This window comes from Synchiropus splendidus, chromosome 2 (genome assembly GCF_027744825.2).
Source record: "Synchiropus splendidus isolate RoL2022-P1 chromosome 2, RoL_Sspl_1.0, whole genome shotgun sequence".
In the NCBI taxonomy this organism is placed as follows: Eukaryota; Metazoa; Chordata; class Actinopteri; order Syngnathiformes; family Callionymidae; genus Synchiropus; species Synchiropus splendidus.
The window spans coordinates 9,287,469-9,575,826 of record NC_071335.1 but is presented as its reverse complement, the minus strand read 5'-3'; the positions used below and the strand labels follow the sequence as shown (position 1 = coordinate 9,575,826).

Genomic DNA, 288,358 nt, shown 5'->3' with positions numbered 1-288,358 from the left:
CAACATTGTTCAGACAAAGTGCACACACACACAGGTCACCCACCTGTAGACCCCTCCTTTTCAAATTGCATCATTTGACAGGGGAAAAGTTCACACCTCTGAGCTACCTAGCAAACGCTGAGCTCTTCCAACATTGTTTCATCCAAAATCAACAAAGGTATCACCTAGGCCCTGCCCACACAAATGGAGTATTTAGGTGACCCAGATCAGACCACATTTTACATCGTTCAGGGGTAACCTTTGCTGTTGACCAGACCTTCCAGAACTTCCTCCAACTCCTTTTCAAACGGACTCCAGTCTCGTTATGGATGCCTCTTCCTCTGCACGCCATGGGTAAATATATATATCACCTTCACCTCACCTTCACCTTCTTCTGCCGCTTATCCGGGGTCGGGTCGCGGAGGCAGCATTCGGAGCAAGGAAGCCCAAACTTCCCGGTCCGCACAAACCTCCTCCAGCTCCTCCCGGGGGATCCCGAGGCGTTCCCAGGCCAGACCGGAGACATAATCTCTCCAGCGAGTCCTGGGTCTTCCCCGGGGTCTCCTCCCGGTAGGACATGCCCGGAACACCTCCCCAGGGAGGCGTCCAGGGGGCATCCGGATCAGATGCCCGAGCCACCTCAGCTGGTTCCTCTCGATGTGGAGGAGCAGCGGCTCCACCCCGAGCTCCTCCCGGATGACCGAGCTCCTCACCCTATCTCTAAGGGTGCGCCCAGCCACCCTGCGGAGGAAACTCATCTCAGCCGCTTGTATCCGCGATCTCATCCTTTCGGTCACTACCCAAAGCTCGTGACCATAGGTGAGGGTGGGAACGTAGATCGATCGGTAAATCGAGAGCTTCGTCTTGTGACTCAGCTCTCTCTTCACCACGACGGTCCGATACAGCGACCGCATCACTGCCGCCGCTGCACCAACCCGTCTATCAATCTCACGCTCCCTTTTTCCCTCACTCGAGAACAAGACCCCGAGATACTTAAACTCCGCCACTTGAGGCAAGACCTCTCCACCAACCTGGAGAGAGCAAACCACCGTGTTCCGGTCGAGAACCATGGCCTCAGACTTGGAGGTGCTGATCCTCATCCCGGCCGCTTCACACTCGGCTGCAAACCGACCCAGCGCATGCTGAAGGTCCCGGTCCGATGAGGCCAGCAGAACAACATCGTCCGCAAATAGCAGAGATGAAATTCTGTGGTTCCCGAACCGGATCCCCTCCGCCCCCTGGCTACGCCTAGAAATTCTGTCCATAAAAGTGATGAACAGAACCGGTGACAAAGGGCAGCCCTGGCGGAGACCAACATGCACCGGGAACAGGTCTGATTTCCTGCCGGCAATGCGAACCATGCTCCTGCTCCGGTCATACAAGGAGCGGACAGCCCCTAGCAGAGGGTCCCGCACCCCATATTCCCGGAGCACCCCCCACAGGACATCGCGAGGGACACGGTCGAACGCCTTCTCCAAATCCACAAAGCACATGTGGACTGGTTGGGCGAACTCCCATGAACCCTCGAGCACCCGGTGGAGGGTATAGAGCTGGTCCAGTGTTCCACGACCGGGACGAAAACCACACTGTTCCTCCTGGATCAGAGGTTCGACTATTGGCCGAAGTCTCCTCTCTAGTACCCTGGAATAGACTTTTCCAGGGAGGCTGAGGAGTGTGATCCCCCTATAGTTGGAACACACCCTCCGGTCCCCTTTCTTAAACAGGGGGACCACCACCCCGGTCTGCCAATCCAGAGGCACTGTCCTCGACTGCCACGTGATGTTGCAGAGACGTGTCAGCCACGACAGCCCTACAACATCCAGGGATTTCAGATACTCCGGACGGATCTCATCCACTCCCGGGGCCCTACCACCGAGGAGCTTACGAACAACCTCGGTGACTTCGGCCCAGGTGATGAGAGAGCCATCCGAGTCCTCAGTCCCCGCTTCCTGAGTGGAAGACGTGACGACGGGATTGAGGAGACCCTCGAAGTATTCTTTCCACCGCCCGACAACATCACCAGTCGAGGTCAGCAGTCTCCCACCCTCGCTGTAAACAGCGCTGGTGGGGCACTGCTTCCCCCTTCTGAGTCGACGGACGGTTTGCCAGAACTTCTTCGAGGCCGACCAATAGTCCTCCTCCATGGCCTCTCCGAACTCCTCCCAGACCCGGGTTTTTGCCTCCAAGACTGCACGGGAAGCGGCACGCCTGGCCTGCCGGTACACGTCAGCTGCCTCAGGAGTCCCACAGGCCATCAAGACCCGATAGGACTCCTTCTTCAGCCTGACGGCATCCCTTACTTTCGGTGTCCACCACCGGGTTCGGAATATATATATATATATATATATATATATATATATATAAGGTATTATAAAAAACGTTATGTCATGTTCATCACACATCATATCTCTTTTCATTCACAGATGTCGTCACCCATCTGTGTGACGTTCATTTAACGCGGAGTGATACAGGTAAAAAAGATTAAATTATTTTATAATTCGTTGCTAATATCTATTATGTACTACAACAGCCTCCCTTCTATTTTCAGACATTGAGTCGGTGCAAAACTTCCAGGAGACGTTCATTGGTGCTGAGGAGCTCGAGCAGTTAATGCTGGGAACTTTCGAAGACGATGGCGTCCACGCAGATCCGTCGGCGGTGAATTCAAGAGAGCAGCGCTGAGGTGATTTACCCTCCAGCAGCTCCGAACACGCCGTCTATTATAATAATCGACAGCGAGGACGAGTTTACGGCGCCTCGTCTGTGACCGAGTACCGGAAATCAACCAACGAGGAGACATCAGCGCTCTGAGCCGTAAGGGACGGTATAATTTGTCACAGAAGCCAGGACCGTCGCGAGTCATTGGTGAGAAGGACACAGCGATTCTAATCATAATTACGGTAACTAGGTAAAGAATAATGATATTTATTAAATGTATATACATGCGTGTGTGCATGAAAAGATCGCCAGGAACCCGGAAATCAGGCACGACCGAGAAATCGTCCGGACCCCACGAGAGAGATGAAGGAGGCCACTATATGTCAAACCTGTAATGATTTATCGGTTTAAGGTCCCGGAAGTAATAAAACCCTCCCCTTCCGGAAGTAATAAACCCCTCCCCATTTTTATATCAACAGGAAATTAAAATAATAACCCTCCCCCTTGTTTTTGACAGGAAGGAAAATAATGAATGTCGAGGGGGAAGCTTCACCCTTGTGTGATGCAGGGGTGGGGGTCAGCTACATCCTCACAGACGCAAGGGTCAGGCAGGGTCAGCGGGAGAGTGGGTGTGATGAGACACCGGGGGATGACCTTAGGGTTGTGGGAAAAAAAAAAGGGATAAAACAAAAAGAAAGAAATACTTTTAGTTTTCAGCATTAGACAATGTTTCAACTGTTTCTGCATTGTAGGCTAAATAATCAAAACGCGTTAGTAGCTACAATATTATTTCGGGTTTAAACATTTTAGAAGTTATTTAACATCTTATGAAGAAGTTTTTCATTCTTGAAATATTTCTTAAAGATAAAACAGTAGAAAGAAAACACTTTTTTAGTCTTCACTAATAGTTCAAACGACACAGCTCCCCAACTCATGCACCATTTTTCAAAATGTGTTTAAACAGATAATTTCTACTTGTTTGAGAAATACTTTTAGTTTTCAGAATAAAACAAAAGAAAGAAATACTTTTAGTTTTCAGAAAATAATGTTGAGTGAACAAGGATAAAACAAAAAGAAAGAAATACCTTAGTTTTCAGCATTAGTTCAAATGACACCGCTATTCAACTCATGAGTTTCTGTTGAATCAGTCTATTTAATTTTACACCCTGTGTGAGTTTGAAACAATGCATTTTTACTTACTCAGGAAATACTTTAAAAAAAAAAAAAAAAAAAAAGGGGTAAACAGCGGTGTGACAACAGGCATTATGCCTGACTCTTTCTCAGACACTGAAGCAGAGTCTGTGATAACCGGTTAATTTGCTGCGGAGACGTGAGTTCTTTCCCGACGGTTGAATCTTCAAAAGAGACAATCTGAAGGCGGACCTCATTGTCTTCAGACAACATTGTTTAGGCTGTAGGAAATACACTTCTGTACCTTCCGCGTGTTCGTTTACTCTTGAGAATGACTACCAAAAACACCTCAACTTAAAATCCAAAAGAATTTACACCCTGACAGAGGCGTCTAATTACCCTAACAGAGCTCTGGGCCCGCAACTACACCTGACTTAGCCTTAGCTCCGATGGTGTAGAGTGACAAAGACTATCTCAGGCCCTGACTCCTTTTATTACACATTTCAGTTCATCTTGGGGTGTAGTCTCCACTGATTGATCCTGGTCTTCTTATGGTCCTGGTCGTCATGGGTCAAATTCCAGATCTTGAGCCATCTCCACCACATCTGGAAACCCTTTAGAATATTTATACATCTGTCTTTTATTGTATTGTTGACCAGACCTTCCAGAACAGGACTCCAGACTCCCCATGGATGCCTCTTCCTCTGCACGTCGTAGATGAATTTTTATCTGTCTATCTATCCATCTATCTATATCTATACAGTATACATATAAGTATATACATATATGTATATCTATGTATCTACATTTACATATATAAGTATAATAAAAACGTTACGTCATGTTTATCACGTACCATGTCTCTTTTCATTGACAGACGTCGTCACACATCTGTGTGACGTTCATTTAACGCAGAGTGATACAGGTAAAAATATTTAATTATTTTATAATTCGTTGTTAATATCTCTATTATGTGCTACAACTGCCGCTCTTCTATTTTTCAGATATTATCGCCTCCGCGAATAACTTCCCGGAGACGCTGATCGGCGCTGAGGAGCTTGAGCGGTTAATGCGTGTAACTTTTGAAGACGGAGGCGCCCACGCGGATCTGTCGGCTGTGAATCCGAGAGCGAGTCTTCATGACAGCGGCGCTGAGGCTCCGAACACGCCGTGTATTATAATAATCGACAGCGAGGACGAGTTTACTGCACCTCGTCCGGGACCGAGTACAGGAAATCGAGCGAAGGGGAGTAACCAACGCTCTCTGAGCTGTAAGCGACGGTATAATTCGGCACGGAAGACAGGACCGACGCGAGTCATTGGTGAGAAGGAGACAGATTCTAATCATAATTACGTTAACTAGGTAAAGAATAGTGGTATTTATTAAGTGTATATACATGCGTATGTGTGTGCGCGCGTGTGTGTGTGTGTGTGTGTGTGTGTGTGTGTGTGTGTGTGTGTGTGTGTTATCTGTAATGCGGTTTGTCTATGTTCTGGCTATGTGCTTTAGACGGTGTAATTTTACTATTGAAGGTGTTTGAGTAACTGTTGCTGCTAAGCGTCATTGTGATTTTACTACTATGCTTTAACGACGACGGACACTAGAGGTCGCGATTACTATTTCACATGCTATAACGACGGCGGCCACTAGAGGTCGTGATTTTACTAATGGTAATGTGCTTTAACGACGGCGGCCACTAGAGGTCGTGATTTTACTAACTGTAATGTGGTTTAACGACGGCGGCCACTAGAGGTCGTGATTTTACTAACTGTAATGTGGTTTAACGACGGCGTCCACTAGAGGACGTGATTTTACTAACTGTAATGTGGTTTAACGACGGCGGCCGCTAGAGGTCGTGATTTTACTAATTGTATTGTGGTTTAACGACGGTGGCCGCTAGAGGTCGTGATTTTACTAACTGTAATGTGGTTTAACGACGGCGGCCGATAGAGGTCATGATTTTACTAATTGTCATGTGGTTTAATGACAGTATACACTAGTGATTTACTATTTGTTTTTACGCTTTAAATGTTGATCCTTAGTAGATCCCTACATTTATTTATTTATTATTTTATTGTATTATTATTTATTTATTTACTATTTTTAATTTTTTTTTTTTTTAATTTTTTTTTTTCTGCTCTTCACTATTTGCTTCTGTTGTGATGATGGTTCTGTCCATGAGTATTGATATAGATGCTACACGTGTTGTTGTATGTGTGCGTATGTGTGTGTGTGTGCGTGTGTGTGTGTGCATGAAAAGATCACCCGGAACCCGGAAATCAGACACGACCGGGAAGTCATCCGGACCCTGTGGATGCTGATCATTCATTGAACGGGTCGCTCCAACTGTTCAACGGTGAGAGCAAAACATTCAGTTCAATCAAAAAAAAAGTATTTTAACCACAGTCTGTCGATGTATTCTATATTTAACTACCTATGTTTTTTGTTTTATTCAACGCCTGTGCGTATGAAAACAGACGGTCAGTCAGAGGTCGAAGGAGTAGGGCGCCCGCTCGTGGATTCTTTCACTCACCAGACGCCTCAGCTGATAGGAGGTGGGAAAAAACATTTGGAGTGATAGTTTACGTTTCACTGCTGTATTTATTTATTTATTTATTCACATGAAAACAGATACAAAGACAACGAGCACGCCACACCTTCTACCTGTCGCTTCAACGCCACCACCAACGTTTGGGAAGATGCGAATCTCAATTTTTTTCAACACATCTCTGCCGTTCAGTATCAGTTGAATGGTTGTATGTTCGCTATTATGTGTGTGTGTGTGCGTGCGTGTGTGTTTTATCTGTAATGCGGTTTGTCTATGTTCTGGCTATTGTAGGAAATAGTTCGATGTCTTTGCCGTTAACTCTTCCTACCAATTGTGTCCGTTGTTCCAGGTGGTTGTCAATAAAGAAACTTCAACATACCAATAATCAGTCTATTCCCTTTACTATGTGCTTTAGACGGTGTCATTTTACTATTGAAGGTGTTTGAGTAACTGTTGCTGCTAAGCGTCATTGTGATTTTACTACTATGCTTTAAAGACGACGGACACTAGAGGTCGCGATTACTATTTCACATGCTATAACGACGGCGTCCACTAGAGGTCGTGATTTTACTAATTGTATTGTGGTTTAACGACGGTGGCCGCTAGAGGTCGTGATTTTACTAATTGTAATGTGGTTTAACGACGGCGGCCGCTAGAGGTCGTGATTTTACTATTTGTATTGTGGTTTAACGACGGCGTCCACTAGAGGTCGTGATTTTACTAATTGTAATGTGGTTTAATGACGGCGGCCACTAGAGGTCGTGATTTTACTAATTGTAATGTGGTTTAACGACGGCGTCCACTAGAGGTCGTGAATACTATTTTACACTATGCTTTAACGACGGCGGCCACTAGAGGTCGTGATTTTACTAATTGTAATGTGGTTTAACGACGGCGGCCGCTAGAGGTCGTGAATACTATTTTACACTATGCTTTAACGACGGCGGCCACTAGAGGTCGTGATTTTACTAATTGTAATGTGGTTTAACGACGGCGGCCACTAGAGGTCGTGATTTTACTAACTGTAATGTGGTTTAACGACGGCGGCCGCTAGAGGTCGTGATTTTACTAATTGTAATGTGGTTTAACGACGGCGGCCGCTAGAGGTTGTGATTTTACTAACTGTAATGTGGTTTAATGACGGCGGCCGCTAGAGGTCGTGATTTTACTAATTGTTATGTGGTTTAATGACAGTATACACTAGTGATTTACTATTTGTTTTTACGCTTTAAATGTTGATCCTTAGTAGATCCCTACATTTATTTATTTTTTATTTTATTGTATTATTATTATTTATTTATTTACTATTTTTTCTTTTTTTTATTATTATTATTTTTTTCTGCTCTTCACTATTTGCTTCTGTTGTGATGATGGTTCTGTCCATGAGTATTGATATGGATGCTACACGTGTTGTTGCATGTGTGCGTATGTGTGTGTGTGTGCGTGTGTGTGTGTGCATGAAAAGATCACCCGGAACCCGGAAATCAGACACGACCGGGAAGTCATCCGGACCCTGTGGATGCTGATCATTCATTGAACGGGTCGCTCCAACTGTTCAACGGTGAGAGCAAAACATTCAGTTCAATTAAAAAAAAAGTATTTTAACCACAGTCTGTCGATGTATTTTATATTTAACTACCTATGTTTTTTGTTTTATTCAACGCCTGTGCGTATGAAAACAGACGGTCAGTCAGAGGTCGAAGGAGTAGGGCGCTCACCAGACGCCTCAGCTGATAGGAGGTGGGAAAAAACATTTGGAGTGATAGTTTACGTTTCACTGTGTGCGTGCGTGCGTGCGTGCGTGCGTTTTATCTGTAATGCGGTCTGTCTATGTTCTGGCTATGTGCTTTAGACGGTGTAATTTTACTATTGAAGGTGTTTGAGTAACTGTTGCTGCTAAGCGTCATTGTGATTTTACCACTATGCTTTAACGACGGCGGCCACTAGAGGTCGCGATTACTATTTCACATGCTATAACGACGGCGGCCACTAGAGGTCGTGATTTTACTAACTGTAATGTGGTTTAACGACGGCGGCCACTAGAGGTCGTGATTTTACTAATTGTAATGTGGTTTAACGACGGTGGCCGCTAGAGGTCGTGATTTTACTAATTGTAATGTGCTTTAACGACGGCGGCCGATAGGGGTCGTGATTTTACTAATTGTAATGTGGTTTAATGACGGCGGCCGCTAGAGGTCGTGATTTTACTAATTGTATTGTGGTTTAACGACGGCGTCCACTAGAGGTCGTGATTTTACTAATTGTAATGTGGTTTAACGACGGCGGCCACTAGAGGTCGTGATTTTACTAATTGTAATGTGGTTTAACGACGGCGTCCACTAGAGGTCGTGATTTTACTAATTGTAATGTGGTTTAACGACGGCGGCCGCTAGAGGTCGTGATTTTACTAATTGTAATGTGGTTTAACGACGGCGGCCACTAGAGGTCGTGATTTTACTAATTGTAATGTGGTTTAACGACGGCGGCCACTAGAGGTCGTGATTTTACTAATTGTAATGTGGTTTAACGACGGCGGCCGCTAGAGGTCGTGATTTTACTAATTGTAATGTGGTTTAACGACGGCGTCCACTAGAGGTCGTGATTTTACTAACTGTAATGTGGTTTAACGACGGCGGCCGATAGAGGTCGTGATTTTACTAATTGTAATGTGGTTTAACGACGGCGGCCGCTAGAGGACGTGATTTTACTAATTGTATTGTGGTTTAACGACGGCGGCCGCTAGAGGTCGTGATTTTACTAACTGTAATGTGGTTTAACGACGGCGGCCGATAGAGGTCGTGATTTTACTAATTGTAATGTGGTTTAACGACGGCGGCCGCTAGAGGTCGTGATTTTACTAATTGTATTGTGGTTTAACGACGGCGTCCACTAGAGGTCGTGATTTTACTAATTGTAATGTGGTTTAACGACGGCGTCCACTAGAGGTCGTGATTTTACTAACTGTAATGTGGTTTAACGACGGCGTCCACTAGAGGTCGTGATTTTACTAACTGTAATGTGGTTTAACGACGGCGGCCGATAGAGGTCGTGATTTTACTAATTGTAATGTGGTTTAACGACGGCGGCCGCTAGAGGTCGTGATTTTACTAATTGTATTGTGGTTTAACGACGGCGTCCACTAGAGGTCGTGATTTTACTAATTGTAATGTGGTTTAATGACGGCGGCCGCTAGAGGTCGTGATTTTACTAATTGTAATGTGGTTTAACGACGGCGTCCACTAGAGGTCGTGATTTTACTAATTGTAATGTGGTTTAACGACGGCGGCCGCTAGAGGTCGTGATTTTACTAATTGTATTGTGGTTTAACGACGGCGTCCACTAGAGGTCGTGATTTTACTAATTGTAATGTGGTTTAACGACGGCGTCCACTAGAGGTCGTGATTTTACTAACTGTAATGTGGTTTAACGACGGCGGCCGCTAGAGGTCGTGATTTTACTAATTGTAATGTGGTTTAACGACGGCGGCCGCTAGAGGTCGTGATTTTACTAACTGTAATGTGGTTTAACGACGGCGGCCGCTAGAGGTCGTGATTTTACTAATTGTCATGTGGTTTAATGACAGCATACACTAGTGATTTACTATTTGGTTTTACGCTTTAAATGTTGATCCTTAGTAGATCCCTACATTTATTTATTTATTATTTTATTGTATTATTTATTTATTTACTATTTTAATTTTTTTTATTTATTTATTTATTTTTCTGCTCTTCACTATTTGCTTCTGTTGTGATGATGGTTCTGTCCATGAGTATTGATATGGATGGTACACGTGTTGTTGCATGTGTGCGTATGTGTGTGTGTGTGTGCGTGTGTGTGTGTGCATGAAAAGATCACCCGGAACCCGGAAATCAGACACGACCGGGAAGTCATCCGGACCCTGTGGATGCTGATCATTCATTGAACGGGTCGCTCCAACTGTTCAACGGTGAGAGCAAAACATTCAGTTCAATAAAAAAAAAAAGTATTTTAACCACAGTCTGTCGATGTATTTTATATTTAACTACCTATGTTTTTTGTTTTATTCAACGCCTGTGCGTATGAAAACAGACGGTCAGTCAGAGGTCGAAGGAGTAGGGCGCCCGCTCGTGGATTCTTTCACTCACCAGACGCCTCAGCTGATAGGAGGTGGGAAAAAACATTTGGAGTGATAGTTTACGTTTCACTGTGTGCGTGCGTGCGTGTGCGTGTGTGTGTGTTATCTGTAATGCGGTTTGTCTATGTTCTGGCTATGTGCTTTAGACGGTGTAATTTTACTATTGAAGGTGTTTGAGTAACTGTTGCTGCTAAGCGTCATTGTGATTTTACTACTATGCTTTAACGACGGCGGCCACTAGAGGTCGCGATTACTATTTCACATGCTATAACGACGGCGGCCACTAGAGGTCGTGATTTTACTAATTGTAATGTGGTTTAACGACGGCGGCCGCTAGAGGTCGTGATTTTACTAATTGTATTGTGGTTTAACGACGGCGGCCGCTAGAGGTCGTGATTTTACTAATTGTAATGTGGTTTAACGACGGCGGCCGCTAGAGGTCGTGATTTTACTAATTGTAATGTGGTTTAACGACGGCGTCCACTAGAGGTCGTGATTTTACTAATTGTAATGTGGTTTAACGACGGCGTCCACTAGAGGTCGTGATTTTACTAATTGTAATGTGGTTTAATGACGGCGTCCACTAGAGGTCGTGATTTTACTAATTGTAATGTGGTTTAACGACGGCGTCCACTAGAGGTCGTGATTTTACTAATTGTAATGTGGTTTAACGACGGCGGCCGCTAGAGGTCGTGATTTTACTAACTGTAATGTGGTTTAACGACGGCGGCCGCTAGAGGTCGTGATTTTACTAATTGTAATGTGGTTTAACGACGGCGGCCGCTAGAGGTCGTGATTTTACTAACTGTAATGTGGTTTAACGACGGCGGCCGCTAGAGGTCGTGATTTTACTAATTGTCATGTGGTTTAATGACAGCATACACTAGTGATTTACTATTTGGTTTTACGCTTTAAATGTTGATCCTTAGTAGATCCCTACATTTATTTATTATTTTATTGTATTATTTATTTATTTACTATTTTTTATTTTTTTTTATTTATTTATTTATTTTTCTGCTCTTCACTATTTGCTTCTGTTGTGATGATGGTTCTGTCCATGAGTATTGATATGGATGCTACACATGTTGTCTTATTATAGCCATCGCTAGAAAACACGGCTCTACACCGGTTATATGATTACGTAATTTTGTTTTTCCGCAGGTCGTATTTTTTCATATTGTACTAGGATTATTTTCATACTACTGTTTATATTAATATCATTAACTGCTATCCGAGGTCTTGCTTCTAGATTGTATTTACATTTTTATTGTTGTCGATATTCTGTTTCAGCTCTCCCTCCTGGGTCTTGGCCTTTGTGGGAGACATCGACGCCGGTTTCCTCAGTACCTCTGGATCTACTATCCGGACCGTTCCCTGCTGAAGACTCGACGTCGGCATCTGGGCCATCCACACCTCCACAGCCACCGCCGCCGCCACCATCAGCACCGCCAGCAACCACAGACAACCCGCGGACATCGTCCCGGATACCAACGTCAACTTGCGCCGCATCACCCCCTGACCAAACCCCGCCTCTACCCCCAGCCCCCGAGCGCTCTGTCGGAGCTACCCAAGACAGACCCCGCTCTCCAGCGTCGCCGACCCTATTAGCGTTCTGTGATGCAACGGCTGTAAAACAGCTTGAATGCAGAGTACGTACGCTTGAACGACGTCTTCAGAGTGAAATACAGAGTCGTCGTCTAGCGCGTCAAGCACGTAGATACCGTCGTTTGGTGAGAAATCTACGTGAAGGTAAGATTAACAACTATTTCGACGAGTAATCAGCAGGGATGCATATGTCATATTTTTATAATCGTTACAGAACTCATCATTAAGGACGTCACGAATAAGGCGTTGGTGTCTGAAGTTCTGAGACTCCTAAAACAACAAGGACCTGGCGGTAACAGACGTCGTGGACTGATCTGACTGAAGTTCGACCCAGTAAGGTCCATTTGGATCCTCATTATTTAAAAGCAGGGCTGGGTGATTACGGTTTGAGGTCGCTGTTGCATCGCGGGTGATTGTGTTTTGAGACTGTTGTTTTGTTGATTAAATTTTTTAAATTATGATTTTATTGTTAGTGTTATTACGCTATGGCCAACCATGATGGTTTTCCTTCCGGTTCTGACCCTGAATCCACCCACAACCAGGACACTACACCACACCTCATTGACCAGAGTGCTTCACCAACACCTATGTTTCTGTCTGACTTGTTTGACGACGTGTCTGAGGGGGATGTAGTGCAGGTCTATGATCCGAGTATAAACGAAAACATGGAGTCAATTTTTTTCGGCGAGAGAGAGGGTAACCGAATTTTAAATATGGTTCCTGCATCATCCCGCGAGGGTAGGGCCGATACCTCTTTAGACAACGAGGATTGGTTAGAAAGGTTTGTCGATAATCTGCAGACGACTGATTCAGGGACACCTGCTCTTGACCCTCAGGTAGATGTGTCTGACTCTAACTGTAGCAATGTTGATGATGACGGTGATTCGGTTCAGGAAGGATGCTGTGTTAGAGGTACCGGTATTGAATCCGAAGTCAGAGCCTTTTAACACCGATAGGATAAGAAGGGTGCTAACACGACCTGTTGTACCGGACACTCCTGATTTAGCTACTTTCTACAGAGGTTTGATGCAACAGGTCAGGGAGTTGGCTGATGAAGCACAGAGACTGGCAGATCGAGAGGATGTGGTTCAGCTTGAAGTGGTTGGTGAAGATGTTCAAGAACACGTTAATGTTGTGGTTGAAGGCGACGGCGGAAATATCTACCCTGCTTTTGAGGACCTCCTTAGCAACACAGTGCAATCTGACAGAGTCATCGCTATGGGTAAGAGAATTGAATTAACGGTCCAAATTGTGTATAACCCTCGAGGAGGCGCTAAACGCAAACTGGAGAAGACACTGGACGCCGAAATTATTGGTAAAAAAAGACGACATCTATGTAGTTGGTGGTGACGGAACCGAGCAGCTTTGCTTCGCAGTCAGCCTCTTGTCTCCTTAATCCTCTCAGTACGTATCAAGATTGTGTTGAGTTGGGGAGGGAATTACAAAACAAAGCTGGTTTAGATTCTCAAACACCTATCACGTTCAGATATAGCCCTGTTTGAACAGATAGTGAGGCGTAAAATTGTCGTGTTTCATAAAACTACAGCAAACCAACCATTAGCGCATTATGCCACCGGTTTTGCTGATGGTTCGGATCCCTTATACTTGTTTCTACTTCAGGGACACTATTACGGGGTGAAGAACCCAAAGGGTTTTTTAGGAACACGTTACTTTTGCGTCAGCTGTCATAAGGGGTATGAAGACAAATCAAAACATATGCAAAGGTCACTGTAGCGTTTGTCACGATCCTGTTTGCCCTACAGAGGTCCCAAACCCTGTAACTTGTGACGACTGTCACAGGGTTTGTAGAACGCCTTCCTGCATTGCGAGACAAAGAGATTGGCGCTAACAGCTCAAGTCTCTGCCAGAGATACAAAAAATGTGAAAAATGCGGAAGGTGTCAGTATATCCCATTAAAACCGGGTAAACCCAACCACTGTTGCGTTGTGCTTAAATGTAACATCTGCAGTGTAAAATTATCGTCGACAAACGAGGTCCACTAGTGCTACATTCAAACCGTTGCCAGGAAGACTGAGCATCCTGATCCGTTTATGATTTTGAAACGTTTACAGACGCCCAAGGTAGACATGTCCCTTTTTTAGTGTGTGCAAAGACGCAGAGAGGTGAAGAACAGGTGTTTTACGGTCTCGACTGTGTTAGAGCGTTTTTTATATTTCAGAAAGAACCGGTTTAGAGGCTGTGTTTTTGTTGCGCATAACGCCAGGGGTGTTGACAGCGTCATTGTCTTGAGAGGTACAGTATGTTTGATGAAGGGTTAATACCTGAGAGGATAATCATGACTGGTAGTAAGATACTTTGTCTTGAGGATCCTCACTACAAGCTAAAATTCATCGACTCATTCATAACCATGCGACTCAGCTCCATGTCTAAAGCTCTAGGTTTCACCGACCAGTGCAAGGGTTTTTTTCCACACAAGTTTAGCTCAAAAGATAATCTGCATTACATAGGGACCTATCCTCCTCCATCAGACTATGGCGTTGAGGGTATGTCAGACCCTGAACAGAGAGATTTTTATAGCTGGTATGAATCTGTGTGTAGGAATTCTTTCAATTTCAGGGGTGAAGCTATTCACTATTGTAAACAACGTTGACATTCTGACCAGAGGATGCGTGATATTTAGGAGTTTTTTAAAGAAACAGGTGTTGATGCACTCTCGTCCGTAACAATCGCCTCTGCGTGTATGGCTGTTTTCAGGACCAACTTTTTAAAACCAGACACATTAGCCATACCATGTCCCAACAATTATGTAACAAGAGGTTCTCAGATGCTTCCATCCAGTGGTTGCAATGGGAATCACACAGACAGGGCATTTTCATACAACATGCCTTGAACCGTGGGGAGATGGTGTTTGGCCAGTATTTTGATGATTATGCTGAAGTTGACGTTTGTTAAGCAGGTCTTGGAGTTTTACAGATGTTTCTTCCACGGTTGTCCCTCATGCAGTCTGTCCGTTAAGAGGTAGACCATATGATGTATTCTACTCTGCTACGATGGAGAGAGAGCAGGCGTTAGTCTGATCATGGGGTGCGTCTTACCATCTGGGAACACGAATGGCGTTCGCTTCGACAATCGTGTGAGGATCTCAGAGATTTTCTTAGATTTTGACCCCCCCTGAGCCTCTCAACCCTCGTAATGCCCTCTACGGAGGTAGAACCAGCACTTTAAAGCTGCGTTACACGGCCAAGCCCGGTGAAAAAGTTTATTTCGCTGATGTCACCTCTCTGTATCCTTACATCAACAGCATGTGTTCGTACCCCCTAGGTCACCCCCGCATAATTCACGAGGACTTTGGTGATCCCAGACAGTACTTTGGTCTTATCAAGGCGGTTGTCTATCCTCCTAGGCGTTTATATGTACCTGTTTTACCCTATAGAGGACCAGGGGGTCTATTACACGTCACATTATGCAGTATCTGTTCAAGTCGTAATGTTCAAGACAGTGACTGTACGCATAATGATGAGCGTGCTTGGACGGAGGTCTGGGTCACGGTTGAGTTCAACAAGGCTCTGGACAAGGGATACAAGGTGGCCAAGATTATTGAAGTAAGGCATTTTGATAGATCTAGCGATTGTATTTTCACAGGTTACATCCGTACATTCCTGAAGGGCAAGCAGGAGGCTTCTGGTTACCCTGCTGAGGCCATTGATCAGGAAAGCCGCGACAAATACATTAAGGATTATCAAGCCCATCAGGGGATTTTGCTTTGTGCTGATAAGGTTTGTCACAACCCAGCAAAGAGACAGGGGGCAAGTTCTGTCAGAAAGAGAACATGTCTCAGGTTTCTGCAGTGTCAGACCAACAAGATAGCATCGAGGACTTTGTTTCGGCGGGTCCTAAGACGTATGCTTAAAGGACCAAAGGACAGAAGAAGGTGATGAAAGTTAAAGGTATCACGCAAACAAAAGAATCTTGTCAGCGGATAAACTTTGACTCCGTCAGAGATCTTGTAGAGGGCTATTTACAGAATTCACCTGATGGGGTGCTTGAGACCCATCAACACAACATTATGAGGGATAAAAAGAATACAGTAAAAAAACAGATCGGTCACTGAAACACTCCGGGTTGTGTACGAGAAGAGGCGTTTGTTTTCGGACGGCACAACCAAACCTTTTGGTTTCTGAGTTTTGAGTGGATGAGGGTCATTATGGAAGAAATTAGTATATTTGAAAATTGTGAACATGTTGTGAATGATATCAATGTAAATATTGTATGGATTTCTACTTTTCAACCCATGTACAGAGAACTGCAAAAGATGAAAAAGATGCATTTCCTTCTGATAGAAAACATTTGATTATTGTTGACCATGTTATTTTTGAAGCTTCTGAAAACCCTGAGGTTGTTCGCATTTTCACTCAGTACAGACGTTTTATAATGCTGACGCAAAACTTATTTAATCGTGGTAAATAGTCGTGCTATTAGTCTGAATAGCAATTACTTTGTATTGTTGAAGAATCCTCGTGCTAAAATGCAGATAAAAGTTCTTGCTCAACAGATTTACCCGTCTCAAAGAGCTCTTTTTCTGGAAAGCTTTGAAGATGCTACAGCTGGTGCTCAGGTACTTAATTGTTGATCTAACACCCTCATGTCCAGAACGCTGGACCGGGATACTTCATCAACGTCACTGTACATACCAAAAACCTCTGCTTTAGACATCTCAGCGCTTATAAAAAGGAACGCAAGTTTACTTAAAAAAAAAAAAAAAAAAAACCTCTTGGCTCATGAAGCCGTGCGTGAAGCGTAAACGTAGGATTCTTAAAAAGCAAATCAGGAGAATTCCTGTTGCCACCGGCTGCCGTTCCAATCATTGGATATCTGATGGGACTTGTAAAGAAGTAACACTATGAAGACTGTCCACAAAATGTATCTCGTTTCTGTTGAGGCAGTCAAGGTTTCGTCATCCTCCAGCTGATAAAGGTACAATAGATTCCTGTCCCACATGCTTGGCACTCCCAGGAGATGTTCGCTACATAGTTGGGGCCCCCCCCCCAGTGACTCCTCCTCCTCCTCAGCTCCAGCGAAGCCGGTTTGGGCTGTGCGCATTGGTAAAGACAACTGTCATTTTTACAACGAGGTCCACCTCAACGTCTTTCCGGATGACGAGGCTCAATCGCGCATGGAGGAGAGCGAGTGCACACCAGTGGGGCCCATCCAGCAAATGTGCCCTATGGAAGAAATGCCCAGCCTCTTCCAAGCGGCAGCGGAGGTACTTGGAGTACCACTCCTTCCAGTGAGCAGGGCCCTGAGGAAGTCCACCAGATGGTGCGGCTGTGGGCTCACTCTGGCAAGCACCTCATGGCTCCCCTGTCCATCAAGGCACCCCCTAGAGGCTTCACTGTGTACTCCACAATGGAAGGTGTGGACCCCACCAAGGGACCTCCTCCTCTGGGTGAAATACAGGGGTTCTTCCTGCCCGCCCTTAACCATGCTCCGTACCAGAGCCAAGCAGCGGCTCCCTGATAAGGACCGCACCACCGTGTTCTTCTTAGAGCTTACACCTGCGCCATACAGACTGTCTTACAATATGGCTTTGCTGGCAGCAGCGTTGCACTGGTCCCTCTTTGAGAAGGACAGGCTGGAAGGGGAGGAACTCCGACATGCTCAAATAACAGCAGTAGAGTTCCAGAAGATGGCGCTGGCCACGTCAGTGGACGGGGCGCACATCCGGACACTCGACATTTTGTTTGGCCCTAAAACTACCTGGTGCGCTCCTGTGTCCTCTTCATCTCGGTCTAGGGAGCGGTTCAGATGCAAAGAAGTCCAGGTGGCTCCGCGACCCAGCTCAGCTCCCCACCATTCCTGCCGACCCAAACTAATAAATCTTTCAAAAGATGTCTTTGGGTAATGTTGATGTGCGTGTCTCAATATACAGTTTCCACTTTTATGGGCCATATGCGACCTAGTCCTGAGGGACGATCTCGTTCGACTGGTTCAAGCCCGTGGGGGAAAAAAAACAAAACCAAGATAATGCCGGCTCTGTTGATCGGTGGCCATATTGCATCATCCTCGTTGGGGAGGTCCAGTTCAGCTGATCCAAGCGCTCAGGTGAGTGCAGTGTCACGTGGAGGACTCCATCTCCCAACAACCCTTGGTGCTGACGTCACCGCTGTTGCTCGCTTGGAGGTGGTGAGAACGAGGATGGACGTCCCTTTTACATGGAGCCCCCCGCATGCACTAGACCTGACGGGTGGGCCGTCTCCTCCCGTGGCCCCACCCCTTACGATATTTCATTCAGCATAGGTGGGTCTGTGCGATCCCCTCTCTGCATGGTTAAACAGAACACCGATCATCGGTTACGCGTTAGTTTTGTCGCCAACCACCCGCTTTTACGGGGATTTTTGACGTCTCCATACACTCAGGCAATTACGAGTGCATTAGACCAGGGGACTGGATGACCTCTGTGTATCTGACAGACCTTACTTTCACATCCCCATTTTGCCACGTCACAGGTGTTACCTGAGGTTCGCAAGATATTGCGAACATCGCCCCCCCCCCCAACATCCTTCTAATGCCACAGTACTAGGAAGGATGGACTCTAGTTGAAGTCAAAACCGGAGAGGAAAAAAAGAAAAGCAGTAAAAAGGATGTCTTGACTATGACTCACTAATTCTTTACTCTCATTATTTGTACTAGTGAATTTTAGCAATAGAATATCAAGCTTGGAGTAGTAAAACCTTCCTCTGGTGTCATCTGACAAAGCGGCTTTTGTGAGGGGAATGATCATTGTATCCAAGGATGTCTTCCTGGTGCTTCCTGATGTTGTATACATGCGGCTGGAGGAGCCAGCAGATTTCACCAGTAAAGTTGAACTTTGTATGTTTAATGACATGACAAAAATGAGGCTTGAGGGCATGGCTGCACTGGGTGGGGGGGAACTTTAAACAGAAGCAAGAGATAAGACCTGAAACAGATAGTGAATAAAAGGGTTGGGTTTGTTTTTTTAAAGTGAAGGTGCACACAGGCTTCAACACAAGCTTGTAGAAAAACACAGGTTGTCCCATGCAACATGCCCTCAACATATACAAGCAGAAACAAGGAGGGAAAAAAACAATAGAAATTGACGTGGTGTACAGCACATTCAGACAAAGAAAAAAAAAATAAACAGACAATAGATGGCATTCACAATTGAGGCACTTAAAAAAAAAAAAAAAAAAAAAGTAAAACCTCAAGCACCAAGAAACAGCTCAGTAAAGGACAGACTGAAGGGGAATGAAAGCGAGGAGGATCTTAAGTAGAGCAGAGCAGGTGTGCTGATGATGACTGCTGAGTGGTCCCAGCTGTGTGCCATTACCTTGTCAAGTTCACAGAGACAATGGGCGGTTAAACCTGAACGTTTGATGGCAGTTGTTAACCCAAAACTTCTACAAGGGAAAAAGCCCAGAGCCAGAATGAATGATTTGGGGACACGTTTCATTTCATCATGATTTAAAAAAAATCTCCATCAACCTCAACTTTCTTCACTGTCTCACTCACTGCATGTTTATAAATTAGGCACTAAAATGCTCTGCATGACTATTGTCATTGACATTGTCGCCCACACAAGCAAACCATCAACACTTGCATCCGAGTCCACGTGTTGAAGAAATGTTTGAGATCCAACTTGACAAAGTATCAGATTTCTGACTGCCACGACATCAAATAAGAGTGGGCACACACACTGTTGGTTGGAGGGATATTTGTTGACCTCTGAAATTAAAAATCCTTGGATGTATTCTGTTCAACCAATGTTTGTCAGTTTGGGTAGCTCAGGTACAGTAAAGAGTCGCAGCTTAATTGTACCATTTTTATTACACCACTAGAATTCAACAGCTAATATTAACAGCTAATATTAGCTAGAAAATTTCCAGTACTCTGGTTTATTGTTTTTGAGTGTCTTTACCAAAACATTCCAGGTGCTAGGGCAAAGCATTAAATGGGTGAAATGTCTGAAGAGGGAACATAGCAAGTAGCATAGCGCACAAGACAGACAAGGCGCACACAGGAAGTCAAGACAATAGCCAAGTAAAACATGAAATAGATAAAGACGATGACAGTTGAAACATTATCTTAACCAAACATGGTGAAAGATAATGGAATAAAACCCGTGTCAAACCCAACTGGGAAATGACCAACACAAACTGAAGACTGTGTGGACAATCTGGTTGATCATTGTGTATTTCTTCAATAACTGAACTATTACCAGTGAGCAACCAACGCACTAAATGTTGTTAGAATAGTTAGTAGTGGACTGTGTAGACTTAGTAATCAAGTATGAATGTTTTTTGGACAAACACCGAGTGAAACGTAAGGGTTTTAAGGCAGGACACACCAAGGATCACTGAGATGAACACCGTTTTGTTTTTTCCATTTATTAAAACCACTGTGACTGTGTGCCAGAGGTTGCTGCTTCATGGTGGGCCGCTGTTCTTGTTCATTGTGACTTTTGTGTCTTTGTTTTAATGTGGAATATTTGGACTTTTTGTGAACAAAGGTGGGAATGCTGGACCTTTTTCATCTGCACAGTTAAGGTAAAATTTTGGTTGCACTTTTTTCCTCTGCAATGGAACAGTATCTGTTCATTATCCAAATTGGCTAAAGACACTTGAACGTCAGCTTCTGTTGCCTGATTTACATATATTTGTGGGTGATTTATGAGCGATCCTGATTGAGTCAACCCAATCGTGGCTCTGGAACTCCGTCCCCTTAAAACTAAAGTCCCAGAGAGAAGTCATTTGACCTTTCTGCCTTTAAAACTCAGCGAGCTGATCTTCATTTATACTTTCTGTTCTGTACTGTCTTGTTCTTGTCTACTTCCTGTTTTATTTTGGTGGGGTTTTGTCTCATCTTCCTGTATGCATCTTCTCTCTGTCTACCTGAAATCCTGTAATTGATTGCATCTGGTGTCTTGCTTTGTTCTCCTTAACTGCCTTTGGTTTCTGTGCTCATTATCTGTGTGTTCTGTCTTGTCATCAGGTCTGCATCACATCGAGTCAGTTTTCAAAGTCAGGTGTTTCCGTCTGAGTGAAGTGGCTTTTGTTGGATTATTGTGGATTCATGTTGGACTAAGTTTGTACATAAACCCCTTTTTTGTGGAGCTATTTTTGTTATTGTTTTAGCCTGGAATAAACCTTGGTTGAACTCTCGCTACGTCTCCTGCATTTGGGTCCTCGTAAAGACAGGACACATGGACCATCTATGGACCCAGCAGAGACCGAGAACGTCAGTCCTGTGCGACCAGAAGTTGCAGATACGCGAACAGGAGGGACACCTCGCCTCTCTAAAGGCACGTTCACACTGAACGTGACTTCCGTGAGCGACACGATGATTTGCATACAAAGTCAATGGAGTTGGGCGATTGACGGCAATCAGCGGCGACCAACATGGCCGCAACACGACTGAGGTGTGCGACGCTACGCGATTTGAGCTACATACAGCGATTCCGGCTCCTCAAGACGACACAACTGGGCTACTGGGACAGTCGCAGAAGTTCAATTTTGCGACGACTACTGCGACCAGTCGTGGTGCGTTGACCAATCAGAGACCAGATCCCGAGTGACGTAATGCATGAGGGGGAAATTGGAAAAGAAAAGGACAAGATGGAAGACACGCTAATTTCTGCGGTGGCTGCATGCCCGGTCCTTTACGACCCGCAATGCCCCTTTTACCAGGACAGAAACAAAATGGAGCTTGCCAGGAGGGAAGTCAGCAAAACCACTGACGTCCCTGGTGAGTTGTGACTTTTATCATTTTGCTTAATATACGTAGCGCACGCGCTATAGTGGCTGTATCATATTAAACATAAATATTTACTTTTCCTTCAGTGGAGATCTCTGCTGGTCCCCGAAGTGTGTATAACAATATTTTTTATGCATACAATATTAAATGCATAATATTAAATGCATACAATATTAAACATACTGTTTAATAACATACTGTTATTAATATGTTTAAACTCCATAACATAAAATGTCATACCAATCATATCATATCATTTATCTGTGATTTTTGATATACAGGTAATTATTAGTAATCATTGACTTATACAATTGAAATCAATATATTCCTTATTTACAGAACAAAAAGGAAGCGGTCATCCACATCATCTGTGGAAGAGGAGGACAGAGAGTTGCAACAGGTTCTCATCGCCTCTCTGTCCAAACCCACTGCTCCACCTCCCTCAGCAGAGGAGTCATTTTTGATGAGCCTGGTTCCTATGATCCAGAGATTGTCGTTAGAAAAAAAAGAAGCTCTTCTTTTGGACATACACAATTTAGTTTATGAACGTACCGGAGAAACAAGCAGCTAATTAGGTTATTAAATTATGTTCTTGTTTAATTTTTCATTTCCAGTTTCTGGATCATCGGAACCAGGCTCCCTGTCCTTCCTCTTCTCTCTCAAGTCCCTCATTCCTCCAGACAAGCTCCTTTCAGGAAGAAAGTCTATTTCAGTTGTGTATGTACAGAATTGTGTCATTTTGTTAATAAATGTTTTGAATGGGGACCTTGGTTTTGTTGTAGAAATGCTTAGTTTCAAGTTAAGAAACTGAAAAACACAGTGCAAAACTCAGCAGCTCAAGTTAAACAAATTGGACACAGTTTTATTTTATTGCAGACATGATAAATAATATGCAAGGAATTTTTGCTCTTTTGAAATAGGTGTGTGGCTCTCAAAAGAGACGTTGTGGTGCACTGAATGTGCTCTCAGTGTGTGGCTGCCATGGAGGTTTCCCTCACCCGGAGAGCTTCCCTGATCTGGTTGTTTGCTGCAACACGACTTAGACCTGGAAGTGGCTCCCCTGCATGAAATGGCACGCTCTGTCTTGCTGATGCATCCCCTGTTGACATCCGTAGGTAATTGTGAAGAACACACGTAGCCTTCACGCACTTCTCCACAACATCAGGATGGACATCAATGACGCACCTAAACAACCTCCACTGTGATGAAAGAATGCAGCCAAAAGCATTCTCAACAACCAGCCAGGCCCTGGTCTGACGGTAGTTGTACACACTTCGCTCAGGAGGGAGGGTGCGCCCAGGGAAGGGTCTCATGAGGTTCTTCCGCAGGGGAAAAGCCTCATCTGCCACAAACACATATGGCTGTGGTCCTCTGTGGCCATCTCCGGGAAGTGGACGGTCAGCAGGCAGGGACAGAGAACCGGATCTCAGAGCCTGAACAAAGGCAGGATCCCACCATCGCTACTTCTCCCGTACCCACCAACATCAGTCACTCGGAAGCAGTATTTGGAGTCTACAACTGCAAGGAGAACTAGAGAAAAAAGTAGTAGTTGTAAAAAAGAGATCCTGAGTTTGATGGGGATTTCATGATGATGTGTTTCCCGTCCAGGGCCCCACAACAAAGCCGAAAGTTCCATCGCTCTTCATATTGTTGAGCAATGGACTGCCACTCGGCTGTGGAGGGCACAGCCATGAACCCCCCCACAAGACAATCCCAAATCGCTGCTGCAACTTCTGGGACAATTTCTTGGACAGTTGACACACCAACACGGAAGCTGTTGGTGATGGTCCTGAAGGAATCTCCAGTTGCAAGATACCTGCAAAATGGAATAAATACTCGTGAATACATCAACACAAATACTGTTTATATATTCATATACATGAATATGTAAGCATGAGAACAGAAAATAAATATTAATCTGAGGACAGTAACTTCACACAAAACATATTGACTTTATAACTGTTGAATTAAGTTTTCGCCACTGAGTGGCGCCCACTGACAATAATCACAGTTTTTATTTTAAACATCCACTTGTCATAATATATTAGAGGATTACAGTCTGTATCTTCCAAATGGCGTCATGCATACAGTAATTGCTACTGTAACCACGTTCATATATATATATATATATATATATATATATATATATATATATATATATATATATATAGACTTCTGCACATAATAACATTACACATTGACTACCTTGCCAAAAGCAAATGGACAGCCGTTCAGCCACGGGGATTGAGCGCCAGTAGTTGGTGTCCTCATGGGAAATCCGAGCACCGATCCGGGCCAACAGGTCGTCGAACTGACTGCATTTCAGCTGAAAGTACCGCTGGAACCACTCGTCATCCAGCCGAAGCTCCTGGAGGAGGTGGTGAAACTCGCCGAATTGCGAGCGATTTCGGAGGACATCATGTACCCACAGACGTCGTTTTTTCCTTTTTTTCCCAAAAGAGAAAGCGCCGCTAGAGCTTGGATGTGACCAAGCTCCGCCATCTTTAAATCCACAATTCACAACTTGAGACCACGCCCCCTGGCGACTGACCTACTTTGGTGACGTGTTCGATCCGGGCACTACCTGAGCAAGCTACCTGCTACTGACCACTGGTGCTACCGCGAAAAAGTCGCGTTCGGTGTGAACGTACCTTAAGCCGTGCCATGCAGCAAGTGGCCGAGCAGCACAAAGACCATCAGGACGCCATAATCTCCCAGGTTCATCAGCTCGATCAAACTGTTGTGAGTCCTAAAGCACCGGGAGTCCTGGGCTCCCTCGTCTTCAGTGACCGTAGAGTTTGACCCGAATGATGCTGCCCACCGGGACGCCTTTCAGAAGCGTCTGAGGAGCTCTATTAAAGATATTCTTGCAGTTCTTGCAGTTCGACTCGGACGCCATCACGATCAGCATCACCGATGCTGCTTTCTAAATCTCAGGAAAGCGCAGGGTGCGAGAGCCAGGTGTGTCGCTGAGATTTGTTTATTCCATTGACTCACCAAGACAGAGATTGTTTTCCACTTCTATGAGCGACTATGATGACGACAAGTTTCGCCGACCACTCGGACTTTGGAGCCTTTAAACAGCGTACTTGACTCTAGCCTGTCGTGGACGTTGAGCAGATCCGTGCGCAATTCATCATGGGAGGTTGGTGTGTCCAGACCTCACACAGTGTGTACACTGAGTAGAAGTGCTCAACATTGAGAAATGTGCAGAAATTATAGACATGTAGATGTGTAGATGGTGTTGTGAATCACATTTGGTAATAAAATAGTCAACATGCATTAAAGAGAATGGAATACAGAGTTTACAAAGTAAAGATGGTGAACAGCCATAGAGCTGGACACATCTTAATAATAATGTGTTCTCACACAGACAATTATTTGGCGTCTGGAGTTTTGGCACAAATCAGAGCTGCAGGTCACCATTGAGGTAAAGTGCCTTAAATTGTGGGCAACCTGAGTCACCTGAAGAGCTCAGCTCATAAAGGTCCCATTGACCTCACTCAGGTCCCCTCCACTTCCACCTCATCAAAACCGAATTCCACAATTGGTTAGAAGCTGGAGTTAGAGCAACAGAAGGGTAGAGTTACTGTCAGAATCAGAGTTATAGGGAATGACACACTAATTCTAAAAAACAATGTTACAGAGTTCACACATGAAGCCACCCTTCTGCTGCTTGACCTCACACGTAGTCACCTTGGTCTCTTCCTCAGAAACAGGGTGGTTTCTGTAAAGAAGTGGATAAAGGTCTCGCAACAGAAGTCTTCACCATCACAAATGAAAAAATCCAGAAAAAGCAGGGAAACCTGATGATCACCAACAAACAGGCAAAGGACAGGTCCCAAAGGACGAGGAGAGGGAACAATCGCGTGATAGTATTTTGCTGTGAGTATTATCCACATTGGACATTGAACAGGGTATTAGTTAATGTCTGCTTTATACTGTTTTGATTTTTTTGTGTGCTCTTTTTGTGTTATTTCCTGTGTTCCTGTGTGTTGTTTCCTTTTCCTTCCTTCGTTTTTAGCTTGACAACAAGCACAGCTGGATCCCATTCTGCTGATCAGACTGCACTGATTTCTACACCTCGTTTCACGTCTGTGTTCCGACAGTAAAACTCTCTCTCGACCCTCCGATCTCTTGTTGTTCCTGTTCATTGCTCTGTGTTCCGCGTGCACACTTGTATTCTTTCTGCCACCTGTATAGTAGTGATGGGACGATGATACCTCAAGGAGTGTATTGACACACTACACAAACTGTGTCGGCACTGTATTGATACTGTGTTGGTCCCCCAATAGTGACCCCTGCAGTAATTATAAAATCATTGCAGGCAAAGAAATTCCTTGTTTGTTTTAAATGACAATAAAAGACTATTTTAAATGCTAAACTGAGTTGGTATGTAAAACATTGCAAATCTGAGTTACAATTCAGAGTTAAAATATTTAACTTATGTACACATTTTTCTTAAATGTTAAATCATATGAAATAAAATACCAAAAACTCATTGGTTTATGAATTTTTATTGAGGAACAAAAGTTTTTGGAGTGTCTTTGCTCCAAGGCGATTTCTCCTCTTGGACACCAGCTCCCCAGCCTTAGAAAATACCCTTTCACAGGGTACGGAAGACGAGAGTTTTCAGGGCTAGTTGATGCAGATGTGGATATTTTTTATGGTTCCATTTCCAATACTCGGGTCTTGGCTTCTGTGTGGGTGTTTGCTTCTGCCAGGTAGCGTTGCACTTCAATTATAGAGTCAGCTGTTGCATTTGAGGTTTTCTGTGACTCTGCAACCTCCATGTCGAGCGTTTTCCAGAGATTGTGACCTAAAAAAAATTGTTAATCGTTAGTTTATTTTTACATGACAAGGTGCCACAGAAATGTACAAATAAACACAATTAAATCTTTTCATACCTGAACTGGGTTCTGACCCATGTGATGAAGTAGGCTCTTGTGTTGGGTCAGGCTCTTGGCTCCTCATTTCTTCTGCACACTCCGACTGCAGCCTCTTCACAGCTTCACTTGCCTTTTGCTGACTAACAAATCCATTTTTTTAAAAATCTGGGATCTAACAGCGTTGCCAGCGTCATTACACTGAGTGATTCCATGTTGGAAATAGCCTTAGTTAGCCGCCTCCTCAGGTTGTCAGCCAGTTGTTGAGCAGCTGTTTTGGTCACTGTTGTGGCCTGATGTTGTAGCTCAATGAGGATCATTCTCATCAAAGGAATGACCTTTGACCTAGAGACCCTTTTTTCCTCTGACAGTTCGTTAGTGGCTTGGTCAAAAGGAGCAAGAACCCTGTGCATCTCTTCAATTATGTCACATTCGTCTGGAGTCAGTGGGGCAATGTCAGTTTTTAATGAGGCCAGTGACACCCAGACTGCCTCCTTCTGCTCAATCACTCTTTCAAACATTTGGTAGGTGCTGTTCCATCGTGTTGGCACCTCGTTTATTAATTTATGCACCGGTGTTCCCAGCTGTTGCTGTATTTCAGTGAGCTTCTCTTTCGCAGTCACACTCGATCGAAAGTACGTCACTATTTGTTGTGTTTTGTTGCGTATTTCTGTTATTGTTGGGATTTCACATGACTTCCTCACAATTAAATTCATAGAGTGGGCTATACAAATTGTGTGCCGTATTTGCAGCATTCGAGCACATAATGTCATATTTGCTGCTGCATCAGTGACAAGACACCTGACCTTTCCTGCTATGCCCCACTCCTCCATGAGGCTCCTTTTGACCGTGGCAATGTTTTCTGCAGTATGCTTCTGCGGGAAATGCTGCACTCCCAAGACTGATGTGTGGAGTTTGTGGCTTTCTTTGTCCACATAGTGGCCTGTAACAGCTAGATATGCCTCCATATTTAGAGACGTCCACATATCAGCTGTTAAAGTAACAGCAACAGCGCTCTCTAGGTCCTTTTTTATTTTCTCCTTTCCCTCCTCATATCTCGCGCTCACCAAGTCCTTGATGGTCTGAAAATAACCATACAAATATTGTTACACCAAAAATATATAGTTAGGTATGTTAGAGTCATTCTGTGTGTGTGTGCACGGTGGATGAGTGGTGTGACTTCTCGTATGCGACGTGACGTGACGTGACGTGTGTGCGTGTTGACGTTGGAAAGTGCTAAGGAAGCGTGAGGAGCATACTAGTTTTTGACCGTGCTACTGTTATTTTGTTTGGAATACCGCAGTTGTTTTTGTTGTCACCAAATGAGAGATTTAATAAATCGTATCAAGAGAAGTGACTGTGGATATTTTTGCATCTCGGAAGACACGCGTCAGCTACACGCTCATCCAAAGAAAGAACCAGACGGAATCACGCTTACATCAAGTCAAAAACTAAGCTCGTAGAGAGAACGACGCATACGGATGGATACTCATCACAAGAGAGGAGGATTACAAGGAAATACGGAGTAATTGGAACCTTCGCCATACTTCGCCGAACGAGAGCGTGCGTCCTGGTGAGCCTAACGTCGTCATGTTCGTTTGTTATGGTGCACAGCAAGTTTAAGCTCTTGGAATTTCCGTGGAAACACATTTAGAAGAGTAAGAAGCTGTCGTCGAAAGGCAAGAGGACAGTTTGTGTGCATAAAAAATAACGAGTGCTACCGCTAATCATGGAAACTGCGACGGACGGACAGAAGAGGGCGCCAAAGCCCACAGCAAAGGCTGTAGAAGGCAAGGTAACCAAAGTTAAACATGAAAGAAAGGGCAAATTATCCCAGATTACTCGCAAAGTAAAGGAAATTGAAATCCTAAAGAAAGACAGAGCTAATGTGGAAGTTATTAAAGAAGAAGCACTGTTTATTCTTGGCAATTTCATTGAACAATTTAAAGACATTAATGCTGAGCTAGTTTCACTTCTTGAGGATGAAGAATCAAAAGTGGACCAAGAAAAATGGTTCAGGCTCAAATGTGTGGACATTGAGAACTTTGTTCAAGACACAGAGGAATGGTTTGAGCGCATAATGAAACAGCCAGAAGAAGAGAACAAGGATGACGATGACTGCAACGACGACATACAGCCAAGTGACAGCATCTCAGAGGTGATCAGTCGCTCATCCAAAGGGAGAACCTGTGGCTCAGTTGCAAGTCACTCATCAAGGTCATCCACCGCAAGTTCTGCTCGTCTAAAGCTGGAGGCAGAACGTGAAGAACTGCGAGCAAAGGCAGCATTCTTAGACAAAAAACAGGACATTGAAATGGAGGAGATGCGCTTAAAGGCACGCAAGGAGCAGCTGGACTTACAGGCTAAAATTGCTGCGTCGGATGCAAAAATAAAGGTTTATACAGAGTATGAACATAGTCAAGTTGGACTGAATGACTACCTTGGAGTTGAGCACAGGCGCAAAGCAGACCGAAAGGACACATGTCACATCAAAGAAGAATATGAAGCAGCCAATTCAGCAGCACCTGCAAGCCAAGTGGTCTTGTCCGACGGCGTCTACAACATAATGCAGCGTCAAAATGAGATAACAGAGATGCTCGTCAAGCAACAGCGCATGTCACAACTCCCTAGAAGAGATGTTCCAACATTCTACGGAGACCCACTCAGCTATCGCTCTTTCATAAGAGCATTTGAGCAAACGATTGAGAGTAAAACTGCTAGTCAGCAAGACAGGTTGCTTTACCTGCAGCGGTTTACAAGTGGAGAACCTCGTGATCTGATTCTCAGCTGCGAACACATGAGACCAGAGGATGGTTACAAGGAAGCAAGGAGGTTACTCCAACAGCACTACGGGGATGAGCTGAAGATATCTACTGCCTTTATGAAGAAAGCTCTTCAATGGCCACAGATAAAAACAGAAGATAGAGAAGCTCTTCATGCATATGCCTTATTCCTAACGGGCTGCAAAAACACAATGTGTGACCTGGAGTTCATGACAGAGTTAGATAATCCTAGTAATATGAAGACTGTCATCTCAAAGCTGCCCTTTAAATTGGAAGAACGGTGGAGGAATCAAGCATATGAGATCCATACAAAATCAGGAAGAAGAGCCAGATTTTCTGATGTAGTGGAATTCATCAACTGGCAAGCAGAAGTTATCAATGACCCTCTATTCGGAGACATCCTGGACCTCAGTATTGAAGAAAAGGGGAAGACTAAGGTAAACATTAAGAGAAGTAATCCCAAAAGTAGCTTTGTAACAGCTGTCGATCCGTCTGGAAGACACAGTGATGCTCAGCAGCCACAACAGAAGAGCAAAGGTCCAACCAGATCAGCTGATGCTTTTCAAAGTCCCTGCATCTACTGCAAAAGGAGTCATACATTAGAGGTCTGCGAGAAAATAAAAGAACAGAATCCCAAAGACAGAATCAGATTTCTGGCCACAAAGGGACTCTGCTTTGGCTGCCTTATACCAGGTCATCTGAGTAAGACACATAGGAGGCTCCAATGCTGCAGGAGACGGATGAAAGTAGGATTACTGAAGCTACTGGAGAGGTGACAAGTGCTTTTGTAGAGGCGGAGTTTGAAAAGTAAAGAGAGTACCAGTAAAGATAAAGTGCAAAAGCAGTAACAAAGTAATGCAGGTCTATGCATTTTTAGACCAAGGAAGCACAGCAACCTTCTACACCAACACTCTTATGCACCAGCTAAACCTCCGAGGAAGGAAATCAGAAATAATGCTTACAACTATGGGATCTGAGAAAAAGGTGAACACTCACATTTTGTCAGATCTGGAAGTATGTGGCTTGGAAGAAATGAATTACATAGAGCTTCCACAGGTATTCACTCAACCAAGTATACCAGTGAAGAAAGAAAACATACCTCTGCAGGCAGACCTGGATCAGTGGCCCTACTTGCGTGAAATTCGCCTCTCTCACATTGAAGCAGAAGTTGGCCTGCTTATTGGCACCGACGTCTACAGAGCCATGGAACCAAGGCAGATAATAAACAGCAGATGTGACGGGCCCTACGCAGTCAGGACGACCCTCGGGTGGGTTATCAACGGCCCACTCAGAGGCACGGCCGTGGCTAGTTCAGACATTGCGAGCCACTCAGTCAACCACATTTCCGTGTCCACCGTGGAAACTCTACTGACTCAGCTGTACAACGCAGACTTTCCAGAGAAAGAATACAATGACAAGTCAGAGAAGTCACGAGAGGACCATCAGTTCCTCGACTCAATCAAAAAATCCACTCAGTTCATCAATGGTCATTATTGTATTGGATTACCACTTAAAAACAAAGAAATAAAAATGCCTGACAACAGATCACTTGCAGAGCAGCGTCTCATAAGCCTCAAGAGGAAGTTTCACAGGAATCCTGACTTCCACAAGGAATACAGCACGTTCATGAGAGAGTGGGTAAACAAGCAATATGCCACCAAGGTCCCAAAAGAAGAACTGCACCGTAAGGATGGAAGACTGTGGTTTATTCCTCATCATGGAGTTTACCATCCCAAAAAGAGAAAACTAAGAGTTGTTTTCGACTGTACTGCATCATATCAAGGTGTATCACTGAACAACGAACTTCTCCAAGGCCCTGACCTCACAAACACCCTTGTGGGAGTTCTCACAAGATTCAGGAAGGATACGGTGGGCATGATGGCAGACATTGACTCTATGTTTTACCAGGTGACAGTACCAAAGGAGGACTCAGATCTGCTGCGTTTCTTATGGTGGCCGGACGGCGACCCGAGCTCAGAGCCAGCAGACTACAGAATGTGTGTACACCTGTTTGGAGCAGCATCCTCTCCCAGCTGTGCCTCGTATGCACTGCGGAGGACAGCAGAAGATGGAAAGGAGTGGGCAGCGCCCGAAGCAGTAGAAGCAATCTTAAATAATTTTTATGTGGATGATTGTTTGAGCACAGTGTCTTCGGATGAACATGCTGTCACACTCGCTAAGGACTTGAGAAACCTATGTCTCAGTGGAGGATTTCACTTTCACAAATGGACAAGCAACTCTAGAGCACTGCTCACATCAATCCCAGAAGAAGACAGGGCTTCAGGAATTAAGGATCTCGATTTGAATAAGGATCAGCTTCCTACTGAGAGGGCGTTAGGAGTCCAATGGTGCACAAACTCTGACGCGTTCAAGCTCAAGATTGAAGTACAGCAAAAACCATGTACGAGGAGAGGAATCTTGTCAGTTGTAAGCTCAGCCTATGACCCCCTGGGATTCCTAGCACCTTTCGTCCTCCCCGCCAAACTGCTCCTGAGGGAACTCTGCAAAGATAAAAAAGCATGGGATGATGAGGTGTCAGAAGAACAAGCGAAAAGATGGAATAAGTGGCTGTCAGGGTTACAAAAGATGTCATCCTTTTGTGTCAGCAGGTGCATCAAGCCAGCAGGATTCGGTGTCGTCAAAAGGGCACAATTGCACCACTTTTCTGATGCAAGCAACGACGGCTATGGTACAGTGTCGTACCTCCTGCTGACCAATGAAAATGACCAGAAGTTCATCTCTTTCATGATCGGGAAGTCACGAGTGGCACCGCTCAAGTTGATCACCGTTCCCAGGTTAGAGTTGACAGCGGCTGTAATAGCTGTGAAAGTGGACAAGATGCTGCAGTGTGAGCTACAGCTAAAACTGGAAGAGTCAAGATTTTGGACAGACAGCATGACAGTACTGAAGTATATTGAAAATGATGCTGCACGCTATAAAACATTTGTTGCCAACAGAGTTTCATTCATCAGAGAAGTTACAAAGACATCACAGTGGAAGTATGTGAGCACAGCAGACAACCCCGCGGATCAGGCTTCAAGAGGGCTAAGTGCTGAGGGTCTGCTGCACAGCAAGAATTGGATACAGGGACCAAAATTCCTGTTGTTACCCGAGAGTGAATGGCCACAACGCCCAGACCAGCCCATGAACCAAGAAGAAGATGCAGAGGTGAAAAAATCAGCACAAGTGTCTCTGATACAAGTAGATGAACCAATGGATCCAATGACTCAGTTTGTTCATCACTTCTCCTGCTGGTACAAACTCAAGAAAGCGACTGCTTGGCTGATGCGTCTAAAAGAGATCCTGCAGAACTTGAGACAAAAAAGAAAAGAACTTCAAGACACAATACAAAATTGTGGCGATGACTCATCAAAGGCAGAGGCTTTGCTCAAGCAAGAAATGCTCAAGTACAAGAAAGGTTTCAAAAAACAAACAATCAGCAATGAAGATCTCATCAAGGCGGAGGTGGAGTTAATTCGCCTCTGTCAAAAGAGAAAATATGCTGAGGAGCTTAAAGTGCTGCAGGATGGTAAGGACCATGTTAAGAAAGATAGTTACATCTTTAAGCTGGATCCATGTCTGAAAGATGGAGTACTGAGAGTTGGAGGGAGGCTCTGCCGAGCTGCGATGCCGTTGGATGCCAGACACCCAGCTATCCTGCACAAGGATGACTGGATTGCAAAACTCGTTCTCCGTCACATACATGAAGCTACAGGACACTCGGGGCGAAATTACATTCTGGCAAAACTGAGGCAGAAGTTCTGGATCCCAAAGGCCTGCTCAGCGATACAAAGAATAATCTCGGAGTGTAGGACATGCAGAAGACTACATGCAAGAGCAGGCGACCAAAAGATGGCATACCTGCCAGAAGACCGGCTGTTGCCAGATAAGCCACCCTTCACCAACACCGGCGTGGATTATTTCGGCCCATTCGAGGTCAGTCAAGGTCGCAGCAAAGTGAAGAGATATGGTGTGCTTTTCACATGTTTAACTTGTAGAGCAGTTCACATAGAGGTAGCACACTCTCTCGACACCAGCTCATGTATTAATGCTCTACGCCACTTTTTAAGCAGAAGAGGACAAGTGTCTGTACTTTGGTCCGACAATGGCACTAATTTTGTTGGTGCTGAAAGGGAGTTGATGGAGTCCATAAAAGATGTGGACCAGGCCAAGATCAGAGAAGCAATGCTGAAAAAAGGAGTTGAATGGATATTTAACACACCCGCTGCGTCCCATCACGGAGGTGTCTGGGAACGCCAAATAAGAACAGTCAGGAAGGTTCTAAGTTCCCTGTTGAAACAACAAGTAATGGACGAAGAGTCTTTTGTGTGAAGTTGAGAGTATCATCAACGACAGACCCATAACAACGACCTCCAACGACCCCAATGATCTGGAGGCCTTGACCCCAAATCATTTGCTGTTGATGAGAACACAGCCAAACATTCCTCCAGGTGTCTTCTCCAAGGACGACCTCTATGTACGGCGCCGTTGGAGGCAAGTTCAATATATGGCAGATTTATTCTGGCGCCGGTGTACCCAAGAGTATTTGCCTCTCTTGCAAGAAAGACAAAAATGGAACACGACTAAGAGGAATTTCAACCTGGGAGATGTTGTCCTCGTAGTGGACTCCTCTGCGCCACAGAACTCCTGGTTGTTAGGAAAAATCACCGAGATTATGCCAGACTCAAAGGGAGCAGTTCGCAGTGTCTGTGTTCAGACAAAGACAAGCACGTTGGAGAGACCCATTACCAAGATATGTCTCTTGGAAGAGGCATCATAAAGAGTCTGAATGAGATGAATAGATTTATCTATTTATATCTCTTTGTTTAAATGATGACTCTGTGTGTTTGTGTTTGGTAATTGTTATGTTGTTAACCTAACAATTAGGGGTAGGTTAGGTTAGAGTCATTCTGTGTGTGTGTGCACGGTGGATGAGTGGTGTGACTTCTCGTATGCGACGTGACGTGACGTGTGTGCGTGTTGACGTTGGAAAGTGCTAAGGAAGCGTGAGGAGCATACTAGTTTTTGACCGTGCTACTGTTATTTTGTTTGGAATACCGCAGTTGTTTTTGTTGTCACCAAATGAGGGATTTAATAAATCGTATCAAGAGAAGTGACTGTGGATATTTTTGCATCTCGGAAGACACGCGTCAGCTACACGCTCATCCAAAGAAAGAACCAGACGGAATCACGCTTACAAGGTAGTTAGTACAAAAATATAATAGTATTTCTTAAACCTACCTTCCTGCTTGGTAGAGTATACAAGGGCATAATAAGCTTCAGGAGCTCCCTGAATCCCTCATTTTCAACAAAGCTGAGTGGCTGACAGTCTCTGATGATCATATTGACCACTGCCTCATCCACTGCTTGCTTGTTAGGAACTGCAAGCCAAAAGGAAATATTTAGTCAAAAGCTTCATAAAAACGACTCATTTTTACAAACAATATCAAATAGACATAAGATGACACAGTGCTGCGGTGGTTAGCACTGCTGCCTCACAGCAAGGGCTGGAGGTTCAATACCAGGTCTGTGGCCTGTCTGTTTGCATGCATGTTTTTTTTTTTCATTTTCTTGAATTTCAACATACCTGGGGGATTCTCACGAGTATCTGCCAATTCTTCAATGCCATGCCGAGCTCTATAATGCCTCAGTATTGATGAAGTGCTCTTATTGATCAATTGAGCTCAGTGGAGCAGAGCCGACACTTCACCTACAATAACATAAAAATTCATCATAATTACGAGATCAGGAACTCGTAATTACGCGATAAAATGACTAAAGCAACCGTAAGGTTCTTTATATGTAACTGACTATCATATGTATCACGGGTCATTCACTTAATAAACTGATAAAGTGAGTGCAATGCGCCTCCGTAAAAAAAAAGTACAGTAAACAGCTTTACCTTGTTTGGCGTCACAAGATCAAAATTATTCCACACTGGGGAAAACGTCCTAGAACGATCCATAATCACGCAAATCTCCATCCAACGAACGCACGGCATGTTGATACAGTTTGTTTCCTTATAAACACACTTTGGCGCGCCACCTCCGAACGATACCGACCGTTCCGGTGTCGGTCACGTGACTCTTTCTTAAAGCAATACACGCACCAATACGGGGTTTCATTCTTGAGCTCTCGGCACAGTGTTGACGCACCAGTGTCGCTCGTCCCATCACTACTGTTTAGTTGTTCTCCTCGCATGTTGTCTTTCGTCTTCTTGACCGCGTGTGAGTGTCCTTGTTAAACTTGCCTTTTCTGTTTGAGATATGCAGGAGACTGTGCAGCTCATTGGTTCACAGTATTGTGTCTTCCTTTCACTCATGTGTTTGAAAGAGCTTGTATTCCAAAGTAATCAGTGGTTGGCTGGTTCGCTTTCTGAATACCACATTGCTTCTTATAAAGGTTGACCTTGATGTAGGAGACAGTTTATTGCCTTCGCCAAGGCAGGACTGAATGTCTAGTCTTAATGGTAAAGGTGTTGTTGAATTTAATTTCATAATTCTTTTATTCATCATTTCTAGGGTAATGACATGGACCCATGTAGTGACTCCTTCTCTAAAGATTCAAGCGTGGATGCCTGGTGAACTTTTTGTGAATGTGTAACCTCAACTCAGTGACATTCTCCTCAGGTTCCTGCCATGCCATGATCAGTTGAGTTGTGAATCCACCATAAATTGGTTGAGTGGTCAAAGGGGGGAGACACCAGAGGACATTCCAAGATGGGTGTCAAAGGGGAAAAACCCTGACCAACTCTTGAACCCAGTGATGGGGGGGTCATCCACAGCTCCCCCTTTTCCAGGTCACAGATGGACAAAGACAGACTTGAATGTTGATGTTTCTTAAAGTGTCTTCCTGAAACAGGACTTTGTTTCCCATCTAACCCGTGGTTCTCACCAGATGCTCCAGCAGACCAGATGCCCTGAACATGTGATGTTAACATTGACATGAATGGTCGATTGTTATATTGATCAGTATAGAAGATCATGTGCTAGAATGGTCAGGTTTGAATACTTAAATCAAGATGGGAAAGTTCTGACAGATTATGAGCAACTTTACAACTCAGGTAATTTTTTATTGTCAAATAAAACCCTGGTACTGGGAGGATTTAAATCTCCCATCTGCAGACTGGAATTTACGACCTCGTCAGGGGAGGTAGAGGAGGACGGCTTGGAAACTCTCGTCCAATCAGCAATAGGTGATGGGACTCCTTCAACCAATCAAAACTGGGCAATGAGACCCATCATCAGAGTTTAAAAGACCTGGTCTACAGAGCTTCGGCCCTGCTTCTGCCACTTCTTCTGGCTCCTTCGCCTCCTACAACCAACTCCCTCGATGGTTCCTGCTCAAGTTTCCTGCAAAGACTCCTGCTTCTCCTCCACTCTTGAAGCCGTGCCAGCGCTCCACTCGCTGCACATCCAAGTGTGAGAGTGATTGAGGAACTTTTTCAAAGTTGCACATCGGCCTCGTCCTCCAGCGGTCTGCCAAGCCAGAGCTTCCTTCAGGAACGGCCCAGTCACACCACGTGATCACAGCCGGCAGCCATGACGAGCGCGCGAGTCCAACTTCCAACAACCTTCCGCTACCTGGAGTGTGTCATTAAGGCGACCACTCTAGAAGGTTGTTCAGACCGGTGAATCATCTGGCACGAGATAAAGATACGCCTTCGGTTCTACGTTGCTCTCTGCCAGCTACGATCACCCCGTCTGCGACGAAAGATCCTCGACGGTCCGGAAGAGTGTGCCATCTACACCTGAAGTTGCAGGTCCTCATCGCCTCCAACTCACCCCGCCGAGGACCAGGACGCCTCCCTCCAAAGGCGCTCGCCTTCTCCCTCATCTACTGACCGACCTACTTCAGCTACTCATCACCCTTTTAATCAACCCATCCCATCCATCCCTCCACTCATCGCCAACGTAAGCCGCTGCTTGTCATCTCTGCACAGATTGGTGTGTTGGGGTTTAGTAATATCATTACTTGCCTGAGGTTGACAGTTAGACTAGAACGTCTTAACTTTCCCATCAGTTACACACGTGTCTGATACAGCACTGACATTGCCTCATGACTGGTTTGCGTTTCCATGGCGATATTGTCGGGATCATCTCATTCTACTTTAGCATCTTTGCTGTTTCTTTCTGTTCTTTTATTCTTAAATAAATTTACAAAATTACGTTGGTCTTGATCACGTTACTTTGGAGTGTATTATAATCTAAGAGCCTCTGATCAGTAAAGGACATTACATCAGGACTAGAGTAGTGACTTCAGATAAATAGATTGATTATGCTCATAATTAAGTTACCACGGTTAATTTGATAATTAAGTGTTAGTCAAGAGAGCTTAATAGTCTCCTGAAAACTATATTTCAGGTGGTGCCCAAACTTTCGAGGTGATATTATTTTTCATAATATCCACATCACAGACGCAGGCGTCCGTGACCAAACAGCCCTTCACTTTCACTCCACTGGACATAAACAAATCAGTCCAAATATATTAAAAAAGGAGAAGAAGAAGACAGATGCCAAAGATATGCAGAGAATCCATCACTTCTTCAGATGTGGGTACCCCTCCTTGTGCATTCACACCAGCATCAATGGGTGGCTACATAGAACAAAAAATACAATTTAATAAAAGTTCAAGAAAGATTGCCATAAACATTAAGCAATATTTGACAATCTGTGAAAATTGGGACGTGGGAGAAGCCAAAAAGCAGAGAAAGTTCGTACTTACAGAGTGTGAATGTGGTGGACTCCAACACAAGTTTCATCATCTGAACTTGGGGAAGGGGGGAAGGAATTGAGAAAGGTAGTGCTGCCTTTTTACTTTGACTAGCCTGAAGACAAACATCAGAATCAGAATCAGAATTTAATTTATTGCCATGGTCAGTGGGGAGCCCACCAACTCGGAAAGTGTTTTGGAATGAAGTGCTGACAGAAAATATAAAATAAAATTAAATAAACAACAAAGGCTGTTCACAAATTCAACAGTCTGACGGCCGAGAGGAAGAAGCTGTTCCTGTGACGGGAGGTTCTGGTCTGGATGGACCGTAGCCTCCTGCCAGAGGGATGAGGAACAAACAGTCCATGTCCAGGGTGAGAAGGGTAGTAATAAGTTGGCGTTTTTGGGTTATTATAACCAATCCAACCTATAGTTATAATAAGTTTCATGCGTTGATGTTTGCTATAGTAGTCACTACATCCTGCAATTGTAGATGTTAATTTTGTCCCCCGAGTGTTGCCAACACAATTATTGCCAAACCATAATGTTCACTATGAGTGTAAAAGATTCTTGTGCAACCTTAGACCTTTGATTATCCTCATGGTATGCACTCACAGATCAAACCATGAATCATGTTATATTCAGGGATTACATTACACTAATTACATTTGAATAATAACCATTCTGAAAGCGACAGGAAGTATTTGTGTGAGGGGAGAATTGAATTGTTTCTTAAAATGCGCGTTCAAATCTAAGTAAATGAATATGATCAATGTCTAATCTTCTCTATCCTAAATACTTCTAGGTCCAAAAAGAGACCATTTATTTGACAGATGACACAAATGTGGCCATATTTCCTCATGATGACGGTGACTTCATGTGCTATGACCTCACTCGGAAAGGTCATTATGAAGTCCATGGCAACAGCACCTCTCTAGAGAAGCTGCCCAGGGAACTTTCATCTTGCCAGCAGCCAGTCAGATTTTCTTTTCACCGTCCACCCAGTGCAGCTGCTGGCTCTGCGTCTTCACATTCAAGGAGCACCCTGGTCAAAACCTTTGTCAGGTGATTTGTAAGAGAAACCCTATTCACAACAACTTTCTTCTAAATATTTTTTGTCGGTCTTGACTGTTTGCTAGTAATTACTTACTACCCACCCCACAATTGAGCCGTGTTAATGCTTGTTTTGTCAAAAACCTGATGACCCCAGTCATATATTGAGTGGCTAATGTTGTCACTGTATATTCACTGACTCACTGAGAAGTCAATCCGAATATTATCAAAATCACTCCTTGTGAAAACTGTTTGAGATTGCACCTTGCATCATCTAACATACTGGCCACTTGTAAGATACTTTCCATGTGTTCAAGAAATTCTAAGTTATTGTCATTGTTCAGGAATGTCTTCATTGCTGATGTCGTCAATGGAAAGCTGGAGAGCAGCAAGATGGTGACAGTCCGCTTCACAGAGTTTGAGGCCTGTGTTGCAACAATCACTGACAAGGTGAAAGAAGCCCTCGGAGAACAGAAGCCTGTCATTTTGACTGATAGTCAGGGGAATAAAATAATTGATTCGGAAGGAACAAGAGGTAAGTATAATAAAGTTATTATTTTTGTTCTAATTATCGCGGTTTAAATGTAATATTTTCTGCACAAACAGTTCACATTCTTAATAACTGAAAAAAGTGCATACACCCAAGTGATATTCGCACGAAAGGACATATTTTGATAATAGCTCTGTACTTTGGATTTGTTTAGAAAAAAAAAGAACCTACCTTTAAGATATAATTAATCCACAGGGCAGAATATACATGGTTGAAACATAATAAAACATTTTTTATGACAAAGACTAATCTTATTTATTCTTGTCAGGATCAGTATACTGGAAGCAAAATTCCAGGAAAGTATTTGCAGTACCTGAAGCTCATCTGCTCCAGGTTAATAAGAGTCGATCGATGTTTGTGTTAACTTTCATATGATGTCCACAAAGGGTTCTGATTCTGGTTTAAAAAAAAAACACAAAACACCTTCTTGTGATGAAATATGGCTTAGTTGGGACCGTTTTGCTGCTCCTAACGAGGTTGAAGTCAAATTTGAGGGTTGAAACTTAAAAGGTCATTTTAATTGGATATTAGTTTGGATAAGGTTAGCCATTTATTTTGGATGGTTATGTTTAAGGGTGAGAGGCTGGGGAAACCAAGGAAGTCAATGAAAAACCTCACGATGTCCTAACAAGGATAGAAATATAAGTTTGTGCGTGTGGTTTGTTTTTTTGGTTTTTTTTTTCCCCTTTATGAATTTCCTGACTGCAGCTTTTCTGAGGAATCTGAAGTGATTGTCTGTCTATGTTAAACATTGAATTAAAATGTTCTTCAGTCGCAGAGAAGATACTGGCCTTCAAGAGGTTGTAGCAGACATTGAAGATGTTTTGGACGCAGCCCAAGGATTAAAGGAAGTGTCACAGATTATCAAAGATCTCAGTGGATTTGGTCATTCCACGATGACGACAACCTTGTCTCTGTCAGAAGCCGAAGCAGCCTCTTTAAGAGAAATCTGTAGCTGTCTCGTCTGTAAAGGTTGGTACCCTTAAATTTATTAATCAACATGGACTAGGACGCACTCAATACTACACTGCTCTCACTGTCCTGGTTCTTATACAGGCAAAATGATATGAATTGTATGGCTGATAAAGCTGATTAAATAATGTTTTTATCTCCTTACCAAATGAAATTTTTAAAACTTTTTTTTTTTCATTTTTCTATGAACTCACAGGTCTTTTAAAACGACCAATGTTCTCCACCTGCTGTAGAAGCCTGATTGGGTGTAAGGTGTGTATAACAGAGTGGTGCAAAACCAGCACTTCCTGCCCCAAATGTCGTGAAGACGATTTAGAGGACAACATCCATGAAGTGGCTGGACTTGGTGAGGCCCTGGCACCACTGGAAAAGTTGCTCCTGTAGTAGATATAGTTTATATATAGTAGATATACTAGATATAGCACTGTGTTTTGGAAAACCAGATAGTTCATGTTAAGCACTTTACTGTGGCAGTCAGACCTTTGTTTACATGGTTTTATACTTATAATTTTGTCAAAAAAAGAAATATGCAGTGTTCTAAACTTGACTTTTATTTATAATTGAGCTCATTTATTGTTTGGCAAGTACATACAGTATTAACAATAACTCTGCATGCCTTCCAGTCACATGAATCAGGTACAACAGTGCTTCTTGAAACATACTGTGGTCATTGTTCACAACAGAGTCAAAAAGAAGAGAAATGTCAGGAATCCGCTCTCCAAACAGCTGCTCAGCATAAAGTCGGCCTTCCTCTGATGAAAATGGATCAGAGCCAAAGGATGAGTTCCAAGTCAGGGACAACCCCAACTCCTACTCATAGATTTGTGCTGCTTCACCAGCACTGGGCAGCATCTCTGGGGGAATTCTTGCTGCACAACCCCCAGCAGCAAGATCGTTCGGTATCCCCCTTCCTAAAATACATTAATCGTTTTAGTTGCGACAAAATTGTTTTGAGATTCTACAGCAGCCAGTGTAGTTATTATAACTTACCAGGGATTCTGTGTGCATTCCACGACTGGACAACCCTGCCAAGTCCAATTTGACTCACTTGACATGACAGATTGGAGATACAAAAAATTTATTGATATTATCCTCCATATCAATCAACTCTTGATCCAGCAGGTGAACAAGAGCTTGTTTTAGGGGGTAGTTCACTCGATTATTGACCTCTGGCCAAATTCTTTCAACTCGTAGGTTCTGTTGAAAACACAAGAAGATATTTCAGATTGTAAAACATTTGTTAGAAACCCATATCAGAAGACATTGGCCATGCAAGTATAAGATGCCAGCTATGTCCTGGGGGTTTGGTCTGCTTGCAAAATGACATCATCAATGAGCACAATCATCACCTTTTCACCTAATTAGTAGTACTAAGTTGTCCCACTGCCTCCTTTTGAATTTTGATATGACAAAAATATGACATAATTGGAGAGGGGAGACTGGCCCACATGCACCAGAGGACTGGGGATTAGATTGCAATGCTCCGCATGGCAAAACACTCATTGTAAAACTAGGCCCAAGGTACAGGTTCTGCCTATATAAACCACCAAAGAGTAGCTTGCACCAACCGTTTTTGGAAGGAATTGTTGATGACAGTAGCAGCAATGAAAGATGAATTAAAGGGCATTTACCAATGATGTCAGATTTTAAATGCATTTGATTCCTTGCAAACCCTCAGATTTTGGGATAGAACATGTATTTTTGATTGTGAATAATTTTTTTGTTAGCCGCGAGAGTCACTTTTGATCTTTGGATGTATGGTCACTAGCAGATCAAAACTCACCCGAGAAGAAGTTGTCTGAATGTAAGGTAGCCTGTTGGTGTTGTGTCTGTGTTGAGACAACCTCTCTTGAACGTAAAGGGTTAAGAAAAACTCTCTGCCATGATCAACTCTGAGCTGGTCCCACGTGCCATTGTTAGTAACTGCCGCCCTGCAACACGGAAAATATGTACATTACAGAATTTTGATGAGATAAATTCGCTTCATTTCACATTCACATGCACACAACACATATAGCACATTAGTTGAGAAAATATGATTGATATATATAACGACATGAAGTGCTTATCATATGCTTTGGTTTAAAAATAAACATGACTAACCTGTAAACTTCCTCATAAATAATGAGATTGTTCTTCAGTGGCATTGTGAAATTAGCAACGATTTTGCTGCTGAAGCCATCGATTGCCAGTACATGAGTCACTCCAAACATTCCCAGCTTCTCATTTTGGTCAATGTGGAGTTTGTGGCCCATTGACTCAGCATGGTACGGAACAGGGTTCAGGTTACGTGCTCCCTAAACAAAGTGTCATTTATCCAAGGAAAAGAAATAATAATACATAGCCTACAAGTATAACAATATGGAATAATATAAAATTGTAAATGTACAATGACATAAGTTGATCAATCACGCATTTGTTTTCACTGTCAGTGACTTACCTGCCGACGCATTTCATTATAGGGCTGGTGCACCTCTCTGAGAACCCTTCCCACTCGACATTCTCCTGCTCTTAAACCCAGTGATGACAAAAATACGGTCATACATTTTCGGCCATATGGATGGACCTGTCTGTGAAGACAAAAATGTTTCTTATGTAATTGAAACTGAAAATCAAGCTAATAGCTTTGAAATGTGTTTATATGGCAGATGCATCGCGTGTGCAACAAAATGGCAACTGCTTGTATCAAAATGGAAAACTGGTTATTTGGTGCCTGTATCGAACCTTGTAAATGTAAAACGGTTTATTAAATAGGGATAGATATAGTGTGATAAAGTGTGAATGCACTTTAATCTGCATTGTAACAGTGGGTTGAAAAACACCTTCAAGGGCCACAAAACACTGTACCCTGGGCAATAAGGCAAGTAATACATTATTTGTATAGCTATATACTTTTACAATTTGTCACTAAGGGCTTTACTTGGTAACGTTTCAAAACACTTAACAACACATAACATTAAATAGTGGTTGTTGGTGCAGAGGGATTGAGCTCTGGAAAATGTTTGGGAACTCAAAGTGCGAGACACTCAGGCTTCTAATTCAGTGGGAGGAGAGGGCCCAATCATCACCACCCCAGGATCACCCTGTGATATCGATTTACAGTAATGTACAGTAAATATACCCAGTACACACATCTAGGAATGGACTATGTCGAGTAAGTGAGTAAGTAAGTAAGTGTTGTTGTACTTGCCTTGTATGCACTTGTGGTGGCACTATTGTGGTATTTTGGTTTTAGAATGATTAATAGATGAATGATTCGAATTTGAGATACATACGTCACGTTTTCTTTGGACAATAAGACTTGCGCACCGGAACTTGTCTTCTACAGATTGATATGAGGGACCTGCTAAAAATGGAAATAACATTAACACTTACTTTATCAATTGAGGAAATGACTGCTACTTCCAATTCTGCATCGGAAACATGTCCTTTTCGTCTGAGCTGGTGCCGATTGCAGAATCTTCTGACTGACATTTCGGAGCATCGTAGTACACCCATCTGTCGGAGTGCGCTGGCAATTTCGGCATGCGTTCTTCCCTCCTCAAAAAGTTGAAAAATTATGTCGGCGTTATCGTCCAGTCCAGCCATGTCGCTCTTAATGTTGATCTTGGACCACGTTGCGCTTAACAGTGAGTCGGTAGATCTCGCGCGTAACAAACTTCAGTTTCCCGCACCTAAACTTCCGAACCACATGAGGCAGACTGCTGAGCACTCGCGTTTCTGTAAGGTTCACTTCTGGGTGATGCGGTCAACATCAAATCGAACTATGAAAAAGTAACAATCACCCCGTTATCCGTTCTTTCCATTTTCCAATTGTGCAGACAATCGGAAAACGGAAAAACGATTCGTTTTCCGTTTTTTCATTTTGGTCCTCGAAACAAACTATGAAAAAACAAGTTGTTTTTTCGTTTCTGTAATTTTGGTTTTATTATGAAAAACAAATGAACAAATGATACACAGATTTTTCTGGTACCCTCTCGCGCACACTGCCATAGTTGCTTCCTCGTCTTTCTTGCCAGAGAATCCACTGTGAGAAAACCAAGTTTTTATGGTACACTGGAGGCTTAATGAAATGACAGCGCTAACTCTGCCTGTTTTCTGTCCAAACAACAGGACCATAAACACACTTTTGAATGATAATCATACATTCGTAGGCTGGCTTATGGAGATAGACCCAGAACAAATGTAATGTCTTGGAGGTTAAACAATATAAAAATGTATATGTTTCATTTACAATCAGTGATGCCAAACCATCAAACCATCAGTAGTGTCATACATACATACTTTTACTATGTTCACAGTCTTTCAGATCACAAGTAGAGCATATTCTGCATTTGCAACTTGATTTATTTATTTCTGCTGAACAAATTATCTGATTTTATAATGCAAACTATTTCAATTGTATAGTCTGTGACTGAAGTGTAGAAGCAGAGAAGTATAGTAAAAAATGCACAGATTTAAAAGTGACTAGCAAGGACAAAAATAAGGAGTGACTGGAAAGATGCGGAGGAGGAGGAGGAGGAAGGAAGACATGTCACATTAATTGCTCACAGGAGATGACCAGAGTGTATGGAAAAATAATCATATGGTGACTTCTGTTTTGACTGAACTCAGAAATTACACTTGAAAGAGAAGGTTTATTTGCCATCATGCTCTCACAATCCTTCACTTTCTTGTGCATGTTCAAGGCCCTGGTTTCCTCTTCGGCCCATATATTCTCTCCCAGGATGAACAGACTTTTTTTCTCAGCAGGATCTTTCTACGAGTCTGACACAACAAGTGGAGAGAAATGTATAAATGTCACACAATTAACGTTTGTGTGTAAAAAACACATGAGAATGATGATGGATTAAATCACCATTTTTTGAAACATCAGAAGTCCCAAACATGAATATGCAATCATATTTTCATGCCGACAAGTACCGCTCACAATCTGTATGAAACACCTCATAATAAACAATAATCAAGCAATAAAAAGCCAAACTTTGGCTAGCACTGTCTTTGTTGGTACTTTTCTGGTCAGGGATCCAGCCTTTGTCTTCGTCGTCAAGGTCCGGCTGCTGAGTGACCTGACCATACTCTATTTGCTGTACTTCTGACAGGACGTTTTTTTTGTTGAAAAGGTAAAAAAATCTAGCTCATGTGCCGCTGCAATGCTCGCCTACCGAGTAACGTCCACGAGCAGAATTTGGATGCAGTTGGCGTATGACTTCACTGTTTTCAATTTCGACCGGGAGTCAAAGTTATCATGGCATCAAAACGAGAATTTAAGAGACATTTGATCCCTAATGAGGACGCCAAGAACAACAAAATACAGAAAGTCAATGCACTCACCTAAGTTATAATTACCCTAATATGATTATGCTACTGCATGCATTTTCGCAACGTTTGTTCTAGGATATAAAAACGCTATTTTTGTCAGTAAACAAAGTAAATGGACATTGATATAATATAAATGAGTGCAAAAATATATAACATATATAATATCAAGTTTTTAATCGACTGAAGCAGAAAAACCTACAACCTACAAGAGATTCCTCAGTACAGCATCTATTCCAGGGACGTCCAGCTATTGGAGAGGGTATTTTTGAAAAGGCACGTACGGAAAGGGAAAACAATCAAAAATGTTATGTGATTTGGGAAAACAGCTTGAGGTAAGGGTGAGGTAAGGTATCTTTTATTGTCAATTTTGCCATATGCATTGCACACAGAGGATTGAAATGTCAGTATTCTGCGGTCCGCTTGGTGACATAAGACATTGAACCATGTATAAATATACAAGATAAACAGAAACAACAAAAACAACAACAAAAACTAGTTGTTCAGTTCATAATGAGTGCGCAAACAAAGTGCAACTAGGAGTCTTGGGAGGGAGACTCCTAGTTCCTCTTATTATTATTATGCGGAGGAGAGCCTTTATGTGAATTAAAATTTTGCGTATAGTTGCCTTTTTCCCAGATTCATTCAACAAGTGCTATTGATGAGAAGACCATGATGGAAGTGAACCTGAGGACAAAGAAGACGATGATGGAAGTGAGTGTGAGGACACAGATGATGATGGAAGTGAGTGTGAGGACACAGATGATGATGGAAGTGAGTGTGAGGACACAGATGATGATGGAAGTGAGTGTGAGGACAGACAAGATGATGATGGAAGTGAGTCTGAGGACAGACAAGATGATGATGGAAGTGAACCTGTGGACACCGAAGATGATGATGGAAGTGAACCTGTGGACACCGAAGATGATGATGGAAGTGAACCTGTGGACACCGAAGATGATGATGAAAGTCAACCTGTGGACAGAGAAGATGATGATGAAAGTCAACCTGTGGACAGAGAAGATGATGATGAAAGTCAACCTGTGGACAGAGAAGATGAAGATGGAAGTGAGTCTGAGGACACCGAAGATGATGATGGAAGTGAGTCTGAGGACAGAGAAGACGACAATGATGATGGAAGTGAGTCTGAGGACATTTATGTAAAAAGGAATCCATTCCAGGCATCCTCTCAAACTGTTGGAATTCAATGGCAGGATTCTGATAATGTAGTTCATATAAGCAAAGTTCATTCAAACCCAAGAGCCTCCATTACGGAGTGAAAAGGATCATTTTCAGCGTGCTATGCTCGCCTCAGCAGGCAATCTTGGAATGGGAGTGAAAGACCCATCCCCTTTTGATAGAACGTAGGAGCTTTGACATGATCACAGGATTTGTTCCTGACTCCCAGCACAGCGTCTATCTAGGTGTCACCAAAAAGATTACATCACTGTGGCTTGACAGCAAGCGCCACAATAATACTGGTACCTCGGCTCCAAGGTCAGTGCTATAGACCAAGAAATACAGGCTATTCAACCACCTGTAGAGGTCGCAAGAGCACCAATATCTGTTAAGGACAGAACATTCTGGAAAGCCTCTGAATGGAGGTCATTTTTGTTGTTTTATGCACTGTGTTGAGTGGTATTTTGAAAAAGAAGTACTGGAACCATCTGTTTTTATTAGTTTTTGCAATGCACACTACCTCATGACACCATCAAAGTAAATCAGGTGGATACAGCAGAGCAAGCTCTGCGTACGTTTGTACGAAACTTTCAGGAGCTCTATGGTGTTGCCAATGTTTCTTTCAATGTGCATTTGTCAATGCACCTGGCAGCAAGTGTGCGCAGCTGGGGACCATTGTGGGCTACATCCACATTTCCTTTTGAATCTTTTAATGGAAATTTGATAAGATTTTCTTAATGGTACGACACGTGTCAACTGAAATATTGAAGAGATTCCTCAGGTGCAGGGGGCTTCCAATGAGACCAGCAACTGTAATGGGAAATGCAGATGAAAGCACTAAAAAGTTATTTGACAGACTACAAAATAGCTCCAGCTTAAGAAACAAGTCAAAGAAGTTTCATCACATTGTCGGGTTTTGGCTGCTCTAGACGTGGTCCTACATCTGTGTTGCAGAGGATAGCTATCGCACAATTTAGAAGGAATGACAGTATATTCTGGATTGTTTTGTTTTATTGTTTCATTTGCAGAAGTAATACTTTTTATTCTTATAACAATACTACTCTTAAAAAGAGAAATAATTCTGTGGCAGAATTAAATGATGGCACATTTTGCGAAATTATGACCTTGTTTGCTTTTACATCTGACATTGGGGCCACATTCCCATCCACCACCAACAGCTTTTGCATTCTCGCAAGAGAGCTTTCTAAGAATGAAGTGTCTGTCGACATATTCAACTGAAAATATCTTCCACTTTTATCACTAAAGTGTCTCAGAACAATGCATTTGGTGTACATCTAGAATCTATCAGACATAAATGTGTTATGGTTCAGTCAAAAGACAATCTGTATGTAATCCTTCTTCCAAATACGGTTGAAAGGGACTAATCATATTTATGGCAATTTGCTCATTAAAGGCATGAATTTACACTGTTATTTTTAATGCATTTTATAACTGTGAAGTGGTATTGGCTAAAAATATTTTAAAATACTGTGGAACTGAAAAATTGAACAGTTAATTTCTATTTATTTGTTTATATTATGGGATATTGTGTTCACAATGGGTTTGATATGTGATAAAAAAAACATGATCACTGATAAAATACAAATCTTGAGGTAGACTATTTAAATAATCTATTTCAAATATTTTAAAATGTGTTTTGAAATATGTGTATGTATATACTTTATTTATTTTCTACCATCTTGAAATTGGTATTGCAAAGTTGTTGCAAGTACACTTAATTTATATTACAAAATAGTATGTTTATTTTGTGGTATATTTGTATGCTTAAAATGTACTAGGGGAAAAATAAGTGAAGTGCAATAAAGTATACTTTTTTTTCACCTGGGATTTCACATAATCTCTCCTGTCAACAACCATTGTTTAGGATGAGAGCTTTATGTTTGCAAAGATGCAGATGGTTTTGTACAACAGTACTTTCTCGCAATGACTGTTGTCCTCAGTGCGTGAAGGAGAAAATTGTCCAAAAAACTAACTCCACTTTTAACTTCCTTGAGCAAATGTTCTGAACACCACATCAATTTCTATTTTTTCATTTCTGCTTAGGTAGCTTGTGTGTGTGTGTACCTTGCCTTTTTTTTTTTTTTTTTTCATAATTCCCTCTCCTTTTTCAGGTCTTATCTCTTGGTTCTGTTTGTGTGTTTCTTTCCCAGTTCGGTCATGCCCTTGGGTTTCCTTTTTTCCATGTCATATTGTGTGTATATATTTCTGGGTTCATAGTTTTGTTAATAGAACTCTGCTGTCCACGTCTGACTGCTACACGCACTTGATTCCACTCTGATCGGTTCCTGACACAATTGAAATAAAGGTCAAATGAGGGTCAAACGCAGTCAGAGTACATGCAGAGTACACATTGTTCATCTTTAATGGTGAAATCTAGTGGCTCTTCTCCACCAGCATATATACAAAATCCTGCTTTAGATGCTACAATGATCCTTCACCTCACAAAAACAGCTGAAACTGAGTTGTGGGCATGAATAATACACATAATGAAACATGATCTATGGTGTTGCTGTGTTTTATTGCATTTAAACTCAATTCAGTCCCAATAAAATATTTCTCTAATATGCCTCTCCTAAAATTTACTCGGACATATACATGAGACTAATTCATTATTGTGTCATAGTCAATACACACACCAAAGCACACACCACATTGAAGGACTTAAAATAATAATAATAATAAAAAAAAAAAAACTTCTGTCCTTGTGGCTGAACAAATCTTTATTTCAATTCCAAACATACAGACAGCCCTCATGGCATTTGTTATATATATAATATTTTTATTTTTTTTTGTTTTGATTTTCAACTGATTCATTCCCAGCAGCCGCTGACCGGAAGTTGACAGTACTGGCGAATGGTCTCCAACATCTGGGAAGCCTCTGGAGCTGCCCTTGAGCACTCAAACTTACCAGAGAGCAATGAAGAAATCCTCTGCTAACCGGCAGGCGGGAGAGTTTTGATTCTATTTTGTGGTGGCTCAGGCAGCGCACACCGATACAGAACTGGCAAGACGTTACACACAGACAAGAGCACAGAAACTGAGGGAAAGTTAAGGGCAACAAAGCAATACACCAGATGCAATCAATTACAAAATTTGGGTAGACAGAGACAAGATGCACACGGGAAGACAAAACCTCACCAAAATAAAAGGGGAATTGGACGAGAACAAGACAACAGCAAAAAGAAAAGGTGAACTAACCCTGCCTCAACATAAAAATTCACATAACCAACAACGTGTAACAAATTCCCTCGTCTACAAAACAAAAGCAGCTGTTCGCAGTTGAAGGCAGGTCAGTTGACCAATCTCTGGGTTTTAAAGGTAGAAAGGTCAAATGACCCCTCACTGGGACGCAGTTCCAGATGGGTTTGACTCAATAATCAGGATCTCTCGTAAATCACCCAAATATATGTAAATCAGGCAACAGAAACGGACCTTCAAGTGTCTTTTGCAAATTTAGATGGTAAAATGAACAATGTCACGTTGCAGAGGGGAAAAGTTCAACAAAAGTTGAACCTGAACTGTGCAGATGCAAAATGTCAAGCATTCCCACCTTTGTTCACCAACTAGCCCAAGAAAATCCGTAATCCACATTAATCCAAAGAAGCGAAAGCTACAACGAACAACAAAAAATGGCACAATGAAGCTGTAACATTTTTACTGTATCTGAGCTACCAAAACTGATCAATGGCGGAACAGAATACATCAAAGGATTTTTAATTTCCTGCAACCAACAGTGTGTGTGCCCACTCTTATTTGACGTAGTGGCAGTCAGAAATCTGATACTTTGTCAAGTTGCATCTCAAACATTTCTTCAACACATGTGGACTCGGATGCAAGTGTTGATGGTTTGCTTGTGTGGGCGACAATGACAATAGTCATTTTTGCCTAATTTACAAATATACTGTGAGTGAGACAGTGAAGCAACTTGGGCGGTTGATGGAGGTTTCAGTTATTTACATATATATTATCAGAAGAGTTGAAATGATGAAATGAAACGTGTCCCCAAATCATTCATTCTGGTTCTGGGCCTAATCATTTTCTTTTTTACCTCGTTGAAGTCATAATAATTTGGCTTAACAACTGCCATCAAACGTTCAGGTTTAACCGCCCATTGTCTCTGTGGACTTGACAAGGTAATGGCACACAGCTGGGACCACTCAGCAGTCATCATCAGCACACCTGCTCTGCTCTACTTAAGATCCTCCTCACTTTCGTTCCCCTTCAGTCTGTCCTCTCGTGAGCTGTTTCTTGGTGCTTGAGATTTTTTTTTTTTTTTTTTTTTTAAATAACTTAAAATGCGACCTATTGTTGAATGCCATCTCTTTTGTGCTTTTTAATTCTTTGAGCGCATGTGCTGAACACCACATCAATTTCTATTTTTCTCATTTCTGCTTGTATATGTTGAGGACACATCGAATGGGACAATCTGTATTTTCCCACAAGGTTGTTGAATCCTGTGTGTACTAAGTGTGTTTCTCCCCTCCTCCTCCAGTGCGGTAATGGCCTCAGGTCTGCTTTTTGTCATGTCCTCTTGTATATATTTCTAATTTGCAAATAGAACACTTGGTTCCGCTCTAATTGGTTGCTGACGCACAGTAAATAAATGCTACATTGAGGGTCAAACGCAGTAAGAGTACATGATGGGGTTGAATTAAACCCACAGTTCAACTTCTAATGCTGAAATTTGGTCGCTCCTACAAGAGCAGGGAGAAATCCTGGTGCCTTCGATGCTACAATGACACTTCATCTCACAAAAACCTCCAATGGAGTTCTGGGCATGAATAATACACATGAGACATGTGAGGTGTCTGGACTATTTTTCTCCGAAAATTCACTGACAAATGCATGAGACTAAAAAATTAGTGAGTCATAGTCAAGACACGCACCACACAGATGGACTCAAAACAAAACTTCTGTGTTTGTGGCAGGACAAATCTTTATTTTAATTCCAAACATACCCACAGCTTAAACAATGAGCACTGAACCTTTACTGCAATGCATCAATGTTTTTTTTTTTTTGTTTTGTTTTTTTTTTTTTTTTTTTCCCAGTTTTGACTTCAATTGGTGTCCATCCTTGAAGTACTATGGTGCATAAGTGGACTAAAGAAAAAAAAAAAAGGTAATAACCGTAATCATGAACAACCCCATCACATTTTAAACTGACAACTTTAACAAATGGAAAAAAATGACTTGAGTAAGAATAAGAACAGTTTTCATTCATATTGGTGTGTTTCAACGCTTAAAAGCTATGCTAAATCTGCAAAAATTGCTTGCAGGTGTCATTTAGGACCCCCCCCACTCTTAGAAAATGTTTCTGATTGCATCACCTGTTAAAGGGGTATTGCTATAGCGGAACCCCATCTCAAATCAGCGGTGGGTAACGTGGCCTCGGATATGTTCACCCATACCGTGAGAGGAATGAGCGATCAACAGAGACGGGAATGGTCAGGAGGTATCGGCGTCTTATCACGAAGGACAAAGACACAAAGCTCAAATAAACCTCCAAAAAAAGTCAGTTGACAGAAGCAGACGAGCCAAGAGGAAGTCCAGAGGGACCTCAGATATTTTGAAAAACATTATATACAGTAACATGGCTCTACTACACAAGAAATCTGCAGAATGCACATTGGCAGAACTGGATTTATTCACGCCGCCGATGACGCAGCTTTCCATCGAGGACAAAATTTACACTGAAATTGCCCCAGTAGCCGCTATCGGTGAGGAAGGACCAGGAGATGGCAAGTATCTGGACCTAAATGACACCCTTCTACACGTACGTGTGAGAATTGACACTGTCTAAACACTGTTTGATCAGTGCGATGTGGTTCTGGGTGATCGAATGATTTCGCAGTCCAGTTGTACTCGCCCGTACAGAGCTATGATTGAAACAACTTTTCAGGTGACAATCTTAAAACAGTTCAGCGCTGGTCTTTTTCACCAAGACACACCTGAGTCTATTGACTCGATCATCACTGTAAACAGTCCCAACAGAGGCCATAAACGGGCCGAGTTCACGAGCCAGACAAGTACATCTCGTTCCTCTCCACAGCGACGGTTTTCTGAGTTTCTCGAGTTTTTTTTTTTTTTTTTTTTTTTTTTTTTATTAATCCCTCACGATGTTGATGGGTCTCAAGCACCCCGTCAGGAGAATTCTGCAAATGGCCCTCTACAAGAGAACATTTTAAAAATTTCATAAAACGGCAACCTCAAAACACATCACCCTCGGTGCTTTTAAATAATCAGGCTCCAAATGGACTCTGGTTGAACTTCAGTCAGATCAGTCCACGACGTCTGTTGCCACCAGGTCCTTGTTTTAGGAGCCTCACGATTTCAGACACCAGCGCTTTATTTGTGATGTCCTTCCTGACGATTTCTGTAACTATAATATATGACATATGCATCCCAGGGATTACTCATTGTAATAGTTGTTAATCTTACCTTCACGCAGATTTCTCGTCTCCCGTCGGCATCTACGTGCTTGACGCATTAGATGACTGTATTTCGTGTTGATGTAGACGACGTTCAAGCGTACGTACTCTGCATTCAAGCTGTTTTACAGTCGTTGCAGCATAGAATAGGGTTGGTGATGGTAGAGTCCGGGTTGGTTGGGGGGGTGATGCGACGTAAGTCTGTGGCGGTATCCGAGGCGCTGTACGGGGGCTGTCTGAGGTCGGTGTTAGCGGAGGTGTGGCTTGCACAGATGGTGACGTCGAGTCCTCAGCAGGGAACGATCCAGATAGTAGATCCAGCGGTACCGTAGAAACCGGTGTCAATGTCTCCCACAAAGGCCAAGACCCAGGAGGGAGAGCTGAAACAGAATATCAGCAACGATACAAAATGTAAATACAATCTAGAAGCAAGACCCCAGATAGCAGTTAATATCAAATGAATATAAGTAGAGTAGTATGAAAATAAGCTGAGTAAAATATGACCTGCAGAAAAACAATTACGTCATCATATAACCGGTGTAGAGCCATGTTTTCAAGCGATGACAATTATAAAACGTGTAGCATCCGCATCAATACTCATGGGGAAAACCATCATCACCACAGAAGCAAATGGTAAATAGCATTAAAAAATACTCAATGGAGGGATCTACTAAGGATCGACATTTAAAGCATAAAAACAAATGGTAAATCACTAATGTATACTGCCATGAAAGCACATTACAATTAGTAAAATCACGACCTCTAGTGGCCACCACCGTTAAAGCATATTAGGGATAGTAAAATCACAATGACGCTTAGCAGCAACAGTTACTCAAACACCTTCAATAGTAAAATTCCACCGTCTAAAGCACATGGCCAGAACACAGAAAAACCACATTACAGATAACAGACATTGACGCTCGAACACGCCAAATAGACACATCATTAAACCACACACATAATGGCGAACATCCAGCCATTCAGCTGATACTGAACGGTAGAGATGTGTGTTGAAAAAATTCAGATTCACATCTTACCAAACGTTGGAGGCGGTGAAGCGTCAGGTAGAAGGCACGATGTGCTCGTTGCCTCTATCTGTTTTCATGTGAAAATAAATTGATAAATACAGTAGTGAAACGTAAACTAGATCGTGATCTTTTCATGCGCACGCACGATGTAGCCTGTGAAAATACAATCGCTAGATCTATCAAAATGCCATACCATCTTGGCCACCTTATATCCCTAGTCCACAGCCTTGTTGAACTCAACCGTGACCCAGACCCCTGTCAAAGCACGCTCATCATTATGCGTACAGTCACTGTCTTGAACATTATGACTTGAACAGATGCTGCATAACGTGAAGTGTAATTGACCCCCTGGTCCTCTGTAGGGTAAAACAGGTACATATAAACCGCCTTGATAAGACCGAAGTACTGTCTGGGATCCCCAAAGTCCTCGTGAATTATTCGGGGGTGACCTAGGGGGTAGGAACACGTGCTGTTGACGCAAGGATACAGAGAGGTGACATCACCGTAATAAACTTTTTCACCAGGCTTGGCCGTGTAACGCAGCTTTAAAGCGCTGGTTCTACCTCCGTAGAGGGCATTACGAGGGTTGAGAGGCTCAGGGGGGTCAAAATCTAAGAGAAAATCTCTGAGATCACACGACTGTCGAAGCGAACGCCATTCGTGTTCCCAGATGGTAATAAGACGCACCCCATGATCAGACTTTAACGCCTGCTCTCTCTCCATCGTAGCAGAGTAGAATACATCATATGGTCTACCTCTTAATGGGCAGACTGCATGAGGGTCAACACATTAAGGACAACCGTGGAAGAAACATCCGTAAAACTCCCAGACCTGCTTAACACCGTCAACTTCAGCATAACCGTCAACAAAATACTGGCCAAACACCATCTCCCCACGGTTCAAGGCATGTTGTATGAAAATGCCCTGTGAGTGACTCCCATTGCAACCACTGGATGGAAGCATCTGAGAACCTCTTGTTACATAATTGTAGGGACATGGTATGGCTAATGTGTCTGGTTTTAAAAAGTTGGTCCTGAAAACAGCCATACACGCAGAGGTTATGGACGAGAGTGCATCAACACCTGTTTCTTTAAAAAACTCCTCTAAATATCATGCATCCTCTGGCCAGAATGTCGACATCGTTTTTGCAATAGTGAATAGCTTCACCCCTGAAATTGAAAGAATTCTCACGCGCAGATTCATACCAGCTGTAAAAATCTCTCTGTTCAGGGTCTGACATGCCCTCAACGCCATGGTCTGATGGAGGAGGATAGACCCCTATGTCATGCAGATGATCTTTTGAGCTAAACTTGTGTGGGGAAAAAAACCCTTGCACTGGTCGGTGAAACCTAGAGCTTTAGACATGGAGCTGAGTCGCATGGTTAGGAATGAGAGAGAGTCTATGAATTTTAGCTTGTAGTGAGGATCCTCAAGACAAAGTATCTTACTACCAGTCATGATTATCCTCTTAGGTATTAACCCTTCATCAAACATACTGTACCTCTCAAGACAATGACGCTGTCAACACCCCTGGCATTATGCACAACAAAAACACAGCCTCTAAACCGGTTCTTTCTGAAATATAAAAAACGCTCTAACACAGTCGAGACCGTAAAACACCTTCTTCACCTCTCTGCGTCTTTGCACACACTAAAAAAGGGACATCTCTACCCTGGTCGTCTTTAAATGTTTCAAAATCATAAAAAACCAGATCAGGATTCTCAGTCTTCCTGGCAACGGGCTGAATGTAGCACTGATGGACCTCGTTTGTCGATGATAATTTTACATTGCAGATGTTACATTTAAGCACAACGCAACAGTGGTTGTGTTTACCCGGTTTTAATGGGATATATCGGCACCTTCCACATTTTTCACACTTTTTGTATCTCTGACAGAGACTTGACCCATTAGCACTAATCTCTTTGTGTCTCGCAATGCAGGAAGGAGTTCTACAAACCCGGCGACAGACACCGCAGGTCACAGGGTTTGGGACCTCTGTAGGTCAAACAGGATTGTGACAAACGCTACGGTGACCTTTGCAGATGTGTTGTGATTTATCGTCATACCCCTTATGACGGCTGACGCAAAAGTAACGTGTACCTAAAAAATCCTTTGGGTTCTTCACCCCGTAATAGTGTCCCTGAAGTAGAAACAAGTATAAGGGATCCAAACCATCAGCAAAACCTGTGGCATAATGCGCTAATGGTTGGTTTGCTGTTGTTTTATGAAACACGACAATTTTACGCCTCACTATCCGTTCAAACAGGGGTATATCTGAATGTGATAGGTGTTTGAGAATCTAAACCAGATTTGTTTTGTAATTCCCTCCCCAACTCAACACAATCTTGATACGTACTGAGAGGATTAAGGAGACAAGAGGCTGATTGTGAAGCAAAGCTGATCAGTTCCATCACCACCAACTACATAGAGATGTCGTCTTTTTTTTTACCAATAATTTCGGCATCCAGTGTCTTCTCGAGTTTGCGTTTAGCGCCTCCTCGAGGGTTATACACAATTTGGACCGTTAATTCAATTCTCTTACCCATAGCGATGACTGTCAGATTGCACTGTGTTGCTAAGGAGGTCCTCAAAAGCAGGGTAGATATTTCCACCGTCGCCTTCAACCACAACATTAACGTGTTCTTGAACACCTCCACCAACCACTTCAAGCTGAACCACATCCTCTCGATCTGCTAGTCTCTGTGCTTAATCAGCCAAATCTCTGACCTGTTGCATCAAACCTCTGTAGAACGTAGCTAGATCAGGAGTGTCTGGTACAGCAGGACGTGTTAGCACCCTTCTTATCCTGTTGGTGTTCAAAGGCTCTGACTTCAGATTCAATACTGGTACCTCTAACACAGCATCCTTCCTGAACCGAGTCATCAACACTGTCATCGCTACAGCTAGAGCCAGACAGATCTATCAGAGGGTCAAGAGCAGGTGTCCCTGAATCAGCTGTTTGTAGATTATCAACAAACCTTTCTTACCAATCGCCATTGTCTAAAGAGGTATCAGCCCAACCCCTGTGAGATAATGCAGGAACCATTTTTTAAAATACGATTATCCTTTCTCTCAGCGAAAAAAATGGACTCCATGTTTTCATTTACACTCTGATCACAGACCTGCTCTACATCCTCCTCAGACATGTGGTCAAACAAGTCAGACAGAAACATACGTGTTGGTGAAGCACTCTGTTCAATGAGGTGTGGTGTAGTGTCCTGGTTGTGGGTGGATTCAGGGTCGGAACCAGAAGGAAAACCATCATGGTCGGCCATAACGTAATAACAAATAATTTAATAAACACAACAGCAACATCAAAACACAATCACCCGCGCTGCTTTTAAATAATGAGGCTCCAAATGGACCTTACTGTGGTTGAACTTCAGTCAGGTCAGTCCACGACGTCTGTTGCCACCAGGTCCTTGTAGTTTTTGGAGCCTCAGGTTTTCCAGACACCAGCGCTTTATTTGTGATGTCCTTCCTGACGATTTCTGTAACGACGATAATATATAAGACATATGCATCCCAGCTGATTACTCGTTGAAATAGTTAATCTTACCTTCTCGCAGATTTCTCGTCACCCGTCGGTATCTACGTGCTTGACGCGCTAGATGACGACTTTGTATCTCGTGTTGATGCAGACGTCGTTCAAGCGTACGTACTCGGCATTCAAGCTGTTCTGTAGCTGTTGCAGTATAGAACGGCAAGAGGGTTGATGATGGTTGAGTCTGGGGTCGGTCTTGGGCTGATGCGACAGAGCGCTCGGGGGCAGGGGGTAGAGTCTGGGGTTGATTGGGGGGTGATGCGGCGGTATCCGAGGCGCTGTCCGGGGGCGGTCTGAGGTTGATGGTGGTGGAGGAGATGTTGACGTCGAGTCCTCAGCAGGGAACGATTCAGATAGTAGATCCAGCGGTGTCAATGTCTCCCACAAAGGCCAAGACCCAGGAGGGAGAGCTGAAACAGAATATCAGCAACAATTCAAAATGTAAATACAATCTAGAAGCAAGACCCCAGATAGCAGTTAACATCATATGAATATAAGCAGAGTAGTATGAAAATAAGTTGAGAAAAATATGAAATACGACCTGCAGAAAAACACAATTACGTAATCATATAACCGGCCAAGTTGTTTTCTAGCAATTCAATTCAAGCATCTGTGTCAATACTCGGGGAGAAACCATCATCACAACAGAAGCAAATGGTAAAGAGCGGAAAAAAAAAAACGCAATGTAGGGATCCACTAAGGATCGACATTTAAAGCATAAAAACAAATAGTAAATCACCAATCACTAGTGTATACTGTCATTAAAGCGCATTACAATTAGTAAAATCACGACCTCTAGTGGCTACCATCGTTAGTTTAAATAGTAATCGCGACCTCAAGCCATAACCGTTAAAGCATATTACGGATAGTAAAATCACAATGACGCTTAGCAGCAACAGTTACTCAAACACCTTCTATAGTTACACCGTCTAAAGCACATAGCCAGAACACAGATAAACCACATTACAGATAACAGACACATTGACGCTCTAACACACCAAAGTGCAGACACATCATTAAACCACACACATAATAGCGAACATTCAGCTGATACTGAACGGTAGAGATGTGTTGAAAAAATTGAGATTCACATCTTACCAAACGTTGGAGGCGGTGAAGCGGCAGGTAGAAGGCACGATGTGCTCGTCGCCTTTATCTGTTTTCATGTGATAAATAAATATATAAATACAGTAGTGAAACAAACTATCACTCTAAATGTGTTTTTCTCACCTATCAGCTGCGGTGTCTGGTGAGTGAAAGGATCCGTGAGTGAACGCACTACTCCTCCGACCTCTGACTGACCATCTGTTTTCATACGCACAGGCGTTGAATAAAACAAAAAACATTGGAAGTTAAATTCAAAACACATCGACAGAATGTGGTCAAAATACTTTTTTATTTTTTGACTGAACTGAATGTTTTGCTCTCGCCGTCAAACAGTAGAAGCGACCCCTCCAATGAATGACCCGACTCCGCGGGGTCCGGACGACTTCCCGGTCGTGTCTGATTTCCAGGTTCCAGGCGATCTTTTCATGCACACGCACATACACATGTATATACACTTGATAAATATCGTTATTCTTTACCTAGTTACTGTAATTATGATTAGAATTACTGTCTCCTTCTCACCAATGACTCGCGACGGTCCTGGCTTCTGTGACGAATTATACCGTCGCTTACGGCTCAGAGCGCTGATGTCTCCTCGTTGGTTGATTTCCGGTACTGGGTCCCAGACGAGGCGCCGTAAACTCGTCCTCGCTGTCGATTATTATAATAGACGGCGTGTTCGGAGCTGCTGGAAGGTAAATCACCTCAGCGCTGCTCTCTTGAATCCGCGCTCTCGGATTCACCGCCGACGGATCCGCGTGGACGTCATCGTCTTCGAAAGTTGCCCGCATCAACTACTCAAGCTCCTCAGCACCAAACGTCTTCGGGAAGTTTTCCACCGAGCCAATAATTAGAAATTAGAAGGGAGGCTGTTGTAGTACATAATGGAGATATTAACAATGGATTACCTCCACTTTCTTCTCAAAGGCCAATGTTGTCGCAAAAAGGTGAACTACATGGACTTATTTGTTGCGCCTGATGGCATTGAGCCACAATCCAGCCGGGTCCAGGGTGTCTTAAACATCAAGGCACCGTCCAATATCTCCCACCTGCGCAGTTATCTGAGTGTTTGTAATTACTCTTGCCAATTCATTAAAGACTATGCCGACATTGCGCAACCTCTGACGGAGCTCTTGAAAAAGTACACAATATTCTCATGGGGTGACGAGCAAGAGCAGACACTCAAACAACGCCTGTGTACTGCTCCCAGTCTAACATACTGACAAAAAATTATTTTTATAGTCACTGTTCTCTGCTCACTGCATCTCTGTGGGACTGTATCAAAAATACGACAAAGACAAACTGTGAAAAAGCCCTGCCAGCTCGCATTCGAGATGGCGTCATTACCAATGCTCGAATCGCAGCTTGGCTCATGATGTTGCAAAGCTACAATGTCCAGGTGCACTATGCACAGAACCAAAAACCAGGCCTGGCAGTCCGTCAGAACTGCACCACCGATGTGGCAGCTTCACCACCAGACGTCACCACACCACTACTGGATGAACCACAGTCACTTTGATGAGAAGACATGTCGATGGCTGCTCTTATCGCCGTTCTGATGAGATAAACGGGGGCGTGGGTGTAGTGTGGGTTTGTGACACCCATCTGACCCTCAAAGTTTCCTACTGGGTCCCCAAACATCCCAATATGCAGAGATCGCAGGGATCTTGATCACTCTACACATGGCTATCCAAAAACAGGTGAAAAAAATGGTTATCTGCCCAGATTCCAATTATGCTCGTTTAGCCTTTCTCTACCAGCTTCCAGGCTGGAAACGTAACGGTAAAACACAAAGACCTATTCACTGTCTGAATACATGGTCAACACCCATGACGTGTGTGTATTGGAAAAAGGTACGGGGTCATTCATGCATTCTCGACCTCACAGACACATTGGCCAAAGAAGGTGCTCCATGGGAAACTGTGGAGCTTTCAACCTGCTTGGATCCCCACGGAATCCACGCCAGCAGTGTTGGTCACAACTCACCAACGGTCCAAAAGTACCCCCACGCAGTACAACATCTTTACACTTGGCATTTGACCCGGTTTTTCAAAACTCAGACCTGATACATCAGCAAAACCATGATCCAACCCTATCATCTCTCATTCGCAGCCTCACAGCTGACCATGAATATGACTTCCCCAGTCCCATTAACACCCTGCTGGACAAGGAACTGTCCCGCTGGCTCATGGTCAAAAACAATCTGCGCATGGTTGACAATTTGCCGGTTTACATCTCAGATGAACACGCCACGTCACGACTTGCAGTTCCACTGAGCCTAAGGGGGGTGATGCTAACATGTGCACACGATGCACAATGAGCAGGTCACAGAGGGGTCAAAGCAACCATTGATGCACTACAGCAAGTAGCCTACGGGCTATGCATGCATCAAGATGTAGCTGTCTACATAAAAGGGGGCTTAACATGCTGTCAATTCCAACCGACTAACCCTAATCACAGAGCTCCCTTAAGAAACAGGGGATTCGCATTCCCATGGTCAGACCTGCAAATCGATTGGGTAGGACCCCTGGTCAACTCTACCAATAGGCAATAAATACTTCCTCACAGTCACGTGTGCGTTCACAAAATGGGTCGAGGGCATTCCTGCTCCAAATGACACAGCCCAAACTATAGCCTACCTACTCTTGAACCACGTGTTTACCAGGTTCGGCCTCCCGTCACGGGTGAACTCCGACAGGGGAAACCGCTTCACCGCAGAGGTGATCCAGGAACTCTGGAGACTGTTGGGAATCAATTCCCAATTACACATCAGTCACCACCCCATCGCATCTGGGCAAGCAGAACGCACAAACAAGACGGTTGTGAACATGCTTAAGAAGTTTGTGAGCAGCAATCATAAAGACTAGGATGTAAAACTTCCTCTGGTGCTCATGGCAATCCGTGCTACACCCCAGGCATCCACAGGTATCTCCCCATTTGAAATGACAGGCAGACGAATGACGCTTCCATTACACCTGCTGTACATGCCAGGAGAGGCAAGCGTGGCTACTGCCTACACAACCCACCAATACATGGCAGACCTACACGCTCATCTCCTTCCAGTTCGCTCAAAAGCACCTGAAACAAAGCGCAGAGGCCAACAAAGCCCACTATGATCAAAAGCCGTCCCAGAGTTAGTTTGAAGTGGGAGACAAAGTTTGGTACTTCTTGTTCAACCAACCTGGTAGAACGAGACGAGAAGCAAACCAGGGCATCTCCCGCAAACTACTTCCAAAATGGTCAGGGCCATATAAGATCACCAGCAAGCTGTCGCCTGTCACCTACCAAATCAGAGTCCACAACAGATGAGGAGAATCCTCTCAAGTGGGTCCACCGAAACCAAATTTCACACCATACCCCCAACATCTCCAAAACCCAAACATCAGATAATAACTAGGATAGGCAGATACGAAAACCCTCGTTGAGTCTCTCTACCGGATGTATATAAATTGTAAGTTGTTACACTCACATCTGTGCCATATCTGTTTTCGCGTTCGGTTATGATAGGAACAATTGAGTGAATGTGTTGCAACAGGTGAGAGCAATCGCAAAAAGGAAGGTCAGTGTTAAACCACGCTCAGAAATAACGCTGTCACTAGGCTCAGTCACGTGAGCCACGGACTGCTCATCACCAACTGCTGGACCCACACCCAATGGGTGTTTATCGCACCCATGCCAAAACGCCCCCAGCCCAAACCAGTTCGGCAGGCCAGACATGGACCCGCGAAGCCATTGATCACACAAATGCAGATGTTACGCACATGCTTCAACAGCTACAAAAGTTTACCGTGAGCCAGTCTGTGCTTGGACGCGTACCTGGGCATTCGAAAAGGTTTATGGGTGGCCTTCTTATGGCTGCCGCCGCCGTGGGCTCATTGTTTGGTGTGGGAATGTCCACTATGAATGCGGTCAGTCCTAAAAACGTCAAAGAACAGGTCGCAGAACTACGTGAAATCCCCAAGATCAGAGACAAATTAAGTGACCAAATCCGCAACCTCAAAACCATAGGCCAGACCATGAAAGGTACTATCTTGTTGCTGAACACACACAATGTGATCTTGAACCATACCACAGAAACCGTGAACAGACTCTTATCTGTTGTCCAAAATGTCTATGCTCATACTCAAATTGCTATGATGATAATGAAGGATATGTTCAGGGAAATTAGCTGGTCTATCGACACCTTAGCCATGAGCAAAATCCCAGCCTATCTGATCCCTCTAAACCTCATTGAACAGCTAATGCGGAAAACCCTAACAGGTCCAGTCAAACCCCTACAAATCCACTTAGCTTTTGCGCTAGGCAGTGCTACGGTCTAATATGTCAATCCGTACATCGAGCAATATCCTTCCTGGTCACCATGCCAATCATAGATTCACAAAATATTTACAGACTCAGACGTTGATGTAGGAGCCTGGCGAGAGGTCGCAGGCGTGAAGGTCAATACTCCGGAGGTGGTGGCTTTCCACGACAGTAATCCCACCTTGTATTTAGCGCCAAATTCAAAAATGTGCACGCTCACCACAGAGATCCACTATTTATGCCCCAGAAAACCATTCATTCGGGATGTGTCTGCTGGCATCTGTGGACTCAAACCCACAGGGGACACAATTTTCAACACAGTCCAGAACTAACAGATTAAGTTCGAGGGGACACAAACGGTCAACCTGGCCCCAATCAACTCCGTGCTTCCAGACATTGACAATGCCCAGAGAAACCCGAATCCACCTTTAGCTCGTGTTTGGTCAGGAGCCGATACCATGCTCATCACACTAAGTTTAGGTTATATCCTAACCTTTCTGGTAGCCTACCTTTCCTTCCGTAAAATGAAATATCTTAAAGAGGCATGTAAGAGCTCACGTGCAAAGGTGTTCAAACCAAAGACACCAGAACTCCAACGAAGAAGAAGAGAGACCCCAGATTGTAGAAGGAGTCCTCTTCGATCTAGAGGAGGATTCTGCCCAAATTCCCACGGTTACAATCTAAAATTCCCGGTAGATGCCAGGTTGGGCTCCACCTGAACAGTAGAACAAAGAGTTGACTGTGATGGCTCTCCCTGAAGGACACTTCATCTTTATTTTGTTCTACCTTTTTATATATGCGGGTGTTTCGTTTTCATTCCGTTTGTTGGTTTTTGGTATTCTGATTTATTAGTATTATTTTTTCTTCTTCTCTCTCTCTCTATACATATATACTGTCACGTTCTGCACTCTGTGCTCTTATTTGTCTGTTCTATGTGCTTTTATTTTGTTAACCCCCTGTAGTTTCCTTTTCCTGTCTGGCATGCAGCTTAATGGCATCAACCATTAAGCTGCAGGCAGACATCAACTCCTGATATCTGGCATGTGTAACAATGTGTAACCTCAACTCAGACATCGGCTCAGGTTCCCTCCATGCCATTATCAGCCCCGAGTTGTGAACCCTCAGATAAGGACCATAAATTGTTTGAGTGGTCAAAGGGGGAAGAGACCAGAGAACATTCCAAGATGGGTGTCGTAAGAGGAAAAAAAAAAAAAACCCTGACCAACTCGTGAACCCAGTTTGGTGGGGCACCCACAGCTCCCCCTTTTCCAGGTCACAGATGAACAGAGACAGACTTGTATGTTAATGTATCCTCCTGAAATTGGACTTTGTTTCCCATCTAACCCATGATTCCCACAGGATGTTCAAGCAAACCAGATGCCCTGAACATGTGATGTTAAACTGGTTGTTATATTAATCATTATAGATGTTCATGTGCTAGAATGATCGTGTTTGGTCTCGTTTGAATGCTTAAATAGAGATGGGGAAGTTTTGACAGATTGTGAGCAACTTTACAACTCGGGTAATGTTTTATTGTCAAATAAAGGATTTACGACCTCATCAGGGGAGGAGGAGGAGGACCGACTTCGAAATCCTTGTCCAATCAGCAATAGGTGATGGAACTCCTTCAACCAATCAAAACTGGGCAATGAGACTCTTCAAAGACCCAGTTTACAGAGGTTCACCTCTTTTCTTCTTCTTGCTCCTTCGCCTCCTATCAACTTGCCTACAACCAACTTCCTTGATGGCTCCTGTTTCTCCTGACTCCTGCTTCTCCTCCACCCTTGAAGCCGTGCCAGCGCTCTACTCGCTACAGATCCAAGTGTAAGAGTGATTGAGGAACTTCTTCAAAGTTGCACGTCGCCCTCGTCCTCTGCCAAGCCAGAGCTCCCTCCAGGAACGGCCCTGCCACACCACGTGATCGCAGCCGGCAGCTGTGACGAGTCCAACTTCAACCAACCTTCAGCTACTTAGAGTTTGTCATTAAGGCGACAGCTCCAGAAGGTTGTTCAGACCGGTGAATCACCTGGCACGAGATAAAGATACGCCTTGGGCTGGATGCCGCTACGATCACCCCGTCTGCGACGAAAGATCCTCGACGGTCCGGAAGACGATCCGAGAGTGCCATCCACCCCTGCTGCCGCGGGTCCTCATCACCCCGCTGAGAACCAGGACGCTTCCCTCCAAAGCCGCCTGCCTCTTCCCTCATCTCCCGACCGACCTTCTTCGTCGACTCATCACCCTCTCATCCATCCCGTTTATCCCTCCACACATCACCAAAGTGAGGCGCTGCTTGTCATCTCTGCACAGATTGGTGTGTTGGGGTTTAGTAATATCATTACTTGCCTGAGGTTGACAGTGAGACTAGAACGTCTTAACTTTCCCATCAGTTACACACGTGTCTAATACAGCATTGACATTGCCTCATAACTGGTTTACATTTCCATGGCGATATTGTCGGGATCATCTCATTCTACTTTTGCATCTTTGCTGTTTCTTTCTGTTCTTTTATTCTTAAATAAATCTACAAAATTACGTTGGTCTTGATCACGTTACTTTGGAGTGTATTATAATCAATCTAAGAGCCTCTGATCAGTAAAGGACATTACATCACGAGTAGTGACTTCAGATAAATAGATTGATTACGCTAATTATTAAGTTACCACGGTTAATTTAATAATTGCAATTCTCTCCCCAACTCAACACAATCTTGATACGTACGGTTAGGATTGAGGAGACAAGAGGCTGATTGTGAAGCAAAGCTGATCAGTTGTATCCCCACTAACTAGATAGAGATGTCCTCTTTTTTTGGCAATAATTTCGATATCCAGAGTCTTCTCGAGTTTGCGTTTAGCGCTACCTCAAGGGTTTTGCACTATCTGGACCGATAATTCAATTCCTTCAACTCCTATACACTTCCCACACGATCTCGTGTTTCTGTCCGCTCTGACTGTGCTGAAGTCTGGTAGCTCCACGTTTTTTATAATACTTATACGTATATATATTCACCTACGCCATGCAGAGGAAGAAGCATCCATGGCAAGACTGGAGTTTGGTTGAAAGGAGTTGGAGGAAGTTCTGGAAGGTCTGGTCAACAGCAAAGGTTACCGCTGAACTGATGTAAAATGTGGTCTGATTCAGGGTCACCTAAATACTCTGGATGTGTGGGCAGGGCTTAGGAACAGCTATTATACCTTTATTGGTCACAATACTTCAAAAATCTCAGAAGAGACAGCGTCTGCTAGGTAACTCAGAGGTGTGAACTTTTCCCTGCCAAATGGTGGATTGGAAAAAGGGAGGTCTGTAGGGGCTGACCTGAGGTGTGATGCAGAGACAGAGACCCTGGAACCGTTAACAATGACTTCTAAATGTTTAAATCAGATATTGTAGATATTGTGGATTTAAGCTTTCCAACGCCAGCTACGTGTGCCGGATTGTAGCTTCTCGTTCGTCCAGGTAAATCGCTTACTCAAGACTTCCATGTTCTTGCTCCTCACCCTGTTGAAATTCTTAATTCTTTGCGCGCTCGGAATTCCTATTTCAACCGTAACTCTCTCTCTCTGCTCTGCTTAGTTTTGCTAGCTCCTCTCTCTCTCCTAGTAAAATTCAGTCCGCGTGTGAGCAATTTATCCCGCTCACTCTTTAGTTGATTCATGAAGTTTAACCCTTGTGTGTGTGTGTGTGTGTGTGTGTGTGTGTGTGTGTGTGTGTGTGTGTGTGTGTGTGTGTGTGTGTGTGTGTGTGTGTGTGTGTGTGTGTGTGTGTGTGTGTGTGTGTGTGTGTGTGTGTGTGTGTGTGTGTGTGTGTGTGTGTGTGTGTGTGTGTGTGTGTGTGTGTGTGTGTGTGTGTGTGTGTGTGATCACCAGCACAGAGTGCTTTAAGCTTGTCGCCACCGCGTAGAGCTTATCTCCTGGTGTGCTGTTTGTCTGTATTTATTTATCCATCTGTGATTAAATTTCTTAATTTAATCTCGAGTCTCTGTGCCATCTGTAAACCACACCAGCTGCACTTGGGTCCTACTTAGCCATAGCCATGACAGTAGCTCCCCTAATCCCCGCATTATTTTCATTTCCTTCCTGATATAAAAGAAGGGGGGTTATTATCTTATGAGTGCTATTATTAGCGGCAGCTAAGGAAACAATGTCTGCCGGTGAAGCTGCTGTTCGAGTTCTACACAGTTATCGAGTCATCTCCTCACCCTGTGATACAGCACCTGTATGTCTCCAGGACCCAGAGATGTGCAGGTCGGATCAGAGCCAACTCTTTTTACCCTGGTCATGGACTGTTTGTGAGCATGTCATGGACGAGGCTGGAGTGCAGAGGAATCTCAGCTGACAGTGGGAGAGTGTCAGGCACCTGCCAGAACTCAGATGAAAGTTCCTGTTCCATGTACAAGACAGATGTCTCTGGCGGACTAATTCAGTGCAACGGGCAGGCGTTATCCCGCAACAGCAAAAAAATGTGGAACTTAAAGACTTGCTAAGCACTGATGCTGTTGGGGTTGTTCAAATGAATAAATGTATCATTAATATACCATTAAGCAACGGATAAATAATAAGGAATAGTATATCACTTTCACCATTTCAAAAGATCACTTACATTATACAGTAAAACAGGCATGGTGGAAAAATAAACCCTGTGATGGACTGGCAACCTGCCCATGGTGTATTCCTGCCTCTTGCTCAATGACGCGAGTATTTCACTTTTACTTTACCAATAACTCACTGATTTCTTATTGCCTGAGGACAGAGCAGTGTTTACATTGTGTTCATCATTGGAATCCGCTTCAAGTCAATCACTTGACTCATCACTTTCTGATTTTGTGCTTAATTTTGGTTGGGCCATGTGTGTACTCCATCTGCAACAGACAAAATGTTTCAAGTTCTTTGTCTAAGAATCCACCTCACACCCTCCTGAATCTCATCACACCAAAGCAGCTTAATTAAAGTTAGTCATGAGTTTTTCAATTTGCAGAGACATTTAAAAATCATGAAATAGCTATCATCGGATGCAGAAAAAGCTTGTGATCTGACTGAATAGGATTGTTCATTTTACACATTGTAAATCTGGTCTTAGCCCTAGCTTAATACATTGGCTAAAATTTCCCTGCAAAGGCTTTGTCAGTTCTAATGAGCTGGGTTGGAGTTCAGGCTTATATTGGGCCTGTTGAATGGGCAAAGGTGTTAACGGACAGGGGTAGAACCAATCCAGTGTGATGCGTGACAAGGGGTCAGCATTATGCTAAGAGGGTTGTATTTATAGGTCCCTGCCCGTTTGGGATGGGTATAGATGGGCCATTAATGCAAATGCTGAATGTAGCCCACTCTTGGCTGCACTGGAGTGCATAAACCACATTACTCCTTTTTGTGGTGAGGTGTTTTGTCCTTGGTATGGACGAGTTTCTGTCTTCATGTGTTGCATGGTTTGAACTGAACCCACACTTTGTTTGCTTAAGATTCTTCGGACTTTCTCAGAGACACCGGCCTCGTGGGGAATAACTGTCATTACGACGCTGGACATTTTACAACGCTGGACACTTTTGATGTTTTGGTAAAGGCCCACTTGCAGTGCCACATCTTTGAAGAGCATTCCTGATGTGAATCTGCTCCTTCTGTCTGGTGTGTTTTGAGCTCGATGTCTCAATGTTCTGATCACTCCAAGTTATTTCAACTGCACAGAACCAAGTTTCTACCAAGTTTCCACTACTTTTTTGATTAGATTTTTTGATTTAGATTACCCAGGTGTCATCAACACGTCTGAACCAACAGCTGGGTGGCGTGCCCTTGCATGAAGCCAAAGCATCGTTCTCAACTTCTTCCATGTACAGGTTGCAACTATGGGTGACACTGGGGTGCCCATTGCACAACCGTGTTTTTGTTTGTAAAATGATCTATTGTATGGAAAGTAGGTGGTGGTGAGGCAATTCACATATGTTCTCTGGTGAGAGACTGGTTCTGTCAGGTAGACTGAGATCATGGTTGAGATATCTTTTTACCACGCCGACTGCTTCGTTGGTGGGGATACACGTGAAAAGAGACGCGACATCATATGAGACCGTAGTCTCATCCACATCTAGTTTAGTTCCCTGTTTCTTTTGTGCAAAGACTGTTGAATTGATGATGTGGTGGGTGTTGTGCCCTGCCAACGGGTGCCAAGAGTGTGGATAGATGCTTGGCAATGCTGTATGTCACAGAATTAATGCTGCTGACAATAGGTCTTAAAGGTGCTCTTCCCCTGGGTATAAGTCGTAGGATAGGAAACGGTCCAATAATTTGGACTTCTCAAGTCTTTGCAGACAGTCAATCGCCATCTTCTTGTACGAGTTGGTGGGATCCCTTTTTAAGGCTTCATGTGTCTTTGTCGTTTAACAGGTTTTCCATCTTACTGTGATAGTCAGATGTGTTTGTTCTGCCTTTGTCTTCTGGTAGGATAGTGACATTGCTGTCCTTCTGGAGTGCTGTCCTAGCCTGTTTTTCTTCCCTTGAGAGGGATTTTTGCGTTGCTCATTGCCTCTGGTATTTTAACCCGTATTTCTTTAGCTCATTAGAACTGACGAAGCCTTCTGGATGGAGGCAAAATGCTTTCTTCGACTATTACTAGTCCGGTTGACCTGATTCAAACCTTTGCATCCTGACCTTGATTTCTCATTTCCTAGTTCCTGTTCCTCCTCGTGCGCGATCTAACTTGGACTCTCCAGACCTCGATCGTCATTTATTCTCCGTTGGAGACTCCTTTTGTATTCGTTGAGGATTTTGGGCTGCGTCCCGTTTGTGTTGGCTCTGCCGTTTCTGTTTATTAAACATTGTAGTCATTAGTTGACCGCCTCACCTCTCTTACTTCCTGTGGTTGAGTCATTTCTGAGCCTCGTGACAGTACGATCTGACCCAAAATGGACTCAGCAGGAAGCCAAGATTGGCACGTAGCCGCAGGCGTCTAAGGCAACAGGATCTCCAAGTTGGAGATTTTTGGAGGCCCTCTCCTCCCTGTCTGCCTCAGTAAAACAGCTTTCCTCCTCAGAGCAATCACCCATTTCCAGTTCACCTGATACTCATTCTCAGACCAGTCCGACAGCTGCTCTCGTCGCGACTCTCAAACCTGTCATCCCCATGCCAGATTTCTACTCCGGAGAGATCGGTTCCTGTAATCACTTCTTATTACAGAGCAACTTGGTTTTTGATCTGCAGCCGAGTTGTTACTCCACTATAGCGTTCCTGTTTAATTTAATGAATAATAATAATGCCACTGAATGAGCTGTGGGAGTCTCAGTCACCGGTCCTCGAGTCAGTCGGGTCTTTGACAGCTGGGATGCGTCGGGTAATTGATTTATCTTTTCAAAACACTTACTCGGCATCCCATCAGCTTCTTTCACTTCGCCAGTCCAGCTCCTCGGTGGGAGACTACACGGTCGAGTTCCGCATAGCTGCCTCAGAGAGTGGCTGGAATGAGCCCGTCAGCATTTTTTCAAGGACTGACTGAAGATCCATGATCAGTTGGCTTTTCGAGACGAGCCCCAGTCGATTGAGGATCTGATTTGTTTAGCAGTCTAGATTGATAACCAGTTATGCAAGCTGCGTAGAGAGCATAAGTTCTCCAGCTTGCAGTCCTTCACTCGTCCTGATCCTCGAGTTCCTGCTGTCAACTCGCCTGCTTCGGCGACTCAATTAACCAGTCTGGAACCCATGCAAGTGGGTCACACCCGCCAGACCCCCAAGGAGCACCATCGTTGCTTCTCCCTCGGTCTCTGCCTCTACTGTAGGCAGACATAGCCACTCCGCTGGGGAGCATGGAGACGTTACACGAATCCCTGCAAACGCGGAAGGGTGCCAGCAAAACTGAAGCACGTAACCCCTGATTCGCGTCCTGTTTACCCTCGCAGAGAGGGGGCCGCACAGATCCAGCCACGCTGAATGAAATTCCATAAGGGGTGGAACCAGGGGAGGAGACAGCCCACCCGTCACATCCGGCGCATGCAGTGGGCTCCCTTCGAAAGGGACATGAAACGCCGTCCATCCTCATTCTCACCACCTCCAAGCAAGTATTTGCGGCAACAGCGGTGACGTCATCAGCAGGGGTTGCGGAGAGATGGAGTCCTCCACGTGACACCGTACTCACCTGAGTGATTGGAGCAGCTGCACTGGTCCTCCCCAACGTGGGCGGTGCAATATGGCTGCCAAACAACGGAGCCAGCATTAGCTTAGCTTTTTTAGCTTGCGGTCTTGGACCAGTCAAACGAGACCGGCCCTTAGGACTGGAGGTCCTGCACCTCGGTGCCGGAGGGAGGCCAGTGGTAGAGGTGAGAGCCTGAGCCATGAGAGAGGCTGAGCCATATTGTATTCATTTTTTGTTGCGTCTTGTCCATGTTTGTTGACCAGGGATTGTGTAAACTGAATGATGGTCAAGTCGTTACGCACAACTGAGGCTATATCATCCTGGTTCATGGCATGTAACAGCTTCCACACTCCAGTGGAGATCGGTTGCTGGGATACACTCCAGCGGGACTCCAGCGAGGCAGCAGTACCGATTACTCGTCTTCTCCCAGGCTGTTGTTCTTCACCCTCTGGCTTGCGGGCACATCGCTTTACATGTCTCCACAGATGTTTCCGAACAAACATGCCTTGGCAATAGGTGTAGTGGATCAGTTTTCTCTCACTGGGTTACCATCTGGCTTTCTTTTGATTTTCAGCCCCCCCTTCCCAGTTTGTAGAACCTGTGCTGTGTTGGAAGATGCCCCTGTTCCTCAACATGTCCAATACTTTTTTATGTTCTTTTGAGTGTGGGGGAAAAAAAAGCAAAAAAGCTTGAGTGGGTTTGCAGATGACGGGCCATCTTTCTCACAGACTTTCCACAAATGAAGCAGGAGTTTTTGGAACCTAGGGTCGCCGCAGTCGTTTCTTCTACTCACTTCTTCTTCACTTCTTCACTTAGGTTTGGTCTCGGTGGTGGACTGTCAGGGTCCTCAGGAGGCAACAGATTATTAGAGGACCCGGGTCTATCTGAGGTGCTCTCATCTGTTCTGATGAGGTCATTAACCAGTTCTGCAAATGCTTTTTTAAATTTCTTCGATGGTGAAATGACTGGAATGCTAGCGTCCGAGTCATCTTCAGATTCTTCCGCAGAGTCTGGGACAAAGTCTGCATCAGACTGACTTGTGTCATCCTCATATGTTTTGTGCTGATCCGTTGCCAGGCAACTCCATCTACAGAGCCATCATCAAACTGTACCTAAAAAGTGAAAATATGAGGCTAGTGAAAGCTACACACGTATATAATGCGCAGTGGGACACCCACCTCTGACACATGGACGAAGTCTGTCTTTGTTCGTCTGAGGCATGTTTTATGCCAGACGTTTAAACAAGCTGAAAATGCAGTTTGAAATCAGTTTTGGTTTTGTGGATCCATCTTAAAGGTTTTTGTGTAGACAAAACTAAACTTGTCTACTTAAGCAGACAAACATGCCTTCATTACCACACACTTGGTGCCAACTACTCACTTTTGCATTTGTATCCCTGCCACTTGTAGACTGCAACAGGCCCCACACACGCAGCACACTTCTCCAGACTGGATACAGTGGCACAGACCACCTGATGCACGTCACACTGCTGGGAAAATAAAGAGAGAAAACAAGAATTCAGGGTTTCATCATTGTAATAAGCAAAACAAACAGTTAAACAGCCCACACTTGAATTATAATTTCATAACAATAGACGTCAGGCTCAAACAGTGAGAGACTGGTTCAGGGAGCATGAGACATGTTCACACATGGATCTGCCACCACAGAGTCCAGACCTGAAGCCCATTGAGAAGGCTTTGGTCAGACTCCACCATCATCATTGCAACATCAACACTGGATGGAAGTAAATCTGGTGACACTGCAAACTTCATCCAAACAATGCCACAATGAATGTGTGCCACCACAGAGCAAAGCTAAAGGCAGTCCAGCCAAATATTAGAATGCAGAGCTTTTTTTTTTTGGTCAGGCAGTGTATTTAAACAGAATCTTAGTGAGCTGAGGGAAAACCTTCAATGAGGAATGTTGTATATCTCGCCACTGAATCCTTATGGGAACACACGTTCTAATATTCCGGAGAGAAACGACACCACGGCTGTTGTTTTTGTCACACTTTTTCGGTCTTCTTCTATTATACAGAGAACACAAACAACACTCAAACAATACAGACGCCACCTAATGTTCAGTCTCAGCATAGCGTCCCTTAATCCCATACACAACATTCCTCCCCACTAAGATATGTTGTCAACAAATAATTTATCTATCTATATCTATGCATATGTAGGTATAACATATTGACCATTCAACTAGTAACTATACTGAAACAATACCCTGATGACTCAACATTACATCTCTATATGAACTATGCCATGTGAATTTACTCATCACGAGCTGGTGGTTTAGTGATGTAGAGTGAGTTTTCTCAGTGTTAGGTTGTGGATCACTAGCACTCTGAGGCAGTAACACTGGGCCTATGGATGGGTGCACTGTTGTGTCCTGAGACTTAAATTCAGACTCTAGCGATTCCTTTCTCGTGGCGTGGGGGGTGTTGCGGTAGGTCAGCAGAAATGAATCCAGACGTTGCTGCACTGGTGCTGTACCTTTGGAGGATTTCAATGCATGCTTGAACGTTTGCACAAAACGCTCAGCCAAACCATTGGTGGCAGGATGATATGGTGCAGATCGAATGTGTTTGACTCCATTTAACCTCAGAAACGTACTGAAGTCTTCTGAACAAAACTGAGGTCCATTGTCACTGACAATGTGGGGGGTGCCATAGCGACTAAAAAGTTCCCTCAGCACTTGAATAGTCCTGTTAGCTGTGGTACTGTCCATAATATGCACTTCAGGCCACTTGGAATGTGCGTCCACAGCAACCAGGTACATATGTCCTTCAAATGGACCAGCAAAGTCCACGTGTATCCTTTCCCAGGGACTGGAGGGCCACATCCATGGGTGGAGAGGTGCGAGCCCAGGCTCTTTTTGTACACACTGACATGAGGGGCAGGATTTAGGCTGGAGCTCAATCTGTGAATCAATGCTGGGCCACCATACATAACTGCGTGCCAAGGACTTCATCCTCACCACACCTGGATGTGCTGCGTGTAACTCCTTCAGAACGTGGGGGCGCAGTTTAGGTGGAACTATCACTCTCACACCCCACATGAGACAGTCCTGTTGTATTGTGAGATCATGACGACGCAGTATATAGGGTGACAACTTCTCATCTGCGTCTTTTGCAGCTGGAAAACGACCAGTCGAGACCATTTCTAGGATGTGAGACAAAATGGGATCAGACTTGGTGTGACGTCTGATTTCAGAGTTACTAACTGGTAGCATGTCCAGCTGGGCAGTGTAGAACACCTCTACTGCGCTTGGTGTCTCGTGATGGACATGAGGAAGTGGCAACCTTGACAGAGCATTTGCATGTAAAGAACCCTTCCTGTATTCGATGGTGTAATCATGCGCTGACAGGAGAAGTGCCCATCGCTGCATCCTAGCCGCAGCCATTGATGGTGTACTTTTCAGTGGGCTCAAGATGGAGGTCAGTGGACGATGGTCAGTGAGCAGCGTGAACTTGTTACCATAGAGATACTGGTGGAACTTGCGTACTCCATGCATATGCAATGGGTCTTTCACCACCATCAGGCATGATGTGTGAAAGCACTGCCCCGATCCCGTAGGGCGAAGCATCACATGCCAAACGAAGAGGAAGCCCTGAGTTGTAGTGGGTCAGCACTTCTTGTGACACTAGTAGTGTTTTTGCTTTCTGGAATGCTGACTCACAGGCAGGTGTCCACTGCCACTTCTTCTCTTTGTTAAGCAGTTCATTTAATGGTTGCAAGACAGTAGCTAGGTCAGGAATGAAACGACCATAATAGTTTAACATTCCCAGGAATGAACGTAGCTGAGTGACATCACCTGGTGCTGGTGCTTCCACAATAGCACGTACCTTATCTGGAGATTTGTGGAGACCAGCAGCATCAATGATATGGCCCAGGTATTCCACGGACTCCTGGAAAAACATGCACTTCTCACGCTTGAGGTGCAGGTCATACTCCTCTAGCCTGCCCAGGACTGCATCCAGTGTTTTCAGATGTGTCTGCTTATCAGGACCACTGATGAGAATGTCGTCCAGATAACAGTGAGTATATGGCAGTCCAAGTAGCACTTGGTCCATGGCTTTCTGGAACAAGGCAGGCGATGACGCTACACCGAATGGCAAACGGTTAAATCTGAATAGTCCTTTCTGTGTAGAGATTGTCACCAGCTTTTTAGATTCCTCTTCCACCTCCATCTGTAGATATGCATTTGACAGATCCAATTTGCTGAAATGTTGACCTCCTGATAGTGATGCAAAAAGGTCCTCAATGCGTGGAATGGGGTATTTATCAACACAGAGGGCCGGGTTGATGGTGACTTTGAAATCCCCACAAAGTCTCACTGTACCATTATTTTGCTGATTGGCACCACTGGTGTTCCCCAGTCACTATGCTCCACTGGCGAAATCACTCCCAGGCCCGTTAAACGTTTCAGCTCTGCTTCTACTCGAGGTCGAAGAGCATAAGGCACGTTTCGTGGAGGACAGAATTTTGGTATACTGTCAGGTCTCAAGGTCAGTCGGGCTTGAATTCCCTTCATGGTGCCTAGCTGTTGAGAGAAAACAGCTGAGTGTCTCTTTAACACTGTCTCCAAGTTTTCTTTTTCTACTTGCTCTGTAGTATACACAGTTCTTAAGTCTTTCCAGTTCAACTTAATTACTCTCAGCCACTCTCTGCCAAACAATGGAGGTGCATCCACTTTCACTACATACAAAGGCAGTTTAGCCTGTTGTTTATTTAACTTTACTTGCACTTTGATGACCCCTTCTGGTTCTCCCGTGTATGTCTTTAATATGACATCTGTAGGTTGTAGAGGCAGCTTACTCAGAGTACTTTTGTATAATTTCAAAGGAATCAATGACACTGCAGCTCCTGTATCCAACTCCATCTCCATTTTCTTTCCATGAATTTCAGGCAACACAGATATGCGTGAATATCTGCCTTTCTGAGGCAAAGAATATAGCCCCAACTCACAGTCTGTGTCAGATTTTGTGTCTTCACTTTCACTATTGCCTTCTCTGGTCTCTACATGATATATTCTTTTATCTTTTGCACCGTGTTTCTTTGTATTACCTCTCTGTTCCAGTCTTTGTGGTTTCCTTTCTTTGGCTTGGTTACTTTTGTCTTTATTCCTGCACATGCGTTTGGTGTGGCCTTTCCTCCCACACTGATGGCAATCGCGATCCTTATACCAGCAGTCCTCTTCTGAGTGATTCATTTTCCCACAGCGGCGGCATCTTTCACCTCTCTGTGCCAACACGGCGTTCACTTTGAGCGAGCTGCTTAATTGCTGGATGTCGCGCACAGCCGTCTCAGCCGACACTGCGTAATCCACTGCTTTCTGAAAGGTGAGGTCTTTCTCCATTAAAAGACGCTTCTGCACGGCGTCACACTTTATCCGCACACGAATCTGTCTCGTAGTACCTCTTCCAGATAAGCACCAGACTCAGTGTTCTGACAATCCCTTTAGTACAGCCACATACTGTGCCACAGTTTCGTCTTCACCCTGGTTCCGCTTGTGGAATCGGAATCTTTCCGCTATAAGCGGTCTCGGAGCGAAATGAGTTCACAAAACATCCACAACATTGTCATAGTCTCATTCCCCCGGCTTGTCAGGAGCAACCAAACTGCGGAGAAGTCCATAAGTCTTTGCCCCCATCACACTAAACAGCACCGGCAATCTCTTCGAGTACCGGATCTCATTAGCCAGGACGTAATGTTCAAAGCGTTCAATATACGTTGTCCACGGTTCTCTGGTTTCATCGAAAGGTTCCATATTTCCAATCATTCCCGCCATTGTGCGGCTTTCGGTGGGCTCCACGGACTCCTCGGATGAAGACTGGCTCATTAACTCGGAAAAAGTTCACTCCTTAGCTCCACTCAGTAGCTTGCCTTCATGCAGCACGTGGTCGATCTTTTTACGTCCGTCCACACTTACCGGCAGTTCAGATGATGAGAAAAGTTCAGGACTACACGACTCGTCGCCAATTTATGTTGTATATCTCGCCACTGAATCCTTATGGGAACACACGTTCTAATATTCCGGAGAGAAACGACACCACGGCTGTTGTTTTTGTCACACTTCTTCGGTCTTCTTTTATTATACAGATATAATAACTCACACACAAAGGGTCTCCCAGACTGAAGCGTAGACTTGAAGCAACGTGGCGCCGGCGTTTTAGTTATAGCGACTATCAACGACAAAAAACTCCAGTGTTGAAGAAACGTCAAAGATCGTATATCTCTAAAATGAACGCTCACTGGGACGCGACACACAATGGAAAAATAAACAACTAACAGAACTGTTACTCTGTGTGAAATTCAATCAAACTCAAACATTGAGGACTGCATACTCCCTGCTTGATACATAACATTATATCACAACAAACAATGTTAATAAATATAGCATTAAAGAGTGAAGCACCTCGAAAATAGCATCAACATTAGTCAACTTTTTTTTTTTTTTTCAATTATGTTCTGAAAGGAGGACTACAGTCTCGGACACTGGCCTTAAGAACAACTTGACAGTCCGAACATGCGCACTCTCTCGTCACAGCTTGGCAGGGCTTTGACAACCAGTCCCATTGGCCATTCATTACGGTGAACTTGACAGTAGCATTACAGTAGCATTGATGGGGTGAGAATGGCAGGACTATCTAGGTCAGTGGACATGAGGTCTCGCATTCATGATGGCTGTCACCTCAGCCATGAACGTGCTCAGCACTTCATGTGTACGTCGCGTAGGGCCCTTTTCCAGTAGCATAGCGTCCAGAATGCGCCTAGCAACTCTCCCAGGAGCCCCCCATGTGGAAAGCGTGAGGGGGATTAAATACCCAGGAGCATCCTTCTTCTTGGAGGTACTTTCTGGTTGCAGTGTCCTCTATGTGTATACCCAATTCGTTACACGCTCCAACAAAGTTAGTTCCCCTGTCTGAACGCAGAAGTTTTGCAGGGCCTCGAATTGAGAAAAACCTCCTCAGAGCATTGATAAAGCTGTCAGTGACATTGCTTCAATGACTTCAATATGCACTGCTGTGGTTGACATGCATGTAAATAACAGCCCAACGTTTACTCTGTGCACTTCCACCCCTTGTGCGACGTGTCGTGACTGTCCAGGGTCCAAAAACATCCAGACCTACACTGGTAAACGGTGGTTCAGGAGTAATCTTGTCAATCGGGAGATCTGCCATCTTCTTCTGCATCACCTGTTTTTTCTTGGAATGATCTCACGACGTGAATGAGTCAAGCAATGGTTCGACGGAGTATGCTCCAACTAGAACATTTCTCAAGGTTTTCTTTTTGTCACACTTCTTCGGTCTTCTTTTATTATACAGATAGAACACAAACAACACTCAAACAATACAGACGCCACCTAATGTTCAGTCTCAGCATAGCGTACCTTAATCCCATACACAACAAGGAAGAAGTCCTAAAATGCTGCACACGGTAGATCACACGAGTGTATGTGAAATAAGATATGAAGAGATTACATAATACAAAAACAACAAAGGCTTCATTAAGTTCCACTCTAATGGGACACAGTGGGCCCGTATAGTAACACCTCCCAACACATTGGGACATGCACTTGAGATATCAAATGTTGAACTAATTGCGGTAAATGTGCTTAACAATTGTGTGGGAATGAAAGTTCAGAAAATAAGCCGAACATAACCTAACATAGTATGAGCAGTCATTCGCTCCATGACTTGTTTTTTCCCATTATTTTGAAAATCTATGTTCATTAGCTGCTCAGAAACCTTCCCACGAAGTCAGACAAAATCAACCATAATTATTCATGATGTATCATCACTTCTCACAGGAGATAGAACATTTAAATAATCAAATTGAGTTACAGTTGAGATGATTATGCTGTCCTCACAACACGTCACCCACTGTGCAGCTAGACAACTAGCAAACAACTTGACCCGAAGGACAAAGGGCTTACTTTCCTTGTACTTTTATATATCTTTGTGCACCAAATACGGATTGTAAAACTGAAAGTTACAGCAAAATACAACAAAATTAGCCGACGTAGCATGTAACAAACAAATCAGTAAACATTCATCGTTTAAATATAACTCACACACAAAGGGTCTCCCAGACTGAAGCGTAGACTTGAAGCAACGTGGCGCCGGCGTTTTAGTTATAGCGACTATCAACGACAAAAAACTCCAGTGTTGAAGAAACGTCAAAGATCGTATATCTCTAAAATGAACGCTCACTGGGACGCGACACACAATGGAAAAATAAACAACTAACAGAACTGTTACTCTGTGTGAAATTCAATCAAACTCAAACATTGAGGACTGCATACTCCCTGCTTGATACATAACATTATATCACAACAAACAATGTTAATAAATATAGCATTAAAGAGTGAAGCACCTCGAAAATAGCATCAACATTAGTCAACTTTTTTTTTTTTTTTTTCAATTATGTTCTGAAAGGAGGACTACAGTCTCGGACACTGGCCTTAAGAACAACTTGACAGTCCGAACATGCGCACTCTCTCGTCACAGCTTGGCAGGGCTTTGACAACCAGTCCCATTGGCCATTCATTACGGTGAACTTGGCTGTCTTTCAATAAAACGACATCTCCTTCCTTCACATTTGGCTTGTCGTTTGTCCACTTCCAACCCCCCACCCCATCTCTTCCAAAATGTATTGGCAAGACACTGCACATGCTTCCACTGCTTTGTGTACAACTGTCCTGATACAAAGTTTTCTGAAGGTGCACTCCTCTTCTGTGTCAGTAGCATTGATGGGGTGAGAATGGCAGGACTATCTAGGTCAGTGGACATGACGTCTCGCATTCATGATGGCTGTCACCTCAGCCATGAACGTGCTCAGCACTTCATGTGTACGTCGCGTAGGGCCCTTTTCCAGTAGCATAGCGTCCAGAATGCGCCTAGCAACTCCGATCAGCCTCTCCCAGGAGCCCCCCATGTGGAAAGCGTGAGGGGGATTAAATATCCAGGAGCATCCTTCTTCTTGGAGGTACTTTCTGGTTGCAGTGTCCTCTATGTGTATACCCAATTCGTTACACGCTCCAACAAAGTTAGTTCCCCTGTCTGAACGCAGAAGTTTTGCAGGGCCTCGAATTGAGAAAAACCTCCTCAGAGCATTGATAAAGCTGTCAGTGACATTGCTTCAATGACTTCAATATGCACTGCTGTGGTTGACATGCATGCAAATAACAGCCCAACGTTTACTCTGTGCACTTCCACCCCTTGTGCGACGTGTCGTGACTGTCCAGGGTCCAAAAACATCCAGACCTACACTGGTAAACGGTGGTTCAGGAGTAATCTTGTCTATCGGGAGATCTGCCATCTTCTTCTGCATCACCTGTTTTTTCTTGGAATGATCTCATGACGTGAATGAGTCAAGCAATGGTTCGACAGAGTATGCTCCAACTAGAACATTTCTCAAGGTGTCGCCAGACAAGCAGGGGTTCTGACACTTTGGTTTTCAAAGCAATTACCTCGGGTTGAACATCTCCATCAGCTTCAGGCTCAATGAGAGAAAAGGACCTTGGTTCTAGTATTTCTGCTGTTTTTTTGGAACACAGGAAGGTTGAACCAGAGGACCAGTTGGTGTGTTGGAGCTGAGCTGGTGAGGTGAACCTTGTGGCCTGATCAGCAGGGTTCAGATGTGTAGGCACATAATACCACTGGTTGATCAGATCGGGACATCCCTATCATCAACCCTTTTGTTGCCTTCATCCTCCCAGGGTGAGCTTGTTGACCGACTCCTGATTAATGGACGACGATGAGAGTGGGCAGAAGATGGGGCCCAATGGTATTGTTTTACCATTCTGTCTGTGCCTGTGACCCTTCAAACAACCTCAGGGTTTTCAGAAGCTTCAAATATAACTGCCAAGAATAATCAAACGTTTTCTATCAGAAGGAAACTTCTTCATTTTCAAAACATTCCAGTAAACCCTCAGTGAATTTGATATTTATTAATCTTTTGCGAGTCATTGTACATTGGTGGAAAGGAAGTATAAATCCATACTATATTTACATCATCCATAATATTCAAGATTTTCAAGCATACATTTTACAAAATGAATCTTTCCTGTACCTGGAGGTCCCACAAGACAAGAGAATGGTGTTTTGAAACGAAGATCGAAATTACCTTCCTCCATGACGCCTCATCCACTCAAAGGTTTGGTTGTACTGTCTAAAATCAATCGCCTCTTATCATTCACAAGTTTTTTTTTTTTTTTTTTTTTTTGTGTGTGATTGACCTGTTTTTTAATGTGATGTTCTTTTTATCTCTGATGGGGTTATGGTCTCAAGCACCCCATCGAGAGAATTCTGTAAATACCCCTCCACAAGTTTGTTTTTTTTTTGTTTTTTTCCCTCATCCAACACGTTAAAAGTAGCCGACCTCTTATTTCCCTGAAAACAGGAAACTTGTTGGGGTCTGATGTTACGGGTATCGGGTGTGGTGACCACGTGAACAAAAATGATGCAACTGAGAAATAGGAAATGAATGTCAGCAGAGAAAAGATGATGCACACACTTCAAGTTCCAGTTATATTATAGTTAGTATAGTAGTTATATTATCCACTTATATTTTGAAAAAAATGATATTTACAGCAAGTGCTCATACGTTATATAAAAATAAATGATCTGCAAAACACACACACAAAACTTGAAATGAGACATGGCACCAAATGCCAACAAATCACTCTGCTCCAAAACCATAAACACTAAATAATGTCCGTTAATTGAGCCCAAAATAAAAACAAACCCGCTGAGAGCGAACGACCGCGATAACAGTCAAACCTCATTCACTTTTTCCAATGCGCAGCACATGCCTCGTCATGACGCTCCTCCTCGTGGATCATCACGGCTATTAATAAACTCTTTCCTAGCGTGTAAACATCGCGCAAGCAAAATGACATAGAACTTTCGATTCCGACCATCCACTCAGAACACTGACCTGAGAAATAGGAAATGAATGTCAGCAGAGAAAAGATGATGCAGACACTTCAAGTTCCAGTTGACGTATGACGGGAAACCCGGATGTTCCTCCCGATTCCGACCGGAAGCCCAGACACCGTCTCCTCCGCTGCACTCATTTTTCTTTGAATAATTTTAGAATCATGTTTAACACATGAAAAATATATCTTTACACGAAATAGCTGATAAAATTATATGTATATATATATATATATATATATATATATATATATATATATATATATATATATATATATATATATATATATATATATATTTCAATTTTGTGTTTCACTACTTGAATTTCCACTAATGTGGGTTCACCACACTGACACTACAGAGACCAGAGACATGGTCTCTTTGAGGGAACAAGCCCCACAGTCTGTTAAGGTACGCTTTAACCACCTGTCTCACTGCAGGGTTGTGACGAATCTTATCAACGGTAAGCAAAATCCCCCAATGGGCTTGATAATCCTGGATGTATTTGTCCTGGCTTTTCTGATCGACAGCATTGGAGGGGTAACAAGAAGCCTTGTGGTTAATCCCAAAAGTTTATTCGACGATTGATGCGGACGAAGACTGACAGCTGCGCAGTATCAGATGCGTCAGTGCTCTCATTCACAGCAAGGGAAACAAAATCTTTTCCCTTCTCCATCAACTGGACATGTAGATTGGTGGCAAGCTCGCATGTGCACTCAGCTATTGTGTTTCTGCTCAGGCTTAGGTTTGCAAAGGCTTGCTTCTTCTCTGGGCACACTTGGTCACAAACGTTCATCATGCATTGTTTTACAAACTCTCGGGCTGATTTGGCGATTTCTTCTGCTACCATATAACTTGCCTTTACAGCAGCCTCACTTTGTGTTGTGGCTTTTGTGAAACATTTCCTGCCGTGAAAACAAAGCTCTTTTCATTTCCTTTACCTTCTGGCTCCTTTCAGTCGTGTCCATGTCCTTATATTTGTCCTGGTGTTTGGTTTAATAGTGTCGTATATTATTGTACTCCTTGGTTACTGACACATTGGCTCCACAAACAAGACAAAAAGGTCTGTCTTTTCCATATGTAAACAGATATTCCGTCTCCCACCTGTCCAAAAAACTTCTATTTTCTGCCTTTCTTTTCGCCATTTCTTAGTAGGGTAACACAGTGACAGCTGTTGTTTGAGGTCGCAGTGTGGTCCGGGGGAGTGTAACGGGAAACGGAGTCCACCGGGGGTTTTAGCCGAAGGAGTGTGCACGAAGACAGATCACTACCTTCTTAATACATCCATGACTGCTACTACTGACACAAAGGAGGGGGCGTGTCTGCCTGTCACGTTGTGTGCAGAGCATCATGGGATTGGTAGTATAAGCGGTGAATGTGGCATTACAGCGCTGCCGCCGTGTAATATCGGCGGGCCAGTTCTAATATTAATTTGAAATTGCCTTGCGGGCCAAATATAATTACACTGCAGGCCGGAGTTTGACACCTATGCTCTAGGCCAAGTGTGGCCAGGATCTTGCTGTAGTACTTGTGGGTATATGAGACCTATTCGCAGGTATATATTCTCTTGCGTAATTGTTGGGAGCTTGATTTTAATGTTAGACTTAATTCCTCTAACTTGCAGTCCGCGTACCCTCTGGCTACTCACCACTTTAGTTCTGGAGGTTATTGTCGATACCTTGAATTTGATTGGATCACTTTCTGCATGCAGTGCTTCAGCTACATCCTCCAAGATGAAATTGTATCGCTCTGTCGTTCGGTTCCTGTGTGGTAGAGACAAACTGGAACAATAGAGGATCTCTTTACACAATCTTGGTGCAAGCAAGTTAGACGTTTTCCGCACAAGTTGCACTCACTTTTGGATGGACATGCCTTGGAGTTGTGATCAACCTTGAGGCAGCCAAAACAGTTTTGCCTCTTGCAAACAAAATTCTTGCTTCAATGGGGGTTGTCATCTTGCGGCAGTAATGTATGGAATGACAGCATTCGCAAAAGACACACATGAGACTTGTTTTCTCACGTGTACTAGTAGTGAATGTTTTAACACTGAAACTGGCGTGTCAGTGAGACCTGGGTGTCTCTCCGTCTGACACTCTTGACTTTATAGCCTGAAATGAAGTAATAGGAATGCATGCAATTCGAGCCTCCATGTTTAGAATTGTCAAGCGTTTGTAGTTCTTGAAGACTCCGTCTGGCAGTAAAGTCTGAGTTACTCTCCTTTGGTCTCACTGGTCCGCTTTAGTAAAAGTTAAATATCTCTGCAATAGAGCATCGTACTTTAATCTTCTCATACGAGTTTAACTGAATCATTTTAGAATGGACCTCATTCTCAATTCATCGTGGAGGTTGGATGTAATAACTGGTTAGTTTGCTGAGGAGAGATGAGATACATTTTCTGGACAGTCTTCATAGCGTTTTACTTTACAAGTGACTGGCACGGCTGCCGCTGGCAACAGGAATCCACCCGATTGCTTTTTAAGAATCCTTAGTTTACATTACACGCAGGCCTTTTTATGAGCCAAGAGTGTTTTTCATTTTTTTTATTTTTTTTATTTTTTTAACTGAGCCTGTGACAATGGTACATTCCCCTTCAAAACATTCAGGGCGATCTCACTGAGCTTGAGTAAAGTCCCGAGAACTATACATCAAGATGCCTTTACGTTTCTTTGGTGGAGCATGGTATAGTTCAAGTAAAACTTTTTGTACGTGCTGACATATCTCGAGCAGACATTTTTTGGTATGTACACAGTGTGACGATGAGGAAGTATCCCGTCAGTCTATAACCTTCTGGACACGAGGGCGATTAAGTACCTGCGAGTGCCGGCTGTAGCATCTTCAGCATTATACCTCATATTTTTATGATGTCTGTACTGAGTAAAACTTCGAACAACCTCAGGGTTTTCAGAAGCTTCAAAAATAAAATGTTTTCATCAGAAGGAAACCTTCATTTTTAAAAGAATCAGGCAAACATTCAATTATACTTTTATTCATCTTTTGTAATTCACTGTACATAGGTTGAAAAATATAAATCCACGCAATATTTACATCATCCATAACATTCACAATTTCAGTATATATTTCACAAAATGAGTCTTTCATGACCCTGATGCTCAAATGAGGATCGAAATTAATTTCTTCCATCATGACTCCTCATCCACTCAAAACCAAAAGGTTTGGCTGTGCCGTCCAAAAACAATAACCTCTTAACATACACGACCCTGAGATTTTTTTTTGTGACTGACCTGTTTTTTTTAATCATATACATTAAAGTAGCTGACCTCGTATTTCCCTGAAAACAGGAAACTGAAAAAGTCATTGGGGTCTGACGCTACGGAAATCTGACTCTTGACAGAGTGTGCCCCCCAAGCTGTTGAGACAAATCTTAGCCACCTGTGTCTTTGTGCTGAGAGTTGTCGCAACCCAGCAAAGAAAAATCCCCTGATGGGTCTGATAATGCTGGATGGATTTGTCACGGCTTTCCTGATCAACGGCCTCAGCAGGGTAACCAGAAGCCTCCTGCTTGCCCTTGAGGATGTAACCTGTGAAAATACAATTGCTAGATCTATCAAAACGCCGAACTTCAATCTTGGCAACCCTTTATCCCTTGTCGAACTCTACCGTGGCCCAGACTCCAGTCAAAGCACGGTCGTCATTATGCATTCAGTCACTGTCCTGAACATTAAGGCTAGCACAGATACTGCACAACATTAAGTGTAATTTACCCCCTGTAGGGTAAAACGGGTACATGCAAACCCCTAGGAGGATAGACAACCGCCTTGATAAGACAAAACTGAACCATCTGGGATCTCCGATGTCCTTGTGGATTATTCTGGGATGACCTAAGGGGTAGGAACGCGTGCTGTTGACGCAAGGATACAGAGGTTACGTCAGTGAAAAATACTTTTTCACCAGGCTTAGCCGTGTAACGCAGCTTTAAAACATTGGTTCAACCACCGTAGAGGGCATTACGAGGTTTGAGAGGCTCAGAAAATCTGAGATCACGCGATTGCCAGAACACCATTCGTGTTCCCAGATGGTGATGAGTAGAATTCACCATATGGTCTACCTCTTAATAGACGGACTGCATGACTGTCAACACATGAAGGACAACCGTGGAAGAAACATCCGTAAAACTCTCAGACCTACTGAACACCAACTTCAGCATAACCATCAACAAAATACTGGCCAAACACCATCTCCCCCCGATTCAGGGAATGCTATATGAAAATGCCCTGTCTGTGATTCCCATTACAACCACTGGATGGAAGCACCTGATTATCTTACATCTTTGTACGTAATTGTTATGGCTATTGCGTCTGCTTTAAGAAGTTGGTCCTAAATAAAAACAGCCATGCAAGCCAAGGCAATTGTTAGACGAAAGTGCATCAACACCCGTTTCTTTAAAGAATTCCTCTCCAAATATCATGCATCCTCTGGCCAGAATGTCAACATCGTTTTTGCAATAGTGAATAGCTTCACTCCTGAAACTGAAAGAATTCTCACACACAGATTCATACCAGCTGTAAAAATCTCTGTTCAGGGTCTGACATGCCCTCAACGCCATAGTCTGATGGAGGAGGATAGACACCTATGTAATGGAAATGATCTTTTGAGCTAAACTTGTGTGGAAATAAAATCCTTGCACTGGTCGGTGAAAACTAGAGCTTTAGACATGGAGCTGAGTCGCATGGTTAGGAATGAGAGAGTCGTTGAATTTTAGCTTGTAGTGAGTTTGCTTTTTTTTTCACAACTCTGGCAGAGACTTGACCGATTAGCACCAATCTGTAGGGCAAACAGGATTGTGACAAATGCAACAGTGACCTTTGCAGCTGTGTTTCGATTTACCTTTATACCCCTTATGACAGCTGATGCAAAAGTAACGTGTTCCTAAAAAACCCTTTGGGTTCTTCACCCCGTAATAGTGTCCCTGAAGTAGAAACAAGTATAAGGGATCCGAACCATCAGCAAAACTTGTAGCATAATGTGGCAGCAAATGGTTGGTTTGCTGTCGTTTTATGAAACTATTTTACGCCTCACTAGTCGTTCAAACAGGGGTATATCTGTGAATGTGATAGGTGTTTGAGAATCTAAACCAGCTTTGTTTTGTAATTCCCTCCCCAACTCAACACAATCTTTATGTACGGTTCGGATTAAGGAGACAAGGCTGATTGCGAAGCAAAGCTGATCAGTTCCATCACTACTGACTACATAGAGATGTTGTCTTTTTTAGCAATAATTTAGGCATCCAGCGTCTTTGTGTTTAGCGCCACCTCAAGGATTATGCACAATTTGGACCGTTAATTCAATTCTCTTACCCATAGTGATGACTCTGTCAGATTGTACGGAGTTGCTAAGGAGGTCCTCAAAAGCAGGGTAGATATTTCCACCGTCACCTTCAACCCCAACATTTACGTGTTCTTGAACATCTTCAACCACTTCAAGCTGAACCACATCCTCTCGATCTGCCAGTCTCTGCGCTTCATCAGCCAACTCTCTGACCTGTTGCATCAAACCTCTGTAGAACGTAGCTAGATCAGGCGCGTTAGCACCCGTCTTCTATCTGTGTTAAAAGGCTCTATGACTTCTGCTCCAATACAGGTACCTCTAACACAGCATCCTTCCTGAACTGAATCGTCATCACTAGAGCAAGACAGATCTATCAGAGGGTCAAGAGCATGTGTTCCAGAATCAGCAGTCTTTAGACAATGGCAATTGGTGAGAAAGGGTTGCTGATAATCTACAGAGGTATCAGCCCTACCCTCATGAGATGATGCAGGAAGCATATTTAAAATACGATTATCCTCTCTCTCAGCGAAAAAAAAATGACTCCATGTTTTCATTTATACTCTGATCACAGACCTGCTCTGCATCTGATACACACAGGTGTTGTATAAAACAAAAACAGGAAGTCAAGTATAAAACAGACAGAATGTGGTTAAAATACTTTTGACTGAACTGAATGTTTTGCTCTCACCAACGAACAATTGAAGCGTTCCCTCCAATGAATGATCTGACTCCGTGGGTTTCGATGCTGTCATTTACGACTCAGAGCGCTGATGTCTCCTCGGTTGATTCCCAGTACTCTGTCCCGGACGAGGAGTCGTAACCTTGTCCTCGCTGTCGATTATTATAATAGATGGCATGTTTGGAGCTGCGGTCTGGACGACACCGTCTTCGAAAGTTGCTCGCATTAACTGCTCGAGCTCCTCAGCACCAATCAACATCTGTCCAATAATGTCTGAAAATAGAAGGGAGGCTGTTGTAGTACAATAGAGATATTAACAACGAATTATAAAAGTCTTTTTACCTGCATCACTCTGCGTTAAATGAACATCACACAGATTGGTGACGACACCTATGAAAGGTGATGTGATAAACAGTTTTTTATAATATATATTCACCTACACCGTGCGTGAGGCTGCAGCTGACCCTCCCTTGCATCACACAGGGTGTAGCTTCCCCCTCTGCCTTCATCATTTTCCTTCCCATCATAAAATGGGCAGGTTATTATTTTAATTTCCTGTTGATATAAAAAAGGGGGGAGGGGTTTTATTGCTTCGGGGGGGGGTCATAAATTCAGGTTTGACATCTCGGTGTCTCCATCATCCCTCATATGCATCCCAGCTGATTACTTGTTGAAATAATCATTAATCTTACCTTTGCGCAAATTTCTCACGCCGTCGGAGCCTACGTACAAGATGCAGCCTCTTGGACCACAGGGCGGTCTGCAGGCGGTGGTGGTAGAGTCTGGGGCTGAGGCGCTGTGTGGGTGTGGTTTGGCGGCGATGATGGTGGAGGCAAGGTCTGCGGCGATAGACACCGGGTCCTCAGCAGGAAACCATCCCACTAGTAGCTCCAACCTTACCGCTGAAACAGGTGTCGATGTCTCCCACAAAGGCCAAGACCCAGGAGGGACAGCTGAAACAGAATATCAGCAACAATTCATAATATAAATAGAATCTAGAAGCAGATTAGCAGTTAATATCCTATGAATATAAACAGTGTTATCATTAATCGACACATTAATCACTACAGCACATAAGCCGAGTGGAGACTGTTAAAATACAGAGAAAAAAAACAAAGAAATCAAATGTTTAATCCTACAACCAATGTAGAGACATGTTGCCTTCTAGCGATGACAATAAAACGCATGTTGCATCCGTATCAATACTCAGGAAAACCATCATTATAACACAGCAAATGGCATTTAAAACCGCAATGTAGATAGCAAATCACGACCGTCTAGTGGGAACCGCCATTAAAGCACATTACAAATAGTAAAACTGCAATGACGCTTACCAGCTACAGTTACTCAAGCACAGTCAATAGTGAAACAACCCTATATAAACACAGCGACACTCAGGTGGAACCCGTCAAACCTAGCATTACAAATAAACAATCAACCCCTGTAACATAGCAAAACATGGCATTTGAGAGAAAAAAAAAAAAAATAATTAAACGTTTTAATGTGGAAAGTACATCATCAACCTCTAGTGGCTACCTTTGCTAAAGCATATTACGAATAGTAAAATCACAGTGACGCTTAGCAGCAACAGTTACTCACACCTTCAATAGTAAAATGCCGTCTAAAACGCACAGCCAGAACACAGCTAAACCACATTGCAGATAACAGACACTCAGGGGAAAAACACTGACACCAAATAGCAGACAGCATTAAAAACACACGCACAAAATAGTGCGTCAATAGTGAACATGCAACCATCCAGCTGATACTGAACGAATGAGACACGTGTTGGAAAAATTGAGATTCACATCTTGCCAAACGCTTGATGGTGAACCGTCCAGTAGAAGACCTTGCCGATGTATCCGTTTTTAATGTGAGAAAAAAAAACAAAAAAAAACGGTGATGGTTTACATTTCACTTCTTTTTTTTTTCCTCACCTCCTATCAGCTGCTGGGTCTGTCGGATGAGGATCCGAGTGAACGCTCCACTCCGCTGACCTCTGATCGTCCGTTTCACGCAGAAGCATTGAATATAACAAAACAATTTACAATATAAAACAAATTGACAGAATGCGGTTAAAAAAAATTTCGACTGAATGGAATGTTTTGTAGACACCGATGACTCGCGATGGTGGCAGCTTCTGTGATGGACGATGTCAGCGCTTCCAGCTCAGAGAGCGCTGATGTCTCCTCGCTGTCTGATTTCTGGCACTCAGACGGAGTGCCGGCCGGTGTCTATTATAATAGACTGTTTGGAGCTGCAGGAGGGTAAATCGCCTCAACAGCACTCTGGAATCCTCCACTGACAGAACAATGTGAGAGAGATGAAGGAGGCCACTATATGTCAAACCTGTATGATTGATGGCCCCCGGAAGTAATAAACCCCTCCCCCATTTATATCAAAAAGAAATTAAAATAATTACCCTCCCCCTTTTTATATCAACAGGAAATTAAAATAACCCTGCCCCCTTGTTTATGACAGGAAGGAAAATAACGCTACCAGGGGTGGAGGGCCGGACGGCTGTATAAACATCACCCCTGTGTGTGTGTGTGTGTGTGTGTGTCTGTGTGTGTGTGTGTGTGTATATATATGTACCCTTCAGACTGTTGCCAGGAACAAGGACCCGTCGAGCACAACCAACCGGCAATGTCTGTCCCTACATCGATGAGCGGATCACCGGTGATCAGCGAGACGGCTGTGACTGTTATTGAGGACCCGTGGATGGGTGCAGGGGCTCCCCGTAAATCCGTAATGTACCTACGGCGTACGCAGGCACCACCCGGGGAATCTTTGCAGGACGAGCGGTCTCTAGAGCCTTACGGACGTCGTGGAAGATGGGGGTACGTGTTTAAGTACGAAACAGCTGAATTGTGCATTTACCAGCTGGAGGATGGCGAAACCTTGAGCGCCTGTACGGAGACGGCTGTGTTATCGTCTAACGACTGGGGCCTGCTGAGAGAGGTGAAGCCGGAAAATCTTCCCAGGGCTGAAGAAGAAGAACAACGTCAGAAGGCTGGACCCGTGTCCAACAAACCTGATTGAACGGAGAGGAAGCCGTCCTTCATGGCTATATGGCTGGCTAAAATCTCAGGATCAGGACGTTGGTCCTTCAGGGCCATCCATAAAGTATCAACAGGAGTCACGGGTGAAGAAGAAGAAGATTTCGTCCTGGAATATTTTAATTCTGATTGCGGTGTATTTCGTACTCTGTTAACCATACCGATGGATGCTTGGAGTGAAAAAATCCGCGAGATTTCTCCAAAAATCGACGGCCTCTTCTACCATAGCCGCTTATGGGATGATGCCCTTGTGTTGACAAAAGCAATGACCTTTTAGACCCACCCCACTTTGGACCGCCTACTTGTTAACGGCTGCTATAAAGAGGGCTTTTTCCAGAGCAACACCCTGCAGATGTGCCCGTCGGAACAAGAGAGAGACAACGATGATGCCAGAAGGTGTTCCCAGACGTATTGGCACTATCTTCCTCGGAGCTGCTACAGGCGATATCGGGTACGGAATGAACAACTCATCGTCGCTCCCTCTACTACCTGTGGTAGAACACGGGGTGGGTGACGGTCATAAGTACGACGGTTCTAACAACGACACGCCAGACAGAGAATGTCCTTCATTGGCCATCAAAGACGACGCAAATGACTCTGATACAGCTGAAATGGAAGATGTGGATGGTGACGAGGAACCTGTAGGGAGAGCAACAACCTCCTACCCCAAGAACGAAACTGCGTGCATCCGCCTGCTTCATCCTCAGCTTCTCAAGACCAAGAACCAGCAGCTAATGATGAAACGGACGGATGGATAAGCGGTTTCTTCCTGAAAGCTGTAAAGACAGTTGTATTTCATCTACTAGGTAAAACCATGCGCATGTACTGGAGGGAGATCTGCTACGGTTGCCAAGTAGACCATCCTAGCCAACTACAACACAGCTGTCTTGAAGAGATGGAGGATGATTTCTACAACCTTAACTTCCATCCGTTGATGAAGAGACTCTGTAACAAGAACTTTCTGCCTGCTGTACAACACTACTTGACCCTGAATGACGTACAACCGGAGAAAATGAGAATCAAGGCTACGGCTGAGGCAGTCTTGCTTGAAATGAGGTCTCCAAAATCAACTGTCTGGAATGAATACATCAAACATGAGCCTGAGGATCTTTTAATTGAACGTCTGGAATCAGCAAGTAGAATCTGAAATAGAACGCCGGTCCTGGGTGATGTCACAAACACGAGATTCCCTCGTATGTGATTTACTTTTTTTCTTTACTCTTTGTATAACATTACACTCGAATCCTGACATAACCTGTTTAATAAAAAAACATTAAGAAGCATATTCTGATCTCAGCTCATTCATTTCTCGTTTAGCAGAGAGTTTATTACAATCCTCTTCACCCTGGGAGCTATGGAGGTGTGGATCGCCTCCGTCGAGGGGTGCAGGCTGAGACTGGAAAACCAGTCAGTTCTAAATCTATTAAAGATTTTTTATCAAAACAAGATGCTTACACCCTGCATAAACCAGCCAGAGTAAACTTTCCGAGAAACAGAGTATTTGTTCACAGGCCTCTTCAACAGTTCCAGGCCGACCTATGCGACATGCAGGCATTGGCTAGATATAACGACGATCAAAATTACTTGTTGACCGTTATAGATGTATTTTCAAAGAAGGCCTATGTACGCGTTTTAAAAAGATACTGCGATTGAGACAATGAAGGCGTTTGAATCAGTGCTGGAGGAGAGCGGGACGCCTGCAAAGCTACAGACGGATGACGGGAAAGAATTTTTTAACAAGAGTTTCAGGGCTTTGATGGAAAGGAAGGGTATTAATCATTTTTCAACAGCGAGTGACGTTACGGCCTCTGTGGTTGAGAGATTTAACCGCACACTTAAAAATCGGATGTGGAGATAATTTACAGCTAAAAACACTCTGCGTTACATCGAGGTTTTACAGGATCTAGTAAAGAGTTATAATCACAGCAGTATAAAAATGACACCGATGGAAGTAACTAAAGAAAATACTCTGCAAGTGTTTGACAATCTTTACATTAGACCGTCGAAAGGTCTCCAGAAGCCAAAATTTAAGGAGGGCAATCATGTTAGGATATCAAAACTGCGAGGTGTATTTGACAAAAAGTATGAGCAGAGTTTTACAGACGAGATATTTACGATAAGTGAATGTATTCACCGCAACCCGCCTGTGTATAAATTGAAAGAGTTCGACGGCGAGCCCATCCAGGGGTCATTTTATAATCAAGAATTACAAAAAGTACAACTCGTAATGGACAAAGTATTTCATGTGGAAAAGATTCCCAAGGAACGAGTCGTTAAAGGAGAGAGTCAAGTCATTGCCCAGTGGAAGAACTGGCCTGAAAAATTCAACAGCTGGGTAAAAGCTTCAGATATAAAAAATATATAAGACGATCCTCCTTTACACAGGGAATCATATCATCATGTGCAGCTCAAACAACGCAGGCTTCTATGTGACTTTACCATCAAACGCCAGCGCAAAACTTTTTAAAGACAACTCGATTGGTACTTTCCGCGTTGATTTAGCACAACATATCGATTTAAATGGAAAATGGGAGGTTGCTTTCACTGAGATTACATACCCTCACACGTGGCATAATATTCCGGAGGATGCGGCGTCATTTTACTGGAAACCGAACCCTAGAGGACCTGATTCCAACACAAACACGGCTCCCCCAAGAGGATCAGATACAGATGCTAACACGCCGCGGCGGCATAAAGATGAATTTCATAGAGCCATGGCGAGACTTAGGGCTCCGGATCCTGACGCTGGCGCCTCAAATCAGAGGAAAAAGACGAACCGCGAGGGGTTGATCGACATTTCAAAACCGCGGGGACAGATATTTCCAAACTGAAGTTCAAGGGTGGATACTACAGCTCTATTAATCAGATTTCCACTGAGTTGGTGCAAACCTTTAAAAAAACCAATAACGATATACGCTTCCTGTTTGACAGTGCACGGCAAAAAATTGATCTTCAAGGAGACGGTCAGAGCCTAGTGCTTTTTAACTCGCTTTTGGCTTACATGCTAGGTGTAGAGCCTGGTCATTGGATCAATTTTTGCGACTACAGAGCGCCCCATCCAGTTGATTTAAAAGTGGGGTTTTACCATCTCTACTGTTACAGTGACGTTGTAAGACCTCAGCTTGTAGGGGATGCATATGCACCGCTTTTAAGAACGGTGGAAATCAAGGGTAGTTACTCAGATATAATCACACAGCATTTTAACCCTGCTTACTATTTACCGGTGGCCAAGAACCATATTGAAAATATTCAGATCCAAATTAAATCAGATCTTAACAAACCAGTCAATTTTACCTTTGGAAAGGTGGCGGTGACTCTACACTTTAGACCTGTTACTTGAGAGGATATTATATAACCCTTGCATCATCGTCTGGAAATTCATTCATCACCACAACACCAGAGAGATAACCAGCCTTTGCAGACAGAGGCATAAACAAGCACAATGGTTCACGCGGGCTTAAGAGACGACCCGCACAGATTTGTACAATATTATGAAAAACAGGTGGGTGGAGATCTACCTGGTTTCTACGGAGCCCCGGTTATGTACGGACGAGGCATCGGTTCCCTCTTCTCAAAAATGTTTCGGTTTGTATCACCTCTGTTGAAAAGAGGTATTGCCATAGCGAAGCCTCATCTCAAATCAGCGGTGGGTAACATAGCCACGGATATGTTCACCCGCACCGTGAGAGGTATGAGCGATCAACAGAGACAGGAATGGTCAGGAGGTATAGCCGTCTTATCACGAAGGACAAAGAGACGCCCACCAGGTCGCCGTGTAACACAGAGCTCTAATAAACGTACAAACAAAAAAAGAAAGAAGTCAGTTGACAGAAGCAAACGGACCAAGAGGAAGTCCAGAGGGAGCTCTGATATATTTTAAAAAACCTTATATACGGTAACATGGCGCTCCTACACCAGAAATCTACTGAATGTACATTGGCAGAACTGGATTTATTCACGCCCCCAATGACGCAGCTTTCCATCGAGGACAAAATTTACACTGAAATTGCGCCAGTAGCCGCTATCAGCGAAGGAGGACCGATTGAGTTTTTTATACCGGGAGACGGTGAAAAGTATCTAGACCTAAACGACACCCTTCTACACGTGCGTGCAAGAATTACGAATACCGATGGCACCCCGCTGGCTAACAACGCAGCAGTCGGCCTCATCAATTACCCTCTAAACACAATCTTTGACCAGTGTGATGTGGTTCTCGGGGATCGGATGATTTCGCAGTCCAGTTCCACACATCCGTACAGAGCTATGATCGAAACACTTCTCAACTTTTCAGGCGACACTCTTAAAACACAGTTTAGCGCCGGTCTTTTTTACCAAGACACACCTGGGTCAGTTGACTCGATCGTCACTGTAAACGGTCCCAACGCAGGCCTTAACAAAAGGGCAGAGTTCACGAGCAGATCCAGAGAAGTACATCTTCTCAGTCCTCTCCACAGCGACATATTTTTCTGCGAGAGACTGTTATTAAACTCGGTCGATTTAAGAATTAAACTCAGCAGGGCGAATGACGCCTTCTGCCTGACCAGACCCCGCGACTCCACCTTTTGTCTAAAAATCCTCGGCGCCTCTCTGTTTGTGAAGAAAGTCAGTTTCGCCAGCTGTGAGAATAGGTCATGCAGCGGGTTTGTTAAAAGGAAATGCTCTCTACCCGCTCTCACGAGTCAATGTAAAAACATACTCCATTCCAGAAAACTCAAGAATATGTACCCAGGAGAATTTATTTCTGGGTTCAATACCTAAATACGTGGTTTTAGGGATGGTGCATCATGAGGCATTTACCGGTAGGAGAGATCTCTCCCCGTTCAATTTTCATCATTACAACACCAAATATCTCGCCCTCTGTCAGGACGGTCGACAGATCCCCGCTAAAGCTTTTCAACCTCAGTTTAATAACGGTATGGCGGTCAGAGAGTTTTATAACATGATTGTAGCTACAGGAAGACATTTGAAGGATCTGCCTCTAAGCATTGACCGCGAAGGTTTTAACAACGGTTATTCGTTGGGAATTTAAGAGTGGAGATGAGATTCAGAGTACCCTTACCAAACACCGTAACACTGATTGTGTACGCTTGTTACGATTCCATTCTGGAGATTGATGCGAAAAGACAAGTGCTGGTGGACTATTATTAAAAAGTTATGGATAGTCTCCAGTTACAGAGGCTGCTGAGAGGTCTCTTGAGCGACACATTTTACGGTGTATGGCCATCGGATAAGTTGCCTCAATTGACTCACCCCCTCAGACCGCCTGCATATTTCATCGTCAACACACATCCGGCACATAAACCAGGAGAGCACTGGTTGGCTTTAACTCTCGAAGAAGACGGCAGAACAACTTTCTTTGACTCATTCGGAATGGGGCCCTACTTTGCACATTACCCTGAAAATATTTTAAAGTTTCTCAAGAAACATTCAGGCAACATAGAGTACAACAATGGCCAACTACAGAACCCTCTATCGTTTGTATGTGGTCATCATTGCGTCTTCCACCTCTGTCATCGTGCTAGAGGGCTGTCTATGGAAGTAGTATTAAGTCTATACAGCGACGATACCTTAAAAAACGACCTCATGGTATACAACTTTGTGAAAGGACATCAGCAATGTCTAAAAAGATGCGCACACTGTCCGTGGAAACAACAAAACTGTTCTCTTCTGTATTTTAAAGACTATTGTAACGCGTGACTAATCTTATTTTGTTTGTGCGCGTGTTTAAAAAAATCTGTAATCTCATAGTAATTCAATAAAACATTTTATTGATGAAAAGACAATAACTGTGTACAAGACAATTATTCAGGAAACCCATCGAGGCGTTAGAGACAATTTCTTCCCCTTGGTCACTACACGTGTCAAGCGTCGTCAAGGCGTCACTTTTGGGTCCTTTCGGTCGGGAGACCAGCTCTCAGCTATACTTTTCTTTCGCGAGATAGAATTCGATTTAAGTCTCTGATATTGAGCCCGCGCTTCAGGATTGGACAGCAGTGTGAGAGGGATGTTGAGCTTTAATAATGTGACGAGAAACTCGGACCAGCCCTCAGGTAATGAAGAACTTGTTTTCTTATACGGTAGGGAAAGGTACTTGAATATATCAATTACATGAGAGCCTTTTACAGCATTTCCTTCATACATAAATTCACCATTCATATTCCAACCGTCGCCATTTTTGGATATCCTCAGGATAATGTATTCAGCATTTCTTCGAGCTTTTGACGGAAGGCTATTTAGAATATCCTTACCCAAGTCATCTGTTACAGAGGGTGTTTTTAGAACACTTTCGACACGTCTGTCAGTCGAGGGGATGATCGCTGACTCCGTCTCGTTGTAAAGTCAGTTACTCTTTTGGTCTCTCTAATCCCGTTTAGTAAAGGTTAAATATCTCTGCAATAGAGCATCGTACTTTTTAATCTTCTTATACGAGTTTAACTGAATCATTTAGACTGGTCCTCATCTTCTCATTCAATTCATCTTCGGCAGTTTCACGGATGTCAGGTTGGACGTGATAACTGGTTAATTTGCCGAGGAGAGACGAGATACATTTTCTGGACAGTCTTCATAGCATTTTACTTCTTTACAAGGCCTCCTATTAGATTTCCAATGATCGGAACGGCAGCCGCTAGCAACGGCAACAGGAATCCACCCGATTGCTTTTTAAGAATCCTTCGTTTACGCTTCAAGCACGCTTTTTTATTAGCCAAGAGTCTGTTTTTTTTTCAGTTTTTTTAAATGAGCTTGCAACAATGGTACATTCCCCTTCAAAACATTCAGGGCGATCTCAAGTCCCGGGAACTACGTGTCAAAATGTCTTTACGTTTCTTTGACGGAGCTTGGTATAGTTCCTTAAGTAAACCAACGTTTTTTTTATACGTCCCGACATAACTTAAGCAGACGTTTTTGGTATGTACACCGTGTGATGTTGAGGAAGTATCCCAGTCCTTGATCTGACACCCTCATGTCCAGAACGCTACAGACTAACAATTAAGTACACGTGTGCGCCAGCTGTAGCATCTTCAAAGCTTTCTAGAAAGAAAGCTCTTTGAGACGGGTAAATCTGTTGAGCAAGAACTTTTATCTGCATTTTATCGCGAGGACTCTTAAACAATAAAGTAATTGCTATTCAGACTAATAGTACGACTATATTTACCGCGATGAAATAAGTTTTGCGTCAGCATTATAACACTCATATTTTTATGATGCCTGTACTGCGTAAAAATGTGAACCTGGGTTTTCAGAAGCTTCAAAAATAACGTCAAGAATAATCAAATGTTTTCTATCAGAAGGAAATACATCTTCATTTTCAAAAGATTCAGGTAAACCTTCAATGAATGATATTTTTATTCATCTTTTGCAATTCACTGTACATGGGTTGAAAAGAAGTATAAATCCATACAATATTTACATTGACATCATCCATAACATGTTCACAATTTTCAAGTATACATTTTACAAAATGGGTCTTTCCCGACCCTGATGGTCCCACCACTAGACATGAAAATGGTGTTTTCAAACGAGGATCAAAATGAATTTCTTCCATAATGACCCCCTCATCCACCCAAAACTCAGAACCCGAAAGGTTTGGTTGTGCCGTCCGAAAACAATCGCCTCTTATCGTACACGACCCGGAGTTTTTTAATAACTGATCTGTATTTTACTGCGATGTTCTTCTCATCCCTCACGATGTTGTGTTGGCGGGTCTCAAGCACCCCATCAGGTGAATTCTGCAAATACCCCTCTACAAGATCTGACGGAGTCAAAGTTTATCCGCTGACAAGATTCTTTTGTTTGCGTGATACCTTTAACTTTCATCACAACCTTCTTCTGTCCTTTGGTCCTATAAGCATACGTCTTAGGACCCGCCGAAAGTCCTCGATGCTATCCCCATCGAGTTCAGTCAGATCACCGAGATAGTGACCTAATTTTAAAGGTGTCTCGCCGTCTTTCACCACATATATCAAGCCGTCTGTGTCAACGTAGAGAACATTCTCCTGCAACTTCTCCATGTAACTGTACAACTTCAGACGAGCATAAGCAGTGGTGAAAGCTCCGATAAAAACATTGCTGCTTTTACCGGGAGGGTAGACACCCTTGTAACGCCACTGGATCACAACTTTTTTCTCATCCAGCACGTTAAAGTAGCTGACCTCGTGTTTCCCTGAAAACAAGAAACTGAAAAACTCAGGGTCTGACACTACAGAAACCTGGGACATGTTCTCTCTCCGACAAAACTTTAAATACAAACTAAAAATACAATCGCTAGATCTATCAAAATGCCATACTTCGATAATCTTGGCCACCTTGTATCCCTTGTCCAGAGCCTTGTTGAACTCAACCGAGACCCAGACCCCCGTCAAAGCACGCTCGTCATCGTTATGCGTACAGTCACTGTCTAGAACATTACGACTTGAAGTGTAATTTACCCCCTGGTCCTCTATAGGGTAAAACGGGTACATATAAACCTCTAGGAGGATAGACAACCGCCTTGATAAGACCAAAGTACTGTTTGGGATCGCCAAAGTCCTTGTGGATTATGCGGGGGTGACCTAGGGGGTACGAACACGTGCTATTGACGTAAGGATACAGAGAGGTGACATCGGCGTAATAAACTTTTTCACCAGGCTTTGTCGTGTAACGCAACTTTAAACCACTAGTTCTACCTCCGTAGAGTGCATTACGAGGGTTGAGCGGCTCAGGGGTGTCAAAATCTAAGAGAAAATCTGAGATCACGCGATTGTCGAAGAGAACGCCATTCGTGTTCCCAGATGGTAATAAGACGCACCCCATGATCAGACTTTAACGCCTGCTCTCTCTCCATCGTAGCAGAGTAGAATTCACCGTATGGTCTACCTCTTAACGGACAGACTGCATGAGGGTCAACACATTAAGGACAACCGTGGAAGAAACAGCCGTAAAACTCCCAGACCTGCTTAACACCGTCAACTTCAGCATAACCGTCAACAAAACACTGGCCAAACGCCGCCCCCCCCCACGGTTCAAGGCATGTTGTATGAAAATGCCCTGTGTGATTCCCATTGCAACCACTGGATGGAAGCATCTGAGAACCTCTTGTTACATAATTGTTGGGACACGGTATGGCTAATGTGTCTGGTTTTAAAAAGTTGGTCCTGAAAACAGCCATACACGCAGAAGCGATTGTTACGGATGAGAGCGCGCCAACACCTGTTTCTTTAAAAAACTCCTCTCTAAATATCATGCATCCTCTGGCCAGAATGTCAACATCGTTTTTGCAATAGTGAATAGCTTCACTCTTGAAATTGAAAGAATTCCTACACACAGATTCATACCAGCTGTAAAAATCTCTGTTCAGGGTCTGACATGTCCTCAACGCCGTAGTCTGATGGCGGAGGATAGGTCGCTATGTAATGCAGATGATCTTTTGAGCTAAACTTGTGTGGAAAAAAACCCTTGCCCTGGTCGGTGAAACCTAGAGCTTTAGACATGGAGCTGAGTCGCATGGTTAGGAATGAGAGAGTCGATGAATTTTAGCTTGTAGTGAGGATCCTCAAGACAAAGTATCTTACTACCAGTCATGATTATCCTCTTAGGTATTAACCCTTCAAACATACTGTACCTCTCAAGACAATGATGCTGTCAACACCCCTGGCGTTATGCGCAACAAAAACACAGCCTCTAAACCGGTTCTTCCTGAAATATAAAAGAAACGCTCTAACACAGTCGAGACCGTAAAACACCCGTTCACCTCTCTGCGTCTTTACAGACACTAAAAAAGGGACATGTCGACCTTGGTCGTCTGTAAACGTTTCAAAATCATAAACCAGATCAGGATGCTCAGTCTTCCTGGCGACGGTTTGAATGTAGCACTAATGGACCTCGTTAGTCGACGATAATTTTACACTGCAGATGTTACATTTAAGCACAACGCAGCAATGGTTGGGTTTACCCGGTTTTAACGGGATATACTGACACCTTCCGCATTTTTCACATCTCTGGCAGAGACTCGAGCCGTTAGCGCCGATCTCTTTGTATCTCGCAATGCAGGAAGGTGTTCTACAAACCCTGCGACAGTCGTCACAAGTTACAGGGTTTGGGACCTCTGTAGGGCAAACAGGATCGTGACAACGCTACAGTGGCCTTTGCATATGTGTTTTGATTTATCTTCATACCCCTTATGACAGCTGACGCAAAAGTAACGTGTTCCTAAAAAACCCTTTGGGTTCTTCACCCCGTAATAGTGTCCCTGAAGTAGAAACGAGTATAAGGGATCCGAACCATCAGCAAAACCGGTGGCATAATGCGCTAATGGCTGGTTTGCTGTCGTTTTATGAAACAAGTTTACGCCTCACTATCCGTTCAAACAGGGGTATATCTGTGAATGTGATTGTGTTTGAGAATCTAAACCAGCTTTGTTTTGTGATTCCCAACTCAACACAATCTTGATACGTACTGAGAGGATTAAGGAGACAAGAAAGGCTAATTGCGAAGCAAAGCTGATCAGTTCCATCACCATCAACTACATAGAGATGCCGTCTTTTTTTACCAATAATTTCGGCATCCAGCGCCTCCTCGAGGGTTATGTACAATTTGAACCGTTAATTCAATTCTCTTGCGCATAGTGATGACTGTCAGATTGCACTGTGTTGCTAAGGAGGTCCTCAAAAACAGGGTAGATATTTCCACCGTCACCTTCAACCACAACATTAACGTGTTCTTGAACATCTTCGCCAACCACTTCAAGCTGAACCACATCTTCCCGATCTGCTAGTCTCTGCACTTCATCAGCCAACTCTTTGACCTGTTTCATCAAACCTCTGTAGAAAGTAGCTAAATCAGGAGTGTCTGGTACAGCAGGACGTGTTAGCACCCTTCTTATCCTAGTGTTAAAAGGCTCTGACTTCGGATTCAATACCGGTACCTCTAACACCACATCCTTCCTGAACCGAATCACCGTCATCAACATTGTCATCGCTACAGTTAGAGTCAGACAGATCTATCAGAGGGTCAAGAGCAGGTGTCCCTGAATCAGCCGTCTGTAGATTATCAACAAACCTTTAACCAATCGCCATTGTCTAAAGAGGTACGAGATGATGCAGGAACCATATTTAAAATTCGGTTATCCTCCCTCTCATGTTTTCATTTATACTCGGATCACAGACCTGCTCTACATCCTCCTCAGACATGTGGTCAAACAAGCCAGACAGAAACATACGTGTCGGTGAAGCACTCTGGTCAATGAGGTGTGGTGTAGTGTCCTGGTTGTGGGTGGATTCAGGGTCAGAACCGGAAGGAAAACCATCATGGTCGGCCATAACGTAAAAATAATAAAATAATTTTAAAAACAAAACAAGTCTCAAAACAACCCCCACGGCGCAACAGCAACTTCAAAACAATCACCCAGCACTGCTTTTAAATAATGAGGCTCCAAAGGACCTTACTGTGGTTGAACTTCAGTTAGGCCAGTCCACGACGTCTGTTACCACCAGGTCCTTGTCGTTTTAGGAGCCTCAGAACTTTAGACACCAGCGCTTTATTCGTGATGTCCTTTCGATGAGTTCTGTAACAATGATAATATATCAGACATATGCATCCCTGCTGATTACTCATTGAAATAGTTGTTAATCTTACCTTCACGTAGATTTCGCGCCAACCGTCGGTATCTACGTGCTTGACGGGCTAGACGTCGACTCTGTATTTCACTCTGATGTAGACGTCGTTCAAGCGTACGCACTCTGCGCTCGGGGGCAGAGGCAGGGGTTGGTCGGGGGGTGATGTGACGTAAGACGGCGTCGGTATCCGGGGTGCTGTCCGTGGGCTGTCTGAGGTTGATGGCGGCGGCAGAGGTGTGGGTTGCCCAGACGTCGATGTTGAGTCCTCCACAGGGAACGATCCAGAGGTACTGCGGAAACCAGCGTCGATGTCTCCCACAAAGGTCAAGACCCGGGAGAGAGAGCTGAAACAGAATATCAGCAACAATATAAAATGTAAATACAATCTAGAAGTAAGACCTCAGATAGCAGTTATCATATGAATATAAGTAGAGTAGTATGAAAATAAGCTGAGTAAAATATGAAAAAATACGACCTGTAGAAAAACACAATTGCGTAATCATATAACCGGTGTAGAGTCTTGTTTTCTAGCGATGACAATAAAACATGTGTAGCATCCATATCAATACTCATGGGGAAAACCCATCATCACAACAGAACCAAATCCTTAAGAGCATTAAAATAAATAAAAAACTCGATCTACTAAGGACCGACATTTAAAGCATAAAAACAAATAGCAAATCACCAATCACTAGTGTATACTGTCATTAAAGCACATTACAATTAGTAAAATCACGACCTCTAGTGGCCATCATCGTTGAAGCATAGTGTAAATAGTATTCGTGACCTCTAGTGGTCATAACCATTAAAAGCATAGTAGTAAAATCACAATGACGCTGTATCAGTCAGTTACTCAAACACCTTCAATAATAAAATTACACTGTCTAAAAGCACATAGCCAGCTGAGGCAGCTGGTGAGTGAAAGAATCCACGAGCGGGCGCCCTACTCCTTCGACCTCTGACTGACCGTCTGTTTTCATACGCACAGGCGTTGAATAAAACAAAAATATAGGTAGTTAAATATAAAATACATCGACAGAATGCGGTTAAAATACTTTGTTTGTGATTGAACTGAATGTTTTGCTCTCACCGACGAACAGTTGGAGCGACCCGTCCAATGAATGATCAGCCTCCGCAGGGTCCGGATGACTTCCCGGTGATCTTTTCATGCACACATATGCATGCATATACACTTAATAAATACCGTTATTCTTTACCTAGTTATCGTAATTATGATTAGAATTGCTGTCTCCTTCTCACCAATGACTCGCGTCGGTCCTGTCTTCCGTGCTTACAGCTCAGAGAGCGCTGGTTACTCCCCTTCGCTCGATTTCCTGTACTCGGTCCCGGACGAGGTGCAGTAAACTCGTCCTCGCTGTCGATTATTATAACACACGGTGTGTTCGGAGCCTCAGCGCTGCTCACTCGAAGACTCGCTCTCGGATTCAGCCTCGACGTATCCGTGTGGACGCCTCCGTCTTCAAAAGTTGCACGCATTAACCACTCAAGCTCCTCAGCGTCTCCGGAAGTTATTCGCAGAGGCGATAATGTCTGAAAAATAGAAGGGCGGCTGTTGTAGCACATAATGGAGATATTAACAACGAATTATAAAATAATTAAATATTTTTACCTGTATCACTGCGTTAAATGAACATCACACAGATGAGTGACGACATCTGTGAATGAAAAGAGACGTGGTACGTGATAAACATGACGTAACGTTTTTATTATACTTATATATGTAAATGTAGATACATAGATATACATATGTATACTGTATATAGATAGATATTCACCTACGATGTGCAGAGGAAGAGGCATCCATGGGGAGACTGGAGTCCTTTTGGAAAGGAGGATGAAGTTCTGGAAGGTCTGGTCAACAGCAAAGGTTACCCCGGAACTGATGTAAAATGTGGTCTGAATCAGGGTCACCTAAATACTCCATCCGTGTGAGTAGGTCCTAGGTGACGACTTTGTTGATTTGGATCGGGTCATCCACTCTGCCATTGTCGCCAATAAAAGACAGATGTATAAATATTCTAAAGGGTTTCCAGATGTGGTGGAGACGGCTCAAGATCTGGAATTTGACCCATGACGACCAGGACCATAAGAAGACCAGGATCAATCAGTGGAGACTACACCCCAAGATGAACTGAAATGTGTAATAAAAGGAGTCAGGGCCTGAGTTAGTCTTTGTCACTCTACACCATCGGAGCTAAGGCTAAGTCAGGTGTAGTTGCGGGCCCAGAGCTCTGTTAGGGTAATTAGACGCCTCTGTCAGGGTGTAAATTCTTTTGGATTTTAAGTTGAGGTGTTTTTGGTAGTCATTCTCAAGAGTAAACGAACACGCGGACGGTACAGAAGTGTATTTCCTACAGCCTAAACAATGTTGTCTGAAGACAATGAGGTCCGCCTTCAGATTGTCTCTTTTGAAGATTCAACCGTCGGGAAAGAACTCACGTCTCCGCAGCAAATTAACCGGTTATCACAGACTTTCAGTGTCTGAGAAAGAGTCAGGCATAATGCCTGTTGTCACACTGCTGTTTACCCCTTTTTCTTTTGAAAGTATTTCCTGAGTAAGTAAAAATGCATTGTTTCAAACTCACACAGGGTGTAAAATTAAATAGACTGATTCAACAGAAACTCATGAGTTGAATAGCTGTGTCATTTGAACTAATGCTGAAAACTAAAGTATTTTTCTTTTATCCTTGTTCACTCAACCTTATTTTCTGAAAACAAAGTATTTCTCTTTTGTTTTATTCTGAAAACTAAAAGTATTTCTCAAACAAGTAGAAATTGTCTGTTTAAACACATTTTGAAAAATGGTGCATGAGTTGGGGAGCTGTGTCGTTTGAACTATTAGTGAAGACTAAAAAGTGTTTTCTTTCTACTGTTTTATCTTTAAGAAATATTTCAAGAACGAAAAACTTCTTCATAAGATGTTAAATAACTTCTAAAATGTTTAAACCCGAAATATTGTAGCTACTAACTCGTTTTGATTATTTAGCCTACAATGCAGAAACAGTTCAAACATTGACTAATGCTGAAAACTAAAAGTATTTTTTGTTTTATCCCTTTTTTTTCCCTACAACCCTAAGGTAATCCCCCTGGTGTCTACTCACACACCCACCCTCCCGCTGACCCTGCCTGACCCTTGCGTCTGTGAGGATGTAGTTGACCCCCACCCCTGCATCACACAAGGGTGAAGTTACCCCCTTGGACCTTCATTATTTTCCTTCCTGTCATAAACAAGGGGGGAGGGTTATTATTTTATTTCCTGTTGATATAAAAATAGGGAGGGTAATTATTTTAATTTCTTTTTTATATAAATGGGGGAGGGGTTTATTACTTCCGGGGGCCATCAATCATACAGGTTTGACATATAGTGGCCTCCTTCATCTCTAATGTGAATCGCCGTTTTCAAAAGTTTCCCGCATGTACTGCTCAAGCTCCTGAGCAGCAATCTCTGGAAAGTTATTGGCTGACTCAATATCTGAAATTGAAGGGTTATGTAAGCAGTTACTTAACCACCATCAGTAAAACTGTCTAAAACACATAGCCAGAACACAAACCACAATGCAGATAATTTAAAAGGCAGCGGGAAACCCTCATCACACAAATAGCAAACATGGCTTAAAAATACACATTGCAAATAGTGAACATTCACCATCCAGATACTGAAGGGTAGAAATGAGAGCTGGGAAAAAATGAAATTTACAAGAACTTACCAAACAGAGGAGATGGTGAACTGTCTGGTAGAAGAGGCGGAGTGTTAGTTGTCAACATAACGAAAAAAAAAAATATATATATATACACACACACACACATTTATTTAATTCAGTAGTGAAACGTAAACTCATTTTTCCCCTCACCTCCAATCAATGGATGTGCTGATCGGAAAAGAGAACCCCAGAGTGAACAAACTACTCCCCTGACCTCCGACTGATCGCCTGTTTTACATGCACAAGCGTTGACTAAAACAAAAACATGAAGTTAAAACACATCCATGAAATGCGGTTAAAATCTTTTTCTACATACATACGTAATACATCTGATGTGCTCTTACAGTCAAACAGTTCAAGCAAACCGTCGACTGGATGATCAGACCTGGCAATTGACTCTGCAGGTTGTGGTTGATTTCCTGGTTCCAGCTGATGTCCTGGTTCCAAGCGATCTCCTGTAGCAAACACCAAAATGCAGAAATCAAAACGAGGAATGAACTAAGAAGGGAGCAGACAATAAACATGCACGCACAAGCAAGATCTATCAATGACATGGGAAACCAATGGCACAAGTGGAAGCTCTTTCCCTGTGGATGTGAAGTGACCTTCTGCCAACACAGTCTGGAACCAAGGTGTTGAAATCAGCAAGGCTTGATTGCAAAATTGGTCCCAGCTGTGTAGCTGTGAAGCTGGAGGAGGGGTGAACAGCAGGACAGGAAACAGAAAGACACACATTATATATCTACTGCCTCTTATTGAAACAAATTAGTTGATTCAGTTGATATCTGCAGAATAAAGCAGTGAAGTCTGAGCCAGCAATAAAAGGGATTAATCTGAAGCATTTGTTCTCCCTTGTTTTAGGTGCATCGGAAGTATGCACCTAAGGTGCACGAGTATCATGAACTTGGTTATCTGCCAGGAGAAATGATGTCACGTGACATTATCATGACCAACTGATGCCATTTATACAGCGAATAGTCAACACTCATATTGACAAAGATCTAACGTTTTCACTTTTTTGTAATTCATAACTCCAGAGAAAGAACAGTTTTCACCAAACATTCCTAAATTATGGAAACATCATGTATCACGTCTGTCATCATTTGACTAGAACACTTAATTGGTGTGATCAATAACCGTCTCCCTTTTTTGCTTCCAGATTTGCTTGCTGCAGAGAACATCCACTAGACATTGAAGAGAAGACTGTTGAAAATTGGTCCTTTTTCATCACTGCATAATCTTTAACGGTACGTCTGATCTTTAAAGACTCACAAGTGTTGAGGGAGACCTTTGATGTTGATATTGAACCTCTTTATTGTAGTGACCTGGGACCATGCCACGTAAAGGAAAGAGATCTGCCGAGAAATTTCCCAAGGCCAAGCCCCCAACATCCCGTAGTCAGTCAGATACAGTACCCTGAAATCCCCTGGTACCTCAGCAGGTAACTTTTTCTGTTGATAAATGCAGGAAATCATGTTTTGTAAGACCACATGTTTTGGGGGATAGAAGGGATCACCCTTGTTATGGCACACTGCATGTGGTGTCTCTTCATTTGTGTCAAGTTTCGAGTTTTTTTTTTTTGGAAAGGCATCTGTTAAGGCCTCAACATTCCTCGGTCCTTTACATAAATAAAAGTTTGCAACTAGTCACATCCTCACAAATGCATGCAGAAAAAAAACCCTTCATTTCGACTGCACGTTTCAGAATGAAGAAAAGCGGAAAGTTTTGACATTTTACTGAATTGGAGGAAACAAATCACTATCTTTTAGTTATGAGAAATGAATCTGTACGATCACGGGTCCGTCTCCTTCACATGTCCGGCTGGAATGCACTACTTGAGTTCCGCGAGCAATGGACCCCAGTCATTGTGATGTTTCTTACGGGATTCTTCTGTGAAAAACATGTCGTCATGTTCATCTCCACCTACATGTTTGTGATATGTGCTATGCTCAGCTGCAGCAGCTACAGATAGAACATGAGATACAACATGTTACACTTGTCCAAACCAGATGGACCATAAACACTGCAAATGACAGTGAATTGGCTAAATTTCTATTTCTAAATTTCAACACTACACCTACATATATATCTACACTATACTGTGATAAACACAATAAAATGAGTAATGGACACAGATTTGTTATCATCTCAAAAATAGGTTCCCCACATTTGATGACACAGCAAAGACCAGCAGTAAAAACAAAGAATGCCTTACAAGTCTGGTACTATTTTTTGAGGTAATGTATTGATTAACACGACTGGCACAATCATTAGCATTGGTAACACAACAGAGGCAGCAGTGAACACAAAATTGACTTACAAGTCGAGGATCAGTAGAGAAGCCTTTTGTAGCTCTCCCTTATTGCCAGGCTATAAATGCATCTCCTATATCGACTCTTGTCCGGGATCTTGCTCTGTCATTCCATTCTGCTGCCATGACGTAAACAAAGGAGCTCAGCTCACTGCCGAGGCCGCTCTGTGTTTCTGCTGTAAAGTGTTGTGGTGTAGTGATGGGCAAAACAGTTCATTTTAGTGACTCAGTTCATTAACTCAGGTTCAGTTAAAAGAACAAATCTTTTTTCGAGTCTTACAGTTCTTTGTTTCGCCGTCTAGTGGCGACATGCAATACTGCGATTGAATTGTAATTGCAGTTGGATTTAAACATCAATTTAATTGACTTTTCCATCATGTTACAAATAAAACAAAGTGTCAAACATGGCATGCTGTTGAACAATTTTGACCAAATTATGCATTTTTTCTGTTTGCAGACATAATGTAAGCAATTTACTGCTCGGATGAAGAAGTGGTTGGACATCATTGCATGGTATAAATGTCCAACCTCAGAGCCTCTGATGCCTGAATTAGTTAGATTTATGCATAACAACAATATGAATCATGAGGCATAGTCTAAACCATCTTGAAGAGTTGGCCTGGTGTTTGACACCATATACAAGTAAAATGTCAGCAAAATATCACCACTGAGGGAAGAATACAGGCACTCTCATCAGGGTAATGTTAGAAGATAAATAAAATAACAGGAGGAAGATTTTAAAAACTGTTTATTTTTTTTCAAAACATAACAAGAATAAATGACTCTCTCCAGCACATGGAACAGGTTCTGGAGCATCCTCCTTGACACCCCACAGGAACAGGGTCTGAGAGACAAGAATGTTAGTTTCAGGAGAAAGTAATAGAACTAATAGAGTGGGAGCCCTTCTCCATGTGGCATTTACATTTTCTCTCTTCTTTATGAAGAAATTTGAGGTTTGACTCAGGCAGCCAGAGAAGGTATTAGTCACATTTAACATTCCAACTTCTGTCGTTGCTAGATCTATCAAAATCCCAATCACCTTAGCCACTCTGTATCCCTCATCCAGAGCCTTGAAGAACTCTACCGTGACCCAGACCCCTGTCAAAGCTCTGGCTTCATCATGTGTGCAGTCACTGTCCTGAACAGGTACGGGAAGTGTAATTTACCCCCTGGATCCCTGTAGGGTAAAACGGGTACATTCAATCCCTCTTTGAGCGAGTCTTCAAAATGAACTGAGAACTACGAGTCATCTCACGGAGTGATTAGTTAACGCGCATGCACAGATACGGTTTCCTCACGTCACCGGCATTTTTTTGTTAATTTTGAAATCCGCTAGCAGAAGTCTTGTCACTTCCCATGACTAAGAACACTTAATCGTCCGCTGTAGCTCCAACAGAAGTGCTGGATTCCTCCGCTTTGTTGTTGGATTAATAGTTCCTGAGTACATGGATCATGATCAAGAAAATACTCCTGGTAACATGTGTTGCATTGTTTGCTTCTCTCTTTCCCTACCCTTTCCAGTGTAGAGTGTCATTCAGTGTCAGTTTGAAGAACGAATCGTTCCCTGTTTTGTTCAATTCTGTTTCCCGTTCAAAGAACAAATTGTTCCCTATTTCGTTCAATTCTGTTTCCCACTCAAAGAACGAATCGTTCACCGTTTCGTTGAACTACATGCGTCGCACTTAATTCAGTCCCCGTACGATGAGCTCGTCTGCACTCCATCCTCTGTCTTTATTGTAAACATCATTAAAGCAGCTGCGTTCAGCTTACTTGCTCAGTGGCTGAGTTTTAGCTCCTTTAGTGAACGATGTCACTGAAGTAGTCTGCCTGTAGCTGGGCCGGTGCTTCTCCAGTTCATAGCGTGCTCAGTCGGTGTGAGCCACCCGGGGACGATGCTCTTTCTGCAGGGAGGCGTCTGATGGGCCACGATGCACAACCTGGCCTTCATCGTACACATCTCATAGTACAAGGTCTCATACTTTTCATCCTCTCCTTGAACTCACAAGTGCTACAGCTGCTAGGACAGTCTTCACCGTCTGCCTTCTGTGCTTGGCGAAACCAGGATGTTGTAAATGGATTCCACCCTGCCAAATGCTGAGGTCACTTCTCTCATCTGGGAGTCCAACAAACTCTTTACAGGTGCAGTTTAAGTTTGAGGGCTTTGTTTTTTGCACAGATATCCTCTCATCAAAACGACCATAGTAATGTGGTTCAATAGCTGACGTCCATTCAAAACTTTAAACTACTTGCCTTTCAGCACCGGGGTTGAAGAATGGTGACAATGTCCAAAGCCATTTTCCATTCATCTGTGGTCCCCTCTCTTCCCTGTTGCCCCATCTCTCTCTCTCTTCCCCCTTTCAACACTCCCACCAGACCTCACACAAAAATACATGAGGGCAACACCATGTGATCCAATTGCAGGTACTTTTTCTATGCTAAAATCATGTTGCTAATGCAGTGTGTGACCACTGACATTCCTGTCTCTCAGACCCTGTTCCTGTGGGGTGTCAAGGAGGATGCTGCGGAACCTGTTCCATGTGCTGGAGAGAGTCATTTGTTTTACGTAATTTATTATGTTTTGAAAAAAATAAGTTTTTAAAATCTCCCTCTGTTATATATCTTCTAACATTACCCTGATGAGAGTGCCTGTATTCTTCCCTCAGTGGTGATATTTTGCTGACCTGTTACTTCTTCATATGGTGTCAAACACCAGGCCAACTCTTCAAGATGGTTTAGACTATGGTTTAGACATTAGACTGATGTAGAGCCTGCATCAGAGGCTCTGAGCTGTGCTGGTTTATATACATTTATACCATGCAATGATGTCCAACCACTTCTTCATTCAAGCAGTAAATTGCAGACCGTATGTCTGCAAACAGAAAAATTGCAAAGTGTCAAACAGCATCCCATGTTTGACACTTTGTTTTATTTGTTAAATGTTGGTAAAGTCAATTAAAAAGACCTTACATTCAATACAATCGCAGTATTGCGTGTCGCCACTAAGAACTGTAAGACTCAAAAAAAGATTTGTTTTTACTGAAGGAGAGTTTATAAACTGAGTCAAAATGAACCGTTTTGCCCATCACTAGTAAGGAGGTTACATCAGCGTAGTAGACTTGTTCACCAGGCTTAGCGGTGTAACACAGCTTTAAAGCACTGGTTCTACTGCTGTAGAGGGCATTACGAAGGTTGGGAGGCTCCGGGGGATCCGGGATCGTTTCTTGACTGTTGAATGTCATTCATGTTCCCAGATGATGATGTACCCTATGATCAGAGTTTAACGCCTGCTCTCTCCGGTTAGCGAATTCTATGGTCTACCTCTTAAGGCACGTTCACACCGGAGTAGCGCCAGTGGTCAGTAGCTCGTAGCTTGCTCACGTAGCGATTAGTTGTCACCTGCCCGATTCGAACATGTCGCCAAAGTAGGTCAGTGGCTGGGGGGCGTGGTCTCAAGTTGTGAATTTAAAGACGGCGGAGCTTTATGTTTTAGAAAAAAAAAAAGGAATAAACATCTGTAGGTACATAATGTCCTCCGAAATCGCTCACAATTCTGTGAGTTTCACCACTTCCTCCAGGAGCCGCTTTACGGGAAACATCATGAAATCCCCACCAAAGTTAGGATCTCTTTTTTTTTTTTTTACAAGGGAACTTTCTCTAGTTCTCCTTGCAGTTGTAGACTCCAAATACTGCTTCTGACTAATTGAGGTTGGTGGGTATGAGAGAAGTAGCGATTGTGGGATCCTGGGAAATTCAGCCTTTGTTCAGACTCTGAGATCCGGTTCTCTGTCCCTGCCTGCTGACCGGCCACTTCTCGGAGATGGCCACAGCCATATGTGTTTGTGGATGAGGCTTTTCCTCTGCAGAAGAACCTCATGAGACCCTTTCCTGGGCGCACCCTCCCTCCTGAGCGAAGTGTGTACAACTACCATCTGGCCAGAACCCGGCTGGTTGTTGAGAATGCTTTTGGCTCCATTCTTTCGTCACAGAGGAGGTTGTTTTGGTGCGTCAATGTCGATCCTGATGTTGTGGAGAGGTGTGTGAAGGCGCACGTGTGTTCAGCAATACAGAGAGTGTCATCTCATGCAGAGGAGCCACTTGCAGGTCTGGGTCGTGGGAAATTCTCTGGTGAGGGAGACCTTCGTGGAGTACTTCTCTGCAGAGGAGGCAGTTCCATGGCAGCCACACACCTAGAGCACATTCAGTGCACCACAACGGCCCTTTTGAGAGCCACACACCTACAGGGGTTGGGCCTTAAGGTGTTTCCATTATTTTTGTTCAAGCCCTGTATTACAAAAGAGCTATATATATAGTTCCTTTATATATTATCATCTCTGCAATAAACTATAACCGTGTCCATTTAACTTGAGTTGGAGTTTTGCACTGTTTTTCAATTTCTTTACTTGAAAGTTCCCAGTCAAAATATTTGACAAAAACAGACATTACTATACATAAACTTAAATAGACTCTTCCTGAAAGGAGCTTGTCTGGAGGAATGAGGGACTTGAGAGAGAAGAGGAAGGACAGGGAGCCTGGTTCCTAGGATCTAGAAACGAAAAATACATAAATAAAATTGAACGAGAATACACTTTGCTGCTGTCTTGTACGCTCATAAACTTAATTGTGTATGTCCAAAAGAAGAGATTTTTTTTTCTAACGACAATCTCTGGATCATAGGAACCAGGCTCATCAAAAATGACTCCTCTGCTGAGGGAGGTGGAGCAGTGGGTTTGGACAGAGAGGCGATGAGAACCCGTCGCAACTGTCGGTCCTCCCCTACCACGGATGACGTAGACCTCTTCCTTTTGTTCTGTAAATAAGGCATATAGATTTCAATAATATAAGTAAATTATTACTAACAATAACCTGTATATCATAAATCACAGATTAATAAGTAAAATGACGTTGCTATGGCATTTTATGTGATCCAGTTTAACCATTTTAATAACAGTACAGTCATTTAATATTGTATGAATAAAAAATATTTTCATACATACGTTGGGGACCAGCAGAGGATGTGGATGGGCCAGCGACAGGTGAAGGAGCTGACGCAGCACCAGATAAGGAAGAAGGCGGTTCTACCTCTGTACTTTCCTCTAGGGTCAATTCCTCCTCATGATGGCATCTTTCTGAAAAATGAGAACAGTGTGATTTGTATTATATTTCCTATTCAGAAAGCTCATTACACTTATGTTCAGCGAGTATTCACCCTCTTTTTCTCCGTGGCATTCCTCTTCTCTCTCTCATGTCCCTCAGTCCTTTCCCTTTTTTTGCAGATCTCCACTGAAGGAAATGTAGCGCATGCGCTACGTAAATTAAGCAAAATGATAAATGTCACAACTCACCAGGGACGTCAATGGTTTTGCTGACTTCCCTCCAGGCGAGTTCCTGTTTCTGTCCCAGTGAAAGGGGCATTGCAGGTCGTAAAGGGCCGGGCATGCAGCCACCGCAGAAATTAGAATGTCTTCCATTTTGTCCATTTCTTTTCCGACTTCCCCCTGTGGTGAGGAGTAGCCAGAATCGCTGTACGTAGCTCAAATTACATAGGAGCGTTGCGGCCATGTTGGTCGCCGCTGATCGCTGTCAATCACACCAACTCCATTGACTTTGTATGCAAGTCAGTCGTGCCGCTCGCGGAAGTAGCGGCCGGCATGAACGTGCCTTTAATGGACTGCAATGGAGTGCGTGAGGGTCAACACAAGGACACTTGTGGAAGAGACGTCCATAAAAATCCCAGATCTGCTTAACACCAACTTCAACATAACCGGATGAAAATGTGCTGCCTGCGTGATTCCCTTGGCAACCACTGGATGGGAGTGTCTGAGAACCTCTTACATCTTTGCCTGTAAATGTTAGTGAATAAATAATTAGCGTAATAAATCTCTGTAGTCACTACTTTTGTCGTGATTTAATGTTCTTTACTGGTCAGAGGCTCTTAGATTGATAATACATTCCAGGCTAACTTGATTAAGACCAAGGTAATTATAAATTTAAGAACAGAAAAATGCAATAATGGCATGAGATGATCGACATATCATATCACATATCGCCATGGAGACGTAAACCAGTTGTGAGGTAACATCAAAGCTGTATCAGACGCATGTGTAAACTGATGGGAAAGTTGAGACGTTCTAGTCTAAACTGTCAACCTCTGGTCAGTATTAATGACAATTAACCAACACCAATCTGTACAGAAATAAAAAGCGGCTTACGTTGGTGATGAGTGGAGGGATGGATGGATGAGAGGGTGGTGAGTAGCTGAAGTAGGTTGGTCAGGAGATGACAGAGGAGGCGAGCGGCTTTGGAGGTAGGCTGTTTGAAGTTGGACTCACACGCTTGTCACGGTTGCCGGCTCTGAATCTTGTGGTGTGGCAGGACCGTTCCCAGGGGAACGCTGGCTCGGGCTCAGTTTGGTATGGTGGCATGTGTTGCTGTTTAATGATTATCAGCATAGCACTATTTGCACTATTGTTTGTTCTTGCTGCTGTTTGTTCTGTAAAAGATTAGAATTTTTTTTCACTGCTAAAAGTATAGTTTGTTATGTAAATGATTACAATAAATATGACCATCAAAAGTTTCTCATTCAGCTGCTCTCACTGTCATGGCCCCTCACACCATGCTTTTATTTTGTCAGCTACTTCCTGCTCCTGTGTGTGTCTTTAACTCTCTTGACAGTGTCGGGCGTGATCAGCAGCTGCAATCAATTTATCACTGATGAACCTCTTAAGCAGAAGCTGGAGGTTGATGCAGCGCCACATCGTGAATGTTTCTACACCGTGATTTGCTTTTGGACTCCTGTTCTGAACATTTTGGCCTTTTACTTCCTTGTATTTTTTTTCCCCTTCCTGCTTTGCCTTTTTTTTGCCTTTGTGCCTGAGAATTTTTGTAAGTTTAGTCTACTTGATGTTTTCTTGTTTCTTAGTTCCTCATCACTCGTGCCTGACCTGTTGTCAAATGTGTCTCTGGACTGTTTTGATGCTCTCTGGATTTCGGTTGAGCTTGCTCCATTGGAGTTCCTCTTAGTTATTTGTTTGGACTCGGGCCATGCCCCATTTGTGTTGGCTCTTGTCTTTGACTCTTTGTGGGCATATTGGTATCAGCCTTTCTATACTTCCTGGACTTGGCTTCTCCACATTGTCTGAGCCGTGACACTCGCACTGCCATTGCACCTTCAGGTCACTAAGTGGTGACTTTGTAATAGAACTGAACTTGAAGTTGGGTAGGGCTTATAGATTGACTATCTCTAAGATCTCAACAATGACAATAAAGCAAATCCTGATCCTGAAATAAATAATCCATCAAATGTAACAGGAAAATAAAACGGGGACAGGTAAATGCATGCTGAAAAAAATTGGACACGTTTGTGATTAATGGCAGATCTAACAGCAATTTGTGATGAGTCATGAAATGCCTGAGCTGCCGTCGAGTGCGGTTCACCCCTCCCTCAAAGTCTTCTTTTGTCATTTTGTGATGGAAACCACAGATTTTTTTTTTCTTTTTCAAAGAAGTGGGCCGAATGTGAAATAGCTCACTCTAAATACGTTTAGTAAATCAGTAAAATGATTAATTGTGCAGCTATAACCGATATGTAATGTCACTTTGAGCACAGAATTTTAGGTACACTCACTAGTGAACAAACACACAAGGTGTAGTGATGGGTGAATGAGGCATCATAAAGTGTGACGACTCAATGACCTCTGTGTTGATACTGTGTCACTGAATGCTGACACCTGCTGGACATAAGAAATCCCTGCAGGCAACCGACCTGACAGATTGAATTGACAATGATTTGGTGACCTACTGTATATAATGGCATCATTTTTCCAATGTTTTTAAATTTTTTCAATTACATTATACCTTGAAATTAATTTGAAAAAGAATGGAAGGCGACAAGGCTTGGGAAAGATTGAAATAAATGCCCCACACGGCAGACAACTTGCGTTTCCCCTGGAGCCGCTCCATAATCCACAAAGACATTCTCAAGGAACCGTGTGATGAGACTCATAACTAGACTTCATTTTTACAAATAAATACACCTTATGTCATGTTCGGTTTTCGAACGTCCCCGACTTCGAACAAATTGAACACATTTTTTCTTCATATTGAGGTGTAAAACCTGGTCTGGACCGTGGCTTGGAAGACATGATTTCTTTTTCCATTAATTGTAATGGGAAAAATCAATTCATATTTGGAACAAATGGCTTCTCGAACGGCCTTCTGGAACGGATTGTGGTCGAGAACCGAACCACTGTATATTTTAAAAAAATATATGACTTAAAAATATCACAGGGGTTAGTGAAATCTTTCACTGGCTTCTTGTTCAGGATGCTCTTGGCTTTGGAATTATGATGTAAATTGACATTGTATTGTAATAACATGTCCATAAAAAACACTGTTTTGATCACTGATCCTTAGCATTTTTCATAACATGGCTAAGACACTTGTGCAAAATGGGGATGTCAAATTTGTCCTTTTGAAGTTGGCCAGCATCCACTTCTAAGTACTTTTGTAAAAGTTCTTGTGATGCCATTCCACAGGAGATGAATGAGATGGATACAGTGAAACAAGAGAGCCATCTCAAATGAACATGTCAGGCCTCCTGACTGCTTGAGTTCCATACAGCCTTAGGAAAACTCTTTGGAATGCCTGCAGGAGGCATGTCTCTGATGCTGTGTGTATGATGCAACAGGCAGGGGAGATGCGCCTTCAGAGGGATTTCTCACCACAACTTCATAGATTTAATATGGTTGACCTCTGGCACATTCCTTCTGTATTATGCTTTCTGTTGCATCCAAATACACAGCATCATCCTTGCATTTCTTGTAATACACTGCAAGTGTCTTTTTAGACCATGGCATTACAAGTTTTGGATGCATTATCACTTTCTTCAGAACCTCTGGGTCTGTTTGTTGGCGCAGTAGAGCATCCAGACGCAACTCATTTGGGTGGGCCCTATTTTCTTGCCTATGAGTCCACACAATGTTTCTGCTCTTATCTCTTCATATTCACAGTGCAAATCTGCTCGTACGGGTCGTGGTTTCAGTTCAGAGGTGCTGTGGCACACCTCACCACATCAGCTTTCAGGGTGTGTTCATCTTTTATGTCGATGGTGAAGGTGACAGGGCAATCCTCAGAAATCCTCAAATCGGCAATAACCAGAGCATTTAAAAAGTCAACTGGTTTTAGGGGAGTGTAATGTTTAAATGCAAAGCTGCAGTGTGGATGGAGTGTTTTAATTCCTTTTGAAACCACATTAGTCCATTGCAGCCCAGTAAAGCCTCGTACTTTCTGAGTTTTCCTTAAGTCAAGCCATTCCTTTGTGTCGAACGTGTGAAAAACTGTTCTTTATCACTGGGATCTGATGATGTGGTCAGAGGGTCCATGTCATTACCCTATACATATAATTATGAGAAATTTAATTCCCACCAATGCCATATGAATTTGGGGAAACATACATCTACACAAACATAAAATCTTGGTTATAAACAAATCTAGAAATACTTACCATTAAGGCTAGACATTCAGGCTCCTCCATGGCGAAGACAATACATACATATATATATATAAATGGTGGGACTTACAACATCATTACAATTAATTAATTACAACATTTTCTTTTAATTGGACAGTTTGCTCTCCAGACAACACAGACTTTGTAAGTCCTGGAGTTCCTGGTCCACTGATCACATTGATGCACAAGACACGTCACACCTAGGATGATAACAACAACAACAACAAACATGAAGGAATCCCTGAACAAAAGCAAACAAAAGCCTGTTTGCTTTTGTTCAGGGATGTTTTTCGCTACACAATGGGCAGGGTTTCCACTACTACACTACAAATATTTTCTAGCCATTAAAAGAGCTTTAGTTGAAGTAAGGTGATAAGGTGAAAAACTTCACTTGATTATCACCACCATCGTGACTTTGTTCATTTCCATATTTGGTCGCGTGAAGCGCCGCCCACTTTGCTCATTACCATATTTGGTCGGGTGACGCGCCGCCCACTTTATTCATTACCATATTTGGTTGCGTGACACGCCACCCACTTTGTTCATTTCCATATTTGGTTATGTGACGCGCGGCCCACTTTGTTCATTACAATATTTGGTCGCGTGACGCCCGGCCCACTTTATTCATTACCATATTTGGTTGCGTGACACGCCACCCACTTTGTTCATTTCCATATTTGGTTATGTGACGCGCGGCCCACTTTGTTCATTACAATATTTGGTCGCGTGACGCCCGGTCCACTTTGTTCATTACCATATTTGGTCGGGTGACGCGCCGCCCACTTTGCTCATTACCATATTTGGTCATGTGACGCGCCGCCCACTTTGCTCATTACCATATTTGGTCTGGTGACGCGCGGCCCACATTGTTCATTACCATATTTGGTCGCGTGACGCGCGGCCCACTTTGTTCATTACCATATTTGGTTGCGTGACGCGCCGCCCACTTTGTTCATTGCCATATTTGGTTGCGTGACGCGCGGCCAACTTTGTTCATTACCATATTTGGTCGGATGATGCGCCCCCCACTTTGTTCATTACCATATTTGGTCACGTGACGCGCGGCCCACTTTGTTCATTACCATATTTGGTCGGGTGACGCGCCGCACACTTTGTTCAATTCCATATTTGGTTATGTGACGCACGGCCCACTTTGTTCATTACCATATTTGGTCACGTGACGCGCGGCCCACTTTGCTCATTACCATATTTGGTCGCGTGACGCGCCGCCCACTTTGTTCATTACCATATTTGGTCGCGTGACGCGCTGCCCACTTTGTTCATTAACATATTTGGTCATGTGACGCGCCGCCCACTTTGTTCATTTCCATATTTGGTTGCGTGACGCGCCGCCCACTTTGTTCATTACCATATTTGGTGGCGTGACGCGCCGCCCACTTTGTTCATTACCATATTTGGTGGCGTGGCGCGCGGCCCACTTTGTTCATTTCCATATTTGGTCGCGTGACGCGCTGCCCACTTTGTTCATTAACATATTTGGTCATGTGACGCGCCGCCCACTTTGTTCATTTCCATATTTGGTTGCGTGACGCGCCGCCCACTTTGTTCATTACCATATTTGGTGGCGTGACGCGCCGCCCACTTTGTTCATTACCATATTTGGTGGCGTGGCGCGCGGCCCACTTTGTTCATTTCCATATCTGGTTGCGTGACGCGCCGCCCACTTTGTTCATTACCATATTTGGTAATATTCATTTCCTTATTTGGTCCCGTAACACGCCGCCGAAAATGCTTATTACCATATTTGGTCGCCTGATGAGCCGCCCACTTTTCTCCTTACCATATTTGGACATGTGATACGGTGCCCACTTTGCCGCCCACTTTGCTCATCACCATATTTGGTCGGGTGACCCGCCGCCCACTTTGTTCATTACCATATTTGTTCTGGTGACGCGCCGCCCACTTTGTTCATTACCATATTTGGTCTGGTGACGCTCCGCCCACTTTGTTCATTTCCATATTTGGTTGTGTGACGCGCCGCCCACTTTGTTCATTACCATATGAACAAAGTGGGCGGCGCGTCACGCGCCGCCCACATTGTTCATATCCATCATTAGTTGCGTGACGCGCCGCCCACTTCGCTCATTACCATATTTGGTTGTGTAACACGCCGCTAACTTTGCCGCCCACTTTGCCACCCACTTTATTCATTTCCATATTTGGTCCCGTAACACGCCACCCACTATGCTTATTACCATATTTGGTCGCGTGACGCGCCGCCCACTTTCCTTATTACCATATTTGGTTGTGTAACACGCCGCTAACTTTGCCGCCCACTTTGCTAATTACCATATTTGGTCGCGTGACGCGCCGCCCACTTTGCTCATTTCCATATCTGGTTGCGTGACGCGCTGCCCACTTTGTTCATTACCATATTTGGTCGGGTGACGCGCCGCCCACTTTGTTCATTACCATATTTGGATATGTGACGCGCCGCCCACTTTGTTCATTTCCATATCTGGTCGCGTGACGCGCCGCCCACTTTGCTCATTTCCATATCTGGTTGCGTGACGCGCTGCCCACTTTGTTCATTACCATATTTGGTCGGGTGACCCGCCGCCCACTTTGTTCATTACCATATTTGTTCTGGTGACGCGCCGCCCACTTTGTTCATTACCATATTTGGTCGCATGACGCGCTGCCCACATTGTTCATTTCCATAATTAGTTGCGTGACGCACCGCCCACTTCGCTCATTACCATATTTGGTTGTGTAACACGCTGCTAACTTTGCCGCCCACTTTGCCACTATTCATTTCCATATTTGGTCCCGTAACACGCCGCCGACAATGCTTATTACCATATTTGGTCGCCTGATGAGCCGCCCACTTTTCTCCTCACCATATTTGGACATGTGATACGGCGCCCACTTTGCCGCCCACTTTCCTCATCACCATATTTGGTCGGGTGACCCGCCGCCCACTTTGTTCATTACCATATTTGGTCGGGTGATGCGCCGCCCACTTTGTTCATTACCATATTTGGTCGGGTGATGCGCCGCCCACTTTGTTCGTTACCATATTTGGTCTGGTGACGCTCCGCCCACTTTGTTCATTTCCATATTTGGTTATGTGACGCGCCGCCCACTTTCCTCATTGCCATATTTGCTCGTGTAAGACGCCGCTAACTTTGCCGCCCACTTTGCTAATTACCATATTTGGTCTGGTGACGCGCCGCCCACTTTGTTCATTACCATATTTGGTCTGGTGACTCTCCGCCCACTTTGTTCATTTCCATATTTGGTTATGTGACGCGCCGCCCACTTTCCTCATTGCCATATTTGGTCATGTAAGACGCCGCTAACTTTGCTGCCCACTTTGCTAATTACCATATTTGGTCGCGTGACGCGCCGCCCACTTTGCTCATTTCCATATTTGGTCTGGTGACTCTCCGCCCACTTTGTTCATTTCCATATTTGGTTATGTGACGCGCCGCCCACTTTCCTCAATGCCATATTTGGTCGTGTAACACGCCGCTAACTTTGCCGCCCACTTTGCTAATTACCATTTTTGGTCACGTGACGCGCCGCCCACTTTGCTCATTTCCATATCTGGTTGCGTGACGCGCTGCCCACTTTGTTCATTACCATATTTGGTCGGGTGGCCCGCCGCCCACTTTGTTCATTACCATATTTGGTCTGGTGACGCGCCGCCCACTTAGTTCATTTCCATATTTGGTTGTGTGACGCGCCGCCCACTTTGTTCATTACCATATTTGTTCTGGTGACGCGCCGCCCACTTTGTTCATTACCATATTTGTTCTGGTGACGCGCCGCCCACTTTGTTCATTACCATATTTGGTCTGGTGACGCTCCGCCCACTTAGTTCATTTCCATATTTGGTTGCGTGACGCGCGGCCCACTTTGTTCATTACCATATTTGGTGGCATGGCGCGCCGCCCACTTTGTTCATTTCCATATTTGGTCTGGTGACGCGCCGCCCACTTTGCTCATTACCATATTTGGTCGCGTGACGCGACGCCCACTTTGCTCATTTCTATATTTGGTCGCGCGACGCGCCGGGCACTTTGCTCATTACCATATTTGGTGGCGTGACGCGCCGCCCACATTGTTCATTTCCATATTTTGTCGCGTGACGCGCCGCCCACTTTGTTCATTACCATATTTGGTGGCGTGACGCGCGGCCCACTTTGCTCATTACCATATTTGGTGGCGTGACGCGCGGCCCACATTGTTCATTACCATATTTGGTCTGGCGACGCGCCGCCCACTTTGCTCATTACCATATTTGGTCGCGTGACGCGACGCCCACTTTGCTCATTTCCATATTTGGTCTGGCGACGCGCCGCCCACTTTGCTCATTACCATATTTGGTCGCGCGACGTGCCGGCCACTTTGCTCATTACCATATTTGGTGGCGTGACGCGCCGCCCACATTGTTCATTTCCATATTTTGTCGCGTGACGCGCCGCCCACTTTGCTCATTACCATATTTGGTGGCGTGACGCGCCGCCCACATTGTTCATTTCCATATTTGGTCGCGTGTCGCGCCGCCCACTTTGCTCATTACCATATTTGGTGGCGTGACGCGCGGCCCACGTTGTTCATTTCAATATTTGGTCTCGTGACAGGCCGGCATCTTTGTTCATTACCATATCTGGTTGCTTGACGTGCCGCCCACTTTGCCCATTACCATATTTGGTTGTGTGATGCGTCGCCCCTCAGGAAGTTTGCAATATCAAAGTTTCCACTGGAGCACTGGAAACTTTGCCGTCTCCACAGTGAATGTGTTCTCGGCAGCCATCTGTGTGGGACACCAGGCCCTGGGTCGTTTCTCTGTGAGAATCGAGAGTCCGATCATCAAGAGGTTTCTGCTTGGTGCCAGACAGGTCTGGCCTCCTGTAAGGAGCCTAACTCAGAGATGGTATTTGCAGGTGGTCCTAGAAGGCCTGCGTCTTCAGACGGTACTGCTCCTAGCTTTGGAGACAGCTAGGAGAAGGGACAGAAGGGAGATTGGTTTCTTCTCAGCGGCTGGCACACTCGGTGTGCTCAGCCATGAGGAAGGCGTATGAGGCCACAGGAGCTGGAGTCCCGGAGGGCCTCAGGACACACTCCCCAAGTGCCATCTCCCCTTCGGCGGCACTGTTTGGTGGCGCTTCCATGGAGGACATCTGCCAGGCGGTGCCCTGGTCATCTGCGTTGACCTTCGCTCGGACCTACTTGGAGGACATGGTGGACACCTCAGTTGCCCATACTGTCCTTTCCAGAGGTGCATCTTCGTCCTCGGCAGAGCTGGTAGGACGTCAACCACTTGGCTCCTGAGGAATGGTCTAGTTTATTTCTTAGGCCATGCTGGGCGGGAACTGAAAGCACATATGACATAGAAATCCTGGTTCCCTAATATAGCTGCAGTTCTATGAATATGTGTGGAGCCCTCTCACTGGCTGCCCAGCAGGCCTGTCTTCGGCGGCTGAGTTCCAAAAGGAGCCGAGCAGCGGAAGACGAGGGGGTGTTTTCCGTGGGGGGTGGTGCCTTCCTGGCGGGGAGCCAATCAGTTGAAGTCTCAGGCCGAGGCCAGTGCCTCGATGTGGAGATAACAAGAATGCAGCAACAAACCTTGAGCATCTGTGAGATGCTCAGTCTGCACTCTGTTAACAATAATTTTTCCATCACAAATTGAGGGGTGACAGTTCATTCAGCCAGAAGTATAGCTACACCCGAGGAAGACCATAGTCACAAAACTTCAAGACAAGATCAAACCACCAGGTGGGAGTCCGTCTCTGGCTTGAAGCACCTAGTGTCTCCAGATACATTATATATTGGGCTTTAAATGGACAGACGTTTCACTCAAGGTGTGTGTACAACTCAAGTGTAGGGCCAAATGAGGCCCTACACAATTTTGTAGATACACAGTTAAATCATGTTTTATTTGATTAATATTTTTCCACTGAAGCTGGCACATCTAAATGCCACAAACACACGCACACACACAGACTTTATAATAATATACATGTGAACCAGGTGCTAGCAAGCTCAGGGGTCCACATCGCACTTGGTGCAGGGCTGTACGTAATACATGTCTGAGAGAATGAGCCTTTGTTTTACAAAACATGCTTAGAAATGTCCGAAACATGCCAAGACAGACTAACCACTGTCAACCCCAATGCAATGTCACATTGTGTATGAGTCATTCACTGAGGATTCTGACAGGAGAGAACTTTACAAAGTACAAACGTCATGATGTGGGGCTTACTGCGTCATGAAAAGGTATTCATGAGTCAGGAAAGCAGGGTGCGTTCCCTTTAAATGTTTTTTTAAATATTTTATTTTATGGGGGGGAAACACTTCTGTTACAAAATATGTTTGATATAAAGAATAAAGTAGTCAAACTATTTTAGAGTAATTGGTTTCTTCATTACATTTGTGGACGCACTGTGCATTTCTGCCATTGTGAGGAGAGGAGAAATGATATATTCATCAGGAGTGGCCTAAAGCAATGATATAAAGAAAACTGTCCATCCTGTTTGTTCGTGTGTCTCTGATGTGCACATCCCAGGATCGCCACCGAGTGTCGCCAATGGACCGCTGGATACCAAGTTGGTGAGTGAACATTCTCATGTACGGTGCCTGAAGAAGTGTTTGCCCTCTAACTAATGTTTTGTTTTGTTTTGTTTCTTCTTTTCATATCACTCACAGAGAAGGTTTCAAACAGTCAAACCAATTTTAATATCACTCAGAGAGAACCCAAGGAAATACTCATTTAAAATGCACAAAAAATCCAAAACCATCTGACCTCATGTGAGAAAGTAATTTCTAAAAACGGGTCGGGCCACCCCTGGTAGCAATAACAAAAATCACAGCGTTTCATGTTCCACCGGGCACCTTCCGAAAAGTTCCGTTTTTGGCTCGTCAGTCCACAGAATGAATTCACCAAACGTCTTGAGAATCATCAAGATGGTTTTTAGCTAAAGTGAGACGAGCCTTGTGTTCTTTGCTGACAGCAAGGGTTTTTGCCTGAGAATTCTCCCATGGACGCCACTTTTGGCCAGTGTCTTTCTCATGGTAGAGTCATGAACACTGCCCTTAACCGATGCCAGTCAGGCCTGCAGTTCTTTTGTCAGCTCCTGGATGAGTCGTCGTCGCACTCGCACTCTCGCACTCGCACTTTACGTTATTTCAGTCGGTCAACCACCACAAGGTTTGCCACGCTGCCCCGTTTTCTCCATTTGTGGATCATAGCTCTGACTGTGGTTTGCTGAGCCCCAAACACTTGGAAATGTCTTTGTAACCTTTTCCAGATGGATGGAATTCAATCGCCTTTTTTCCTCATTTCTTCTTGAATTTCTTTGGATTGTGGCATGGTGCGTTGGTTCTTGAGATCTTGCAGCCTACTTTCTCGGACATGATATATTTAAGTGATTTCATGACTGAACAAGTATGTTGGCAAGTTATTTTGTGATTTACTTAGTTACTTTTTTCCACAAAGAGCCAGATGGGATTGTAATTTTTCCCTACTTGCTAAATAAAATCATAATTTAGAAAATGCATTTTGTATTTCCCTGGGTTGACTCTGACTGATATCAAAATTGGGTCAATCATTTCCTTCTTTTGTGCGATTAATATGCAAAGAAACAGGTTTCAAATACCTTTTCACTGCACCGTGTCTAAGGGCGCATCAACGGAGAGGCACCCACAAGATGGCGCCAAAGGGCGCCGCCATAGCTCTCTCCGCATCCTCGAGATGTGTGTGACCTAAAACCACACGGCACCAGGTTATAAAACTATTTTGCATGCTGACAGCATCCAGACCAAAAATATATAGGGTTAAAAGACAGAGAGACATAATGGTGTCAAAATATTCTTTTAGCTGCATGATGATTTATGATGTTTGCAAATTAGGCTAACTTTAGCATTTTTTGCTTTTATTCTTTTCTTATTCGTTTTTCTGATTATTAACCATTGTAATTGTTGCATATAAAGTACATGAGAAATGAACGTGGAGATGTGCGGTACCACGTGTCCACCATCTTCGCTGGCATATTCAAGAATTGAACATTGGGTCTGAGAGAGAGTAACCTCCAACTTGACAGCAGATGCCATTACGAAGGTCTACAGTTTCAGGGCTATCTGGATGACACCAAGAGCTTAGGATCCATCGTGGTACTGGTGTACACAAAAAGTCGACCACACCTGTACAAGTTGGCTCTCCAATTACTTTGCAGACCTGCGTCATTGGTCCCTTCTGACTTTTTTTTGTTAATTATTTTTAAATTTGTTAATTGTTTTTTTTCCCTCTGTTTTTTGTCGCAGAATCTGCGTGGACCCGATTTGGTTTACAAACTTGTATAACTGAAGGAAAATCAATTATCTCTTCACGAGTGTCTTGACTATTTGAATTCAGCAGATGGCGCCATTACGAAAATCACAAGATAAGTCGCGGTCGATTTATTGAGGGACGAAACTCCCCAGGTGTTGAACGCATGAAGACTATCTTCACACTGCCACAGAGGAATTACGAGGAAGAATCAGGAGCACTCACCTTGTGTTAGTAGCCTGGCACCGAGGGTGCGCCAAGACGCAGGGCTCTGGTAGGGGCCACAGGACATTGATGTAGAGCTGCAGACATGACTCAGAATCAGAATCAAATTTATTGCCATGGTCAGTGGAGATCCCACCAGCTAGGAAAGTGTTTTGGAATAAAGTGCTGAGAGAAAATAAAATAAAATAAAATAACAACAAGGCTGTTCACGAATTCAACAGTCTGACGGCCGAGGGGAAGAAGCTGTTCCTGTGACGGGAGGTTCTGGTCTGGATCGACCGTAGCCTCCTGCCAGAGGGAAGAGGAACAAACAGTCCGTGAGCAGGGTGAGAAGAGTCGGCTCTGATCCCACCTGTATGTCTCTGGGTCCTGGAGATATACAGGTCCTGAAGAGGTGGCTGCTGGCTGCAACCAATCACCTTCTCTGCAGAACGCACGATGCAGAGGAAAACAAAGGTTTAAAAAAAAAAAATTCCGCTAATCCACTCAGCACATTTTCACAATTCGACAATCAACAGACAAGGGGCAAAAAAAGCAAACCCTGTTCTCAGTTTTGAACCAAATTGATCACACTGCAGTTTTCTGTCATTTAAAGAGGTACTACACAGCCATTTTTCATATCCAAAGTCTCAAAGAATTGCTTTCTTGTCATCTTCTATTTAATCTCAGATGCCAGGGCTCTGATATCTTAAGTTTAATTCAAGACTTTATTGCCATTTCAAGTTGATTTAAAGACCAACTTGACAATAAAACAAAATATCAACCACGTCACCGTTTAGGTTATTAAAATTATTTTTAATACATGAATGTTGGCAAATATTTTGAAATTCAACACAAGCCTAAAAACGTCTATGTTCACATTTTTAATACTTTTGAATTTGATTTAAGACATTTTAATGCCTACTAAGGCCTTGTTTTTGGATTCATGAATTGAATTGTTCTTTTAAGATTTTTAAGGATCCACACGGATCCTGTATACATTTATTAATGCAACAAACAATTTTAGATGCAAACAAGAGCAAAAACAAATGTGGTGTTATATTTGGTTTATTTTGTTAACGCTCCACCAGGTGTCTTTTCTAACGTGACGTCACAGACAGTACCCTCTCCTACTTTGCTGAACTACATCTCGAGTCTAAAAATCTTAAAACTAGACAGTCAGAGACGACAGCGCGATGCAAGGCCTAGGTTGTTGCCAGGCCGACTGTCAAGCGATCCACTTCAGTGATGCAGACGTGTGTGTGTGTCTGTGTGTGTGTGCGTTGCAGAATTTAAAACCATAAAATTGCCAGAAATAACAAAACAGAAAAGAACAAGTTCAAACATATAAGAAACTGTGTGGAAGAGGCACATCTCTGAGACTGACTGTTGAATTACAATGGGATGACAGACAGATACCTGAGCACGTGGCAAAGAAACAGCGCATGCAGAAAGAAGGTCTGGCAATAAAACCTACTTAAAACTCAGGGCAGAAAGTAACTAAAAGTTCACTTGGCAGGAGGTGTGGCAGCATCGCCAAGCACTGAAGCACTGGACTGCGCATGACGTCATGAGTCGGTGTTGAGCTGTGGCCAGTTGAGAGGGACCAAATGTCCAGTCAGGATGTGTGACAGTTATTGCTTCTCTAACCAGGTGAGCAGGACCTGACGGGAGCGAGGCACAGCACTAAAGTGATTCCTTTCTCTTGTTAGCGAAAACATGTGCAGAGGTGACCCCTTCTCAGCAGCCGTAAGGGGTTGTGGGATAGCAACATGGCACATATATGGCAAAGCAAAGTGGACTCAGTCACAGTCTCTGGGTCCACACAAGGTCCTGTGGTCATCAGCGTAGAGGACAAAAGGTCACTGCCCTGAGGGCGTCTGTACATCTCCCAGCACTGCAGGCAGAACGCCAGAGTGAGTCTCAGGGAACAACTCTGCAGTGGATGGAGGAGGTGGGTGTCCATTGAAGTGCAGGTGACACGTCTTCAAAAAAAAAACCCTTTCATCATCAGCATTTTTACAGCGTCCTCAGTGCTGCCCAGATACAATCATCCGCCTCAGAGAAACAAGGAGAATACCAATAATAGAACACACATCTATATATGTATATCTTGTCGTTTGTAGCGGTTTCGTCAGCAGCCATCACAAGAACATTCAGGGTTGTAATTGCATATGTACAATATAATTTACAAGCCGGCACAGAGCGTTCCGGGGTAGAAGTCAAGTGTGGTGATAGGGAGTCGGGGTGATGCTGGTGTGTTATCTGAGCCGCTTCTCTGCCGAGTAGATGGACATGTAGTAGTCATTGCTGCCCACTGCCAAGTGAGGCTGAAGGAGGAGAGAAGACAGTGATGAGAGAAACATGCCGGAATCCAATATGGCTACTTTAGAATCAGTGATGCCCTGATGATCGATGCCTCCAGGCATGAACAGCGTTCAGGAAGTCAGCAAGTTGTTGAACACGATACATTTTAAAGGTCAAAGCTTTCACTCCGTGAATGCATTCACATTATGCTCTGTTTCTTATGTTTCTTATTCTGCATGAATGAATGTATTGACAAAAATATAGCACTCAAAAATACTGCATGAACTCTTTGAATTTCAGACGTGAGCACTGCAGCGCCCCGGGGTGCCTTCCTTGGCACGGACATCTACTGTATTATTCAGTTTCAGTGTGAGGCTTCATGTCCACCTGAGGCCACCGTAGTTGGTAGAAGCTACTGGAGGTGTGCTGAGGAGTTCAGGGAACATTTGCAGCTCCCTCCAGGACATCAAAAGCTTATTGTTTGCAGTCTTTCTTTACTTTCTGTTATGAGGAGGGGGCCTCCTGTGTAAACCAGGTGACCAGATAAAAGAAACATTTCATCGCCATGCTAGCTTTATCCATCTGGAACTACAGTACATAATGTTTGTGTCAAACGTAGACGTTCAACATCTTAACCGTTTTAAAATGGAGGGAGAGACAAGTTACCCAGTAAGGATGGAAGGCTAAACAGCTGATGGCCCCAATCCTTTGGCCCATGAATCCATCGTAATACTTTATGTTGCTGATGATGTCACCATTGGTGTTGTAAACTGCTATGAACTGGTTCATGGATCCACTGGAGGGAGAGACAGATAGGGAACACATAGTCACTCCAGAACAGTATGGATGGTCTTTAAAAAAAACTAGTACTGCGTCACTGACCAAGCTAAGAGGTTCGCCTGCGGGTGGATGTCCAGGGCTGTCAGTCCCTTCACCGTCTGTAACACATTGGTGGAGTCGGGCGACCGCGGCTCGAAGAATCGCACGTCTCCATTAACACTGATGGACGACAGTGAGGTCAGTGCAAAATGAAGATGCATTCTGAAGATTTCAGCAGGAATGGAGGAACTGTACCGACCTGACACTGATTATGTTGCCGTCCGTCTCCTTCCGAAGGTGAGCTTTGACCACCCAGGCGCCGTGCTCCCGGTATGTCATCACGCGACTTTGGACAGATGACATCACATTTATTAGATGATGCCAAGAAATGGACGCAGAAAGTGTGATAAAGTGAAGTGGCCCATGTAAGCGTGCGCATGATGGAGGGGCAGCATCCTGTGAAACACTGAAAAAGACCACCTCTCTGGACAGCAGCCTGATGGCACTGCTCTGCATAGTGATGCGGGTTATTATTGAAAACCATGGGGTGGTTACAAAAACTCAGCTTAAGCATTGCACAGCCATGACACAAGAAGGGATGCTGAACGCTGAGAAAGGCGGTACATGATAGCATCTTCGCTGAACAAAGTAGCACCTGGGACACTGAACAACTGATTGTCGCGTCTCCCCTATCTAATAAAAGAAGCCGGCAGGGGGTAGAAGCCAACAATATAATAAAACAATAATGTAACTGTACATATACCTCCTCCAGCAACATCAATCTGTGATAAGTCAACGAAGGAGCAGGATTACTGCACACCTAAAGAGCTCAAAGCTCAACCACCTGCGGACCAAGCTGTCAATGAAAACCAGGAGCGTCGATCACGCTCCATTCCACGCTGACTGCACTGAATTCCACTATGTCAAATACAGGTTCAACATTCCAGACAAAGGGATCTGGAGACTCAATTCAATTCAAAGAGGTTCAAAGAGATTCAAGTAGGAAGTTGTAGTTTCCCTCAGCAGTCTAGTTAACTGAATCTTTGAGGCACCTCTTTATCAGATTTGCACATTTGAGTTCTAAATGTATTCTTCTCATTCATTCTGCGCATAATTATGTTTTATATGGACAGAAAAAGTATTTTTTCGCTGGGATGAGTCAGAGTTGTAATTCCAATAAGTCAACACTAGGGAGCAGCATTTGAACAGGAATGACTCGAAGCTTTTCTTAGCGGTCATTGAGAACTGAAATAATATACTGATAATTCTTCAAACGCTACTCTTTCGTTCCCACATTACGTAGTTCTATAGTTGTAAGCACATAGGCTGAAGAAAAGGATAAATATGCCCAGGCCACACGTCCAGGAATAATATCATCCTCTAGCCCGAGAGGAAAACACCTAATGAACTTGACTAAAATATTTATAGGATCACTTCCTGCTGTAACGGCTTCATTTCCTCCTTAAGAGAATGTCATTAAAATAATATTTAACTAGGGGTGGGGTTATATCATGAGGCTCCATTAGAGGTGACGGCCACGAGGAACGCCTGGATGTATAGGTGATACATGTCGATCGGAGGGGTGAATAGTGAGAGCTATCTGTTAATGCAACATTAGAAGAGGTCACCAACCTCAAACTCAACATCCAAAACTCACTGATAATGACAAGATCATGGGGTTCATGGTGAGACAACACAGATGGATGGAGGTGTTACCTTTCGTTGGGGGCCATCCTTCTGTCAAAAACACGAACTGATCCATCACCCAGACCAGCAACGATGAGCGAGCGCTGTGAGTCGCACGAGAGGCTGGTCACGCAACTGTCCGCTCCCGTCGGAATATCCTGGACGGGGAATGGTCATTATTTAGAGCAAATCCTAAATGAGCGTTGAACTTCAGTGTCAGAGTCAATTAGCTTGAATTCTAAAACAAGCTATCACACACTAAATACCCCGGATTGTTTTGGGCTTTCGGCTGAATACTGCTGTACTATTTAATGCAGCAGTGTTGGAAACTATCTGATGCCTTCCTTAAAGCAATTCTCAGTTCAGTCTCGTCTCTCCTCAGACAAGAACAGAACTCTTGAAGCGGGGATTTTTGGCTCAGTTATCGTGTCTTGACTCCTGATGAATATGGCACACCGCTTAACAGTGCCGGACTAAACTGGTCATTGGTATAGAAAAGCACAAGATGAGGTCATTGACGTTCAACATCGCTGAATAATCTCTCAGTGTGAACAGGGCTACACACCTATATTGGTCAAACTCAGACTGACATTATAGTAAGGACCAGATGCAGTTTCTTACCTGGACCTTCATCTCCCTGTCCGTGTCCCAGATTCGAATGACACGGACGTCACCTGATGTCATTAGGAGACCAGTGTCCTGTTCCCAGTCCACCACCATTCCTGCACCTGAGGAAGGCCAAACAAAAGTAAAATACACAGGTACAGTACAGTTACTTCCATTTCATTTGACAAAAACAAGCGAGCAAAACAGAAATCCATGAGCTCTGTGTGACATATGGCCTTGAAAGATGAAGTTCCTGAGCCAAGCCTGTACACAGTAAGTGAAATCACATTTTCTAAACTGCATAATTTATTACTGTACACACAGCTGCCAAAATACACCGAGCATGTGTTCGACCCCTTCAAACACAACGCAGACAATCTGTTAGCAGTCTCAGTGAAATCTATCCGCCACTCGCAGCAGCTCAAGTGATGGATAGATGCAAGAACTTTTTCACATTGATATGGATCAAGAATCCCCGACTCTCCAGCTCCATCAATTAAATACTTTTACATAAAGTGGTGGTTCAGTCTTTCTTTTGACATATGCGTGAACAACAGCACAATATTGCATCGTGAGTGGGACGTCAAGTTACGGTGTGACCATAGGGGTGGCGCCGTCAGCACATTCTGCACGGCATCAGTCAAATAGCATTTGGATGAGAGAGTGGAGGCACCGAGAATTTTTCGTATGTCGACAGTCGTGACAAGAATCAAGCTCTAGCTGGCTCAGTGACACAAAAAGGAAGAGAAGAAGTGCCGTGTTTCATACAATTCAGGGGAGGCTTCAAAAATGGATTCATTTTGTTGGAACCATGGTACCGAACATAGATGTAGTACGAGCAACTTATTTTAAATCATCAATATGTAATTTAATGGGTTTTTGAAACAAAGTACCTGAGGCTCGCAACATGCTGTGCAGGAACCCCCAAGCTCTGTGCATATAGGACACTTAAGTTCCTGCAACATCTTGATCCAGAGGATACTACATACTCTGCCACACTCACATTTTACATTCTGTTAGATTATGTCCTTTGAGATAACATGCTCAATGATGTATGTGAATGGCCAGCCATGATGCTCACCAGTGAAACATCTATCTCGATGGGTTGAGGAGCCAATTGAGGTTCCTGTGCTGACTCACTACCCGAAAGAATTAGGAAAGTGATGGAACCACATTCAATGCTCATTGTTGCATAAGTAAATGAGGCAGCATGGGTAGGACTTCAAAATAACTGGGTCAATATAACAGGGTGTAAATTTGGTTCAGAGAACTGGTTAAGCTTAGACATGAGTTTTGGATGGTTACATTTATGGTGAGAAGCTGGGGAAAGCATTATGGCAATGAGTGGTCCCCATAAAGATGGTGTGACAAACCTGTGTGTATCGCAACAAGTGTGGCAAATATTGGCTCAGTGGCACAAATGACGCATGAGAATGATGCATAATAATTTAGTAATAACTACTTTAAATGGTGACCCTGAATCCAGCCACAACAGATCTTCTTGCACCAGCAGCATCATGGACCAACACAGAGCCATTACACAAGTAAACAAGCATTGCCTCTTAGACTTGTGCTTCTATTCTCCCTCCGCAGAACCATCTGTTTCAAAGACTTTGGCTCTGCTGTGAGGAAAACCCAAGTCCCACGTGGCGATGTTAAATCCTCCTCTATGACGTCATTGCTCCCCGCCTTGGCACCACGCAGCAGATGAAATAGACGCGTGCAGGGAAGAAGCCCGCTGATGCGAGCACTCGCATGTGGGTACGTTTGATGCCTGTTCAATTCTGAGGCGATGAGAGGATAGAAGAGGCATTCCCTTTGAAGCAGTAGGCTCAGCGGCGAGGGAATGGGGGATCCAGAGGGTGTTGTGTGAGTGCTACAGCAGCTTCCGGAGCATTGAAGGGTTATTTACTACCTCAGTAGTAATTTCTGTAAAACATTGAGTTGAAGTGATTGTCCATTTCAGACCATAGTTCTCAGTATAATATAAACGCTCTACTACAACATGGCCATTATTCAGTGTATCATGACATGTGGTTTAAGGGAAAAAGCCAAAATTAATGTGGGTTTTGCCAACAGATTTTGAGCACACTTGCACCTGTCATTTAGATGTGTGTTGTCTGTAAAGAGTGAACAGACTCAACATTGAACGTCGAGCATTTGACGGATGATGAAAAAGGCGATTAAGGCCAGAGTCCCCAGTGTAAGAAGGCCCCTCAGAAACTACAGTAAGTATCGACATCATCAAATTGGTGAAGCAGAATCACCAGCAACGTTTGCATCTAAATGGAGGTGATCACTTGCTATCATTTGACTTGCTTGTGTGTACTTGTGTAGTTTGGAATCTTTTTTTTGTATATAATGGCACAGTGAATGGAGAATTGGGAGGTGCCCAGGCACTGGCACGGCCAGGGATGAGGATGAGCGGTTTAGTTTCAAAGTGTCCACATGCAAGTGGCAGCGTTTTCAAAAATAGCGTGTGGAAATACGACTGGACATCCTAACACTTTTCAAGATATAGATGTTTCGGTCTGGACAGGGGTTTCATCCGCCACTTGGAAAGTGAGGCAGAGCAGTCAACCATGCTGATGTGCAGCATGTTCTCCACTCCTCTCCCATCATCTTTGGCAGAATGACTTCATTCAAACCAGATTGAAAGCATAATAGAACAAAACCAGTCTGATTCATCTTATCTGTTAGCTTGAATGATGGCCACTGCTATGTAAGGAAGAAACATAGTTGGCCTTGTATATGCCACTGAAAATACAACTGCTAATGGTGTTATAAAGCATGATGAGGGAGAAAAATAAAAGGACGATGACTAAAGCTAAATGCTAATCGACTGCCAGGATTAGTGGTGGAAAAAAAGCTATTAAAAGTGCGAAGCCTGAACAACTTAGCAGAGTGACAGTGAGAAACACGTGTGCCAGTAGAAGAGAGACTCGAGAGACATCAAGAGCTCAAAAGCTGAGGATGCACAACATTTTTTTTTTGAGCCAAACAAAGATTATGCACCTCATGCTTCAAATGTCAATTTCGAATGTCATCCTTTTTTTCAACTGAAAAAGACAATATGACAAGTATGACAAGTAGAAACATGGATTGATCTTGCTCTGGTCTTGAGATTTTGATCAGCATCTATTTCTGTTTATGTAATGTATTGCATACGTCTCGGGGGGTGGACTGACCCAACCAAGTTAAGCAGAACAGTGAAATAGGTGAAGTGGTCAAGCCAATCTTACCTTGCCAGACAAATGCACATTAAAAAAAAAAAAAAGATGACTTTCTTCCTTTCTGTCATGGTGTTATGTGATGATGTAGTTGGAAAGTGTTCCAACTTGTCACGAGTCATTTTCAAGTATAATTTGTACAGCGTAGTGGAAAGACGAAGAAAGAGTTACTGCTTTTCTCCAACAGTTACCAGAGTGTAACACCATTTTAACCAGGGTACAGTGAAGCACCCGACTCACAAAATAATGCCCATAAATACCATGAGGTCAAATAAATGCAGAACCAACTCCTGATGAAAGATGTTCAACATAGCTTCTCCAGGAACGTTTGACACGTCCTTTGATTCGACGAACGCTGTCAAGGTCTCAAACACAAAAAATCCCCTCCTCTTCTAAAACTCTTTAGAGGGATTACATGTCTGCTCCAACAAACTTGACCTTTGTTTTGCAGCCAGTGATCAGTCAGGTATGCTAGCACGTAAACAGTGAGTCCTAGTTGTCCCCATATACATCCAATACTGGAACACGGAACACAGGATTGTGGGCATGTTCTTCCTTCCCCAGTAGAGTTCTCGATATAGATAGAACAAACCTAGGTTTTTTTCCTTGCTGCTCTGATTCCTCTCTAATAATGATATCAAAGCAGTAATGACATGGTTGGTATAATGACTTCTCCCATGACAGCCTCCAGTATGAAGAAAAAAACGCAGCACTTCCCCAGAAGTCAATGCAGATCATGGTCTAGCTCCAGTGCGCAGACCTCACTCTAATTTCGTCTATATTTATCTTTTTTCATTAATATTATTGTTGCACGCCTCCCCTCTGGAGAACAAGCCTTCTCTGAATTCTTATTCTGCACCATTATCTGCAGTGATTGACTCACTCTCCCACCAAGTAAAGCTCATTAAACCCATGTAGCAGCTTTCCTGCTTCTTCTATCCCTCCCTCTCCCTCTTCCTGTTTGCTCCTTCAGGACTCCACTTAGAGAACTTCATTACCAGGGATTACCATGGAATATCAACGGCTCATAAATAGAATGAGTCTTTGTTTATGAAAGAACGCTGACCAATGCACATTTCACGAATACCATGTTGACGTAATAGAATCGGAACCTTAATTTTTAACAAACCCCAAATTGGTCATTTTTACAGGAGACCTGTGACAAAAAACATTTCCTAGTCATATTTGGGTGATGTTTCTGGGCCATTGCAAACTCAGGACTCGCCACGGACAACCAGCAACTGCCCCAACATGATTCTGGCGGGGAATCTATGGGCTGTTGTGAGACACAAGATTAGAGACACCAGACCCAACAACTCAAAGAAACCTGGGCTCAAACCACATCAACCAGAAATGCTTATCAGAAGTCAGGAAGAGATCACCAGGCTGTGGAAGGGCACATATGGATGAACAACAACTGACACTAACCACATGGCACCTTATGGGATTGAGGAAAAGACCATTTGGAAAACACTCCACATGTTACTAACATACTACTATTACATAGCTTTGGGAAGTGATTAAGTAGTTGAAGACTCTTTCATATGTGCATGTGCCAGTTAGTCCAAAAATGTGTTAAAATATTTCATTTCATTTAATTTAAACATTAATTTAAGTTTGCCCGCCAGACAACACAGAACCTTTGTAATTGCAGGAGTTCCTGGTCCACTGATCACACTGATGCACAAGACACGTCACACCTAGGATGATAACAACAACAACAAACATGGAGGAATCCCTGAACAAAGCAAACAAAAGCATCTGCTTTTGTTCAGGGATGTTTTCCGCTACACAATGGCCGGAGTTTCCACTACTCTGAATGTACTTGAAATTCTTATAAAACTGAAATTCTTATACAAATATTTTCAAGACATTAAAAGAGCTTTAGTTTAAATGAGGAGATATAAAAACTTGAATATCGCCACCATCGTGATTTATTGTGCTATTGTCAAACTAGCACTTAGCACTTATTGTGCTATTGCAAACTAAACAATATTTTGTTGTTTAAATGTATGTCTGGTTCCATCATTTGATTCAGTAATACACCAAATTCCTTCAAATTGAAAAATTTGGCTTCTAGTGGCAAATATTCTGATACCATTAAACTCTAAACTATCAGCTGCATGAGTGGACACCGCAGCACCAGGGGGCCTGCTGGTGGGCATCAATGTCGCATGCATAAAACATCTCAGCGAGTGGAAAGCTCATTTGAGACTTACAGGTTAATTTAATGATTGATTCTGTAAACGCACATGTCCAGTGCTCTCACACAACTTCTGCCACATGAAAGGAAGAAGCAGCATCCATGCAGCAAAACAGAGAAGCAAATTCCTGTTTACTGCCTATAAAATAAACAGCATACTCACCACAGTAATGTATTGACTGCAACCCTTGCGCTTACACACTGTATGTCAAGGAAGTTATCAGGAGGACAGCTTGAAAAGTAAACATTTATCTTCACTGAGTTTGATCTTGCCTTTGCTAAACAAAAGCAGCAAATAATAATTTTCATAATAAAAAAAATTAATAATAATGGTGTAATTAATGATGCTTTGCATTCGAATGTCACGCTCAGACCGGCAAGTGTCTGCAAGTGACCGCTGGTTCCTGCAGTTTCACTTTCATGAGAATTCATATTTCAGAACACTCTCTGTGGTCCATCACTGAAGAAAACCTCCACAGTAGACATGTTGTTGCTAAGCGAGCGGCGAGTCGGCAGAAGGGAAGGAAGGAGCGGACGCATCACAGATCAGCTGTCACATGTGATCAGATTTTGTGATCGGCAATGACAGGCAGTGATCGCCACTCACCAATCATGCCGAGATCAGCCTTTCATAATTGGTGGCGATCGATTGGAGCATCCCTAGTAAATATGTATATATTAGCCGCAGGGCTCAGACCACAAGAAAAAAAGTAGCAGCTTACAATCCGGAAAATACGGTAAGCATTTTTGTATCATTTGGATCCATCCACAGAGTATGAAAAACTAAAGGAATACGCTTCAAACTAAACAGAAACGATCATGCAGCAGCGCAGCCCGAGAACAGGTGAGCAGCACAGGCAGCAGGGAGGCATGATGTGAATGATTACACCAGTTTTTCTGTCAACTCTGTCTTATAAAAAGAACTAAAAATCAACACCGACATTCGCTGAAGATGAAATAAAAAAGCAGGAATGAATTAATAAATGCTGACGTTACAACATGCAATCTGTGATTTTGTGATGGATTCTAGTTAGACCTGGACATAGCGGTTCCTTTTCAGCAGCCTGCGACTGGGACTCCGTGAAACCTCTCAACCCAACGTCAAAAACATTCTGCAGTGAGGCTGGTTCAAGATCACATTTGAAAGTTGTCTTGTCTTGACATTCATGGAGAATTTTATTAGAAGTTACCACCGTGCTCCACTGGGACTCAATACCATTTTACAAGCCCCTAAAACGAGCAGGATAAGAGCCCGTTACGGTTTTACTGTTATTGAATGAAGCTTGTTAACAACCACCATTTGAACATATCAGTTCTTCTGTACGTCTTCAACCTAGCTTGTACTTACTATCAGCATTCACATTGTTGTCGGCAAACTTGCGGAAAAGCAGAAAGCGCTTATTCCAGCGCTTTAACTGACACCACCGGTATTCATTTATATGGGTCTCCTTTGCTGTTCAAGGATGTAGGAGTAGAGACAGATCCAAGTACGTGGACAGTTAGGAATTACATATATTCAAGTCAGCAATTAAATACATTGGATTAAGCGGAATTAATTGAATGACAATATTTAGTTTGCTATAATCAGACTGACATCCTGTCCTCCTCTTGTCGCACTCTGTCATGTCATGCAGTGTTGATCACTGCGAGCCCAAAGCTTGCGTAGGGAAACTAAAGAAATAAATTCGAGTTAAAATCTCACGTTCAACGTGAACCCACAAAAAAAGCTTTGTTACAGGCTGGCATGTATTTATATTTCTATATTTTGTATTTCAATAAAAGTTGACCCAAAACATAAATGACATGGAGAAAATGTAGTGAAACAGAGAGCAGATGAAATGTCATTACAAAGACACTTTATCCTCAGATAAGTACTTTACTCAATCTCGCAAACTGATAATGGGTATCAGAATGTGTATCTGTTCTTTCTGTGTGTGTGTGTGTGTGTGTGTGTGTGTGTGTGTGTTCTGTACTCACCTGAAATGAACCAATTTATGATCTTTTTCCCACTTTTGATTTATCTCTTTATCATCTACCTTTTTTCTCCCTCCCTGTTCTTCCAGCTGATTTACAGCCACAGTCGTCATCAATCTCTCGGCCCGTCCAAACTATTTGTCTAACTCCTTTAACCCTCTTCGTGACCTTACCGCATAGGAACTCTAACATTTTACCTCGAAATCCATTTCCCTCATGTTTTTCTTTGGCCCAGAGCACTTTCTCTCTTGCTCCCATCACAGCACTGGCATACTAATGCGGCAGCTGCAGGAGCGTGTGCCAGCCTCAGCTTCCTAATTTCCTTGGTTTCTCCAGAGTCCAACAGACTGATCCCTGTGGCAGCACGAACTTCTGGTTTGGTGCATTTCAAGTCACATGGCATTGACACATTCCCAATTAAACACAGACACCTTGGGGAGAGGATTGTGTGGATTAAAGAGAGAAATCCCAGTAAAGGCAGTGAATCCACTAAAAGTGAAGATGAGTAACTGCTGTGGCCTTTAGAGAAGAAACATTCATGAATTCTTCTTAAAATGAGAGACTAACGCTGAGGGACGCAGGCGACACACCTGGATCAGCTTTCTGATAAGAAGTCCCTCTCACAAATTCTGCCCAATTAATGACGTAACTTGCTGAAGCAAACAGTTAAGTTTCAGAAAAGCAACTCAGGATCTCAGGAAGGACATTTTGGAGACATTTTCCTGTCGACAATACATTTCTAGCTTCAACATAGCAAGGTTGTTCAAGTTAGAGTAATTGAAATTTGTGACTGAAAGCTTTCTAGAACCTTACAAATTATCAACACCAAGTCAAGGACAAGTAGAAGATCTGGAAACAACAGACGCCATAGATGGCAGTGTCATCACATTTTATATGCTCTCTCATCCAGTAAGGACAGAATTACATTACATTACATATGGCTGACTTTCTGGTTTTCAGATGTGTACCATGTTTGACTTTTAAAAGTACTATGGGTCAACAAGTCCATGTACGTACTCTATACCTGTATAATGCAGAAGCTCCAGCTATAATTATGCAACAAATCATTCAAACGTGTGAATATTGTGAATATTCTGCCACTTTGAAGGTTGCCATGTATTTTTGTGGCATTGGGTTACACTGTGGGAACTTCCGTTATGACCTCCGTTTGGTTTATGAAGTAATGTTATGGCTTAATGTTGTCATGTTGTAGCATTTCAATTTGTTGTGGCTTTTGCAGATGTGTTGTGAGCTAATGATGTTGTATTTCATTTGTTGCAACGTTTTATGTGAGCTTTCTCGGCCACCACTAGAATCATCCCAACCTAAAAAAAACAAAAAAAAAAAACATGGCAGACCCATGGCAGACCGACGCAACGATGGACAATGATGTTTGCTGATGATACAGTAATCTGTAGAGAGAGTAAAGTGGACAAGCTGGATAGGAGTGAAGCTCAGAAGAAGTGAAACAGAATGCATGTGTGTAATTGAGAGAAAGAAAGACAAGGAAGTGGAAACAAGATCAAGTATTTAGGTTCAGTCACACAGAGTTATGGACAGAGAATAATGGAGGTACAGAGGAGAGTGCAGCCAGGATGGAGACGACTGTCAATGCCTGACAGGAAATGCCAGAAGAAAAAATTGAAGACAATCTTTAATATGAGCTCCAGTTCAGGTGACAAGACAGAACTACAAAACATCTAGGTGATCAGTGACTGGTAAATGTCACACCACAAGATTAAGGTCAATGATTACAATGTCCACATAAACCACACTGGAACTGAAGATGATTTCAGTCGATTTAGCAACAGTAAGCACTGCCATGGTGCATTCAGAGTGGAGGCCTCAATGTGCCTTCTAACCAACAAGTGTCAGGCCACCCTTTTGCAATGCTTCTGCAGTTGCCGTGCTGTGCGTCATCATGAGAATTGATCTTCTAAACAACCTGGTTGGAATCTTTTTTAAGAAGTAAAAAAACGGCCAGTTTGCATACCATTCATAAGTGCTTGGGATTTGCATAACCACAAATTAGGTAGTAGCTGAGCTGCTGATTGCTACGTGTAAGTGTATAGAACAAAATAAAACTGGGGAGAGGAGAACAGAAAGCCACACTCACCTCCTTGCTTACTTCGGTCCAGATAAATGGAGACCCTTCTGGCTAGACCTGCAAGCATGGGGTGGAGGGGTTGGTGGGAGGGGATGCAAGCAAAGCAACACATTAGCAGGGTCTCTTGCAGCATGCAAACGTAATAATAATAATAATAATAATAATAATAATAATAATGGCGTTGACAAATGAGAAATGCATGAGCAAAAGCAGCACACATCTTTGTGACACTGAGGGGTGGGAAGATGGAAAAGGAGTGTTTGTGCCTCCTGCAACATGTTCTCCACAGTTCAGCAGGCTTTTTGGCAGGACATAGACAGACTGCAAGATTTCATCAGCTGCTAGATTATTAATGCAGCTGAGGCAACTTCGAAAAACCTCAAGTGTTCAAAAATAAATCATATAATTATCTTGCTTTAGCGGACAGACAGACAAGTCGGTGGTCAGGAATGCAAAATGATGGGGAATTCCATAAAATATGAACAACGCACAAGCCTTTGAAGTAAAAGATTTGTTACAAAAATAGTGGACCTGGATGCTTCTCAAACCCTTTTTCAGGAAAGATCTCTGAGAAATGATGGACTTGATGGATATTGATGGCTCTGCAGTGGATTATCCGCACAGCAAGTGTCACCAAGCATACGTAGTGGATAACAAGCACACCATCTAACCACGCTAAAGTCTGGCTGAAAGCAAGAGAGTACACGCAGTGGGATAAGCAAGAACACCGTCTCAGGGGTCTAGTTCAGTGGAGAGAGACAGTGGGAGACAGACAGAGAGGAGCATCACCTCTCTGCAGCATCCACAGGACTTTGGAATGACGGAGGCAAAAATGTGCAAGCTGAGTGTGCGTCATCCGGGGACAAACGAAAGAAAATAGAAAAAAAGAGCCAAAACAGGTACAAAACCCTCAGGCCAACAGTGCCAATCTCCTTGACAACAATTGACAAAATATAAATCATCAGAAATACAAGCTAAAACCGCAAGAGAGCTGTTCGTCCTCTCAAGAATCTGTCATCACAGTCTAGCAGCTCCACAGGTCTCTCACAATGCAAATGACTAGTGTAGTCAATATACTTCTTTCATCATAGCTTCAGATAGAGCGGCAGACAGTTAAGACAGACATAGAGCACATCGATACCGACTGAGACGTTCTCTTCACAATCATGTTGAAAAAATCATCAGTTTAATGTTTATCAGTCGGGTAATCTGTTTGATCACGCAGATTAACAGTGAATATTGGATTCGCATACCTCATCAATCTGGTGTTGTTAACACAGACAGCACAGAAGACAAAGAGCTGTTGAGCGTGAACATGCAAGCAACATGATTTTAAAGTCCTAAGTATTTAATGGCAATAGCAAAATAAGTTGAACTTTGCTCAACAAACTAGAATAGTTTTCTCATAGTATGACAAACAACCAGTCAATCTGCTGTCAAAGTTCCCTAAAAATCCACATGCCCAAGAAACGCCCCAGGCAGGCAGGATATGGAAATATGGAGCAGAGTTAAGTGTGTTCGTGTGTGTGCATGTGTGTGACATCTCTGACGAGTGTGTCTGTCACATATGCTTCAACTTCTGTCTATGACTTTCCACCTCTGACATCACTGTGGAAGTTTACTACACACTGTGTTGATGACTTCAACTGACGCTGCATTCCCACAATGGACACAATGACATCAACATTCCACTGTGGACAGACCGAGTGAACTTTTCACTTTTCAGATTTTTAATAGAATCAAATTGCAGCCCCATCCACTTAGATTCCACAGAGATTAGAAGCCGATGTAACTATATTATTACGATATTACGATCTACCACGCTCTCATGTAGCATTAAACAGGTGTGCTTGTCCAAACAAAAATAATGTAGGTCAAGTTAAACAAAGATAAGCTGTTAGACAGGTGGGCAAAATTATATGAATAAAAATATGTATTCTTACTGTTATTATTGTATGTGAAGTCTTTTCCAACAGAGGTTACGACATCACCACTGCCCTGTGTGAAAACGTATTGCTCGCTTAACCTGATGAAACCTGGGAAATCCAGTCCTCAAAAGTGGCAGCTTTGTGCAGCACCTGTCTGACATTGTGAAGTAGACTAAAAGACCCTCAAACGTTAGACATCAAGGTGAGCTGCAGAAATTCCAAAAAAATGAGCGAGACCGTAATTTAGACCTATCAGCTTGGAAAAGATTCTTAAGCCATTTCTAAAGCTGAGAGCCACAAATCACAAATGATCACATGGAACAACACAGTCTGTCTTCCAAATTTGTCTCAAGAGTGCAGCAACGACTCATCCATGAGGTCACAAAAGACCCCACCGCAATAGCCATAGAACCACAAAGGTCAGCGTTCTTTACCACAAGAAAGAGGCAATTTTCTAACCAAAATGACCTTTTTGGATGGAAAATCACCACTTTAATTTTGGTGACGAAACAAAAACCACAGTCTTAGGTGCCTCACTTCAGGGAAAGATTTTGGAAAACTGTCCAAGTGGAGACTTGATGGATGGCAATGAAGCATAGTGAGAGTGACAGATGAGAATGATGGAAGAAAAAGCATCTTGATCTTTACTGTGTGCGCTGGAGGAAGGCTGACCTCTGGTCGTCGGCAACATATCAGAAAGACCCTGCCACGCCGTTACCATCTCTGGATTCTTCTGATCAGCGAAGTTCTTCCAGATACGCAGTGCACCATCATCTGGAAAAGAAAATTGTCAACTTAAGGGGACGACTTAGAAGGTTAAAGAGTTATCTACTGTGTCAGCAAGACTAACTGTCACCTTAGCTCATGGTGTGAGTGTGGAAAAACTATGATCATCCATTTAATAGTATATAGTAGTTCAGTTATAAAAATAAGCCGGCACAATAAACCACGATGCAATCCTCTCCAGTTTAGTGACATCAAGTGTCTGCATACGGTGCCACTTACTGACTTCACCGAGTAACTTTTTAAGCCTTGCAAACCATTGACTTGAAAGGTGAAGTGTGCTTTTATCTGTGAGGGTAAGGAACATGGATTTGGATAGATTTTAAGGCAATGAAAAGACAATACTGCTGCAGGATGTCAGCACCGAAGGAGTCTCTCCATACAGCAACCACATTTCTGGTATATTGTTGCAGACATTTCATGGCGGACCGTTAGACAGACATGACTGGATTAAGTCATGCCTTACAGATTTTGAAAACCACTCAGGGACAAATATAACCAGAGCAATATACAAAGATTTGTCCTGGATCTGAGCGATCCACGTTTTGACAGTTTTGGGGGATTTTTTTGTGATTTTATTGTAAATGCGCAAAAAGAAATGTCTGTTTCCATTTGTGATTATTTTGCGATTCAGCAGCGACATTAAGACGTGTAACAGTGGAGGAAATAAGTCACTTCAATCTTGAAAACTATTTCACGGTATCATTCAACACTAGTCACAGAGTATTTTCGAAACATAACACTCGTGTTGTATTTATGTGAGATGTCATCATCGAGGACTTAAGCGTCTAACTTCCTGTGTATTACAATCAAGCTGGCATGAAACATCAGGTGTTAGGAAACAAGCCCACAGCACGACAATTAAAAACTCTCAGTTAAGATGAGAAAGTTTCACCATTCCTCGCTGTGTGTGGGTGGGATTTGTACTTGAATTTATGCATTTTCTATTATTTTAAATTATTTATTTTACTACTTAAGTGTCTGTGATGTCCCTCACATCTGGTCACATCTTGACAGAGGAAGTGCAACGCGATGTTTTTGTCGATGGCAATAATGAGATCCATTCATCCCTGAGCTGCCATTAAGCTCCCTCAGAAAGAAAGCCCGGATCAGATCCGTCATCCTTGATCCAACCTCAGTCTACAACATTAATCCAAGTGTGCCCATGTCTGTGTTGTTTGCTGCACTTTCATGTTAATAAGATAAAACCACAAGTGTAATTGGTGCCGTCCGTCGATAAAAGATGATAAACACAGCCACCGGAGGCTTGGGGGAATGTGTGTGTGTGTCTGTTACTAATAAGAGTCAAGTGTTTTAAGCTTCCTTCTGTACTTACAAATGAGTTTCAATGCAATTAGCTCTGGTGGGCATGAAGGAACTCTACAGAATTAATTTGGACCACACCATGTGTTGTTTAGTCACCAACCTGTGGCGGTGAGCAGCAGAGAGCAGTCGTGTCCGTTCAGGTACTCCATGGCGGTGATGCGAGTGTACCGAGGGTTTCCATTGTAGAAGTAGTCCAGGCGCTCGCCTTTTTCCCAGTCCCAAAAACTACAGAACAATGAATGTGCATTCATTTTTGTGTATATGTCCTTAATATGTAAGACACATTTAACTGAAAGCAGTAGTTCGTCTACACCTTTACCATGGCTGTAATGTAATAACGTTATAATAAGACGGCTGCAGGCGAAACTCTAACTACCTACAGAAGTGAACGAGTATTTAACACTTTCAGATATCAAGAACTGGAACTGAGTGGCTTAAGACAGGGAGATGGAGCGACAAGAGAAGACAGGCCAGTGAGCAGTGACTAGAGCAGGAACAGCAGCATGGAGGAGTCATGGTCATTCATGAGAAATAAAGCACCTTTCTTAATTCATTAAATGTGGATTGATGAGGCTTTTCTGTTTTTTCTTCAGCCTTTAACCAATGCTAGCAACCATACATATGAAAAAAGAAGCACAGAAAAAAAGTTAAATGAAAGGCGCAAGAAAAAGGTAATGGACACCTGGTTTACCCTCTGGTTGAGTTACACATCTGGCCACTCTGGCTGAGTGAGTTTCGAGAAATGTGGCAGGTTTAAAAACAAAAAAACAAACAAACAAAAAAAACAAGCATTTCACCACATTGAAAAGTCAAAAATGCCATGTGAAGAAAATGAAACAGGAAGTTGATGTCATTGAGTGAGGCCGATTTTTCTTGCAAAGAACAAAAACGTTTTGAATTCAAAGGCAGCACTTAGTAAAAAGAGAAATATAAAAACCAAAGTGCAAATGTTCTTATTCCACTACTTCATTAGGAGCAATTTTAAGGACTTTCTTCCACTTGTAATCACATTACATTAACTACAGCTGACAGATTGATAAAATCCTCCACCTTCTGATGACCTCGCATGGGACATCAGCGTCGCTGCACACCCAAGGCTAAATAATAGCTGCTGAGCTCCTGTGCGACACTGTGTTTGGGACCTACCAGATACTGTCCTTGTCAGCCACAGCAATACAGGTATTGAAGGGGTGGAACTTGACAACAGAAGGAACTCCTGGGTTGCGGTTAATGAATATTTGATCATCCAAACGGGATATGCCTGGAAGAGCCAAAAACAATGTTGGTGCAATCATGACAGGGAAGGCAACACTACGCGTTCAAAATCAGGGGTCTCAGACAAACAGCCCATGGGCTGTCAACAATGCACAGTAAGATAGAATAAGATGGCATCTGCAGAGAACTCATCATTTGATACAGAGCAACATCTAATTCCAATGCAACATATAACGTTTTGAATTCAAAGGCAGCACTTAGTACGAAGAAAAATGTTCTTCTTCCGCTACTTCATCAGGACCAATTTTAAGAATATTTGAAGCTAAGTCTGCAGTTATGCTGTTTTAAGGAGCCTTTTGTACCTGACTTCAAGTGTCATATTAAAGTTAAGGCTGAACTAAATTTCTAATGCGACTAGACAGCTTGTACCATTTTAATGACATATGCGTTTTATTATATGAAAAAAAAACCTCAATTAGACAAAAAAGTCAAATATCTTGAATTTTTGTGAATTTTCCCACAGTTAACAGTGAAACAAAGAATTACACACACAACAAAACAAGAATAAAACATTTGCTCACACCCTAGTGGCCCCTGGTTTGTTTCTGTGAGCCCTGTTCAACACAGTTGAGATGTGGATCAATATTTTTTTTTTAGTAGGGAAAGGCAATTGGATTTTTAACCACTAACAGACAAAAAGTATTGGGATATTTAAAATCTAGCATTTAGCATCATCACAATAGTGGTGAAGTGGTAATGAATACAATCAAAATCTGAAAAGAAAAGTTGCAATAAACATGTGTTTTTCAACAAGGCAACATTTGGAGCAGTTTTGAGGTGTTCTGGGAGTGTATTCCAGTAAATATGCTCCAGCCGAGGTAGTCATCGATTACTGTATAACTGTGCGTAAGTGGTAGTAAGTGCACTGAAAAACGCAGTCTTCTCGTTTGGTCGGAGTTTCTGCCTGCGGTACTGAGAAATGCTGAGTGGAAGCACCAACTGAAACATTTTCACCAATGTGAGTGAAAAGAACTCAGTAGATATCCCAGTGCTTACTGATGATGTTTGCTGGACTCAACACTCACTGACACATGGAGTGACTGCAGCAACACGCCTCACAGAATACAGCAGAATTTAATGAAAACATTTCAGAGAGTGAAAATGAAGCAACTGTGTGTCCCATCTGGAGTCACTGAATAATAAAAATGGTAGGGAAATGGAAATAATATGCCTTTGTGATTGAAAATGCATGAAAATGAAATAGGTAAAAATTTGATTTACACAGGTAATGGATGTTCTGCTGAGTCGTGGGGACAAAGTGCTGCTAGTTTCAACTGAAACACAAACTGCAATTCCAGTTTAATTCAGTCAACTTTGCCTTTACATTGTTCCACTGTACACATGCACTTTGCTTGATGCTACAGTAATTCAATACTAAGAACAAAGATGATATTATTATAAGTACTGTTATAGGCCCTAAACAACCAATACATAAGTAGAAAGAAAAAAATACTGGGTTTTCATTCTGTGTGTACATATCAATAGAAATTTGTTTCCAAATGGTAATATAAAATCAATACCATAAATACTATTAATCACATATTATGATTCTGACACATAAGCGCGTCCAATGCCGCCGCCATCTTCTGATGTCACCAAATGCAGATGCGCCGTGTCTATATCAGCGAATAGCCAGCGATTGGTCAAGGATTTTTGAGCCAGAAGCAGGTACATGAAAATGAAGGATTAGGATTAGTTTACCATGTCCTGTCATGTCATGTCAGAAGCGACAACTCTGACTTTTGTAAGAGGAGTGTCTATGGGATGGCGCTCCATTCATTCAATGTTTAATAAGGTGTCATATAGCTGTTTAAAAGCCATCAAATGGCCGTGCGTCTTAGTCATGGTGGATAGGAGGAGAGCCACGTAAGGGGTTAGAAATAGCAACTGATATCCAGTGTCATTCAGTGAGGAGCTTCAGCACATCTCCCAGCGATGCTCCCCACGAGCCCCCGCCTCGCGCATTCCCACATGGGAGTGAGGATGCGTTGGTTTAATAGGTTGGTATCATCGCTTAACACTATAAATATGCTTCGATGGGTGGGCCTTACTGTATGCACATTTTGTAATATCAAATCAGAATTTTGTGCAAACAGATACATGCTGATGTGTTCAATAGAGGTCCAATGTCATTTTAAAAGAGACAGAAACTGCCATATTAGCAAGTCAGAAAATGCTTTTTTACTGTGCAGATTAAAACTGACATATTTATTGAGCACTCAAATGATCAAAAGTTTTCAGACATGGGTCGTAGTACATCTTAATATCATTTCTGCAAAACATTTAAGAAATTTCAAATTGCAATTTGACTGTCAGTGAAATTGTGTCAAATCAATGCTGACATTGCTGACAGAGACTAGGGTTTTCTCTTTAATTGTCTTAAGAGCAATTAATGTGCAAAGGTTGAATCCATCAATCACGACAACTTCACTGAGAAAAGAGCTGTGCACCTTGAACTCTTAAAGCATCCTGAATCAGTGTCATATAACATCACTTTTGAGAGTTTCTTGAAAACAAGATATTGACTCTATGTTTCATCAGGATCAGAATCTAAAAACTTTTAGGATTAAGATAATCTACACGCACCATAAAACTCTGAATCAATAACTCTGAAATGATTTGTTTCACACCAAGCAGCAGTGACAAAGAAAAATGATTGGTGGAATTAAAATGACAGACCACATCGGTACAACGGCACCAATGCTCCCCTGGTACCATTGATGAAGATTTCACAGCAAAGACTGAGGTTTATTGTTTTGATCAAAATAAACACCCACAAGATGATGCTTGAATTAAAGTGATACTTTCATTTCTGCCTTGTTAACATAAGGATGTGCAACACATTTTAGTGGTATTATGGTGGTTAACAGGTGGTTGAACCTCATTGCAGCAGGTCTGAGATGGAGCTCAGTCACACCAGCATGCTCGGATGCAATGAATCTGAAGCTCAGAGATGTTTCAGGAAAGTGACACAAATGACCCAACAACAATTGGAAAATCAGATATTACACAGTGAACAGTTCACTTTGTTTGCGCATTTTACTGGTGGTATGATGATGGTGCCAGAAAGTTGACCGATTCAGCCTCCGTTGTCATGGCAACGCGAACATCTGGACAGATTTATCCTTGACTGGCTGAAAGAGCCATGAGACCAGTGTAATGATCATAAAACGGCAGACTAAGTCACGACTCTGGACTGAAACACTCTCATTTCAAGCAGGAGAGATCTTCAACATTGTGCGTTAGCTGAGGTCTCACATCATTTAACCATGAGCACAGAATTTTCAAAGCAACACACAGTCAGAGAGCACTTCACACAGTCACTGTCTCACACGCACCTTCCTCCTCCCCAATCCTCACCCCTCACCAGAGGCACCAGACTGAATGAGGGCAGCCGCACCACAGCCGGCACACATGATCAGCGAGGATGGAAGAGAATTCATTGATGAAGGGAGCAGAAAGAGAAGTGGGGAGACGTGGCGCAAGCTATGACGCCAATCACCTCGTGACTCAACGTGAATGGGAGGGAGGGGGTTTGCCGCTGACGTCGGAGGTGCTGGCAATTCTGTCTGAGAGATTTCTGGTTGACTTGAGTGTGCCTGCACCACGGGCACTCTGACACGTGAGAATGAGTGTGTCAGACCAGCCAAACTCAGAGCCATTTTAATCAATCAAATTTGGTACAAATGCATTTTTGCCGAGTGACTACGCTTTAGCCGCATGAATGAAACATTACTCAGCTCGGGACTTGAACTCAGATCGACATATTCATCTTTTGCTGACAATCTTGTTAGGTCTCTCAGACAGAAGACTCTCCAGCAGGATTGTGATGGTTGTGAATTACAGCAGCTGGATCATGGTATACAGGCATTGTAAGTTGTATTGAAAATGGGTTTTTATGGAAACAGTTTGTTTTCTGCAACCAGCCCAAAACTGTTTTGTTAACACCCTTAACACAGGTCAAAAGGTAACATTTCCACCTCAAAGCAGCGCAGCTCCATGGAGACACAGTGCTGAGATTGCTCTCCTTTGGACCCATTCCAAGTAATGGAAACACGCTGACTAGCCACCAGGGTTGGGCATCCAGGATTGATTGGAAGTGGGACAATCTATCCAATTACCCTGATATTCAGAGCTCTTTTGCATTTTGGTTCCTAATTTCAATTGCCAGACTCATACATGCCCATTCAAGGATCTTCTACACCCGCTAAATGTGACTTCTCCACTGCAGGAGAACCTAGTGATCAAAGGTTAGTGTTCGCTCCATCACTGGAATCTGTCCAATGAAGAATCATTTTAGTGTTTAAATACTGGTCGAATAAATGTGGAGCTCACTCAAATTCAGTGTGTCAGCTCACAAGTTGATTCTCATGTATTTTGAGCTACAACAGTGTTATGAAACAAAACTTTCTTAGTATTAAATCAGAAATTATGAACTCAATGATGTCATTGATGTCACATGATGAAATTTCACCAGCAGTGCAGGGAGTGTGTGCGTGTTCTTATTTATAACTAATAACTTATATAACTTATAAACTTATTTATAGCATGAGTCGACCGTAGACCTGACCAAGTCAAGAGTGTGAGGACAGAAAGAGTGTGAGGACAGAAACCTGCTGCATCAGACAGCCATGTACAGACATGTGTAAATGTGTTTTCAAGAGTTTTAAAAAGTAAAGTTATCTTTAAAAAAAGAAAATGTAGTTCATATACTTGACCTTTATGTGCCAGTTGACCTCAGCCCTGGGAGAAATTTATTGTAAAGGTGTGAAGACACTTTCAGCATGTCTCTTTAAAGAATCCAGCCACGATATATCTGAAGGCCATGGTGCGCCTAAATGTGTGCACGGCAGATGCCAGTCAACGTGACCCTGATGGCAGATTTGAAATATGCGACTTTTTTCTTTAATGGTCATTTTCTTTTCTGAAGTCGTTCTCAGACATTTTGATGTAACATTTGGGCATGTCCACCAACAAATAGCTGAGACAGTGATAGACAGTAATCATTGCTAGGTATACGTTTCTAGCTGAGTTTCCTGAACAGCTCTATGCAAAATAACTTTAATATTTCAACAAACCACAGTTGAACCTGTTTCCAGTGCAACACGATTTGTCCGTGCTACTGTATATTCTGTCTGGATTATTTTGAGGAGAAATTGTATGTGTGTGAGGCAGTGTGCATGGTGCGTTGTGTGAAAAATGTGCTCACAAACAAACTTAATAAGCAAATAAGCAAAATGATCATCTCTATGACAACATGTTGCGATCATGAAAAACAATTATGTTGTCATGAGCGAAAGATGTTATACCAAGATAACAAAATAAGTGGGAAATCGAGCCATATCAGTGCATTTCTAAAATAACATTTTTAATACGGCCATTGCATGAGTGTATGTATGTGCAACAAACCTCTTTGTGTGATAGTCCTGCTCTGCCTCCTTACTCGAGCGTTTCTCAGGAACCTCCACTGCCGCTCCATTCTCACCTGGCTCTCCAAGTCATGTTCTTCTGGCATCTGAAAGATGCAAATCATTAGTTAAAAATATGGACAAAACAGTTGATGCAAAGCTAAACAACCACCATTTTTAGTATTTCCACATTTAAAATGATGATTTCTACCTCTGGATGAGCATAATTTAGCCAAAATCCATGTCTGAATTTCCTTTTGCTCTAGCCGTTTTCTTCAACTGTCTCTCCTCCACTAGTATAGCCACTATCTCATGCTACAAGACCGTGTCTCCTTCACTCTCTCAGTCTCTCTCCCTCCCTTACTACTTACAACATGAACACAACATAAGCTAAAATGACATGACCAATAAAATGTATAAAAATGAGTCATAATTCTGTTTCTGCACAGCACAGAGAACGTAAATAAAAAGTCAAGCAGGAAAAATAAGATAGGGGCAACAATAGAAGGTGGTCATAATCTTATACCTTCTGAGTAGTAATTGATATCTTAACCCTGAAATATTCCCTTTCAAATCAGCTGCCCATGTCAGGAGCTGCGACATCAAACATAGATTCATGGCTGCATTTTACCCATCTTGGCAATTACTAACCATAAACTGAGAATTGTGAACAAACACAAAGCACAAATGGCACAAAAGACATGAAAAAAACCTTGAACTTTCCTCCCTCCATGAATATTTAATGGAGATCACAGTGAGGGAAGACAGCAACTGTATAAATCTAGAGGCGTGAGTGTTGGTGTCATCTAGTTGTCAGTATTTGCTTACTAAGCACTTTTCAAAAGTGAGTCCTGCAATGTCTGCTGAATACAAAACAACAAACACACAAGGCACATCGACACAGTGCTTCACTGTTTGTGTGGCATTTGAATTCCTGCTTAAAGAGCGATAGATCAAGCCGTCAGACCACGGCTAAATTATTCCGTCAAGTGGGAATAAGTGTGTCCGCATGCTTCAGTATTATTGGCAAAGGTAAGAACCAGCTGATACAGCTGGTCCTGATGACTGGATCTCTGCACTGGGTTCATATGATGACACATATATCATGTATTATTCGTGACACACAATGATGAAGTGGACCTTTTTCACCATTACGCCATCCAAGGGATTATTTTATATTTTATTTTATAGATTGTTTATTAAGGTCTGGTCAGGACTTCACTCCAAACAACACCGTAATTACCAAGTAATAACCTTAAATAAACAAGTAATTATTCAATTAATAGTTAATATGTGTTCCCCCAATCTAAAGTGTCACCATTACCACTATATATTACTGCCAATAACACAATAATTAAGTCATATAGTATATATGACTATATAATATATATATATATAGTAATGAGCTCATTAATAGTTATACCTTTTTCTTTTTCCAGTAAAACAATGACGATGCCACTGGGACATGCCTCAATGTCGGTGCAACACATTGGTCTATGTGTTGTGGGTACCAATATGAAAACAACATTCATTGCTGCACTTTTGTCTTTGTTTCACCAACCTAATGTTTTGGGAGAGGATTCTAGGAAACCAGTTTTAAATTTGGGTTTAAGAGCAGCTGTTATTTGTTGTGTTTGGTCCATATTGCGTACACAGATTGCAGACAGCGATTCATGTTTTTTTTTTTTTTAATGAAACCTGCCACAGCCAAACACACATGTTCCAAGCCACTGCTGACACGGCAATATGATAACCCATTCACAGACGTTAAAACTCACACAGATGCCGTGAGTTGTAATGAAGCTAGTTTTATAGCAGCACTCAAAATTTTGCCAATGTGGCAGAATATATAGTTTCTTTCACCCAATCAACACTTTACTCTGATGCTCAAAATTATAACTGTTCTGCACTGTGCTCCTTCTCCAGTCTCTGTATCATGTCAGTAGAACTATTGTCTGAGTTGTACGCAATGCATCAACTAAGAATCCACGTGAAATAATGGTGACGCAAATGTCATATAACATGGTTGAAATGTGTCAGAAGATTCAAACAATCACTCTTCTGCCTCTTCTTGTTCTTTGTTGCTGTCACATTTCTCTTTATTCCAGATCTTGCTATCTTTGCCACTCCTCCAACACAACAACACCTTACAATGGACCATTGTGTTAGACACTACTTTTATAAATTCAACTGTGATTCTTGACAAACAGAAATGTAGTACGATGCTTGAATATTAACAAAAACAACAAGAACAAGAAGGAACTAACAGCAGAAGTCTCAAACAAACCTTGACATCACATTCTGTCAGACTATGAGACTCGATCTCATCATCAATCAAATCTGTCACATGGGCACCTTTACAATACAGTGCTGCGGATCATTTGTGTCACAAAAACAATAGATTTCTGTGTGTTAATAATAGGGGGATGATGAAAAAGTCACTGGATTAAATAATAATAATCATGAAAAAAGGAATCATTTGATTTTACTTTTTGAGAACGTTTTGAATTCAAGAAAGATAAGACGGTCCAAACCTGGTTCTGTTAGGATCACGTACCTACCTCTTCAAAATGGATAAAATTCAGACATAATCGACTTTCAGTACATTAGCCGAGAAAAGGCTTGATTTAATCTGATAAAACTCAAATGCACAGTCAAAGCACCAGATCATTCCACTGGAGAGGATGTAGACTTATAGAACTTGTGAAACTCAATTATTCAGCAGAGCCATCTTGTTAAAGCAGCAGGAAGTCTCTTGCACTGTCAACTGTCCCGGCTCCCTGCTGCGTGCGAGAGGACTTCCTGCTTTGCCTTTTAATCTTTTCTAAACTACTGCTCGTGTCCTTACATGACTACTTCATCCTTGACCCCATGTAAAGAACATTAAATCTCTCGGAAGCATATTCACGTGCTAACAGAAGTTACAAGTCGTCCGAAAGAAGAACAGCGCGATTAAACATGAAACAGGAGTCCAGGAGGACTCCAGAACAACCTTTTGTGCTTGATCATGTGAGTGTGGACAAACTAGGTCACAAATGACGGGAGACGATCACCAATGCACACGTTAATGAAGACTTAGAGGATCATCTTGACGTGCCCGTATGTTCAAGTGATAATTCGCCACAGTGGTTTGGGAGAAACACTAAATTAACATGTATTTTGGCTGTAAAAGTATTCACAAATTCATATTAGATTCACTGCCCGCGTAAGCTGCAAACACACACTGCTTTGCTGGATCTGAATAGGATCTCGATCGCAATTGTGCAGATGCACGTTCGAGCTCGTGACACACTTTACTGTACTGTTGTACTGATGAGTACAACTCAACTTCCCTCCCTCACTGCCATGCAATAAGTGGCGTGTGGGCGTTTCACGGGTATCGGCACCCTTTGGGATCCCAAGCCAAGATGAACCAAACAAGATGGAAGGCCCACTTTTGGTAGTAGAATCTCAAATTAAGGGTTACTATCCATGGCAAACTGAAGTGGACCGCTCGGGGTATATGCAGCATTGTATAACTACTTCACAGCGAGTGCTGTGTATTGAGCGGCTACTACCTTCATGACGGGCTGAGCGAAGTACTTTGCGCTCCAGTCACAGAGTCCGGTTTGCAGTGCAGCGCTTATATAGTTCCGATGACCCCCTGGTTCATCGCCATCGTCTGCTGCCTGCGCATAGACACAAAGACACACCAATTATCAGAGGAAAACAGTGAATACCAATATGGAGGAAAGGTCATACCTGTTCAGGTCCCTTGTCAAACATCTTGCGTGTCCTGGGGAACTGATGTGAGTGGGGAGCCTGCCCTCCCAATGTGGGAGTGTAGGGGGGACGTGTGGCGGTCTGCTCTCTGGTAGAGGGTTTGGGTACATCGTTGGTAAGACTGGAGCTGCTAGCACTTGGCATGGGAGGAGAGCCACTGAAGAAAAAGAGAGGTGATCAAAAGAGAGGTGATCAAATTATATGTCAAATGTCACAAAATATTTACATATGTTTATACACAAAATGTATACATACACAAAAGAAATTACAATCATAGCCACTCACTGAAAGTGCAGTGTGCTTCTTTTCCAAGACAAATGGTTGTATAAAAACTGTTCTCTTGGCATGAGTAAAATGAAGAGTCATGAAAAAGAAGATGACTAGTTCGCCTCAATCGTTGCTACTGTGCAATGCTCATGCACAGCATAGCTAGAGGTTTCTCTCCCACAGCTTTTGAAATTCATGTTTAAGCATATTATACTCCAGGTCTTATATTTTTGCAGTCATTGCCAAGCTCCATTCGTAGTTCCTTGCATATTTTGTCTGAGACATATTTTGACTCCACCTCCCCATCTGTTTCCCTTCAGGTTGCTTCCTGCAGCATCCCGTCCATTGTTGAGGGGAGAATTTTGAGCAGATTTTGGGCTTCTCATCACGTGCAGTCTCAACACGCCATCTCTTGTTCCCAGCTAATTGGCTTGAAGTGTTGAATTTAATTTAGTGTTGAATGCTTTTATCACCTGATGAATTTCACATGCACATAAGAAAACTCATGATGAGGAGCATCTCCAGGTTCAAAGTGAGGCAACTGAGTGGACCAAAGTTATATTGGTCACACTGAAAACATACAAAAAGCCACATACACAACTTAGCCCCTTTTTCCTCTCAAACTTACAGCTGTTTAAAAATACAAGATAAAAGTAACATAATTTTAAACATCACTTTGCAATGAATCAGGTTTTAAATTGAATGTGTTACAGTTCCAGAAGTATTGACAGGCAAGTCCATGTGCTCCTACCCAGCCTGATGGATGTGTGCGCCCTTGCTGGTGGGACTGGCAGGGGCTGACTGTGTGAGAGACCCAGAGTCCGTGATCCTCTGAGGCCGAGCGTTCATTGTAGCCTGGAACAGAAAAGTTTCCATCACTTTACAGACAATAATGCATTTAAATGTGATACGCTAAAAAGATTTGAGCCTCAATAAGATGGCATAATCCATTATTTGTCTCAAACGCAAGACATCCATTCATTAAAGCACCATAGTCGAGAGGAAAGATGAAAAAGCATTTATAAGGAAGATCATGAACAAGCTAAACAGTGAATATTGGACTCAAACTTGACTGTGACAGTCATCGATTACTAGTACAGTGTTTTAACCCATTATAACTGAGCAAAAGCTGTTTTTACACACAAAGATGTAACGTGAAAGCTCATAAAGTTTGCCACTACTGGAACAACTTCATCTCATTAACCGGTGATACAAGCGCTCTTCATTGTGTGTAGTCTAATAGCTACAAGCGGGAGAGGGAGAAACTTAATAAAGACAGCAGAGCATGGCTGATGAATAGCAGAGACGACAGATAGCAAACCAATGGAGGGAGAAAAAAGGTGCAAACAAAATCTAGTTATCTAGAAGTCGAGAAGACTAACATTTTAATTGCTGGAAGTGTCTTTTATTTGATTTCTATGCTAATGAGAAAACTGCTGCTACAAAGTGTATGAAAGAAGATGATGAGGTCTCTCAGTCTGTGCACGTCGTCTTGTGCAACACAACATGCTAACACAGACCCACAGAATATGAATTAATGAATGAGAGTCACAACTTTTCCTGTTTAGCTACCGTAGTTTGCATGATCTGAAACAGAAAAGTCGCAAAGCAGCACCATTTTTAGTTGCAAAAGGAGGTGATAGGAGTGGAAACAGTAGGCAGTGGTGAGTGGGAGTCAGCAGCTGGGCACTGCAGCTCCAGAGCTAATTCAAGAGGTTGTGGCAAAGCCCATTTGATCAAGAAATATCAAGGGCCAAGCGTAGCGGCAGGACAAGCAGCAGCAGAGCTGTACTTCCATGGTGATAACCTTTGACCAGACCATGTCTTCCACATCCCTTCCCGAATAATGTTACAAACAGCTGGACTGTATTCATGTTTAATAGTTGTGATCTTCATCATCGCTATTGCTCTTTCAATGTATCAATGAACAAAAACAAGCTGTCAGTATAATTCACATTAGGTGTGTTTCTGGTTTGAAAATCACTATCACTAGGCTTGAAGGCTCCTGGATGAAATCACCTTAAACCAAAAAGCGCCAGCATGCCAGACCATCATCAGACCATCGACGACACAACATTCATGCATAATTCATACTCGGAGCACTAACTAAACATCATACTCAAGCCGCTGCTGGCTGTACACACCAGCTAGCGGAGAAAAAAAACTCCCACATTAGCTGGAAACGAAGGGTAATTGGTGCACTCAGTTGCTTCACTTTGCACCTGTAGATGCTCCTAATCAGTCATTTACCAGAATGTGAGTCGACTGCACAAACAAATGAGAGCATCAGTGGATGCTCACGCAGCTGGTGATGCATAATGCCTCAGTGAAGTACATAATTTATTTTTTATTATTTTACGAGGGAAATAAACTTCAGGTGACAACATCAACGCACTCAAAGGTAAAGGGGCAGGCAAAAAGGCAAATTACAACTTCTACAATTTACGTTGTTTCCTGCTTAAATTGACCTAAAGCACAAACCTTCCAGTGGTGGTCTCAAGAGAGACTTAATCGGCTATTTGGATTGAACATTTAGGCTTAAAAGTGTTGATGAAATAACGCTGAAAAACAGTAGTTTGTTTCTCCCAACGATTTCTTCATTGATCCTATCACCTGAGGGTTGCTTTCAAATATCAATTTATGAGAACCATTTAGCTCTATAATTAAAAATAAAGTAATTAGCCACTAACCTTACAGGATCTATTACAGATCAATAACATTTGACATTTAAAACACTAATTAAAAAGATTGGTGGAACGCAGCCGACGTGTTTCCGAGCACACACCGGAAATACTGTATGAAAGGTCCCTGTTCCAAGTACAAGCTTCATTGGTGTCTTTTTGTTCAACAAGGTGTGGCATTGTCACATCTAATGTCCAAGTCCAACTTTCCTGATCCAGTCTCATGTTTCAAATGTTGAAGTCCTCCTCTCCATGATCCACTGAGTGCCTCATCATCATGACTCTACATTTTTAAGAGGTTGCAAGAGAGTCAAGTCCATTAATTTTGGGCAGAGATTCCAGTAATGCAGGGAATAAAGGCACTGCTGTCTCCTCCCTCGTTCTTGGGGATAAGGGTGAGGGTCAATTTGGGAAAATGAGTTGCAGTTTTAAACCATATAGTATTTTAAACCATAGAGCGTTTTATGCTAACATACATACTAATGTGTTCAGTCGGGGTCCAATATCATTTTAAATTAAACTTTTGACAAGTTGACAAGAAAGGGCCAATAAGATTCGTAGTTTCTGACACTTCAAGGGAGTCTTACAAAGTGTTTATTTGGTTTGATCAAGCCACTTGGCCTTGTGTACTTGGAGAGGAGGCTTCCAAATCAGATCAAGAATCTTGAGTACTGCGTTAAAATTTATTTACTATAGTGGTTTGATTCACTTGATGCCCTTGCTCGTGGTGATTGAATTCTGCCCTGTAAATGAGCGTGACTGAATGAAAGGGCCTGAATGTTGCCCGAACTGTTACAACAATTTAGCCTTGGTTGATGTGGTGAATAAAGTTTGACTGTGCAACAGAGAAAATGATTTCAAACACCTCCAAGACCATCACACTGACCACAGGACTCCCAGAGAGTGTGCTCAGCCTTTTGTTCTTCGCCCTGCTGACCAACAGTAGGAGCCACCTCATGAAATTAGTTCATTGTAGTGGGTCTGAACAGCAGAAAACCAGGAGGCAACTATAGGATAGGGGTGACCTGGCTTGTCACCAGAACTTATTTTCTGAGGAACATATCAGTGGAGACCTCTACCAAATCGATCTTACATTTCCACTCCATGGTTTTGAGCAGGTTTCAGTCAGCCAGCCTCATCTTTCAAGTTCAAAGGCTTTATTTCACACAATTGTGTCCCTCTGTCTCACATTGTACATGTATTGTCTGACTCTAGTGGACTCCTGGATTAAAGGAGAACATTTTTCAAACTCTGTACCGCTTGTGCATCATTTTACAAAAATCTGGCAGCACTGTAAGATAGTGTTACTGTATATAGAAACGAGTTCCAGTTACTGGCCAAACTCAACAAGGATCTTGATATTGTCTTGCTCCATTATTTTATATGAATGCAGGCAAAAAATAAAAAGTTTTAGTAAACAGCAATAATTCTGTATATCACATTAATTATTTTCTTTTTAAATGCATTTTTTAAATGCAATGCATTTAAGATAGGGTATAGCTGAGTGTGCTGTGGCTCAGGGTGGTAACTGGTGCCTGAGGGTGAAAATATGGGCTCCCCACAGCTGTTAATATGGCTCCTGAACCAACAGCACACACCAATCTTTAACTGTATTCATGCACCAGCATTTGGCGAATAGATGTGCACATACCAGTTGCTGGTGCTGCATATTATCTAATGAGGAGTGTTCTGAAGAGTGCAAGGTGGATGATGTGACTTTTGAAATAGCAATTCAGTAGCTAAAGCAGTTTAGTAGTTAAAATAGTTGCATGCAAATAAAATTAGGGTGGATTAATTTAAGGACACATGCTGTTTGCAAATCAAAAACATTCAATGTGCTGTTCCCTCACATGCTGCGACGACATGCGACGTTTAACCGTCTCGCGCTCCTGTTACAGTGTGTTTTGTCAGCGAGCACCACAGCTCCACTTTATTTACGTCTACTTTGGGTTAAAGTGAGTCATAAATACTGCACATAGCAGGAGTGAAGTAATGGAGTTTTGCCCCAGGTGCATTCTGCTTCACGCTGTTTAAACTGTTCCAACATCACTTAATTTGTTAAGAGCTAGAGGTGGGCCATATAAGGACATGGAATCATGAACAATTCCAATTTGTTGACAATCTACCAATATGAGGAGACGCCATGGATTTGGTCACATTCTTCCAATAGACTATAGATCTTTGTTGACGTACCCATGATGATGATTTGTCCATCACTCAAAACTGATCTGAGCAAGTTGCTCTTCCCACACACACTCACAGCGAAGAAGCCAGTCAAATGTGCAACTTCGAGTTGTTTTTAAACCTGATGTGCCTCTAACTTCACCACACACCTTCACAGCAGAATTATGAAGTGTTCCTTGTTGGTCCTTCGAAGACAAAGACTGTCTGCACCACATAGGTAATAGAGCTAATGGCTCACATGACATCTCACTTCAAAACGTCAGAGACCCACAGACCATCAAAGTTTGCGTCATGGTTTAAAAGTTGGTTGCATTTTGAGTTTCTGAATATAAATCTTAAGAAGCTCAGATATTGTGCTACATGACTGCATGTACGACATATACATGGGCAGCACGTACCTTGTAAGCGATGCAGTTGAGAACCTTCATTGCCAGATCTGACACTTCAGGAAATGGATCAGCAGCGAGATGCAGCAGAACTCTCCAGATCTGAGTGTACACACTGTTGAAGGAAACGCCTAGAAAACACACGTGAAATAGTAAGCAAAGTTGCTGCAGAGACAGTCAAGGAGATATGGGACAGTGAGCATTGACGCACACTTCATTACGTGATACCAAGGCAGGGACCATTATCAAGTGTTTAATACAGTAAAGCTGAGTTGGAACAGTGTCAAAGGAGGGAAATTCTGTGGGGTGAACAGGGGAAGAAAAACAATTCCTGAGGGAAAGAAACATGAGAACAGAAAAAGGCACAAATATATGAAAAAAATGTGCACAGCAACAACAGACATCTATGGTGGAAAAGGCATGGCGAAATACATTTCAACACATATTTTCATTGCTCCTAGTGCATTTTTCCAGCTGGTATCAAGCAGTGCAACCAAAACTTGCCGGTTGTAAACAGAATAAATGCTAGGCTAAACGCTAAGCCACACTTGGCTGGGCTAGAATCGGCTCATCTAAACTAATACAATGTGGTCAAACCTACATGTATTTAGTCATTAACAAGATGATAACAAGACAATACAATTAACTTTAATTAATTTAGCAAAAACTCTTGGACTTGGACTCTCGTATGCCTTATTTTAGTGCAAGGGAGTTCTTATGATCTTATAGGTCATTTCTAGTGCTCGAGCTAACTTATTTTATGACAACCTGAGAAGAAAAAGTTGAATGTAATTAGATTGTATTAGAGGAGTTTAAAATAAAAATTAACATAAAACGAAACAATTTGCACGAAAAAAATAAACATTTAACAAAAATGGACAACACAATATACGTTATGAATTCATGTTAATCATACATAATTAAAAACAGAAAGATGAACATTAACATTAAGCCCTATGGGGGACATCATGGTACAGCCGGGACACGCTGGCTCCTGAATACATTGGACATCTCCTCAGTTCTCAAAACACGTCATTAAAGAGGTAAAAAAAACCAATGTGTATTCATATGAGTAAGCTCAAATCAATACTTGTGTTAACCATATGTTTCATTCACCTTCATTCACATACTCGTTTTTTGGAAGTGGTGAGCAGCAAATTTCACCTGATCAGATCCACAGTGATGAATGGGTTATATGAAGTGGATTTCGGTGCAATTATTTCTTATTGTATTTGTCAGCTTTTTTTTATCGAAAGAAGCTATTTTTTGCCTCTTGGTGACTAACTTCGTAGGGTCCAGATGTTTCTCAAAATTGTTTTAAACACAATGGCAGAGCCTAGAATTGCAGCCCAATCCCCCCCAAACAGACTGACATTGAAATGCACACTAAAGCAATCATCAAACAGCTGGAACCGTGCCCATCTGAAATTTTGTGTCATTACACATGAAAATCAAGATAATCCAAATTAGTACCTGCAGACAAACATCATTACAAACACCTGGACTGGGAGTCCAACAGAGCTGCTGGATAATCATTTCACACAATCTGGATTTGAACACCTGTCAGCTTTGGAGCAGGAAAGTCTCATCATCCTATTTCTGAGTCAACTTGCAGTCCCTCCCTCAACATCTGCAAACATACAGATGAGCTGGAAGAAATGCCTAGGAAATGACTGAGAAATTCAGAGAGACACAACCAAATATGAATATCAGGCTCAAACTGTTTATCAAAAGGATATGATTCACCCGCCACATCACATGCTCACCTTTCATATAAAGAGGATTTGGATGACGCAGGTGTAGGTGTGCGTGTGCCCAACATACAGAAGGCCCTGCTTCACGGACACAGTATACTCTGACTTAATCTTGTAGCTCACGGGAATCGTCATTGTAAAAGCCATTTTGAGGATTGGAAGTAAATGAGGTGGATGAACAAACAATTCATCGTCAATCAATTAACACATACCACACAAAAATGCTAAGTGAAAAAAAATCGAATGGAAAAATTACGAGCATTTTTTCTCATGTTCTCTAGCTTTACATCAAATCTTTTGTATATCTGTGGACTCAAGCCAATGATGCAGGTACATTAATCAGAAATGGATCCCGAGGTTTATACTGTTTCATACTTGTTAGTGGAGTACCATTCATCCGTCATAACTAATACAAACTCTGCTGTGGTGAACATGCAGTTTGGTTTCGCCGCCAAGTCCAGTACTACTTGTGAAAAAAAGACACTGTGTTTATAAATTTCAAGGTCAGGCTTTCCCATTTTTGTAACTTAAATTTGCAATGAGGATTTTTTTAAATTAATTTAGCTTAGAACAGGAATTTCTTTTTTGCGGTCGATAAGAATCTAACTGATTTTTGTTGGTTTCGTGTGGCGGCAAAAAGGATCTGGTTTATAACATTCAAAGACAGAAGGTATTTGAGTGAAATTCTTCGACGATGAGAATATTACAAACAGTGTGATGCCAAAAACATGACAGTAAGTACAGTAAGTGGATGCTGCCATGCAGTTGCTAAATGATGTGCATGGAAAGTAGAATCAGAAGAAATGCATATGTAAACTTGGACAATTTTATCAAACACACATCAAGGAATGCACTGCGTCTGAGGAACAGGGTGAGAGATTGGTGAGGGAAGCAGAACAGAGCGGAATTCTAGCCAGCGAGCTAAAGAGGTGATTAGGTTGTTGCCTCTGGGACCAAATGTAATTAGCAATGGTTAGCTCTCGGGCTAGCAGCCGCCGCAAAAAAGCCAGTGATTAATGTGGAAAACACTTTCTGTCTCATTGAAACGCCACACAACATTACAGCAGCACACAAATTACCACTGCAGCGCCACCACTTACTCCACACAAGGGACAGTAGTGGTGGGCATTAGTCACGGGCTGCGCCACTGTCTTGTCCTCGGGTGACTCGCTGTGTCGTTTGACGGGGTAAAATGGATGTACAGTAGTAAAGACATTAACTGTTGGGTGAATGAAGCTATTCCTCACTACTTTATGGGCCGCTCACGTCTGCCACATCGCATAAAGCATTTTTAACACCACACAGAGATTTGGCTGCTCAAAAAAGACCCAGGCATTTAATATATACTCAATATTTGAAGGCCGAAAGACAATTCCTTTTGGGGACAATTTTTAAACACTTCTCACATGGCATTAGAAAGCAGCTCCACGTTACGACCCATCTGATCTTCAAAACGGTCGCACTACAACACAGGTAATGTGAGAGACATAATACTACCTGTCGAATGTTGCTCTACTGACAGTGAAATAACACCCTGAGATGAGTTTAGAAAACGCACTATTTGAACTTCATATTTTTAAATAATAAAATGAAACAATTTCTATTCACGATTTAAAAAAATAAAAATAAAACGACTTTCGTCTTTCAGCATTTCCTGTCAGGGGTTTCCACAATAGGCCAATGACATACCCATGTTGTGCATCCTCCTTCATCACACATACAGGATATTCTTTTCATATCCTCTTTTATCACATAAATAATTCTCTTGGTTAAATTTCAAGTACCTGGAGTGCAACAAGGCAACTGATCAGATCTGCTTCCAAAGGGAACGTTATTCAGTTGAGAGCATAGCTACTGATACGGAACAGAAAAATTTGATACTTATTTTTTTAATTTATATGAAATAAATATTTATCTTACCCAAGGGCCTTAAGGGAGAGCCACTAACAATTGGTTTATTAAGTACTGCAGATAATATATATAATAATAATAATAATAATAATAATAATAATAATAATAATAATAATAATAATAATAATAACAATACTAATAATTATTATTATTATTATTATTATTATTATTATTATTATTATTATGGTGCTGTTTAGCATGACCTTTTACTGACCAATTCTGGGCAATATATAGTCAGTCTTCAACTCCTGTAAAAGACAGTTTGCCATGAAAACAGACACATATGGTCAGAAAATAAATATCCAACTCTGACATTTACACATGACAGAAACTTCCACCTGCTATGCAGCTGCATTCTACATCAGCTTGTCTACATCCCCACAGGGGTGATTAAAGAAATGACCGTGTGGATCCAGGATCTTGTTCTTTCGGTCATGACCCACAGCTCATGTCCATAGTTGAGGTTCGGGATGAAGATTTATTGGTAAATAGAGCGCCTTGCCTTTGGCTCAGCTCTCTCTCAGTGCAGTAGAGTGACTGCAATTACCGCCCCTGCTCAGCGATTCACCATACGTCTCTCACGCCCTCACTCGAGAACAAGACCCCACGATACTTAAACTTCTCCACTTGAGGTAAGAACACATTAATGAAGTCTACATTCAAATGCATCAGTGGAGCACCCGGCACGAAGAAAGTGGTTCTAAGACCACCTTCTCATGTGGTCCTCACCTGGCTTATATGCGGTCAACGATCAAAAAATGCCAAATCAGCCTTTTTTTCCACATACACCGTTTGACGTTGTTCAATGATGAAAACTATCTTGGGAAAAGACTAGGACAATAGCTCACACGCATCCTACCTGCATTGCTGTGGGACTACAAGTACAAGGTTTTCCTTTCAAACCCTGCTAAACTTAGGTGTAATTGAGTTGAGATGGAACAAACAGATATTTAAAGGCAGGAAGTGAAAACAAACAAGGTCTGAAAGACAATAAAGAGTGTTTGAACTCATGGAAATGACAAGTGAAACCTGCTAGCCTTTGAGCTCCATTTACTTTTTCCATTTCCCTTCTTGTCTCATTTAAATTTTGTTCAGTGAAACAAAAAGGCTGAGACCTGACCCGGCCTCTGGGAGACCACAAGACTTTCTGCAGCAAAACAAACAGGGAATCCCCAGTTTTACTTTTTCATGTGGCGGAAGGAAAGGTGGGGGAGTTAATGGCTTTCCTAGTATAGCACAGCAAAGGGGCTGTCAGGGACCATGGAGCAAGCTGCCAGTCAGGAGTGGGCCTGAAAGAGATGGGTGTGTGGGTTTGAGCACAGTTAGTACTAGGAAAAGCACTTTAATCACCTCGAGCGGCTTGCAGGTTTGGCCTCAGCGCCCCCACCTGACCTGCTGTCCTTCACACATCAGAAAACAGCTTTTACACGTCTGCTGTCCCTGGACAGAGACCATCCACAAATCTACTGTACCACGCTCTCCTTTCACTGATAGTTGAGAGTCAATGATAATTTAACAGAGCCTACTTTATGACATTTCTGTCTGAGCACAGCTATCCATGAATCAAATATTCACACCTAATTTATATAAATTACACTGTTGTTACAGTCCTATTGGAGCTTGGTGTCACCTTGAGTTCAGAACTTGCTACAATGTATTTATAGGTTGACTTGGTGGATGTTTATATTGTCTCTTTATTACAAGCAATTTTAATTTATTAAGTGTATTGAAGAGCAGAAACAAGTTCAAAGTCTTGTATGCTGTTGGCATACAGTGAGAGTGAAAAAAATCCAAGTAAAACAATTTGCCGTAATGCAATATTCGACTCATGACAATTCTGCATTACACTGGGTGAAGACACAAAACACAAGTCGATGTGAAAAAATTTCATGCAACATGTTGCGTGTCCAGATACTGCAGTCCCTGTTGGATACAGTGTAAACAATGTGAAGAAAGAAAAAAAAAAAAGATTAGTCAGATCAGGCCACTTATCTCCTTTGCTCCTTTTGAGGCGCACATGTTGTAGTTTGCCACTTTTTACAGTGTTTGTCATGAAACATGCATGTCAGAATCAAGTCATTAACTCCTAACCACAACAAGAAGAAGTGAAACACTAAACAAACTGCACCATCACATCAGTATCTGCAGACAGTCCACCCAGATGCCTTACTCATCAACCATGCCAACCCGAAAACTGTGTTTCCACACATCAACTTTCCAACACAAGGAAGCAACATTTAAGACAATGACTAAACCTGTGAATTTCTCTTCGGAGATCAATAAAGTATCTATCTATCTATCTATCTATCTATCTACCTTCCAGAGAGGAGCCTACAAGGCCCTTCCCCTCTCCCAACAGGGTGCCTCAGACCATTGTTATGCTAATGTAGCTGTGTGGCCAGAGGGGGCAGGAGAAGCACTCCAAGACTGTTTTGCCACCACAGACCTGAGCATGTTCAATCAAGCTGCCATCTACGACTCCACCACGGACATCCAGGAGTATACAGAGTCTGTCACCGGTGAACCCGGTGCTGGTGCTGACCCTGGACACACAGAAGGCCACGGGCCCAGACAACATACCTGGTCGCGTCCAATAATACTGACCCCCATCCCGATGAAGTGCTCGAGCGACAAGTCATCGCCACCGCAGGTCCTCTATACCCCTCTCTTTGGATCCCTTCCAGTTTGCATATCAGCCCAACCGCTCAACGGACAATGCCATCTCCACCGCCCCCCACTCTGCACTCACCCACCATGACCAAGGACTCATATGTCAGAATGCTGTTTGTAGACTACAGTTCGGCATTCAACACCATCATCCCCTTACAGCTCATAAATAAACATCTCAACATGCAAGTGGCTGGTGGACTTCCTGACAGGGAGACCACAGGCAGTTTGATCCAGCAGCAACACATCCAGCACCATCATCATGAACACATGGGCCCCACGAGGATGTGTTCTGAGCCCACTCCCCTTCACCGTACAGACCCACGTCTGCATCCCAGCGCACAGTTCCAACCTCCTCATCAAGTTTGCGGATGACACGACTGTGGTGAGTCTCATCAGCATCGCCTATGAGACCAAATACAGAAACAAGGTGAGCCGCCTTGCCTGCTGGTGCGCTGACAACAAGCTCTCCCTGAATGTGGACAAGAACAATTGTTGTGGCATGAGCATCAATGGCTCAGCAGTGAGGGGGGTGGGCAGTACTAAGTTCCTGGGAGTGCATTTTGCCGACGATCTCTCCTGGACCAGCAACACCTCATCACTGTGTAGTATGGAGCCTGCACCTCATCCTGTCGCAAGACTCTCCACCACACAGTAAGAACAGTCCTTGCAGGACATCTACAGCACCCGGAAAGCCGTCAGGATAATGAAAGACGCCACACACTCATCATACAACCTATCTGCTACCAACAGGAAGGAGGCTGCGACGTGGGCCCGAACCAGCAGACTGAGGGACAGCTTCATCCACCAGACCGCCAGGAAGCTGAACTCTCAACCACCGCTTACATTCCTAGTTGGACTTTAATTGTTTGCACTCTTGTTGTTAACTTGCACCATCATTAACTCGACACTTAGGTTTTTGTTGTTGTTTATGTTGTTTTATTGTTTATGTTGTATTGGTGGCTTAATGTTATACATGGTTTAATGTTGCATATGTCACCGCACGGTCCACTGTATGTAATGCATATGGCAGAATTGAGAATAAAAGCTACCTTACCTTATCTTACCTTACCAGGTGAGCAGTACTCTAAGGATTTTTGCCTGCCTGATATATTATAAATATCGTAACATAACACCCAGCATGCTTCAGCAGCTTTCAAGGATGAATGGTTTCAACAAGGATGGGAAAAGTGAAGGAGAACATTTTAATCTTATAAGAGAAATTTCTCGGGCGGGAGAAATCAGAAGGTAAAGACAAGATCACATGCCTGTGATCAATACATAGTATTTACAGGAATGGGACTACGCACACCATGAGCCTCTTGGGCATGTCCCTGAGATCAAAACTGGAGTGTGAGCACAAGCAGGAAGGAAAGATTTGCTGTGATCGATCAAAATGAGTTGTCTCCCTTCACGTAGAGCATTTTTATGGTCCCACTTCCCTTTAGCTGTGGCCCAAGAAATAAAACAACTTAGATGAAGGTTCCGTCACTTTCACCTGTTCCAAAAGTGAACTGTCAAAACGCACTGTAAGTAACTTTCAATTTTGTGGCTAGTAAGCACTTTGGGGACTCAGCAAAGCAGGGAGGCAAGACTGTATCACCATATGAACAATATTTACCAATGAGGGAGTTGAGCGAGGAGTAGGAGGAGACTCGTCTCATCTTGTCGATGGTTTCAAAAGACAGGATGTACTCATCATTGTCAGGGCTTCCTAAAGTGCTGCTGGCACTGCTGCTGGTGCTCAGGTTTCCTGGTGAGAAGGCTGCCGGTCCACCTGGAGAGTCAGGAAAGGCACTGATGAGGACAACAGGAACACTCCAATGATTTTTTTTGTTTTGTTTTTTTTGTCATTATAATCGCTCTCAGCTTAATTTAAAAAAGAAAAAACCAAAAGTTGTGTGAACAGTACATAAATAACATCACAGGTCATGTCAGACACACAGCGACTCCTGTGATCTCACAATTCTGTGTCGCATTGACTTCAGTGCACGAATCTGCCGGCTGAGATAAAGGAAAAGATATTGAAAGAAAATGGAAATGCTGTCAGCACCCGGTTTACAGACAGGTAAACACATTGGTTCCTCGCAGTGAGCACTACGCATATGAATGAGAGACAGCGTCAATGGCCCAGCTCATGATTTACTATGGGTGACAGGTGATAGCAGAGTGCAGGATTTTTTTTAACCTTTAGATCCACTTAGTAGACAAAGCCATCAGGGGTCTGGAAGTCCGAGTTCTGTCAGCTAGATAAACAAAACCCTTAAACCAACACTTGGAAGGTTTAACCCCCTTACAGTAATAACATCATGAGATCACAAATAAATTGTAATTTTTTGTTTTACATTTTAGCTCATTCAAACCTTCACAGAATTTCAATATTGTATTTCAAATTGAAGATTTATTTAACTTTTTTTGTTATTGAGTGAAACATCATAACGACAATGGTCATCTGTTCCGAAAGCACCGGAAGATCATAATATTATTATATTGTCATTATCATATTGTCACACACACATATATATATATATATATATATATATATATATATATATATATATATATATATATATATATATATATACACACACACACACACACACACACATTCCCAACTATTATCTGTCTGTTCATGCAAAATGAAATGTCACTAAAATAGATTATCTAAAAACCAATGCGAGATATTTAATCATGAATAATTAAAATAGAATACATCAACAAAAATTGTGGGACAGCAAGTGCCAGGTGAACCGGTTTCTTAGAATTCATTGTTCATAACTGTGTTGACATCATTTCCCGTTGCATTCCCAGGTCCACTCAGGCCACCATTCTGAGTTGTCTCAAATAAGTTTTTTATAAAAATGTCAGTGATGAGCGCCCAAGCCCGAGCTGAACACGGATGAGGAGTTTGATTTATCATCAAGAGTTAGGTGAACACTGCTCCATAAATCCAGGAGATGGACAAGAGTGAGTCCCTTCTGACATTTTCCAATAATCCAGGAATAAGCACAAGATGATGGGATGAAATACAAACTTTGTGATTGTCTCCAGCAGGTCAAGTTTCCTATGCTTAAAAGATGTTTCAGTTTCAGAGATGGTCATGAACAGCAGAACTTCTTCACTACTTCCAGCAATGTCCTAATGAAATCATTTCCCCCTTTGGTACAAGGAACAGTGCAGTCCGTTTTGTTAAATAAGATTGGAGCTCGTTGATTTTCTCAAAGAATGATCATGTTAAAGGTCATTTCTGATGAGTCATTTCCATTACATTTTTGCCAAATGCAAGCAGCAGCCGAAAGAAAGAGGTTTATGAACTACTGCAGAAAACAGCGATACACGATTTAACACGCAAGATGAGTAGCTGGTCGTTCGAATGACAAGCTCAGCCTTTGTAATATTATCAGAAATACAAATGACCATTACACAAATGATTCTGGAACTTCTCACCCGTAGCGCTTTACAACCAATTACTCCTCTGGCCAGGGGATGTGTGAAGAGCGGGTGATATAATTTCACCTCCGCTGGAAAAACCATCAGCAGCCTCAAGAGGTTCTTAATATTTCTTGGATTTACTCCAAGGACTCATTCACATCAACTGCACTACTGATAAAGCTACTTAGCCTGACGTGTTCGCACCAGATTGATTTTCTCCCTTCTTCTACATCATCTTCTACGCTGTTGCTCAAGCCTAACCTCCACCTCACTGTCTGAATCACTCTCTTTACCTTCTTCGCTGAGGTTGAGGTTCTGCAGGCTCTTGTTCAGGTTGCGGGCTGTTGTCACAGCTCGGATGTTGGTATAGGAGTTGACGGATCTCAAGCGGGGAATGGCGGGACTGTCCCTCACTGGGGTCAGGTTACCAGGCTCTGGTTATTGACAAAGAGGGATGAGGTTTATGATTAGCTTTCATTCAGACAATCATTCTCATCCTGTAATGAACAAGAGTTGGCATTGCCAGTTCACCAGTTCAGTGTAGATTTGCTGACAAGTTACCATTTAATCTGAGAAATGGTTCCTAGAAGTAAAAAGGTTCTTACACGGCGAAAGTCTCTCAAGTCATACAATGTGGTAATCGTATCACTGTCCAGGTGACCAAGACTTTACAGGTTCGCTTCATGTACCTGAAGTGTTTGCTGGGGAGGGTACCGAGTAGTTCTTCTCCTCCTCGATGAACTGAAGGGCAACGGTGCAGAAGTTGCTCTCATACTGGACCACCAGGTGGCTCAGAGCCACTACCAGCTCCTGTTAGACAGAGTCAGTTAAACACTGAGCCAATATACTGAGAACACACTGCTTCAATGAGCCACAAATTTGAATAGTCATCACTGGTTAACTGATTCAATGTAATGAAGCTGTTTATGTTTATTTATGTTTTAACTCAGTTTTGGCCTGTAAATGTATTGTCTTGCAAATATCAGTTATGAGTGTTTGGAAGACAATGTATGGTAAAGTGCATACAGTAAGGAGGAATTGAGTGCATCAGAGATAGTGCTATGGCAACATGGGACACGTGTATGTGTGCAGACTTGTACAGCTATACCTGTGGGGACCAATTGTTGGAAACATACCTTCTTATGGGGACCTGATGCAATACTTTTCCAGGTCTCCACAAGGATAACCCTCAGTTTGAGGATGAAAAGTTCAAAATAATTGAGTCATTATAATTGATATAAGTCATTATGATTGAGTCCTGGTTAATGTTAGCCATTTGTTTTGGATGGTTAAGTTTGGGGTGAGAGGCTGAAGTAAGCATGAAAGTCAGTGAAATGTCTCCCCAAACCTAAAAACATGACTGTGCATGTATACGGGTGTGTATGTTTGCACTTGTGAAGGTACAGGGGTATTTGCATGTACTGTCTGCTTGCACAGTTTACAATTGCATCAAAGCACATTACTATATGTGTTTATGACGTGGGATACATGTGGGTGTATTTATCCATGTTTTCTGGCAGAGTATTCTGACCTTGCGAACAACAGGACTGCCATCGTTGATGAGCTGAGCCAACATCATGGCCACATTGTGGTCAATAGTGGTGGAGTGGTCCGTCCTCTCAGCAGAGTTGCCCACAAAGGTCCCGAGGGCAAAGACAGCAGCACACCTGACCTGCATCAGCACGGACACACATCACTACAACTCCTAAATTCTGTTGTTCCATTGTAAAAGAAAACTCATTACTGGCTCCTCTCGCTTGGTTTCACCCAAACGTGCATTTGCGGGGTTGACACCAGAGATGACTGGATGAGCAAGACAGTACAGTGTGTGTGTGTGTGTGTGTGTGTGTGTGTGTGTGTGTGTGTGTGTGTGTGAGTGTGAGTGTGAGTGTGAGTGTGTGTGTGAGTGTGTGTGTGTGTGTGTGTGTGTGTGTGTGTGTGTGTGTGTGTGTGTGTGTACACTTCTATCTTTGTGAGAACCTGTATGTAAATGAGACGTACTTTGGTAAAAAAAGTCACATGGTTTATATGTCACTGAACAGCCACAAGAAGTTACATTATCGATGCTCATCTTGCACAAAACTGTGACATTTTATCGCAACACCGATGACATTTAAAAGATTATTTCCAGTAAATGAATGTCTGTTCACTGATCCGTATGTGTAACTGACCACACTGGTACAGCAGAAGCATTAATAAACACACCTGGAACACACATTTTTAGAACCATATGAAAGAACCATAAGCAAGAAAGACTTCACTTCACAAATCCCTTCCTCGGATTTCATGTGATAATGATGCCCCTCATCATATTCTACCAGCATTTATTCCCAGAGAATCTCACTAAAATGCATTAGCTGTAATTACAAAGACGCGGTCTATAAGGACCTGGGAAGGAAGCAGCCCGATCAATCACCATTCATCATCCCACAGCAGTATGGGAAAACAAACAATAAAGGCTAACTGATGTGCTGGCAGAAAAATGAGTAGACAAACAATACATTCACTTGCATCATTCATGCTGTAAGAACATGTATTTATTTGGGCCTAGAAGTGAGTGGTTACTTTTGAATTAATTGTTGAGTATGTGAGCAAAGTCAACTTTAGTTCAGGACAACGTTTCTGGACTTGCACGTGAGGATGAGTCACTATTTATACAGGCATTAATGAAGCATCAATATCCTAGTTGATTTTTGGTTGCCACAAAAAAAATGTGTGCAAGCATCATGTGCCTTTTGTGCTGCAGTACACGGTAGCAACCCCCTACCATTTCAGTGGATTGTCCTAACCTGATGAAAAATAGCCCCAGGATGACAAACAGCAGCAGTCAGTCCTGCGATTGATTGACGGCAGGTCTTTTTTTCTTTTTCTTCAGCTACACCGCTCAGACCATCTTACACATTACACATTTCAGTTAAAGCAATATGGCAGGAAGGTCAGCATTAAGGTTCATGTTTGAAGAAAAAAATAATTATCACAGTAATAAGCCAAATTTTGACATGCAAGATCTATATTTTATGTTTTTGGCAGAAAATACTTTCATTTGAGGCAAAGTTCAGTAATTAAACCTCTTACGTCTTTCCTATACCAGATGGCATGGAAAAAAGGCTCAGTTTGATCATTGATCACAGTGGAAATCACCAAATGTAGCGAACTTGGATTGCAACTTAAATGCTGGAGGACATACATTGAATTGGAGCACGCAAACTCAAACACGCTGGTTGAGCAGACTGCAATCATGAGATGGAAGGATGTATTCCACGCGCAGTATTTGTCAACATTAATTCAATGCAACGTAACAGGAACGTGGTATCTTAAAGGCCAGGCAAGTTAAATTGTGCCTTTTACAGTACTCCCTGAGTAAATGAAATCATAACCACCTTTGATTACATTTGCTCTGTCCGTCTGTTGAATGGACCCAACAGGCGACATGTAAAAGTAAACATGAGGAGAGTCTGAAACATCATCACCAGAACAGATGTCAGATCATAGAAAGCAGCAGGTTAGAGCATGAAACAGATGCGCGGTCGTGGTGTGCTTATGTGCAAGAAGGTACGTGTGAAAGCACAGGCAAAAGAAGGGCAAAATGTGTCGGGGTGAATTTGCAGGTGAACTCTGCCTGGAGGTCCCTTTGGCGTTCACCTTGTCAGGATGTTACCAGAACCAGAACTCAATTTAAATCTCTAGATCCACTGACAGATGTATTATTCTCTCCATTTTAGCATTGCCTTCCAATAATGCAAAGCTTATGAAGTTAAAAGTGAAGATTTCTTTTATGTTTTCTGTATTTCTAAATTGCACTTATTTAAATGCACGTGTCTTGCTAAGTACAAAGTGCATTTTTACCTCAGGGACGGGATCAGACAGTAACGTGTAGAGCTTCTCATGGGCGCTGTCCCGGACGCCACACCAGCGTGCTGGGTCAAAGTTCTGCCAGATTCGACCCAGGCAGATGGCCACCCACTGTCGGAGCAGAGGGTGAGGGTCCGACAGCTGCTCCAGACAGTTGGCAATGAGGTTGCCCTGCAGACAGGCCTCCTGGTGGGACCAGAGCGAGGATGAGCTGAACTGAGGCGTGAACTTACTTTAACATGACTGAAACTTTTTCAGAGATGAGCATGAATCGTATGGATGTGCTAATATTTTTAAACACAACATGAGAATTAGCTTCAAAACGAAACACTGTGTGTCTGGAGACCTCTAAAAAACTAGCTATAAATCAGCACTCAGATGTTGCCATAGAGGGAAGCCACAACTGAACTTTCAGGTCTATACACAAAATTTTATGGTTGACTTGACTGTGCATATTAGCTAAAAAACAAAAAAAATCTGGAAAAAACATAACAAAAAAGTGTCACCTTGGCCACAGACAACAGACTCATATTCAAAGAAATGAGACGTTTTTGATCGCTCTTAAGAAGAGGAAATCGAAACTTTCCATCATTGAAGTGACGCTTGACTAGTCATCACATCAGATATTGATGAAGACATAACAGGAAATTGGAAAAGAGATTCTTCTTCAAATTTAACAGTCAACAAGAGTCCAATTGAAAATCCTCCCTTAAGGAAGTGCTGTCAATACAGAGCAAAAAGCTAAATTGTTTGACTATTTGAAAATAAATGAATCTTGTACAAAATCTCTGTATTGGAAGTCATACAGTATAACACTAGTTTTTGTTCAGTAGCTGTCCTGTCCCTCTGTGTGATGGCAGCACTCGCGGCTAAAGTTACTGTGTTTCATTTGAATTGCTGTTAACCGACAATAATTACAATAGTTTGCATGCAGCTAGTCAGTTCATCATATATCTCACTTGGAAAATAAATAAATAAATAAATAAAATAATAATGTAGTTGAGTGTTCCACTACCACAGAATTGACTGTCTTAGCATGCAGCCTAACATGTAATTAAGTTAAACACAGAAAGACACTGGTGGTCTCCAAAAATACTGGATTCACAGGTCCCATTTAAGTATCAGAGTGGACTGATAATAGATTATCAGAGATCACACGGGTGACTGCAAGCGACAAAAGTGTCACGTATGTCCAGAAGAAGAACTGGTGACAGAGGAGTGATCCTCCTACGCAATAGCTCCTGACGGAAACTAATGAATTACTTGGTTGACTTCTTGATCCTGCAGGTCAGACAGAACAGAGACGAACCAAACACACTTAAACATACCTGTCCAGTAGTGTAGTTATTGACAATAACAGCCAAGATGAAGACGGCCATGGTTCGGTGTTCAGCCTGAAAGAAAGACTCAGTCAAGCTTCAGAAGTAAGATAAGGTAGATATACAGTATCTGACAGTTCCATGACAGAATTTCTTCACGACCAAATGTAGAAATGTCTTATTGAATAAATTAAATCTGTAAAATGAATGATGTGATTCATTTTCCAAAAGCCAACAGCACAGGATAACTGTCTTCAATATTCTTGTTTATGAAGTGAACTAATATGTGAAAATGTTCCTCACTGAACATCGAAACATTCTGATGATTCTCATACAACACCCTCAGCAAGGTTTAAGCTGATTTCTCATAAACACACACGCTTTACACGACCATTACCTTCAACATATCAAGACTGAGTACTTCAAAATCAAATTGCAGTAATGTAGTAGCATCTTTTCAATGGATATAAAAATGACATACAATTCCTGGAGGATTTCACTTTCATTTGTGGCCACATTGTTATCACTCACTGGCATGTAATTATCAGCTAACACGGACAGGAAGTATTTGTGTCCATTATCCTTCACCAGGTCAGCCTGACAGGACTGTGGAGAGAAGGAGAGGGGAAGAAAAGCTCAGTATGCATGCATAATTCCCATTGATATTATTATTTATTTTTTATCAATTCAGTCGCAACATAACAGAATAAACAAAAACATTCACTCACAAGTGATTGAGCTGAGGAAACAGGATCGCAGACAATAGTTTTTGGCGTGACTTATAATTGAAAAGGGTAACACAATATTATGACCAGCTGCTGAGTCAATATTTGATTCATAGTTGCATCAAGTGTTGGAAAAATCAGGAGGCCGTACAAGATATCATTGGTATTGTTGTTAAAATAAGATGTAATTTGATCAATTAGATGACAAAGACAATTGCAGGCGTTTGCCGACGACTGCACAGTGTTACCACCTGATAAGTGCCACAGTTTGGAGGCAGGCTATGGCATGACAACAAAGTGGTCGAAGTCAATAATCCTGTTTTGACCAACAGTGATAACTACTTTCTCGTGACTACTGTCTCTGCATGCGCATCCTCTTTCAGCATTATGCATTGAGTGAAGCATTTAAGCCGTGTGCCGTTTTATACTCAGATCTATGACACGATGGGAGGGAAAACACACATTTCAGTGCAGATATGAAGAAAAGCGCAAGCGACAGATTGATAGAGGTGGTGTGCTCAGAAAAAAAAAATCTATACGTCTGGTCTGAAGATCTCAGGTCATGATTTTTGACTTACACTGTCCACGGCTAAGATTTTGGCCCAGATGAAGACCAACAGCGGTCGCAGCTCTCGAGCTGAACTTTGAAGCAGCTTCAAGACATAAGGGAAGATCCCCACTGACAAAGCCTGCAAACAGACCGGCACAAAAACGCATACATACAGTTTAGTGTTTCTGTGTTTTCTCCTTTCACATTTTCTTTGACCTACTTTCTGTGACAATTAACTGCCCTTAAGCACCTTTGAAATAACGATCATAGACTTTCTTGCCAAGGAGGTTATACTATCGACAAAATTGATTTGTCTGTAAGTCTGTATTTAAAAGAAACTTGAAAAGTAACGGACAGATTAAGTTGTTTCTGGAAATATGTGAAATGAGTGAAATGACTCCATATTGACTTGACATTGGAATATCCGGTGTTGCAGAATCAAAGAAGAAGCAAATCATTGAGGATGGGAATGGTAAACTTTGATCTGGCGAAGGAGTACATTCTAAATTCTGTTCACGGCCTGCAAATGTAAGCGATGCTCGGAAAAGCATTCTGAAAGCAATTCTATCTGGTTGGTATGATAACCGCTCATTACAAACAGTACCTTGATGAGTTTAACATACCAGACTCACAGCCCATGGTCCAAGGTCTAGGAAGTTTCCAAGCAGGTCCAGAGCTCGTAGCCGATGCACTTGGCTGAGCAGAACCTGAGGGAGCACAAGATTCAGTGGTAAGGAATCCAGCGGACAGGTGGCACACACCCTCTGTGTGTGTGCGTGTGTTTAAGCTCATTTATCGTAGTGAGGCGTAATTATGGGGAAAACACCTTCTTGTGGGGACCTTATGCCTTTGTGGGGCCCTTTTGCAAGAAACCACAATGTCAAGCCTGAACTTGAGGATGAAGTCTTGAATAAAACAAGGTCATAATTAGGCTTAAGTTTGGTTCAGAGTCCTGGTTAGCCATTTGTTTTGTATGGTTAGGAGAAACTGAGGAAAGCATTATGGCGATGAGCGATCCCCACAAAGACAGTGCAACAAACCTGAATGTGTACCTGCCTGTGTCCATGAAATCCTTTTTGCTGCCCTTCCCCGTTGTTATTTGCTGATATTAGAGGCATGTATGCCTTAAAAACGAAGAGGCTGCGTGCATGTGCGTGTGTGTACAGCATGTGTGCTACTTGAACAATAAGAACCCGTGATGTGGGCTGAACACCGGATCCACCTTCAGGAGACTGCCTCAGAGTGTGTGTGGGAACAAGCATATGGACACACTCACTACTGTGTATAATTAGCACACAACAGGACTTAACCCCGGCGAGCGTGACTATAAATGAACAGTAGGAGGCAGAGGGAAGACCTGATCTGTGCCGAGTGAGTGAGTGAGTGAGTGAGTGAGTGAGTGAGTGAGTGAGTGAGTGAGTGAGTGAGTGAGTGAGTGAGTGAGTCATTGTGTGAGTGAGTGAGTGAGTGAGTGAGTGAGTGAGTGAGTCACTGTGTGAGCGAGTGAGTCATTGTGTGAGCGAGTGAGTGAGTGAGTGAGTCATTGTGTGAGCGAGTGAGCGTGAAAGCGAGTGAGCGAGTGAGACAGACTGAAAGCGCAAATGAAGAATGGCAGCCGGGTGAGTGACATTGTTAGTTAATAGTCAGTGAGAGATTGGTGAGAGTGAGTTTTGACAAGAGAGAGAGTTCAAATGACAAGTGTGAGACCTGATTTGTCTAGCTAAAACACTGTCAATCCTCACTGGCTGTTGTTATGGAAACTCAGCCTCCTGTTTGTCCTCCTCCTACTACCTCCACCACTGACTTCACATACTCCCATTTCTTTTGCATCTATCAATGAGGGCAGATTATAAATTGACACTGAGCCGTAAATCCTTTCAGAATACGCCGGCTTTTAAACTTGACTTTTATGCCAACGCATGTTCAGAAGAGTATGAAACCTGTTCATGTGATGCTCGACCACATCCATGAGCAGACTGGTCTTGGGATATTTTATTTAATCCACAATGTAACATGTAATTTTAAAAGCTGCTAAAGTGCCTCACCATCCTCCAGGAACCACAGCACATGTTGTCCATGCTGTGTTTCCTATCACTTTGCCTCTTCCTCCCTGTTAACATGACCTGACACCAGTGCTGTACAGATGTGCTAGGGCTCACACATTGCTGAGTGAGCAGGAAATTACCATTCAATACAGTGTACTACCACTCTGTGATACATAAAATGAATATAAAGGCGCAAGTGTGCGACAGTGCAGGCAGTTAGTCGAGATGAGGAGAACATGATTGACTGATGACCTTTGCATGATCGAGCAACGTTGATGCTTTGAGAGGATAGAATTAAAAATAATAATAACAATTATGGCAATTTAGTTTATTTCGTTTTATTTTTTTTCCAGAAGAGTTTAGTTTCATTTAATTAAATAATGTGTTCTATAATCCATATGAGTTGCTATCAACAAAGCAAGACAGAAGATCAGATAGTTATTCACTGCTGCTAACTTGTGCATGTAAAGATTTATTTTTGTTGTCAAAATACTTGGTAGCAATAATAGAAATAGAAAATTGTGGGGAGACAAAATCAGAGTAATTTATTATGTAAATCCACAAAAGAAAAATTCACATTCACCACAAAGGTCAATGTCCAGAGGAAACCAAAATGTTTCACTTTATTTCAAAGCAGAAAATATTATATCCAGTAATATTCTACCTTATTGGCAAATATTTATTTATTTAATTTATTTTTGTAATTCCAGGAATTACAAGGCATATTTCAGATTCTGAAATTCTCAAATCATGTTCTGCCGGGTAAAAAACATCAATGTATGCATGTTTAGATTCATAAAAAGTCAGAGCATGAACCGGTAAAAGCCATCAGATGAGAGAAAAGAGCCATTTGGAAATTGCAGCGCAGGCATGTCTTCTCAAAGATAGGAGCTGACCGCCAGCCGATCATTGTGTCGTCTCAAGAGATGGCTGCTTTCGATTTTATGTGTTCCAATGAATTATTAATATAATTTTTTAACAAGCTGAATGACAGTGACATCTCACTAACCATGACATGGGATTTACATTTCCCAATTAAGGTTAATAACTTTAAAATACCTTTGTTTCTCTAGAGAACAAAGAAATCCAAAAAAGTCAAAAGTCAAATGAAACCCAGCAGAATATAAGCCTAGCCACCACTCTTTACATTTGGTCTGCAGTGTCAATCTGACAGACTTCAGTTGAGTGTCATATTTTTAAATGTATTCCAATATAATAAACTCTAGCCAATGGAATTAACAGCTAGCGAGACCCTCATTCAGTCTTTGTTTTAATGATCCAAGTCACACATGCCCATATTCTTATTAAGGTTGTATATGTGTGTGTATCTGTGCGAGTCAGATTGTGGGTGCCTATTTAAATCTGTTACCTGCAGCACAATTGGGAGCTGCTCTGGAGGGTTTCGGTTCTCCACACCCATTGTCAGCCACACCTGAAACGCCGTCAACTGCTCTGCAAAGAATGGACTGTGCTGTGGGCACAAAAAAGTACATAAATATATACAAAGAAAAACAAAAATCACAGAACAAAATCTACTGTGAATAACATCTGCATCACAATGTCTGTAACTATTCTTTTTTTGCCACAGGTTCTGGCTATGGTTCAAGGTGCTGTAGCTCAAGTGTAGTAAAGTGGATCACCGGTTGGAAACTGAATGGACCTCCTTCTGTGTGAGTAAATGGTGAGCTTGAAAACGGGTCATGGGCGAAAAAGGGTGCATGCATGTAAGGCTTGGGCCATCATTATTGAAACATATCCGATTGATTCACAGTAGCCATTGGAGTAGGGTGCAATGTAAACCAAGCACAGGTTCTGAAAAAAATGGAATGATTTTGTGTTCCTCCATCATGTAGCTAGAGTGACACCCCTTGCTCTCCAGTTTTAGCTACAGACGGTTTCAGCTGCACTTCAAACCCAGCATCCAGCTCTTTAAGCAAGAGCTGCATCCCACCTTAACACTCACTGAGCAAAAATAATGTTTGTATTTCGCCAAAAGGTGAGAGGTTTTCATGCCTGGTGCATGGCGTTACAAAATGTCTAATCTGTGTGTTGGTGTAGAAACACTTGTTGATAACAGTAGCGACTGATTAGTCAACCCATCCTCACTCCCATGGTGTAATATATTGATATTGATTGGGAAAGAGGACTTTTCTGTCGTACACTAACAAAAAAGGCAGCCTTCACCATAAAATGTTATGAAAAGGGGTTTCAATGGACTGAAAGAACGGTTTCCTTCAGTCACGTTACAGGCGTGGTGGCGTGGATCATGTGTTGCAGTGAGCGTACGTTGAGCACGCGCGGGCACATTGTGCGAGGGGAGACACATTTTATTCCACAGAAATCCAAGCGTGGGTATAGATCCCCCTGTCATGGAGAGCGAAGAGCACCACACGTAGGAATGCATTATTGCACAAGACAAGCAGCACACGCCAAGGTGCAGGAATGCTCAAGAGTGGTGTGCATCGCGGGAAGACACTGAAAAGACTGTCAGATGTCAGTTACCGTTTATAACCCCTTACTTGGCTCTACTCCGTGTCACCATGATTAAAATGCACGGCCGTTTGATGGCCTTTAAATAATAATCTGACACCTTAGAAATGTAGAATGAGTCTAATACCATGTCCAGTCTGTTTTTTTTTTGTTTTGTTTTGTTTTGTTTACAGTGAAATAATCAAAGAACCCATCCGTAACAGATAATGTCAACTCACCATTGACATCTGAGGTATAATATAATAACAGTTTGCTAAAGCGCATTGCTTTTCCGCAGTCACTACAAAGACATGTGCATGTAACTAAATCTACAACACAGATAATGTTCATTGTACCATAGCATATGAAGCAGTTCACCAGCTGTATGAATAAAAATGTATCAGTCATTGACCGAAACGCCGCTAACAAAAGCGCTAACAACGTTAGCCCCACATTGAGAGAATTGGAGTAGCCGAGAAAATAATTCACCAACACCGGTGGAGGTACAGAGTGTGTCCTAGCTGTCACGTGACATTTCGTAAAAACCTTTTAATGAGAGAATGAAACCTCAAATGAAGGATGGAACTGTTTGCTACACGTAAAACATTAGCAAAAGACAACATTTGTCAAGCAGGTCCTTTGCCAAGCACATGTCCATTCAACTTCCTGGTCATGATGATTGGCTAACATGTACAGCTTATTACTTTTATTTCCTAATGCACAAAATTCAAAATGTACATCTCAGAAGAGAACTGCACACCATAGAGGATGCATTTATTAATCTATAGCGAAAAATTGTGCATCAATGAATGCGCTTCTCACTATACAGAACGTGGCCGGGCTACTTCCTGGTCTGAAGACAATGTGGTGCATATCAGCCAATCACAGTCGTTGGATATATGCTTGGCAAATGATCTTTTCGTCTTTTGCAATAAATGTTTTGCATCAATGTGTTTAATGTTCACATACATTTAATGACTGTTTTATCATGAATGTTGAATGTTATGATTAGTTACTTTGACAAAATAACTAGAATTCTTCTTCTTTTTTTCTCATAACAGAGAACTCCTATTTGAATGTGAGCATTTCAGCATGTTCTATTTAATGTTCATATATAGCAGGAGAATTTACAGTTCCAAACACTCACAATAACATAAAGTCAGAGTACTATGAAACCGTGAACTATGAAAGTACTTTTTAGTGATTTGTGTTAAATTATATGTATTGAGAAGTTTTGATGGTGAAACTGGATCCGGGCTCCCCTGTTTTTCCACCAGCGCCACTGATTGATAACTTTACTAAGTGTGGAAATTATGTCTGTTTTGTATGTGTGAATAACAACGTGTGTCAATGTGTGAAAAAGAGTGAGGAGGTATGTGTTGAGTTGACTGCATATGGTACAGCTTTATCTGTGTGGGAATATAGTGAAGAGCAAAGAAGATGAACTGTTCAGTGCATAAATGGAAATTTCCAGACCAACATAGTCAGACAGGAGAAACACCGGAATGAGTCCCGGGCGATTCAATTACAGTGGTGGTAAGTGATTCTGCACCAAGGTGGGAGGACCTGCTCATTGAGGAAGAGTAACGCCTGTGCCAGTCCACTAAGTGTTCTTACTGCAACACAAACATCCTGTCGGCCTCGTCAACACGATTTTTTTCTTCTTCCATTGACTGCTGTGAAAATACCGGGTATAGCTAAATAATAATAATAATAATAATAATAATAATAATAATAATAATAATAATAATAATGTATTATATTATAATTATATTACATTGTATAATATTATAATAATAATAGCTCAACCTGCTAAATTGGTGTCGTAAGATGTGGTCGCACTCCGAGGCGTGACATCTTATTCCACATTCACCACTTACTGTCCTTCATGTCTTCATTGTTGGACAAGCCTGTGGTCTTCTGGTTTTGTCACACAACATATTAAGACATTGTTTGATTCCAGTGAGTCACGCGTATTGACATAGCCCCTTCAGAACCAGCGGAGCTATGGCATGATGTGCTCAGACAATGTATATGACTTGATAAAACATGCTAGCTAGCAAATGGGATATTTTCATGGCAATAACAATGACGTATTTGAGACAAATGACACCCCAAAATGTGATTGACATCATCATAATAAGTCATAATAAATTAGATGGTAGTTGGGGAGAAATAGTAGCAACACATTCCCATTAAGCAGGAGCAGGTCCTCTTTAGCAGTGCATTCATGTTGGCACCACAGAAAAAGAGACAGAAAGCACAGTCTCAGTGTAGCAAGAACGAGCAAGTATGGAACTATCAAGCACTCTTGGTTTCCATTCAGAATTAAGTAGTAAATTTGCCAATGTCTAACCATTTTCCATCAGAATTAAATTAGATTTAGTTTGCTAAAATATAAATAAAAAAGAAAAAAAGACTCGGTTGGTCTTCAGGCATCATCAATTCTACTGCCCACATGAAATGCTGTGCCTGTGCACTCAGCACCTTCATAACAGTTCCAGCCATGTCAGTAAACAAAGTGATACACACAGCAAAGAGCAGCCACTGGTTTGTCACTGACTCTTAATTTGACACTCAAACCAAAAGGTTATTACAGCAGACATTTTACAGCTTTGGTCACGGGGAACACAAGCTTGTCGGGTGCGAGTGACCAGTAACAGAGTGAGATTAAATGAGATATACTGTAGCTCGTGTTGGTGTGAGTGTGTGTCAGCATATACAAGATAAACGACATCCATCACCTTCAAAAAACAGCAAAATCTAAAAACAGACTGACAGGACAGACATGACAGCATAATCCATTTTGTAAACAGTCTCCACTTTGAGCCTCTCATGGACAAAAAAGAGGAATTAATCGTTACCAACAGCGCTCACCAAAAAGAGCTCACTAGCACTAATCATGTGTGTAAAGATAGTAGATCTGACATTCAAGTTATTGTTCAAGTTATTGTTCAAGGTACTGCTTGTTTGATTTTTGCACTGTTGGTCTGTGGACTGTTAGCTCTCTATAAGGCCTCCCTCACACACTTACTCTGAAGGCAGTACCCTCCTCAATGATGGTCGGCAGCTGAGAGAGGCATATGTCCACAGCAAGGTCCCATGCTTGCCTGAAGATAAAAACATTGCAATTATGCTTCTGAAAAAAGACCCAGAACATGTTGATGAAAACAACATTATGGCAAGTACAGCATTGGATCAATACTTCATCCTTGGTGGCAGCTTTTAAACCACCCTCACTACCCTTTTTCTCGCTATTCATTCTCCCGTATGCACCTCGTCTTACTCCCAGCCGGCGGTCCTGCAGAGGGCGGCGAGGAGTCTTTAATCTGCTTCTAAGCACCAGTGCTCTCACATGGACATCATATCTAATTCATGGAGTTATGTAACTCACTTCAAACCTTCCCGCAGCTTTGGTGCTCGACTCTCCCTTTCTACGGGTGAAAGAAATGTAGCTAGAGGCTCATTTGTGCAGTTTGCCCCTCACACGGCAAGAGCAGTCAAAACATTTAAGTAGTGTGTCACTGAGCAATAACATAGTTCAGTTTTCCACGTTGAAGTGGACCAGAAATCTTGAAGTTCTTTGTTTTTTTTTCTAAAGCAAACAGCCTTCTGCAGTTTTCATTTATTTCAGTTTAGGACATTCGACTCACATTAAAAACAGTTTGAAGTCACAGTTCACAAACAAAAAGTAGCCACAGAATGTGCCATTGATGTTTTTTTTATATATTGCTGTCAACCTTTTATGAGTTGTTCTTTCAGATGACTTTTGCCCTTGCAAACAACACTTTTAATTGAAAATAACTAAATCAAAAGTAATTAAAAATCTACTTTTTTTATAAATGCTCCTTTGGTACTTCTGCAAACAAATATTTCATTTGACAGTTCAGGAGAACAACATAATGAGTCAGTGACTTCCAGTTGTGCTGGAGGAAAGCCATCCCTCCCAATGCACCTCAAGTGAAAACTTGGATCTTTTTCTTCTTTTTTTCTTTTTATTTGTTTTTTGACGATAACATGTCACTTTATTGCGCTAAATGTATATGTTTTGTAAATGAATAGCACTGATTCCATAGCTTTTGGGCATTTGGACTCAACTGTAGGCAACCTGAGAACCTTTCTCAGAGTCGAGGTTTTGAGGTAAGACTAAGATATACCTCATTCACAATGAGTAGTCAGTGAACTCGAAGCAGAAAAAAACGTCTCATCTCCCTGCTAAGACAATGCCTGACTGCTCCCCACTCTTACTCCTTCCTCAGTACGAGGACAGATGAGACAGCATCATTCCAAAACATTTGTGCACTTCAATCATGTCGTCAATGTGGGCAAATTCAGTCACCAGTGACAGGAGATGATCTCCTAGTACACGCATGCCAATGAAAGTGACAAGAGTGACAAGTGCTTATGTTGGTAATTCCGCAAAAAGAAGCTACACATGCTATTTGTTTTGTTTCTACTGCATCAGTGTGAAATCATACTGTGTTTTCAGAAGCTAAACCCTCCACTAGGTGGGCTGCACACATGCTGAAGAGCTGGCTCGTCACTCTTTGGGCCACAGCACTCGCTGAAAACACTTACATGTTTTAAGAATAACAGGTGACTTAGAAACAAATAAGTTCAAAAGAGTAGAGCAAAGCTACATTTGGAAGACCAAATGTTGTAATGGATAGAATTCATGCCAAAAGTGACATGAAAACATGAGGCAACCTTTCAAAAGTCAAGCTTTTGGAAGGGATGCATCAAGCAGGTAATTCATGAGGCCTTCAGAACTTCAAGTGCTGGGATTTGAAACTGCTTACTGCCAGCACATCCCTGCCAGTGTTTATGTAACCAGGAGGCGAGAAAACCGGCAGACAGAAAGAGCAGTCGAATTAACGAAGAAACGTTCACGAGAGGCTGCAGCACCGATGGAGATGACAGCACTCACTCGAGAACAAACGCTTGCCAATATGGATGAGTGACTCATCATCAGAACCTTCCTGTGAGATGGAGACTGTGTGTGTGTTTGTATGGGTGTGTGTGTGTGTGTGTGTGTGTGTGCATGCGTGCCAGGGAGAGAGATCGGGGGAAACTGAGGAGTGTCAAGACCAGTTGGAGGCTGACTAAGCTCTTTTCCCAGTCGCCTGCGGAGAGCAGCACGACACTTGGTTACACACCCACACTGAATCTGGCCCAAGGGATAAATCAGCCTCTGTTCTGTCCAGTCAAGTAATCCTCACTTTTTTTTTTTTTGAGTTGCAGCCACATGCTGGTCAACATGGCCTATCGATTCTCTTCATTTTGATGCATCATCTTGAGAGACTCTTGAATGAATATCAGTCAATCACAATGATCAACTCACAAAACTGTGTATTTTCAATATTGAACCAGTATAATCAAGCTCAACAATTAGCATTGACAAAATACCAAAAAAGCAATCACCATAATTAAGTGGCCTCTTAGATTCAATAAAATTATAGATATGATCCCATCAATAAAAGGGCCCAACAGCTTTCATTCAACCTACTATAAGCATCAGCAATTATTCATTCAATTATTGTCGTGTCAACAGCTGTTTAGACATGGTAGGCTGCATTTTCATGTGTGATGTGTATCCGAATGTGAACTTTAAACACACACAAAAATCCATTTAGGAAGATTAAGGAGATAACCCCCCTTTCCCAAATGCCAATCTCTCCTGGAGCCTTAAAGAAAATAACGTCTCAGCCCTTTCTGCAACCCAGCAATCATATGGCATCCAGTGGATGGTGTCGACTGTACTCTTCTGAATAGGGATGTTGCATGTGTCATCATGTTTAACATTTCTGTGTTGCCTATGACTAACCCAATAGCTTATGTCTCATGATCATGAAGCTGGCCATCACATGGGCACAAACCTCATTCAAAAATACAAGCTTTTAGGACTAGTAGTATGACACAAATGAGCGGGAATGATGGCAAGGACTACACACTGTAGTGAAGCGATTCACACACAAATAGCAAGAATCAGAAGTGAAACATGATGTTGAATCCCTTTTTGGCAGGTTTACTGCAGCAAAATTTGGCTTGTCATGATGTCATGATGATTTTTATTTTATTTATTTATCATTTATTTTTTGCTGTTGTTCTGCACATTTGTGGGCAGCTATTTGAATCAATAAGGCATAAACACAACAAAAAAGTGTCCAACTTTAGTTAAGTTTTCAGTTGATAAAATCTTCAACACTTCGTGAAATCTTCAATGAAGTCACATTGGGAACCGATACAAAGAGTGCAAATTGCGAGATTAATCGTGATTAAAGAATTCAATGGCCAGCATTATATTGCGCAACTGCCTTCTGTTTCACCCTTTAATTATTCCCAAGGGTCATTTAAATCCAATAATATTTCACGATCCAAACTTTGGAATGAAATCCAAAAAGGAAAAAGAGCAGACTTTGACAGAGACTCATATAACTCACACTGTTTTTACGCTTGTCTTCCTTTTCCTTCTTCACCTGTGCATCCTTCAGCCCTCTCCTGACGCCAGCGTTCACATTTCTGCTGGTAGACAGTAAAATAGACCTACGACGGTAAGTAAGACGACGATATCAGCCGGACAAGCAGGATTGTTTTCTCCAGGAGGGGAAGATGTTCTTTATAATAAATGATGCCAGTGTGTTACACAACAGAGCTCCTGTAGGCAGTGAAGAATGAGAACGCTGTTTAGTTTATTTATTTATTTTATTTTTTAATTAACACAAGCTAGATAATAAGTGGGAGAGTGGAGAGAGGCATTTTTAGAAGACTAGCAACGATAAATAGTGGGTGAAGTGTTTGTGTAACTAAAGTGAGACGGATGACAGGACGGTATTTGTTACACAGCGGAGGAGAATGTAAAGCCAATATGCAAAGAACAGATTCTGTTTGAACAATGCAGGAAATGATAGGATGGAACTCTCATCTCAGCAATGCACCACTCAAACGTCACCTATCTGTCACAATTAGGCCAGAAAACATAACAGGAAGATTTCAATTGTGATTCATACGAAAACATGTTGACTGAACACCATTTGATTCAGGTCAACAATGAACTTTCTATTTCAATTTGCAAAGTGACTCGAGGCAACAACGGCCCACAATCGTATATAAAAACCTGAAACAGTGGATAATACACACAACAACACAGGACGTCGTGGCAGACCACGCCAAGGACAACAAGAATCAAATCAGGTTACCAGTCCAATGTAGCCAATCTTAACACAGGGCTTCCACACTATGTGAACAATTATGGTGCACGGCTTATACAGCACAAACCATTGTTTTAACCTGTTACCTTCCAATCAGATAGCTTTGTGAAATATTAAAACATTTCAGGACATCAATTAAAATGATATAGTTGTTGTAAAGGTACCACGACCAGGCTTAACGGCGCTATACAAGTGAAATCTGGATATTACATGACTCCTCATTCAAACTCAGTAATGTGGACCACGATGGTAAGACATCATCACCTAGAGGCTTGACATCACCAATGCATTCAACAACTTGACAACACCAATTTGGGAAACAGCAGGTTCCCACATGGTCATCATTATATAAGTGGCAAAAACAGCGAGGTAATAATAGTGATCATATAATGAAAATTGCTGCAATTACTGCAGTTTAATATCGGTCGTATATGTGAGTTATCTTAACTGTAACGTCAACAATCATTGAAGAAACATATATTATGTACATATGAATGCAGATATTTAGAGTTTTGAGGTGTATCTATTTAATATTCTGAATTGTTGCCAAAAACATAACAGAAACAAAGCCAGGAAATAAAAAAAACTCCAAACATGTGCTTACATGCCTTGCTGATGCCTCCGTTCTTCAGCTGGCTGTTATTACTCTCATGTTATTTACTTTAATAACTTGCGTAGTATAGTATATGCGGTACTTAAAAAATGTTATGAGTGATGCTATGGGTATAAATATGCATGTGCATACCAGAACATGTACAAGTGAAACAGGTGATCAATCATCAAAGGCATTCAAAAGTGTTCTAACACCTCGGTCAGCATATTCACTCATGATTCTATTACAAGCAATTTTTAAAATCATCATAATTACTATATTATTAAATCAAAAGATAGTCCTCAAACAACATTATTAAGGATTATCTCACTACATTGTAACTCCTCAGCATCTGTGGTGGTAGTATGTCTCCACTTCTCATGAATTCCAATCTTCCAGCCATAAAACACCAGATATGAACAAGTTTTTTTTAATTTTAATTAAATTATTTAAATCAAAATGTGAAGAAGACTTGAAAAAAATGTTTTTTTCTTGAGCTATTTCTTTCCTTACTCAAAGCCAACAGTAGCTGTAAAGTTATCTCCAAATTGTACAAAGAGATTCAACAATCAAAACAAGAAAGCACAGAATATATTCAAAAGAGATGGGAAAAAGATGGAGGCATGATGCTGGCAAAGGAAAGTTGGGAGAGAATCTGTCGGTTACAGTGGTTGTTAAGAGGGTCAAATATGTGGCGAGAATTTCGTTGGAAGAATATTGTGAGATTTTTTTGTCTCACCCATTCAAAAAAGACATCTTGGGACTGGCGATTCATGTCGGAGGCAATGTGGGGCTAAAGATGCAAGTCATTGGCATATTTTTGGGACTGCCAAAGAATCAGATCTTTTTGGTCAGAGATCCACAATCATATAAACAATATTTTTTGCGTAAATATTGCTCTCAAATGTGAAAACCTGTACTTGGGTGATGTGTGTGATATAAGTTTGGAATGCCACAGAAAACAGAAAATTACTCTGTATATTGATGGCAGCCACAAAAAAATATACAATGAGGAAATGGTTGAAAATAGAACCCCCCACCACAGAAGAATGGCTAGATGTTGTATATAATATCTACATCACGGAGAAGTCGACGTATACTCTCAGAACAGAAAAAGATATGGTCAAAATGGACTGAATATGTCAAACCTGTAAGAAGCGTTTTCACCTGAGGAAAGATGTAAAACAAACCTGTTATACATTTTATTTTTCTTTGAAAATATATGCTCCCTTACTCTGTAGTTATGGTGTTTTATTGTTATATAAGAAAAAATCAAAAACAAAACGGCAATGTTGATAGAGATACCCAAACTTCTGATCTATGGATGCACACCCATTGAGTGCAAGCTATATGGAAAATCCAAGAGACTGGGAATCATAATAGAAACATATATTGCAATGTATGTATGTGATATTCTATGCCTTTCTTTTATAAAAAGATTAAAAAAACACCAGATATGTGGTGTGAGGTGGCATGTTGAGTGTTAAATGAAACTACCACTATTACTACTTTTTTTTCCTGATCTCAATCATTGATCTCACTTTCATTTGTGCAGACCGAAAGAAATGAGGCAAGAGAGATCATTCGAATTAGTTACCATCACATCAATAAGAAAAATAAAGATGAAAGCTGTAAAACCGGTAAAAAAAAAATGCAAGAACTTTGCAAGTGCAATCAATCAACTACAGACTTAAAAAGCAGCATTTCATTACAAGTTCGAGCAGTGGTCTGCTCAGTTCAAGTTGGATTTTTGTTGTTTGGGTTTCCTTTACAACAAATTCAATCTGGTGCTCTGGGGCCAGAGCTTGCTTGAGAGCGAGGTGGAACACTGGCCCGTCTCAGCCGAATTTCCACCGCTTTAAAGCCCTGCTTGGCTGTGACGTGCAAATTCTTGGGCCAAATTTTTCCACTTTGGAGGTCTGCTTCAAAATTGCCAGTTCAAGTCAGCTCTGATGCCAGCACTATATGAACCAGCGCAGCATTCCACAGGACAAAATACGTCTTTCCCATAAATAGATACCTAAACATGAATTGACTAAGATGACCCTTGGAATGTTTTATTAGCGAGTTGACAAGAGGAGATTCAGAATCATAAGGAGATCCCATATCAAAATTTGGATTCAACTATTATCCTGACACAATTCATATTCAAAGGGAAGGAATACATCGGCAATACAGATGACAAAGCATAAACAGCAACAGGAAATCAGCATATGTATGAGATGTGACTGAATGAGTCTTACCACATGGCGTGCATGTACGTTGGTGGGAGACGTGGGCTGCTCACCGGCGTACAGTTGTATGACCTCATTATCCTCTCAGCTAAGAGGAAGTTGCGAAACAAGCTGGCCACGAGGAGATCCTGGCGGAACAACTTCTGGAACAGATCTGCAGACATAAAGACCAACATAGGAAGATCCATCATGTCAGAGACAGATAAGGGCCAACGCAAGGATGGATACCACAAAAAAGGGGACACTCGGATATAAATGGGACAGTGAATGTCCTGAAAAAAGTTCAAGCAAAACTTTAATTGGAACAAGTCGCTGAAATCACAGTGCCAAAATATAGTGATGACCTCCCTATTGATGTAACAGATTCATGTTAATGAGGGGACGGTCAGCTTGACAATCACCTGATGATGTTGCTTTGGATGAGTTAATGAGGGACAGTGTTGAACAGCTCATATTCAAAGCATTACGAGAAATTCAAATGCTCTTGTGTTTGCCAGTAAGTTGAGTGTTGTGTGTACCATTTGGATTAGGCGTGTCGTGCCTTCATTACAGAGACTCTCACCGCAATGTGGGCTGCTTTATTAACAGCCCGGCCTCCAGGGTTTAAGGGCTTTGGCAGCCATCAGTGTTGTCACATTGTTATTCTAGCAGGGAGCCACTCTCACGAGGGTGTCGCAGAGAACACACAGCCAGAGGAGCCATTCTGAAGTGTGTTCGCTTTAACTGCTGGGCTGCCAAATAACCACTAAAATAATATCCCCAATTAAACTGCTCCAAACTCTAAACACAATTAATCTCCATTTAAGCGGCCAACCTGGACCTGCTGCACTACTGACTTTTACAGAAGCTAACTTCTTCCATCCAACAGGGATGGGAATTCCAGGACTGCTGATGCTTCACTGCGCCACTTTCACTTGGCGCCCTCATTTGGCCTCATGGTGCGGCTCACAGTTGTCATTTCATTTGTCATCGTTACAATTTTCAAGAAGCAGAATTTCATTAGTTCATTGGATGATATAAAGAAACCAGAATGTCTATGCCTTCTATTTTCAACATGTGCACTTGAGATGCAGCCTACAAAAACTGGCCAATCATCATGGTGTATTGCAAAAGTTAGTCATCAATAATTAATTTAGGTTTCTTCATTTATTGTATTCTACTCATTCCCTTAATGCATTCAAACAGGGGAACATGAATGCAGAGCAGTAACAAGCCTAGGCTGATAGATTCATCCATATGAAGCCCCAGTAAACTGAATGAAACAACAACTCTACAAAGAAATATTAAGTCCTCAAATAACTTATTTTCCTCTGTGCTTGACAGTAGCACACATGGGTTCAGTCCCATGAAATTACACCTGCAAGAGGCCAAAAAGTGGAAACCTTTATTTGGATCTCTGTTCGGACAACACCTGACAGTGAGCTGAGGAGCCCAAAAAGTCAGTCGAAGTCTTCAGGCACCTTGAGATACATTTCATGATGCAATTAAGGTCTAATGGCAGGGTTTCATGTTGTGAAAGAAGATCCACAGTAAGATGACACTTTGCCAACCAAACGCCAAATGTGTGCAGATGAACAGAGAAAACAAGACTTCTGGGACCTGCCTCACCTCTGGGCAGCACATTCCAAGCGATGGTGTCAGTGATGGCTGTGAAAATCCAGTTGAGCTCTCCAAGGGGAGTTCGACGGTCATTGAGTCTGCCTGGGATTCTGCAACACACAAAACAGGTGCTACATAAATACAGCTGAGATCAGTTACAAATATTTAGCACACAGTTTCTGAGAACACTTGGAATTAAAATCAGTGCAGACAACTGGACCACATTCATGGATCATTTAATGGTCCACATACGGAGTTGGTCCGACGGTCCAAAAGGCCAACAATGTCCATTCCAGTACTTTAACTGCTGTTTTTTTGTTTCCTTATTTTTATTACTTATGGCTGTGGCATTAGAGTCATTTGCTATAGGATTTTTTTTCTCATTTCCTCATCAACATTCTTATTTCATCCCTTTTTGATGAACAAAAATGAAAACGTTTCCACAAATGCATTAAAAAGACAGCCGATATAAGAAGGACGGTGGTGAATGAATTATTAGGGAAAGATAGGATTCCTTTATTCATCCAGCAGGGAGAAATTCCAAATTCACAGCACGCAATAAAATCTTGTATATTTAACCACAGAAAAATAACGACTTGTGTTTATGTTTTTAAGCAGGATAAGTTAAGCGTAGATTATTAATTTGACTCTGGTAAACAAGGAGAGATAAAAACAGCCATGACAGTCAATGAAACTAATGAATGGATCATACAGAAGATTTCAGAACATGGTAATGGTTTTATTTGTGCCACAACATCAATAAATAACTACTTTTTCAAGCATCCTGTCATAACAACTATTATGTTGCAATAAGAGGAGAACATGGTAGGAAATTGTGCACGTGCAAGGCACCGTCATTGCATCGTCACCTCTGTGTCAGCGGGTATGTGGGGTGCCTACATGTTTGCTTCGCATACAATGAATAGGTTCATTTCTGTCAAAATGAATTGAATGTATTTCTGAACTAAACATAATCCCAGGAGCTAAAAAAATGTTTAATTTGCAAACCAATGAGGAAAATTCTCTCAAAACATTCAAATACCTGGTCGATAAACCACAGCATGTCAAACCATTGTAATGATCTACTTGCTCCTTTACAGTAAAATGTGAACTGTGTCTACATATGGTGTTTTATGATGACACTTTTCCAGATTCACGCCACTTTGCACCGCTGAGTTCCTGTCTGGAACTGTCCTCAGTGCTGCATGGAGCTCCGTGAAAAATAGAAGTAAAGCTGATTTTAAGTGGAGTGGAGGTCCGTCGCCGCGCAGCTCATCAGGAAGTATAGTTAATCCATGAGAGTGGCACGAGGTCCTACAACAACCCTCATTTGCGTGAGAGCTGACAGCCCGGTAAAAATCTGTGAATAGACGGAAGGTGAATATTGCAAGAGAACACTGTAGTAGGTATCAGGTGCTGTCATAAAAGTATCAATGACTGGTCGGCGAGTAGCACAGTATTTTGAAGTGGTCACTGAAAAACAAGCACATTGCACATGCGCCAGGAGCAGTGCAAGAGATGTTAGCAGTTGGTGTATGCACAGAACCTGTGCTGGACTGTGGTTATTACTGTACCAACATGTGAATCTGAATTTTCTGACTGACAATTCATTATTTTAAATTATCCCATGAGCAGGTCAAGACCACAAGACTTTTCCACATCTGACAAAAAAAATGAATGTAGATTTTTCAGAGATTGGAAAATCATCATAAGTCTTACTTCCTATGCCATGAAAATGCCATAAAAAAGCCATGAGCAAGACGTGATGCTTACAGGGCGTCACTCAGTTATACTGTAGGTGCACATCGACTATTCAGAGGTGATACTGAAGGTTGCTAATGCAGTCTTACACAAATACATGAGAGCACAACAGCCACTTTCCTGCAAAAGGTTACCTGTTTTTTTTTTTTAATCCTGACAAATATTGCTGTTGGTCTGCAGTCTTAGTGTTACAGGGGTGCTAAAGTGATACATTAGCAAATTATATATTATACATTTGAACTTTTTTTTTAATCAAAACCATGACTGAGGCTGGCTGCTATGGTGGTGGTTATCAGATCATGGAAAACGGGTATGAGATGGAAATGAGAGGAGGGATTTTGTTCTCCAGAGGGAGTCAAAAACATTGGAACAATCACCTCTGAAGCAAAACTGATCAAATTACCTACACTGAACAGCAGTCTGCTCTTTCAACTATTTCAGTGAGACAACATGCTGAGACCACACACGAGGGTAGAGTGAGGACAGAGAAATTGCTTTGAATGAATGGAATATTTCAAGATGAATGATACGCTACACAAGAAGGTATTTCTGACCGATCGAGACATCGCAAAGATAAGTCACACACACAGTGCTTGCAGGTGCATGAGTTTGCTCAATTTCCTGAACAATAGCAATATCTGTCCAGCCTTAATGTGTCGCTAAAAAACAGGAAGCGAACTGTGTTGCTGTCAGAGATGTCTTTAACTCGACACCCATTAAGAAAAGAAAGACCACATTAATGCTAAGAAGGGGAAATTTGGTGGGTGTAGACATTGTACAATATTGTAAACACTTTGTGTGTGTTTGTTTCTTTTAAAGGCTGAGGGGCCAGCACCTTTGTTTGCCAAAATAGGGTTGATGGTTTGAATGCCGGATCCTGCTCCAACTAAGTCGTTCCAACGCTCTTGGCGACACCTAGTTCACCTACCCTCATGTGAATGTCATCCTCTGGGTGAAGGAGCAGCAAGCCGATGTACGGACCAAGATGCAAGGTTTACCCTGTTCACAGATGTACATTGGTCCTTATCCATTAGTGGCCTGGTAGGCAAGCACCAAAGTCTAGAAATGGATTGTGGCTTCAATGAGGAGCCAGTGAAGAGATGGCAGGAATGGTAATGTGTGAGTGAGTTTCATTTTCATTCAAGATTGGAGATGAAGTCTATGTTATCGTTGGATGGAACAGCAACTCAGCTTGGTCAAGGTTGCGGTTGAATAACACACAAAAAAGTACTGTGTGATTTTTTTTCTACTTTTTTTTAACAGTATAGCAACAGTATAGCAACCATATATTGCTAGAATTTAACTTACCGCATGGTTTCTGCTAAAACTCATACAAAGTATCCTAAGTTCTGAAAGCAAGAACCAGAACTCAGATATTAGTAAGTTGTAGGACTCAACAAGAAATGCGGTGACCTTAAGGTCAGATTAAACAACCACTGACATAATGTGAAAGGACTTAAATGTCTCAAAGCAACATGTGAAATCTTTGGCTAACAATTCTAATATAGCTCATAAATTCCCCATAAATATAGATGGTAGATATGAACTTTTTCTTAACTCAAACTACCACCTTTCCTCCAAGAGGCGAATAATTATGAGCCCCTCACAATTACGAAGTGGCACTAAAACCACAAGGCCGGCCAGCACCAAGGGACGTTGAGATTCAGCCAAAGGTATTTGACAAGTCAGCAGCAAGAAGATGAGCACTCAGCACTTCACATCATTTCTCAATATCCATGCTAATATATTTGAGGATGGCGTAGAAGGGCAAAGAGATGAATGTATGGCTCGACACATTGCAAAAATATGCCACTTTTCAGGTTTTGAGTGCTGAAGTAACAGTTTTTACACATTTTATTTCTGGAGGGAAATGGGCATCACAGACACAAGAAATTGCATCATGGTTGTGGGGCATATTGCTTCAAATGTTAAAGCAAAAATTAATTGCTATATGTCATGCGGTGTGGAAGACTACAATTTTATTCCACCATGTTACTAAAATGGGGGTTTCCCTGCTATTTTTCAGACTTGGGTATTAATTGGAATCACCAGAACTGAGACTGCAGAAACTCTATCTGGAGTATCTCAAGGCTCTGGATGTTGTAAGAATGTCACAGCCAAAAAGACTGATTGGCAAGTCTGTTCCTACAACACCGAAAAAGGACTAGCACCCCTAGCTTAAAAATAATACTAAGGCAGATTACAGACCACATACCAACACCAATGTTTGCCAAAGCTAGGCAACTGACCCAACTGAGCCAGAAATGGACTGCTACTGCATAATCTCCAAAGACTGTTTAAACTAAATCCTGATGATGAGGACCAGAGAAGAAGAGGGGACTTCAACCAACCATATGCTAGAACCACACTGAGACAAATGTTCACTGCAATAGTGGAAGGAAAAATGTGGATCTTGGTGACAAAGCAAATGAAAAACCAAAACAGCAAATGAGGGTTTGCAAGAAAATGTATCTGACACAGACTTGGAGGACATTCTGGAGGAGAGACTTTAAAGCTCAGGACAGGGGGCAGGGGGGGTACCAGTACAGACCCAGGGCACAACAGATGCCCTGTGTGCGGTAAAGTTAGATGGAAAACATTTCTGTCCATTTATTATTTTGTATTTATTATTGTCATCCAGTTAATTAGTAAGCAAAAGCGACAGAGCTACATATGTGGGAGAAGCATGCAAGTTTGTGGCAGGAGAAAGACACGTGAGTGGATCGTGAGAGAAAGTATCATCCACACAAAATCGTGACTATCTTATCCAGGAGGCGAGTATCAGTGGACGTGGTGAGAATATGTGTTGGATCTATGTGGGAAGCAGAGACAGAAGGATGCACAGATGGAGGAAACAAATAGGAAGGGTCATGGATTTTTATTTTATTAATCACAAAATAAAACCCACGAGTTATTATTATCAATATTATTTACTTACAGTCATTCCCAGTCATGTACAGCAATGATGTTCTATTGAAATATGTATAGACCAGAAATGAAACTGCTGGTCTAAAATGGTTTACCTGTGTAGTTCGGAATGTCAATAAAACTGGTGAACATGCACAATAATAAAGTCACTTGATTTCTCTACTGAAAACAGGCCAGCACAACTATGTCTTGCTGTTGCTAGGATACAACTTACATCATGGCTTTCTGTAGCAATTGTGCTACACCTACAAACATGCAACATTTAGTGGAATATTAGAGAAACAATCACAAATGTTAAAATAATGTGAAACAAAACACATTGTGTTTGTGGATTCTTTTTTCCAGATTTTATGCAGCGGATGTGCTGCAAATCACCTTGAGCTTTGTGTATTTCTAGGTGGAGCTTTTCAATTTCCTCTGGAGTTTGTGTGTCTCCGTTTTCTATGTTTTCCACATTTGTATGTGAACGGAATACCTTCAAAATAGAAGGATTTTAATGGCCGGTTAGAAATGCGCTAAGGTTGATGTGATTTGAGTTTGGTGGTGTTCTTTCAGTTTGTTTGGATTTATGAACGTTCAAAAGATTTAAAGATTTCAATGGGCCAACAGGTGCATCTGGTCAGGAGTAGATGAAATGAAATCACTGGGAGAACAACACTTTGGATGGAAACAGAAGATGATAGACAGATGTCAGACAAACATCTGCCTTTTCACACAGATCACAACAGAGCCTAATTGCATTCTGACAGCCAGACAGTTTATATACTCATTTTATGTAATAGTATTATTCCCCAATTTGGAGTTAAAGAAAATAAAAATTGTTCAATATCTGACTGTGTGTGCTTTGGGAACAAACCTGCCTGCGGAGGAGGTCTGTACTCTGACTGCTTTTCTAAACATCGTTTTCTTTCTTTGGCTCCTCTATATTAGGTTTTTTTAGATCTCTCTCTCTCTCTCTCTCTCTCTCTCTCTCTCTCTCTCTCTCTCTCTCTCTCTCTCTCTCTCTCTCTCTCTCTCTCTCTCTCTCTCTCTCTCTCTCTCTCTCTCTCTCTCTCTCTCTCTCTCTCTCTCTCACTCTCACTCTCACTCTCTCTCTCTCTCTCTCACTCTCACTCTCACTCTCACTCGTTGTAACTTGACAGATTTGACACAAAGGATTGATAGAAAGCAGTAGATATATAGGATCCACCGTGTAGCCAGATCAACAACTGGCCATTCAAGGCTTGATATTTGGCAAGATCAGATAGACTGGTTAGTACAGGGCCATGATCGAGGTGATGGAAACAAATGTAGAGAAGACACATGATCCAGAAAATTTCTAAGAGCAACACCCATTCATCAACAGGACCTTTGTTAATACATCTTTCTGTCGTCATAGAAACTATAAGTATGTGTCAGTATGTGTCGAAAAAGTTGCACCATGTCCATAAACCATGAACCTGACCCAAGAACACTGAAAGATGATTTTTATGCCTAATGCAGTGAAGCTCCAAAGGAAGGCCAAAACAAAAGAAATTTATCTAGCGTTGATATATTTTCTACATATTTTATATATATATCGATATTTTTTTATTATAACAGACAGTATTTGAAGAAAAAATGGGGGTTTGGAGGGATGGACGGGGTGGAATTTATGCACATTCTACATGGTCACAGACATATGACACAGTAGATGAGCTTGTGATACAATGTGAAGACAATCATTAAATGAGCTTTTTCATAAATAAATACATATTTTCCTACTGGACTATAATCGGCTGACTCACAGAAATAGAGAATCAATGGGCACACAGATCCAACAAATGATGAAAATTGATTGCAGAGTCCTCTGCACCATGTAAACAGTGTTTAATGTAGCCAACCACACCTCAAGTTCCTAGAAGCCGGTTCTCATGTAGCAGTCCGCTGTGATGACAGCTTGGAGACGCAATAATTGATGGTTTAAAACTGGACACAACTGTGAAAAACAACTCAAATTGAGTGAGCTCCCTGTATCAAAGAAAGACGGAAAGACAGGGGGCCAAAAAATAAGTGGGGCTCCTCTGTCACTTCTCTACATAACAGCTGGCTTTTTCAAGTGGTGGTTTGTCAACTGAAGGAGTTTTCATCGAGTGCTCAGCCTCTAAGGTAGGGTAAGTACATGGCTGACATGAGGAGAAAAAAAATATACTGGAGATGAAGGGAGAATTGAGTGATGGATAAACTATGAGTATTTGAAAGAGATAAGAGCGGACAGGGATGTTTAGGCAAATCAACTTGCATCAGTGGACAGAGAGCAGAAATGTGTGACATACTGTAGTTTAATGAGGTGAAGCCATCTTAGGCTTCTTCCCTCTCCCTCATCTTCAGAATCAACCTGATGCATGAGCATGAGAGTTTTTAGCCACAATTATCCTTGAAAATCGACGGCATCATCATCATCTAGATATCAGTCAAGTGACCATGACAATGGACATAAAACAGATTTGACCATGGGCTGATTTCTCATTTCTGCATTTAATAAACGTCCTCTGAACACAAACGTAATCTAATTCAGGTTACGGGTGCCAAATCAGGCCTGACAGTCTTCTGGAACAACTATAACTGTTTGGGGATGGCATCCACACCCATCCCCAGTATCTATTGGGGAGTGTGTGTGCTCACAGCAATAAACGTTCCACGCATTGCTCGTGCACCCGAGGGTTTTATGGGTGAAGCTTTAAATCTGCCGAACTACTTCTTCCCTCTATCTTTGAGGAGCAAAGGCATGAAATCATAGCTGCAGGATGATGAACAACAAAGAGAGGAGTGACTGTCAGTCGAAGACAACCACGTGAGGAGCCAAGGATAACTGACTGCTGCCTCCTGAGAAGAGATGCACTTACTTCTCAATGAGGTCTAACGTCACCCCTGGCACCAACTTGGCACTTTTCTGCATACAGAACCTGTAAAGGGAGCAGAAAGAGATGATGAGAAATGGAGAGGGCAGGCTAGAATCATTTAACTGACTGATCAAGCAATTGCCATTTTGTTCATTCCAAAAGAACTGATTTAAAATCTTCTGTACTCCAGGGCAAATCTAGGCACTTAATTCATGCAAATGTATAAGTGGAGAATTTGTTTAAACATAAGATTGCAGCGACAGTCTTAAACATGAACTTGTTGAAATGAAACTAAAAATGAAAACTCATGGGTTGTAAACAGAGAACCATGAGACATTTCCTTTCATCAAAAGACTCAAGAAGTAGACTGAACTAATGGTGATGTTTGATAAAGAGACCCTTAACTCGTCAACCATATAATTCCAGGAGCAACCTTGAATTACTCATTTTTCCTTCAGTTCAATGCAGACAGGAGAGCATTGAAACTGTCAAAAAGGACTGGTGTTGTTTGAGACATTTCCAGAAACGTATACTGAGTGTACAAACTTCCTTGCGTTCCTTTTACCGCACTTCTTCGTGTAATCATTAGAAATGAAAACTCGAAGGTGAACACAAACAAGATTTGCGATCGGTGGTACAAAGTTTCTCGGCCAGTGAGCAAAAGGAAGACATGAAAAAAGTGGACTCCAGGAGGCAGCGAGGAAACAGTCAGAACTGAGAGTTGTCTGCCACCACTGTTATTGTTTACTGAGCTCAGGAATCTCGTGACAGGTTGAACCAGCTGCACTTCACAGCGGGTCAACTCGCAGAGGCCTGACAGACGTAAGCAGAGGCGCCAAGCTCCCAGCAAGAGTGCACACACCTGGACAGCAGGTGTGTGGGAAACTAAATCATTTATTTATCAAACTATCATGCACCAAAAAGACTCCCTGTCGAGCTTGAGTCCCGGAAGAATGCTGCAAACATCCGTAGGTGCAATAGCTGCAGCAACAGTCACGCATTTAAAACATTCAATTCAGGGAAAAGCATAATTCAACAAGAAATTTGCCAGTTATCTGAATACATATAAACAGCTATGTGAATCGCAGAGTCAACAACAAGGCTGTTCACAAATTCAACGGTCAAGATTGACCTGCCATGTTGCAAAGCTCATTCAGGAGAATAGATTTAGTGTCCTCCCCCAAGTAGATCTACACGATTTAAAAAGCAGAGTTACATTCAAAGTCAGTGCTTCATATTTAACAGCAACTGGTCCACATCCAGCACTCACAGTATTAAATATTATAACAAACCAACTGGAGCTGTTTCTACTCTTCAAGGTTTTCACAACATATTCTGCAGCTACACAAAGATAATAAATTTGCCAAGAGGCATGTTCAATCTGAGCAGCACCTCTCTGAGGAGTACTTATCGACAGTATCGTCAGCAGTAGATGTTCATCATACATGATTCACGCACAAGCCAGAAGCAAGTGGTCCCAGTGGCTGCATGTGCGTATCTAGACAGTCATATCAATGGGAATACAATCATTTGTACTTGTGTCACATGACGTCAGTTTGTGTAGGGTAGAGACACACACACACAGGCTGAAGGGAAAACTGTGTCCATCTCCATAGAATGTTGTCAGGCAACCCAAATGTTGTGGTGACATGTTGTCCCATGACAACTTGATCATTTCATCTGAGACTTCAATCCATTCCATTCACATTGAGAACAACTAGTCACGGAAAACACTGGTTCATTCCGGGAAAATGAATCACAACATCATTAATGTTACATTATGAATGTTATTCTAACACATGTTATTCTAACATTCAAATACAAGTAGTTTGAGTTTTACAACATGCCTCTCTGATTGAACTCTGAGCCCACCATAGACCCCAGCAAAATTTTGTTGGCTTTCCAATTCCATTCCAATTGATTTCGGTTTTACAAAAAATGGTGAGGTAGATTCCACCCATTATTAAATCAATGCAGACTGTATAAATCACAGGTATACTGACTACAGTCTGCCTCATGAGCATAATGAGGCCTTGTGCGCTCTCAAGTTGCTCCCAATTATGTCGACCCTTAGGGCAAGGAAGAGCGACTCTGGGCCTCGCAATTAAGAAGCAGCATCTGTCCAGCTGCTTTGAAACGGAAGCTCCCACTGATGATCTGACTGCTGTATGTCTACACTACTCATGGTGATCTGACTGTAATTGTGCATTCTCTTGGAGCTAAAAAGAGACTTGTCACATTACTTTACTCTGACTTTAACCTTTTGACAACAAGGGCATATTTCCTAATGGGTATGTTGATAAAAAAAAAAAAAACTGTAAACGTTAATAAAGGTCATACAATACAATACAATACAATACAATACAATACAATATAATATAACATAATATAATATAATTGAATATAATTGAATATAATAGAATAGAATATTGAGCCAGGTTAGCGTTCAGTGCTATAACTGACTGTGAGGGATTGTGGCATGTCCCAGACTGTGTAGATAAATTGCTCTGATCTGTCCTAGACGGTAGTAGATATATTTTGGCAAGTATTGACTTTCTTTCCAGACTGTACGAGGAAAAACAAGATTACATTTCTGACTTCAGAAAGGTGAAAACGGCACCCAAAAACCCGGGTGTGTTTTAATTCACAGCGCTGGTGAAACCTATCCAAGAGGAAGTGACTCAGTAGAAGAAGGAAATTGTAACATTTTTGGAAAAGTTTTGTTGCTTTACCAGGTGCTCAAATCAAATCTCTATCAATCTCGAACTATCTTCTGTTGACATTTCTGTGCTATAGTTGAGGACTTTTGAATGGGTCTCACTAGTTCCCATGAAACCACTCAATGATTGGCATATATGACCTGATGATAAACAGTTGAACATATGATTTCACAAATGATAACACTTAGATAGTCAGTCATGTGACGGCATAGTTTAACATACAGATGAGCATTTTCCCACTTATCTCCAGTTCCCTGATGTAATGGCTTGCTGACCCCAGTCCTTCTCCCCTCGCTGCCTGTCACAGCAGCAGGGAAATCCCTTGAAGATGGCTCTTCTGCAGTAATTATCTTTGGCTCAGCTGAGTGATGAAAGTCGGGCTTGCACTCACTCTGTGCGCCCCCAACCCATCACCACTCACATTTTCTCCCCATCATACATACCTCTGTGCATCTCATTAAAGATTTAAAGCTGTGTAAGCCAGTGCATCAGTGGATCCCACCATTCGCCCACTCAGAAGTCTACAACCCACACCCTACAGCAAAGAATCTGCACTTGAGGTGGACAAAAAGAGCTGATAGAGGGATTAAACACAATTTATAGGAGCATGTGCCTAAAACACAACCATAAATACAACTGAAGTCAACTGAAGCATAGTACGTCGATGGCAGTGTCACAAAGACACAAGCACAAATCTCCTTCCGACAACTTTTCAGACAAACCCTGTACAACAACAAATCCTAATTAAGAGACATTTCGTCTTGAATGGTCTAAACAAGCTTTACATTTTCTCCTATCGATCCAACATGCCTCAACTCAAGGAATGACTGTGGCCAAAAAACTGAACCTAAAGGAATGTAAGTGCCCTTCCTCCCCACTTTTCCCACAAGTGTTGACTAAAATGATTGACAAGTCTGGCCTTCTGTGGGGATCGTTCCTTTTGCATTTGTCCAATAAAAAGTGAAAAGTAGAATTATACTGTAATTATCATACTGCTGGGCAATTATGTATTCTGATATTTGTTATTAGGCTGGCAGTCGCATTGTAATTGTTATTTCATTTCTCTTTTGTATTTCTTTCATCTTGTCATTTTCTTGTGTTGTTTGACGAGACAAAATTGTCTCACAAAACAATTTTGAGAAAAATGACTCTTTCCTTGTAAATACGTATGGGCTGTCATGAAAGTGGAGCCGACAAAGTTTGCTTAGTGCCTGCGCAGTATTAAAGTCAATTGTGTACATTGCTTCCCTGTTCCTGGACAGAGCTGAATGAATTGATACCAAATGTAGAACAATATGCAATTGTTGAGTCCAATGATTTGCTAATCTGCTAATTTACATGACGATCTGAAGATTACTGACTAGCATCATCATTAACAAAGTCATCAGGCTCATGGAATAATCCATTTGATGCTGTCCGAGGGCAGGTATGATTACCTCATACCGTAATGGAGCCGCCATACATTTGCAAAGGACTGTCAGGACAGGGGATCGCCTATTTTTCTACTCCTTGTATTTCCCAAATCACCAGTCTTTTTTTCCCAGTGAGGTATCCATTATGGAAACTTGAGCGAAAAACAACTAATAAACACAAACATATGAAATGCAGTTATGATGGAAAGCCATGCTTTGAAAAATAGTACATAACTCAAAACTGAAATGTCAAGCAACTGCTGACAATTTCCATGAGAACTGAGATGATGAGATCCTACAGAATCCCTGATAGCAAAAGAAAAGCAAGATTTTTTTGAAGTTGCTTAAATAACCAAAGCATCATGTTTAAAATCCACTGTTACTACTTGAGTCTGTGAATAAGTGAAAAGGCAACTTACACAATCAAAGTGGGACACAAAGGAAAGCTGATGGTTCTCTAGCACAAAGTGAGGAATTATGTAAGTGTTAATTTCCCCTGATTCATCACAGACAGGCAGACAAATTAAAACATTGTGATGAATCACTGAGGTTGACATTACACAATCATAAACACACAGATTCTGCCCAAACTTGAGAGACGGGCTACAGGGGAATAGCTTAGTCAATAATACGAAGCCATCTTGCAGAGGTTCCATCTCAGGAACGGGATGCTGCTCAAGGATATCAATATTAATGGCATAACACTGAGCCCTCATTATGAAGAAGGTTGCAGCGGGGGAGTGGATTTGGAGCAGGACAAGACAAACACAATTCTTTTACAATCATATCGTGGAAGAACATTGCTCTGGCAGAGTCACACTTCCCACAGGTGACTCTTTTGACACACTACCCGAGAACTTGTGTGGAGTACAAGCAAGGACGATCACATGAAAAGTAAAAAGGTAAAATGGTAAAATAAAATAGTGCCAAAACCTTTTCAGAGTAGCTTTGTGACTCCTGTTGGTTGTTTTAATTTTTTTATGCCATAAATTGTGAAAGTTATGGCAAATCCATTTTGAAGAGATGGAAAAGGGGATAAAGATGATACATTAGTTGTCTTAACTATCAAAATGTACTTATCAGAACACTCACATGTCCTTGTATTTTTGTAGTGGTGTGATAGCAGTTATTGTCTTGGGTTTTTTGTTTACAGGTGGCAAAGTGACACAAAACTCCAAAAGATATATGAGCACCATCCTACCTAATGTCACTCATCAGCTCACTCAACTTGGTGAAGATTGTTCATTAGAGAAGCTGTCAATAAAAATAAATAAATAAATAAAAAGATGGCAGTGTGTCATGTGAGGCCCACCATCACGGCTGATGAAGATGGTTTCCTGTCAGCCTTAACATACCTAATAGATTATGGCTCTCTGAAAGGAGTTCATGTCCATTTAGGTTGAGTGTTCATTTTGAGCAGCTCAAAGATTCTTGAAGCATATTTAATTAAGTATTGGGTGAAAATCAAAATTATGTTTGATAATGTTTGACTGATATGTATTTTGAAATTATTTTGCAAAGCGCTTCAAGGAAGATCAATGATCTGTTCAAATGAGTGTGAGACAACATCACAGAAACTAAAAGGCTAGGCTTCCACATGTAAAGGATCGTGACAGTGAAATAAAATCCACCATGAATTCAGAACTGTTAATATTATTGTTTCTTTTTTTTATTCCACATATATAACTCAAATAGTACGAAACATTAGGCTAAATCAAAAGTCTATATCACTGAACATTTACGGACCATAAAAAGATCTTGAAATTGTATCCAGAAATAATTTAATTTGAAAAGTGCATACTGGAGTCTCAACTTCCTGTCCGGTTGAACTGCTTTTCACTCAAGAGTGGCGGCAGCAAGGAGGAATCTAAAGGTATCTAAAGGGGGGCACATACATGAGGATTTTCCCCACACATGAGGACAACAAATGTGGTGAGAACATCATGTCTGTGCTGTACCCTGATGATCTTTACAGAGCACACGACTTGATCAAGATTCTACTCTCAGCACAAGTCAGAAATCTTGCCTGATCACACATGACAAATAGAAGAGGAAACACTACAGCCAGAGGAAAACACAACTCGCAACATGGAAGTGGACTTGATGGTTCAGGTGTGTTTTTCCATGAAGCAATGAACAATGTAGACAGCTGCAGATTGGAGTGAGACTTACGTCACACGATTAGAAGCACATTTATTGTCATTGGTTCAATACATGTCAAAAATCCTCCCTTTTCTCCCTAGTTTCTCTGTCGGCTCAATTTCTGCAACACTAGCTTTGACACACGATTCACTTTACATTGCAGATTCTCAGTGAAGGCGTCAAACTATGGTTGAACACATAAAGAATTATGTAGCCAACAAAAAAAAAGCAAAAAAAAGTGTGAAATGACTCAAAGCATGTTTTGTATTTTACATTCTTCAAATTAGCCTCAGTTTGCTTTGATCCCTACTTTGCTCTGTGTTGGCACTCTTACCGTGAGCTTTATGAGGTCATCACCACAAAGGCCAAGGGTTTGCAGCGCTGCCAAGAAAACCAACTGGCTTCTCAAATGATCCAAGAAAGAAAGACTGACTAAGACAATGGGGAGCCTATGTCACGCCATCTACTTACGCCTAATGGGAGTCAACGCAGAGATAAAACGTAATTTTTCAGATCTAGCTTCAAATATATCATTGATCTCACATTTGATGTCTGTGAATTTGAAAGATACGTTCTCATCATTCAGCTTTTCGACCAGCATCAAAACTTCCTTTACTATAAGTTTTGTGTGATATGTAGTAGTGAACTATAATGCTTGTCGCAGGCTCTCACTAGTATGTTGCTTTTTCTTCTTGACAAACAACAGTCGGCTAGCATTCAGGCTAGTGTTAACATTGACACACCGCTAACATATGTATCACCACAAAACAGCAGCGAAGCCAGCTTCGGCTGTGCCCATGTCTTCTCCGCTGGTTCACAAAAAACAGTAAGAACGTATCAGTGCTAATGCAAGACGTTGCAAAAATGCTGGCGCTGGCATTTCCAAAACTTCTCCGAAACTCAATACTCAGTGAATAAAACACACCACGGCGGTCAATGAGGCTTACGTTGTCTTTAAGCGTTTACCATCATCAAGTGTTGTCCCAATTCTTTGGGACGTCAATCATTTCTCACTCCGTCTTCGGAGGGCACTATATAGTGGGGGGGCATTCAGAACAAACTGCTATGTTAAGAGTGAGAAATGGAATAGGGCCAAAACCTTGACTCTTGGAACAGGTACTACTGAAAACAATCCCTATGGGGTGATTCTAACATCTCAATATTTTCCAATTTGCATACACGGCTATGTTGACACAGTGACAGCCCAGCATGACTTACAGCTCCACTGCATGTAGCGGCTGACACAGACTGAACGGACAATCTGGAGAATTTTGGTTCACGATCTTGATGGCTCATGATGACATTGGTGGACACTGAGACTCTGGGTCAGTGTCGGTTTAGTTAGACTGAATAATCATCTATTTAATAATATATTTAAACATCAACACAACTGATGCTGGAGACAGACTTCAGTAATGCAGAGAACAAAACTGACCAGATAGTAAGTTTGATAGAAGTTTCATCATAGAATATTTGGGCTTTCAACACAGAATGTAAAGTGTCAAACAAATGCAACAGAATGAAAATAAATGAACTGTGAATTTTATCATTATAGGCAGCAATGCAAAATGTGTTGTTGAAATTGTTCACCAATATTACTAATAAGAATCGAAGAATGGTACGAAAACAATCATTGTACTCACCAACGAAGAGCTATCTTGATGGGTGTTGTGAGACAGGATGTGAAGAGGTCAGCTGGAAGGTCAGGGTTCATAGGTAGCAGCTCAGTGGCCTCACAGGCAGCCAGCTGAATACAGTTCTTCATGGAGGGTGGCAGTGGTAATTGAGCAAGTGGGTGGCTGGGATTGATGGCTGCAACCTAACAAAACACAGGGCCACAGGAAGTTCAGGCACTGAATTGCCACAAAAACCAATAATAATCTATCTCTGGTGTGTCTGCCCGCTTTGCTCTCAGCAGGCTATGGACAACAATTTGGCTTGTAAACGACCAATCCAGTGGAGTCTCAAGTGATTTCAGAAAAATTCTCAACTGAATTATATATCCAAGCATTCATCAAGGGACAAGTTATTTACAGAGCAAACAAGAGTGATACATCCCCTGTGTGGACAATTGCTAAAATGTGTTTGTGGATGTCCCTCCTAGTTCCAATCCATCCCGAAACATGAATTTTGATATCAGCCGATACCGATATTACTCCGATCCAATGTCAGAGCTCCGATTGCTTCATGATCATGATAGTAGATTTGGCAATAAAAAAGGCAAATTTTGGTAAGTATAAAACCAGAAAAGGAAGTCATGAAAACAAATTTGCAGTTCAGAAGGTTTCACAACGACAGATCATATTTAGTAAATCCAAGTCAGATATAAGGTAAATGAAGTACAAGCTACAGATTCAATTGTTCAGCAAAATGACATACAGTACACTCACTCTTGCAGCATAAATAAATCATTGGAGAAGAGTGACATCATAGCTGGAGGACTAATGAGAATGAGCTTGACTTCAGAACGTAGAATGAATTGTATTTATGTACTATGCTTTTGTACTATGGCTCTCTCGGGCCATGATGTAGCGTTAAGGCTGGAGGGCTTTAACGCCACATCACGTTAATATTTAAGGCTTTTTATTTTCCATGAACTTCTACAGCTTCAGCAATCATGATCATGACAATGGTTACAAGTAAGGCTGTAGCATATTTAGGTGCCAAGTAAAATAGGAATTATTTGGCAGCAAAATCTGATATTTATATTGTGGCATGATGACGCTTATGATTCATTGCTTATGACAAGATAAAAACTGCATTTTTGTCCAACTTTACCCACTTGGCATGGAGCAGGATATTCGTATTACTTTGAAACTAAAGAATGAGTTCATCAAAGTTCATTAAAAAAGCACTTTTCAAATAACAGGAACAACTCGTAAACCACTCAGCTTTGGTTTAGTATCGGAATACAATTGAATTGAAAACTGGCGGGTGATTTAAAACCATTTAACATCACGTTGTTGTTTGCGCTGATTGTGCTAACTGTGTGGTAATTATTAATGTTCTTTTACTGTGTGTGTGTGCATTGAATTCAATATGTTTTGTCTGTGGCTGAGAAGACTTTAATGAGCCGTGGGTACAGACGGAAGCAACAATCCAAAGCTTCCTATCATCACAGACATTGCTGGCTTATTTCATGCCCTGTGAAGCCTAAAGTTGAAGGGAGAAGACATCATTCAAGTGTTGGTATTTTTGCCACTTTTCTTCTACTCTCGACTGCAGGAAGCTTTGAATAATGATTTTTATCAACTTTTCATCTGAAATCGGATTTTGTTATCCATTAGTGAAGTGCATTGAGGTAGGAGGATTACAGCAGAGCCTTTAGTTCACACAGCATTTCATTGCTTCATGACAAAAGCAAACAACACTAGGTCAGAAGAAAACCAAGTCTGTAGTATAGCCGATTCCAAAGCAGGAGGATCATCTGTTTGAATTTGAAAGTTGATATAGCCTTCTGCATCCTACATGTAAAACCTGGCAACATGACATTGTGGATTGAGAAGGTCCAATGCAGGGTCTACAACTTTGTTCCCTCATCAAATCCTTGTCATTGTCAAAAATCATTTGCTAACTTTGTTGTTTATTTAACAACTGACTTCACTGGTGAGTTACAATTTTTTGGGCAGCAGGGGAATGCTGTTTTTGGGGTGAGGAACCGTACACTGTGTGAACACTGAACGCTCTTGATTAAACTCACCACTGTGGTGAACTCTAACACTTTTAAGCCCAACGGACTGACACCACATGACTCCTGCACAAGCTTTACCACCTCATGAAGCATGTTTGCTACAAAAATGCTATTTGATTAAAGTAGTAAATGTTGGCCCAAAATGATCGACCTGAGTTTTGTTTCGCCCAATAACACCATTAATGAAGCTGAAAGAATGTATTATCAAGGGAACTAAAGACTGACATGAAGCCTCATATTTTTACCACTTCAATAACTTCATAGTTGATTCCAGGATCAGTCACCTGAGTAGAGAAGGAATTTGGCTCTATGAGGCGCTCGGCACTCACAAATAGATCATGATCAAAACAAAGAGAGAAAAAGCAATTGCAGTCATTAATTCAGGGCGCCTGATCCCAGAGCAGAATGTACACACACCTTCCGAGACATAGTTGGCAGCATCAGTGGGTGAGGTGTGTGTGAATGATGGTCACTTTGAATAAGGAAAGAGTTTTTTTTGAGCGCACGATGATCTTTGTCCGCTGAAAGACATTTGGAGACGAGGAAGGACAGCATGTCACTCTCTTCCAAATGGTAAACATTACAACATCGCTGGCTGATTAATGCCATGCAGACAGTGTAATTATCACATTAGCATAATGTAATCTCCTGAATTAGCATGAAAATCACAGCAACAGCTTTCTGTTTTCTTTGCATCACTTGGAAACTCGCAGAGCAATTTAATTGCTCAGAATTTCTCCACTCTAATTCATGAGGTGAAAACATATGGTTATGCACAAGTACAGTCAACCAGTGTGCCCAGAGACCAGAGATCATCAGGTGTGCTTTAGGTAGCTGTCCAATTCCACCTCATTTGTCTGGGGACAGGGGTTTACGACATGACAACATTAGATCATGAACGATTAGAAGGTGTTGACGATCTGCCTCAGTGAGGAGTCGTATGGATAGTTACAGACACATTCAACCATTTGCAGATATACGCTGATGCACTCGCAATGGGAACTGTGCACTTGTCCCAAGCACATGTGCTCACACCTACACTCACAGTCAGAGCGAACAGTCAGTGTTGAGTTGTTCTATAAGCAGATGCAGCTCTAACTTTACCACACACCTTCACAGGAGACAGATGGAGTGTCTCTCTTGTCTGACCCACGATGCCAAAGAGTGTCTGCACCGCAGAGCTGACGGACCTAACAGCGAATGTGATGTTTCACTTCATACCTTCATTAACACTCACAGAGCATCAAGGTTTACCTTGTCGGTTAATAGGTGGATTAAAACTTAATTATGACCCAAATAAATGCGCTCCAAAATATTAACACATAAAGAATGATTATCGTTATGATGCTAGCTGAAATAATGCATGTGAAAGATTGGTCCGCAAACTCCCCAAAACCAGAGTGAAACGATACAAAAGAAGGTAGATTAGAAACCACATGCCAACCTTAACACAAGTACAACCCAGATAAAGTCGACAAAATGGTCCTTCTGGCTAACAATCTGAGTAAGCACTTTCCAGCACTTTCAAGGTACATCTTCACGATTTTCCAGCACTTTACAGAAGTGGTAAATCATGTGTGTACAAAGAGAGACACAGCCAGATTTACTTTCGGTAGCAGCAATGACTCTCCCACTGTGACACTTGTGACGGGACATGACGAGTAAGCAATCTGTCGCATTCAACAGCAAACAGTGCTCAGTATAATGGTCCATTTCATAAATCTATTTGATTTTGATTCATCGAGCTTTGGATCGATAAATCACTGTATGATTCACTCTGCTCTTAAAAATGTGGCTCAACAGCATTACAAATATACTACATTTTTTTGTTTTTCTCTACTACTACTTTAATCAACAGGTTAGTGAAAATGAAAAAGCAAAATGTTTCTTTTACACCCAGCAGTGTTATCATTTTGTCAGTTCCTTTACCTGGCACAACACTCGGTCACGCTCTAGTTTCTGTTTCCTGTGCACTAGCAACACCGGGGTGCGTCAGTCACCATTCCCTCACACTTTTGCAGAGTGCTAATGCACAACCATCACCTCTATCATGACAAACAGTATAAAAGACTTGTGCTTTTTTTGAACTGTTTAGCCTGAGTTCACTAACATAACCAAGGCATATCACGTGTCTTTGGCCCTTTTGTTGGCCCAAATGGCGACCAACTTTACATGACCTGCTGACAGACCCAAAATGACAGGCAACCAGTGCACAGCTAACTAGCTTAGCCTTCTTCATCGGAGTGCTCAGTGTGCCCTGCTCCGACCAACAGACCGAGCACAGAAGGCCAAATCTCCAAGCCATTACCACCAAGCACAACACAGTCAAGCCGACCAGCCTTAATAGCAGGAGAGAGGACACCAGAATTCAGTTGTCTTTTATTAACATATTTACACACAGGGGACTACGGTCCCCGTAACTCCGCTCTGCGACCCCGGACGGCGAGTCTGATAATGATGGCGGTGGAGGCCCAGAGAAGAATGCGCTCCAGATGTTTCTTTGTCTTCTGCGTGGTCTCCTTCTTGGCGAAAAGTTCCTCCACCGGTCCGAACAGGAAGTTGTCCATGATCGGTGCTCCAAAGAGAGTACTAGGCATCCAGAGGAGGTCTGCCGCCAAACTTTGTGGATGTCCGCGGCCTCAAAGCTTTCTTAGAGAAGACCAAGTGACAGAGCGAGCCAGCCAGCCAATATGGACATACTGATCGCCAGAGTGGCCCTCAGCCGGTCGCTGAGCATGCGATGATGATGATGACACACTCTCAGGCATAACGGTAGATAGGCGGTCTGATGGGGAGAGGTGGAGCCTTCCTGGGTGGAGAGTCAATCAAACACTCTCAGGTGCAGGGCGGGGCCTCGGAGTGGAGGTAGCCAATAGCAAAGCCCATTAGAGGGCAGAGCACGTAACCGAAACCAGACACCAAAGCTGAGCATGCTAGAGTTCAAGATCGCAGTTTTATTTGTACTTTTAACACAAGAAACTCAACAGTTCACACTGTTGATCTGATGAGATCCACCCGCACGTCTGCCGCAATGAGATTGCTGACACGGCGTCTTTGATCAGCTGATTTATGACCCACTCCAGCTGCTGAGAGAGAAACCACCCAGATACTGGAAGATTTCTTTATGATGTAGTTTATAAGTTTAAAAAAAATGTTTGTGGTCATACTTTGGTGCTGCGACTTTCTTCCTTTATGGTGCATCAACCATCGTGTGTGGTCCTGGAAAGTCACCCCATCTTACTCCCCAGAGGTCTGGCATAGGACAAGTAGATGGCGGCAGAGGTCAGTGGAGTTCATACTTTAGCCAGGCCAGCAACCCTGCCAAGCATCCTCACTTTTGCTCTCCCCTGCCAGTGCCATCAAGTAATGCTTAATGTAAATGGAATCATTATTTGTGAAGCAATGTTTCAACTGATGGCTCAATCGAGAACAAATTAAAACTGTTTAATGATGCAGTAGTGGCGGTCAAATGTATTGAGCCATTAATGGGCGACTACCGGTTGCATCTTTTTGTTGAGTCATTCTGAGCAAACCAGGGCAGTCAAAGTAGAGTGTATGTTAATATACCAATTAACAAGACAAAAAGCGGCAATAACAGACCTAACTTCCAATAAACAGTTGTGCTTCCCCTACTTCCCCCTACTGCAGTCAGAAGGACACTTTGTAAATAATTCAGATGTATGGCAGCACCAGCTCTTCAAGAATTAACACACGCCACCATAGCAGAGTGAGAAAACATTGTAAAAATAAAAGGCAGAGCTAAGGCACAGAGAGAGAGAGAGAGACAGAGAGAGAGAGAGAGAGTGGCTGTGGCTTTGACTTTGTTCACCTTCATCGATTAAGTACTCAATATTTGTCAATGATTTCAATGTCTCATCCTCCGTGCTACTTATAATTCATAAAAAAAAAAAACCAATAGGGCTTTTTATTTGGCAGTTGAGCACATCAGCACTTGTTATGACTCACCAAAACTTTGAATTGTGCCTTTTATTTTTGTAACTATCACTGTACAATTCAGAACCCAGGTCTGTTGTGAAAAGCTGTGAACTTGTTCACAAGTGTGAGCTTGCGTGGATGTAGTATAGAATCCCACCTCCAGTTCCTGCTCTCTTTGCAGGGCAAACTGTTTGAAGGACTTGACGATGATTCCTGCATTCGAGCAGTCGTAGACAAATATTGACGGGCTCCCCATCCATGTCTGCAGGTCGTAGATGGACAGAGGTATGTACTGGGTGTAGTTCTACAGAGAGGTGGAGAAAGCATGTCAGGTTTTCCTCTTTACTTGTGATTTTCATCATCCTCATAATTTCTGGCAATATAGCATTAACCAAACAACAACCAAAGACAAGATCACTGATTTGTGATATCACAGAAGTCTGTGGCAACCATAAATGAAATTATCATAGCAAAAATGGCACCTTGAAATGAAAAACAGCAAAAATAGCACAATAAAGCCAGAGTCTCCATCGCTTATTTGAGGCTCTAGTCTTTCTCTTTGCCAAGATATATATATATATTTTTTTTTAATACAACACCCAAGTCATGTTTGTGTACCTCAGGTTTTGTGAACACTTGCCATCAAACTTTGTAAAAAAGGTGCCAGAGGATTTCAGTTATGGTTAAAATGTTGACATAATACTGGCAGACAACAGTCTATTAGTAATTATATTTTTTAGAGACTAAATGAGTGAGAATGCCAGAAGAATTACTATCAGCAAGAGGATTAGATTTCTTTTATTTACATGAAGTCAATAGGGGTCCACATTGTATCAGGTGTGAAACATTGCCAGACTTTCCAATACCTTGTAGAGTCATGATATTATGAACTCTGCTGTCAACTCCATGAAATGTTAACCACCATGAGTCATAAACAACACCATGTGATGATGCATGAATGGGATATTTCCAAAACCTTTAATAAATACATTTTTCTTCCAAAACCTGGAAATAATATATTGTTTCTGTGACTTGCAGTAAGTTCGGTAATAGCTCATTAATGTGTATAAAAAGAAGACTTTGTACTTTTCGAGCATACACACATGTTAATAGGTGATTATATATAGGTAATCACCTATTGTATATATATAATATAGGTGACATTAAATCATTTTGGATGACATAAAACATGGACATACCCAATCAAACGCTTGTCAATGAAGGACATCCAGAAATCTACTTAGCCAGGTCAGTGGATAACTCCTGACATGGTGACATGTTAGGAGTGTACACGGTGTTCCACAAGAGTCTTTCACAAAATAAAACTCAGATGTGATTTTAGTCCCCTCACCCTGAATAAAAAGCATTGAGCCAAGTGAAAAATCATGATGAGGTCATAGACATGGCCAAGAATTTGAAAGGCCACATTAAATCAATTACAAAGTCTGCCTTCCACCATCTAAAAAAAAAACTATCAAGGATCAAAGTCCCAATGTCCCTCAAGGATCTAGAGAAACTTTCCTCACATCTAACTTTAGTCAGCTCGACTACAGTAATGACTAATGCAGCTTGTGGCCCCAGTTGACCAAGAAGATAAGGTAGCTACGTGTAAAACGGCCTCACTTTAATCAAATACCTAAATTATTTGGCTGATCCACGGAGCGCTTGATGTTTTATATTTGTGTAAACATGTTCGGTGGAAACACTTCATACAAGTCATCGGGGGACTAATGTTGAAATGAAATGGCAAGTCGTAAATCAGCATACTTCATACTCAATTGATTACATGTGTGGAAAATATACTATTGATTGTGGATGGAGAATAATTCATTATATTTACTCTTTGTCCTTCAGCATTTGCCTTCCAACAGCAAGTCAGCCTCCACCCAGCCATCATGAGCCATCTACTGTGGTCAGACTTATCCTATTCATATGCTCTTTTCTCTTACCCAAGAACCTCAATGGTCGGCTCCTGCTTCTTCTTTTGCCCTGTACTTCTACTTCTAACACTCTTTTTGTAACATGTGTCTCTACTCTCCACATAGGGTGTGGCCTCCCTCACCTTGTCACCAATTTTTGCAACATGAGTTGTCCCTCAATTATACCTGTGTTTGTTTCTTGCTATTCCTAGTCACTACCAATGAGAACCTGAGCATCTTACATTGTATGTTTGGAAACAATTTCCTCAAAGATATAAGAAAATAATCAATGTATTAAAAAAAAAAAAGATCAAGGCTGTTGCTTACCTTATTAAAAACCCAAATCTCCCCGTTCACAGTAGGACGGGGCACTCCATGGCCATTGTAGTGGAACAACACTCGTTCCTCTTTGGCATTCCGTCTGAGAGAAGTGCAGAGCTTCTTCACTTCGTCCACCGTGGGGTCCAGACTCTGTTTGTAACGAGCCTGCAGGACAGAAAGCAGGACACATCAGTACAGCTGTTGTGCCCGACGCCGAGTGCAAAATGATAGCAGGTGGCATCCTACACATTACAGATTAGATCCACTCAGGGTGTTACAACTGAATCATTCAGTCGCGGTGAAAATCAGGAAATCAGATAGCAAAGTGAAAACATGGATCAACACCTATCACATTCAAATCTTGGAGACTAAGAAATCATGCCGGTGGATGTACTGGTCATTCACATCAGTGGTGTTGAATGTCTCACATAGCCGAAGCAAAGAGAAACATTACAGAGATGAACATTCAGAGGGCAGTAGGAAAAGACCCCCTGAGGCTTTCTACCCAGATGGCTTATTTTTCTATGATGAGTGTGTGTTCATCGTAAGTGTCAGCATCAGAGGCAAAGTGAGCACTCAATGGTGATGACTTGTGTAAACCAGACTCATTGCTGTTTATGTTGCAGACACCACAATGGTCCAAAGGATAATTTGGGATAATATGCTTCCTCTCAGGGGTGCTGAACTGGAGAATAAATCAAACTCCAAGATGTTTTGGTTTTGTTTTCTGGCCATGGAGTAGTTTAGCAGATCTTCTTCAGGAGGAGCTCTAGTGCTTGACAGCCTAAATATGTCCTTCGCGGACCTGGACCCCTAAACATGAGTCATATAGTGACCTGATGGAGGAGTTTTAGTTCTAATACTATGGGGCGGACCGATCAGCACAGATGAAATGATACCCATGAGGTTTTCATAATAGATTAGGATGGAGCAGAAAATGGGGAGAAGCTACCATCCACAAAGATAATAAAGTGAAGAAGAAATTAACAAACCACTACTGTTTTCAGGGACGGTAAAGACACCCTTCAAATATGATGCAACCTCAAATATTATCATAAAAACTCTTCAATTTCTTTGTTTCTTGTATTACAAAAGGTGTGGCTGTAGACACAAATACAAATAATCTCTACATTATTTTGTTCATTGTTTTCAAGAAAAACTAGCAAAACCGAATGCTTGACAGTATCAATATGACAGGGCTGAACATTAAAAATACAGACATTGTATGTTTCAATTAATAACACCAATATCATGTTTGAAAAACTAGCACATTCATCCATGACGGCGAGCATGGCTTTAGGTAGAATTGCTCGCTCTTCTGCATGAATGACAGTACCATGTATTTTGGATTAGAGCTCACTGTTCTTCCACATAGAAGTGAGCTAATGTAGTTGGCCATGGTGTATTATCTTATTGCCCTCCGGCCCTCTCCCTTGTGAAGTGTTGAGAGGATGTTCAATCAATACCATGGATCAGCCCACTGAATGGCTGTCTGCATATAACATATCACCCATTTATAGAGACCAGTAGGCTCCGGCTGTGCCTCGGAAGTTGGTATGTCAGGTTGTCATCACCCCACAGTTTGGGCCAGGTTTTATCAGCAATTAATCGCATAAGCTTGCAGGGCACCCAGTCTGTTCCACGTAAGACGGACAAGTTACAAAAAGGACCTTTGTGTGTTGCGTCACAATCCAGAAGCTTCATATATTTCACCAGTCGTGGATGTTTAGTGTTCAACGTTTGATTTAAAATCACACATTGAAGTCAGGCGAAACTGGACAGACCCTTACATCACCCAGATGAAATAACACAATCTGACTAGTTCAGTGAGTCATGAGCCGACAGACATGATCAACATTTTGTTCGAGATGATTTCACACCAAAGTCAAAACCTGATGCTACATTCAGTCAAAACCTAAACACATTTATGCTGATATTGATGTCAGTAACATTTTCATGTGTCTAATAACATTTTTCATTTTTCAGTCAGTACTGATAACTAATACTGTTCAGCAGAGAGTCCCAAGTGTTCACTGAGACACACTTATTCACGTCAGTAACAATAGGAGATGACTTGAGAAGAAATGACTTTCCTGTTGAGGTATAGCATTGTTTAAGCACTACTGGAGGAGTCAGACCAGTCTGAGTCATAATCACACTCACAGAGTCCCTTCTGGTACTGAACCTAACATGTAATTCTGCAAACAGCCGGCCTTCAACCTAAAGGTCCAGGGGCTGTGCAGTGTTTGACAAAAGCATGAAATGGGAGAAACATATTTGATCCTCCGCGGTGTTGTCCATTTTCCCACTTACAAAGACACTAATCAATGCAAATCCTACTTGGTCGAGAAACTCTTGTTGGCAAACAGCAATGAGTCATGTCTCATCATTGATCACCAGGTTTGCGCAGAGCTTAGGGAAGATTCAGGCCAATTCTTCTGTACACAATGTCTCTGCAGTACTAGGAAAGGTTACATGAAATACTCCCAAAACATTGTGTTTCCACTTCCATTGCTTTACTGTGGGGATTGTGTCCATTGGGTCACACTTGCACATTTGTTCATCCTACAAACACACTATGCACCAGAAATCCGGCCAACAAAATTTGTCTGCATTTTCAGCTTTCATCCAAAAGACTTTTACGACCAAAGGCAAAAATGGGATTTGGTGATGACACAAGCAAAACCACTGCCAATGCATGATGGACATAGACAGGTGCAACTCTACTTGATCCATATTACAAAGACCATTATTTGGGTGTAGAAATAAACCAGTTCACATGGATGTAGAGAAGCTGTGAGAGAGGAAAAACTCTCTGCAGCCTTGCAACTCAATCTGCCAGCACTCTCCCTATTGAATTAGAGACACTTTTCTTTTTTTCATATTTCATCATTCTTCATCAACTTTGCCTCTGATTTTTATTTCACTGTTGGATTTGTGAACAAAATACTTAGTCCATTTTGACACAGTTTATGTCTGTTTTATTTATGACTGAAAGGTCCCAAGAACCTTCAGATCATGAGTGTTAAGCTCAGGTGTACAAGTAACATCCGACTTACGACCTGCTCGACGTACTACCACGGCCAACAGATGCTTTTTTTTTTTTTTTTCAATGTCAGGGACCTCAGCACGTAGCAGCCCAGCAACGTGTACAACAGTTACGGCAGCACAGTATCCCAGCATCTTACTGTCACACAGCCATCTACAACTACAGTAGACATCCAGTCCGACTTACGATACCGATCCCGGTTGTAAGTCTGATGTTACTTGTATTGGTACTGTAATTGATGCAAGACTGGCTGAATTCCCTTAGTAAAAAGCACAATGAAACAAATAACTCTCACTGCGTTTCAGCAGAATAATATTAGGTGTATTCATTGCCATAATCAATCAACAATCCTACAACTGTTGCCGTCTGTTGATTCAGTATGGGAACTGCCCTGCTATAATAAAATATGCATATCAAATTCTGCAATGTTTCTATATCACACTGCAGATAAATCTGAGATAAAGATTAACAAGGCATTTACCAGATGTTTCGACAAAGAAATCACACAATACGGGTCATATTTTTTTAACCTGGATGTACGATGTTCGTTTGTCACATCCCGCAATGTGAATATCGTAATGGGAATGTGAATTCTGATATCCGAATCAGATTGCACCATGAGAGGCGCTCTGGCAAGCTGATTCAATTTGTGCGGAATCAAACGGAAACGTCTGAATGCTGAGAGGCACGCTGATCAGCCCCAAGATATCAAGTGCTATCAAAGCACCATAATGTTGTTAAAGTAGGAATCCTTCAAGTAAAAATTACAAGTGAAATCAGAGCTTATTTCGAAACGATGAGGGAGCGAGACGGGGAAGGGCAGGTTCACAGCTCTTGAAACAAATCATCAGGAAAAAGGTCTCATACTATGCTCAATTCAGTGGCTTGGATATTTTGGATCCCAGTGGAGCACCACAGTAAATTTCTTTAGATTAAATGCTTTAACATTTCATGATGTGTTCATGGGGAATTTGTCATTTCTCTCCTGCTCGCGTTTAGAAGATGCACCCATGACTACTTTCTGGGCTGTGATGAGTCAAAAGCCATTCTTTTGCAACAGTCATTTCACAGTAATTAGATTTTCTAAATAAAACGTATAAAATAAAACTTAAAACGTGGACGTGGGGTAGTGAGGCACTCTTGTAACGCAAGTGTACTGTTGTAAGTTCATGAAATATTTAATAGAGTTTCTGATTATTGATGATTGTCTTATATATCACTGCCCAGCTGTCGTCTCTTGATCAGGGAGAACAATGAAAACAATATATTCCTACGGCAGGCACATATGTTTAAACAACGGTGTTGTTATAGGGTAGTGCTAGTGCTCTTCTTTTTCTTTTTCACATCACTTTCCAGCACATCTGGCTTAACATCTAAACAGTCACAGTAGATTACTAAGAATAACAACAAAGTACCACTTGAAGACCATTATGATTTTTCCTCAGTAACCAAATTTCACATGCTAATAGAGTTGCTTTGCATCAAAATAACATTTCAAATGTTTGTATTTTTAAAGTTATAACTATCTTATGTCAAAATGGTCATTTCGCGCTCAATGTTTGGTTTTACATCGGGCAACGACGATGACAAAAATGGCAGCATGAGGAAGGGGATAATGATCCTTCCTTTCATGACAGAAGTTCTAATTACATAATGAAATCCAAAGGCGATAGATAAGTAAGTAGATGAGTCAATTTTTACAGCATGAAAAAAACATGGACATATATGGACATCACAAGTGCTGCATACAGGTTTGTGCTCTGTGTAAATGGTCATTTTAAAGATTCTGATGTTGCAGCCAACATCAAATTCACAATGAGTCTGTCCTGTTTGAATCATCTGTATTTCATAGTCACTTACATGTTACTTTAAATTATAAAGTCTTTTAAACAGGCTTGGATACCCAAGTTCCAAATGTAAAATGATAAACCAGATTGTGACGCATTTTCTGCATGACATAAAGGACAGCCAGTGTGATAACGGGCAGCAGTCAACTCCCCAGAGACACCAGTCCTGCTGAGGCCACAATGACTCAGTTCACAGTAGGTTTGATGGAGAAGCACACACAACAGATCAGCCGCAAGCCCCCGACTGAACACACCTCCTGATCAAAGAAGAAAGGTTATATTCTATGAAGGATTTGCATTGTTGTAGTTTTCAGTTTTTTAGTTTTTTTTACATTTTTTGTGAGAGAAATTTGGTGCACCACATTGCCGACCCCGAACAGACAGTTCCAATTGTGCCCGCTTCTGATTTGGAGTCCATTTGGAGGCTGAAACAGAGCAGCAGGAGTCAGAACACCACTGACTAAGTGGCGTGGGTTATATAACTGGCAGAAAACAAGTGTTGGCACAAGAAGCCACAGTATCAAATATCTCTGTCAACATGTTTGAAATTAAGTTTTTCATCACGATTCACGGAATTCATTATGTGCTGACAAACATTTGCAACATAAGGGGTGATGAAAAAGGATCACATCTCTGGTCAGTGGTGAATGCTGCAGTGAATTGTAATCTTCTACCAATGCCTTTCTCCACCTTCCCAGACTGAATCTCATGGCGAGGCATTTCTAACTAATCCTTCCATCCATCTACGCAACCATCCATTTTCTGTCGCTTATCTGTTGTGTTGTGGCTGTCTTCACAACGACAGCATCAATAGGGAAAGACAGAGACACCTCACCACTACCACTACCACCAGCTTCCCAGGTGAGGCCAGAGACACAATCTCTTCAAAGTGTCCTGGATCTGGCCCGTGTTATCCTCCCTGATGCACACAAAACTGTCCATTTAGATCCTCACACACAGCAGCTCTTCAAACTACCTAGGTGTAATCTCAGCCACTGGAAGAACTTGAGCCACTTGGCTCACTTATGTTCCATGTCTCCTGGCTGTGGTGTTGATCAGCAGAGCTCCACAATAAATTACAGAAATTCTGCCTCCTTTTTTAGTCGTCATGAATACCATTAAATGGATCATCAGAGTCAAATGGTGCCAACTAAATTACATGACATACATCAGAATATGACAGGAAAGCATTAAAAAAAATTAACTGTGGTGAAGAGTAAATCATGAGAATGTTTCATCAACTACTCTGTACCGATCAAGACTGTATGATCAGTTCTGAGAAACCTGTGGTTTCACAGATCCATCTGCACAACAATTCTGATCAGAAGCTGCCAGATGCCTCTGACTGATCCACGTATGACTCCAATCAAGTGCCGCCTTCGTATCCCACCACCTGGATGGAAAGTTCCAGTGGCTTCTGATTGAGAGGGGATTGGAGCAGTCAAGAGTGCCCAAAGCCATTAGCCAAGAGACAAAGGGACGGTGCCTGACTTAAGTGAGGTATGTGCCAAAGTGGATGAAGCACATAGCATAATCGCACATGAACCTGATTAAAAGCCTCTCAATAGCCCCTTGTTAAAACATTCATGTGAATAGATGCTAAAGATGGAAATTCCAAAATGAATCAACTTGAAAGTAAATAAATAGTGATCTACAAATAGGTGTTGCATGAAACAAAGATGTTTGAAAGTATATATCGAATACACTGGAATTGATATTTTAAGGTTCTTCTTTAGTTATTTAAGGTATTTCAAAAATTCTAGACAATTCTACATCTATTGCAGTCAACGCCTGTGCAATTTATGTACAACAAAAACAGTCAATGATAAACGTCTTACAGGTCAGTGGCGTCCCCGCATTTATTGTCATGCATTCCAAGGAAGTGATGACTTTGTTTGTGTTAATTCTATAACACAGTGGACTACATTTACTGGCGATCAGGAGATACCAGATATGGAAATGTTATTTTGGGCTCAAAGACGATGTCCAATGATTGAGACTGTGGTTCTGCAATCCTCCAGGGGCCACAGGATGAGCTAGTGTTTCCTACTCAGATTAACACACTGTTCTGTGATGATCTCCAATTTAAATCAGGTTTCAGAATATATACTTCCTGCAGCACAGAGAAGATTCAAATGACTGGTTCAGGATGGGATCAATATTTCATTACCAGACCTGGTATGAGCTGGAGTAGCATTTGAACTTTTGTGTCTGCAAGTCAATGAACAGTGGTGGTCCATATGTGCTTTCCCCACATCGGGAAAACAGTCGGGACACAAAACAATCGCACGCAGAGTGACTGTATTTTCCGTAAATAAAATGAAACAATTGCTCAGTATCTTCATACTGCAGTTAAAACTAAAACACAGATGAAATCTATGTGCTAGATTTCATCTTGAGATCAAATTTCAAACCTGGAATCACATTAGCATATAGGGAGCAATTCCCCATTGTTGGTATGAGTTCAGTCCACACAAGAAGCAGCTGAAGCTTTCACACCAAAATGATATTGTGGTCTTTTAATTATTAAAGAAAAGTACAGTGGCATACAGCACATTTTACCAACTGAAACAGAGGTAGAAAATGGTAAGCTTAAAATTACAAAAGTTCATGTTCACCCAAAATGTGTTCAGGTACAGCAGTGCTATTCAACCACTGATTTTAGACTCAGTAAAAGGTTAAAATGCAACAAAACAGAGGACACGCCACAAATACCGAGCAAACCAGACAGACTGGAGATCATCTGGTTGTTGAGTCAAACATGAAATCTATCAGATGTCAACCCGCTGACAAATTCTGAAACATACTGCTGTTGTAGAATGATTTAAATCATTATTCACAACGCATGGTTCACATCAACTATGCCATATTACTCAACAAGTGCATTTGAACCCCATTTGGACATCGGCCCATACTGAACACGTAGCCAAACAATCTGCTGGGTTATGTGGCTCTTATCAGTGGAAATATGATTTGTTTCAGTTTGGTATCGTGTATTAGAGACAGAAGAAAATAATGTAGATGAGTATTACTAATAAAATAATGAAAAACTCCCAAAGCCTCCAATCACCAGCACTTGAGGCAGAAATCTGAGCGTATTTTTCTCCTACACTAAATTCCTGGAAACTAGCAAATTATGTGTGACAAAAAAATGGCCAGCCCATTATCTCATCCATTATTTTATATAGCTTTGGCATTTTAAACATGACAAGAATGCATCACTCCATGAATGCAAGCTTCCTCTCAGTTCATATCATGTTGTAAGTAATGGCATTAAGTCAAAAAGCTCGTTTTTTTTTTGTTTTTTGTTTTCACATTTAAGTACAAAGTAAAAACTAAAGCCAAGGTCATTAACAGAGGGCTTTTATGCAGGAGACCAAGGTAAACTTTTTTCTTACAAACATGTACGTGGCAAGGGATTTGTAATACTCCCTGTGGGTGTGCGAAATGAATGGCATAGAATTCAAAGTACAAAGTTAGACTTCAAAGTACCTGTACATGTAAATGAAGTGTACCAGAGAAAGGGGAGATGAACAAGCTTTCCTGCATGTTCAGTGCTGCCTCATGTTGGAGTGACAGTCACAATGCAATGCGTTGCCATTAGAATAACGGTCATCCTTTCAATGGGGTAAAACTCCCCCACCTGCTCCGTTATCAGACACTTGGTGGGCGATATGGACAAAATATTATGTCACCATACATTTTGGCATTTTAGCAATAATGATAAAAATATGTTTTGTTCTATTACTACTTTCAAGCCCAACTGTTTTCTAAAGAAAAAACGCTTACTAAATGGTGTTTTCTGCATTCGATTAGATTACTGGAGTTTGTCTCCAACATCATTAGTTTATGGTTAAATAAGGGTATTTAAGGGCAATTCAATGTTTCACATCTCTCTTAGAACTCTGTGAAGCATGTAACCTTACATGTTCTGTTCTGGCGGTTTTATTGCAAAAGATGAGAGAGATGTTTGGGTGAATAGTTCCAGTACGATCAAAATCTATTGGCATTATTGTGAACGATTTTCTGAACAGTATATAGTCGAAGTGAGGAGAGTTCTGAGGGAAACACTGCATGTCTTCACGCGATTCTCGTCCGACAGGCGCGTCAGAAAACCTATATGATCCCTTCGGTGTCAACAGCCACGCACCACGGAGCTGGAGAGCATCGCACTGTCGTGGTTGAGATGTCTAATTCTTATCGTGGGGATAGTTTTTTGTGATAAATTGTGTGTGATAGCCTATTGCTGTCAGGCTCACTTCACAAACTCTGGAGACACCATTGTTCAATGGACCTTTGACACTGCTGTGATCAGAGGGCAAAGGGGAGAAATAGAATTTCCTTTTGTGAATCCATAAAGGATCACATCACAAAAGAGGAAGCAAAGGGTGTGAAGCTATTTCTTCACTGCCTTTACCCATCCTACAATATGCTCCACGGCACAAGGGGTCTAACTGAAGATACCTCTTTTTACTCAAGGGTTCCTCTGCACATGGGTTATGGGTTGTGATTCACAGTCTGTTGACCTTAAAATGTCTGTAACAGAGTGAGACAAAATGCATTTGCAAAACACCTTTGGAATAGATCAGAGAGAACTTGACGTTCCCTGAAACATCAACAGCTTTGCCAACATGCATAGACTTGAGTGACGGGTTGCAGGCAGAGAGAAAGGATTCAATGGAAAACCAAAAGGGAAGTCAAACGCCAGCATAATTAAGGTCCACTCATTGGCTAAGTGATTTTGATAGACCCTCTCATATGTGGCTGATGTGTTCTTAATATAGAGAGTTCCAGTGTTGATCCAGCAGCCTCCATCTGTCTTCATTAGGGGAGTGTGCTGCAGGATTGGCTGTGATAAATGGCTTTGTCTGCACTCCTTTTTATGTCCTGGGACAAACCCCTCTTTGTTATTGTTGCCACTCACTCTTCAGCATGTAGTTGCCGTGCCACAGTAAAGGATCCACAGAGGAGGTGACATATCAATTGCATCAAGACAAGGGGGACACAAATTGAGACACAGACATCGGTCATCCATGAAATTATGAGATTAGGGTGCTTTCATTGTTATAAATCGTAGCAACAATGGCATACGCGACAGTATGCCACCGGACATTTCCATATATAAAATGTTAAAAGAAAAGGGGCCCTTTTTCATGCACTGCTTTTAAAGATCTTTCAAGTTTCAAATGTTCCATTCTGTTATTAAACAGAAAAAAAGTCATTTAAACTTTCTAAATAACTCAAACCTTTCTGAACAGAGCCTTTAAATTGATAATTTCATTAGGGGGTGAAAAAAGCTCCTTCAAATAATCAGCCACAATGGAAATAAAAGTAGATGAATTTAGAAACGAAAGAAAGAGAAGCTTAAAATGTAATTAGAATATATTGATTCAAGCCTAAATCACGTTACAAAGTCAACATAGTTTCGCCAGAGAAAGTTGAACAGTCAATACGTTTGCTCATCCCTGCAACAGCAGCTTTCGTTTGTTGAAAGGGAAGACTATTGAAGGACTTGAAAATGCACTCGGGCAAGAAAATGTAACAAGATTTTGTTTTTTGTTTTTATGGACACACAATACATCAACCACATTTGGCAAAATGTCAGAAATATTCAACAAGCGTACAGCCTTTATTACATCTGTGTTCAGGAAAAGGACAGTTAAATTTGCCTTTAAAAAAAATTATTATTAATATATATATATACATACATACATATATATATATACATATATGTGCATATATATATATATATATATATATATATATCTTATGCAGTCACAAATGTAAATTATATTGCTCAGCAGCTGATGGGGATACATGTGACTGCAGAGCTGAATAACTGAATGATCTCACACTTCAATCAGTTAAAAATCAATGAAGATTATCTGAAAATGCTCAAGTGAAAAAAAAAATCAATTAGTCATTATCATCAAAAGCTACCACTGGAAATAAGGTTCTGCTACACTCAGAAACTAAGACAGAGATCTTTCCCCAAAAAAATGAAACAGAAAAAAAATGCATTTACTGAAGTCTTGATATGTGTAATCCTTTAAAAATAAATAACTAAATAAATAATACAGTCGTCTTTTCATTTGTAATGTTGTCAAAGATGTGAGGAAAATACAGGATCTACATATACAGCATGCAATGTTTGCCTTTAAAGACCTTTAAAAATGTCCTCAGCTTTGGAGAAGTGAATTTAAGGCAACAGCCTCACCATACAGATGACAACAACAACCCTGGATCTGAAAATTTGATTCAAGAACTGAAGTGTATGGTAGTTGCAGTTAGTCAGGAGGTTAGCTCAGATCTCCTGAAGAGATGTTGCAGAACATTTCTAAAACAATGCTGGTCAGGTCACTTGAGCAGAAATCCCAATCTGTCCAAGCAGTAGTCAGGGATACTAATAATCTACAAAGACAGATGCTGGACTAATTACTAGCATACCCAGGGTCCAGCGTTCAATTTCAATCGGGCCAAATTGAGGAACCAACAATGGGAGACAATCTGGAGTGAGGGGTCCAGGGCATCCAGTGACATACAGACCCATCTAACAAGAGAGCGGAAGAGAGGACTGATAACTCAATCTACCGTGCATAATTGGGGGAGCTGGTTTGTTAAATGGTGCTGGTTCGGAAAGAGAACTCTTTATTCGAGACAAGCAAATGGTCATTCTACCAGAGCTATAAAAAACAAGACATGCACAAGTCTTTCTCTCAATTTATTAAGCCAGATATACTTAATACAAAAATAAAGTCTTCCGGTCAAGGACTGCAGAAGTTATCCAAACCGCAGTCAATAGATCTTCATTTAACCACCGCTTAGTCTGCTGGAGTCGGTCTCAATGGTCACTGGGCAAGAGGCAGGAAAACACCCTGAACAGGTTACCAGTCCATCGCACGGCACGCACGCACGCACGCACGCACGCACGCACGCACGCACGCACGCACACCAATTAACCTAGTCAGAATGTCACATGGAGAGCATGCAAACTCAACCAAGAAAGGTCCAGCGCTGCAAAAATGCATTGTGTCCAAGTTCAGAAACAGACTGTGGTCATGAAATATACGATGACATGTCACAGGGAGGTCTGTGATGGTCTTCATAACATGTCACCAGTCCAGTTACAGAGCAAACAGTTCAGACAATGGGAAGCAACACGTTAAGCAACACCTTGTCTGCCCCAACACAGAAAAAAGGACTTTGTTTAGGGAATATAACAATATAATCTCAGATATCCACGACTCACCACCATCTTCAATGTGACTGTCCCGACAGCCAGTGTCTTAAAGGAGTCAAAGACACCTGAAGTTTGCAGACACCAGCGTCGTCTCTGTGATCCAGAATAGCAATGAGTGTCAATATAGACAGGCTGGAACTCTGGATCAGAACCATCTGTTGCTCAACCCGCTCATGGCCATTCAAGAAGGAAACCACCCTCCCCCAACACTGAAGGTTTATAAAGACAGGAAGGAACAAATGAGAAATAAATTGTGGGAATGAAGGTAATGCAAAGCACAGCTTCTTCTGTGCAAAGCTGAGTGTTCAATTCCAAGACAGAGATGTGGAAATGTGCCAAAGCCCAGACGTAGAAGAACATGCCCACTGCCACAATACCAAAGGAATATTGAGCAAGAATCAGGAGTTATCAGGAGTGTTACATCTTCAGAAACCTTCTGAAGTTGTCAAATAATCAACAAAGAATTGTCACAACAGGACTGAACTAATTCTGATAATCTGACCAGGAAAAAAAATATTCTGTGCACCTTTTCCAATCCGTCAAGTCACATTGAAATGGAATGTTATTGAATGTTGTTGATGTGGGATTGAAATTAACATCTTCATCTACTCCAAATTATTCTCATCCAGTCTGTTTGCTGCACCATACATAACCATTTGTTTGGTTCAGCCACCAAAGCAAGACAAGTATAGACCCCCAACTGACTGTCAGACTCACCCCGGCCACAGCCTCTTCTTCTTAACGGTCTCTGGTTGGCACAACCTATCAGAACAACTCTCAGTTGCAATACTAAAGAAACTGTTTTGCGCAAATGTGTTGATAAGAAACATGATCCAAAGACATACTATTTTTTTTACTTGTATTAATTATCATATTATCAATTATAAATACTTGTTCAAGAAGTCTTTATAAGCATGGCTACTTCCTGTTGGGCAGGAAGGGAAGGTCAAGGAAAATATGTGTCTAAAATAATTCTACATTAGTGAAGAATTCCATGTTGATAAAAATATTCTTCAATCAGTGAAGAGCACAGCAACACTGGACCAATCATACAGTCAAATAAATTCAATGCACCATGGCAAAGAGGAAAAAATGAACATAAAAAGCAGCCTTGTATGCATATTTCTTCTGACTGACCTTGATTGTACTGAAGTAAAAATAGTTCAAAGGAAGGTACATGGTGCATCAATCATCCCTGTCCTATGAGTCACACGCTGGCCTCCTGTAATGGCCCCTTCTGGTCTGCTTCTATCCAGAGGACCTTTCCAACACACCCACGAGCAGGTCTTCAACACTAACAGCATGAAGTCCTTGAAGACATTTGACATTTTTTGTTTTGTTTTTTGTTTGTATTTGTTAAAAGTAACAATGCTAAATTAACAATTGTCAATTACTTTCAGGAATAACTTTTAGGATGCCGTATATTAAAAAAATAATAAATAAAATTACTTAACAATAACCATGCATTTAGTGATTGCTATGACTTGGGACAACAGAAGTCAAGATAGTCCTCAACTGGTGAAAGTTTGGACCATTCATGCAGAATAAAGTATACAGGTAGTACAGTATAGCAGAAGCATAGTATCTTTCCTTTAAAGAGAAGCCTTGACCTTACATTACAAGAAAGTAAAACCAGCATGTCTCCACACAGGAGAGTCAAGGTTGACTTGGAACAGATACATTGCGTTGTCTCTTTCAGCACTTTTCTTTACATGATCAATTGGTCGATAATAATTAATAATAAATAATTATTTAGTTAAGGAGTACTTATGACTGATTTTATCCACATCATGCACTTAATCACACTGATCATAACTACATCTTAAAATTGATAACCAATCCATGTGATTGTCATCAAAAAAGAAAAAAGAATAGTTTAACCTATAGTTACTTTTGTATGTTTTGTACTCATCAAACCTCACAGAGTGGGAGAGTGGGAGACTGGAAACGTGTTGGATGAAGAGTGCTACAATTGGCAGCGGGCGAGATAGACCACCATTGAGGTTCATGGATGTGATGACTGAAGACGAAAATACTGTAGGTGCGACTTAGGAGAATAATGTATGGAAGCAACCCCTGAGAGGAAATGACAGAAGACATTTCCTCTCCTTTTGCTAGATGTACCCAATTCCAAACCTCTTGTCCAACACATTTCCTGTGTCCAAGTCTGTGAGATTTTACTGTAACAAAAAAAAAAAAAAATCACAATAGGGCACCTTTACCACCGCATTTTCTGATTTGATGTGTCATCTTTGTTCACAAATATTCAGATTTGGTTTCACAGTGCCGACCTTCATTTTTATACTGCTTTAACCTCTAGACAAGATTGGCCCCGACAGCGACATGCACTTTCTTTGATTAAGTAATGCAGTCCCCTATGATTGGTTTAGAACCATGCCATTTTTTGTGTTCAATCACTTCATCGTATACCACCTCATTTATGTGTAAAAAAAAGTCTCAAAGAAGCACAGCCACTATTGACAGTAATCCGGTTTAACTTCAATTGATCTGTGAGCTGGCTGAAATAAGAGTCATCCATGACAGAAAGTGATCCCCTCTTTCCTTAGTACAAAGCTCACTAATTTAACCAACAGGCTTGAAAAACACTAACACATTTGCATTCCACTTCATTATGCAATCAGAGCAACAACAGGGGGAATCTGGAGCTGATAATGTGAGATATTTAAAGCAATACGCAGCAGCAGGTACACAGATCAATACTCCCCATCTGTCCAGTGGGGATTGAGCCGCTATGACCTCAAGCCTTCTGCCTTAACATGTTGATAAAAGACGGAGCAGTCCCACCACAGGCCTTCCAAGGGACTAATGGTTTTCTTATGAGGCTCCAACCTGACTAAGAGTGGAGATCATTAGAGCATTTTCCCGGAGCACATTATTCACTCCGCAGCCTCATGAGCACTGGCCATCAATTTAGCTAAGCTGGAATTCTACTGCTAGATCAGTAGGTAAGGGGGCCTAAGGAGAAATAATCTGATGGGTGAAGTCAACAAATAACAAGCCAAGACAACACGCATGGATGTCCTCAGAAAATATGTACCACCAACACAGTCTGGTCAGTGTTTATACTTTGAATATCAGATATCTCATAACAACTAATCACACTCTATCATGAACAACATGGTTGCCATAACAACACAATTCCTGCAGAGATCGCCATTGATTGGGTTCGGGTTGCCTCACTGAGGAGGAAGACAGGAAAGGCTACTTGTTGAGTGAATGGATTTACCAAAGTGCTTCGGAAATTCACTCGAAAAGGACTTGATAGAATCCAGTCAGCACACTACGACTTGATGTTAATCCGATAGTGGCATGCAGTCCAGACACACAAAGCCTCTTCACCACTGACCTAAATATTACCAGAATAAACAACCAACATCTACAACCTAAGTCCAATTGTTTGTCTCACGAATTTCCATAGACGTACTCCAAAAAATGTCTCATCGTACAGGGTTCGCACCAGCAAAACATGGGCTCCCTTTGCTGGGATTTCTACCCCTACACTAAGATTTTACCCAATGCATAGATTTTTCCAGCATATAGAGAACCCTGTCCTAATTGCAATTTGTTTGCATTATTCAGACATCCTTGAGGCAGCATAATGATGTTGAATCCCACAGCTGAAAGACCAATGAAACATCAATGATCATGGCATCTACAGATTATTTATGAAGATAGGTGATCAAAATGTGCATCCACAGCTTGAAATATAATATCACATTTAGAAAAAATGTGCCGTCTGAGTATATAGCAATATATTGCAGTTTTCAATTATAGTACACAGTATACAATAACATTCATTTTTATGGCAGCACCAAGTGTCATTTTGTGTCATTTTTAACAACCGTCAAATAACATTGACAGACACAGTTGATGACCTTTGTCCATTGCAGTTATCCATTAGAAAACTCATCAAAGCCACGCTTAATTTCTGTAGACAACATAAACGTTCTCAATTTTTTATTTCCCCATTACGGAGAGAAATAAGTCTTCAATCCTACTGCCTGATTACCAGCTGGATTTACAGTGTAAAAATGTGAAATCTTGTCATTAAAATAGCGGATTAATGTTTGCCCTGATTTCAAAGGGAATAAGAAGGTTTCTATGAATAACTGCGGTACAATTTGCGATCTAACATGAAAATGTAATAAGTGTTGGACCTTGTTAGGAAGTTTTTGGCTCCAATTGCATCAGAAACACAGGAAGTACAGCCGGGCCTCTGTTGGGCGCACTCATCATTGATTTGGGTGGCTGTTAATGAGAAACATCCGAATTTTATAAAAAGATGTTCTGCAATGCAATGTGGTAGTGACTGAAGAAGGACACAAAGTTGGACAAAGGTAGCCTTCAAAGTCAGTTAAGGACAAGAACGGAAGTTGAAGTCATTATTTAATTTTTAGGCTGACATCCCTATTTTTAAGAGGAATTTTGCATCGAGTGTAGATGCACCTGTCAGCCTTCAGTGTTGCCACATGAGTTGTTTCAATGCAGTCATCCTCTTCTTTCCTCTTCAGCATCATGTTTCAAGGGGGTGGGTTGGGGCTAGGACCTGCATGGCTGAGCAGTTTACTCATGGTGCTGTCGTTTGTAATGCAATGTACAAATTGGACACAAAGCACCAGCTTTTGAGTGAAGTTTCATTCATTCAGATTTGATGCACTGAACTACACCTGCCATGCTAAAACACAGGGTTCTTTGTGGTGAGGCTATTTGATGAATAAACCAGACGATTCTATATCTTTTACGGGTTGCAGAACACAAAGGAAAGGCAGGACACAAAAACATCCAAGCCTATATAGAACAAGCACAGGTGCAAAGTAAACAAGTCAGACAGCAGTGGCGACAATTTTAGAAGACAAGAAGCTTATTTTTTGATACAGCATGTGTCAATGGAAAGTCATTTCAAACCACATCCCGACACATATAGGGGAAGACAGAGAGATGGAGCGTGAAAGGGTGACATAAACACACAGAATGAAAGAGGAGCCTGGCAGAATAGAGGAGCAGATGGTGCCTGTGTGGATGGGAGTGAAGGAGAGAGAATCAAAGGGTGGCACCTTTCTTTCTTGTTGAGTGAACAGAACAGACTAGCCGTGAACATTACTCAACACTCCAACATGAGCAGGCAGAAATGCCCAGATATAATGGTGAAACTCACTAAATTCTGATGGGAAGTTTGTGTGACTTTCAGATTTCTTGGATCAAAACATACTTTTCAGAGGTACCATGAACTGTGGACAAATAAAAATGTATCCAAAAGGGTGGCACAAGACCCTTAAGCATATCGAAACAATGCTTGCAAAGCATAAAAAGATGGGGTCTGGTTAGACTTGTAGTCAAGACCACCTGAACCGGAGAGAACGGAGACCAAGACAGACCAAGTTCAATAAATAAAAACAAACAGTCCAATTTCAAACGTGCATAACAGAAGCTGGATAGAGAAGTAAAAGATGTATTGTAGCTTTCGGGATCAAAAATAACTGCCAAATTCAGATAACATCCAGCCACATTAAGATTTAACTAGAAATGGGTCCAAATAAGGCAAAGTAAAATGGTTCATGCAGAGTGAAAGAAAAGCAAAGATGCTAAAGGTAGTATTGGAAGAAGGAGTGAGTGGGAGGCAGCCAAGCTGTGTGTGTTTCTGGCCATAAATGTTAAACACAGGGTGAAGAGTAAATCTCAAAAAGTTGTCTCTATGTTCGCACACACTGTCGTAAATTGGGTAGAGAAAGTGGACTTGAGGAGAAACAGCAATGACTTGACAGCTTTTGCAATGGAATTGAAGATTCAACACAAGTTTATATAAGGTGTGTTGGTGAGGCTGCGAGGATGTGAGCGATCATCCTCCCACATCCTCCTGGATATCATCTCACTTTTTACAGCTGAGCTCCAGTATGAAACAATTCCCCACTCTTTTAGCACCTTTCTCTTTCCACACACACAAGCTAACTGTCTTCAGTTTCCATTTTTACCTAACAGGAAAATCTATACCAAGCTTTCAAGGAAACATACTGAGTCACATCACCCCAAACCCCAAACATTTGTGTTTTGCATCAGATTAATGTGCCCGGAAGTTAGATGCCAGAAGTCCTCATGTTCAGTGGAAATATTCGGCTTACAAGATGCTGTTCTACACTTAATAAAGGACCATTCTACTTCCTGAAAGCCTGGAGTGCTTGCAGTAGTGCAAAGACAACAAATATTAAAATATTGTTCCCTCCACTTTCATCAGGAAGTGGGATCATTGATGATACTTGTAGCTCTACCTTGCTAAAATGCTCAATGGGGGTGTTCAAATGGCATTTTACAAATTTCCCAAAAACCCATTGAATGACCTGATTTAATTGAGAATATCTTTTCATGGACATAAATGCAGTGTCACATGGTTGTGGGGCTCTTACCCTAGGTTGCCAGTTTTCATATTGCTTCTGCAGGTTGCCCCCAATGGTCTCCAAGGCTTTTTGAGGACTCATGGACAAAGGATCTGGAAAACAAATGTAGATTGAAATCAGCGCTAAAACTTTAACTAACTCCATTCTCAAAAACAAGAGAAAATCACTCAAGTTTCAGAGTTACTCAGAGGCGGGAGTGGGACAAAAATGGAAATGGCAACTATCGTTGTCCTACCTGGTGTGGTGCAATTATCAATGTGCTATACGCTATACTGGAATATGGAACTATAAATAGCTTTGTTATTTACTTATCATATCATGGATAAAATAAATGCTCTGTCGACAAGCGCCAGATGCGAACCGGTAACCCAGTGAATCACAGCGATGTGCTTTAACCACTATACTACAGCAAAGTTACGTGACCTGAGTTTACGTCACTGAGGCATCTTTTTAATATCATGGCATTCCAGCATGGCCAGCGTCCAAGGAATCAGATCCAAAAAACAGTTGTGAGGGCCGTAAACAGGGCCATTCCCATTTGTTCTGTTAGATCGCTTCGCTTCAGTAGATGTTATGTCTGATTAGCACAGGATCATGACGAATGGCCAGAGCACTGGGTCCTTGGGGTCATATACAGTATGTATTTAGGGGATGTATGTTTTCTCTCAAAGAAGATGATGTTAAACAAATCAGAGAAGTAGTCTAGTCATTGTTCATTTGGTCTAATCTTCAGATAGAAATGAAGGTCATCCCATGCAGGAAAATGTGAAAAACTAAAGCTCAACTGGCAGCATTATTAAAAAATGGCCTCAACATCCCCAGCACAAAGGTGACTCCAAGCTGTAGCGAGGCAAAGAAAATGCAATTTTTGAGAGTAGTCGATAAAATAAAAAGATTAAGTTGGACAAAAGCACAAAGTCATTGGGGAGATGCGGAGTAGAGGGCGGGATTTTTGGATATATGAGGCATAATATATGTGAAAACACTTGGGCAAAATGAAACGAGTAAAAAGGGAAGGAACATCACTCCATCCGTAATGACAAGCCATCCACTGTGGATAGCATGTGATTGAAGCCGGTGGACAATGGCTCAAAGCACACTTCCTGGATTGCGTAAGAACAATTCAAGAACGCCACAGTCAATTGTGATTGAGTGACTGCATTGTATGTAAAAAGTGCCATCATGCCAATCAAACTTGTGGGAAAATATTGATAGGCAACCAAAAAAAGAGCTTGACAAAAAGGTATTTGACATATTGATAGTATTTGACCACAAAAGATAAACTCTTAACAGTTTATCTTGACTGAAGAGCACAACAGGGACACAGATCAATATAGATTTTGTAATGACAATAATTTGTGCTGTTGAAAAAGTTACTTTTTCTTTTCTTTTTTTGCTTCTTTGAAACACATTTCTGGCGATCGAAGAAGTTACTTTGATTTTGAACGGCCCAAAAGTTGTTGGCCACAGGGTAAACCCGTTTCTTCTGAACTGAACCACAGCTGTCAGAACTCTTGCCTCCTGAGACCTGAAGCACGCACAGACTCCCCAACAAGCAAAGAAAGGAAGGTAAAATGTAGCATGAAGGAACCCAACATCAGAATGTGAAATGAAGTGTTGGGAAAGTATTTCATGAAGTAGTGACATGGGAAGATCTTGGGTTATAAAAAAATATACCATTATTTAGTAATTTTACCTAGCAATATCTTTACAATAAAGCAACAAGGTTCTAGACATTCTGCCATCGTGAGTAGGTCATGGTTTGAATAAAGCGGAGACCTGTACAAGGTGGATCGTCACGTCTCAATTTTCATTCTACTTACCAATCCAACATTCCAGTCTGGCACAGGGGGAAGTCTTGACCACGTCTGGTGGGTCAACTCCCACATTGAGACATAACACCAAGGCCACACTCACGGTCTTCATCTGCAAGCAATATAATTCTCATATTAGACCATAAAATGCACAAATAAAACAAACAAATAAACAAATAAAATGCTCATTGCTGAATGCTGAAAAATGTTGTTGAAGGTCAACAGCCTAGCTAATGTCATATACAAAAGCTGTACAGAGGGGAGAAACAGACACATCTGAGTAAATTGTGTAATCGCGAATTTCACATCAAATTACGGCAAACCTCACTCTCAGCTTTTAGCGTGGAAAAGCATGTTTTTATGTCACCAACGCAACAGGAGACATAGGAGACGGAAAGCTTGCAGAGGTGAGGACAAACACATCAGGACTGTGTATAAAAACTATCTGACAGAAACTGTCAAGAGCAGGGGTCACCAAACTGTTCCAGAAAGGCCCGCAGGGGTCGCAGGTGTCAGTTCCACCATTGAAGTACACAGTTTAACCAACCAGGTGTCACCTGGAACTTCGCAGCAGCTGACAGCAGCTGATTAGAGATGACCAGGTTGGTGAAGCTGCGTGTGCTCGACTGGTTGGAACAAAAACCCGCACCAACTTCAGCTTTTTCTGGAACAGTTTGGTGACCCCTGGTCAAGAGGATGGGAGCATTTCCACCTGGATGTCCTGACAAACTTGGTTGTGTGTTCAGTGCAACCAAGCCGCCTTTCATAACAGCAGATCAGATCAGATTAGATTAGATGGCCTTTATTAGTCCTCTTCAATGATGCAGCACCTTCAGCCAAGGCATCCGGATTGGAGCCATGGAACCCAAACAAGGTCAATTTAACAGCGTATTCAATTTACCATTGCTTGCAAGAACAAAATATCTGAAAAACATACATTTCTAAGAGAAACATATTTGTAATGTATATTTGTAAGTGCTCTGTAACTGAAAAAAAAGCTAAATATATATATATATATATATATATATATATATATATGATATTTTATCTGATTAACAAACAGAATTTTCTGAATTATTCGATAGCTGCATAGTCTACATGTTTTTCATTTTCAGAAATGACGTCCTTAGGTGAACCAATATTTCCGCGGCAGAACATTTTTCTGGACCGACACTGGTATAAAACGATAGAGATGCATAATGAATTAGGCCCTGGACACTTGACAATCATCTAAACAACAATCATTTCCATAAATGCTCCGAATAACAAATGCTTTGAAATTGCTTCGCCTCAGAAAAATGAGAGGGCGCAGAAACATTTTCACAACATTCAACAACAAGAAGGCTGTTGAACATGAGCAGAGTACGTATTCGGCAATTCCCTGGCAATGTTGTAAGAAATAAAAAAAAAAGATATTGATAATGTTTACACAGAGACGACCCTAGTGAAAACGACGACTGCAAGAAGAACCATACCTCATGAAACTGCATTTACACAGCAGCAATAATGCTCAACTCCCCAGGCATCAAAAAGCCAAGTTTGCTTCTACAGTCTACACAAAGCCAGCACGAGTGCCAAAAGTTCCAACGATGCCGGCACTGACACTAAACGCGAAACAATTGAACATTTAAGTGGAAATTTTTTCAAGAAATTTTGCAACATGTACGTCCACCATCTGCCTAACTCATCACTGCAGTGAAACTTATTCAACTGCACACAACATATGCAAGTTTTTGGAATGCCAGGACAATGCAGATAAATTGTAATAGCAAAGCAAACACTGCCAACAGACAGAAAACAGTGGGACAACCATAAAGATATCAAAAAGCTTTTAAAAAGATTTAGAAAAGTCCACTATCTAGACTTTTTGTGTTTTGAATGATGTGAACGAATGACGGCAATCAAATGAGCACCAGCAGGCAAGCACACATTTCCCCATTTAAAAGTCAAGTCTTGAAAATATTTCAGGTCTTGTGTCACCATGGTAACAGTGGTGATCAGTAAAAGTGATGACCTGCAGCACTAACTTGTTCAAGGAAATAGTTATATATCATAAACCTTGGACAAGCCATCAAATTCTTTGATGTGTTTTCAGCAGCATGCCTTGTGTGAATTATGGCAGGTTTTGTGCATTTGAATACGGAGTAACTCCGACACAGCTGATCGTAATTCTATTAAAAAGTTTAAAAGCTGTTTGGCAATGGGCAAACTTGATTTAGGTGGCGTTCTGTTGGTGTTCGGTTCCACGGGCACTACACCTCATGACCAACTCACAAACTGACATTTTAATTTAACAAAACAACAAACAATCAAATTGTAATCAATCATCCTTCATGTGACTGCAGTGACAGTTTTCTCATTTATTGATTTCTTCTTCACTTCTCACGAGTGCCTTAAGAAAATCTGTAAAACTGCCATCTACTGTCAATGTGGGGTCATTGTACATTCGCACACACACACACACACACACACACACACACACACACACACACACACACACACACACACACACACACACACACACACACACACACACACACACACACACACACACACACACACACACACACACATATATATGTATATATATATATATATATACACATACATACATACACACACACTGTATGTGCTTTAAACATCTTGTACATTGTCAACATGGCGAGTAAAGCTGCTTCTGATTCTGACATTTTTCAGAAGACCACTTGGGGGTACGAATAATTTTGGGCTGCAGATTCGCACCACAGGTTTATTGCATGTTTCCAAGAATACTGCGGTCCTGAAAATTCTACAAACCCATATGAACCTGGTAATCACTGCTGGAGAGTGACCTTTCAGGGGTTGCATCAGATATAATCTCTGTTTGGTATACGGACCTGAGGTTCGGACCTGAGGTCCAGTTCATGAGCATTGGGGTATTACTGAGCATCCTACTGTGAGGAACAATGTTATTAGTGTTGTTGAGATAGTTACATTGCTTTCTGCAATACCCCTGACTGAGTAAAATGTCAGCAGGCTGCAGACATCTGCAGGATCAGATTCCACTCGTGCAATAGTGCAAGAGGACATGGAGTCGCTGTGTTTTGTTTGTTCTTGCACGACATGCTTTGCCCTTTCACCATCCACATAGACAATGGCATGATACTTCTTGGGTGACCTAGAAACTGATGCGATTTTTTATGCATCCATGAAAAATTATTCCAATGTGTTTCAATTCCTGTTAATGTGAGCTATCAAACATGGAAGCAATTTCATATGTAGATATATTGTGTTCATTAACAAGTCCCAAACAGGTGCAAGCATTTACTATGCATAAAATCATTGATTGATTGTGTTGTTTTTGCAGACTACCTGTTGAATTTGTAATTTTTATTGATAGATTTGAGCCAAAAAATAATTTTCTTAAATCAGGTGGTTACAAGTTTAAGATATTGAGCATTTATTTTCCATTTCTCATTTGACTTACAGTTCACTTGTGTCAACTTCTGGAGTTTATTTCAGGGCTGCACAATGAATCTGCGTGGCCGATATGGGCATTTATGATGTCATCATGAACGGCGGATCGAATGGCAAATATTGGCCGATTTCTTATTTCGACTCATTATTTATTTTAATAAGATGCTATTTATATACATATATGATGAGAAATGTTATTACTGTTTAAACTTTTACGACATGATGTAAAAATGACAAAGTGTCAGGAAAATGACTACCTAGTTGCTGTTTGCAAATTGTGTACCCACAGATTCAACACAGCACTAAAAGAAGACACTAGGCTTGAAATCGCTGCGTCAAATTCGATCACTACCAAGAGGCTAAGGAACGAATGCTAACCAGAGCTAACTCCAGTCGAAACCATTGCCAATGGAGTTGTAATTGTTTTAGACGAGTAGCCGGATTCTGTCGTTGGAGACCGGATCAGTACCTAATAGAGCACATGGACCCCAGATACTCATTCCCTGGACATGTAGTGGATGAAAAGGAGCGGTCTGTCAGGTTATAAGTTAACATTCCGCTGTTTAACAAGTTTACATTTTGGGTTCAATCTGTTCATTGTTAATTGAAAAAATAAAAAAGTGACTTTTGCATGATTTAGTTGAGGAGAAAAAAAAGCAAACAATCTGCAAATATTTTATATCTGCCTGTTGGGCCTTCCAATCGGAATCGATATCGGCCAGAAAAAGGGCGATCAGTGCAGCCCTATTTGATTTGAGCAAAAGCTGGACTGTTCCTCGTCCCTGACCTGACACACCAAGCATTTACACTTGCATCTTGGGTATAGACATTTATGATCAGGCAAGATAAATAACAGAGCGCAGCTCTGGACTGAAGACAGATCTGACCTTTTGAACAAATGACAGCACAAGATCGACGGTACTGTAACACCCAGAGAGAAAACAATGTTTCTGTCAGAGCCTCTGAAATGTCAAAGATGACCATTTTAGGTGCAAAGGTAGAGCATCAGTGTGGTTAAGTCCACACTTCAAGAACACATGTACATAGAAGAGTGGACTGAACCACTCATCAATTCAACCCTGATACTTCAGATGTGTACTGATTCAACTTCAATCAGAACCCTAATTAGATTAAACCTTGACTCAAGTCCCACCACTCGAACATACAGTACGCACACGGAAAATCTGATCCAAAAACGGCTTTCATGAAAAGACTTACCCTCTCAGAAAACATTACATTTGGGCTCAGGCTGAAATCGAGTTCGGCGCAGTCTTGCATCACTTCTTCCTTCTTTTGAGGAGCTATCCACACCAGAAAACACAGTTCACAGTCGCTACCCTGCTTGCTGTCAATTGCCTGTTAAAAGTGGTTGCTCCATGAAAGATGACTCACAGAATTTAAAAAAAATAGGTCCTTGAATAAAAGTATGAAAAGTTGAGTTATACCCCTTCTTTCCTCTTAACCGTTTACATTCAAAACTCTAGGAGACAGGGACAAAATTTGGCCTCTGGAAAATAGTGAATCCCTCCCATTTCACAAAAGAACTTCTTTTCAAGAGGGTGTCCTGTCCCTCTGTTTCTTGCAGTGATTTGCTCAGATGCCTTTCTAATCCTATCTTAATTATCGTCCATGTACAAACAACCCTGATGAATTTATTTGCTTCCTTCCGAGGGAAGCTTTAATTTACTCCACCTTCCTTTGTATGCAAATACTGTCCACAAACAGGAGAAAGTGTTTCGCTGTTCCACTTCATCATCACAGTGTGATGTTGCAGGAACTAGTTCATTTATCAACTTGGTTCAGATGGAGTCGGGTGGTAATTAGAGTAAAACTGCAGAAGCACATTGGCGCAAAGTCACAGCAAGACATGATAAACACGGTCAAGTCAAGATTGTTTTATTATCATTAATTATACGTGGGGTAATAGGAAGTAATTGCTGCATGGTAGAACATTAAAAAAAATATATGGGCATAATCCGACCATTGTAATATACTAGGGTGAATTTATTCATTGAGATTTTTCTCCTATTCTTGGTACATGATTGACAAACATTTGATGCAACATTATCAACATTTAATCGTAAATGAAAGTTGTGATTGTATGTTGTTGAAAGCCCACACAACAAAACTCCAGAACTAATGAATTCCATCAAATAAAAACAGAGCATCCAGGCTGGACCTAGGATGAACGTGGGCGTGAAGTGCAACATGACCGGTTGGCGGAGGCGAACGCCCACGAGGCAATGAGTTGAGTTAAACATGCACATCGTGATGAAAGACAAAGATATACTGTATGAAGGTTTTACAGTGCGCACACAAAACGCACAGACTGTGTTATGAATATGTTATGAATATGACATATAGTCACATTCCATACAACAAGGGAAAAAAAAAATCACAAAAAAAACATGCAAGCAGTGACATTGACAGCATAAGAAAAAAGCAAAAAGCATAAGAAAAAGCATAAGAAAATGTGTCTGTTCCCTTGATTTACTGTATATAATGAATGGGTATCCAATGAATACTACACAAGTCTCCAGGGGTCCTTTGCCTCCACCTCCCTCCTGAGCGCCTCCTATGTAGCCCACAGTTCAGCCCACTGCCACAATCGATGTCTTCTGATTGCTCTGCATGTGCACTCTGCAATAAATAAGGGACATACTAACGATGGGGAGGATCGATCTCCCCTGGGAAAACAGCCTGCAGCAACAGGTCAGGTGGACACCAACAAAGAAATCACTTATATGATTTGCATATACAATAAATCACATTTGCTTCCGCTGGGTCCATGAGGAGTGAAAGCTGTGGTCTGTGGAAAAAATGAAGGATGCCAAAAACAATTAACTTATGAAGAATTATTATTTGTTTTAATGTAACTATTAACCAAACAACAAGAAGTACAAAATATCTTATTATAATTTGATACATTTTCATCAATGTTGTTATATTGAGTAATAACAGGGCTGCAACTAGACACATAAGACTCAAAGCGGGATTTATTTTCTTTTATTTGTTCTTCCTCTCAAGTCACTCATGTTGTTTTGATACCAACAGTGCCTGACCATTTTCAAGGGAAAGATGAGCTTCGCCCGCTGTCAGAGAAACTGCCTCAGGTTGAGTAAAATGAAACAGCACTGCACCATATTGAAAGTTGAATTTTACAGTTTATTCTGAGAGTTAAAGTTTATTCAACCATGAATATGAAAAGGTTCTCAAGATTCTCTGGGCAACTTGATTGAGGAAGGCTTGCACGACAGCAGGAAGCAAGACAGTGAAACAGTCTGTGCCATTTCACTGTGTTACCAATTTGTAATACAGGTTTGTCACAAGTATCTGTTTAAAGGAATTAGAATGCTTGAATTAATGAATGCATGTTTATTTCAACCTCATTTAATACTTTCTGAATGCATTACTTGACAAGCTATACGACTATTGGAAAACCATTACATGACTTTATTATTGTTACATTGCATACAATTCAGTCAATGTCGAGTGGATATTTGGTTCAAACTCAAGTATCTAAATTCCTCTGTCCTCATTGTTGTTCTGGACAAGCATTTTTTTAACGTGGCAAAAGCAAAGTATTCTTTTCAGTGAAAAGAGCTTCAGCACAAGCTGGATTCTTATTCTAGGAGGGAGGTTTTTGTACAGCTGCAGCTTGAATTCAAACCACCACTGAGCCTTTGCAGTGGGTTCATTAATAAAGACAAATATGTGTTTCTCTATCTCAGAGTCAAAAACATGCTTCCTCATTTCGCCGGAAAGTTGCCACAGTCGTGGAGGTGTTCAGATAGTTTGGTGCACCATTGATCGCATGATCCATTGTGGGTCCATCACAGCGCTCCGTTACAATCTGTCGGCAAGCGTCTCTAGTAAAACTGTTTTATGTATATAATGGGTAGGATTTTTTTTTTCACATTCAGAAATGGAAGAATGACATTTTTCCATAATCCAGCATACATTAAGGCGATGCTTCATCTTGCCAACACAGGTTTTAACACATGCAAAAGCATCATCAGGCCCCTTAAAGCACAATTACAGATCAATAGATCAATTTCGCAAGCTTGTTCCCACAAAGGTCAGAGGTCACAGTTTTCCAACTGCTCATATAAACAAGAAAAATACAGCACCATGCTATAAAAATCGCTAATGAGACCAGGTACTTAACAAAAGGACATTTCAATGTTTGCTTGTGGCTCTGAAAATCTGTACACAGCCTAATGAAGTAGAAACATTGATTGCCTGCAGCAAATGATGCGGAAGACAAATCAGTAAAGACTGCCTGTCTTACTTTGTATTACCACAATGAGCTGCTTTCATGATGACTCATTTATTCAATCCTGCTACAGCTGAATATTGTCGCAAGACAGGCAAGCTCCAGACCTACGGAGGAGCGACTGGGACTGGAACAGATGTAGTTTTTCATTGCTCAGAGTAACTAAGTACAGATTTTGAAGACTGGCAGTTCCGCTATACATATATATATATATATATATATAAAAGTGGGACTTTAACAAGTTAATCATGATTAATTAATTACAACATTATTACGATTATTACATATAATTACAACAAAAATTGAATTGAATTGAATTTAACAGTTTGCTCTCTAGACAACACAGAATCTTTTCAGAATCCAGCAATCTGTTTGCTTTTGATCAGTTTTTCACTACACAATGACCAGGGTTTCCACTGCTCTGAGTTAAAAATAGGGTCTTAGTTTAAATAAGATTAAATTTAAAACTTCAATATAGCCACCATCATGATTCATTGTGCTTATGCACCAAATTCATTGAAATTGAAAAATGTGGCTTCTTGTGGTAATTATTCTTACACCATTAAACTGCAATTTCATATATATATATATATATATATATATATATATATATATATATATATAAATCCACCCATAAACACCAGCAAAAACAGCCTCCTCAGAGCTTTGAAAAAGAATTTATATCCAATAATTAGGACAAAAACACCCGGGAAGCCCAGAAATCGATTTTGTTACACCAAAACTGCATCAGTGTCCACTATGTTGGAAAGAAATCGTGTTCAATATGACCAAACTTAGATTAGTGGAGAGCAAAGAGTTGACCTTTCTGGTGGAATGAAGGAAGAGCTGGACCAAAACAAAAAGCTAGTGGCTGTTAAGGGCAGAGATTAGAAAATGCTATAATGGTGTGTGCACTGACTATACAGTTCCACCTGAGCATTCAAAAACTAAACGGACAATGCACAAAATTGATCAATTAAATTGGCTAATGTTGCGCAAGGGGGCATGTGTGCACGTGTACATGTACTGGTGAACTGCTGTTGAGTCGCCTGTGCTCATTAAATTACAGTCTTACTGAGGCATATCAGGGTTTGAGAAATTCCATAATCACCGGATCATGTTCCACTGCTTGCACTGAGCTAAGAGAAAGTGAAAAGAGAGTGAACAAATGAGGGTCAATGGTCTGAAAATGTAAATTATCCAGACTTTCTGATTGGAATCACTGCATTGTGCACTTTGTAATGGTGTCGTGCTAATCAGCATTTCCTGCAGTGGTGGCATTAGGCTTTCATTTGTGTGAATTATGCAGGTTTTATGGGACAGCATAACTTGGGCCATCATTACCACGTGCTGCAGTCAAGAGGCAGTGAAACAGTCAGGCTGTGGATCTGCACTAAATGAGAGCCCAGGCGCAGAATATCAGGTTCTACTGTCAAGTTGTTGCACCAGTTTCCCGGAGCTACATCAGACAAACCAGTTACAATTAACAGTGAGGGCCTCCAGTATCCAATATGCCGTAGCTGTGCTCCCACACCAGAGGGGATCGTGGTTGCTTCTCAAAGGGAAACGCCCATCATTACAAATGACAACATATTTGCAGCCACTTAAAGGGTCCATGACATAGATCCAATCAACAGAATTTTCATTTAGTGTACACAAGATTTTCAACATTTCGTTTTGTGGTTTTTGTGGTAGAAGAGCAGGTTCATAACATATATTTGAATCAATTTGTTTTGGAGACGATGACTGGAGCTTATCACAGGATGAAGATGTGTTGGTGAAGGACCAGAGATGGCAATCGGTCAGCTCCAAAATGCACATATGTAAAGTAAATGTGACACTATTGTCAAAAAACAGAGTCATTATTTGTTGCCCCTTCTGAGCTTGTAACTTAACGCAACCAATTGTCTCATCTATCTGATGTGTGCACATCAATCTCAGCCAAAACACAACAAAGGCACTTGCTCTTCTCCAAGCAACATTTGACTGTTGCTTCTTTCTGCCGTTTTAAGAAAATGGAAATAATCTTATCCCATCAACTTTCAGTCCAAAACTGGCTGGGTCAGTCAGCTTCTCAGTGGCAAAGTTTCAGGCCTTAAGATTCATGAAGAGCAGGCAACTCCTCAAAACTGTCAGCAGTGCACTGATCGCTGCTGAGAGCCAAACACCCTGTTCTCTGAACTTGCTCCACTCATTTTATTTACGAAGATCTCCATCCTTTATATACTTTTCTATCCAAGATAATTTCATACTGTATATTTATGCATGTACAGAACTGTGTCATGGACCCTTTAAAGGGGCGCTTTTCGCTTTTCTTCAGCAATCACATCTCCCAAACTATTAGAGTAGGTTCCATCAACATAACATTTTAAACGCTTGCACTTTCAAAGTCATGCCTAGTTTACGTTTACAAAATGACCATCTTCGTCGCAATACTTTAAATGTTTTTCATTTAACTTTGAAATGTAGAAAAGCAACATTCATTCATTCATCTAAATCAGACGAACACTACAATACAACTGCAGCAGCCAACTGCTTATCAATCAGAAAAAAATTGCTTCTTAAGTCCTCATCAATAAGAGCTTTTAAGTTCAATCACTCGTGCAACAGAATTGAGCGACCATGAAATACCATTGTTGTTTGATAAAACAAGTGAGCATCAACAAGGACTCAATACTCTCATGTGCAAGTTTTGAACAGAACAACTTTTTTATGAATTGTACTGCATTGGTACAGTAGTTGCACAGTGAATGACTCAATTCACTTGTAATAAATAGTAACACTGAATTCAGAGCTAATTTGGAGGACAAAAAGGCGTAAATTGTCATAGAGAAAAGGGAAGGAAATGAAAGCCTAACAAGAGACCATGTCACCACAACAGTCCGTGACTGGTGTCTGCTAAGTAATTTCATTTCCTCCTATTCACCATGACACGCATGACACAATGTCACATCCGTCAGATTGAAGCTCTGAGACTGATCCAAGTCTGACTCAAAAACTGAAAAAAAAAATCTTATGATAAAGATAAGATAAATTGATTGAGTTATGAAGGGATAACACAGTTCAAGCATGATATTTTCTGAATGAATGTCAACCCCCCTGCCATGGAATCTGCGTGAAACGCCAAACAATAATGTAAAAACATAAACAAGCAGTCATTTTGGCAATAAAACACTTAAAACTGAATCCCATAGGTAATGTGTGATGAAAGTTGTTGAAACTTGTTCGCACAGAAGAAGCACAAAAAATAACGGGGTAACATGCAACCCTTTTAAAGGTATCCTATTGTGCATTTTTATTTCTTCAGTCACAGAATAGTACATGCTAACAAAGTTCCTTCGTGCCTACATAAAAATGTAAATGTTCATGTTTTCAGTTATATAGAAGCAAAATTTACAAAATGGCCACCTCCCTAAAACCACTCCACATTGACAGAGCAACAATAACTACATACAAAGATGGGTGATGTGACAAGGCCCTCAACACGTTCCGGTTTCAACAGAACAAAAATATCAATCACGCATTAGAGCATCTTAAACCAACCTGTTTGTTATAAAAATAAACCCGACTCAGAAATCATCATAACAAGACTTTTCTTAATGCATTTCAGGACAAGATAGTGTAATATTGACACCATGTGACGGTCACGGTCCTGCGGCAGGCATCCTGTAACTTAATCCACGGAGCCTGTGTCGCACAGTATTTACGAAAGGCAAATACACGTCCCTCTGTAGTGAGTCATCGATCCCATAATTATTTGCATGTTGCAAGAAGTACGTAAAAATAGCTGTAGGCAAAAGGAATCTGCAAAAGTGAGAAATTTGTTTTGGTGATATATTCGTTATTTATATGGCAATGGAGGAATGGATGAATCGTTCACCCAAAAACATGGAAAACCATCATTGGCTGACCATAAGTTATTTCTGCCTAAACATGGACAATGTCTGTGATGACAACACATGTTGACTCCCCTTTTCAACTTTTGTATTGTTTCATTTAAGTATCACTGAGAAATCCCAGAAGAACAGAAGAACAGGAAAAAGAGTCAGTGGGAGATGAAGTCCCCAAAAGAAAAATCAACAGATGAAATATGAAGCTTTTTTTGGATTTCACAATGACGATGTCGATCAAAAGACTGTGCTGTGTCGACAGCGCCTGTGTGTTATTCCCACAACTCGAGGTAAAATGACGAATCTTTGGGGTCCCAACAAGTCACAGAGCGCTATATAAAGAGGCAAATGCACTTTAAGGAACAGATGATGATTTAGGATGCCTTGGCAGCAGTGATTTACAGTGGAAATGCCACAGACATTGCAGATGCAGTGCAACTTTTGTAATCCAAAAAGATAGTATATCTTTTTCAGGGGTTTCAGTCATATGCTGCATCAGACAACATCGTTTAATCAATAATGTCATAAATAACCGGACTAGTCAACACTTGTATGTGTTGGATGGACATGGGTAATAATATAATAATAATAATAAAATCATGTGTATTGAAAGGCCAGAGTTGCGTAAAGGGAACCCAATCTGCCAGCACTGGTAATCTAGTACCTAGTTCTTTCCACATATTGCTACTCTTTCTAGTTATTTAATTAATATTGCAATAAATAGCACAACGAAAGAGAAATCGCAATGTCATTTTTTTTCCAATATTGAGAAGCCTTAATAAAAAGTAATCTGATTGACACCATTTGAATCTACAAATAAAATATCAGACAGATGGATTCTAAAACAGAAATACTCAATAACACAGATACCATCCCACATCTGCTACATATTCTAGTATTTATTCATGTGATGGAAGTTGAAGTGAAAAAAGACCACACGCCCTTGTATCTTTATATGATTATTAAAACATGCAACTGCTGGGAGGGTGTACATCTGTAACAGTCTTCTTTAAGAAGAGCATTCTTTGACTAACAATGAGGTTGCGCTGTCATTGCAAATCACACCAGACAACATAGACTGACTGGAAAAAGTTAGATGCAGGGGCTCAAAACCCCAGCGTAGGGGGTCAACATGCCGCTCAAGCTCTGGGGAAAACCTGGAGTACTGGATGCAATCAACTTGACTTTTCAGTGTCAGTAGTATACAGAACCCAAAAGACAAAACTCATCTAGTTTGTATCCTTAGATTGAAGAATCCCACAGGTATGTATGCAAAACACCTGCTTTCTGTCGCATGTAATGCGATGATAACGCTTCACAGAACTTGGACAAAACGCATAGGTACAAACAAAACCCAAGACAGTTTGTGCTTGATATATACGAGCTTCAAGTGAAGAGAGACGCGTGAAAAGCAGCTCTTTGAATCTCAAAAGAAGCTTGCCTCGTTGCTGCTTTATTCATCAGTCCAAAAGAACAGCTTTAAACGCTGAAGGAGAATTCAATTTATGAAATTTATAGCATCAATTAGAGACAATACCTGGGGAAAAAATGACATCCCCACTCATGGTGCTATTAATGTAATTACTGATCCAGGTTTGACGGAAAAGGCAAGTGAGTAGTAAGTACTGAAATGCAGAATGAGAAAAAGAATCTACAACCGTCACAAAGGAATATGAGGTTCATAATATATAAGTTTACATTCAAAAAGACTCCAGTAAAGGATGTGAACAAGAAACAAGACATACCCGGTCCTTCATCCGCCAGCTCTGTGCTAAAGCTTTCGAACCTTCAATTTTTTCTGAATGACGTTTCTTCATGAAGGCAAGAGGAAGTTTCCAATCATTCATGTCAGCCTCTTCTTCCTCAGCCAGGCCAGCGACTGGCAAGTGAATCAAGTCCGCATCCATTTTCATTTGAGCACTGTACAGAGGGAAAGAAGATGGTAACTACACTGAGACATGAAAATATTACAGACGAAGTATAACATTGGAAATGGTAAATAAATAACTGGTGCTGGTTAGCCAATGAAAAACTAGTCATACTGCATCAACCTTGGGCTGTTATATGGCGCTGTCAACTAAACCGCAATACAATGTTGCCAACAAATGTAAGCTTCCACAGATGGGAATTTGCCAAATGTCCGCTGATATTCATGTTGTTTCAATTTGTGCTACACATTGTAAATAATGTACACAAAACAACTGACAACAAATCAAATACTGTTTAATGAAATGACTGGTAAAAACCAGAGATAGAAGAAATCACACTAACACATACCCATTTTTGGATTGAGTCGAATAACCTTTAAAAATAGCCCAATCAAAATGTATGTTCATTGCAGGAGATGACTGCAATACACTGATTATCCATTGTATCATTTGGCTCCTTTACTGCTCCACAGATTTAGTTGGGTAACGCCAGTGGCCCGCAGCCTCAGCAGCCTCAGTAGGGTAAGTTGTAAACACATCAACAAACCACGAAGCACATGCAACATGTCATAAGTATCCATTGTCAACAAAATATACATATGCTAGCGGAGCATAGTGTAGTGTAGCATGTATTGTGTCTATACTGCTAAAATGCACAGCAAAGTTCACTAACAAATTCACTGTCAAATGGCAGCTGAAATTTAAATGTTTCACAATTCTTATTTTCTTAACTTCAGTGCTATAAATCTATTTCACATATAAATGATAAACGTGGATTCATGCTTTATTGATCACTTCGCCGTGATAGTTTGAAGATGTTGCGGTGATTTGGGGTGTCTAGCACCAAATTAAGACGCCGTTATAAGAGCACAACAGATGTCATTGGTCTCAAGCAGAACCGGTAACTGTCTTGCAAGTACATGCTAAGCTATCGCGGCTAAAGTGACAGCTCATTGGCAGTCAGCTGCTGGGCAACAAGGGAGCCTGAGCAGCTCCTGAACTTTGCCTGCAGTCAAGTACACGGTGCCCACAGGTGCATGAGGCACATAAATGGCGCAATCACGGTGTGCAAATGTGCGCAGACCTCGGTTCGGTGGGATTAGCCGCACGAGCTGGGGAACCTCTCCGTCTCCGGACGATGACAGAAACTATCCTGGCAAGAAAGTTGTAGGGCAGCGTCCAGAGCCGGTAGAGCAGGTGAAAGGCTTCCAAGCCGGAGAGGAAGGGTCTGTGCGGCGGCACTATCCGTGGACCCTCGCTAAGGGAAGCAGTTGAACACCAGGCCCATCTCCACACTCACTGTCCAACACAGCAACGCCAGGCACCGCTAACGCTGTTGGACAGCCGGGTTCGTCTGGACGGCACAAGAAGGAGGCTGAAGTCAAGGACTTGCCGGATATCCCTAGGAATTTCAAGAATGATAACCGGAGGCACTTCTTCAGCACTTCTGCAAGGGCGCCGCCATCTTGAGTTGTACCCGGCATGCACCGTTAGCGCTGCAATGTTGTCAGGTGACGTCATCACTCCCGAGCTAAACCCAGATTGTGTCCAAACTTTTTATTGCCCGCCTCAGTAGATATTGTTGCTGACATTTTATGATTTAAATGTAACTAACGAGATATAGTAAGTAGTAGTAAGTGCCTCCCACTGCCACCCCCAACCAGTGACAACTATTTGAATTAATGTCAACTTAATGTAAAGACTCCAAAATAACAATTTATAGTATTCAAAAATCCATCCATCTTCTTACGTTAATGTTTTACCTTCCTGCTATACAGATCTTTAGTTTTATTTTATTTGTTTATTTACATTCACTTAAATTCACATATAACGACCCAGTTATTTCGAAGTTTTAATACTCAAATTGAGCCAGCAAAAGGTCCCCACAAATAGCAAAAGTCCCCTAAAGGAGGTGTTTCCAAGAGTTCATTCCCATAGGTGTGGCTATATCAGTTCGCACACAGACACACACACGCACACGCACACACATACACACGTTTGTATTTCTATCCTTGTGGGAACATTGTGAGGTTTCTCATTGCCATAGTGCTTTCCCCAGTCTCTCACCCTAAACCATCCAAAACAAATGACTCACCTTAACCATGACTCTGAACCAAACTTAAACCAAATCATAATGAGTCAGTTACGTTGAAGAATGGGTGGTTTGGTTCAAAATGCCATAACCATCCCTTTTAATAGGTCAATGGTTGGGGTTAGGATCAGGATCAGTCAACTGTTCAAAGCTGCCTGGATGTCTTTCATGCAATATTACCAAGTTCATGTGCCTTATTATGAATTTGGCATCAGCAGTTATGTATACTACCTCATTAAGCCATGTAATGTATGCATGGAATGTATGTATTATGACAATATGATATTCCGAAACAGCATTATTAAGTTTAAAAAAAGTGTGTTTTGTGACCCATAATTCATTGCAGTAGAATGAATCGTGTCCCTTTCTCATTGAATAGTGTGATCGCTGCCTACTCTACCAGCGAGGAGGCACAGTAGGAGCCTTCTGGCTGATTTCAGTGGGTGGTGCATACTATAAAAACCAACAAACAACAAATAAACCATTAAATGGGGTGGTTTTGTCTGTATCAGGTGAAGCAAATCGTCCCCACAGGCATACGGTCCTCACAAAGTGTTTTGTCAAGAACTGGTCCTCACAAGTGAAATTTAGCCAGACGCACACACACAAACACACACACACAAATACACACACACAAACACACACACACAAATACACACACACAAACACACACAAAAACACACACATGCACCACATTTTTTAATAGTATATGTTTCATCCATAATTAAACTCCAAATAATGTGAAAAGTGATATGAAAGAATGTTGAGAACATTTCGTTTCTATTTACCATAAATAATATTGCATTCCCCGGCCCTTAGTGCATTATAGTTAGTAATGCTGGAACGCAGCCGCCATTAGTGCCAAGTGAGTTGAGTTTAGATTAAATATCCAGGTGAACACGTCATGACTTTCTTTCTCTGTGTGCTCTGTTAGAACCAAGAACACTTTCACTGATAGCTGCATCCATCAAAAGTAGCATGGAAGCAGCTCCTTTAAAATCCTTCACTGCATGTTGAAAGAGAACTTGTAGTGGTGGTCACTGAGAACACAGAGTCAAAAGTCAGCAGTACCTTGAAATAAGTGACTTGACATTTTTCTTTTTTTGTAAAATTGTAATTTTTTTTTATTGTAGATGCACATACAATGGTCCATTTTGTGACAAATACACTTTGGATTTGGCATCAATATACAAAATGTACACAGAAAAGAAGATAACATAGATAAACATACCCCAAAAAACAAAAACATCAACAACAACATCCAGAAACACATTCCCTCTCCTAAAATAAAAGCAGCCATAATTAACAAAAAGACACTGACATAAAGTAAACGTACATGAAACATGTGAGAAACAATTACATTAACTTAAGATTCACATTTTCCTTTGTATTTTACCCATTCATCTTTCATTTTTAATTTATATGTCAGTATTTCCAGTGTAAATATATTTTCAATAATATCACACCATTGTTCAATGTCCGGTGCAGCTGATTGACACCATTTTCTTGTGATGGCCTTCTTTCCATCCTTCAGTAAAATATTCACCAAACACAGTTTGTGTCTGATTTCTGCGCAGGTCCTTTTAGATGACCACATATAAAACACTTGCAGTAAATGGTATCATGTATGCCATTACTTCACACACAACCCATTCTCCAAAAAGACAATTATTGGACACACCCAGGAGATGTGTGAGGAGTTAGGATCCATTTGATTGTATTTTCTCTAACATAGCAGATTTTTATTCAACTGTGGAGAGTAATGAAGTACTGTATTTGGTTCTTCCATGCAAATTACATCCATCCATGTGATTGGGAGGTGGTCTGCTTTGTTATCCACATTTTATTCCACATTTTGTCCGTTATCTCTTCATCCAATTCTTTGAACCGTTTGGTTTAATACATAATGTATTTTCATTCTTGTATCCAATTAGATGCTTGTATATTAATGATATTGCTTTAGTAATGATATTAGCAAATGAGTGCTCTAGTAATTTTATTATAAGGTGAGTTTCTTTGATATTTGTCATCATTTTTTTGTCATTGTAGTCTTCTTAAATCTATTCTTTATCGCATGGAATGATCTCAGTAGACCGATTTATTTGCCAGCTTTTTGTTTCTTAATTACAAAGGACCATATTTAGAGTGTGAAAGATGCTAACAACCCTGCATCGTCCCCCTTGGTAATAGAAATCTTCGTGCTTGATAGAGAACCATTAATTTTTAGCCTAGCCATCGGCTGGTTATAAATCATCTTGATAATATGAATTGCGCTTTCATTAAACCCAAATTTCGTCCTTGTTTTCATATAGAAACTCCAGATCAAACACTTTTTCAGCGTCTAAACTTATTAATGCAGGTGATATATTATTCTCTTTTATATATTATTTATAATATGTAATGTTCTCCTAATATTATGTTGTGTTTGTCGTACAATTCCTGTTTGATCCTCATCTATAAGGTCTGTGACAAAGCACTGTAATCTACTTGAGTTGACTGATGCAAAAGTCTTCGTTCAGAATTGCGATCGGACGGTAACTTGGCAATAGTTTTGGTAGAAATGTGATTATGGCTTCTTTCCTGGATGGAGGTACAATAGCTTTTGAAAGTGTCCAGTTAAAGGTAGATTAAAGTGGAGGTGTCAATTCATTTTCAAATTTTCTGTATCATTCCCCTAGAAATCCATCACTTCCTGGTGATTTGTTTGTTGTTTTACTTTTTTATTGCTTTTTTAATCTCCTCAAGAGTCATCTGGTTTGTACATTGTTTGTTTTGCTTACTGTCAATAGATGGAAGGTGCAAGGGATCAAGTCAAATCTTTCAATGAGCTCTTCATTTCTGTCTGCAGACTGAGTGCACAGTTTGTGATAACAAATTCTGAATATTTCTTTGAGCTGATATTTGAATTGATTCGTTTTTGGATCTCAAATTGTATATATGTATATAATTGTGCTGTAAAAAATGTCAACTATTTGGCAAATGGGTGTTTCCGCTTCTTTTCTTGTTTGTCCTATCAAGGTCTGTATTCGCAATCATATTGAAATCTCCGCCACGTATACAGTACATACAGTACACCATTGCTTTACTGTGTTACCTGCATAAGATCACGCAAGGATGCAAATGTGCCATTGCTTTATTGCTCTATATAAAATAAAAAATTGTGACTCCTTAAATTAATATTAGAACTGAAGTATGAATTTTGAAAAGTTTTTTGGGTTCTGTCTGTGAGAGGTGAGTTTCTTGCAGAAAGTTGATTTGAGTTTTGTTTATGTGCTTTTGATGGGGTTTCCTAGCCCATTTACATTGACATGAGCGTCATGATTCTATTTTTTTCATTAGGTTTGAGGTTTTTCAAACACATCCTCCATTTCAATTGCTCTCTTCCGTAACTCGATCCCCTCTCTCTTCAACGCCCTCTTGACGCCGTCATAACAGCCTTTCCTTCCAGTGTAATGTGTTTGTTTCTGCCATGCCATTTTCACTATCATTCCTTTCATGGTGAACATTAAGTTCAAAACAATCGACCGTGGAGGTTGGTTTGGTTTTGGTCTCGGGAACTGTGCTCAACGGGCTCTTTGAATGTGTAAGTCCAGTGAAAACTCTTGACGTAGCCTGGTGTCGCAAGCGACTCGCAACTATTCCAGGCCATGTTCGACCCCGTATGTTGATGTCATCCAGGCTTCTCCAGCCATTTTTTTTAGCTTTAGGAGCTAATTGGTTATCTCTGTCCGTTGTTCATGTTGTGTCTTGAATGTCTTTCCATGCTTTTGATATTCCCACCTTCATGCTTTAGTCACTCGGTCCTCTTGGTGAACTTTTTGATTTGATGCTATTATGGTTTCTCATTATTATTTATGGATGAATGATGTAGGTTGTATTTTTAATTCAAATAATTTGAGTGGGATAGTTTTGGAATCCAGTAACCTCTTTTGCTATAGTGGTATCCACCATATCATGGGTGAAAGAGCATCATGCATCACAATCTGCTTCTGGGTTGCCAGAAAATATCAGTGCAGCAGCTAAACCAATTACTGACATGACTTGGTCACGTGGTATATTCATTCAATTTGTGGTGGCTCTGGGTTGTTGACTGTGACAAAAAACGACATTATCAGACGGAGAATTTGAGACTAGAGATTTTATCTTGCAGAATTGATGTGTGTGTGTGTACCTGTACTTCTATCTTTGTGACAACCTGTATGAGTTTTTAATCATCAGAGTGAGGACATTTTTGCAAAGTGAGGACATTTAGGCCGGTCCTCACTTTGTCAAGCCGGAGTATGAGTGTTAAAACTACAAAATAGCTGGGTTTTTATAATTGGGTTTTAGTTTGGTTCAGAGTCAAGGTTAAGCTTAGCCATTTGTTTGAGATGGCTAGGTTTATAGGGTGATGCTGGGTTATGTCAATGTATGCCAATGACGGTACTCACTAAGATAGGAAGACAAACGTGTGTGTGTGTGTGTGTGTATACCTTTGTCAGTTTAGTTTGATTAGTTGGAAAGTGCGTGTTGCAGTGCAATTATTCAAACTACTTTCATCTGCTGCCACACCTGATCCTTCAAATGTCAACAGAAACAAAAACAGGTCGATTATAAAGGTTGGGTACAGCCATTTCTAAAAAAAAAAAAAAAAAAAGCCTAGGCTTGTTTTGTCCCCAACATCCTTTCCTGTCAAGCCTCACACTCATTTCTCAAACAGTGGGAGTCAAAGGTTTGTTTTTTGAGCGAAGCATCACAGAGAGAGGGACTCACATCATCTCTCAAATCCTAACCAAGTTTACTCGCGCAGGCAGGTGACCATGACGTCAACTTGCTCTTGGTAACTGACAGTAATGAACATGTTTTCAGATTTTAGCCCAGATTTTAACAGACAAAGACCTTCCTCAATGTCCTTGACTGCTCAGCCTATGGAATAAATTTGCCATCCTTGGGTTCTCAGTGCCTAGAAAAGAAGAAAATGTTGCCACAAATGGGTGATGAAAACATCCCTCTGACCACATTCAGCAACATGGTAATCATAGTCCCGTTCTGTTGGCCACCACTGAGCTGGGAGAGAAGCAATCAAACTGGGAAGAAAGGGAATAAACCTTGAGACATACGTCTGAATTCACCTCCAGTGTACTATCCCCTGCAATGGAGGAAACCAATTCAATTTTCTCTGTGTGATGGAGGTTGAGACCCCGGGAAAGCTCATGGTAGCAGCTATGCGTTTGGAAGGGCAAGCTTAGGTATTATCCTCGCATGGTCTTTCTGCATGCAGGCGACATGTCTAGCTGGACTAGAAAGGAAAAAAGGGAGAGAAAAGTTTCCCCTTGTCATTAAATGACTGAAAACAAGAAAGATCATGAGAAAGATTACTGATGGTGTGATCCTCCCACTGACCAATCACTTGTGTCCTGATGGATGAACATCCTCATTCACAATCACCAGGAAATAGTTCAAGGAGTTAGAAATCATTAATTTCTATTTGTCTTCAGGCAGTGCCCGCTCAAACGAAGCCATTTTAAAGTTCAGTATACATCATTCACAACAAACGGCTCTGGAAGATGTTTATGGACTGTTGTTTTGAATTTTTCATGATCATTGCTTGACCTTTCAGTTATGGTTTCAGGTTATGGTTAATTGTCACGTAAAGCTACTATATGGATTACACATTGTTTAGCGCAAAACAATCCAAGCAAGCTTTGTGTCAACTATATGAATGTGTTGATTCCCAATGTTTCTTATGACTTTCCCATTCAGGCCGAATTGGGAGGTCCACATGGCCGTGTGATTGTAAAACCTCTGTGGGCTTCATTTGATGCTTTTCTATTTTACACTTTTTCTCCTTTTTGAAGTTCCCATCTCTAGTGATCATAACCACAGAACCTTGACTTAACAAGTGTCAATGGCAGCCTCTACTTACATAAGTCGCCATTGAATGGGCAGTTTTTATATCACACAGCACTCATTTAAATGGGCCAGTAGGCTCCTCCGGCGCTTTGTTGTTGGTAGAGCAGGTTGTGATCATACCATTATATGAGAGATGGATGAGTTTCACTTTGCTGCAATGAATTATGGGTTACATAACGCATGGTTTTACCATTATAGCACGGGTTGAGATTATCATATTCATAAAACATACATAGCCGGATTGGTGGCGTCTGGTCAATTATGATAATGTTCAAATAACAAACAGTTCTGCTTTGTGAATATGTGATGATATAATTAGTCTGTGCGGGGAAAATACATATGCTCAGAGGAATCCATCAGAGGTGTGAGGGTTGCACAGAGCTCATGAGAGGAAGGATGAGGTGTGCTGTGGGAGTGACTGAGAGATTCAAGATGACATAATGATTCCATCACTTTCCATCTGCTGCGTTGATAATCCACCTGGAGAGATCTGTAGGTCGCCCCAATGTTCAGGCATATCCTCTGAAATCACTGACAGCATCTCAGGACAAGATAGTCAGTTGCCACTTACACCGCACAGTCTTCATTCATGTCGAGCCTTTATCTTCTTCTCCTTTCTTTCGGCCAAACAACTGTAGAAGAACTTGAGGGAGACGTTGCAATAGCAGTATACCACAAAAGAACCGTCTTACTCTGAACAAGTGGTTGCAAACAGATGCCTGTAGAAATGGAGGCTAGAATAAGAAGGGAAGCAGAGAAAAAGCCAGCGTTGATTAGCATCAACTTTGACAGAAATGTCACTTTAGATTTGACTAAACAGCTGGATCATTGTCTTGGATGCATGAGGAATGAAGGTTGAGCCGGATGTCACCGCTGGAATGGATCTTTACTGGGTCCAATTGAGTCACGTCTTGGGATTCAAGGGACAATTTCTGGCAGATTTACAAGAAGCTCAGCTCCCTCTGATATATTGAGATTTAAATGGTGAAATCTGCGCTGTCAAATGTCGGTGTGTAAAATCCAATGAGGAATGGCAGGAGTAGTGCAGGATATTTTTGAAGTTCAAAGGCAACTGGTTTCTCATGTGGTTGTTGCTGCTTGGCCCTAGGTGCCCAATGAATAAAACACAGTCATCATCCACCAGTAAATCCACAATTCTTGTCATTATCTGCTATTATCTTTGTTTTATTTTGTATGTCTTGAACCACTCAATCATTTTATCTTTTTGTGATTTGTTCATCGGCTACACATTTTTTTTCTCCTTTTGTTTTCCCTCTGTTCCTCTGTGCGTGGTTCCTACAGTAAGTCTTCACTTGAATGCAATTATATACTGTATTTTTTATTAGCTTTACTTTTATAGCATGACATTGGTCCATCTGGTCCATCGATATGAAGGGTTAGATTCACTTTTACTGGCTCAGATGGGGTGCTGAAGCATTTGTCTTGTGTGCTAAAAAACACATTCCGTCGAAAGATCCTTGATGTCTCTTATACATTTCCTAATCTATGTACTATTCCTATGTACTTTAAGGAGACAAGAAATGCTCGTAAAAGTCAACTGAACGATGAACAATTCTGATGTGAGTTTAATAGTTTTACTCCTGTGCTGCATACGTACAATCAAAGGGCCGCATTTGGAACCCCAGGCCACACTTGTCTGAACTAGAGCATAGTGTGGTGTCAAATCGTGCCATAAAATCATGTGACAGTGGAAATGTTTTTTGCCTTTAATTTCTGCTGACTCCAGCACTGTTGTAGCTCTGTTCTAGGGTCTGTGTTGTACAGCATTGTTCCACGAGCTTGTGTTCAAATTAACCCTGCTACAAACCGGAAACACGCAATCTCTCATATAAATAGGCGTGTCTCTAACACTTTTGCTCCTGTTATGTTGTCCACACTATCTTACTAAATCAGACGCAAGCATCTCTCTGATAATGCCAGTGGAAACAGCACTGCAGTGTTTAGAAGGGCCTTGCGTCTGTATTATTCATGTTCAGTCCATCACGGCTCCTTATTTGTTGTGTATAAATAAACAGAGCACAACAATAACCGAGACCTCTCAGCTTCACTCCATCATCATTAATAATGCAGGACACCAAAAACAAATGGAAAAAACAAATGTTGATTTGCTCAGCTAATGTACTTCCTGTACATACACATAATATATTTGCATTTTCCAACAGCATCAATTGAAGATGGAGCTTGAGAAACCTAGGAAGTTGGACGGACTACATAAATGGACTGAACGACAATGTCATGAGAATGAGATGATGTATTTTTCCCAACATGGTAGTGAGCAAGCGCACTGCAGTGCAGAGCCAGAGGAAGTTATATTTTACAAGGAGACACTTCGGTCACTTGATGTAATTTAGCAGGGATGTACATAGAAGTCACTCTGGCTCTTATTCACTTCCACTCCAGGCCCTTCAGCTTTACAAGATTTCATCTCCACGACATTATTGAGTACTAAAACGCACCTGCGCCCCCTGAGCCAAAGCTTTGCTCGCCCTCTGAACAGCTAGAGCTTTGACCTTCCTTCCTGACTGCAAACACTAATGGGACTAGTGCTACAATTTAGATTTCGTTTCAGTGTAATTTTGGTCATAAAAATGTAAACTTGTCTTTGACTCCTCATTGAGATTGCATCCATTCAAGTTTATGATTACATTTCAAGACAATACCCACCATTAGCCAATGTATACTGTTGTGTACTCGCCAAAAGTTTGGACACTACCTTCTATATTGTAGATAATTACACACTTTTCTGTTTACTATGTAATTTCATACGGGATCATTCATAGCTCTGACGCCTTGAGAATCAACAATGTATATAGTATTGAAAATGAAGAGGAACCGTTAAATGAGAAGGTGTGTCCAAACTTTTGACTGGTAGTTTAAGTAATTAAAAATAAAATAAAATAAAACTACATATCGGTTTGCGGTGGGTTCCAGGTTCAAACATGTAAATGTGTTCAAATGTATCAAAAACCAAAGGGCACACAGTCCCCTACAGTACATACTTGACTGTGCAGAGACATGATGGAGGAAATGTTGGATTGGGTCCAACCGGGTCTAACTGGATTGACTTGATGAACAGCGCTGTCGCTGCAGCGGCGTTAATGCGCAGACGCTGGAGAATTATGACGAGGTTAGAAGTAATGCCACTGGTATTTGTTTGTGTCACTTTGAGTTTTAATGGGTGGGGAATGAGCTGGTGAGCAAGTCTCTGGTGTGTGCCAACATATCAATATCAACATGTCTGAGAGCATTGATTTCTGGGGTGACCGTAAGGACATAATGATTAAGTGCTGTGGGTCACTGATGAAACGCTCAAACATCTTAAGGAGACTAACATCTGCTCAGTAGAAAAAGCTAAACTTGATAAGTCACAATCCACTTTATTTCACTGAGCTTTTAATCAAGAAATATTCCTCAAGTCCTGAAGCAAAAACTCGATTTAAATGGAATTAGTTCCAGTGGAGTGCTTTTCCTTCTGGCGTTGGTGAGACACCGATTCAGAATTGGAGTGAAAGGCTGTTCTCACTCGCATTGTGTCAAAGAAATCAGAACAGAATCAAGATTATCTATTTATGTAAACTTCCTGCCCTTAACTTAGTGGACAAGCTAGGAGATCCTTCGATTCATAACCAGCCAGATTGTGGTGATCTGCTTTTCTCTTGTTTTTCACCTTTGGCACATAGCGGGAACCGATTCCCAGTCACCGGCAGCCTTTATTCCACATGGTTCCAGTCTCGTGTGCAGACCGATGAAGTTTCCAGACTGGTAAAATTGCTCTCTTCTTACTGGTCTTGCATTTTTGCCTAGGTGCCTGAGCTTTTTAGTCGTCTTTTACCTCTCACCCGTGGTTTTTCTACGTTTTGAATTTTGGCCCTTTTGAGATATTTGGACTCCTGATATTTTGTGATTGTGTTTCGTGCACTATTGTTGGACAATTGCAAATTATTCTATTAAATTATTGAACTGTTTCTGCCTTGTTGTCCCTTGTCCCTCAACATTCTGCTATTGGGTTCCACCCTGCTCAGCACTCCGTCACACAGATGTCCATTCTGCTTCTCCAAAAGGCTAATATTACGCATGCTCAATGATGCTAATTTATGTGACAATGACTCTTCACAACAATTAAGAATGATCTAACTGGGCAAGCAACAGGTTTCAACTATGGGCTTTTTTGTACTCTTCTAATGAACAATAAGCTGGTGATCAAGAGGAGACTTGTGCAAATTATCTCTTTGTGTCTTCACCGCCATAGCAGTGTGTGATTTTAAAAAAAGAAAATGATCAGGTGTCTGAAAGTGCGTGAAATAATTCCACTCTATCATAAGTTCACCATAAGTCTGAAGTTCCATTCTGTATATTTGCTCTATTCTGTCAGCTGCAGAGCAGATCTTTTTTTGATATCACTACAAATCTAGATTACTACTGGTCATCCATGCCCCTGCATACTGAAGTCTTAGCTTCACTTATGGGCAGAATGCTTTTTCTGACAATTTCCTGGTCAATAAAAACAATGCTAGTGAAACAGCATTGTCAGGTGACACTCTTTAGTTCAAAGTTTTAAGAGTTTTCTGAATCCTGACTTGTACATTGGAAGATGCTCACGTTTTCATTGGGAGTGACTAGGAAGGACAAAATTAGGGACAGTGTAGAGGATGAGCTCATGGTTTGGACTCAGAGTGGAGAAACAGGGACACGTTGAATGGAGGATGTTGAAAACAGACGTTCTAGGAAAAACAGAGAGGAATCAGCACTTTAGTCCCGGTGAGCCAGCGTCAGTAAAGTTCAGAGCCACATGAGGTGCAATATATACCAAGTGACATCTAAGCAGAGGCGCCAAGAGAGCCCAAGATGGTTTCTCAACCCCAGGGCAGGGAAACATGCGCAAATCTTCACTAGTTCATGCCTTGGGAGTGAGAATAGGTTGGATTGGACCACACGTGGCATATAGTGTGCCAGGTGTTAACACCTGCAAGTAGCGGCTTTTTTGGGATTAACCATTGAGGGGGATCAGTGTTCTGACAGATTTCAGACCTGTCTGACCTGGCTGCACAAATAAACTACAGCAACACGAGGAACGCAGTTCAAAATTTTGTGGCTTAGCTACAAATGCATGAACAGTGGTGTGAGTGCGTCTTGCATGGGTCTCACTCTGGTTATGAGTCTCATGCTGGTTGTGGGAGAATTGGCAGCTCTTCTAATGTGTTTGAAATTGTAAACTATTATGTGACTTTCTTTTGTTATTTTTTTTCAAAACACTGCATTTCAAGCTTAAGCTTGATCGGGTTAATGTGAAGGAATGGATGAGAGAAATTTGCTGGGGCCACCCTCGTGTCTGCACTCATCACAGCTTGACAAAAAGAGGCTCTTCCACTTGAGAAAGAATACCCTCCCTATAGTGTTTAAGTTCAGATTCTTCACTCCCAGCGCTCTTCAGGTGTGATCAGTAATGTGAGTCGGGGGACAACGGTCACGAGCCACTCTCTGAACCTCTCTGGACCAGGAGCATCCAAGCGTTTATCTCACTCCAACTCACAAACGTGCTGCACAGTCTGCGGCTGTCAATGAAGCATCTAGCACAGATCAGGCTGCAGGTTTTCTGCTGAGACAGAGAGAATGGGTTATGAGGCTGGCTCGTCTCTGACAATTAAACCCTGCCATTAACCATTGCTACATCCTCACACCCGTGCCACCAGCTAGGTGTGTTGCTTGATTACAACCGGCCTGATCGATAATTTAACAAATTAAAGCTGACGCCAGGTCAATTTTCATCCCATCTTAGCCAGCGGCTGCCAAGTCCGTCCTTAAGCTAATGCTTGCGGTAAGAAACTGCCGAGAGGAAATTGTAGCAAGTGAATACTTTATTAGCCAATTTGAAATAAAATATTTTTTTTCCGTATTCTTTTCAAGAGCATGGACCACCCCAGTATGAAAGTGATTCACACTGCACAGTGTTGTTTGGAATGAACCTGTGAACTGTCCCACGGTCCAAAAAGGTGGTTGAAAATTGAAAATTATTTTGTCACAGGGTGTGGGCAGGAAGGACTTGACTATAAATTTAAAAAAACAGAGGGGCATGGGCTGACTATCTAGAATGGCTTGGACACGTAGAGTGGAGTGGGAACAGTTAGAAATCTAAGTATGAAGCAAAACAAGGCGATAGACTCAGGATGTGATGAATAATGATAGTAATATGAAGATGCACACGATAAGATACTTAATTGCAGTAGCAATGTTTAAAACGTTTAAATAAATGTAGTATATAAAAAGGAAATGTGTTTATTGTAAATAAGAGGAATACAAGTGTAGAATATTCTTATATTTTCAAGTGGATTTTAAAGGATAATGCGAGCAGACCCAAGTGTCTGACACTACAGAACACAGTCTAAAAGAAAATCAATGGCATTATTTTCATGAAAAAAAAAGCATGTATGGCACCGATCCCTTGAAGATACCAACAAAGTAGCTGCTCAAAATTAATTTATCCACAACATGGAATTGGAAAATAACTCTGCATTAGCACCATCATCATATGACATCAATTATTCTCTTTATTTTTCAGCTGGAACTAAGCTTCTATACTGCACAATGTCACACTAAGCCCAACTCGACACATTTATGCATTAAACATCATCATTATAAGCAATTTGAGTTAAACAAGGAAACTTGTGGTGAGAGAGGCAGCAAAAGACTTATATATTATACATATTTATTCACTTAGTCTTTCAGCTGCAGCATGGAAATGCAGAGAAACCATCTGCCTGTTTAACAAAGACAGATGTCACATGGAGGGTGCAGATTTTGGCAAAACATTCTGACACATTATGACGCAGCACACTGAAATATTAGATATCCAACCAACGTTTTAGCGTATAGACCTTATTTATATGCCATGACCTCATGAGTTGATTTGCCACTAGTTGTTTATGGTTTGATCTTATTCTATTATTGTCCTCATTTTTTACCTTGACTTTAAGGATGTGTCTTAATTGCCCCATCTAACTTTTCTGTGTTGTTTGGTTTGACGTCCCGCTGAGGACAGTCATGCTATACAGTATGGCTCCTCATCATTTGATTGCTCAAGCCTGTGAAGAAGAAAGAACTCTAAGAGTAGTAACCAGTGAGACTCACACCTGTCAGATTCAGTGATGAACCAGCGGGGGTTTGTATGAATTGCGTATCTGCTCTTCCATGCTGGGTTTGTGGGAGGAAGGAAACTTCACATCATCACGAATCCCTTTCAATTCCAATCATATTTGTGCAAAAATAAATCTAGATGAAAGTTGTTCACAGGATTTGCTGAAACTTTTGTGAGGGGAAACAGTGGTTTAGCTCTCTGACTACTTTAATGCCTCAGTGCACACAATCAGAGAGGTCCTCGGCAGGGGTGAACTGGCTGCCTGCACAAGGCGGCATATTTTGTTCATGGTAAAATCAGTTAGTTTTCTATTGATGTGCACAAGGAACTGGCAAATTGGTGCCCGCTCCAGCTGTAGGTGTCCATATTTGACAAGGGCAACCTCAACTGCAACAATTGGCTGGGGACTTTTGAAAACTCATGAAAACACATTTAAGGTATTTATAATATATTTAAAATATTTATAAAATAACTGTTGAATTGAATTCAATTCAGTGGAGCACTCTCACTGCATGCAACACTTAGGAAAGTGTTCATTGAGCAGCAGCACGTGAGCCTCTTCTTCCTTCATGTGAAGGTGAAAACGGATCGCCACACACAGACAAGCACAGAACACCAGTGAACACAGCCTTTGACGACAAAGAGAACATGATCTACGTCACATTTCAGGGTAAGAAACATTTTGTGCGTGAGGGGTAAAAAAGAGAGAAGTGAGGCATGCTTCACTGTACCACAGCTTCCAATTAAGGTGGAGCCGTCATTCCCCTTATCACGCTTTTATGACAACCATGTGATAAGTAAAATAGCCTCTGTAAAGGACTTCTTCGACAGACAATGTCCTTCTCTACGAATGAATTCCTTGTTCAGAAATCCCTGATCAATATGTATTTACTTAATGTCGTGCAGATCACCTCCAACCACCTTACCTTTACCGTTTACAAACGTCAAACATCTTTTTCTTTTTTTTTTTTTTTTTTGTCCTTCTAGTTATACTATATTTTGCTATGTCTCGGGTTTTCATTTTCCCTGCGTTTTATTTAATTTTGTTCTCGCCTTCTCTTGGTTACAGTCACGCATATCTCTAAATCTAAACGATCTACGGCGCTATCTCTCCGGACCACCTTAAATCGTGGGCAGGGCTCCGCGGATCTTGATGACAGTGATGCGGGAAAGCGCGCTGCTCTCCCGCTATATAAAGCGAGCAGGCTCCGGTGGACAGTTCCGAGGTGCTGAAATATCAGACACTTTCTCCTGCGCCGACCCGCCGTCGATCACGATGCGTAAGAAGATGGAGGGACTCTCCTTGAAACTTTTTCTACTCTCCAGCCTAGTGGTGGTGGAGGCTCATGACTTCCAGACGCAGTTCATTTGCACCTCGGTGCCCAAAGACATGGACCTGTGCACGGCCAGCATGCAGAACAGTGGCCCGGCGGAGGACCTGAAAACCACAGTCATGCAACTGCGGGAGACTGTGCTGCAGCAGAAGGAGACAATCATGAACCAAAGGGAGACCATCAGGGAACTCACGTCGAAGTTGAGCCGCTGTGAGGGTCAGAGTGTCCCGGGAGCCGGGGGCAAACGGCCGGGCGGCAAGAACACCATGGGGGATGTTTCCAGGGGCACCACGGATACTCTGGCACAGCTGGGGCAGACTTTACAGAGCCTAAAGCAGAGACTCGAGAATCTGGAGGTAAAGGAGTGGATGGTTATGTGACGCTCCAAGCTGTTTGTTTCGAAATCTAACCCACTTTTTTCTCCCTCGTGCAGCAATACAGCCGCGGAAACAACACAGTGCAGGCGAACAGCCTGAAAGATCTGCTCCAAAACAAGATAGATGACATGGAGAAGCAGGTCCTGTCCCGGGTCAACACCATAGAGGAAGCCAAGCCTGGAGCCAGGAACGACTCCGAGCAGAGGAACCGAGTCGAGTCCACTCTCACGTCGCTGCACCACCGGATCACAGACCTGGAGAAAGGTGCGTCTGGATCTTCAGAGCGCACTGGATTTTTGGAGTTGCCGACAAGTTACGTCTTATGGATTCCTAAAGCTATCGAGTCTTACAATTGGAGGGTCCCGCGGAAAGGGTGGCAAAGATTTGGGTTCCTAGTGCCGCAGCAATCAAACTGCGCGCAGATGGCGAGAGACGAGGCGCGCTGCTCCTTGTCGCTTACATCCCGAGTTTGTTGTTGTGCTGCCAGATCTGACAGAAGCGGGATTTGTAGACAGCAAGAATAAGATACCCAGGACGTAACGAGATTCGATAACCGACGCAGAGATAAAAGAGGCTTTGAGTCTTCTCTAAGATGCGACGCTGGTAGTGGATTGCTACTGGGTCACTTTAAAATTCACGTTGGTCCGTGAGTTTGTTCCTTTGGGGGTCAAACGGTGTCATCTGTCCCGTGTTTGTTCCATTTGGGGAAAATGGAATGGATTTAAGCTTGCATTATTCGAGTACAAGATTCACTCAGATGCGGTGAAGGGTGTCTTCATGACTGCAGTGTGTGCGCGTGTGCGTATGCGGGCGCGCGAATGTGCGTGTGTCCGACAGATCGTTGAAGAACTGAGGAAAAAAAAGTCCTATTAGAACCTTTTAGTTTAACTACACAACAAGTGTAAAAAATGTAAACTGTCTGGGGTAAAAAAAAAAAAAAGGAAATTCAACAAATTCAATCCAACTTCAATCAGCATCCTCCACGTTTCTACACTGTACAGTGAAATCAGATCAGCTGACTTGTCTTGAGAACACTGCAGAGGCAGAAAATAAAACAAGAGACAATAAAGTATTTCAACAATAATTTCTTTAATAAGAGGTATATTCATCGGGAATCAACAGAAAGCAATGTAAAAATAGCTTTTCTGATCTTCTTCAGTTTTATTTCTTGATGTACAAATGAGGATGTTTGATGTTCATCAAATGTCCTCGTTCTGTTGTCATACGCAGCGTGTAACAGATGAAGTATTTGACATGAATCTCACCACCAGGCAAAGACAACAGACAGATGGATTTGTTCCAGCTGACAGTCCCGCTCCGAACAAACTACATGTACGCCAAAGCCAAGAGGAGCCTCCCGGAGATGTACTCCTTCAGTGTGTGTCTGTGGATTAAGTCTAACGCCTCTCCTGGAGTTGGGACACCCTTCTCCTATGCCGTCCCGGGCCAGGCCAACGAGCTGGTGTTGATAGAGTGGGGCAACAATCCTATGGAGATTGTCATCAATGACAAGGTAGCTGACATGTTACATTTGTATTTTTGTCGGTTCTGTTGCTCATGTCACAGATGTGTGTGAGTGACTTATTGTAGCCTGACAACGTGTGATGGGTGGAAATAAGAGATAAGCGCAAAGGTGAAAGATGTCTTAGATGCACAGGGGGAGAAATGAAAACAGTTTTGTCAGCTGCAAGTGTGACAGTGCATGTGGATGTTTTGTTGCATATCCTGCAGGTGGCCAACCTGCCTTTCCACATCAATGACGGTAAATGGCATCATCTTTGCATCACGTGGACCACGCGTGACGGGATATGGGAGGCCTTCCAGGATGGAGTTTGGAGAGGAAAGGGAGAGAATCTGGCTCCGTATCACCCCATCAAAGCAGAGGGAGTTCTGGTCTTGGGACAAGAGCAGGTACATTATAAACTGTTTTAACTCATATCTAATGTCATCTATGAGTTTAGCTGGACATTCACTATGTTAAATTCAATTCAAACTGACATAAGTTTGTGTAATTAAATATAATAAAGGCTTATCATACGGTTGGAGTGGAAATATTCACGCCTGGCCTTTGATTTGCACCTGCTGTTTCGGTCTACCTGAATTTCAAAATTCCAAGTTTGATGACTGGGTTACATCTACCCCCTAGCTCCGTTCTCCGTTTGTTCAAGCAGTGGCTGTGCTTTGAGTCTCAAATGGAAGAGTGAACTCCTCCTCTCTCTGCGACAGTCATATGAGTGAGGAAAGCATTTTGGCCTTGGATTGTGATCTTGTTTATGGAGTCTTTGACCTCGGGTCAATACATATAGGATCAGCATGCTGATGCCCACTCTTCTGGCTCTTGGATGTAGCACCAATTCAATAACCTGGCTGGCTCAAACCACCTCTATGTGAGGAGAAGAAATGTTAATAAAAAGGTTTGCTGAGAACATGTTCTCAAGGCCACGGGCGCTGACTTTCATCTCTGCCTCTTAAACTTAGTGGCAAGGCAAACTACGAGCTGCTAATATAGCCAATTGGACTCTATCTTCAGTGGTAAAGTGATAAAAAAGATGAGCTGGTCAAACAGAAGTCACCTTTGACTCTGACTCACTAGAGTCAATAGATGAAAATTTGGACTGTCACTGTTGTTATCCATTTAAAGAGCGACAAATTCAACTTTCCTGACTCATGCATGCTGTATGTTTCAAATGTTGAATTCCTCCTCTCTGTGATGCAGTCCCTCATCATGACAATGCTGCTTTCTTGCATTTCATTTATATTCATGATCCCCGAACAAAAAGTACTCCAAAGAAATGATTACCAGAACGTCAACAATGACCATGACGTCTCCTGCAATTGTCAGCTGGATGAACTTGAAATAGAATATTCTGAGCTATAATTTAGCTGATTCACGACACATTGTGTAACCGTTATGATCAAGGGGCTGCCAGAGCTTTCTTCAAGAGTTGAGATCAGCCATCACATTTCAGAGATGAAAAGCTGACAGCAGCTTTAGTCCATGGCCTGCACCCTTGAGAATGGCGTTCTGCTGACCAGATTTACATGATGATGCAGGGAAATGCTGTGTCTCGCTTGTCAAAAGCACACACGCAATTCACGGTGGACGCCCTGAAACTGTAGTAATGCAGAAAATGCAATAATGAGGTTAAAAAAAGACGTCTCAGTGGTATTTTGAGCGTCATGCCAATAACAACACAGCTTGGAATGTTTAGCGTCATCAGCATGTGAGTCAACATACAATCAAAAATCCATTTCATCAAAGGTCTCCAATGAAGAAATATTCAAATAATTAATTGACTGAATGTTTATCTCAGAAGAGAGCACCTACTGTCCCTCTGCCAAGCAGCTCATTTCCACCGACAGCAAGCCTCACAAAGCTACTTCAAAACGCTGAATACAGAGCCCAAGTCTATTAGTCGTATAGACACACACATTTATCACATACTGAACTGCAAAAGAAATGGTAGATATCTTTTGGTCTTGGACTTGGTACATAATGGTGTAGTGGGAATAAAAAGATCCTCCCTCATGAAGTTATTCCTTCATAACATTCTCCCCCTCTCTGTGAACGAGAGGTTAAAGGAGCGAAGCGCAAAGGGACGTCACAGTGCACAACCCACCCTCTGCCTTAGTTCTGACCCCGCGTCTGTCCTTATTTGACTGTCCACTTCGCATCACATCAGAGATACAATGCACGATTCGGGTTAGTTAGCTAAAAATTAAAAAGAGTTTTGTGGGGTCCAATATAATTGATAAAACACTCCAAACAGTAGGTCTAGACAAGATCATCAAAATGTTCAAGAATTTAATCCAACCATGCGGTGTAATTGCATCATGGAAATAGTGGCAACAATTGGCGCACTAAAGGATCTGATGTTCTATCTGCTTTCTACTCTCTCCAGGACACTCTTGGAGGAGGTTTTGACGCAACACAAGCCTTTGTCGGCGAGCTAGCAGGCTTAAATATCTGGAACAGAATACTTTCTATCGCTGAGATCTACAACCTGGCGACATGCAACAGCAAGGCACCAGCAGGAAATGTCTTCTCCTGGACCGAGAGCAACATTGAAATATTCGGTGGAGCAACTAAGTGGATCTTTGAGCCGTGTCGTTCTCTCAACTAAACTGCTTTGTTCTTGAGTTTCTACCCTTCTCAATTTCCTTTGATACTTGAGTTAGTTGTCACGCTTCACTCCTGGATCTTTCGTGGGTATTTATGTGCAGTACACTTGAGGTTTAGAAACAAAAAAAAAGAAGAAAAAAAAAAGAATTTCGAGAAACCCATGTGTTTTCATCAACTTCGGTTGATACTTCTAGCTTTTTTGGTTTGGCTTATTTGGTCTTGGACTGGCAGCTGGCAATCCTAGCCTTATGTTCGGCCACCTCACAGTGCAAGTGAGGGATTCCTTCACTGCTCCTGGCCCATTCTTCTGGAGATAGATTACGCTGTCTGTCTCATTCTTGTCAGTGTTCAAGCGCCGTGACGTGACGTCTTCTGACTCGGTACAGCTTTCTCCTCCATTCTTGCCCGGCCCCTTCGGATCTTGCACTGTGACTGACAAAAAGCCCTGTTGAAAGGAGAGGAGGGAATATCGGAGGACACTGCAAAGTCAGACTGTGGCACAAGTCAATTTGTATTTCTCGTCTGCTCTTTGTGTTTCTGTAAGAATGTTGTTAACTTGCCAACATTGCATCAAAGCCTGGGTGCCTTGGGCTGGTACAAATATTCAGCACCATCCAATCTGTCGCAAACTCAGTGTTTATTGGTTTATGTTTTTCTTATCCTTCCTTTCCTAAAGCTGAATTTAGTTTGACGTTCCCCTGGTAAATGTAATTTTGAAGAGTTTGTTTTCTGACATGGTGTGTTGACAGGTGTTTGTACTGCTCTGTATTAGGAATGTTACAGTATCTGTATAGTAACAGCATGAATGACGGAGTGCTGTGGAAGCATTGTTCGAATCTGCTTTACTATCTTCTCTGGGTGTGGGTTTTTTACTGTATTGTTATATGCTCCAAGCATGGCAAAACCTGAGAGATGAAGAATTTAATTTTTGTAATAAAATTGTGATACTTAATGTGAGCGTGGTCCTCTGTTCATGTATGTTCAGCCGAAGACATTTTTAGGAAACACACAGCACTCTTGATAAATCCTGCACACTAAATAAGAATGGGAGTGATAAATATCAACACACATTACTAACTGAACAACATCAAGAATGGGAACACGCTTACTTGTTCTGTAAAGACAGAATTCAGCTCTTAATTCAACTCTAAAACTGTACCGTTAAAATTGGATTCAATTGAAATTTAATCATTTTGTTCACCTGCGACTGTGACTCTTTCTCTGGTTAAGATACTTACTGTTTGCTATGATGAAACAGGTAGTTATTTCCTAAGATCACATGACCTTCTCTCACTGCAGCCGAAAGTTTCCCCTGAATCGCAATTAAAATGAGATAACTACCCTTCCTTTTTTGCAGCATTTTCAGAACATTTTCAATATATGTCATTGAGCGCAACAAATCAACAAAGAGATATTAGGACAGGAACTGTGCTGAGAGTGTATTCATGATACACAGAGTCAAGAGAAATGAACAAGAGATCTTGACATGTGCTACCCTGCTCCCGTCCCTGCTGTGTTCAACTGGCATGTGTCCACTGCTCGTGATGACACAATCCCTGGCAAAAACAGCAACAGCACTGCCAGAAGACATCAACTGGTGAGTTCAAGAAACATGGTAGGCCGGTTCTTGTCCTACAAGGATGTTAATTGAGTAAATAAAAGCACTTCAATATGATCAACTGATAACAGTTCATTTTGGTGGTCCTTTTTTCTCAAGACAAAATAGTTATAAGCACATCGTATCTTCCTTATGATAATATTCATCGTGAGCACTCTTGGTCTGACAGACATGTTCACTCCCACCCTCACTTTTTTCACTTTTTTAACATTCCCAGTGAGTCAGAGCTGCTGTCTCCAAACTTTGGTCACAGTGGGTGTCAATACTGTCCTATTAAGCTTCCCTTTCTTCTCGTCGCTGCACTTCAGTCACAGGGCGCACCTGACTAACGTCTCCACCCTGCATCCTCCACCCTCCTCTTTGTGATCTCTTCTAATCTCTGTCCAGCATCCTTTCCAACTGTTTCCAAATAACATTTCTGTTCTCACTCTGACCTCTTGACACAAATCTTGAGTCCTGGTTCATCATAAAAAAGCATTTTCTCAAAGAGAGATTCCAAAGCTGTGAAGGTCAGGAAGGAGAAACTTCTTTTAGTTGAGCGTGGATTAGACTCGTGCCCTGTTGTTGCTTCTGTGAGCTGCATCGCTAACATTAAAAACAGCAGTCGTGCTGTCGGAGGGGAAAAGTGCCTCGTCATGTCATCCCTCCAGTGACCCAGTTCAACAGAGAGCAGCCAAAAACCCACACTGCACCACTTTGAGGTCAACTTTCATTATCAGTCCCGTCAGACATCTGCAAGGCTGTACAAGTTCTGTTGCAGCATTCTAACTAGGCTACAGATCAGGTTCTAATGATTCCACAGCAGATTTTCTTAAAAGGTTGTGACTAACCCCAAACACTCTGGACTCCATGCTCAATAAGGTTGACAAATAGATACATGAAACAGGGTCACACTGGGGGTCTCATTAATCCACAACCCATAAAACTCATAGACACCTAAATGTAGCTTCCCATCAGTCCATCCATCATTTCCCACTTGTCCAAGTTTGGGACACAGGAGCACCAGTTGAAGAGAAGAGACCCAAACTAGACCTACTGCTCTGCCAAGAGAATGGCAGAGCAGTACCCTAACTGGTGCTGGGTCTGCCCCAGGGCCCCCTCTCACAGTACCTCACCAGAGAGCTGTGCAGGAAGTGTACTACAAAGATGCCCACACCAACTCACCAGCTTCTCTTGATGCAGAGAAAAAGAGGTTGGACTTCTGGTCTCTCCTGGGTCACTGAATTCCTTATCTGATATCTAAGAAACAGTTAGACAGCGCAATCTCAGTTTGAGGGAGAGAGCAGCACCACTTAATTCATCACAAGTTCTGGTTGCAGATAGTATTTTCTTAACAGTCGTCTATTGTCTAATGACACTGGGTAGCCAAGGCAGCAGGTCCTGGGAGCCAAAAACCAAACACAGATGCCAATGATTAGCTTCATTTCAAGGGCACCAGCAAGTTGTGAGAACATCCCAAATGAATGTCACAAGTTGAATTGCCACTATGTTTCTTACAACAAATGGACATTTTTAGATATCCACTTTTAGTTTTCCGCTCATCATTCTTTGTTTTACCTTGCATCTGCCTAGCATACTTACCAGTTTCTGTCTTGGATATGTTCGCCATCCATGGATCTTTTGCCCAATATTTACCCTTCCTGACCTTGAAACCGAGGCAGAGCTAGCTTAACATGGGAAATTTATTCAGGTAACTAGTCAGACATGATTGTTTCGGTTTTTAGCAAAACCTCTAATGGCTAGATTATGGAGGTGAAAGTGGCTCAGATAAGTCAGTGGTGTGGATGGTGAGCTGTGATGAGATCAATTGGCTTTCCCTGCTACTTGCTCACGCGCATTATCGGTCACTGAGTGCTCCATCATTATCTGCCTACTTCTTCATGCTTACCACACCTGCCAGGGCACAACTCTCCTGTGAGTATATTGCTGCTGCAATTGCATCAGAGCGGCTCACAACACATTCACCTACATTGCAGAATTCTAACTTGACCAGACAGAGACAGATCCACAACATGATTCCATGGGTATAAAGGTTTTTTTAAAAAGATAATAATAAGAAGAAGACTTTTTAAAAATACTTTATTTATAAATGAGTGTGAAACATTTATCTGTAAAGTGTAAAATGCAACATTCATTTAATTAAGCCAGTGTCCAGATATAATGTTTTCTTCTGACAGTGTGCAAAGTTGGCCATTACCTCCTCACTTTCTACAAAACGCCTCAGTGTTCAGGGTGATCCTGTGGTAACAGAACTGCGGCCTCACTCTGGAGAGTCACCACGTACAGCAAGTGTCCATCGAGCAGCTGGTGCCAGCGAGTCAGATACACCGCCATCTTTGCTTCCCCCACCAAGTAATTTAATTTCTTTCTTGGTGTATCTGACTCCTCCTATGAAAAACGGGGACAGAGAACACACAGTTAAAAAGGTTAGAGACAATGGTTAAAACATTAAAAATTCCAGCCAACCCCCCAAATATTCTCAGGTTGGTTGCAGAATGGACACTTGTTTAAAACCCCAGGATTAAAATGGGATAAAAAGGAGTTACTGGTGATTGCTCTGTGTAAAATCCTCCACTGGAGGTCACCGGTCTATATTCTTAAGGGTGCCTTATATCGTGCCCTCCATTGTGGGCGTCTGTAAGGTGCTGTGTCCGTGCTGTGGTCCGTCAGCCCGTCAGAGTTCTGTTATTGATTATTTTAACACAATTAAAATAAAGAGTGTTTTGGGTCGCTTTTCTCAGACCCAAGTTCTTTTCGTCGTTGTGGCCTGTTGATTCCTGGGGTACCAGGTTCCAAGAGAAGATCAGTGAAAGGGTTACTTGTGTCAGGCATCGCTTTTGCAGCAGCATAGTCTTGGAAGAGCGTTCTCTCTTTGTCTGTTTTTTTCTCCCTGCTGTTTAGGGCTCCCTCCCGAAGTCTAGTGAAGTGGGAGTGTATACCCAATAAGGTGCAGGTGGCCTGTTAGTTGGAGAGCGCTGGCTTCATCTGCCAGATGTCGTATCTGTAGTTTTTTTTATATTTCCAGCGCCCCCATCAGCCCAGTTAAAGTGCTGCTGCCAAACAGTGCTCCACCAACTAGAGGCTCTTCTAAAAACCATTGCAGAGAGTTGGTTTAATGATCGTGGTTCCATTTGAAAAATGCACATAACCTAAACACTCCATGATAAATAGATGGTAAATTGTTTATGTTTAGAAGACTAGAATCAGTTAAAAACAGATCTGCGTCCAGCCCCAAGTTATTCACACGCTTCAGAAAAGTGGCGAGTGCGTTTACTGTATATCTTGCAGATCTTTCACTAAAACAACATTATCACCATAGGCATAGCTCCAGCTCCAACAAAGCACAGTACTGTCAGACACGATGGACCATAAAAGGAGCATACAAACTGCCATTCAGTTTCGGCGCACTCTAAATGTCACTGTACAGTACCTCAGCCCTGTCAACTTACACGTTTTCCATGTATTCTAGACGTTTTTTTTTTTTTTTTTTACAATTTCAAATCATGTACGGCATATAACGACTTTTATACGGGGAAAAATACATTAGAAGAAAAACATTCCCACTGACGTTTCACACCAGACCGATATCGACTCGGCAATTTCGGATCCAAAACGGATCGTCTCGTCTCAACTGACGACTCTCGGTGCATCATACTGGCAAAAGTTACCCTCAATCCGCATGTATTTTTCTCTTTGCTTTTGGCTTGGATGATAGGAGAGATGTGTGCGCATGCGTGTTGCACTGCGGCCCATATCCGTTGTTTTGAATTGTGTTGCAAGAGGAATCATTCAGAGAAAAATCATAGAAGTAAGCATGATTCTTCCATGCTTACTTCTATGATTTTTTGATTGAAAGACACTATGGAAGACTATGGAAGATTGTTGGGTTGGATTGGAAGATAAATGTAATTGCAGGAGCTGTCATATATGTTATATATATCTTTGTCATCATTTTCCAGTACATTGTCTGTCTTGCTGTGATGTAAATAGTAATAATAAAATGTTAAAATGCGCCACGATTGTGTTTGCAGGGTTTCTATTCAACTTATAACAGGAATTGCACTGCTTTATAAGGGGAGTTATTGGCAGAGGTTGACAGGTATGCTGTACCTGGATCTTGGTGTTAAGACCTGACCACAAACATTCCCATGATGTTCCACAGAAAGCCTTGCTCAACGTGATCGAACGCTGTTTCTTGGTCTAGTGCGATCAATCCGACGTTGATTTGTAATGAACTGGAGACCTCCAAAACATCCCAAATAAGGCAGACATTGTCTACCGTGGACCTGCCAGGCACACAGTAGGTCTGGTCCGGGTGGATGACCTCCTCCATGACCTCTCTCAGCCGGTTGGCAAAGGCTTTGGAGAGAACGGGAGAATGGAGTGACACGGGACGCCAGTTCTTTAGGTCCTGCAGATTCCATTTCTTTGGCAGGAGGTTGATGACAGCTCTCCTGCCGGAGAGAGTTCAGAAGTTCAGGCTGTCATCAGCCAGAATGTCCATGTAGGCCTTGTAAAAGTCCAAAGAGAAGCAGTCAGTTCCAGGAGCGTTCCCATTAGGCATGCTCTCAAGGGCGGTGTGCTGTTCTTCCCTTGTTAGGGGGCGCTCGAGGCACTTGTTGGCCTCAGCAGAGGCAGCCCATTACAAAAGTCATTTAGCAGGTGTGGGTGATCAGATCGCTCACTGGAATGCAGTCTTTCACAAAATCCAACGGCTCTCTCTCTGATCTGGCTGGCTTCGTCTAGTTCTTAACCAGACTCCAACAGCAAGTGAATTATCTTTTTCTGTCCGCTTTTCTTTTTTTTTTCTTTTCTTTTTCTGCTCTGCATCTGTGCTTGTACCATTGCGTCCTGGACCTTGGCCTCCAGCAGGTTGGCTAATTCCAGCCTTTCACTTTTGAGAGCTTCAGAATGCCCTCGGTTTCCTGCGGTCGATCTGAATCTCCAGATCTCTGATAGACCCAGTCCTGTGTCGCGTGACATTTAGAGTGTGCTGCTGAGATAAAAGCCTAATTTGAACTTTCTCATGGACCCACCACTGTCTTAGACAGGAAAAACCCTTTTCTTTGTCTAATAGTCCATAAATAACTCAGAGCTAAAACGTTGGTCAGAAGCTAAAACTCAATTGAACTGCCCGTAGGCACTTTTTGGGAAAATATTTCTTACTAATACATTAATACATAAGCATCTAAAGATGCCACTTCAGGCAGGTGAGTGCCATTAGACAAGCTCAAGAAACCTGAGGAGCGGAAGCAAGTGGTGCAAAGACAGAATAAATATTGATAAATACATGCATATTGCATGACAACTTTATAACCTGTACCATGCTGAAAGTCACCATTGATATTAACATCCATAATCCATAAAGCACATTATGCTGGCTTTGGTCACCAGGGTCTTTATCTTGTCAAAAGATCATTTAAATAAGAATTGCCCAAGAGAAAGCAACAATAAAATGTTCAATTGCTCTCAATACCCTCAACACCTTGTTCAAGGTTTCCCTTACCGTATCCTTACGTTTGCTACACATTCCCACTCCTCCAGTAGTCCCTCAGCACTTTCCACAGCCTGTGTTACGGACCTCAAACCAACCTTCATCTTGCCTCAACACCCATAATGCTCTAATTTCACTGTCTTCCTAGTCACTCACCTCATTCTACTGCTCACTGGCCTATGCTCCCTGGGAACACTCTCTCTTTCAGATTTGCCTTTCTGCCTCTGTTTCCTTTACCTACATGGCCGTTGAAGCCTGCTCCTGCCACTGCTCTCTCCCTCTGGGGAATGTGTTCTATCATCTCATCTAGCTTGTTCCAAAACCCCTCTTTATCTTCCTGCTGACATCCTAGCTGACATGCATGTAGGCGTAAGCACTGTCTACATGCATCATGACCCCTTCTATGTCTTGTTTCAAGTTCATGATCCTGTCGAACAGCCTTCACTTCCACAAAATGAAGTTGTCCAAGTTCCTACAGTTCCTGCCCCCACACAGCTGCGGTGCCAAGTGCAAGGAGCCGGTGGAACTGACGGAAAGTGCAGGGAATGTCCAAGCTTTGGCGGAAAACTACACACGAGCTGTGCTATGGCCGGCAGTGAGTGTCGAGAACACACGACAGGTTGCGGAGGGTATGATGTCTTCCACAGACAAGAAAGATGATCAGCATCATTTGAACCAAGGAAGCATGTCTCAATGTGGCTCAAAATCCGTGGCTCTGCCAAGCAAGCCAGGAGACAGGGCACACGTCAGATGCCTGAGTACAAACATACCATTACCAATAGTATTTACTCATCCATCCAAATGATCAGAATCTGTGTCCCAAACACTTGGCCTGGTCACAGGTGTATAACATAGAGCTCCTAGGCCTGCAGACTGTTTTGACAAACATTTGTGAAAGACTGGGCCGCTCTCAGGAGCTCAGTGAATTCCACAGGATGCTACCTGTGCAACAAATCCATTTGTGGAATTTCCTCGCTCCTTAATATTCCACAGTCAACTCTCAGCTTTATCATAAGAAAATTGAAGAGTTTGGGAACAACAGCAACTTAGCCACGAAGTGGTCGACCATGTAAACCGACGGAGAGGGGTCAGCAGATGCTGAGGGACATAGTACAAAGAGGTTGCCAACATTCTGCACTCGCTAAAGAGCTCCAAAGTTCACGTGGCCTTCAAAATTAGGCCAAGTAAAGTACGCAGAGAGCTTCATGGAATGGGTTTCCATGGCGGTGCAGCTGCATCCAAGCCATACATCACCTAATGCGATGCAAAGCACTGGATGCAGTGGTGTAAAGCACCTGCAACTGGACTATAGAGCAGTGGAGACACCTTCTCTGGAGTGATGAATCATGCTTTTTCTTTTCATCTAGCAATCCGCTGGATGAGTCTGGGTTTGGAGGTTGCCAGGAGAACGGTACGGTTCAAACTGCTTTGTGCCAAGTGTGAAATTTGATGGATGAGAATTATGGTGTGGGGATATTTTTGAGCAGTTGGCCTTGGCCCCTTATTTCCAGTGAAAGGAATTTTGAATGCTTCATCATACCAAAACATTTTGAACAATTCCAAAACATATAGCGAATGCTTTTGGTAAGATAGTGTATTTGGAAAGTTTTGATGATACTGCTAATGACCTTGGTCCTCCACACACTTTTTGTTCACCTTAGTCTATGATTGTGGTTGTAAGTGTTGAGCTTCTCCACTATGTGCAATCGATTATTCTATGTGTATCCTGCGTGACTTGTGACCACCACAATATACTCTGTTTGCTATTGTTTATTTCTCCCGGCGTGTTTTATTCTGCTGAGGTTTCTGTTCTCCTTTTTTCATGTTGTTTCCGGTTTGTTTGATTCAGGTTTTTCTCCTTCATGTTTTCTTCGTTTGTGTTCTCTCTCCTGGTTTGGTGACTCCCTTGGCTCTGCCTTCTCATCCATCTTTGTTTTATTGTTAGTATTATTGTTAATAAATACTTATAATTGTAATCTTGCTTGTCCAAGTCTTCTTGTCCCCAATCACTACAAACATTTCACATGAATGATGCTGGGGGCTTTGGACCTTTCAGAGTGCTGAGGAGGCCCAATCCGATTTTATCTACTGAAAACAAACAATAATTCTTAAGTAAAACAGGGGGCAAAGCTCAGCTGAGCTCATAGATTTCTCGTTGCATTTACGCCCAACTGCCTCTGAGGGAATTAATTAAATCTCTATTGATGAATCATTTACTTTCACATTGTGCCAACATTTTCCTCCCGTTTGTTTGACTGTCAAAACAATAGACAAGAAAGATTTGTCAAGGATGAACCCCCAGGAGTCAATTCACCCGCGAGAGGCAAGATTCATGGAGCTATGTTGCATCCATTCCTCCATGGTTTTTTTTTTTAGTCATCCAAACAGACTGAGTGGATAAAGATGTGGCGTTTGCACTTATGCCTCATTTATTCAGAAGCTGTCCCCAATGGCAGCAGTAAGGCAGGAGAAACGCTTTGGATGATGAAACAACTGCATTTCATATGCATTTGTTGCAGCACTGCAAATGTGGCAAAGTTGAAACCTGGCTTCGGAACTAATGACAAAGACGAGTCTGACCGTTTCTCGGCCTTGTACCACTCCAGTCCCTAGTGTCTCAGACATGTTCTAAAAAATGTCAACTACAAACCTGAAAATAGGATAGAGAAATATAAAAGCAACATCACTTTTGTAATTAAGATGAATGCCATGTTCGTCCTGAGATACTCGGACCAGTTTGACAAGTTTGAGATGTTACACATATAGGTCACTCTGGATTGCATTTATGCATTTGTGTTTTTGAAGGATAATAATGAATTTGTTTCCCACTGACAAACTATATTGTAAACAATGATCTCACCTCTCTTTTTCTTTAAAATGTGCTCCCAACTGCGATGTGTCTTCTTATTTGAATGTCTTCTAATTTGAATAAGTTCTGACCCACAACATTATTGCAGGATTAAGGGTCTGATGGTGCAATTTAACTCCTACTCACGTAGAAGGTAGTCGCCAGTTTGTATATTTTTCAATTTGCACACTTGTACACATTACTTTCAGGCTACCTGAGCTTCCATTATGTAGGCTCTCTGTCTGAGTGATGTCCTTTCGGGACATGCCAAGTTTGCCAAAGAGGAAATGAAAAGACAATGGTTTCCCGCTCCACCTTGAACCAAGGCGGGTGTGGGGCATGGTACTGTTGGAGGCTGGTCAAGGCTGGGGATGAGGATTATCATAGAGAATGAGAGAGATGATGGACCCAGAGACGGACTTCCACTGTGTCTTTGTGGATGTAGTGAACACCTATGACAGCGTTCTCAGAGAGGGAAAGCTGTCATATTGTAAGGAGAGAAGGATGTGAGTCTTGTGCACTGCAGGACATGCGAGAGGACAGTGAGACAGTGGTGTGCTGTAATAGTGATGGTGGGTTTCAAAGACAGAGCAGGAGTCCATCAGGGATCAGCTGAGATGAGTTGGTGAAGGAGCTGGACAGGAGGAGATAGAAATAGGCTTAAAATAGACTCAAGAATGTAGAATCAAGACAGAATACATGTTTGTATAAGAGAGAGAGGCAGGAAAGATGAAGAGTAGAGGAAGTGAGAACAGGCCAGTTCGTGTATTTGAGATCAGTCATACAGAGTGATGGACAGGGATTAGATGTGAAGAGGAGAGTGCTGGCAGGGTAGACGGACAGAGACAATTGTCAGCTGCTGCTCTGTGACAAAAGAATAGCATTGTGGGGTTTCTGCCACAACAGCTGCTTGCACTTTACCAGGCATAGTGATCTGTGAATTGTTACACAAGTCACACACTTGATTAGGAAGAAACCTGCAAAGGAAATGCAAAGGAAATATAATCTCAATCGCAAAATCCTCATTTTCTCCCCAAAGTTAGTCACTAAAATAGTTCAATAAATTCAATACGAATACAAAAAAGGCATTCAATACACATCAACCATGGACATCAACCATGGACGTGTTTTGAAGTGTGTGTGTGTAAAAAAGAACTCTTGTTGTGTTCTAATCCGAATCTTTACTTCTGTGGAATCAGGTGTGTTCTCCTGAAAAATCAATACATAAATAAAAATGGAATTTCACGTTAACTTAACTTAACCTTGAGTGCACCCAGGTCACATGTGGAAGTAATCACGTTTCAAAGCATGAAGACACAGCAAAAATGACGGTGTCCAGCTTGCAGAGGGATTGAAGAAAGTGAAACAAGGGTGATAAATACACACAATACGTCTACTTGATGACTCTGATTTTCTCAGTAAGAGTGGGCCCGATTTTTTTTAGAACTTACTGGAGCATGCATGCTATTGCCTGTTAGGAAAACCCAAATCATTGCATTCTCTCTGAATGAATAAACATTTAGCATTAGATCCAGTATTCTCATTCTATGTATTTGTTTAAGTTTTTAGTTTTTAGTTTTAACAGACAGAAAAAAAATGCCACGCCTCTTCCTCATATTTCAGATGGTTAGTTTACCTTCATCTATTAAAAGCACTGGAAATGTGTCAAGCAAACCATGTTGCAATATCCAGCACTGGAATCTGTTGAAAGCTGAAAGTTGAGCAGGCAGAGCTGGTTGTAAATGTAGGGTTGAGATCAAGGGATTTGATAAAGTGAAGGCAAAACTGAGCATTTCTTTGTACTGAAAAGGTAAAAAAGTACATGACTGCTCAGCATTGTAAATGACATTGTTATTTTATGCGTGGTGCAATGCAGGAATCCACATTGTGAAGGGACAGACAACCTGTGCTGAGACCACAAACCCACCAGCACTGACCCCATGCTGGCTCCTCAATGAAATATGGATGTATGAGGCACTGCGATGCGATGTCACAGAGGTTGGTGGATCACTGGGGAGGGTGATGGGCGGCGTTAGTGCCCTCAGGAGTCCTGGTCTCATTTCATGGGTCGTGTGAGGTGAGCCCACTACGGAAAAGATAATCTGGGCACAAATGGAGGTGACACATTTATCAGATGATATTTTCAAACACAGCTCACTCCATGTTTTCAACAAAGATATTTTGAATCATTTGACGATTGGAGTTGCTGCAGGAGCCTCGTACAGAAAGACAGTATTTCAATGATCAGGATAAACTGGGGTTCGAACAGTCATTTTGTGCTCTCACTCTAAGGTCGCACCACAAGTTGTGATGTCTATGGTGGGGGGAAAAAAGCAAAAGAAAAAGCCTTGATGGTCAGGATAAAAGAGCCATCATATGACATGTCGGTTATTTGTCACCATAGTTTCACTCATGTGATACTTGCATGTTTTTGAAATCACTAATAAATTCTTGCACTGAAAAAAAACAAAACAGAGGTTGATTCAATTAATTGCAATCCCCAGTGCCAAATACAAAGAACAGAGTGTGCATGCATGTGTCTCTGGAGTGCACAATAAATGTTTAGCAGTGGGTGTGAATGTGTTAATGGTGTGATGGTTGTTTTTGCTACGCTCACTTTTCCATCCACTCATCCCTGTCGACTCATGACTGTTAAAGAAGTCTCACATAGCGGCGCTACAATGACAAAACACCTTCTGAGTATGTGGGTCTTTCCAGCAGAAGATAGCTATCGCACGTAGGTTATCCCATCTCTCAAACGTTCTATAAGTAAGTAAGACAGTTGACCATTGTACCTCAGTCCCCTGCGCTAATAATTGAGGGTGAAAATTCTTGCAGGTAAACTAGAAAAACTAGTACATCAGTCCCCCAGCCATAACTCAATTTTTCCTTTGTAGAAAATTGTGTATTATAATTTATGTTAAATAGTAAACAATAGCAAGTATGACATTCACAACACACAAATTTCATCTGTGCAAACAGGGTAATTTATGTACTATATAAATGCTGCGTTGATGCTTTTCATCTGGGCCTGCAATGTTTTCCAGAATCCAGTGTCTTTAATTGAAAGAAATAATTTCTCCCCTCCCCCAACCACATTCTTTTACACTCCTGCCTCACTTGATCTCTCGGGATCCAGTTACAGCTCATATCGCATATACATGGACCACTCACTGGAGCATCATATATATATGGACCACTCTCTTGGAGCAGTGATTCCCATAAGGGGATGGAGGGGAGACTCGCTCAAGCCTGCTCTGCTCCTGAGAGCTAAGGGCTGGAGAGGAGAGGGGAAAAAAAGACAATACATCGAAAATAATATGCAGAGGGAAAGAGGTCAAAGGTATAGACACACATTTGAGCTAAAAATAGCTTTGGTGTATGGATTGGAGACCTCCCCCCCTTGGTATAGCAGGGGAAGTGTAACTGTAAATGAGATGATGCACCCTCCCAGGGGAAGTGAAAAAGGGGGGATCACATGTTCAAGGGCAGCCGACAGTCCTTGAGTGCAGCAGAGAGGAGACTCACACCTCTCCTTCTCTCCTACTTTTCCAGTTGTTCTGAAGGGTCTGATTGTCCATCCTCTGATCAGAGCTCTGTGGGAGGGGGCTGTTAATGAATGATATGAAGAGAAAAAAGAGGAGAAAGGGCAAGAAAGGTGAGCGGAAAGTTAGATGATGAGAGAGAAGATAAAGTGGATCGTGTGAGGAAAACGTTAGAGGGAGAAACAGTAGATGGGAGTTAGACAGGCTGGGATAAGAGAAAGATGCTCCCAGAGACTCCACATAGATTCTTTAGAGCTGTCTTTCTCAGGAAACCCCCTCCCAGCCCCAGCATCCCCGTCTCTCTCTCTCTCTCTCTCTCTCTCTCTCTCTCTCTCTCTCTCTCTCAGAGTGTGCCAGAGCACCGCAATAGCGGTATGAATAATTGAAGAAGCCTGAATCAGGATTGAGAATTTCTGTTGCGGTTGTGTCTGCCAGCATGGCGAGCACTCCTGACGCAAACACAGGAACAAAAAAGAGCAAACACAATCGGAGAGTGTCGTGTCTCCTCAGATGTGACAACACGGTAACAGAAGATTTTGGCTCTAGATATACAAAAGCTTTTCATGACACTGAGTAAATGAGCTTTTGCGTTTTGTAGCGCGGCATCTCGGCGAGAGACGGAACACGTCGGACATGAATATTCCAGGGCAGAATACGCAGGAGCTGAACAATGTGACTCCCAGTGGAGATGAACACATAGAGAGGACTAAAGTTAGTTTTACTGCAGTAGATATGTCTGTCGCGTGTGAGCGGATGAAAACCAAGTGTGCTGCAGTGTGCGTGTGTGTGTGCGAGAGAGGAGGACTGCAGTTTGAGCTCACATTATCTCAGTATCATTGTGTGTGTGTGTGTGACATAACAGGATGTTGTCAGGTTATGTATTACAGTAACTTGGAGTTTGTGTGTAGGCTCAGAAATAACCCTCAATTGCAACCTAATTGGCCCAAATCTGCCATTCAGCAGAGCCCCCCCAGCACTGGCTGCCACAGTGCAGCTCCTCTGGGTGAGCTGGAATAAATGTGAAATATTAAACTGGCAACTTCCCCGCTGCACCTCCCATCCTCCGCTTCACAAACACTCTGACATAGACACACCTGCCTACTCACTGTGTGTCCAACATTAGCTGCAGTAGCAATGTAATTAGGTCAGTTGTAGCACAGAAGCCAGGAGAAAACTACTTTCGTAAACGTCGCACCGTTGTGCCAAATGACTTCTTCCCAGCTTAATGGTGTCAGCCAATCACAGCGAGGTGCCACTGATGAGCAATTATCCAGATAAGCGATCACCTTCAACACTGAATTTTCACCCGCACTGAAGGGATTTCATTAGTCTAAACACACCTTGGTCAAGAACTTTACAGTCAATCGACTACAGGTTCTGCCTCTGATAGGTGGGTCAGAACTCAGTCTGAAGGTTTCTCTGCCACTGTCCACGAACAGCTGAAGTGCTTTTATATGGGACACTGTGGTGTCAGCTGGACCTTTCACGCTACTTTGAATTGTACTGGTTTGCCTTTGTAGTGACGGAGTCTGTTGCATTCATGAGGTCAGTTGTGATATTTGATTGTCAACAATTTCTCATGATGTGAGGCATTGAAAGTGGCTTTACAATTAGACAATGATCAGTCTTA

General features: G+C 42.1%; 2 protein-coding genes across 5 annotated transcripts; one reads left to right on the top strand and one right to left on the bottom strand.

The window, feature by feature from the left end:
• Positions 1 to 128,389: 128,389 nt before the first annotated feature.
• On the bottom strand, positions 128,390 to 253,720 carry LOC128753886 (regulatory-associated protein of mTOR). 4 transcript variants are annotated; one of them, XM_053856050.1, is made up of 36 exons: positions 253,337 to 253,720; positions 252,070 to 252,244; positions 238,712 to 238,814; positions 236,898 to 236,980; positions 218,349 to 218,507; positions 216,260 to 216,406; positions 210,119 to 210,294; positions 202,205 to 202,264; positions 194,661 to 194,761; positions 193,062 to 193,206; positions 186,053 to 186,128; positions 181,919 to 182,020; positions 179,128 to 179,211; positions 178,533 to 178,643; positions 177,761 to 177,835; positions 177,239 to 177,304; positions 175,905 to 176,096; positions 173,590 to 173,730; positions 172,748 to 172,868; positions 172,352 to 172,492; positions 170,248 to 170,403; positions 162,307 to 162,425; positions 157,795 to 157,898; positions 156,756 to 156,933; positions 156,572 to 156,682; positions 153,016 to 153,121; positions 147,478 to 147,592; positions 146,432 to 146,556; positions 144,871 to 144,996; positions 142,304 to 142,351; positions 132,796 to 132,902; positions 132,205 to 132,332; positions 130,748 to 130,834; positions 130,552 to 130,668; positions 130,336 to 130,465; positions 128,390 to 129,692 (listed from the first exon to the last, which is right to left on the bottom strand). In XM_053856050.1, exons 2-36 carry the CDS (start codon positions 252,235 to 252,237, stop codon positions 129,624 to 129,626), a joined length of 4,077 nt encoding a protein of 1,358 aa, XP_053712025.1. In that variant the 5' UTR covers positions 252,238 to 252,244; positions 253,337 to 253,720; the 3' UTR covers positions 128,390 to 129,623. The 4 variants fall into 4 exon arrangements, with proteins under 4 accessions (XP_053712025.1, XP_053712027.1, XP_053712026.1 ...); XM_053856051.1 differs by having other exon boundaries at positions 128,391 to 129,692; positions 144,895 to 144,996; XM_053856052.1 differs by lacking the exon at positions 142,304 to 142,351 and having other exon boundaries at positions 144,895 to 144,996.
• A 14,879-nt stretch (positions 253,721 to 268,599) lies between these two features.
• Positions 268,600 to 274,560, top strand: LOC128754026 (neuronal pentraxin-1-like). The gene is made up of 5 exons (XM_053856328.1): positions 268,600 to 269,079; positions 269,157 to 269,364; positions 270,372 to 270,613; positions 270,832 to 271,011; positions 273,003 to 274,560. The coding sequence occupies exons 1-5, from the start codon at positions 268,666 to 268,668 to the stop codon at positions 273,222 to 273,224; spliced, it is 1,266 nt and encodes a 421-aa protein (XP_053712303.1). The 5' UTR covers positions 268,600 to 268,665; the 3' UTR covers positions 273,225 to 274,560.
• The last annotated feature ends 13,798 nt before the right edge of the window (positions 274,561 to 288,358 follow it).

Excerpts from the sequence above, each read along its gene's own strand:
- LOC128753886 (XM_053856050.1), bottom strand. The coding sequence starts at position 252,237 with ATGAAAATGGATGCGGACTTGATTCACTTGCCAGTCGCTGGCCTGGCT. Across the intron at positions 202,265-210,118 it reads ATCAAGATAGCTCTTCGTTG|GTTCTGTATGCAGAAAAGTG; the intron begins GTGAGTACAATG and ends CTCCCTTTACAG. Across the intron at positions 153,122-156,571 it reads TCGCTCAGCCCGTCATGAAG|ATGCCAGAAGAACATGACTT; the intron begins GTAGTAGCCGCT and ends TGCATCTTTCAG.
- LOC128754026 (XM_053856328.1), top strand. The coding sequence starts at position 268,666 with ATGCGTAAGAAGATGGAGGGACTCTCCTTGAAACTTTTTCTACTCTCC. Across the intron at positions 269,080-269,156 it reads AGAGACTCGAGAATCTGGAG|CAATACAGCCGCGGAAACAA; the intron begins GTAAAGGAGTGG and ends TCCCTCGTGCAG. Across the intron at positions 271,012-273,002 it reads TGGTCTTGGGACAAGAGCAG|GACACTCTTGGAGGAGGTTT; the intron begins GTACATTATAAA and ends TACTCTCTCCAG.